General features: G+C 39.1%; 2 protein-coding genes across 3 annotated transcripts in view; both read right to left on the bottom strand.

Moving 5' to 3' along the window:
* NFIL3 (nuclear factor, interleukin 3 regulated) overlaps positions 1-13282 on the bottom strand; it is a 13643-nt gene extending 361 nt beyond the window's left edge. The window contains exons 1-2 of one of the 2 annotated variants that reach the window (XM_048931257.1): positions 13039-13282; positions 1-3602 (exon numbers count right to left, since the gene is read on the bottom strand). The exon at positions 1-3602 is cut by the window's left edge and continues 361 nt beyond it. In XM_048931257.1, coding sequence (XP_048787214.1) covers positions 2031-3404 — 1374 coding nt within the window. In that variant the 5' untranslated portion in view covers positions 3405-3602; positions 13039-13282 and the 3' untranslated portion in view covers positions 1-2030. Of the gene's footprint in view, positions 3603-11636; positions 12040-13038 lie in introns of those variants that run through there. The other variant, XM_048931258.1, reaches the window with a different exon arrangement.
* Positions 13283-109273: 95991 nt separating this feature from the next.
* ROR2 (receptor tyrosine kinase like orphan receptor 2) lies at positions 109274-259982 on the bottom strand. Its single transcript, XM_048931255.1, has 9 exons — positions 259739-259982; positions 154391-154468; positions 143211-143498; positions 142233-142263; positions 122977-123104; positions 118075-118389; positions 116144-116389; positions 114136-114338; positions 109274-112515 (listed from the first exon to the last, which is right to left on the bottom strand). Exons 1-9 carry the CDS (start codon positions 259809-259811, stop codon positions 111073-111075), a joined length of 2805 nt encoding a protein of 934 aa, XP_048787212.1. The 5' UTR covers positions 259812-259982; the 3' UTR covers positions 109274-111072.
* Between the last annotated feature and the right edge of the window lie 28376 nt (positions 259983-288358).

The raw sequence follows: 288358 nt of genomic DNA, 5'->3' as shown, positions 1-288358 counted from the left end.
AAAATACTTAAAGAATTTTGTTGTTGCTTACAGAAGATACTTAGCAAGCAAAGAGCCAGTAGCAACCACTGCCTCATGTTTCATATCCCCATCATTCAATGCAAATTTTTACATTTCATGCAGTAATCCTGAGCTTATTTTCAGTAACATTGAAATGTCATCTATGTTAATTACCAAATACACACAGAGCCCAACTATGGGGTCTATTGTATTATTAAGGCATGAAAAAAGAATAACAGTTTATCAGCTCTGAATGCCGCAAATATAGCACAGCAGTTAGAAGGCTCAAAAAAACTCAAAAAGTATCAGTGATGTCTGCAACAAGGCTCACCCAGAACATGGCTGTGAATCATCAGCTTCTAAAAAGATAACAGCATCAAATCCTGGCCTTGCTGACATCAGAGTTTTGCCATTGCCTTGACTGCTGGACCAAGCTTCAGAGCTATCAGGAGTAACTCAAGTCTCCTTTTCATATCCCCAAAAAATTGACAAAATTCCTCTCACTCAAGTCAAGTATGAATTTAAAAACCACTACTATTAATTAGTATTTTAAGTCTATGGTAAGATTCTATTATACAGCATGGCAAGTAGTAAAAAGCCTTTTCAGGAAGTGTTTATTTGTTAGTCTGATTAATTGGTACTTTAAAAGAAGGTGGAATTAGCATGAAAAGCACTTCTGCCAAATTTATGTTGCATTTATAACTTACTTTTAATCTGTAAGTATAGGCTTTGGAAAGCCAAACACAGGGTGTACAATGCAGTTCTACTGTCCATGGTTCAATATTTCTTCTCAAAGATGAAGAACACTAACGTCATCAAGAGAAGAACTCATCTGCATAAACTTTAGTATCAGAGTTGTACAGTTCTCCATGTACTGTTTTACATAAGAAATTATTGCAAAATGCCCTGTACTGAGCCAAGGTATTCCAGTTCAATTAAGACATTGAAACTGAAGCCAAATTGGTGGCAAGTTTCACTTTACTCTTGCATTATATCCCACAATGGATCTACAATAGCAAATGATCTTCTAATGATTCTGCTACTGCTAATGCCTGTCCCCCGTGCAGATATTTGCCTAATAGAGCACAGAGTCCACAGATCCAGAAATCTTATCCTTCACGTGAACACAGCCTGTGCTCTATTGTAAAAAGAACCACGGAATGCAGGAGGGACAAAGCTGTGTAAAAGCATCTGTGCATATTCCTTTCCATGCCTGCACTCCCTGCATACACAAACAACCGTCTGACAAAGATGGTGGCATCCAATTTTATTAGTGCAAGGCTTTGAAGAACTTAAAAGATGCACAAATACAGTATAGCTAATATCATCTAAAATATCATTATAATATTGAAAAAAAAAAAAAAAGGTTTGTCACAATAAACCATTCAAAATATTCTCATTTGAGAAAGGAGGTGAAAAAAAGTTGTTGCATTTAGAATTAATGGGTTAGATTTCATGTGATTTTTGGTTAATTTACACTAACAAATAATATAAAGAAGGCTAAGGCTATGAACTGTTACTGTTTCATTTATAAATATCCACTTCTCCTCTAAAAAAAAATCGTTACAGAAAAAAGTGGCCAGAACGTTTACGTATGTTGTAAACTGTAATTTGGTTAAGTTAAGCTGTAAAAACCAAACATGTAAGTGAAGTTGAGCACAGTGTAAGAAAAAGCCATTTTTTTTAATTAACAACTTATTTACAAGTTTAATCAACTAGAGTACATGTCCTGTGTTTGTCACCGATGTTTTATTGTAACTGGTAACTTACACACTTTATAGTAGAACAACAAAAAGAAAAGTTCACTATATCAGCCTTTGTACAGGCTACTTGACTATACACAAGGCATAGTGATCATAATACAACCTAGTCTTCATAATAATTTGTGCACGAAAAGACACCAATCAGATGTTATGTGAACATTACAGTGAAATGACATCACAAGTCCAGTGAAAATTCAGTATAATACAAAACATTTATCCACTGCAAATGACATCTTTTTAAACAACAAGCCTTTACTCAGTAGTAACCTAACCAGAGTCTGATGCAGAAATTTGTTGTGTAGTTATAAGTCTTTTAAGTGAAGCAACCTCTGCAGATAAGTTTGCTATGCCCTGCTTCAAATACAGGTTCTCAGACTCCGACACATTGTAGACATTGTCTTTTATTTCAACTCCAGTTTTGCAACCATTCTGAATTTTTACATTGAGTTCTTTTTGATGCCAAAGTTCTGGTTTGAGTGACCAGTCTTGGATATTCGTCACCTGAACTGAGAAAGGAGTGTGAGAAGAATGCACCAAGTTCTGTGCACCATGTTTTTCAAGCTCAAAATGTCTTTTTGAGGACATATCGATAGGCGATGACAATTTCTGTGTGGCATCATAGTCATTATCCATTGCTTCCACTTTAACTTGCATGGCTTTGGCTTTAATTCGAAGCTTGTGAGGCAAAGCAGAAGAATTCACTTCTGGAACTTTAACTGTTGCGTGAACATTTTTATGTTCAACTGGAGAATGGATTGGACCCTTAGGAACCTGCTGCTCATCTTCTCCATCAGATGACTTTCCTACAACTCCATCATCAGTTTCTGAAGTTCTAGGGGAATTACTGGAGGACCTATTAACTTGCAAGAGAGGAGGAGAATGTGAGTACATGTTGAAGGTAGTTCCCATGTAGTTTGGATATATGGATGCTTTGTATGAACCTCTGTCATCTCTTGGCTCTCTCTCCAATTCCATAGGCTCCTGTTTTATAATCTGGAACTTATTTTCAGGACTTCTGCAGTTGCTTTGTATACAACTTGCTTGAGCATGCTCTACTGATGATGTTTCAGACATATCTGACATAGAGCTTTGAGGAGAATGCTTAATGACAGAAATACAACTGCTACCAACTACAGATGGCTCATGTTCATCTACAAATGAGTTAATGTTTGGTTTGGAACTTTGATAGTCTTGGAAATACACAGTTGTTGAGCTACTGAGTTTCTGTATCTCTTGGGCATAGGCTGCAGAACTAATTAAACCAAACTTTAGCTTCAACGAAAGCAGCTCCGCCTTCAAAGTGGCATTCTCCTCTCCCAGTGCAATTAGTTTGTTCTCTAAGACAAGGTCATTCAGTCGTCGTTTTTCACGAGACCTTTTGGCAGCTTCGTTATTTTTCCGCCTTTTCTCCCAGTACATCGCATCTTTCTTTTCATCCGGAATGAATTCTCGCTTTCTTCGACAAGCTGAAGATTTGCTTTTTCCACTACTTGCTTCAGTAAGTAGTATATCTTCATTTGTAGACAACTCTTCAGACACTTCTGCTAAAGTAGATTTAAGTACCATGATTTTGTCCACATTGCTACTTGTGTCAACAGGTCCGTGTTCCTTTTTAAGGGTCTGCATTTTTCTCAGCTGCATCAGAAACAATTTGTAGTAGATCTACAGTGAGCAATAGAGCAAGCTATTTCTCCAGTACTTCTCACTCCACAACTTGTTAAATACAACAGTTTTAAATCCACACACATTCTTCCGTTTGTTTCATAGTTTCAAACAAAAGCGCCCAAATCCAATTTTTTGGTAGAACAAACAGGAATCTTCTGGGGAAAAAAAAAGAACCTGGAAAAAGCAGAGAAGTTGATTACTATTTAGAAACTACTGGTTTGAGGAATGCAAAAGTAACTTTAAAAACAGTAGCACTAGGTTTGTTCAACCTGCTGTTGCCTGAAGGAGGATCAATGCTGAAGCAACTAATACTCTGCACTCTACCTAGGTAGCAGATTTGATTCCAAAGCAAATACAGTGTGATCCAAAGAGGAAGAAATAAAATCAATTTTAAAAGTGGGTTTTGATGCTACTATAACGCAATGATAGAACATTTTGTGGTATCACTGACCAACTTCAACCTTTAATACTTAACACTGGAAGACACTAGGCACATTCATGAGCAGCACTGGAACGTATCCTGTTCCTCTACATTAAAATATCTCTTCTGAAGACAGTTGTGGTGCCTGACTTAGAAATGCTCTGCATGCGAGTTCTTCGTGGATTAAAAAATAAATTGATTTAGAGATACTGGAGTGCTATCGATTGTCTTAAAATCACAGCACTATCCATTGAAGCTATTAAAGATGTAATGATTGGTTTTGTACCCTGTAAAAAATATAAACAGATATACATACCTAAATACAAATGTTTATTCACATACATGGGGTTTTAACATGCTTTTTTTTTTTTGACTGACTCAAACAAGTAAACAAAATTCTGACATCTGCCTGTTAAAAAAAAAATCTGATGAAGAAAATGCATTAGGTAATTTTTTTCTTACCTCTTACAAAGAAAACACTTAAGCCAGTGTTGAAAAATACATTAGAGAATAAACATTAACATAACTTGATAAGTAGTTTTGTTATATCAAAGTAATGTTTAATACTACTGAGGCATGCACATCCTTGGAAAGCAGCGTTTACAGTGAAGTAAAAGTTTAGATGTAAAAGTCTTGCCACTAGCAAAGAAAACTAGATAACATTTAGCTTAAGACACTTTGATCATTAAAAACGAACTCAGCACTTAAATGACTTTTTTTAAATTTAGTCCCTCTTAAAGCAAAAAATACTTCATCATTAGATCTTGACCTGAGATACAGCTTCTCACTATCTCATTTTCCAGTCAGTCACATTCCTGGTAAAATGAATATAGCATACAAATAGTTTTTATAGTACTTACTATTGCATCAGCACTGATTCTTGCCTGTACAATAACAGATAAGCTACTTGAAATTAGTATCACTACTTATCGGAAATGTTTTTACAATTGCTATTGATACTAATTTAAATATTATCAGTTTGGAAAGTCACAGAAGAATTAATAAATCTTATTCTGCCAGTTTCTCTTTTCCAGAAAGCAAAGAGAAGTGAATGATGTAATAACAATAAAGCAGGGTCATAAAGATTCAGGTTTCAGGCTGAGTTCTGTTCCATTAAACCACGACAATTCTTCTGTCACAAAAAATCAGCACATTTAATAGAACAGCTAAGTACAATTTCCTAAAATCCATAGTTAATTACTGACATGTAAGTATTTGTTTTCAATAATACAGACTTAATAGAAAATAGAGTTAGAAGCCAGCCACATCAAAGACATTGTCTAACGCTTCAGTGCAAGAGCAGCAACATGAATTTCTGTATTTGTAAAACAGAAAGTAATTACATAGTTAGATCCTGATCCAAACTTTTAACCGGTGTCAAAAGGAAATTTCTGTCAAGTTAAATAGCAGCTGGATCAGTTTTTTTTTTTTTTAAAAAAAAAAGAGCTCCACAACATAGCAACATCTGTTTTATATAAAATGTTGCTATTGTTTATATATATATACACATATATATATACATATATAAAACATGAATGTGCTACGTTGTGTAACTTATTTTGTGTATATACATATATAATGCATGGACTTTAAAAAGTAGAAGACAGATCACCAGAATTTCTTGTAAAATATTCACACTGTGTAAGGTGGTTTTACAAAACATGGAGAAAAGTACTGAGATTTAATTTCATTATCCCACAGCACTGGGAACGCACAGCTACTGATCCATACTCATCTTTACTCATCAGTCTTATTCACCTGTGCTATTAACAACGTACAGGCTTCTTTGGAAATGCATCCACCTTCTACGACACAGAAGTACATGCAGTTTAACATATACCGAGTACCTAAGAAATCATCACTTGTCTCTTAATATGAAACTCAATCAACTTTTATTAAGGCTAAAAGTGTTAAGACTTACTAATGTGGAATTTCAAGGCCTTACCAATGCAGGAAACTGACTGAATTTCACAATACTTGAGAGCTAAACTCGAAGCCAAGTAACACTCATTCTCTCAGGAAAGGGATATTAATGTGTATATTCCATTATTTTCTATGTATAGAACACAAATTCAAGATACCCTGGAACATCTGCACTTGAAACAGTAGCAGTGACAAGGAAGTACTTATAAAACCGAGGGTTTATCCTTATTTCTGGAAGAATGATGCTACACATCTTTCAACACAAACGTGTTTTTTTTCCCCCCTCTTATACTCCAATCTTGCATTTCCACCCTGTAAAAGTCTTAAACATGACTACCCTAAGATAAGAACCATGGCTGTGTAGTTTCCAGCTCAAAGTTTATCCAACACTATTCACATCTGGGGAAAATACAAGAACTGAAAACAATGGATAAAAATAATTAGCAGAAAGTTTGTTGTTATTCCAAATGAACGTAGACTAATGACATACTTTGCCAGTAATACTGTTTGCGTATCAGTAAAAATTCAACTGCACGTTCAAACAATCTCAATGCTGGCACTGAGCCGCACTTAAAACCTAAAAGCACGCAGAGTTTGTATCCATCAGATACAAGCCAGCCAGAGTCCATCAGTAAGGTTGTGAAAGACAGAAGTGTAACCCACTGGCAGTCATACTGAGTTGCTATTTATGTATTTCTTTCTAATGCCATTACTTCTGTGAACTTGCAAAACTACTGTAAATCTCTGTTCAGTGCTTTCCACCTTTTACTTGAGCTCTTATATCACAATAACTGGACTTGCTGCTTTAGCAAGCAGCAAGCTTACTCCAAGCAGGAGTAAGAGTTTGTTTTTTTAATACATCTCCATGTGGATCAGACCAATACTAAGTCTGTAAACAAAGTAAATTCCATCTGATGACAATGGCAAAACACCTTCAATAAAAACTGCCATCTCATTTCACTTACGTTTTACTATTCCACTGGAAAATGCAGTACTTATACATGAATTAATGAGCTGTAATTATTCCTCTGACAATACTTCAAATTCCAATATTTTCCCTTAGGATTAATTTTTCAATTGTTTTATCACTCCCTCATAAAGTATTATAAAACCAATATTTAACACTGCCTTACATTAGTCACCGTTGAATTATTTTTTTTTTACTTGGTTGATGTTAATGACATTGAGAGCCAATTCAACAATGCAGAAACACTCAACCCTATTAACTACAGACCCAGTCTTGCTCCCACAGCAATTACGCCATTGGCTTGAATAGAAGCAGGATACAACCCCAGTTCCAAGCATTAATGAGACTCTTTTACAGAACTCATAGTACTGAAGCAAAAAATTATGCATACAGAAATCAAGAAAAGTATTTCTTGAGATCTGTGCATTAAGTGATCTGATTGAGTCAAAACAATACATTAAGAATCTGATCCTAGGGATTTCTGGATTCACATTGTAGTATCTGAAATATTTCAAAAGGTTGTAGGACAGGTTCACAATCTGGCTTCTCTGTTTCGTGTAATCTAATTACACAAGTCAGTTCTGCCCTTGAGAATGTACATGGGCCTCCACACATATATGTAAGTAACACACAGTTACTGTGCGTTACTCTGTGAGGTAACTTATCTGTTTTTATCAAAATATTATTTGTATTTATCAAAATAAATCATGTTCTCTCCAAGGATATATTTCAAAACAGATCCTGGAATAAGAAAACTAATTATATTCTTCTGATAGACTTATCAAGCAAAATTAAATACTATTTCTAATAATTGACTGCTGTCAAACAAACTTCACTTTTGTGTGGCCAAATGCATCTCACAATCCTGCGAAGTGCAGAAATACATTAAAAGCTCACTAATAAATGCATGTGCATGCTTTTAGTTGCTGTTTCCCACGTTTTGCATAGGTTTTGTAAGCTATACTGCTGTCATTCTGTCACAGGTTATTTATTTTGAAAACATGTCTACACATCAGAAAAGCTACTGCAGAACCTACTCACAAGTAGTAAAATGCCAGATTGTATTCTAAACTTTGAAAAACTGAAGAACACACTTCATACTGTCATCTCCCAAATGTTTTAAAAACATTTGCTAACTATCTAAATACTTTTATATGGTACAGAAAGATGATCATCCACATTGCTCACACAGGAGACAAAGCTGCGTTCGTAAGTTTTAATAGTGAACACATTGTAACACTGCTTAAACACTTTGGAACTACTCAACCTCTACTGTGAGCCACTCTACAGCTACTGGTTTCCCCAGACAAAAACTAAGCCACAGGTTTCTCTACATCTGTCGAGCTTAGAATAATTTGGAAATACTCTCCAGCTGAAGACATGACCCCCAAATCCAATTCCAATCTCCAATGAAATTGGAGACAACCCACTGGGAGACAAGACACCTTGTCTTGTCTGTAAAACTATGTTCCTATTTAAGAAAAGCTTTAATGCTGCCTCCACTGGACTGATCCTGTCCCTAGGATGACTTACTGGGCAAGAGGGTCCAGGCAATTTAGAACAAATTAAGTTCAAGCTTTCTAGAAAGAAAAAAGGTAAACACAATTTATGCTGTAACAGACAAGTTACCCAACATCACAGAAGGGAAGAGCACTAGAAATATGGATGTTATCATCAATTATTGCTATTACATAGCTACATTCATATATAGACCATGAATCCATCACAACAGCAAGGAGCAATACAGGACTACTGCTCCCACACAGAGCTCCCTTTTCTTACAACTTCATGGATATCTTAAGAGCTTACGGTTCCAGGATCAACATGTAATTAGGTCAGTGGAGCACTGATGATGATAGCTTTGTACAAGATGACCTATTTTTTGCTAAAACGTTGATTTGCTCATTGAAAGTAACAGTACATGTCTAAATAATGTATTTCATGGAAACACCAAGAATCATTCCTTTATTATGATATTTTTCAATCACATCTTTAAAAGATGACTAAGCTCATAACTGGAATCAAAACAGTAATGCGTTTTTGTATTACCCACCTCCAATCTGTACCCATAAAGTCACTGTCATACGTAATTTTTTTTTTTTTTTTTTTTTTTTTTACAAGAGATTTTTTGTTTTACAATAACTATTTAAGCTGCTGTTTATCTTAATAATTACAAACTCATTCATTCAGACAGAGCTTGCTTCACAAAGGTAAATCACACAAACAGCGCAAATAAAAATGACTATTTTGGAGGGACTAATCATATGTTAAAAGGTAGCAGTTTGTCAGAGAGGTCAATCAAGGTTAATAGGCACTAATCTGACTCATATTCTTAGGAAGACTGTACGGTTGCACCACACCTGCTTAACTTCTTTTTCCCCAAACTACCTGCCCTGGTTTAAGCAGGGATAGGGTGGGGGGGAAAAACTAAGAACGCTATTCAGTGTCAGGATAAACATTAAAACTGAGAAATGCAGTACTAATCATGTAAATATTTAATTATACTTACATACTATATGGTATGTATATGTGTACATAAATCATGTCACTTAATTTAACTATCACGTTACTTCCCAAAATTTCACTAAAATCCCAATAGAAACAGCAGGAACTGAAGTAACAGTACACTTCTCATTTAACAGCTATGTGATGTAGGAAAAACTACACTGTGCAAAGCAATCACTTAATAGTAACAGTGCTCTGGGAATAAGAACTATGTTCTCCTAATTAAGGACCATTAAAAAATATAAAATCACTTGTTAATTATTCTGGCAATAAATGGCTCTTTTCAATTGAACTGTGTTCTTAAAATGCCAAGCATGGGTCAGACCTTTGGCTGACCTAAATTTATATAGCGCTACTTAAAAGCAGCAGAATTACGTCAATTAATCCCAGTAGGTACTCTAAACATGTATCACGCTATATAACCAAAGTGCAAACATGAAATAAACACAATCTGTAAAATGCTGACTACCACTTACTGCAAATGGAACAGAGAAATAGCAACCTTCAGAGCTCCAATGCCACAACAGGCCAGATTTGAAGAGCACCACCACCTGCATCAAGCTCTTTTCAGTTATGCACCACTCCCTAGAGAAGTTCTTGCTGCACTGACACATGCTTCCCTGCAGTTAACCTATCTCTGTGGCACAAACTGGTAAAACTAGTAACTATTCAAGTACATTAGGACAAAACTGAAAATTACACTAAGATGGAACAACTAAAAAAAATGAAAAAAGTTCTTAAGTGAGCCTTTCTATAGAACAGGTTTGTGTGTTATCTGTTACCAGATTCAGCCTCAAAATATGAAATTCAATTCTAAGTTGACTAATGAGAAAAGAAAACAACAGGATTCCTAAGGAGGGCAATCATAATTCACTTCAGATCTACCTCTCAATACAAGAAGTTTTTAAGAACGTTGCTTCCATCACATTCTGAATCAAGCCCAAGTATATCCTTGGTTATGCAATCCTATTTTTGACAGTCATGCTTGTTATTGGTATTAGACAGTTACAAACCCTAACTTAAAAATACAATTTTTTTTTCTCCATACGCTGTAAAATACTGTAACTGAAATCATCTGACATTTCGTCTTAGAGCACACTGTAGCAATTGGCCATCTATTTGCATATTTTTTATATTACATATCCTAAGCACATTTGTATCTCATAACTGGCTGTAATGATCATGGCAAGGTCACCTAGAAGAGTCAATTAAGCTGATGACTCAGATACATTGCTTAACAGTGTGTAATAAGACACAAACAGAGAATTTTATTGTTCACGTTATTGCATCATAGTGATGTTATAACAGGAAGATTACTGTCTGGAAAAAAACCTATTGCATAAACATAGTTTGCATAACTATCTGCTAAAATAAGTCAATTTAAAAGGAGCTAAAGTTTCATTTCTGATTTTTATTTCACAATAAAGATTTGAAAAAAAAAAAAAACCAGCATGGTGCTGATATCTTTTGTGGAATGTGCACTACTTGCATTGCCATACACAACGTCTGCACATTTAACGAACTTCAGCTCAAACATAAGAAACACCATTATTCCTTAAGAAAAGATTAGATGTGGAGGGTCAAGTAAGTTCATATTGCTCATGGGAAGGTTGTAAGGTTTTTGACACCTTCCAGATCTGTTCTTTTTACAAAAAAAAAAAAAACACAAAAAACAAACAAACAAACAAAAAAAACCAACAACACCAAAAAAAAACACCAGCAGAAACATGAAGCTCCAAAGTCAAATCCTCAAAGCTGGATAAATAAGGATAAGAGTCTCCTACAGAATGAGTCAAAAATAGAAAAAAAAAAAAAGGAAAGTAGACTGTTGTAAAGAGATTTAGTACTTCAACAGTCACAGAAATATGTCTATAACATGAGAGTGTTTGAAGTATTATCTTCAATTCAGTGATATTGAGGATCTTTTATTCAGCAACCCTCAAGCTGTTGGCTTAAACTGGGTCTGTAGGTCACAGCCCAAATCCTTATTCATTCACATTTCTTATCAAAATCAACATTTTGATTGAACAAGGAGTGTAAAAGTGATGCATGCAGCATTGTTTTAAACTGCCCCCTGGATTGAATTAATTACCGAGGAGGGAAAAAATGACTCAAAGTAGGTTACGCATACAGGAGTGAGCACAATGCAGCTGAGAACAACCATTCAACTCACAAGAACAAGGAAAAATCAGGCTGCTTGCTGCTCTTAACAGAACTCCAGGGGTTCACCATCGGAGCTGAACTTGACCCCCACAGCCAAGCAGCAAGCGACAAAAAAGTTTGCATATTACTGACACTACTGCACTTTTTGAATACTTTTGAATACTTCACTGTTCCTATCTACAGTAAATACTATGAAACACAGGGCAAGCGTCTGCAGAGCTAACATTACCTTTAGAGGTCCTGGTCACAAAGAGTGATTCTGGTTCTCTCTGGTTGGAGGATCTTTACGGACACACGTAAAAACTGCCAAACGCTTAAGGCAGCGCTCGCAGGGTTGCTCCCGGAAAGCACGAAGCACTGCCTGACCCCAGAGCAGCGCTGTGCCACGGAGTACCGAAGTGACTTGGCAAAACAGCACCATTGGGCAATAGCCATTTTTGACTCGCCTGTTACGTAAGGAGAACGCCGAAAACATGGGCATGGCGATGGGGCTGCGCCTCGCCCGCAGGCACTGTGCACCGCAGAGCACGGGCCCTTTGTCTGCTGCTGCAGCCCGGACACGACGAGCTCTGGGCCGTGCCGCCCGGCGGTTTCGCAGCCACGCTGCGAGACGCGGGGGCCACAAAGGCGGCCTGGCCCGTCTCGCTCCCTCCGCGCGGTCCCGCGCCGCCGCCGCCGCCCCCCGCCCGCTTCGGCCCAGAACAAAGGGCTGCGGGGTAGGGGAAGCGGCAGCGCCCCCAGCCCTCACCCGCTGCCGCGGGGCGCCTGCCGGCCTCCGCCAGGCCGCAGCCAACGGCCGCCAACGGCCTCGCGGATAAGGGACGCGGCGGCCTCACGGGGAGCGGGACCGGGGCGGCGGCGCCCCCGGCGGCCGCGCTGCCCGCCGCGGCTGAGGCTGTCATACTGACCTACTTGTGCACCGTGGGGCGGGGCCGGGCCGCGCTGCGCCGCCGGCCGTGGGGCGCCGTCCCGCTGCCGCTCGGCGCGGTGACAGCTTCGCGACACGGCCCTTCTCACAGGGACGGTCTCTTTTTCGAGGAACGGGGGCCGAGAGCCGAAACCGGGGCACGGCGGCGCCCGGCGGAGCGCCTCCGCCAGTACCGCCCGACCGGAGCGGTTCCGCGGGCGCGAGGCTCGCAGCCGGGACGCGAAAGCGCGTCGAGTACCGCTGCCAGACCGCGGGGACTAAACGTACCGGGGCGGACCCTGCGACGGGCACAGCGCGGCAGCCCCGGTCGCCCCGTAGCGAGGCGGATCCCCCGCCGCGCCCGGCCCGCCGCCAGCGGCCCCGCGTTACATAATGCCACATTTCCAGGAACTACGATGCGGTCCGTCCCGCGGCGCCGGCAATACTGCGACAGCGCTGACGGAGCCGCCCGCGCCGCGGCATCCCGCCCGCACCCCGCCCAGCGGCGCGTCCTGCTCCGGGCACGGAAGGCCGACCCCGAGGACGCGGGGGGCGCAGCGCTGGAACTCGCACCGCAGCGTTCAGCGGCGGCCGTCGGCGTGAAGTGCGTTATGTAACGGCCGCCACGGACCCGGGCGACGCGCGGTCGCGGGAGGGCGCCGCCAGTCGCAAAGCAACGCAACGCCTCGCCCCGCGCACGACTGCACCCGCCGCGCCTTCCTACCTTTGAGTGTTCGGCGGGGCGCCAACCATCCGGCGAGCGAAGCGAGGCGAGAACGCTGCGCTGTGCCGAGTCGTGCCGTGCCCCTGGCAGCGTCGCCCCGCTTGCCCGTATGCGAGACGAGCGAGAGCGTGCAGCGGCCACGGCGGCGCGGAGGGATGTGTGTTAGTAGGTCAGAGTTGCGCGGCACGGAGCGCGCAGCCCGCATGCCAGCCGCGCCGCACCGTGACTGGCGGCCGCCGCGCCCCAATCGGCAACTGGCGCCTCCGAGAGACGGCCAATGAAGGCGGGCGGAGGCGGGGCGAGGCGGAGCAAGGGGGGGGGGGGCGTGGTACAGTAGGTCTGTGTGCTGGCGATTGCATAACGGCCGGCGGGATTGGGGGTGGTGCGACGAGTACTGGCACTTACGTAACCAGGCGTGCGGCGATCGGGGGGGCGCTAGGCCCGCGGCTCCGCCCCTGCGATGGGTCTGGCGGTCGGGCTGCGGCAGAGGCTATGGGGGGGGTTTCCTGAGGAGTTCGTGTTCTTCGGCGAGAGGCTCGGCCGCTGGTGCAGGGGTCGGGGTGCAGGCGGTTGTCCGGGCAGGGAATGGCAGGTCGTCTTTCCGTCTTGTATAGCGTAACGAGATGGTACGTTGTATGGGCAGCGGCGCGGCCGTGTCACTAACAGCGGCAGTCCCCGAGCCGTGCAACCCGCGCCCTGCCTAATGCCGCTGCCCCGCCGCGCGGCACGGCTCGCCCGCTCACGAAAGTGGCAAAGGGGGAAGCGGGACACGGCGCTGTGCAGCCCCACACGGGACGCGGCCGTCCTTTCCGCAGAGCAGGAATGAGCTATAGCCCGGCCTCGCCCGAACGTCAGTGCAGTGCGGTGACCCTCAGTGTTCTCTCACATGCATCCACGACAGAGATAGCAGAACAAATCGTTTATTAAATCCTAGTTCCGAAATGGGAAGGATGGCTTACTTCATTCCATGAACCACTCACACCAGAAATACAAACGTGTTATGTTATTCTGTTATCATGCGCTGGTATGTCTGCAGAGATTATTCTTTGGATCAAAGCCGTTCTCACAGAAGGCAAATTCAGAAACCAGCAGAGTTTAAGAGAATGCTTTTCGGTTTATCTTGGCCCTGATCTTTTATCATACTCACCCATATCATCCCTCTGCAATAAATCCAAGTTCCTCGAATTCATCTGTATCTATCTGTATCTATCTCCCCAGAACATTTATTGTGTCTAATAACCTCTGCTGGCATTGACTCTCTCCCCTTCCCTGATTGCTGATACCTGGAGCATAGAGCTATGGCAGTGGCAGCCCTGCAGAGTCTACTGTTGCAGAAAAGGGGTGCAGAGGCATCACAAGCTGGAGGAGCAGCAGTCACGTTCATCTGCACTTCATTTCTTTGCCGTATGTCCCCTCATAGGTGGACACACGTCCATACAAAGACAGTCAGTGTCAGAAGTGAGCTTTAGCCGTGAACTTTTCACTCATAGACTTTTTTTTCTCATTGGTGACCTCTTTACAGTCCTAAGCACAGATCATCTGTGTAAAGAAATCTGAGCAACATGTGCATGGGGATAGAACAGCATGGTCTTTAAGGTCCTTCCATCCCAAGCCATTCCATGAATCTATGATTCTATGTTATTTCTCATCCTATACCTTTTGCATTAATATGAGGTTGTTCTGAAAGTAATACCTCTTATTTATTTCCCAGGAAACTACAACAGATAAAAAGAGAACAAGAGCAAATTCTCAGCTACTGAACACTATTTTTCAATGCAGTCATGACCATTTGCTATGCACTGTCACCAGCAGCAAACAAGAGATGCATGCCGTACTTGTAGAAGTCTGTACCAGTGGACGTGACCCACTGTCACTGCTGCTGAAACGTGCTATCCACCACCACTGTGCTCATGTCCACTATTTGTTTTCCTTAAATGCACAGAAAATATCAGTGAATGTCAGTGGGTGCCATTTTTTTTCTGCGTGGAGGAATTCAGTGATATATCTTTACTTCATCTGCACTTCTATGTTAATTGCTGTTTTGTCAGACTAACCCTCTGCTGCCACCTGTCACACAGTAACAAGATGTAATGAAATATCAGTGGGAAGGTTCAACCTGTACTGCCATACCGTCAACATCCACCTCTGTGTCATGGGCCAACACAATAAAATAAAATAGATGGCATTACTTTCAAAGAAGCCCTTGTACATTGTGGTGGGAATCTGCAGGACTGTCAAAAACACTATCAACCCCCAAAGATTCAGGCAATTTTTAAAATTGAAAAGTACACCCCATTTTTACAATGGAAAATATTTTTTGTGAACCCTATGCATATACTTTTGATAGCTTAAATTTTTGTATTTAGAATAAATAAATACTGTGCCTCAAATCTGCCATCATAACTTAGATTCTTGAGATACAGAAGTATCCAAGCAATAATATCCTTCCTATGTAGGTGGACAGTCCTGGAAATAATATTCCAGATGGAGTTTGCTTGTCTATTTGCTTACATTTTTGTCACAAATTATAATCAGCTATACAGGCAGACATGATATTTCTCCCAGATACATAACAAGGGTAACTTCTACATTTCGTGTTACTCCTACTCTGTCGATGTAAGAAGAGTCAAAAGAGTCAATTTTGGTCAGTGCACCAAAATCTGTACTGACTTTCCCAGCTTTCCTGTGGGTGCTTGATAAACCTGAGAATAAAGTGAGGTGGAGGGCAGAATGCTGATGTGGCTGAACATACTATTTCTCCTGCTCTCTTAAGACACAGGGAAAAAAATAGCACAGTAGAGAGCCGTTGCTAGCTTTCTGCACAAAGGGAGTCCACTGGCTTCAGTATAACTCCAAAAACAGAATATTTCTGTGATTACTGACCTCTGCTGATTTTCCTCCTGGAGGGCTGAAGTAGGTCATGCAGCTCTTTAGATAAATTCTTAGCTGACTGCAGGATGGTGGCATTTATACTTGCTTTTGGACAGCACAATATTGCCTTCAGCTTCTTTGGATTCGTCTGTATTTATTAGCAGGTGACTTAAACCCTCTTGACACTATTTCTGATTTTTGTTTAATGAGTATTGCTGAGCTGAATAACAGTACTACAGGCAGGGTCTAAAAAAAGAGACATCTGAGAAGCAATTGAGAAATATATGGAAGAAATTACTGTCTGCCATCTTTAACATTTTCTGACTCCTTTCTGTGTGTTTGTGTTCACACATCTTGAGTTTCTTGTAATAAAAACTTCGAGTTTGACCATGTCTGAAATTCAAGATCAGCTGAATTCTACAGAAAAATCCTAATGCCTTTAAAGAGAAAAATCTATAATCCCTTGCATTTATTACAGTTCACATACAGCACAAAATAATCATCGAAATAACTTACAGTTTGGAGAGAAATAAAAGAAAAATGCTCTAAAAGATCATGACATAACAAACATATTTTAATGGTTTTATATGCATGTATATATCCACACCCTGGAATTACTGAAAATACAGCAACTTGTGTTGTAATCCTTGGTTTCCTTGCATTACATTATTTATAGCTATATGTGCTTTATTATACAACAGTGGAATGAGAGCAAATTATATTCACCAATCTTTTCATATATTTAATGTGCTCAGAAATGTTTAATACTAACCAAGTCCTTCAGGGCTTGCTGCTCAAGATGAGTATTTATGAAAGTTCTGTAGAATAGGTGATAATGTGATTTTATAAAGATCTAAGCCAGAAATAAAGTATCTTAAAGAACAAGTCAAGTCATTTGACTACAGTTCAAAATATTAATCAAAATATTTCCATGCATCTGGGAACATTTGTGGAAACTGTACTGGAAAAATATTTGTGCTGTAATGTACTCTTGCTAAAAGCAAACCCAAGAGAAACAGATATTCACACCTTCTTAGGCAGACGTAAATGAGGCAATGTTTACTGGCACTGTTTAATGTGAAGAAACTCCAAAAATTTGACAATAAGTGCATGGACTAAAGAGAGAAAATATGTGTGATACTATCTGTACTGAAACAGCCAATTTAAGATTGACAGGTCATTCGCAGCCTTCCCATGACACAGAAGTGCAAAAGCAAATATGATGCCTGTGAATGGTTTTCCTATTCTCAAGTATAGCTACAACATAAAATATAAAAGTAAAAAGGTGTCTACTAAATCTACTAGATGAGTCCAAAAACAAGCAATAACATCCTGTTTCTTAGGACACAGACAGATAGTGATGCTACATCAGAAGAACAGTTTTAGAAGTTCTAGAGAACAGCAGAACCTTCCATACTGAAGGAAGTATCTGATTTCACCCGAATATTTTAAACGTAAAAAGGAAAACTACTTTCAAAAAACATCTTTTAATTAATGAGCACATGTGCTGAAAATGCAACACTGCTGTCACTCAAACTCTGAGGTAGTGCTGCCAGTATTGTGGAAAGCAGAAACAACCTTCACTATTTATTTTCGTGATTGGAGTGAAAAATCACAGGAAAGTCCTCAAGAATGTGAAAATGTGCAATTTTATGAAGTGCACATATAGAAAGTGGAGAATGCTGTGAATATCACTACGTTTTTAAAAAGTTGACTTTGTTCTGCCCTCTATACAGCTGAGCAGCAGGGTTGGTGAGTAGGAAACCTGGGGTGCACCACATAAAAGAGCAGTAAAGCAGTGAGCATCCTGTGGTGACTGAGAAGGAAGGCACACCTTACACCTGCACGTCTGAAATGACGTGGCATGTCGCACACTGGCAGGCAGAACAGCAATACTCATGGCCATTAGCACAAAAGAAAGAAAGGTGAAGTTACAATGCCACCAGGAGCAGTCTCCCTCAGCCTTTGGCTAAAGGAGTTCACCTGGCAGCATGCTAAGATCCAGTTTCAAAGGACCTTGTTGACAGGCTGCCAAGGACCAGGGAAATTTGACGTGCCCAGTTACTCAGAATTACCTCATTACTAACATTTGAATCATTCTAATTAAATGAGACAGGCCAATAATTTGCACCACTTGTGATGCAAAGTGATTATTTCTTGAGAAGAACTAACAGAGCTGGAAAGCCCCTGGTGACCAGTAACTCCTCTGGTCTACTTACAGCAGAAGAATCACTGGCTGGTGATTCTAGTGTGAAGGCCCATTACCTGAAGCTGTCATGAGAGAAGCAAACAAATAAACAGAAAAAAACTTTTTATTGTTCTGTCAAAAACATGTTTGCGTGGAAAGGCAAAAAGCATGTCCACATGGTTATAAGCAATCTTATCTCTATAACAAAATTATATGGTCCTGCATAGAAGTTAGTCAAATGATAGAGTTAATACAAGGCTGGCTCAATTAGTTGTCTAAATGAGATTATACATAAATGATGATAAAAGCAAAAAACTACACTGCCTGGTCTTCTGCAGAGCCAAGGACAGTAACAGTAAAAAATCTTAGACAAAGTTTTTTAGATAGGGCCTAACTTGGATCACTACAACTTTTCCTGCCATCTTCCTTTTCTGTTTCATTTGTCATACCCCATGGTGAGAGATATGTAAAGAAAGCAGTGGGATGGTTTTTGGCAGTCATTTCTTATATTCGTCTGAGACTTGGTCTTGCCATTTAAACTTTGTTCACATTAGTCATCCTACTGACTTTGATGATTTACTTATGTGAGTCACTCAAGTGACAGCACTATATCTATAAGTAATGTATCTCATTCGATTTTCAACAGAACGTGTGCAAGTCTGGTGTGCTTGACCAGTAAAGACAGGTACAGAGTACAGATGATTCTGTGATGGTATGCTTTGAGGAATGATGCTGAGAGCAAACATCACATGACGGATTTTTACAGCCATCATAGCAACTAAGAATAGTAAAATACATATTAAAATACTGAGCAGGCTCTTCTATGACAGTAATTATCAGTGAGTCATTTGTTGAAGCCATTGTGCTTTGCAAAATAGTTTGTAAATGTGTTCAATTGAAGTGAAAATTGAGTAGTAAACTTAAAGACATTAAGAGCTATAAAATGTTTGTCACACAGCAATGATTAGCTGAAAGACAAGAAGACATCTTTGTTCTGCACAGGGGATCTCTGTGCTACCATTTTATGGTTATTTTATGTTAAAACCATGTCTGCTTTGGGCAAGCTAATTATAGCCTTGTGAAAGAACTGGGCATAATTCTTTGTCTTAGACACTCGCACTTAGGAGTTGTAGGGAGCCTGGAAAACAGCCTGAGCAGACAATACTGAAAAACATGATCTTGGTTAAGTAGCAGCTGTTGCATGGACTTAAACATTTAAAGTAATAGAGATGGCTTAATTCAGGCTTTTTCTTCTGAAATTCTCTGTCCAGCTACTTGGCAAATTTGGATGATCATAAATAATATTGTCACAACTCTTAACATGCTCAGATGGCTACAGATTTTCCTACAGTGTGTGGAAGGTGATGCCCTCCTTGCAGATCCTGACTGGACCAAGAAATGTGGGAAACTGGGACCTCATTTACTGAAGTCTAGTAAGACACTTTGAAATATTTCTACCATCAAGCTGTTTGTATAAACTCCTGTTGGATTCAAGACTTCCTAACTCCTGGGGTACTGAGTTCTAAAACTGGCACACGTGTGTCAGGAGGATGGGTAGAAAATGGCCTAAATCACAGAATAATTTGTAAAATCACCATATCAGAGAAAGAGCAGAAGTGGGTTTGCCTTTCATAATGTAGTCATCAGGATATTCACCATGGAAGAAGGATGTTCACAGTTCACCATTTATATTAAAGGCAGTTTATAATTGATTAGACTGAATGCAGTCCTGAGGAAAAATCCATGTTATCCTGGATAAATAGGTAGTCGTCATGGATCTGTGCAAACATGTTGCATTCATTCTATTCTAAACCACACAAATTTCCTCACAGAGCATCACATGCAAAAAAGCTACATATTAGCTAATCCAAAGATAGTTCGCTAAAAATAAGCATGGTGGAGACTTAGACAATAATAGACACAGAGTCTTCTTCATTGTGTTTCATGCAAGAAACAGATGGCAAATGCAAAAAAGATCTGAATATAGGAAGAAAGTTATCTTGGAGAATATGTACTCCAATGAAGTCAGTAAGGCTCAGTAGTCTGCAAATGAAACTATTTCAGGAATATCTTATTTGCTAATACTTCTACATAGGAAAGAGAAGCCTAGTGCATTAATCTATTTCTGCAACTAGGCTCTCATTATTCACCCATAAACACTAGTCCCTCAATAATATCCAGTACAAATCTTTTGTTGGAAGAGGTAGACATAAATAAAATCTGTTGTGAAATTAAAGTGGAACTAGAAAAAGGAAATCCTGATTTAGTATTCCATATATCCATGTGATTGCCACGCTTTAAGTACCTTTTCTCCAGAAAAAAAACCTAACTCATTTACAACTTTAGAGCTGCTGCTAACACAAGTCACAGCAACCCAGAAAAACATTAAGCTTGACTGTAACGCTGCTTTTACATTGAGTTGTCTGAAACACAGGGCTAAGGTTTGAAATAATGTGGCATGTCAAGTAATTATTTTAAAAGCTTGAAGTATTTGTTAGTGACAAACTGGTTTTACCTGGAATTGCTAGTTGTCCAGTATCCCAGTAAAAAATCTTAATGTTAGAGCATCTTGAGATATGATTTAACTGAGTAGTAGCAGGCCAAGGTGGAATGGGGCAACAGAATGAAAGAACAGACCTTTTCCCCGGCTACACATCACTATTACCTACATATAGCACACATCTGTATAAGTCAGCCAACCTCCTTTCTGCACATGATGAAATCTGTACCTTCTCTCTTCTAGTGATGACACATCCTACTGGAAAAAAAACTTCCTTTAATTTGCTAAGATAGCTTCTGAGATGCCTTTCCTCTTATTCCAATAGAGATGGCAGGCAGAAGTACAGAGCTGAGAAGAGCTGGTTTTTGCCCAGTGCTGATATGGCTGCAGAGAATTGCATTTGAGGTGTGAAGTACTGTCTATGAACTGAAAGAAGATTGAGTGAACTGCTAGTGATGAAGAATAGAAAAGAGATCCATAAATTGAATATTCTTTCACCTAACCCTTGTAAATTGTGAGGAAAAATAGGGATCAGTAAAGCAAAATTTCACACAAATATTCAACGGTGACAAATCATGGAAAGAGTAAGAGATTATTTACTTTTATTTAGGCCAAATCCCAAATACTCTCCATGAAATTCTGATGTGTCCTGGTGGGATGCACCTGCAACTGCTGAGTGAGCTGGCAGAAATAATTGCTAGGCCACTCTCCGTTATCATTATTATGTTGTGAAGAATGGGAGAGGTGCCTGAGGACTGGAGGAATTCTAATGTCACTCTAGTTTTCAAAAAGGGCAAGAAGAAGGACCCAGGTAACTATAGACCAGTCAGTCTCACCTCCATCCCTGGAAAGGTGATGGAACAACTCATCCTTAGCACTGTCTCCAGGCATATCAAGGATAAGAGGGTCATTAAAGACAGCCATCATGGCTTCACCAAGGGAAGTCAAGCTTGACAATCTGATAGCTTTTTATGAAGATGTAACCAGATGGACAGATAATGGTAAAGCAGTGGATAATGCTTTATCTTGATTTTAGTAAAGCATTTGACATGATGTGATCTACAGCATCCTTGCATCTAAACTGAGGAAGTGTGGTCTGCATGATTAGGTAGTGATGTGAATCATAGAATCATAGAGGATGTTAAAGGGAGTTGGACTCAGTGATCTCTGGAGGTCCCTTCCAACAATTCTGTGATGGAATCACAAGGTTGGAAACGACCTACAAGATTATCTAGTCCAATCATCCTCCCATTACCACTGCTACCACAAGCTACTAAAACAAATCTTAGACCTAGACAGCTTTGGGAGTTTCCTGATGATGTCCTTGACCCAGGCCTCAGGAAGGCAGCAGAGGGTGGATTGTGAACTGTCTGGATGGAAGAAGCCAGAGAGTTGCGTTCAATGGGACAGAATCTTGTTGGAGGTCTGTATCTAGTGAAGTCCCTCAAGGGTCAGCACTGGAACCAGTACTCTTCAATATAATCATCAATGACTTGGATGACAGAATAGAGTGCACAGTCAGCAAGTTTGTTGATGACACAAAACCAGGAGGAGTAGCTGACATGTCAGAAGGCTGTGCTTAATCCAGAGAGACCTACATATGCTGGAGAGTTGAGCAGGGAGAAACTTGATGAAATATAACAAGGTCAAGTGTAGAGTCTTGCAAGTGGGAAACAACAACCCCAGGTACCAGTACAGGCTGGGAACAGACCTGTTGGAGAGCAGCACAGGGGAAAGGGGATCCTGGTGGACAGCAGGATGACCATGAACCAGCACTGTGACCTTGTGGCCAAGAAGGCCAGTGGTATCCTGGGGTGTATTATGAGTGTGGTCGAGAGAGGTTCTTCTCCCCCTCTACTTTGCTCTGGTGAGACCATATCTGGAGCAGTGTGTCCAGTTCTGTACCCCTCAGTTCAAGGACAAGGAACTGCTTGAGATAGTCCAGAACAGAGCTACGAAAATTATTAAGAGAGTAGAGCATCTCACCTATGAGAAAATACAGAGGAAGCTGTGTCTCTTTAGCTTGGAGGAGCCTGAGAGGTGATCTCATTAATATTTATAAATAAATTGGTAAAGGGTGAGTGTCAGGATGATGGGGCCAGGCTCTTTGCAGTGACATCTAATGATATGACAAGGGGCAATGGGTGCAAGCTGGAACATAGGAGGTTCCACATAAATATGAGTAAAAATTTCTTCATGGTGAGGGTGAGAGAACACTGAAATGGGAGGTTGTGGGGCCTTATTCTCTGGAGACATTCAAAACCCACCTGGATTCTTTCCTGTGTGATCTAATCTAGGTGTCCCTTGGTCCAGCAGGGGAATTGGACTAGATGATCTTTTGAGGCCCCTCCCAGTCCCTGATATCCTGTGATTCTGTGATTCTGTAATTGGTGAAAATAAGCTTTCTTTCTCCATAGTCACTGGAAGTTCTAAGGACAAGAGCATGTTTTTAATAAGATTTTTTTTGTGCTTGTCTCAAAATGTGTTAGAAGACAAATGTTATTTCTTTGGTATGGATTATTCTCTCAAAAATGAGCCCTTTCCCTTTGCTTTTGACTGTGTCAATAAAAGGCATTACAAAGTATCTTGAGCTATATGAGTAAGCTCAGGAAGAAAATTTTCATTCAAAAATGAGCTAAGTGGTAGTGGCTGCAATTGTAGTCCTGCTAATGTACCTAACATAAAGACTGCTTGGGCTATTTAGCTATATGTCATCAAGAAGAATAAGCACATTCAGCTCCCTTCAGAATTAAATATTATTCTCCAGCAAAAACCTGTTTTAGATTTCTGTCAACCATTCTTATGGAGGTGGTGTTAGTTCCAGTAGTAAGTAGAGGAAATATAATAAAGTGATTAAAAACACTTCTAATCTAAATCCCCAAAATGCAATTTTTTGTTCATTTTTTTTCTCAGCTATTATTGTTAATATAAAATTTGTTCCCTTATAGAAAGAAAACAGAAAAAACAGTAGAACTAGTAAAAAGAAAGTTAAGATGTGTTTAGCAAGACCATTTTCCCAGCTCTCACTCATATCCCAAGTGTTACATGACCTGCTAACACAATTTGTGATCTGGTTTCCTAGGGAAATTTTGGGATCCATTATGCTGCTGGTGATGGGCAGTTGAGTAGCTTGAGAACTGACAGAAGCCCACTCCTACCCACTAAATGCTGCTTGGGAACTGGCTGGGAATCAGTCAGTAGGTGATGAACAATTGTATTATCACTTGTTTTGTAAATATATATATATCATGCAAGCTGATATCAATGGACAAGGAGAATGCTAAGGTACTCAACAGTTTTTTTGCCTCGGTCAACTGCTCTTCATATGCCCCTCTAGCAGATGTGTAGAGGACCGATGTCCCTCTCACTGTAAGGAAGGATTATATTTGTGACTTTTGAGGAACCTGAACATTCATAAATCTATGGATTCTGATGAGATGCTTTACAGAGTCCTGAGGGAACTGCCTGATTTAGTTGCCAAGCCACTCATTTGAAAAGCTGTAACAGTCAGGTGAAATCCCTTGTGACTGGAAAAATGGCAGTGCCACACCCATTTTTGAGAAGAGTAGAAAGGATGAACCAGGCAACTACATCTGTCAGCCTGGCCTCTCTGAGACTCGAGAAAATCGTGTAGTAGATCCTCCTAAAAGCTATGCTACAGCACATGAAAGAGGGGGAAGTGATACAAGAAAAAAAGAATGGCTTCACCAAGGGCAAGTCCTGCTTGACCTACCTATTGGCATTCTATGACTGTGTAACTGTGTCAGTGGACAAGGGAAGAGTCACTGATGCCATCTATCTTCACTTCACAGAATCACAGAATTGTAGGGGTTGGACGGGACCTCCATGTGGCCCCCCATAACATCCTTCTCTCTAAATAGAAGAGATAGATTTGTTGGGGAGACTGTTCAATAGACAAGGAATTTGTTGCAAGATTGTACCTAGAGAGGAATGGTAAATGCCTCAATGTCCAGATGGAGATCATTGACTAATGGTGTCCTTTAGGGATCTGTTCTGGCACTGATGCTCTTTAGTATCTTGATCAATGACACTGACAGTCAAGTGAAAATTTAAAGATGGCAAAAGTTGTGTGGTGCAGTCAACATAAAGTCAACAGCCTGAGAGATGGGATATCACCCATAAGGACCTATGAACATTTGAGCAGTGGGCCCAGATGAGTGTGAGCTCAACGAAGCCAGACATAAGGTCTTGTACTGGGCCGTTGCAACTCCCACCATCAGTATAAACCAGGGGATTAAAGAATAGAACACAGCCCTGCTTAGAAGGTCTTAGGGGTGTGGTGGATGGCAAGCTGGACATGAGCTAGCAATGTATCCTGGGCTGAATCAAATGAAGTGCGGCGAGCAGGGCAAGGGTGGTGATCCTGCTCCTCTGTTCTGGGCTGGAATACTGCATCCAGATGTGGAATTCTCAGTGCAGGAGAGACATGAACCTCTTGGAGTGCCTCCAGATAAGGGCCACAAAAGTGATCCAAGGGGTGGAACACTTCTTGTATGAGGACAACCAGAGAGAGCTGGGACTATTCAGCCTGAAGAAGAGAAAGCTCCACAAAGACCCAAAGTGGCCTTTCTATAAGAAAAACTCTTGAGCAGAGTCTGCTGTGACAGGATAAGAGAAAATGGTTTCAAATTAAAAGAGGGGAGATTTAGACTGGATATAAGGAAAACGTTTTTTACCGTAAGAGTGTTAAAACACAAGAGCGTGTTGCCCAGAGAGGTGATGGATGCCCTGTCCTGGGTCACATTCAAGGCCAGGCTGGATCAGGCTCTGAGCAAACTGAACAAGATGTGGATGTCTCTGTTCATTTCAGAGGAGTTGGACTGGTTTACATTTAAATGTGCCTTCCAAATCTAAGATTCTATGATTCTATTTTATTATCATTACTATTATTTATCTTCCTTTTTTTGTTTTAGTAAATAGATTTTATCTCAACTTATGAGTTCTTTTTTTCTGATTCTCTTCCCCCGTCCTACTGGAAGGGAGAAGCAAGCCATGGGCTGTGTAGTTGTTAAACCACAATATAAAATACAAATTTTGAAATACATGCACTGTGAATTGGGCCTGATATGACTCCATAAAGTTAACAAAAAGGAGTTCTGCTGCTCTATCCTCTCCAGCACAGGAAGAAGTTAAACTGGGCATCAGGAAAAAGAAGTTGGAATTTTCAACTGAAACCTGTCTGACAGGAAACTTTGGAAATGTACCTGTATTTTCTTACAAGCTTTGTTAAATCAGACACATTCCCACAGAATGTTCTATTTTGGTCAATCAGTATTTCAGAATGGGCATAATGTTCCTCTGGAAATTTTCTGATACTGGCTTCACTGACTGTAAGCTGCAAGTTAACATCATACTGCACTGCATTTATCCTCTAGTGCTTCACACTCAAAATGCTTGCGCTGATGAATGCTGTTCTGCAGGGATGCTAATCTCTGCTGTACCCATCATGACAAAAGGCAGGGTACAACATAAGCAAAGACTTCAGGCCCTGGCCACTGGATATTAAAGATATACTCTCTAGGCAGATGTGGAGACTAAGTCCTTCCTACATACTGATGTACCTCAAAAATATTCATAATTATGAGTAACATTGCTCATTGTGGTTCCTCTCACACAAATCCTCTCTCAGTTTGTGATTTAACAGTATGAATTATGGGCATTAGTACTGCTGAATTAGGAAAATAAAGCCATTGCAAACATTATGCGTGCTAAAGAGATGAAAATTCTCTCATTCTCAACTTTCTCTATTCTTCTCATTGAGAAAAAACTTCCCCAAAGAGATGTCTGCTATATATTTCAATAGCTATTGCTAATAGTTTTCATCATTGTCTTGTTTTTTTGAGAATAGCAACAAAGTTCTGCTTGCTCTGACAAACTGAACTTATTCTCAGGCCCTGTATTTCAAAGCAAGATTTGACACACAGGTAACCCAGAAGAGAGAATGAGCTTGTCACAGTTGTCTTTCTTTTAGTTTAACTGATTCAATTATTTTCTTTTAAGATACTGTAGGCATTTTAATGACTCTCATGCACTTTCTTGCATCTGTGACTCATGAGGCAGGCTGGATCTGAGAGATAGGCCAAGTCACAAAGTTTGCATGCAGATTCTTACTTTTCCAAGGCCTGACAAAGTTCAGATTCGATATTTCAGTTTTGAACCATTTCAGTAATGTGCAAGAATTCAATTCCTAAATAAGTAGGTAGACACACTTCCCTCTCCCTTCCCTTCCATTCTTACCCCTTTGGATTTTACCTCATTGATTGTGTTAGTCATGACTGAAAGAATGAAAAAGTCATTGTTGTTACATTGTCTTTCTGCTGGGAGGATAGAGAGGAGGAATAGAAATCTTCCACTGCTTGACAGTATTTCCCACACTTGCAGTCACCCATAGCTAAAAAGTTATTTATATTCCAACTTATCACTGGTATCTGAGTGCCTCACTGGTTATGTCAGTGGCAACAACAAAATCCCTAATGGACTCACTGCTGGACAAAGGATTTTCTGGCTTTTCTTTTTCAAGGCAGATATCTCTTTTGCTGAGAAGAGAGGAAGTTGTTAGAGTTCAGCAATGAAAGTACATATTGGAAATGAAACATGTATAACAAATAGGCTACCTCATTTTAGAGAGTTGTTTTTATTTCTGAAGAAATAAGAATAATAAAATATCTTATTTTCACTCTCAGCTTTGTCTTCTTTTCCTCTGAGGTAATCTGATGGAGGGTGATTTGTTTTAGTTCTCAAGTGCTTTTCTGTGGCATCAAGAACAGTGTTATCCAGAAGCACACAGCTGTAGCCAACCATGGGCAGATTTTGATACAATTTCTGTCCAAGGTGGAGGCATACCTTCTTACACTAGAATTGTCCCAGTGCTTTCTCTGCAACAAGAATTATAGAATCATAGATCAAGACTCAGAGTACATCAAGTGTAACATTTCCTTCTGCTATTCTTTATTTTGAAGTTCTGTAGAGATCAATACCATCTCAAGATATTTCTACGAGACTTGCTGTCCAGCTATCTTTGACTAATTTGACCCTAAAAACATCAGAAGTAGTAACTTTCTTACAGAAAAGAGGTTTTGGATAAAGAACAGGAGGTGTGAGCTGAAATCAGACAGAAGAATCACAGAATCACAGAATCGTAGGGGCTGGAAGAGACCTCCAGAGATCATCGAGTCCAACCCCCTGCCAAAGCAGGTTCCCTACAGCAGGTAGCACAGGTAGGCATCCAGGCAGGTCTTAAACATCTCCAGAGAAGGAGACTCCACCACCTCCCTGGGCAGCCTGTTCCAGTGCTCCGTCACCTCACTGTAAAGAAGTTCTTGCGCACATTTGTGCGGAACTTCCTATGCTCCAGTTTCCAGCCGTTTCCCCTTGTCCTGTCTCCACACGCTGCTGAAAACAGTCTGGCCTCCCCACTCCGCCCCCCACACCTTAGATACCTATAGACCTGGATCAGGTCCCCTCTTCGTCTTCTTTTCTCAAGGCTGAACAGACCCAGTTCACTCAGCCTTTCTTTGTAGGGGAGATGCTCCAGGCCCTTCACCATCTCTGTGGCCCTCTGCTGAATTCTTTCCAGAGATCCCTGTCTTTTTGAACTGGGGAGCCCAGAACTGGACACAGTACTCCAGATGAGGTCTTACCAGGGCAGAGTAGAGGGGGAGGATCACCTCCCTCGACCTGCTGGCCACGCTCTTTTTAATGTACTCCAGAATGCCATTGGCCTTTTTGGCCACAAGGGCACACTGCTGGCTCATGGCCAACCTGACGTCCATCACTGAAAGTTACTTAGCTCTCCATCCAGGTTAAAATGCTGGGAAATGGGATAGATGGGCTAATCACTTATGTCATGTGCAAGTTCTTCTATGTCTTCTCTTTTTTCCCTTCCTTCCTTCCTTCCTTCCTTCCTTCCTTCCTTCCTTCCTTCCTTCCTTCCTTCCTTCCTTCCTTCCTTCCTTCCTTCCTTCCTTCCTTCCTTCCTTCCTTCCTTCCTTCCTTCCTTCCTTCCTTCCTTCCTTCCTTCCTTCCTTCCTTCCTTCCTTCCTTCCTTCCTTCCTTCCTTCCTTCCTTCCTTCCTTCCTTCCTTCCTTCCTTCCTTCCTTCCTTCCTTCCTTCCTTCCTTCCTTCCTTCCTTCCTTCCTTCCTTCCTTCCTTCCTTCCTTCCTTCCTTCCTTCCTTCCCTTGCCCCCCTCCCCTCCTCTCCTTTCCTTTCATGTTGTTCTGTAATACTCTGTGCAATCATTTCTCTCAAAAATCAAACACCTGCACATATACTTCTTTCAAACTATGTACTGAATTTCATAGAATCACAGAATCATAGAATGTTTTGGGTTGAAAAGGACCACGATTGTCAAGTTTCAGGCCTTCCAATGTGTACAGGGTCACCAACCACCAGACCAGGCTGCCCAGAGCCACATCCAGCCTGGCCTTGAATGCCTCCAGAAATGGAGCGTCCACAACCTGCTTGGGCAACCTGTTTCAGTGCATCACCACCCTCTGAGTGAAAAACTTCCTCATAATATCTAACTTCGAATTTCTTCAAGTGTAGCTGCTGTTCTACAAGATGATGGAAAAAGAAAAAAACCACAAATATTTTATGGCACTATAAATCTTGGCCCAAGTACATAAAAAGGGAAGCATTGGTAACTGTGGGAGTTAAAAGAGAAAAGGTAGATTTGTGTGGAATGAAAACCTTGAAATATAACTTGGATATTGTAATCAAGAGAGTGGTTGAACTTTAAACAACTCAACAATTATAAACTTAATTTAGGAAAGGACTAAATACCATGATACAATTGTCATTTAGCATTAAGAGAGTTCTACCAGCTATTTCATATTGGCAAAGTTAGCATTAATAAGACAAAGAATTATGAAGAATCCAAAATCTGGTGTCTCTAATAAAAGTACTACAGAGATCTGCAAATGGAAACTCAAAGAATAGCATAGCATCTTTGAAGTAAAATCACAGTATAAACTTTTATGGTCAGTATGTTGGTGACCCACATCAGCAGAAGAATCTTATGGTAAAAGGAGGTCAGTAACTCCTATACACAGTTGACATGGCTGAAGGCAAACTTAAGAAAGAAAAAATAAATATATAAGGTAGAGAAGTAGCAATTCTATGGCAGTAAAGCAAAGAAACATACATAGAAGGAGCATGAGTAAACAGAGGTTATGGAGGTCAGCAACAATGCCAGAAGGAGACTGGGCACATAAATTAACTGGTGTGGACTAAGTGAGACTGACAAATGATACTACTTTGGGCAACTTACAGAAAACAGCCTAACTGTGGGAACTAGTCCGATTTTTTGAGTGCAGAAAGCCTGGAGTGAAAACATCTAAGACATACTGTAGAAGACCCATATGAGACACACTGGAAGGCAGACAAACTCTTGGGGTGTTTAACAGACAAACTCCCCTCAGATGATGGAACTTGATAATTTAGTTTTCAATTAAATTTTCTCAGAGTGAGTATTCTTTCCATATTCAATTTTCATAGCTGTGTTTCATGGCTAAATCACTCATTTTCTCCAAATCATAAATCTTGCCCATACCTTTTTGTAATTTAAAAAGAGCTAGCCATAGGCATTATGAAAAAAAAAAGAAAAAAGAAAAAAACCCCACACTGGTGGGAACTTAAAGAACACACAAATCTCTCTTGATAGGAGATACACGGGTACTACCGAGGCAGAATCAGTACCTCTTTGTTAGGAGCGCCGTCTGCTATTCTTCAGTGCATGAGGACTCTGAGCACAACAGAAAGTCTCATACTTGTCAGTAGTTTTTCCTCATGCCTAGCCTTCACAGTGCAAGGACAATACTTCCTCAGCAAAAGTGACATCAGGCTCCTCTGTATCACAGCATGTGTCAAGGTCTAACTCCAAGGACGTCTGATTTCTGAAGGGCAAAAATAATCTTTGTGAGATTTGCATAAGACTCTTTGGGTCACAGTTGAATAAACTCAGAGAACATTGACAGTGAACATCGTGCTGATCAGATATGTATCTAGCTGTATTCTGTATGGATGAACATGGTGCTTTTATGCCATATTGCTAGGTTTCATGCTTTGCTCACAGAGATCTATGCAGTATGCAGTATGCAGTATATAATATGCCTCAGCACATTATGTTTTTTACTCATCTAAACTAGCATAGATACAAGCGTAAACTCCATAGCTGCTATGTTGTTCCGTGTTATTGCTGAAAATGGGTGTGCTCTGCAGGAAGGACTAGGCATGACTGATTGAAACTGCTAAGTTCACTGTGAAGCTTAGCACCAAGAATTTTTTAACAGGCTCATTAGAGCAGATGCTGTGTGGGTTGGGCAGCATAAACTAGCTCTTGATTACTCTTACTTTGCAGGTGGTTAAGTTGTTAGTGTTCATATTTACTGTACGTTGAACTCTGGAGATGAGCCAATTTGGCATCTGTACTTTATTCATAAGAAGAATGTTTATTTATGTGCCTGATATCCTTAATCACAAAATCAGAACCTACTTGTATCTTAGACCTGTGGGATGGTGATGTATACGTAGTTGCCATGTCTTATCAGCAGGTCTTTCTGGGAAGGATAATCAGAAACAAAAAGCCTGGTCAGTAAATATTATGTATCCAGCCTCCTAGATTGTCCACAGCAGACTTTGCAGTGGCTGGAAGCTGTGAGTCACTCACCGACTCCAGGAGACCACAGATTAGCCTCACAGCTAGAAAACCTCCATAGTTCTTGAGGCCACCAGTATTCATTCCCTGGGAGCGTGTTTATCTGATGTAATTCTATATCCTTTCCCTTTGTACAACATACACAGGTCTCTGAATAACACGTCAGAATTTAAAAATTGTATTTGCTCTTTAGAATGGTAATGAGTGAGTATTTCCACTTCTTTATTCTATTTAAGTATCTGATCGTCACTCATGCATGGATGCCAGCCATTCCTACTTCCTTCTGTAAAATGCTGATACAAATCTTGGCATTACCAAGCTTCTGTGATTCTTGTTGAAGGTGCAATATCTTGTGCTATAGGTGATTGAACATTACTAGACAAAAAGTCTCTAAGAAACAATATATATTTTATAAAGGAATGGTATGCATTTCTCAAAAACATACGGAATTCCCTTTTGGAGTAACTTGCTTTTCTTACAGAGCAGGTATCAGAGCTGCAGCTTTCCAGACGTAAGCTAGCATTGTTCAAGGAACAATTGCCCAAGCTATTTGGCATGTACAAGGAGAGCTAGTCAGAAAAATTTTATTTTCGTAAGCCTAATCTACTTATAGGCCTTGACTGATATGCTTGCTGGGGGTTAGGTGAATTCCTGCCAAGTGCCATACTGCAGCTTGTATGTAGTGCGTCAGATGAACAGTAGGATGTAATGGCCACCAAGCAGCAGCCTCAAATACAGCTTTGTTTTTAGTAATGCAGGGTCAAGGAAGTATGAAGTGATGTAAGCAGATAATCAGCTGTGAAAAGAGAGCGCATATTCCTTACCATCATGCTGGAGTTACTGAAACCTGAGGCATACTTACAGCCTTTCTAGCAGACTTATCAATGCTACTGTCTTAGTTTCTCTACTTCATCACCTTGCTTGGCTTCTTCATTCATTCTGTTGTCTTTCCTTTTGACCCTCAGCTAAGTATTTAATGAAGAATAGTCACTATACTATATGAGTGTTACTGGCATCTACTTGTAAGAGCATGAGAATTTTTTTTTTTACATTGCTTTAGTTGTATTTTTAATCATTAAATAGAAATACAAGTAAGTAGGCTAAGTATCTTAATGAAAAAACTGAGGAACAGTAACATGATAAAAAGAAGGAAGAAGGCGAAGTCAAGAAACAGGTGGGGTGATGGAAAGAGATCTCTAAATCTAATATGCACAGACAACACATCCTTCCCAAACCAAGCCTTGCATAGATGATGTACATAGTTTTTAGGTACACACAAACTGCACTGGTTCTCTTCATGGGTTGGCCTGTAGTAAATCTGCAAAAAAGGTTAATATTGATATGAAGGAGCTTTAAACTTACACAACCCATAGCTTGTTGAAGTTGCATGTATTTTTTCAGGGTAGCCATCAAGACTGTGAACAATGTTCTGCAGCAAGTTTCAGTGGGAGGCCACTGATGTAATGGCAGACATGTATCAGGATCCCCCTACAGTGTTAAATAGCCATTTTTGTACACCTTTATGATAAATGAAGTGTGGGAAAGCACCATGAGATGACAGAGGGGAGGTCTGACCATAAGTTGTACTATTTCATGGTAGCACAGTGCAGCAAACACAGAATGCTCTCCCAGATCCACTACTAGTACTGTGCTAGTAATTTTGACCTACAGCACTGTGAGCAACTTAATATTTCGAGATGCCTATGCTTCTTAAGCATAACCATATTGCTAGTTGTGATTTCCTGTGGATGGTGTGCTATGCAGTACATACTGCAGCTAGACTGTACATGCAGAACTGTCAAAGCTGTTTAAGACAGTGACAGCAAAGTAAGTAGCTCTGACCCTCCTGCTTACAGCAAGCAAAAGCTTCAAGTAGTCTTGCAAGTTCTCTAGTTTCAAAGAAATATGTGAAGTGCAGCCCTCAGAAATGTCTTCAAAAATAGAATTAAATTTAGAGAAATAAATTGGATTTTCCTTTACCATTTTTTGTTCATAAGAATGAAATTGCTGTAATACAAACAGCAGGAGGAAAACAAGCAGTGAAGGAAATCTGATCATGAAGCTGACAAATGTATTTTCGTAGTATTATTTGAGTTGCAAAGATAGCTCTGAGAAAGGAGGTCAACCTGGAATTAGGGCATTAAAAAAAATGTTGGTTAAAGACAGGAAAGGTCATAACTGTTTGCACAGTGATCTACTTTCTCCATTAAAAAAAAGAAGAAATTATTGCAGTTAAGGAGAGATGATGACTCAGTGCTGGAGAATTAAAATAAAAAATGAAACAACGCGTGTTTTTGGTGATCACACTCGCTCCATCTATGAAATCATCTACGTGAGTAGCTAGATGAACATCTGCTGCATAAAGTCAGTGCTGGTTTCAGTGTGCCACAAAACAATTTGGCTTTTGCTTATTTTCTGAGGAATAGTACAGGAAGAATGTGTGCTATACCCAAGAAGTCAATAATACGGCATTTAATAATAACACCAGTGGAGTAAGCAATGCTAATAAAATTCAGTATCTTTCTCTCAAATGTGTTGCTAATCCAATATGATTCAGAAATGGATGAACGGGGGTGGGAGGTAATCAAGCATACTTGTTTATGTTATTTCCTCTATTCTTTATCAAGAAAACTAAATGCCAGCATGTGATCAGCTCTGACTCCAGCATATAGCACATTTGCAATAGCTGTTTTAATGGTCTGCTCAAACTGATGACAGAATAGGAAAGATCATCCAATAAATTCAGCATATACATACAATATAAATCTATCTGGTATTTATCTGTGATTAAGTATGACAGAGAGTAGTTGCTTATCCAGGAAATTCCATATGCTACATGGGCCAAATCCTCAACTTGTGTAAACCAGTTTAGTACCACTGAAGCAGTACAGTGGAGACAATCATAGCTGCCAAATTTAATGCTGCACCTTGTGTGATGGTCAGTGCCAATTATGTAACAAGCTTATTAGTTATTAGTTATTTGCATCTGATTTGCTTATAACCAACTTCCTTTCTGAAAGCCTGCACTACTGAACAAAACCCTCAGTTTAACCATTAAGCAGTAACCTTAATAAAGGTTTTCATAGCCACTTACGTTTCTGCTGTCCTATCCCTCTGATCTGCAGACCTATATTGTGTATTCTAGTGCCTGAGCTTTATGGCAACAATTTTCTGCATACGGGGTGCAACTGATGATAGTCCTTGCCTCTTCCATCCTGATTCCTATTCTCAGCCCCCAAATCCTAAATATATTTATAGGATGTACAGCAGTTGCAAAAAAAAAAAAAAAAAAAAAAAAAAAAAAAATCAGTTTTATGGGAGCAGATTACAATTCTACAGATGAAGGTAAGATTTATGCTGGTAACCTACAGCCAAAAAACTATGATTAACAATGCTCCCATACGGTTATTCCCTTAACAGAGCATGTCTTAAAGGCAGAATTTTAGATTTCACATCTCTGTTTTGCAAATGATTGCTGAGAGTTGAGGGATACCACTCCGCAGACACACTTTATTCCAGCCACTTCTACCCACTCAGTTCCTAAAGAGGCATCTCTCATCAGCCCAAGTATCAACAGCAATAGATATTTGCACAATTTCACCTCTCCACTGCAATATTTGCAACACAGGAGTATATAAATTTACACTTTTTTCCTTCAACCTGGCTTTGTAACAACTATTAGGAATGTGTCATACAGGCCTCTTGTGTCATACAGATCTGCCAGCAGAGAATGCAGTAGAGAAAGTCACGCCACTGTCTTCTGGAGAATATCTCTCCAAGTGTAACATCCTTTGGGAATTCAAATGTTGAATTTCAGGATTTCATAAGTTCTTACCTTGGCTCTTGAATTAGATTAAAATTTAGTGGTTAGAAATGCTTATGGATTTGAGTTGACTGCAAGGGGATACATTTAGAAAAATATTCTCTAATCCATAAATATTATCCCATGAGATGAAAGGTCATCTACATTAAAATGGAGACTCATAAACCAGTCCATCATCTAATCTGTGCAAGAATAAAGATCTATCCTGTGTCATGAGCTAGGCTCCTTATTCTGAGAGAAAGCATGGCAAAGGAAGAGAATAAATCCTACAGTTGTTGAGAAAGGTCTTTCTAACTGCCTCATAACCTTTGGCTGCCAAACAGATGAAAGAATGCTGATTTCCTCATTTGAAGTGGGATTAATTCCTTAACAAAATCCTGAGGTGCACAAGACTAGAAGAGATTGTTGCTGCTTGGCATGTGTCTCACTAACCTCTCTCCTAGGAAGAAGCGAGTGGCTATTTACTGCTTGCAGGAGAGCTGAAACACACTGGTAAACTGTGAATGTCATATAAGGCCCATAAATGTTACTATGTTTGATAGGAGACTGGGCCTTGATATATGCCTCTGTTAGTAAGGGCATCACAATCTGACCTAGATGAAAACCTTGTTTAGGAAGAGAGGTGAAAATATCCCAGTATGAATGAGCATCTCAGTATGAATGATCAGCCTGTGTGAACTGAATGTCATATGATGTGTTCTCTTTTGCAGAGACTTTCTTCAGCTGGTCCTGGGACTTCTGCTACCTTGGTTTCCACATTTGAAGCACTCTAAAAGCATTGCTCAAAGCCTTATTGTCATCCCGTTTAATCCTTTTTCCTTTGCTGTGTTCGTTTTCACTGTGTTCATTCTTCAGGTTCTTCGTTCTTTCTGAAGGCCAATATCAACACATTTTGGCACTTGCATGCAAATACATGCCCAAGGTGTGTTCAGCATGGTATTAACAACTCCAGATCCAGAGATCTCTCAGTGCAGACATCAAATTGCAATGCATAATCTTAATGCAAAGCTGTCAACCAGTTACTTCATTGTATCTACTGTATATTATTCCCAGGCCAATACTATATTAGCAATACAATTATGGCAGAGAGTAGAGATTAAAAATGTGGATGGAATAAGTATTGCAAGAATATTGCAATTATCCCCAAAGCAAATATTAGAAACATTTAAGATTCAAAGTTCAATCTCAACTAATAGCAATTCACAGTAAGGTCACCAAAACAACCTCAGCTGTGACTAGTAATGACAGCCTGCAATAAACAAGCAAGTTAGCTTCACAAAACCAACTGGAGTGGCATGAAATATCTCCACAGATTTGAAGGCATTCTTTCATTTTCAGGTGTTCTTCCAGTGAACTTCTGTATGAAGAGTAAATATCTGTAATTTTCTTTGGCAGTCTATGTGGTATAGTTTTATTCTAAAATAATGTGGGAATGAGGGAAAATGATTGCTGTGTTGGATATACCAACAGCCTTGAACAAAACCCATGTATCTTAATGTTAAATTTAGTCATAGTTGTAACGTAATTAGATAATCTGCCTTTTAACATATATTTTTATCCCACATTTACAAAATTCATGATGATGCTTAGCATGTAATTACAATGTTAAACTATCTACAGCGTAAATAGTATGCCCTTTAAAAGCAGATACTGACGTATTACTGATTAATGACACTTCAGTTATTGGCCACATACTAGCAATTCCTTATATTCCTTATAGAACAGTTTACATTCCGGTTTAACCAGTTTGCAGCCCTCCTGGCTTGCCATGTTATTTTCCATGATAATATTTTTATCTGGATTAAGAAAACCACGTTTAAAGTAAAAATAAGTAAAAGTAAGCTGTAGTATGAAGTAGGGCTGGAAACAATTCCAAGGGTAAAATTTAGTCTTGACTTCATTAAGTCATGTGCAGCTACAAGGGAAGAGCCTGAAGCTCGTCAGGCTGTGAAGAGGACTGGTGAGAGCAGCTGCAAGGGAAGAGAGAAAGGCTAGGGGGCATGCATGCCTGGTAACGTACTTCGAGATCCTTTAAAAAGAAACTGCACATCTCTCTCTTCTGCATCCTATTGGGGGTGGCAGCAACAGCTTGATGAAATCATGATCTCCACCAGACCCCGGTAAATCAGGGCAGTTCTTGGTTGGAAAAGAGCATGTGCCTATGTGCCTTTCTGAGTTCATAGTGACAATTTTTTCTCTACACCCAAGCCCTAGCAATGCAAGCAAAGGCTACGTCACTGTTCATAATGCTGAATTTCCTGTGTTCACATCATTCTAAACAAAATCCTCTTAATCACTTAACACATTGTAAACACATACCAAATGGGTGTAAACAGGTATGTACAGAACCAGAACTATACGCAGAATTGCCGTTGCTTACATTGAAGGCTGAATTTGGTCCGGTATTTTTGCACAGAAAGGCAATGTGTAATGTTACTGCAACACATTTTCCCTGGCACCGTCTCATTGCTCTTGGCACAGAAGCAACTCTTTGATATTGAGTAGGTGAGTTATTTTTCTTGCCAGCTTTCTATCTGTAACTTTGACTCCCAGTAATATTTACTAGCTGCCATCAGTACGGCAGCTTTTAAGTAACATTTCAAGTGTAGACCAGTCATTAAAACAAAGCAAGATGTGATGCCTGTCCTGACAAGTCATGATACTCCCTGGTGTTGCAGTTCTGTGTCATCTCATATTGACAGTATATCCCACAAGGAAGTAAAGGAAGGGGAAGCACAAACACATTTCTGTTTTCATTCCTTTAAACAAAATCCATCCATGGTTCTTTAGATAGGAGCAGACTGCAACACTGTAAAACAGTCAGTAAATTAGCTGGAGGAGGCTGCTTTCAGGAATGGGAAAAGAAAAACGTGAACAATGATGAAATAACAAATTTTAACTCCTACATCCTAAATATTTTAAGACATTTAAAGTGGAAAGTTTCATACCAACAACTATCTGTAAGCCATAGGAGCTAATTTGTACTCTAACTGCAGCTTGTCACCTACAAGGTATTTTCTATCAAAACGTCAACATATAAAATAAGCTTGTGGAACTGACTGTATGAATCCTACTTAATTTATTGTCTCCCTTCTTCTCTGTGCTAATGTATTGTCAGTCTACTGATTTTCAATAATGTTCAGCAACTGCAATGTCTTCCTAGGTGCCAAATCATGGAAAAAGATATTCTGATAGTATTTTGAAAAGCACTCTAACAGTACTAAAAACATATTAATTGAGACACAGGAGCTGATTTTAAAAGTGCAACACTTACCACCTATTAATACGGATGCATCCCACCAACAGGAAGAGATTGGTGCAGGAGAAATAGTGAAGATAACTGGCTATGTGTGCATACACACCTTGCTCATTGTGTTGTTTTACACCACAGCCAACAGAACGCAACCAGAAGATTTGCTCAAAGGAGCTTCTGCTCCTTTGTCTTCCCTCCCCAGATTTTTTTCTTGCTCCTGCTCATATTCCATCTTGCTCTCAGGAGTTGCAGTGCTGGCCAGCAAGCAGCTTGGACAGACGATGGATTAGTCTCTGCTTTGGTTCAGTGAGCTGATCCAATGCACACTTTGGCAGAAAGATAACTGGATCTGATGAGCTTCTTATGCTTGCTGATGTGCCAGTGCTGCAGCCTGCTCTGGCTCCATGTCAGAGACTGGGACAGATGTATGTCTCAGCCTGCTCCTTGCAAAATGCTTTGAAATGCATAATGTGACAGAAATACTAAGTGTTGTGAGTATAAAATGTAACCTGCACTTTCTGGGAGATAGTAAAAGGGATAGAGACATCCTCCAGTGGGTGCAGAAAGAGGTCAGACCAGGCTGAAGGGCAGCAGCAGTGGGCCAGCTGCAGCCACCTGCACCTCACCTAAAACCAAGGAGATGACTTGCATCTGTGGTGTTGACACTCAAGCTGCTATTTTCAGCCCCTACTAAATTAAGTTAAACAAAAGCAACTAATTTAGTAATTTAAAAGTGACGGAGTTGATGTTACACCTAATGAGGCTTTTCTTTGAATGCTTCCCGTCAGCCTGCCCTACTTTCTAAAGATCGTGGGGATGTTGTAATGAAAGGGATGCAAATATTTCATAATGCCAGGACATTTTCATAAATGAACTATTTCTGAAAATTGCCAGTTGTCACAAGGCTTGTTAGTGCAAGCCATTCTTGAGTATTGTGGGTTGCAGTCTCCGGGCAGCCTGGGGAGTGATGCTGCTTTTATTCCTTCACACGACTCATTTGTACTGTGTCCTCCGCTTCCAGAATGTTCTTCAGAGGTCAGATTGTAATCTTGGATGCATAATAAGCAGTGTAGAGTACCTGGAAATGTCTGTGGAGATATATGATTATGTATGCTGTGTGCCTGAGATTAGAACCTGGCCCTGTTCCAGCAGTTATGAAACCAGACCCTACCCAGGAGTTAAGAAACTTGCTTACATATGTTGTGTACTATTTTAAACATAAGAACAAAGAGGAAAACACTCTGTGCTGATCCTTGCTGATGTGGAAATTCAGACTACAGCACCTATTTATGTTTCTCAATGTTCAAGATTATCTATTACTTTAGGATGAGAGTCACACTGAGATTGTGCAATAAGGATTTATAAGAACTTCTGCAAACCTACACTCTTAGGTACTAAATGAACTTAGCTTCTCCGTGTTTACTACACAAAGTTCACTTCAGCACTAAAATAGTTCATGGCACTCTTTGTCCAGTACTTGCTTAATGCTTTTCGGAAAGCAGTATGGTGCACCTGGCTGCAGGCTGATCTCTACTGGCATAAAGTGTCCAATGCCATAGCCAAGAATGGGATCTCTTTCCACAGGTTTTAAATGGGAGCTGAATAAAGGTTCAAAGTTTCCAGCTACACTTTTTAGTCAGGAGTGTGTGAAAATGGCTACTGCTCTCACTCCAGACACTCAGTTGAGGCTCTGTAGGTGGAATCTAGTGGTCCAGGTCACCCCAAAGCAAAAAAGAGGGGCAGGTACATTGCCACTGAGCCACCTGCATGGGCAACAGCAACCCTGTGGAGAGATAGATACAGTCTAGAGGGTCCACTGCCTCCAGAATCACAGACAGGATCTTGGAGACCCTGCTGAGGCATCTTGAAAGGATAGATGGATGAAGTGCATCCCAGCCTGCCAGAGGGCAGCCAGGATGCAAGCAGCAGTTGGAGCCTCTGCACTGGTTAGCAATGAGCACAGACCAGATGCCTGTCTTTGAAAGGCTTCTGGGCAAAGTGACATTGAGCTCTTGTTAAACTAGGTACTGAAGCTGGGCTCTTGCAGCAGCAATTAGTTGCTTACATAAGTGACCTGATTTTTTAGATGTGCTGAGCATCCAACAGTTCCCATGGACTCCAATTAGGGCTACTGGTGTCTCAGCAGTTTTAGAAAGCAGACCACTTCTTTGAATGTGTAACTATGGACTTGGAGATGCTGGCTCTAGTCACTACAACTCACACTTTCTAGTCATGCAGTTTCTGCAGCAAGGGCAAACCCAAATTAAGGAGAGCAGAATTAGAAGTCATTTTAGAGAAGAAATCTGACTTCACTTTTAAAGTCTCCCTAATCTGCTGACATTTAAAAGAAACTAGATAGAAATATATGTGCTTTTTATTAGCAACCACAACAATGCACATGCACATCCCTTGGTATTTGACATTCAGCTTGCATTTGGAGAGAAGTCATGAAACACCAGAAACTGATTTGTAAAACATGTCCATTTAGAATATGTTCTGGCTGCCCATCATTAAACTCAGAGTAATTTACCAGAAAGAAAGACTTGGACTTTCTTTCATAACAAAGAAAAGAGAACAACAACAAATAAAATGGCTTGCAGGCAGTGGTCAGTGTTGAAACTTGTTCTCAGGTTGTTCTGCAAGACTTCCTTCCCTTTTCCCTTTCCTTCCTTGGCCTCCACAGATACAAATGTTTGGGGTGCCAGGGAGCAATAAGCTTCAGAAATGCTCTTGCAGTTACAATAATTTTGCATTTCCCTCAAATTTCAGCTGAACTGAAGGAAGCTTCTGTTTGCTTTATTTAATGCAACATTAAATACATCAAATAATTGTCTAACCACCACAGTAGTCAGAAGTGAAAGTGTGTAAAGAAAACACGCAGCATTATTTAAATTTGCTCAGCTTACTTGTAATGTCACTCTATAGACAATTTCTGAAGCTCGTTAAAAATTTTTGTGTCTGTTCCTTTAGCAAGATTTTTCTAAATACCTCTTGACTTCTTGCCACGCTGCCATCACTCTCATTGCTGTCTGTTTAATATGTTGCCATGCTACACTGGAAATGTGAAAAGGATGTTGCAAGCCAATGCAAGTTGTCTGAATAGTGATGGAAAAATGTTCTTGCTGAAGTTCTTGGCTTAAGCTTATTTTTTGGGCCCCCAAAATAGGCACGCTTGGTAGGTTTGACGTTAAATGAATTACTAATACAGGCTTTCAGCAAATTTCCTGTAAGGCTTTTAGACTGATTTATTCTCCTGGCAGGATTTTTTCTAACTTCTGAAAATGTATTTAGATATTATCACTAACTTATGTAACACTTATAGAGAGCATGGCAAGTAGTTTGGAAAAGGAGATAATTTTCATTTGTATAGCTGATAGAATCATGTAACTATATGTTTGCCCATAGCCTGGTTGCGTGCTGATTCCTGTACCTGTAATTTTAATGTAATTATGTAGAATCTTTGCCATGACTCACATAGGAAACTTCAAAGACAGTGAAGCTCATTTATTTGTGCACTACATATTTCCCAAATTTAAACAGGAAAGTTATCATCATAGTATCCCCCAAAGGGAGCCCAAGTGATAAAAGTTGCCTTCCCTTTCCTTGTAAGTACCGCTGAAAGTATTAAGTAACTTTCTCACAGACATTCCAGAGAGAGTAATGCATAACCTATGCCTTTACAGAAGGCAAAGAAATGCCTGCTTACCTCCTACAATAGAGTTCCATTGAATAAAAACAGTTCATTCTTTAACATATTTTCTTTGAGGTGACAGGAGTATTTCATAACCTGTAATAGCAGTTTCACATAAATAACCGTTTGCTCTGGAGAGCTTTCCTTGTGGTATTATAGGTGGTACTACTTATAACACCATTTTTTTCTCTCCTCTATTTTCATGCCCCCGTAAGGTCTAAACACTGATTGCCTGTCTTCTGGCAGGTGTTTCTTCCAAAAGAAATGGAAAAAGAATTTGAATTCTGAGGTTGTCTAGCATAAAGATGCATTCTATGAGAAAAATAAAAAAATAAAAAAATAAAACAACCCTCAGAACAGAAGTGCTCTGATGTACTGGAGAAAAATTCACCTATGGCTTGGCCAGAAGATCTGTTGCAAGCACTTTTGAAGGGAACTCTGGCTGCATGCTCTGGAAAGAGGGAAGATCCAGTGCACAATGGATCTTACTCTTCAGAACAGAAGAACATTTTCTTTTGACCCCTGTACCATAATTGCAGTGAACAGGTACATTTAGAATTGGATGCATTGATCCTCATTAGCAACCAATAGGACAGGGATTTCTTTTAATTAAAAATAAAAAGTGAGAGAGACTGTCCACAAGATATATATATTAATTGTGTTTCAAGTCATAGAATTATAGCATCACTAAGGTTGGGAAAGACCTCCAAGATCATCCAGTCCAACCATCCACTTATTACCTATATTTACTGAGACATACTTTAGTACAATAACTACATGTTTCATTAATACCTTCAGGGACTGTGACTCCTCTACCTCTCTGAGCAGCTCATTCCAGTGCCTAAACACTCTTTTGGAGAATAAATTTTTCCTAACACCCAACCTGAAACTCCGCAGGCACAACTTGAGGCATTTTCCTCTTGTTGTATTGCTGTTACATGCAAGTAGTGGCTGAGTGTCATCTTGCCATAAGCTCCTTTCAGGCAGCTGTAGCAAGCTATAAGATCACCCCTGAGCCTCCCCTTCTCCAGACTAAATAACCCCAGTTCCTTCAGCCACTCCCCTTGAAACTTGTGCTCCAGACCTCTCACCAGGTTCATTGCCCTTCTCTGGACATATTCCAGAGCTAAGTACAGACAATCACTTCCCTGCTTCTGCTGGCCTCCACTAGTTTTGATACAAGCCAGGATGCTGTCCGCCTCTTTGGCTACCTGGGCACACTGCAGACGCGTGTTTAGCTGATGAAAAAGGCTGCAGATGATTCAGATTTCCAGCAGCTGGGTAACAGAGGGGTGGAGAGGCGTTAGGTGTAAATAGAGCATATGTCTGTGCACAAGAAAGATTTTATCCGAGCTCTCTCTTGAAGGACTTGAAAACATACCAATGGCAAAATCAATGCTTCTCTAACTCCTGCACAGATCAATGTACTTAACTTTCATAAACGCAGTGGTTAAATATAATTCTGGTTACTGACTCCTTAGAAATAATGAGGCCAACCTCATCTCAGTAAAATCTTTCTGTCAAAAAAAGTTGGCATATGTTGTTTCTGTATATCATACATGTATTACCCACAGAAATTATGCCTCAGTACTCTTCTGCTGAAAGAGGAAAAAGTTAAGCATTCCAGATGTAGGCAGTCCCAGCAGTAAAACTGCCTGTGCAACTTGAATTCCACTGCAGTCATGCGTATGTACTGTCATGTATGTTGGCACAGTTACATACAGGTTTCTTCTCACAGGACTTCTGCCTCATTCAATTACTCCAGAACAACAGTGCCATATAGGTGTTTAATATCTTATTCTCTTCTTGTTCAGTATGCTATCAACTTATTCACTGAACACTATTCAAGCCCTCTCTGTAAAAAGAATATGAAATTACCTCAAGGGCTTTTTTTGTGGTGTTTATCATAATAACACTGGATTGATACACAAATATTAATGAAAAAAATATTATAGACAAGAGAGGAAGAGAGATTTAAAGTAGGTAAGCAACTTCAAATGTTTGCAACCTGTTTTTTTTTTTATGATTATGTAGCACTGAATTTTCAAAGCTCATCTTCCACAAGCTACAGCCATAGCTTCGAGCATTCAACATTTCTACAACATGGCCCTCCAGGCTCAAATCAGAAAACTAGGAAACAAATGGAGAAAAAAAATAGTGCCCATGACTGGGGAGTCACCTGGAAGTCACTTCACTATGACTCTCTCCTCAAATAAATGAGGTTCCCAAAACTGGCCTGACACAGCCCTACATTGAATCTCTCATCACAGAGATTCTAATCTGGCCTCAAGAAGTTTTGTCAAAACTGAAATGTGCACATAAGTGATGTGATTTTAATAAGCTGAATTATTCTGACTAAAAGTTACAGAAAATTCCCAAACAGCTTCAATGGTAGCAAAATCACTCCAGGAAACTAAATCAAGGTTGCCCCAGCAAAGTGTATTTTTTGGTATTTCATAGCTTTAGAATGCACCTTTAATAATAATTTTCTACCTCCGTGTGTGTGCACAGTCAGGCTCCACAGAAGTGAGTACAGATATGTCCATATTTACATTTACATTTGTGTATACACCTAGATATGCTTGGACCCATGGTGCTACAGAGACAATCAGTATTATTACTATCATATGCAAACTGTTATTAAGCAATCTCAATGTAGTAATGGTATGTAAGCAAGAAGATAAGTTGCTACTAACATTCTTTGTTGTTTTATTGTTGTTTGTTTTCTTTTTTCTTTTTTTTTTTTAACTGCATGAAAATCCTTCAAGCTCCTGCTTGTGCTGGAGGAGCTGGTTGTTGGTGATTTTCACATGTATAGACAAGTATACAAAAAGATAATAAATGAATTTCCAAATAATTTCTGTATTCATTGTCGTTGTTTTATTATTTTCAGCTCTGGACAGGTTTCTAACCCAATTTTTCATTCAGGAGGGCTATGGAGAGAGCGCAGGGAGGAAATAGAGAGGACTTTACAATGGGAATACAATATACTTTCATCATAGATGTTATTCAGAAAGAATTTTAATAAAACCAGCAATTGTATTACATCAGAGCATTCCCTTAAATCCCATGGAGATTTTCCTAAACAGAGCTAAGCCCTTTGCCTCAAACATCTTATCTATTTCTGTCACTACACAAATCCCCTAAATATTTCAGTCACTGCAAGGCCATCTGAAATGGTAAATTACCCTGTATACCAAAGGGAAAACTGTTGAATAGCACTGTGCTTGGATCCTGCTGGAAATGAGGCTGTTGGGCTTGAGACAACTACAAAAATATCACTATTATAAACAGTGTCATCCCCTCACAAAAATTACACTATTGCCTATTGGTAACATTCCTTTATACTTCTTGCTTTTCTTTTCTCTGATTAGATACTCTGCTATTTTCACAAGCATAAGTTGAAAGAGAACTGACAAAAGATGGCCTCAACTATTATTCTTTGTAATGGAAGTGTTTGCAGACAGGTCACCAATGGCTACAGCAGCTTTTGGAAAAGCTGACGATAACAAAATGAAAGCATTTCTGAAACCTAAGGCTGCCAGAACTGTACGTTTACTTCTACATTTTACAGTGTCAAATGCTCCACTTAGTGCCTCTTAGCTAATTCTGGGAAAGAGAACTTTTATTAGATGGCTGGTTTAACCTGGGAACAAAGGTAGTAGCACCGGTGGACAAACCCAAATAGCTGAGATGATGCTCAAATTCTCTTTTAAACTTATTCATAAAATTCTACATTGAAGGACAAATCCGAAGAACAATTAGCTTCTGCCGCTACATGAATTATCTTTCTAACAAAACCACCGGGGCATTAGCTGTGATCCCAGGAACTGACAATTCATAATGATGACATCAGTTTACAAAGAGAAAGCAGAAAGAAATGCATGGAAAGAATCATTATCTTCTTTTATTCTCTAGGATTATTACTTGTGGTTTGTGGTTCCATCAAGATTGTGACACAGTTATTCAATTGTAACCTTTGCCACTTGCTTTTATTTAAGATATCTGTACTGGAAAAGTACCACGTTTTCTGCAAAAATCCTGAGTTCCATGGCCTTTTTATAACCTTTACAGGCCATTTTGAAGTTTAAGGGTGGGTCATGCAGCGAACAACTTTTTCTAATGGAGGGCAGACTGGAAATCACATATCTGTAATCTATATGCACTTTTAAAGCACCTGCAGCTGAATGTTATAAAATAGAGAAGGGACACTTCAGCTGCAGAAGACTAATTGATATTCCCAGACGTGACATGATTTACACCAGTAAGCGGGTTGCTGGCAGCTCCATTGTTAAATGGACATTTCAGAACAATGCTGGGGGCGTACACTTTGCTGTCTGTCAGCTGATGAGTGTCATTAAACCTATCCCACGCCAAAACCTCAGAGGGGATCCCAGCACTTTGTACCCCTCAGAAATCAGAAAAATGCTGGTCCTGAAGTGGTCTTCTCTTGCCCTGAACACCTCTGGGACAACTCTGAGTCACAGATGAAGCTGTATCACATCACTGAGCACCTCCGGCACCTCTTCCCATTCCTCTTCCCCTGCCCCTTGAGCTGCCGTGCTCCTTGAGGACATGGGGTTTTAGGATTCTCCTCTCTCAGCAGGTTGGCTTCTCCTCCCCAACAGCCCCACACCTGCTTGCTGTCATGCCCCTCCTCCACATAAATATATGCCTCAGGGCTGTTCTGCTTAACAATATTGCTCATTATTTGCCAGGGACTTGTCTCAAGAGCTTGGAGTGGTGCCACCCTTCTCTCAGACACCCTCCCACTGACACCCTATCTTTGTTTTCATTGATGTCTTGTACTTCAAAGCGTTAAGTCCACAAGGATATGATCAGATGTCAAGTAAGATAATGATGTGACAGCACTGGCACAGAGGAAAATTAACAGTGTATTTCTCTTTCAGCAGAACCCACTTGCCCATCTGGGACCAGAATCTCTAAGTTGCTGCTTGTGCTGTTTGCACCTAAAGGACAGGTAGCATGGACAAGATGCCTGTTTTAAAGCATGTGTTGGCTTAGCATCTGGATTTTAAGATACGGCTATGTCTGCACTAGCAGAAATGCATTTTTTCCTGTTAATTGAATGTGTTATGTGCATTCAGAATCCCTGCTGAGCTTTTTGAAGAGGCTGTTGTGTTTACACGCTTACAAGATAGAAGTTAAAAATAGTAAAAATAGTTCTCTCTTGTACAACGAGATGAAAATGCCAGACTTCTTTCCTGTTTAAGTAAAAATCTGTGCTCAGGAGGAAGGAGAAAGGTGACCTCATCACTCTTTTTTTCTGGAACTCTGTTAAAGGCTGACAACAAAATGTACTTATATAGTCTGGGTACACATTTTTTTGAAAAAGAGGTCAGAAGGGTGAAATCTCAATTTCCTCTGCCTTCCCAGTGGAAAGAGGCCACAGCATATTTCTGCTGAGCAGCACTGTGAATGTTTATATTTTCTTGGGAAATCTCTTTCTTTCTTTTCTTTAAACAACTAATTGAATTTTCTTTAAAGCAAGGGCAGCCGAAGTATGTTCAGACAACTTCTAAGCCAGAGGTAGGCACAGTCCTCTGAACAAGAGTTTTCCACTTGACAGCTCTGAACTGAAGTCCAAGAGGAGGTCTCACCCAAACTTTGGTTTTGTTTGGTTTACAAAGCCTAGAAGGAGTGGCAGCCTCTTCTCATGTGGAAGCTGAATAAAAGATGAAGATGAGGAAGAGATGTCATTTCCAAGTAATCTGCATGGACATATGCGCCCCTGCCAAACTGATTTACAGTGGCTCTGACTTGTCACAGCACCACAGTGCCACAGCCACAGGCGGATCCTGATCTACGCAGTTAGAAGACAAGGCATCTGGCACTGCCGTGAACACATACACTGGACATGAGGGTTGCTCAGTGACCTCCTTTCTTCTCCTACAGCTTTTCTGCCATGCCACCCTTCCTTTCTGCAGTAGTTGAGCCACAGACCTAGAATGCACTGTCAGAGCTGCTAGAAAATATGAGAGAGTTGTTGCCAGGTGCTTCTTAAGGCCACTTCAGGGCGGATAATCTGGTAAACTCTGTTTGTTTGAAAGAAGAAACCACATTGTACCTGCATGTTAAGAACTAATTGAACTCAGTAATAAAAGAATCTTTATGTGTTTACTGAACTTCCCGAGCTACAGTATACAATTTCCTTGAATTTAATAACTTAATTGCATCCACAATTGCTTGGGCACAAAATGAGAATGTCCTTTTCCTCTGTGCACAGGCTGTTGTCAGCTCTGAGTCAGTCCCGTCCATCTTTCAATCTAATTCTTGTAGTACAGAACAGCTCTGAGATATAGGAGAAATGAAGAAGCCTTTGATTAGCACTTAATACTGCTCCTTAAGTTCAGCCCAAAGCCACATAGGCCATGCCACAAGATGCAGATAGAGTAGACCTGTCTGTTTGCAAGGGCTATCTCCTGACCTCTCCTCACAATTTTAGGAATTTAAGGCCCTTGTTTTCTGCCTATTTGACTTTATGTCTTTTTCTCTCCCTCCATTCTAGGTAGAGACTGTAGCAGCAATAGCGCCAGTTTTTCCAAATCATAACCTGCAAAAATCCCCAGAGGTTTTGTGGAATCTATAAAAATACTGGAATCCTACATCTGGGCATTTGTTTCTGATGTTGTCTCTAGCTAATGTGAAATGAAAAAGGAACTCAGGTTTTCTTTCAGGTTTTCTTTCTTTTTTTTTTTTTTCTTTTTTTTTTTTCCAGAAGGATCAATGGGAGTTAATACAAATATTTGCTCAGTATGGGCTGTGCAAACACTGGAATTAAAACTCAGCCAAAATAGTTTTCATTCTAGTGGCACATTCTACTCAAGGATTTCAAACTGCTTTGCAAATCAGTAATGAAATAACCAAAACTCACAACACTCCTCTGAGCTTAATACAATCCACTCTTCCTTCTTTTGATATTTCTTTTCCTCATTAAGAAGATGAGGCATCATGATTTACAGTAACGAACTCAGATTTTGGAGCTTAGGAGAGTGGAATGTTGTCTGTGAAGAAACATTGCCTTAAATGGCAATAGATTCATATGCTCTGGATACTGTAACTCACCCTCTCTTGTTTGTGAATTAAATTAACTTATTTCTAATAATCATCACTTGCATGCCAGTTCCATACTATGGACCTATAGAACTAGGTACGACTGCACTGCAATTTACCCTTGCTGGAACAAAATTCATATTGTTATTTTTAGATATTGACAACTTTAAGCAACAGCTTCAAATATTCTGTCACCACCCAGATGTCATTAAAAATGGTTCTAAACTATTTGATTAGTGACTGATGAATTTAAAAAAAGTGAAGAGCAAAACTGCTCAACATCAAAAAATAATGAAAGAAATTCTCTCCTCCAATTTGCAGAGAGATATTTCTTTGGAAACATAATAAAACAGACCTGGCAGTTTATAAAGCAACAACTGCAGTGAAGAGTTTTGAAATACAGCAATAACAACAAAGAAAAAAAAAAAACGAAGTCAGCTTATATCAAATCACTAGACTAAACTTACACTTTGGAGAGAGACGAGAGATTACGGTTTCCAACTAGAAGAATACATTGCTTGCATTGGTCTTGATAAAGAAAATCCCACCCAGATTAGCAGCATCAGCTTCAAGAGGAGACAGAAACTGGGTGCATTGGGAAATTAGCTAGGTAGTTAAGTATTTATCATCTGACAAAAAAGAAAAAAAAAAAAAGAAAAAAAATGTTCAGTGATGTTTTCAAGTTAAGGGCAGTTAAAACTGGCTGAATCTGATAGAAATATCATTACCCTGAATGAAAATAAACAAGTAAGCCTCCTGCCATTTGCCATGTCATTTCAATGTAGAAAATGCCTTCAAATAATTTTGCAATCAGAGTGGGAAACTGCATAAAGCTCACAATTAGCAGGGATCAGATTGGTTTCAGCATTGGCAGGTGGATAACATCTGGCAGTCTGGGGATCTAGTCTGCAAAGGAATGAAAGTGATATCATTAAATGCCACAGAAGTTTTTGTTACAGTCAATAGGGCTAATAAATACAGGCATTGTAGATAATGGAGGAGAACGAGATCTGAACAACCAGATCTGTGAGATCAGACCAACCATTCTGCATGAAGGGAGAGTTTCTACCTTGTGGAAAGAACATGCAAGTAACACTGACCTTCCCCTTCCACCTCTACTTCCACCAATATTCTTGACCTATTAGGAAAAGACAAGTGCAGCATAACAAGGCAGCAATATACAAGGAAATGACAATCACTATCTAAGGCAGACAAATGACTAACTACAGCAGTACAGGTATAACAAGAGTGCTCAGCTTAAGTTTTGAAAAATTTATTGTTAGTTATCTGCTGGTAATTGATATAAAGGTAAAAACTGAAACACAAGCAAACTGTCTTTTTACAGTTCTAGTAAAGGGCATGAGCATGCCCATAACTCTAACACTTGACCTGGCTACACTGCTCCAAATTGTTTTAGGCTGATGTTATCTGAGAGATAAAACCACACTGGTGACTAACTGACTATTTGGCAAGCATGTGTTGGCTGGAAGCAGCCACTGTAGTCTCTATGACCATGTATTTTGTTTGCTCATATCTCCAAACATTTTTAAGAAATTAACATGATTTTTAGAACTGCAGAATTGGTGAAAGGAAACACTATGCTTTTGTGAAAATACCAGTTGCTTTTTGTCCACCCCAACATCATTTTTTCCCAACTCTTACCAGGCCAAATGAATATAGTGTACCTCTGCTGCTCTGGTACAAAAGGTCATAAAACATTTTATGCAGAACAGAGACTATTAACCAACATTTTCAGAGGAACATAATGGTGTTTAAATATCCAGATGCTCTGAATTTTTCTACCTAACAACAGTATGTTCTAAAAATTCCAACAATTTGTACAGTCAGAAAGATGACAATGACTCTGTTTTCCTGGCTTTATTTAGAATTGCAGTGCATTTTAAACACTGCAGTTGAAAGTTTCCACAAAGTTTAAGGACTTGGCAGTCATAACATTATCATGTGATTTTCAGCAATATTTAACATTAAAGTACAAACAATGTTTTAACTCTGTGCTTTCCCAAGGAAGGTATCAGCACCAATATGAAAATACAGTACAATACAATACAGAAGGGATATCTGAGATTTTCAACAAAAATAAAAAAATTAAAATTAAAAATAGAATTAAAGTAAAATCTTGTTATTTGTTTTTCTTTTGTTTTCGTTATTTGTGCTTAACTGTTTTGGTGGAGTGTGGAGGAACAAGGACAGAAGGATCAAAATACATGAGGAAAACATGGGACTGTATTGTAACTTTTCCTTTTGACATTGACTAAGGGATCCAGCAACCTTCCCAACAACTTCGAGCTCCCAAGCAACATTAAGCCTTCTGTTTCTTTTGAAGTAAGAAAAAGCAGTTCTCCAATACAGAAAAAAAAAACTAAATGGAAGGGGGTAAATTCATTGAACTTTGAGATACTAAAAATGGCTTTTACAGGTAAGCATTTATTTACATTTAATTTGAACAAGTAATTCAAATGTTTGAGAAAGGGTAGTCTTGCAGACTACAAGAAGAGGCAAGAATGAGATAATGAATTCTGTGAAGGCTCCAAGGACATCATTTCAAAAAACAGTGGTGAACTCAATAGCCTGACAGAGAAGAAAAAATCTAACTACATAAGTAGGGGAAAAGCTTCTGATAAGGAAGCTCCCATTGTGCTTCAGTCTTCTAAGTAGAAGGGAGACGGCTTTCTCTTCTAGACATTCTCCTAGAGTTATAAGAAAATCATTGAATGAAAATCAGAAATATCACTACTTTCTTGAAGATTATTTATCCAGATGTTTGTCCTCTGGGAGACAATGTGGCCCTCTAGGTAACTTAATGCAGATTTGATGGACTCAGTCAGAACATATGGACATTATGTTAGTCATGTAATATTGGATAAAACATGAAATTACTAGTTTCCATGTTAGTATTGCAAAAAAAGTTGTGAAAATATGCCATAAAAAGAAATGCAATTATCATAAAAAGGTAAAAAAAAAAATTAAATTTTATTAACTCTGGTCAGTTATGACTTGCAGAACAAACTCTATAACACAGTTATAAAGCAGGTACATTTTATTCAGCACTGGGTGCAGGGGAGATAACTCCTTCCTAGCCTGCACACCAAAACCAGGTAAACATTTCTACTTACAGAAGGAATACATGTATATTCATGGTATTTCTAAGACAACGAGAGGTTATTGCTACTTCTAGAAATCCATTACAATATTCCATGACTATTCTACAACCCAAACTCTACCCCTAATGCTTCTACGCATGCATGGTGCCTCCTGGTGGTTGCTCTAGTGGTCACGGGGACGAAGGCTGTATGTCGTCCTTGCAGTGTACTTCTGACCCCAGTGTAGTTCAAGGAAGTATTCCAGCCTCCATTGGTTCAGTTTCTAGGATGGTTTCTAGGATGTGGCTTCTTGGACCAATCAGCAGGCTCCTTGGGTTACGATTGAGGTATCTCTTAACTTTCCTATTGTTTGTGCTCAACTACTTTTACAATTTTAACAATATAACATGTTAATCCTTCACTAGTTAACATGCAAGTTTTAAACCTGGGTAATAGATGGCAAACTCAAAACTTCCTTTTACAGAAAAGTAGAAGAGTAGAACCACAAAGATTTCCTCCAATATTTTTATAAGATCACAGTGTATGCTATTTGTGTTTCTGTTTGTTTGCTTTTTTGTTTTTGTGAATTTTTGCTTTGTTTCATTTCAACCGTTTTTAGGCAGATGAAATTTGTTTATGTCAACAGAAGAAATGGGTGCAGTACACCCATTATCCATTTATCCTGCCATTAGAAGAACAGTGCGTAAAAAGACATGGCATGTCACGATCACAATCACACCTATGCAAGAATTAAGAAACAGGTTGACTTCATTCTAAAAGAGAAAGGAAAGACAGGAAACTGGCACCATGTTTGAGTATCCTTAAGTAGAATGAAATGGGGCCAAGCAAACCTTAGGATACACAGAATCACAGAATGGGTGAGATTGGAAGGGACTTCTGGAAGTTGTCTGGACCAACCCCCCTTCTCAAGCAGGAAAACAAGAGCAGGTCATAATGGCCCATTCAATACTTTAAAAAAAAAGTTTTTAATGGCACAAACAATAACATTTTTTTTCTTTTGTTTCTATGTTAAGATTTTACTAAAGAAAGTTGAAGATGCAAGATGCAGAAAAAAGAGAAAAACAGATCAAATACAAAAAAGGTCCATTCAAAAAATTCATTGCTCTTGTAAGACAACTACCGATTTTGTTCTGTGATACACAGCTTTGTCCTCTGAACAGGATTATTTGTATTTGTTTCACTTCTGCCTGCCAATTTAGAGTGCACTCAAAGAATTCCAGCACATGCATCATGCATAATGTTTATTTCAGGCATCTATGCATCTTGTACCTTCTCTATTGAAATATTTCTAAATGCTCACAGCCCGGGTCTTATTCAATGTTTTCACCCTTCCTAGTTCTAAAAATATTCAAAACTGTGATAGTAGATGACAAGAAAAGCAGAAGCAGATCAGAAGGAATTTTTCTGACGAAGTCATTCTGTCTTCTGTGCAGACTAATATGTTATCTGTTGAAATGGAGTAAATGTCCCTGTGATTCACAGATCAAGATTTGCATTTAACTTTTGATTAAATCAAAATTCATAAGCCACCCTTTTAGCACAGCATAACACTTGAGAGTGATGTACAAGACTTTTTCTACAGCTTCTTTTCATTTGTAGGCTATATTAGGAAGACTGGATTAGAAAGACAAGAGCATAATGGGCACAGCTGAATACGTGCAGCAAGCATTTCAGCTGTGTAACTTTGCTGCCTACATTCCAGAAATACAACTGGCCATATACTTTACAGACCACAATACAAATCACATGAGCTAATTTTGAAAATTTTAAAGTAAGCACAGTAATGCTTTATCACTGCAGCTGTTGGAGCACAAGACCAGACCCTGGAATTATTCATAAAGAGACATCATTATTCTAATTCAGTGCTCTCCTTAAACTTTCCCTCTGCCATGCTAACACTGACCATCTTGCAGCAATAAACTCTGTGTGTGCAGTCCAGCATAACATCTTACCTCCCTTAGCACAAGCCCAGTCCAACGCACACAGCTATAGACCCCAGCTGCTCTGAGATCTGTTTCATCAGGTGATTCCCTAGAGCATGGAAGGCACTTTTGGTTTGTGGCTGCCTTCCCAGGCCAAAATTATTTGACCAATTTTATTCTCTCTGGCTTTGTACTAGCTTGTCTAAGAAGCTCCAACAAACATAGGCCAACTTGATAATAGTCTGGTCTTACTAACAAAGCTGGCACACAAAGCTATTTTCCTTCAGCTGATAAATACTGCCTAGGGATTAGCCAACTGTTTAAATATATCAGGTTTCATTTTTTCTTTTCCTCTTCCCTTTCCTCTTCCCCCTTCCCTTCCTCTTCTTTCTTTGTTAGTGCTGCCTTTTTGCTTTCTGTAACATTCCCAACAGAAGAACATGAAACCTTTGTACTCCAAAAAAAAATGAGCAGTTTGCCCTGCAGTGATCTAAAAGCCAAGCAGACCTGTTTTCCAGGGTTGTTGTCCTCCTAAGAAATTGAAATTAGCCTTGATAGCAGAGGTGAGAAATAAGGACTTTTTTTTCCCCTTTGGGCCAGAAGCATCCCAAGAAACATTAGAATCATGGACAGAGGTTCCCAGCAGACAATTTGAGTGCCGCCATTTCTCTCCATGTACGTGCCAGAAGGACTTTGGCATACTGGTGCTAGAAATCAGCATCATCTTTCTTCTCCTTCCCAGCATATGAAAGATGTTGGCTGCCAAGGCACTCTGCAAAAGCTGCCACACCCAGCCCCCAGTTCCTGATCTCATATGGCAGATGAGTAAGGAGCAGATACAAGTCCAGATTGATGAGAAATTCCTCATAGCCTGCAGTCCCCATTAGCAGCTTGTTTTATTTTTGTTGCTTTTTTTCTTTTTAACTGGAAAAAAAAAAAAGTCATTCTGAAAAGGTGGAAATACATCCAGACAAATCAAAGAATCTTCAAAGAAAACCTCATTCCATATGATGCTCTTCTGCTTCTTTTAACTTCATCTTTACAGACGTTCACACAGAAGCATGCAGCACACAGGGTATGAGCCAGCTTGGGCTTAAATTCAAGGTCTTTGTAGTGTTTGTTCATTATCAAGGCTGCAAGAAATTCAGTGGGGAAGAAGACAATAACAAACCTTAGAGGGAAATTCTTAGTACTTATGCTGTTAATTCAATTTCCATATTTGCTTCTAATACCCAGAATCTATCACCAGTTGTCAAAGTTACCTAGGGGGGTAGATTTTTAAAGTTAAGAGAATGCCAACATCCATCTAACGGAGAGATAAAGTAGGCCTTAAATCTGTAGTTATTTTCAACAGGAGTTAACAGTGCAGCCAGTTAAGGCATCACAAGGAACACAGGCATGAAAAATATAGTGATTCAAAGAAAGTAAGTCATGATAATGCAATTTCCAAAATGTGCTTACAATCACTGAGCCAACCCAAAACAAATGAAAACAATCCTTTCACAGAACTGAAATGTGTGCCACAAGAATGTACTGCTGGCTGATGTTTTCAAAAGTTGTTCAAAGTAGCTGACATTGCCAAAGGATACAATCATTTTATTACATTGTCCTAATGCTCAGTAAACTTCTCTTTGTATCATAAAATGGAGAAGTAACTGCAGGGTTTTGAAAAGAAGCAGAATCTGGAAACCAAAACATTTCAGCTGCATGCTTGGCTACAAATAAATAGAGAAATAAGTCACCTGAATTTTACCAATGGCCCAACACCTACCTATTTGTTTCCACCATTAATTAGATACACACATCAATAGCAGCAGAAGTCTTGGGGTCTGTGCTTCATACAGTTGCAAAAGGCATGTGAATTTAGACAGCTAGTTACCGTGAAAAAAAAAGGAAGTCATGATTACTCAAAAGGATTAGATAGAAATTTTCTTTACACGTAATTTTAAGGAGAAATTATGATTTAATTGTAGCATTGAGATAATATGTCTTTCAAATGCTAAATTATTCATCACGTTAGATACTTGAATGATCTTAAATCTTCATGGAGGAGATAAAAACTGTACAGACAACACTTACAGGAAAATTTACTGTAGGAAAATTTACATGAAAAATTTAGAAGTCTCTCATCAGCCTAGACTGATAAATTGTAAATATGAAAAGGGGGAAAAAATGAAAAGAAGGAAAAAAATTAAAAAAAAAAAAAACAAGCTTAAGTGAGGGAAAGTAATGATTTAAGAAGCCTGTTTCTTAGAACAACAAACAGTGAGTCATCATAATAGAGAAAGAATTAGTCATTCTTTTCAGTGCCACAGTTCATCCTCTGCATTAGTTATGCAGAAGGCATGTAGAATATGGACTAGACTCTAAATCAGGATATAAATGGTTGATTTTTAACAAAGATTCAGAGAAAAAAAAAAAAAATCAAAAGGCTGAAATCTCTTGCATTATATCATTCTGTATACTGCAGAATCAACTCATTAACAGAATACAAACTGGATTCCAGCAGGCAGCTTAGAGATACATTTGATTGCAGACAGCAGATAATCCTGACATCTTCACACAGGCAAAGTTACCAAGGCTTATTAAAAGCAATCTTGCCAGACAGAGAATGATGAGAATTAGGTATTCCTTGCAGAAGCCAGCTGACTAACAGTTAATGCCATCTATCAGGATTATATCAGCTATCCGGTCCCTAGGACTAATTTTATAGGCAAATGGAGCAAGACTGGGCTGAGTCAACACATCTTTTTTAAATGTGAAGTAGTCTAGATTAGAATACATAAACTAGAAAATGTTATACACCAAAATTTCTTTTAAATGTGAAGTTATGTAAATACTTTGAGAGTAAATACTCCAGATCTATTCCTGAACAACTTAATGTAGTATACTTACCAAAACAAGAAGATACTTTTTTTGAATCTACTTTTAAAGGAGATTAAATTAAATTTGAATGGGACATTCTTATTATTCCCTTGTGGAAATGTGTAGAATATATTGTATTTTAAGACTGCAACTTATCTGAACCCTAATTAAGTTTCAGTGTAAACAAAAATGGTGTGTGTTGGCTTTTTATCTTAACCTACTTCCAAAGGATGAAAAATTAAAAGGAAAATTTTTAATGATTCCTCTAAAGATGTATACAGATGTATGTGTATAAATAAGTATAGATATAAAGAATCCTTACACAGATCAAGTGTAATAATACTAAGGCACTATAAGATCACACTAATACTGTTCTCCATTTCCACATGCAGATACAGTTTCCAGAAAATGACAGTGATATGTATATTACATAAGTAAGATATTAGACATATATATATACTTTTGCAATAGCAGTACCATGAAAGCATGCTGACAAAATGCAGGACTGAACAACAACAGCAACAACAAAGAAAAAGAAACAAGAGAAGTTCACTCTGTCTAGCCAGGGAACGCACAATGTATCTTGTATGACAGGCATGAATTCAGTATCACACAGTCAAAGAATTAAAGAACAGTTTCAGATCCATAGTGGACGAGTGGTATTTCAGAGCCCTGAGTCTTCTCAGGGGAAGAAAATGGTTGCCCTGCAAGAACATTTTGAAAGTTTCTTGCTTAACAGTGCATTTACTAACTCTGAAAGGCCCAGATCATTTCTTCTCAGCAGTCTACTAACGCACAAGTGTTATCTGTTTGTTTCCACAGGAAATAACTCTGTCAAGAATTGAAAATGCTGCTCTCTCAGACTGACCAGGAGTGATTCCTTCTAAACTACATTTATATTGATGGCATGCTCAGGTTAATGTTATATTCACAATCTGTTCCGAAATATTCCAGTTGTTACAGAAGAACTAAGCCGAAAGAACAGTTGATCTACTTAAAGAAGTGATACCTAGAAGTCCTGCCAAGTGAGAAAAGTCAGATATTTAAGCAGGCAGTGTAGTTAACAAGGATCCCCCTCCCCCACGCCTATTATGATCTACTAAGTGTGAACTGCAACTGTGAAGAGGACAAACCAGCTTTGGTCTTAACTTGAGCATTTCACTGCTAACTTTTATTGTTATTCATTTTCAATTAGAGCTCTTTCTATAGTGAGCTTATTTTATCCTTATTTTCTGAGATATGCTGTCCTGGACTGCTCTGCATGTAGAATAGTTTGAATCTATAGGTGGAAAGTGCTCCTTGTGTTTCTTGTTTTGCAGGAGAAAAGCTTTCACAGGAAGGGTGGGCATTGCTTCCAGCCTGCATCACAGCTAGTCTGGTGCTGACAGGGCTTTCCTAGGAGAGAGACAGGAGATAAGGTTTTAGCAGCCTCAGGTTGAGAAGAACATGTAACTCCTCTCTCTTGTTTCCTCTGCAAATACTCCAGCCATTAGCCTATTATGTTTATGACAAGCACAGCCACCACATTCACCGTGCAGACCTGACTTAAGAAAGTAGCAAGTCCTTTCTAAATAGACGTGGACTCCAGGGACGATCCCAAATCTCAGATCTGAGGGGAAAGAGGAAGTAGGTATTTAAATTGCATGTCTTTGCTCCATTGCATGGGCAGGATTTCCAGAATCCTGTTTTTTTGCATACCCTCCTGATAGATCTAGGGAGCTCCTTGTTCATGAGTTAAGCTGATTTTCACCATTGGGCTCTTCTAATGGCCTGCTTCTCAGAGTCCACTACGGAGAGAGCTAATATGTCTTTTGTGGGTGCTCTTTTTCAAATAAATATCAACCAGAATGTGTAGGAAATGAAGTAAATTTTGGGAGAAAACTGGAAACTTACTTATTAATAAGATTTTGAGATATTGGTGAGCTATATTAAATGAAATCACCCTCGGAAATGTTAGTGTTTTCTATGGTCAGGGTTGTGTTCTAAATTCAGTATCAAATTCAGTATTGTATACTCCCTGACTGGTAACTGAAATCAGAGTAATAAAAAGGAAGTTATTCACTTGCTGTCTGACTGGGGCTCCAAGTTCTCATAAAATCAGAAGCAAATACAAAAAGTGAATCTGATCACTTCTATTTTAAGACATTTTTTTTTGTTTGCATTCAACATGCAGATATGGAAAAATGTTGTTTTCTTTTTCAAAAACATGACTCGATTTTGTTGATTGTTGAAAATTAGCTTCATGAATATTTCAGTAAGGAAAAAGCATTCCATCAAGTATTCACTGACTTCATAGACATAATACACAACTGACTTAAAATAACTTATGTTTACAAGGCTGTATTACATGAAAAAAGCAACTTTGTTTGTCTAAAGCTGGGTATTATTCACTCCAGACATGGAAGGAAAAGTTCCAAACCTTTAGAAAGCAGTCAACAGGAAAGATATTGCAAGGAGCAATGCTGAACCACACTGTACATTTTTAAGAGTACTGGGCTAGAGTTAGGTTCAGAACATCTGAGCTAGGTGCCGGTTTTTTGCCTCCAGACTTCATTTCCAGCATGCTGGTAGATAGGATAAATAAAATCAGATATAAAGATGATGGTACTTAACAAATTTGAAAATCAGCATTGTGTATGACGGATAATGCATAGCCTGTAGGAATATTTCCTTGGGAAATCACAACATTCTGACAGAAAAATTCAGCTACCAGCTGAAACTGTTTAGAACAAACATTTTCATTTGACAAACTGTCTGGAAGCACACTTAGTAAAAACTATCACCATGTTTATGTTGACTTACTGAACACTGGGTTACAATAATTCTGTTGCATGGATTTGAATTCATATTTCAAATCTAGGAGGAATATATTTTTCAAGTACAAAGTGCTCTCATCGTGTGCTCACAGGTATTTTGAAGACACATTTAATAAAAGTAAAATAATGTATGTTTACTAGAGTTTTCGCAAAAGCAAGCAACCCTTGAATCTACTGGGTAATAGTTCATACTGTAAAGGAATTGCTTAAAGTCTTCTCAATAAAAAGTAACCAACATTAAAAAAAAAAAAAAAAAAAAAAAAAAAAAAAAAGCAGTGGCTTAATCCTGTATAAATAGTTTCTCAATAACAAATATATTTTTTCAGAAATCCTTAAATTTCTGAGTGGTAATAATTCATCTTCTGTAAGCATGAACAACATGCTTTACTTATGTACTTGGAGTTTTACCATTTTATCTTCTTACCTTCTCAAATTTTATGGAAGGGAGAATGTCCAAGAATCATTTTACTTACACAGCATGTAAAAAAATACTTACTGCATCATAGTAGGTCAGGGTGGATTTCAGAGATCCAGGGAATTCTTGTGAAAGTAGTATTTAGGCTCGTGTTTTTCGAATTAAGCTGCTAAATGTAGAAATAGATAACTGAGCAACCCAATCGACATTGGAAGTGTACCTACCCACGACAGAGTGGTTGGAACCAGTGATCTTTAAGGTCCCTTATGACCTCGACCATTATATGACTAAGATTCTGTGATGATCACATTTTCATTATATGTATCTTGTTACCCCAAATAGTGGTCATCTCAGGAAACTAACTGGTCTTCCAATTTTTGCTATTTTTTAATACGAGAATTGGCTAAAAAGGCATTCCACTGCTATAGATACTTTATACAAGATGTATGCAATATGTATGTCTTATTGTTTCATGGCTATGCCTTTTCTCGCCTGAATCTGTGCCATCTTAAGTGGATACCAGAAAATAAAAAGACCTCTGTTGAACATAAAATCCACACTTTCAGGTTAAAAAAATATAGCCTAAACCAACAATGATTTTCTAAGACACTTCTTCTAGGACAACCTTTAGCTATAGACAAATGTCAGTTCTTGGTTAGATGATGTCATATTAAAATTCTACGTCAAATTTGTGTAATACTTATAAAGACACTAAAAATGAAGGCCTACTACTCAGTTAATAAAGTTTCATACATAAATCATTTGCAGTGCTAACTTTGGCCAAAGGAGACAGATTATGCAGTGTTTTTCTGAAGAGTATATCCTTTTTACACACAACGCTAAGAAAACATGTTACCTTCACTTGTTTTAGTTTGCTAAAGTTAAAAGTGATTTCTATATTGAATCTTTGCAGAGACTCACTGTTTAATCATTGGTGTAGCTGCCAATTGATGCATCTTGGTTCTTATATTTCTGACATTATATTTCTGACATTTCTATGACATGTAATCATAGAATTGCTCAGGTTGAAAAAGACCTCAGAGATCATCAACCTCAACTTAACTGTACTAAACTAACTCTAACAGTCCTCCAATGAATCATGTCCTTGAGCACTGCATCCAAAAAGTTTTTAAACACATCCAGCGATGGTGACTCAACCACCACCATGGGGAGCCTATCCCAGGGCTTAACCACTCTTTCTGTGAAGAGGTTTTTCCTGATATCCAACCTTCACTCACCCTTGCACAACTTGAGGCCATTTTTCCTCATCCTCTCACTTGTCACCAGTGAGAAGAGACCAGCCCCACTCTCGCTGTAAGCACCTTTCAGATATTGGAAGAGAGCAATAAGGTCTCCCCTCAACCTCCTCTTCCCCATACTAAACAGCCCCAGTTACTTTAGTTGCTCCTCATAGATTATATTCTCCAAGCCCTTCACAAGCCTTGTTGCCCTTCTTCGGACCTGAATCAGTACCTCACTGTCCTTTCTGTACTGAGGGCCCAAAACTGAACACAGTACTTGAGGTGGGGGCTCACCAGTGCCGAGTACATGGGAAGGATTACTTCCTTAGTCCTGCTCACCACACCACTCCTGATACAAGCCAGGATGCCATTGGCCTTCTTGGCCACCTGGGCACACTGCTGGCTCATATTCAGCTGACTGTCCATCCGTACACCAAGGTCCCTTTCTGTCCCTTTCCAGCCACTCCTCCCCGAGCCCGTAAGGTTCCCTGGGGTTGTATTGATCAAAATGCAGGACCCAACACTTGGCCCTACTGAAACTCATAGAGTTTACCTCCAGTCTATCCAGGTCCCTCCATAATGCCTTTGTCCCTCAGGCAGATCAGCATTCCCTCCCAGCTTGGTGTCATCTGCAAACTTATTGAGGGTGCCCTCAATCCCCTTGTCAAGATTGTTAATAAAGATGTTAAATGAAAGTGGCCCCAGTACTGAGACCTCAGGGACAATGCTTGTGACTGGCTGCCGATTGGATTTAACTCCATTGACCACAGCTCTTTGGGCTCAGCCATTCACCCAGTGTTTCACCCAGCAGAGCATATGCCCATCCAAACCATGTGCAGCCAGCTTCACTACAATGATGCTGTGGGGGACAGTTCAAAGACTTTATTGAAGTCCAGGCAGACCACATCAACAGCCTTACCTTCATCAGCTAAGTAGGTAACTATGTCATAGGACTAAGTCAGGTTTGTCAAAGAGTATCTACTATTCATAAACCCATGCTGACTGGGCCTGATCCCCTGGTTGACCTTTAATTGATCCTGGCACCTTCCATGGCACCGAGGTGAGACTGATACTTTTGCAGATACCGGGATCATCTTTCTGGCCATTTCTGAAGATCGGTATTACACTTGCCAGTCTCCAGTCCAGCAGGACATGCCAGATTGGCCAGGACTGTTGAAGGATGATGGAAAGTGGCTTGGCAACCACATTCGTCAGCTTCCTCAGCACTCTAGGGTGCAATCCATCTCACCTACGCACTTGTGAGTGTCCAGCTTTCAGAGCAGGTTCAAAACCATGTCATCATGGATAATACTGGGCCTGTTCTGTTCCCCATCCTTATCTACCAGTGTCAATTTTTTTCAATTTTCATCTTTGACTAAAGCATGTGAATTTTGTTCTTCTAACTGAATTTGAGCAAATTTTTGAAGAATCATCATTAATTCCATTACGTATTCAGCAGAATGAAAAACATAAACAATGTAGCACCCAAATACACTTCACGACTTGAACATGACCCTTGGTATTAAATTGTGCAACATGAGCTTAGCTGGACTCAATAGCAGAGACTAGAAATCACTACCCTCCTTCTCACGGTACATCCACAAAATAACAGAAAGTTATTTTCGGCCGAAACACTATATGATGAAGTCCCAGATATACATGTGCTACCTGAAAAGATCAGACTGTTGCTGTGTGTCAGCACAGATTTGCATTTACTGTCAATGTGAAGTTTTCACATACCAAAAGAATGCAATTAAACACTGAAATGGTGCTGATTTGAGATACCATTGACTAGTTTGTATCACAGAACTCCATAATGAAAATTATTTTCTTTCATAGTGAGCCCTAAATGTTATCAATCAAAACTCAGTTGCCTATGGGTTTGGATACCCTTTGAAATAATATGCTATCAGGATAAATAAGGACACTTCCATTTCTCAGTGCCACTGGATAAGTGCTCAAAGCTTTTGGCTGTCTGCTTATGAATTTTAATGAGGCCTGGATTTGTCTCAGAAGGAGGCAGCTTTAGTTTTCAAAGTGATTCAGACAAGTCAGTACAATATTAGAAAACAGTACAAAAGCATGAGTGATAATATAATAAAGTACTTTGATGAAGCTGTGTTGGGGAGGGGAAGCCAGCTGACATTAATCACTCCTGCTATTTCTCCTCCTAAACTACAAAATTGCCAACTTTGAATCTCTGTTTCCAATGTCATTTTCACCTTTTCTTGCTGAATAGTTTCTGGTGTGGGGTGAACAGTAGAAGTAGAGACTGATTGCTGTATTTTAGTCTCAGTCGGAGAATGATTTAACACGTCTCAACTGCCAGAGAGTTACAGGGCAAATTCAAGCTAATTTTGGCCTTAGAAAATTTTTGCTTACTTGAATTACTTTACTGGGGTATTTAAATTCAGGGTATGATTTATTGTTAGCATAACTTAATCTACTAGAGAGGCCTTTGAGATTCCAAACCTAGCCTCTTGTCTTCAGCTCCTGTATACACAAGCACACATTTATTTCAACAGACTTAGAATGGCTTTGTTCCAAAACAAGCCATGAACAGAGGGAAAAGCTTCCTCTGTTGAACCTACGTCCCCACTCCAGCATCCTTCCTTGAATCACAGAATCATAGAAATGTTTGGACTGAAAGGTACCTTGAAGATTACAAAGTTCCAAACTCCTGCCATTGTCAGGGACACCTTCCTCTAGAACAGGTTGCTAAATCTACTTGTTAAAAGTTGTTAATCTCTTGTTCTTTTACTACACTCCAGGGTAAAGAGTCCTTCACCATCTTTCCTGTAGATTCCCATTATGTACTGGATGGACACAAAAAAAAGTTTTCCCGAGTCCTTCAATTATCTGTACTAAACAACACAAACTCCTCAGCTTGTTTTCAGAGCAGGGAAGTCATCACATCCCTGTCTCTGCTGGCCAGCTCTCTTCTGATGCAGCCCAAACCTTCCAGGATGCAAGAACACACTGCTGGCTCATGTTGGCTTTTTATTCCTCAAGTTCTTCTCCACAGGACTGCTCTCAGTGCCTTGTTGGCCCAGCCTGTATTTGTGCTCAGTGTTTCCCCAGCCGAGGTGCAGCATTTTACACTTGGCATTGTTAAACTTCCTGCAGTTTGCATGGACTCGCCTCTTAATGGCATCCCTTCTCTCTTTCCTCCTTGTGTTTTTTCATATTTCCCAGCTCTGGGCAAGCCTGTTCATAACTTCCTTTTTTGTAAAGCAGAGAACATTATTGCCCATTGTCACAATAACTGCAAGATGCTCACTTCTGTGGCATACTCAAAATCTCCTGGAGCCAGTCAGGAAGTACTGGAGAACTCCTGCCTCTGTTGGCATGATATGTAACATGTGAGTCACAACGCATGCAACATTTAGGAGTTTCTCCAATCTAGGCAATCCCTTTGTATGTTCATTGAAATATCATTGGAAAAGGTACATCTCAATGTCTCAGACTTCAGCAGCTTTGGGAACCAAAGCCTAATTAACACAGAGAACAGCTTAGCTGCAGCATTAGATCAAGTCAGAACACACTTAAAGCTTTGCAGTCCCTGTGTCAGTCTAGACCGTATGGTTGGATCATGCAATCTGCCTCCCAGTTACTGCAACTTTGCTGCCATAATCATTATATCTTGACTTTTTTCCACAAAGCAAAGCTTCTGGGCTCTGCAAAATGCAGGGCTCTGCTGGCTTGGGAGGGCTCAAGAAGAAACAGTAGGTGGAAAAAGTCAATCTTTGTCAGACAGAGAAGGCCAGCTCCAGCCCCTCTGGGTTTCCATGATCTAAGAAGTCATGTGAAATGAGAAAGGCAGTGAAAGTCTGGTTTCTTTAGGGGAATGCTTGAGTGGCTGCAGAGAAACTGGGAGAAGAAACTGGTTTACCCTACTTCTCAACACTGTCACTTGATCTCTCAGTATGAGTCTCTCACTCCTATGCTGACATATCCCCATTTTCCTCTGAATAAAAACAGTGATGTGGAAGAGACCCCACTTTCTGCCTCTTCTCTTGACCTCCCATCTACAGTTCTTCCTGCTGGAAAAATGACACTTCTGTAAGACCAAGCAGATAGGCAGAAATGCAATGGCATGATAATGCCTGTCTTGATGATGGGAAGACTTTCATTCGCTCTCACAGATTAGTCACTTTGCACTTACTGTACTTATTTTCAGGATCTCCTCTGATTTCTGAAGGTAGATTCCTACAATTATAAATGTAACAGAGACAGAAATTCCAATACATGTAAGATCTTATGTGACTTTTCTTGTGTTCACACAGAAATCTCTCAGTTCTTCATCTGACCTTACTGCCAGGAACTGGAAGTACATTCACTACTCTGAACAAATGCAGCAGGTTCAAGTAAACTCAGTGCTGCTGCTCTTCTCGTCTTCCTTTCATATCTTTATCCCTATTTCTTTTCACATCTTTTTTTTTTTTTTTTTTTTTTTCTCATTTTCACATACTGGGTTGTTCTCTCCTAAAAACACATTCAGTCTTTCCGCTGTTTCTTAACCAGCAGTTGTAAAACAGTGTATCTGTTCTCCTTGTTCCCTTTATCTTTCGCAGTGTTTCTGCCTCCTTTCCCTTCAGGATTTTTTTTCACACTAGGGACCAGTTTTATTTAAAATTCTTTTAAATTCCCCTGCACTTATTCTCAGTACCATTCATCAGCTAATTTCTTTTGTCTTTGTTGTATTTCCCTAATCTTCCACGAACATTGGCTTGCCATGAAAGAGTGAGGAAGTGATATCCTTAGCATGGCAAAGAGAACAAATGAAAAAAATAAATTACACAAATTTGAAAGAAAAAACTTAATTCTAGATAGCAAGGACAGACTCTAAGCCAACTTAAGTACTGTCATAGTATCTTTCAAAAAAACGTTCAAGTAGGTGGAGAATATTCAGTTCATTCCTAAACTTATCACTGGTTTCTACTATGTGCAAGCACACAATTTGTTATTTTCATTACACTTAGATGTGTGAAGTATGTTTAGAAAGTAGTATATTCATGTGACATAGAAAGGGGTTTATTCTGGCATTTAAGCACTGCCACACCCGAAGAAAAGGTTTTCTGCCTTGCAGTAGGTTCATCATTAGCCCAGCACCAGAGTCATTTTTAGTGTCGGGTAGGTGATAACTGGGCCTGTTCATTAGGAGAGTTGTAAACAGTTGTTAAGAGGAAAGAAAATAGTGTGGAAAATACAAAGCAGAGCATTGCTATAGGCACAGTGCACAAATCTGGACAATTACCAAATTATCTCCCAAATCCTTTGGGATTGCAGTTTGTAAACTGCCTCCATAAATCCAAGAATAAGAAAATGTGGGTTTAACCCAGCCTCCCACTCATACCTTTTGTTGTCCACGATTGCATACCGTTTCTCATTAGTTCCTCATTTACCAACAGGAATATGTATGTTATATCAGCAAATTTCCTTTCTAAATGGGTGAGACTGTGGAAAACATCTATTTAATCTACATGAAAAGGTTGCAAACTGGTCTACTTTGGTCCACTTTGGTCCACAAGCTGGACAATTAAAGGAATTCCTGATAATTTGAGAGCCTGTATTTGGGATTACCGATCTCCTAAGAGAAGGACTGCTTAAAAATGCTATCAAGATGATGTAACTAGATAAGAACATACAAAGACTTCAAATAGGGTTGTAAAGATAATGGTGTTTATTAAAAAACACATTCTCATCCATGCACCCCATCCAAGGAGAACAATTAAAACAGTTAACAAGTGTGTGAATTTGGAGGTGGTCCCTCAGGAGACTGGTACTACCCTCATGGTAAAAGTATTTCACTGTTGATAAATAAAACCTTTTATGTACAAACTAGTAAATGAACTCATTGAATACTCATGAGACTCATGTCTGTTTTCCTAAGAAGGAATGTGAGGCTATAGAATTTATGCCAAGCCATGACCACACCACGAATAATATTTGTGGTACCTGGGATTAAAGGTTAGGTATTCCTGGGTCCTGGTCCTCCGATAAGATCTGAAAGGGATTTAGAAACATGTTTTCACTCACTGCAGGGTAAGCAGTGACAAAAAGCCTTTTCCGGAGAGAAGTGCCTCAATACCAGAACTGTCAAGCTTTAACCTCATCAAGAGGGAATGAACTTCAAAATGGGAAAGTACAAAGCTGTGCTTTGTAGCGCTAAAGCCACATTCTTTGTTGGGAGATGGGAGTTATGAACCATAGAAATCCTGTGTCAGCAATCTCAGATTATGGCAGGCGTGCAAGGAATAAAGAGATTATCAAGACTGGGATGAGCTAAACTCATGACATACAACCCTGCAAATGATCTGCTGTTCAACATATGCCAGCACAGAGCTTTCAACACTGGGCACAGATGTTTGAAATGCTTTATGGGAGTAAGAAGCAGTGTCTCTGCATGTTGAACCTGCTCTTAGAGAGTCCTCAAGTGCTTGCCAGGCAAGTATGATAGCAGTTTAATTTTTTGCTCCCAGAAATATGACCTCCTACACAGGCTATTGGAGACCTTACCTGCTATCTAGATGAAATGCTGAGGTTTTACGCTGTCAAATAAGCAGATCTCTGGCAACTGCATGAGATTTGTTTCATTTTCATACATACAAACACAGCAATTGTAACCACTACAGCTATAAGAAAGTATGAATATTTATTACAAAAGATCTGAATTCACGGACCACTAGATACCCATAAATCCAACATTAAAAAAAAAGAACACGTTAAGTCAAGTGATCTGTATCTGTATAATAAAAATGCAGTGATTCATATTTCTAGCCACAGCAAATAATCTTAAAAACCTCCTCTTAGGTACTGGGGAATTATATTCTTGTCATCATCCCATTTTACTGATGAGAAAATCAAGACTGCAGTTTCTTGCAGGAGAAACTTGTCATAATTTACATCTGATCTCTGGCCCTGAGAGGAATCCTGTATGAGTCTCTTTCCAGCTGTAATTCAATGATCTTTCCTCCGATTTGGGTGTATATGATTCTTTCAAGACCTTGAACTGAGAGCAGTACAGTTAGAGCTAAGGCTCAAACAATCAACTAGAATAAATAAGCATAACTTTCTCTGACAGATTGGAACAATGCAAATACAGCCAGTTATGTCACCCCTATCTATTCGTTTTATGGGAAGCTGAAAATATTAAGCACTTCAGAACTCTTTTTTAAATAAATGACATAAGAAACTTGTTTGAATGTATAACAACATCAAAACAGGGACATGAGTCAGTCCCTACTGCCTACTGATTTGTTTTTCTTTGCTACATCCATTGATGGGATTTTTTTAAGTACTAATCTTTCCTCAGTTACTTGTAATTATTCTAGATAAAGTACTGGGATGAGTTCAAGAAATTTTGTTCTTTGACTCATCAGTTCCAACCCATAATATTTTTTTTTTCTTAACTTGGAAAGGCTTAAGGCCTGAAACTGGGAATACATATTCTAGACAAGCATTGCCCTTCACTCTGGATTGGATATTGACCTGTCAGTGTAGTCTCCCTGAAGGCAGTTCAGTTTACTGAAGTAAACTGGAGCATGTAGGAAAACGCAGAAACTGGAAAAATACTCCCCTTTTCACAAGATTTGCACTCTGTGCTCCCAAATGCCAAACAGTCCATGAAAGGAATAACTGATCACCCTTTCCCCATCGTGATGAGTCTTCAGTGAAAGTGCCCAGCACGAGAGAAAAATGGACAAAGAAATATTCTCCATACCTATTGACTAGCTAGTACTGTGCTTAGATAGAACAGGAAGTATTGGCTTTTTGAGGGTGTTGTCTGTAAATTAGAAGTTCTTGATGGAAGTTCTGTGTCTTTTTTATGGAACTGTCTTCTATGACATCTTTAGTTTAAAAGGTACAGGCTGCCTTGGATATTCACAGGGAAGTTCAGACAACTCTCCTCTGGATAGCATGAAAAAAATGCCTGGAGCTCATGGAATTTACTTCAAGATGATAATCTCTGCACAATGGAAATCATTTTTCAAGCTTTGAAAGGTTTTTTTCTAGCTTTCCACATTTCTTCCAACTTGTAATTTTAAATGACTACCATCGTTCATTTTTCATCCCTTAAAAATTGATATTTTAGGCTGCTTCGTGTTCTTTATTTCCTTTATGGAAAAAATAAATGAAATAATTCCAGCCCTAATCATATATTTTCCCAGTAAGCCACTCCTCCCCACTGTCCAACACTGCAGTATTTCAATCTAGTAAACATGGTGAAGAGTCTTAGATTTTGTGGGATCGTAAGGCATTAGTGAATTAGCAAGTACTTTTCTTGTATTTTATGGCACTGCTAGTAAAACACATAATTGCCAGAAGAGATTTTTCTTTGTAATCACGGCAATTGAACATGATTTACTGTTTGGTCAGTATGAGCCTGGATAATATGAATTACAATCACAAAATTGCTTTTAGGTGATTGGGAAAAAACAGCCAGGTTTTTTGTTTTTGTTTTTGTTTTTTCTCTCAGGGAGAAACAACAACATCCAAACCCAGGAACATAACAAACACAGTGCCATTTTAGTGCATTGCTGGGAATACTTAATTAGAGCTTTTCAGTACAAGTCAATATTAAAGCTCCATAACAAATTTATTGCCTTTAAAAAATTCACTGGGATTTAAATTCAAACAAAGGCTGCTAAGTGACAAAGTTCTAAGAGAACTGCTGCTGAATGCTAGGATACTGGCTATAACAAATAATCCTGCCATTCTCTATTATCAATTTCACAGCAGTCCCAGTAGAAATGATTCCCCTTGAACTCCAAAAGAGAAAAATAAATATCTCCCCAAACCTGTTTCCTCTGTATGGATCATCCTCTGCCATTCTGAAATGGAATGATTGTCAGACAATTACAGGAGCACATCCCTTGAACTGATTTCTCCATTTTTTAAACATATGACTGTCATGCTGGATATGAGTGGCAAATAACATTCTGAAAGGAACATTCAAACTGGTAACAAACAAATTTCTGAACAGCTCTATGAGCTTGTCCACCACACAGCTTCCTCAGAAACAATACACCTTTAACAGACATCGTTCTCCTGACACTAGCCCCCATCATTTCATTTTATTTCAGTGCTGAAACAAACTCAAGTCAACAAGATTCATGTGCAGACAATCTAACATTTGTATTAAAGTAAACTGATGTGCAAGAAATTTGGTTTCAAATAATTTGGTTTCAAATAATAATCTCAATTAGATTGAGAGCTTAGCTTCAGATTATTTCCACATAATAGCATTAATACACAAAAACACTTTCATTCCTCTGCTCACCATTACAGTTTTTTTCCCCAGCATTTCTTAACAGCTTGACCACTGACAGATCCTTCTTTCAGACTTTGATAAATGATGTGATACACCTTCCATACTCATTTGCAGACTTCCTTCTGACCTGCTCATTTGTCTCACTGGCTCCTCACCTGCAGAAGCTTTCCTGTGCCCCCATGAGTCTGTCTGAACTGTTCATCCCTCTTCCAGCCAGCATCCCCAGGCACTGCTCTGAGAGGCAAGAGGAGTACCAGGGAAGGGGTACCAGCCTTCTCTTTTCCAAGGACTGATAGGTGGAATATTCAAGGTAGTCTTATCCTTGCCACTCTCATCAGGATAACCTACCTCACTGATACCTTGTTCCCTGAAGACTGCTAACTCTCAAGAAATACTTGGTATTTCATGCTGCAATCCCCTACAAAAAGACCTTCTGTGTCTTGTGTTTGTGCTGTGATTTTTAGCAAATTGCTATGCCTGGCCCCATGGGCCCTATGATGTTGGCATTACTGTAGTAAAGGAGAGTGTAATGCAGGGTTAGTGGCTATCTGCTACATTTGTATCTAAATACTGTAGAATTCCATCTTCTTATTTCCTTAGGTCTTGCTAACTTCTTAGTATATATAAAAAAGCTGTTATTTTGAACATGATGACATGAGAGTTTTAAAAAGTCATTATAGGTGATTGAAGTACTGTGCAGTTTGCGACGTTTGCACACATCTTCTGCACTGACTAAACAGACATGTAACATACAGTCAGTATTTATAAATGTCATATAAACAAAATTTTTATTCAAGAAGTTTTGTTGTGGAAACATGAAGCAATTTTGATATAAAACAATACCAGTGATTCTGATTACTACCTAGAAGTGAATCACAGAAGCGTAGAATTGAAGAATCATGGAATGTTTTAGGTTGGAAGGGAAGAACGATGAAGACCACTCAGTTCCAACCCCGTGCCATGGGTAGGGCTGCCACCCACCAGGTCAAGATGCCCAAGTTCCCATCCAACCTGGCCTTAATCACCTCCAGGAGTGGGGCATCCGCAGCTTCTCTGGGCAGCCTGTGCCAGTACTTGAAAATCCAGCAAAATCTATCCCTAGGCCACCTCTTTTACAGTCATCCGGAGGCAAGAACAGCATCTGGTTAGGATTAGACTAGGTAATGAAGCTGCTACATGCCTTTACAGACACTTTGTAACCGGCACTTGTTAAGAAGCCCAGTGTTTCATTCTGCATACCTCTATGGACAAAAATTTTATATGTTTTACTTATCCCTTCCTTTATACTAAATTTTAACTCAGCAATCTTGCTTTTCTTTGAAGGAAATGTCAATAAGAAAAGGTTTGTATTATTCTTAACATTCATACTTCACAGAGAGGCTAAAGTCTCAAGATATTTTAAAAATCCAAGTAAGATATGGGAAAGTAGATCACACATATCAAAGCGTGGTTTGCTATACTGAAGTCCCTGTGTCTAAGCACATATCTGTAAACCTCCCTCATGCTGGAAATTCTGCAGCTAAGCACATCCATCCTGGGTGTTTCAGTATTTTAAGCATTCAGTATCATACCCTTTAGGTTTTGATGTGTGAATTTCATTTTCAAAATAAAAGTTTGTTGTATTAGTTTTGGTATACAGACTACAATTCTGCATATGAATGAAACTGAGACAGACTCAAATCTAATTTACTCTGTACAAATGTAGCTGGATTTACTGAAGTACAATTGGGATGCATAGGCATGGAGTTCATTGATGGTTACAAATATTCTAAACTATCTGAGCATTTAAAATAGCAGACAATGTAACACTGTTGTGGTTTTATGATTTGTAATTGATATTCCACATCATAACATCATGTAGTGCACTGGGAATTAAAGAGTTAATGATGCAGCTCTCTGGATTGTCGGTAGTTCCAGTTATCTGGTCTCAGAAGAGAAAAGTGAACTACAGCTCTCAGCAGACTTCATTATTCCATTTCCGTTTTCCATCCAGAGGGAAAGATAAAACTGACTGGGAGGCACAACACTGTCTTTTTCTCTGTCTGCTTTGCTGTTCGTGCTCCCTACCTGTCTCACCTACAGCATTAGTGCAAGGCCTTTGGTTTCAAATACTCTCTCACTCACTTTATTTGATTTATTAGCTTCAGTTCCAATTATATTTTTTTATATTATATTATCTCTGATTCTGCTATCATATTTAGTATATTTGTTCTTTCCCTCAGCTTGTTGCTGCTGTTTTTTTCTCATCTATGCCCATCTCCCTACTGTTTTTCCTTCCCCTCTAACTCTTTTCCCAGGGCATGGGACCAGGTGTCCCTTTGTCCCTTGTCACAGAGCTAAGCCAGACTGGGCTGAACCATGACAAAATCGTGTTAACTCTGCCTTTATGAAATCACATTTTATTTTTTCAGCAATTCCATGTTGAAGAATGAAAGTCAGAAAAATCTCTTTTAAAATGCAGCCTGTTTTTTCTTGCCCAGTAAATTATTTTCTCCCTTTTCTAGACAATTCATACTGAAAGGGAATGATCAATCTGATTGAATTTACTTACTCATAAGTCAAGGTACTTTGAACTGAATTTTATATTCCTTCATCCTGTTCAGAAATGTTTTTATCATGAAATAATAACAAGCCCCTTGAAATTCAAATCTATAACAGATAATTGACACGTTAGAATGGTAAGAGGATATGGGATCAGCTGCTATCAATTGTACATTGATCAATTGGCTGTGCTTCTGAAATACTTAGTGTGCATGGATTGCTGATACATTCTCTGAAGGGGAAAGGCTTTGTAGAATGATTATTTTTGTAAAGAGATGTATTGTAGGATTTGCCTTCACTGTCCGTAATGCACACTGTAATGTCTGGGAAAAAACACATTGTGAAGAAAGTAGGCCAGATAAAATATATTGAAACTGTATTTTAATCCCATTTTACACCTGCAATGGCTTGCTTTTAATATCTAGAACACGAGATGCATGAATATTTTCTCATTTGACTCTTAAGTTGGCTGAAAAAATTACTTCTACAACTAAGGTTTCATCTGAATAGTTGTGTGTATAATTCATGCTATTCTACTCAAAGTATAATTTTAGTTTACTTTCATTTGCCCTTGAAAAGCTTTTCAAGAGAGTCTTGAGAAAGCCTAAAGGGCAGGAGAAGCTTGGAGGTAGAAGAATATGACCATTTTTGTTATTACTCTTTATTTAAGGAGGCATCAAAATAGGTTACAGGAACTATAGACTGTATCCAATAAGAGACTGTCTAAGATGAAATTTAGGAAGAAATAAAGTGCCCGAGGCTCAGTTTCTTCATGAATTGAAGTGTTTAATGTACTTTCTCTCATCCCTGAAAGTCATCAAGCCTGAGAGCTCAGCCACTGCATGAAGAAATCTTTCGTAGTATGGTGAGAAGTAGCCTTTTCTGTTAGTATGGCTGTGCAACATGCCTCCTCTGAGGTACTTAATGCCACCAATCAGAAGAATACAAAAGAATGCCTTTTGCATAAGTGGCTCATCAGGTTCGCTTGTACGTATGCACACTTTTCAGCAGTTGAGCCAGTGAACTGACTGACTGAAGACTTCCTTTAGTCAGGGTAGAGGCAGTCTGAGAACACCTAGGCAACACTAGTGTTCACAAATCCATGGGACCTGATGGGATGTATCCATGGGTGCTGAGGAAGCTGGCAGAGGTGATTGCTGAACCACTCTCTATCATCTTTGAGAGGCCTTGGAGAATGGCAGAGGTGCCTGAAGACTGGAGGATAGCCAGTGTCACTCTGGTCTTCAAAAAGGGCAAGAAGGAAGATCCAGGCAATTATAGGCCAGTCAGCCTCACCTCTGTCCCTGGAAAGGTGATGGAACAGCTTGTACTGGATGTCATCTCCAGACAACTGGAAGAAAAGGAGGTTATCAGGAGTAGTCAGCACGGGTTCACCAGTGGGTGGTCATGCTTGACCAACCTGGTAGCCTTCTATGATGTTGTCTCTGGCTGGGTGGATAGGGGGAGAGCAGTGGATGTAGTCTACCTTGATTTCAGCGAGGCATTTGATACTGTCTACCACAACATCCTTATAACAAAGCTGAGGAAGTGTGGGATAGATGAGTGGACAGCGAGATGGGTTGAGAACTGGCTGACTGGCAGAGCGCAGAGGGTCGTCGTTGGCGGTGCAGAGTCCGGTTGGAGGCCTGTAACTAGCGGTGTTCCTCAGGGGTCTGTGCTGGGTCCGGTCTTGTTCAACATCTTCATCAATGATCCTGATGAGGGGATAATGGCCACCCTCAGCAAGTTTGCTGATGATACGAAGTTGGGACGATTGGCTGACATGCCTGAAGGCCGTGCTGCCATTCAGCAAGACCTGGACAGGCTGGAGAGCTGGGCAGAAAAAAACCGGATGAGGTTTAACAAAAGCAATTGTGGAGTCTTGTATCTGAGGAGGAATAATTGCATGCACCAGTACAGGTTGGGGGAGCTCTGCAGAGAGGGACTTGGGTGTCCTTGTGGATGACAGGTTGGCCATGAGCCAGCAGCATGCCCTTGTGGCCAAAAAGGCCAATGGCTTACTGGGGTGCATTAAAAAGAGCGTGGCCAGCAGGTCGAGGGAGGTAATCCTCCCCCTCTACTCTGCCCTGGTAAGACCTCATCTGGAGTACTGCGTCCAGTTCTGGGCTCCCCAGTACAAAAAGACAGGAATCTCTTGGAAAGAGTCCAGCGGAGGGCCACAGAGATGGTGAAGGGCCTGGAGCATCTCTCCTATGAAGAAAGGCTAAGTGAGCTTTAGTCTTGAGAAAAGAAGACTGAGAAAGGACCAGATCCATGTCTATAAATATCTAAGGTGTGGGGGGCAGAGTGGTGAGGCTGGACTCTTTCAGTGGTGAGTGGAGACAGGACAAGGGAAACTGCAGCATAGGAAGTTCTGCACAAATGTGCGAAGGAACTTCTTTACAGTGAGGTGACGGAGCACTGGAACAGGCTGCCCAGGGAGGTGGTGGAGTCTCCTTCTCTGGAGATGTTCAAGACCTGCCTGGATGCCTACCTGTGCGACCTGGTGTAGGGAACCTGCTTTGGCAGGGGGTTGGACTCGATGATCTCTGGAGGTCCCTTTCCAACCCCTATGATGCTGTAATTCTGTGATTCTGTGAACTTTTCAACATATTTTCTTGTTGTCTTGATTTATTAAGGAAAGGAAAGGTGAGTATTCCCAGCTTCTCTTATATTGAAAAACAAAACCTAATTCTGAACACTGTAAACTTACCACCTGGACATCTTTATCCCTAAGTATCTCACTGAGTAAGCTATCATTGTGAGCAGTAGATGTACTTTGGGTTAGAGGCTGCTCATCCTTCATATAGCATTATTTTTTTCTCCAAGGAGAGGACACAGTGGTGCTCGTACTCATGTGCTGGATAATTTGTGTACATTAAAATCAATCTTTTACTCCCAGGTGATATGTGTAGGCCTGTTATTCTGTGAAATATGCTAGAAGTTTCATACACATTCAGTATATTTTTGCAGATGAGTTTTATGGACTTTTTTGATTAGCAACTGAAATGTGTGTGATGTGGCTTCATGTTCACAAAGCTCACATCTTTGATTTTGTAGAAATAATTATGAAGCCTCTAGCATATACACATAGAAGCATAAGAGCAGGTGGAACCTAAAACAACCTCATTGTTTTCTTTATTCTCCCTAGAACAAATGTTTCTTCTGAGACGTTCCATCAAAAATGCAGTAGAGCATATTTGCATTTCCTGCATATTTTTTCATATGTCTTTTAATCCCTGGCTCTTCCACGTAGGCATTCTAAACGGGAAGGCAGTTATGCAGCTAATGCTGGTGGCTGAATTGTATTGTAACTTCTTAAGAGTAGTGGGACAGATTTGCCTGTACTGCTCTAAACCTGTTCTCTTTTTGCAGTGTTGTTTTTTTTGTTTGTTTGTTTCTTTTTCCCCCCACAGGATCCCACTTATAGTGGATGAAAAGCAATTTTTTTTTAAAATGTAGCATGCTAGCAAATCATGGATGTTTAAAATATCTGCAGTACAGAGAAATGTTGTGCTGTGTATTTAACTGAACTCTCAAAGTAAGCCCTTGTCTGTCAGTAGAAGTTGTTAGTAATTAGAAAAAGGAAACTATCACTGGCATGTATAAGAAGAATAGAAAGGAAGATGTGGAAACTATAGAGCAATGAGCCTCACCTATGTACCTGGGAAGAACACGGAATGGGTCCTCCGGAAGAAACATTAAGGTACGTTCAAATTAAGAAGGTGATCCAAGACAGCCAGCACAGCTTCACCAAGGGCAGATCATGTCTGACCAATGTGATGGCCTTCTATGATTGAGCGACTGCATCAGTGGACAAGAAAGACCAATGCCATATGTGGAGTAAGGCCTTGGACATGGTCCCACATGGCAATCTTATCTCTGAATTGGACAGATGTGGATTTCAAGGGTGGGCTATTCAGAGGAAGAGAAATTGGCAGGATGGTTGCAGCCCAAGTGTTGTAGTCAATGGCTTTATGTCCAGGTGGAGGCCAGTGATGTGTAGTGGCCTCAGGAATCTGTCTTGGGTACAGTTCTCTTTCACTTGTCCAGGAGCTAGCAGGAGTCATAGAAAAGACTTTTAAAATTAAGTATGGAAGGGGAAGAGATTAAAATAAGGCTCACAAGAGATGAGCCTAGGGGCATAATGATGGAGTTGGCTCAGCTGAAGAGCATCTACACTAGTGCACGGGCAACAAACAGGAGGAGCTATAAGCCATCCTGAGTCAGGCAAAACAGTAACTCAGTTGCCATTGCTGAAACACAGTGGGATCACAGACATAAAGTTGAGTCTTTATGGACAAGGATTAGGAGAAGGGCCAACAAGGCTAACATCCTGGTGGGGGCCTGTTACAGACTGCTTCACCAGGATGAAGAGACAGATGACGTGTTATATGAACAGCTAGCAGAAATTGCATTATCTTCAGCCCTTGTTCTCACTGGGACTTCAACTTCCCTGATAAATGTTGAAAATACAGTGCAGAAGCAGCAGTCTAGGAGGCTTCTATAATATGTGGAAGACAACTTCCTGATGCAGCTGGTAAGAGATCCTCATGTAGATGCCCCACGTGACCTGCTGTGCACAGAGAAGGACTGGTGGAAGATACGAAGGTCAGGAGCTGTCTTGGGCAGAGAAACTGCAAAACAGTAGTTGTCTTTCTTGGTTAAATTGGGAAGAGAGTCAACAAAACTGCTACTCTGGATTTCTGGAGGGTGCACTTCGAACTGTCCAGGAGGTTCACTGGTTTATGATTTAGTGAAGGGTTGTTAGAGTCAGTTTAGTACGGTTAGGTTGCAGTTGGACCTGATGATCTTTGAGGTCTTTTTCAATCTGAGCAATTGTTTGATTTTATGGTTCTACCACTCCACCTGGTCACAAGTCTGTGGGGCCATATGGGATCCACACAAGGGTGCTGAGGTAGATGGTAAAGGTGATTGCTAAGCCACTTTCCACCATCTATCAGCATTCCTGGTCAATCTGAGAGGTCCCACAGGACTGGAGACTTGCCAGTGTGTCTCCCAACTACACGAAGGGTTGTAAGGAAGATCCAGGGAACAACAAGCCTGTCAGCCTGACCTCGGTGCCAGAAAACGTTATGAATCAGATCATCTTGAATGAGTTCACACAACACGTGCAGGATAACCAGGGGATCAGAGACAGCAAGTATCAGTTCATGAAAGGCAGGTCCTGTTTGGCCAACATTATCACCAGGATTATCACCTGATATGATTGAGTGACCCATCTGGTAGATGAGGGAAATGCTAGTGATATAGCTACCTAGACTTCAGCAAAACCTTTGATACTTTCTTCCTCAGCATTGTCCTGGGGAAGCTGACACCCCATGGCCTCAACAGGCACACTCTTCGCTGGTTAAAGAACTGGCTGGAAGGCTGGGAGCTGAGGGTTGTGATAAATGGAGTTAAATCCAGCTGACGGCCTAGTCATAAGTGTTGTTCCCTAGGAGTCAGTCTTGGAGCCTGTCCTGTTTAATACCTTTATTGATGACCTGGACAATAAGGCCAATGGCATCCTGCCTTGTATCAGAAATAGTATAGCCCAGCAGAAGCAGGGAGGTGATCACCCCCCTGTACTTAGCTCTGGTACTAGTGCTCTAGTACTGTGTTCAATTTTGGGACCCTCACTACAAGAAAGACATTAGTGCCCTGGAGCATGTCCAGAAGGAGGCAACAGAACTGGTGAGATGTCTGGAGCACAAGTCTTAAGGGGAGTGGCTGAGGAAACTGGGAGTGTTTAGCCTGGAGAGGAGGATGCTCAGAGGAGACCTTATAGCTCTCTACAATTTCCTGAAAACAGGTTGTGGCAAGGTGGGGATTGTCCTCTTTTCCTGTGTAACTAGTGACATGACTAGAGGGAATGACCTCATGTTGCACTAAAGGAGGCTTAGGTTCAATATCAGGAAGAATTTCTTCTCCAAAAGAGTGGTCAGGTGCTGGAACGGTCTGCCTAGTGCAGTGGTGGACAAAGTGTCCCTGGGGGTATTCAAGAAACATGAAAACGTGGTGCTAAGGGACACGTTATAGTGGGGAAGTGTTGGTACTAGGTGGATAGATAGACAAGATGAATTTGGAAGTCTTTTCCAACCTTAAAGATTCTATGATTCTATGTCTTTATCAGTGATTGAAATAGTAGGATCAAGGGCACCCTCAGCAAGTTTGCAAATGACGCCAAGCTCAGTCATGCAGTCAATACAACAGAAGGAAGTGATGCCATTCAGGGGGATCTGGTCAAACTTGAAAATAAGGCTATGAAATTCAGGAAGGCCAAGTGCAAGACGTAGCGCTTGGATGAGGGCAGACATGAATATGGACTGGGAGAATAATTCCATGACATTGGTCCTCCTGAGAAGGACCTGGATATTCTTCTGGATGAAAAGCTGGAAGTGTGTCAGCAGTGTGCACTTCCAGCCTGGAAGACCAGCTGCAACCTGGGCTGTATTAAAGAGAGGCAAGGAAGATGACTGCTCCCCTCCATTCTGACCTCGTGAGGCCCCATATGCTATAGAATGTGACCTGTGTCCAGATATGGGGCTTCCAGCAGAAGAAAGATGTGGAGCTATTGGAGTGAGTCCAGAAGGCAATCAAAGGGCCGGAGCACGTCTCTTCTGAAAGTAGCTAGACTTATTCAGTCTGGAAAAGAAAAGGCTTTGGGGAGACTTCATTGTAGCCTTCCAGTATTTAAAGGGAGATTAGGAACAGGATGGAAATCAAATTTGCATGTGCTCTGATAGTATTAGGACAAGGGGGAATGGTTTTAAAACAAAAGAGGGGAGATATAGATTAGATATTTAGAAGAAATTCTTTACTCAGAGGGTGGTGGGGCTCTGGCACAGATTACCCAGAATAGATGAGGATGCCCCATTCCTAGAGGCATTTGAGGCCACGTTGGATGGGTGTGCTGTGCTGCTTAATCTAGTCGGTGGCAACACTGTCCATGGCTGAGAATTAGAGACCAGTGATTTTTAGGATTTCTTCTTTTGACTGAAGCCATTCTATGATTTTATTAAACACAGTTCTGAAACAGCCAGTTTTACTAGAACACATGCATAGCCATCCTGTGACCTTGAGCTTCCAAGTGCTCTTTAGATATAGCTATGGAATAACGTTCTTGGAACCTTAAAAGTACAGTGTATGTATTAGAATACATCCCTTCCATGTCTTTTCATAGTTGGAAAATGATCCTTTCAAGAATTAATTGTTTTCTCATTTATAGGAAAATTTATTTGGTCTAAATATCCCTGAATTAAAAGGGATCATTTCAGGAGGTCACCTAAAATCCCATTTCTTAGTAGGCTCAGGATATATATCTATTTAATTTATCATTATTATTTTACACTTTCCTTGTTCCTGCTTATTTTTCTTTTTCTTTTTTTCTTTTTTTTTTTTTTTTTAGCCCAGATACTTGCAATAGTTTTAAGACCATCAAGGAAGTTAGTTTAACCATTAAGCTCTTTGGGCAACAGGGGGAATAAAGCCTAGCTTGGCATGACCACCTGAACTTCATACCTATTATGTACAGTGCTTCCATAGTGCCCTATTGAATATCCTCTAACAGGCCAGAGACAGGATATATCATAACTGCTAATCTGCCTTTAAGTATGTGCTTGCAGTACCAGCCAGTCTGAACATGTACACAGATTGACTGGATCATGTTTGCCAAGCATACTTTATCTTTGCAGAGGAAAATCAGCCGTTACTGTAACTGAAGTTTCTCTTCCTGCACTGTTCAGACATTTTAATTAACATTGTAAAAAAACCCCAAAAACTCTTTGAGACTTACATTCTTCCAAAGCTGGTAGAAGTGGGACAACAATTTCTAAGTCCTTGAGAAAAAAAAAAGGAGAGACGGACAGACAACTGGATTGCATAATCATGATTTCCTCAGGAAATCATGTTAAGAAGAGTTTCCTAAGACCTTAGATGTAATAATTACAGTAATTACTACATAATATACGTTTTCATTAGCAGTAATTCATTGAATACAGATAAGCTTTGGAATTTAAAGTGGATAATGCCCTTTTATCGGACATTTTAAAAAAGAATTAAATATGAGGAAATTTGGAGTTATTAAAATAAATGATTTATGGAGACATCAAGTCTGAACGTCTGAGCTATCAAAATTTCCATTTGAGGTGTTGAACCAATATATTTGATGATATTTGTCACATATCCAAGTATTTAAAAGTCATATGTGATCTTCATTGCCTACTTACTTCACATGAACAAATCTGAATGACAAGATTGCATTACATCTGCGTGGATCTTTCTTACTAATATTCTCAACTTATATTCATGCAGATAGGAAAATATATACTGCCTACTTATGATGAGATAATAGGTCAGATAATCTGATAACAGATCAGAGCTACGGCATATAATAATTTTTATGTCCTTTTTATATTATTTTTCATGAGTAATGGTGATGTGTTCAGCAAGCATTCCTTGTTCAAAAGCAGGTAAACACAGAATCAAGGTCTCAGAATCGTAAAATGGCTTTGGCTGGAAAGGACGTTGAAGGCTACTTGGTTCCAACAGTATTTTTTTCAGGCAGATATTTGTGCAGTATCATATAATATATCTGTTGAGCATCCCAAACACTTACACATAGCACAAAAATTCTCTTCCCCTATGCTCTGTGGTCCAGGGGATTGTAAATAATATTCAAGCTGTCACTGTTGCTCAGCACATCCCATTTTTGCAAGAAACAGACTGAAAGGGAAAGAGTTTTCTAGGCTCAAAACTATTCTTCCATTCTTTTGAATTTAGTCTTCTGTATATGAAAAGTGGCCTCTGTCTTTCTCGTAACTGGAATATTGAGAATGAATTGCAGTATATTTCCTCATCACTTTTAATTATATACTGTATTAAAAAAGAGCATTTTCTCTCACTATTTATTTTCATACGGATCGGTTTTTATAATACCTGTTATTCTCCAGCAGTCTTGCCTCGTAATAGTTGTTTATGTGTATTTCCTTTTAAAAACTAGCACTTCTACAGTTGTCAAAAACACAGTGGCCAGAAAGGAATCAAAAGTGCTTTTTCATCAGTACAAAATTAATTCCTTAAGTATAGCTTCACACAGTCCTTTCATACTAATGCTTTATAAATTAATAGTCAGAAATGGATGCCAAGTAGGTTATACTCTTTCTTGGTAAATGGGAAATGCAAAAGGCAAGCCTTACATTTGTTCTAAAACAGAGGCTTCCTAGTTCTCTCTTGTTAGCAGCTTAATAGTGAAAGTTCAATTAACATATTCAAGAAAATTCTTGCATTTTTTCCATGTATATAATATGATACTCCTTCCCAAAAGAAAAACACGTTGTCCTTGATTGGAAGCGTTGTAATTAAGGGCACATTTGTAAATGCAAAGAATATTCTATACATGTAACCTCTTTGCACAAAGTAAAGTCCAGACATTTCAAGGTAGTACAGTACAATGAACTTCACTGCAAGAACCGGGGAACGTTTCTCACATGAACAGCGCTGAATAATAACAATTCAGATAAAATGATGATGAGCGTGCAAATGATCTCAGGAATAACAAATACCACTGATCTTGAAAATTTCAAACTGAGTGCCCGATTTCAGTGTTTTGTCACGATGCATGTGTCTCGGTGGAGTACTTACTTATACTTGGCAAAAATATACGCAATTTTACGATTTTCTAAATTCTCTAATTTGGTGCTTCATATATAAATACAACTCAGAACATCTGAAATCATTTTCAGTTTTATGTAATATAAATGAATTTCTATTGTGCACCAGAAAAAAAAAAAAAAAAAAAACAGAATTAATTTCTTCCATCTCTACATTCTAAAAGGCAGCTTTTATACTTTGTGAAGACCAGACATCAAGAGAATATCAGAATTGTGAGGATACCACACAGAGAAATGCAAATTAAAATGCAAAGTTTGTAAGCCCTCTAAAGTTGGCTGTTGGGTGTTGATAATTTTTTGTTAGTTTGTTTATGTTTTGGGGGGGTTAGTTAGTTAGTTAGTTAGTTTGTTTGTTTGTTTCAATAAAGAAGCAGCACCTGTTTTCTGCCAGAGTTTTGAAGATTGAACTCTAGAACTGGAAAAACGCTTCTAATCACACTGAGATGGTCAGAGACTCTTGTGCAAATAAAGAGAAAACACCTCCTTCAATTTATTCACTTTTCTTACATTAGTTCAATGTGTGAAACTAGTAATAGCCTGAATGATATATATATGTTAAAAAAATAAACACCCCAAAACCTAAAACTTTTTTTGTTCCAATGCAAGTGGGCTTAAGAGCCTGAGATCTATCAGCTCAAGAAAAACTTGATGACCAGAAGAAATACTTTCCAATTCTCTGGGGAACACTTTCATCCTTAACAAGATACATTAATGTAATATCTAAAATATATTATAATTTTAAAATGGATTACATGTTCAACTCATTTATAGTAATGCTTCTGGTTAGTAGAAATACTATTAAAATGCTGTTGATGTGTTTTAATTGAATTCCAGCTCTTTTCAAAAGCAATTTGTCATCAACCATAAAGAATAGTCACTAAATAAATCAGAATTGTGACCTTGCCCACTTTTGATATAACAAGCTACAAATATGCTTGAATAAACATATACCGATATATCATAGGTCCACAGTATAATATATAAACATGTCAATAAAAAGTTAATTGATTTGCTTATTAAAATATTTTGCTTCTCATGAAACAAAGACAATACAACTTTTTTTAAATGACTGATACTGTTATACACATACAATATACATATACAATTTGTTTGCTTGTCAGTGTATATCAGTCTACCTAGAAACAATATTCTTTGGACTACCTTAAGTCTTGTTAGATTATCCTTTTCTACCTCAAAAGAAGATGCTAATTTTCAGAGAATCCGAGATCATGCAGATTCGTTGTTCTGTAGATGAAACAAAGTGGTGTTGCATCTGCTGTCTTAGACTGGTCTAAAAAAAGGATTTTTATTTGCCAGCTTTTCCAATAACTGACTCTTTATAGATGAATCATAACACAATGTTGAAAACTTGGCAATTACATCAATGAGTCTGCACCATGTATTGCACATGACCTGCATACTAATGGAGAGGAGTACAAGTAGGAAGAAATGCTTTCTGCAGTGTCTGAAACTCACCTCATCTCATTATATCCATTGTGTGCACAGTCTGACTCACTTAGAATATAGTTGTAAAACTAGTGTGTCCTACAATCCACAGACTACTAGCTGGTACTGCCTGAGATCCCATGATAAAAATAGTTACTAAATATTCTGAGATTTCCAACAGAAGAACCTCCAGGAAAAAATATTCTGAGGCAGATTCAGATTTGTTGTGATCTTCACAAGAAATTTAATGGATTCTAGCCAAATCTTCATTTGGTGAGAAAATGCAAGTGATGAACCTAAGCAAATTTGTCCTGATTTTCAGAGACTCTCAGCAATTTTTGCTTTTATCTAGTTCACCTCTAGGATTATACAAAATAGTATGTTTGTATAATCTTTGAAAGGTCTTCTCTGGTCTCTCATAAAAGTCATAACAGAAAAAACAATGTCTTTCTTTCCTGAAATTAAATGCCATAAACCCAACAGGTTTTCCAAATGCGTTGTTACAAGCCCATTTTTCTAAGAGGATGAAACTATCTATAACATGTAAGACTTTTAATGTTCCTTTCTCTTGGAAGTGTATTTTTATTTAGTTAATTTCATCCTTGTTTCTAATTGTTTTCTGATGAGATGAGGAACAGCAAATAGCAAATACCACAGGCAAAAGAGAGCAATGTCTGGGAACAGAAAAAAGAAGTCCAATCTGTTCCAAAGTTGTGGTGTTTTTCTTTCTAGCAGGAATAAAGAGCAAAATCTTGCTTCAACATGCTGATCTTCCTAGGTCTGTGATTTTCTGCCTGAAACACACACACTGTAGAAGTACGTGTGCATATAGAGATGCATGCATGTCAGATCACACATACATATATAAATACAGAATAGAAGTATATATATATCCATTTTCTACTGATGGTAGTTTGGGGTTCACTGCTTTTTTCACTCTTACTCCTACAGGATCATTTCACAAACAGAAGTCTCAGTTTTCTTTGCAGTGAAAATTCATTCATATAATCATAGAACTATAGAATAGGCTAGGTTGAAAATGATCAACCCCCTGCTATGTGCAGGATTGCCAACCACCAGACCAGGCTGCGCAGAGCCACATCCAGTCTGACCAGGAATGCTTCCAGGGATGGGGCATCCACAGCCTCCTTGGCAACCTGTTCCAGTGTGTCACCATCCTCTGGGTGAAAAACTTCCTCCTAATTTCTAACCTAAACCTCCCCTATCTTAGTTTAAAACCATTCCCCTTTGTCCTATCGTTACCCATCCTCATCAAAAGACATACCCTTGATTGTTTGTAAGCTCCCTTCAAGTACTGGAAGGCCACAATGAAGTCTTCCTGGAGTCTTCTCCAAGCTAAATAAGCCCAGTTCCTTCAACGTTTCTTCATGGGATAGGTACTCCAGCCCTCTGATCATCTTAGTGACCCTCCTCTGGATCTGCTCTAAGAGCTCCACGTCCTTTTTGTGCTGGGGACCCAGGCCTGGATGCAGTACTCCAGATGGAGCCTCACAAGAACTGAGTAGAGGAGGACAACCACCTCACTCTTCCTGCTGACCTCTCCTCTTTTAATGCAGCCCAGATTCACAGTTGGCCTTCTGGGCTGCAAATACACACTGCTGGCTCATATCTACCAGCACGCCCAAGTCCTTAGCTACAGAGCTACTCTCAAGGAGTTCTTCTATATAAATACCTGAGATTGCCCTGGCCCAAGTGGAACACCTTGCGCTTGGCCTTATTGAACCTCATTAGGTTCACATGGGCCCACTTCTTCTCTAGCCTGTCCAGGTCAGTCTGAATGGCCTTCCTTACCTCCAATGCATCAACTGCACTGCTCAGCTTGGTGTCACCTGCAAACTTGCTGAGGGTGTGCTGGATTCCACTGTCTATGTCACTGATAAGGCTGTTGAAGAGCACCAGTCCCAAGACTGAGTTTGTGAGTGGCCTCCACCCAGACATAGAACCATCGATTACAACACTTCGGCTGTGACCAGCCATCATTCCCACTTTCAAAGGCTCTTTGGACATTTTCCTATGAAGAGGCCTTACCAAGAGAAGACCACTGAGATACGAGTATGGGAGGGGGATTCATTACTTTTTGTCCTCTGGTCTCCCAACACTGCATTCCTGCATTATGACAATGACTTCGCAGAGCTTGGAAAGTGACAGTGGAGCTACTGCATAGCACAGACAATAACGGTGCCAGTGCTATGGCATATTTGCCAGAGATTACAGGCTAATGTGCCTGTAAAACTTCTTCCCACAGAATGCCTCGGGCTATGGGTTTACCTCTCTCTTGTGATGTGATGGGGATTGAAAGCAGTAGATGTCAGAGTCAGCTGGGTGGGAATTAGGCCAGCTCGCAACTTGCCACTGCTATTAGGAATCCCCTCTTACAGGATGGGCCAACACTTAAATTAGTGCTCTTCCCCAAGATCTAATCTTCATTTTGCCAGCTGATAAAACTAAAAGAGAAACGTTAAGAGAGTTGACTAACTGATCTTACGTGTGTTTTGATACAAAGAGCTCATTTTCTGCCAGAAATGGAGAAAAATTCAGTATAGACTTGAGGTTAGAGCTCCTCACTGGACTGTGGGAGATGGCAGCCATGCTCTGGGTCTCACACATAGGTAAGGAAGTCAGTACCCAGTGGATTGGGTCTCAGTGTGTGGAAAGTGAAAGAGCACGAGAGAATCTTCTTTTGTCACAGTGCAGTAGGGGAAAGCCTGTGGAATGCAAAAAAAACTGCTTTCCCTCTTCCTGATGAGAGAGTCTCATCAAAGCTTGCTGTGCAACCTAGTGCCTGCTATCTGCTACTGTGGCCTACTGTTTGGAATATGATATGTGTGACTGATACTACATTAACCCATATTGGAACATAATGAAATGTTATTTACTTTTTATACAGCCTTAATAAGAGGAGATAGAAAGATTGGATGACAGGTAAACATTCAGAGTCTTTTTAAACCCAGGATATGCTGTACCAGGTCAAAACAACACCCAGCTTGCATTGTCTATGGCAGGTGGAATTAATACAGCTAATACATGCTTATTCATACAGTCACTTCAGAAGAAAGTATTTTTTATGGAATGAATTCTGAGTACTAGATAAGGTGAATAAAATTTCCCCAATGGCTACTTTCAATCTTTATTAAGAACATCAAAAGTCTGAGACTCAATTATTTATCTATCTATTATTTATTCATTCACCTAGTAGCAACTCAGTAAACCAGAATGTGGTTTGGCTTCTCAGTTTTCCCCTAAGAATTCTAGCCAAGCACTCCTGCACAAAGGAAAGCCAACGAGTATTTTTATTTGAAAACACAAAGAAACAAACATATCTTTTAAAATCTCTTTCATTATGGCTTTAATTGGCGATAGATCTGTCCCAGACTGTACGGTTCAAGCTTGGTTGGAGTCTTCAAATGTTTGGAGACTTCTGAAGTATTCTCACACTTCACTGTGCCTTTAAAATCAGTTTCCAGAACATCTGCTTATTTCTGGAAAACACTGAGTAAGTGTATTTGATTACATGTTCCAAATTCAGAGAAGAAATGGATGTACATTTACACACAATGAACTAGTTTATTTGATGATGTTGTTATTCTCTGAAAGTATAAAACCACTCCAGTAGATGCTCTGAATTCCCCTTTCTTGCTTTTTGCCAGTGAGTCATATCTCCTACCTAACTATGCAAAACCTACTTCTTTCAGTTCACATCATTTCCCCTATATTCAGTCCTCCTTAAAACTTATTTCTATTTAGTAAGAAAAAAGAATGTATCAACAATCAAATGAAGTGCCAGGATTTGGATTTCATTATTGCCAGAAACATCAAAATCTTAGGGGATGGAAAGATTTGTGGGAAAAAAAGATGTTAAGTTTGGGAGAAAACAAACAAACAGCATACAGTAAAGTGCTTTTAAAAATACTTGCCAAACTTTGCCATTGAAGTATCTCACATCTCTAGACTTAACCACACCATCTTGTAAACTGTTTATAGCTAGAGTTGAGAATGAATACAGGAAAACTCAGCCACTGCAGTGATTACCAATAAAAATTAAAAAAAAAAAAGGGGGGGGGGGGGGGAGGTGGAAGGAAAAATAAACAAAACCTACCAACTCCCAAGGCCTCAAAGAAAGAGATCCAACAGACGGCTTGTAGAGGAAACTAGTTCTTGGTAGAATAAGTGTAGTGGGGAGAGGTTGAGGGGCAGAGGCATGCCTTCCTTCCAAAGAAGAGAGACTCTAGAATGCAGGAAAAGCAAAATAAACTGAGGTAGTGTAAAGAAAACTGAGACTTGGGGTGGAACTGAACTGTACTCAGCCACTTAGATAATAAGTATTACAAATATTTATTTGATATCTATGGTTTACTAAGACCATGTTACCTGGATAACTAGAATATTACTTAACACGAGCCAGCAGTGTGCCCTTGCAGCTCAGAAAGCAGATGGTATGCTGGGCTCCATCAGAAGAGGAGTGGCCAGCAGGGACAGGGAGGTGACTGTCCCTTTCTATTCTGCTCTTGTGAGGCCCCATCTGGAACACTGTGTCCAAGTGTGGAGCCCCCAGTACAAGGAAGACAGAGAGCTGTTGGAGAGGGTCCAGAGGAGGGCCACAAAGATGATCAGAGGGCTGGAGCACCTCTCTACAAAGACAGACTGAGGGAGCTGGGCTTGTTCAGCCCGGAGAAAAGAAGGCTGCGGGGTGACCTCATTGCAGCCTTTCAGTACCTAAAGGGAGCCTACAGACAGGAGGGGAATCAACTCTTTGACAGGGTAGATAACAGCAGGACAAGGGGAAATGGTTTTAAGTTGAAGGAGGGAAGATTTGAGTTGGACGTCAGGGGCAAGTTCTTTACAGAGAGAGTGGTGAGGTGCTGGAACGGGCTGCCCAGAGAGGTTGTGGATGCCCCGTCCCTGGAGGTGTTCAAGGCCAGGTTGAATGGGGCTCTGGGCAGCCTGGTCTAGTATTAAATGTGGAGGTTGGTGGTCCTGGATGCGGCAGGAGGGTTGGAGCTTCATGATCCATGAGGACCCTTCCAACCCTGGCCATTCTGTGAATATCTGAAGTAGCAGAAAATGGCAGCAGTCACAGTACTCTGTATTAAATTTTATCTACTAAATGGGATTAAATAATCCTGATTACATTTTATAAACTGGACTTAGAAATTGAATCTTCTATCACACTGAAATATGAAGCAAGTCAGCATACTGTATGAAAAAGAGCTCAATCTATGATTCAGTAGAGTACAGCTAGAAAGACTTGTAAGAAATTATGTTTTTCTTGTTGTCACCTTCAAAATAGAAGATAAACACTGCAGAAAAGCAGGTAGAGAGAGTTATTTTCATTTGTATAAAGATGAATTAACCCATCTGCATTTACTGTGACCTCTATCACTTCACTGCCTGATCCAAAGGATAAGTTCTCTGAAATCACAGGAGAGAAGGGTAAGGAATGCAAATGGTAAGTAATACAATATTACAACACCGTATTCAGAAAGAAGTTTATCACTTATAACAAAATGAGGCATTGAGTGACGTTCTTGTAGCAAGACAATTATACCCTGGCTTTTTGTTTAGGCCTGAAATATACTTTATCAAACATTTATCATCACAAAAGAGACATGCTTAAAGAATTTAGAGAATTGCAGGTTTTGTAATAAGCAAAAAACTCTATGATGACTAATTGATCTACTGTAAGTGAGGAATACAAAGAATCTAGAAATTTCAATAAACTGAAATACTTCATTGCATTTCTTTTGGATCAGGCATGTCCTGCACTTACTTTCTCAGTTATCCTCTCTGGACAGGCAACATACCTAAAACTAATGTAGTAAAACCCATTTATGATAACGTACAACATGGCAACATGTCTCACTGAAATTGTTCCGTGTAATTACATTTACTCTGTAAAAAAAAAAAAAAAAAAAAGAGGGAGGGGAGGGGGACGGGCGACAATAAATGGTTTATGGCAATTCAAGTGTCTTGGTATCATATCCATCCACCTCAGAAAATGGCTTCATAGTGATCCAAGTATAAACTATGACAAAATTAATTCCTAGAAAGACAGAAAGACAGAAACACTTCTGTCTATGAGTTGTCTCTTTCTACTCTAATAATATGCATCAGTCCTAGCAGTATCAATGATGGCAATAACACTTAGATGGCTCAGGATACAGATAAAACAGGAATATTTGGCTTCTGAAAATAAACAAACAAACAAATAAACAAACCCCCCACAACTTGTCCCCCTACCCCACCTACGTTCTTGTGTTTGCATTACACTCAGCTCTGCAATGGAAGCTGATAAAAACCTGTCTTGTCATTTCCCACTCTTGCTACAGTTACCTTGGAGTGGCACTGAACAAACCACAGCAAAGCACGAGGACTCTAAGTCAAAAACATGATTCAGCCTTTGCAATCATACAAGCAACACTAGCAGGACTGAAAATAAGGAAATATCTTGACATGAAATCCCATTAGGCATAGCACAAAAAGGAGGATAAACTCTTCCACTGTCAGTGTGGACATTTTAAATAGAAGGAACAATTGCAGTAGGAATATTCATGTTTGGTGTTTTCTGACACAGAAGAAAATCCATTTACAACCTGGAAAATGCAGGGGTTGACTCCATCATACTAGGTACTGAATAGTAATGAATTGTCCACTGATTACATATCTCTGAATACTGGCTTCTAGAAAAGCAGGTGAAAACTCACTCTTTCTTATGAATGCCCTTTAGATCATACCTACATTTTTACTTGTTACCTTAGGCTTCATTGCAGTCTACACTTCTAACCATGTTTTCTATTATTTCTTCAAACAATTCTTAACTGGCAAGACAGATTCTTGCTCTTCCCTGTATCCAGTTATGAAAGTGTTTTTCGACAGAACTTGAAAAAATGAGACTAAAACTATATATTTTTTTTTTTCTTCACAAGCTCTTTGTGCTTAGTATTTCAGTAAACACCACTAGGGATTTATTACAAATTTTAGTATCTTATCTACTTGGAAAGGGATTGGGTCGAGAGGGGTTTTTTAGAAGTGAACATGAAGTGACTATTGTAGCAGTAACTCCCTCATGATGTAACAGATGCTTTTGCAATTTAATTCATGTGTGGTCCATGAGTATCTATGTACATTAGTTTAAAAAAAAAAAAATCAGTGGTGGTGAGACTATTCTGTGTCCCCTTGCCACACGCTTATCTCTCAGTTATTAATGTACAATAACAAATTCCAAGCTCTCAGCTGAGAATATTATATTGTAATTGTTTAGTAGGATATTAGGGCATACCTGCCTATCAGGATCAAAATACAGAAAAACAACACTTGCCTCATGGGAAGAGAATGATTGATTTCTTGTGCCATCTCGTGGAAAAAAACATTAATTGCAATATAAACTGTTCCACGTGGCTCTGCATGTTTAAGCAGAAATGCCTGTTATGCAGCTCAAGTCAGCTTTGCTTCCTATATGAAGAAGTTTGTTGTTGACAATAAAGTGCTAACCTCATTTGTTAACATTTTACTATCAAATATTTTTTAACAGTCCACCTAAATTTTGTGAGTCATCCTTAAACAAGCCTTGCGAGTTTTGACATCTCCATTGTAAGACTCTGATTTATTGTCCTGTTACAAACTGTTTTTAGATCTCCCTCTGTATTCCTGTTTATTCAGAAAGATAGCATGCTTCTTTTAAAATTCATGATGCAGCAGAAGTACTTATTGTCCCCTGGATTGCTGGTTGGAAATTTTTTTTCCTAACATTTTTCTGGAAAATTACATACTAACTTTACTCACAATAAATATTCACTGATTGTTTAATTAAGCTTATGAAAATGCAGATCTAAATCCCAAACCAGTGATGACAATTAAAGAAGAACACAGTACCAAAATGATGAAAGATCATATTTAATTTTTTCCATTATCCAATATAATGCCGATCACTGAATCACAGAATCACCAAGGTTGGAAAAGACCTCTAAGATCATCCAGTCCAACTGCCCACCTATCACCACTGTTTCCCACCAAACATGTTCCTCATTAACAATAACTGGAAAATAAGCAAGAACAGGAGAGAAAAAGAAAAAAGAAAAAAAAATCTTAAAAGTCTTAAAACAGTTTTTGCCACAGGAACTTAAATAAGATTGTGTTACTTCACACAGAACTCATAGAAGATCATAGAGCAGTATTTTGCAACTGGTTTATTTTTGTTCTCTACGTCCACTTGCTGTCAGAGTTTAAAACACAAGCTAAAATCTGTCCTCTCTAGTTGTATCACACCATATTCCATCTGTAAGAAATCTAAACACTTGTCTAAATCCTATATCTTTAATCTATAGACAGTCGATAACTGCATTCATAGCATAACATAGATTATGAGGAAACTTCAGGAAGAGCATTGTAATGCTTGAGAACTAACCATATATCTCACTGTAGCATTAGTGTCACTCAATAATTTTAAATCTCTATCCACCACTTTGAAAATAGGCTTGAGGTTTTGAATTATTCCCTTTTATTTGCAGTTATCCTTTGGCAATACCTTAACTTATGAATACCAGAAAACACAGAAGTGGAGATCTGCACCATTTATCATTGCAAAATGAATTAGAGGTTTGGACGCGGTATAATCCAGCAAACATATCAAGGACTGCTGCATCTGCTCTCTCCTACCCACCTCTCACCTGGGAAATAACTTGCATATTTACCCAATTTCTAGCTCATTCTAGAGTAAATGTTGCTCTCTTATATTTCTGCATGATGTATTTCAGCTGGTTAAGAATCCTCCAAGGACAAGGTCAAGAACAAAAAATTGAGAGATCTCCTAAATAAAAGCCATGTGACATGGCAAGCTGCTGTGAGGACACATTCAGTGCTGACCTCTTTCAAACTGTTCCATTTAAATTCTGCTCTGTTAAATGCCTTTCCTTCTTTGCTGTTACTGCAACACCTCTTTTCTATTAAGCATGCTGAACCTGTCAGAAGGACGCAAATATTCACAGAGAAGAAAGGTCATTTTTTAAGCTGTGCCAAGATCTCATCACGTGAGAGTCAGCCACAATAGGGAGAAACGCAGAAGCACTAGTATTTGTGGTAAAACTACAGCTCTTCACAATTCTTCGTTACTGCTCTAAGATCCAAATCATTTACACAAAATCCTCACCTTTCCTTTTTTCTTGGATGCTTTTGATTACTTAATCCACTGCTGTGAGAGAGCTCAGACAAGAAACCAGAGTTGCAGCCTGAGCCCTTCTCCCAGGTGTAGGATGCAGCTGGATGTGTGTTCATGCTCCCAGCTGGTTGACTTTGTTATTTGCCCTTGCTTTCCAGCTGCTTTGCAATGGCAAGGTGCTGAACCAAATCTCACTGCATAGGCCTACTCCACGTCACACTGGCACAAGAATGGCCATGAGCTGGTTTTGCTCTGAAACAAATATTTTGCTTCCCGCTATGGAACACAGCTGACGTATTTGCATACTGGTTTCTTCAGAATAATCTTTCACAACCTAACCTGCTGTGATTATGGTTGATGTGCTATTTTTTTCTTTTAATAAGCGAAACTAAATTCACATTTCAGTTATCTGTGTGGTAAGAAGGCTGTACAATTTAATTCAGATGCATTTGCTAGCCTGTGTGGTCCGGGGCAGTTCATAGGCTAGATAAAACAGCTGAAAAAATGAAGCTTCTTGTTACTAACATTAAACATGGAAAAAAGCAAACAAAAACAAATTCTAAAAATTGCAAGATTTGAATCGATGAACTTGAAGTGAAGGTACTTTATTTTTGAGCCTTCAAAGTTCACTTGAATCTTGTATTTCACATTATCTTTGCAGTCCTGTTACAGTTTCCTGACTACAGATGTGGAGTTCCAGAATAGTGCTAGATGCCAGGTGTGAGATTTGGTGACACTGCAGCTTCTGCAAAACATTAAAAATCAATTCTGACATACCTTGACATAATACTTCGGGTGGTTAATTCTGACCAACCTTGATGTACGGATGTCAGTAAAAGGTTCTCACGTCAGCCCCAGATTCAGGACAATTAGGTAGTTATGTTAATGGATCCATGTCCAAAGAACTGAAGTGTAAAAGCATCAGTAGTAATTATTCTGCAGAATAAATTAGATAGTTAATAACACTGCAGCAGACCCATAGTCCTCTCATTATGTCGTTAGTAGTAGTCTTGCAACTCCAGTGCTGTCAGAGGGAATGCACATACAGACCTAAGTGGAAGTTGCCAAACACTCCTGTTGATAGGGCAGAGGGGAGGAGAGTTGGTTCCCACCCTCCCAGCTGTGTAGGCTCTGTAAGGAGTGGAAGGTAGCACAAATTTAATTTTGCCATTGCAGTCAGCAGAGAGACCTGTCAGTTTTCCACATTCACATTTAACTGTTTAAATGTGAATTCAGTGTTAGAAAAGCTAGTATTTAACTTTTCTATTCTCTTACTTGCTATCAGATATTTTCATTTCTGTACTTCCCTGCATCACTTCTTGTCGTGTTTCACTCTTCCTGTTTAACATCACTGTACATAAAGCAGCAGTGGTGTGCAAAACGTTATCACTCACCAAATAGAGGACATGGAGGTGACTTCAATTTCTGTAGTCCAAAAGGGAGCTGCAGCTCTTCTTATTTGTTTGCATCTAAGCAGAGTATATGAACATCTGTCCCTCTGTGAATGTAGTGCTGGTCTCAACAACATTATCTGTTTCAGCAGAAAGTTTGTCAGCTTCAATGCTAAAGACTCTTGTTAATACAAGTCTATGTAATGACAGGACAATAATGCACGTTTACAGAGTGTTTTGGTGATTCTTTCTCAGACAGTTACAAATGATTTCTGAGATGAGAGCTATCTACACTTGATGAATAGCACATGATTGTCACTACACTGCTGCTCAATTTTTAAATTAATTCCAAGGAATGATTCACACTAAATGAACTTCATTATAAATCATCATCTTTACATGACATTCAAAAGTGTGCACTGGAAGAAATTAATGCATCAAAGCAGGATTTTCAATGCTTTATTTAAACAAAAAATATATTTCACAATTAACTCAAATGAAGCAAACAAAGTAGGTAAGTACTGAAATTGTTTGTGTGAAACTAGTATACCAGAAATACAGGAAAATGAAGCTTATGCTTTGTAACAGTATAAAAATCTGTAAGCTGTGTATAACTTTATCCTTATGCAATAGTTTCAGCTTCAAGTTATTATATAAAGCAAGAGAGCTGCAAATCTGAACAAAGAATCTCAAATTTTATACCAGAGATGAAGTTCCAGTTATTACATTTAAGAACAAAAAAACTCAGTAATGTGAGAAAAAAAATGAATTGTGTTACTCTTCCTTTATAAAAACATGATATATTTATATGGAAAAGAGCAATGTGAATGCATAAAACATGAAAATTAAGCTATTTTCTCAATTGTCATCAAAATACTAAAAATAAAGTCACCGTCAAACAAAATGTTGTACACTGGATTTTTTAAACAATTTTTGTCTTCCAGTAAAATTTAACAATCTGGAGCGAGGAAAGAAAGAAAGAAAAAAAAAATTGCTCTGAACTATATGTAAGTTAGCAGTTTTCTATAAATACAAAGAAAAACATTCAGAAGTCTTTAGCGCAGTGACAATTACTATAGGCAACAGGTTGAACATCCTGTCTATCCAGCTGAGATAGCCATCTGGAGTATATAACATTTTAGATTGTTGTAATTTAGGGCTTTCTTTTGACTGGGGGTAGAATTGTTCAAATTATTTCAAAACGAAGCACAGAATGTTTGAATCTCTATAGGAATTTTCCTGTGTGTTAGTCTTTCTGTGAACTGTTCAGTCACCAAAATACCAGCTAATTACCACTGGGGTCTTCGTTAAACTGTGAGACCACTGATAGGATGAGTTTAGGAACTTGCTTTTGCTCGGCTCATTCATTTTACTAGCACCTGCTGCTTTTTTTTGTAGCATACAACAAGAATGGAAAGTAGAAGTTTGAAGAGTTTTATTTTTCAAAATTTGTCTCAGATTTATCAAATTAAAAAAAAAAAAAAGGCAATTAAGTGCCACAGTGGAATTTTGGTAACCAATAATACTGAAACTTTACATATCTTAACATGAAGAAACAGGTGCATGATGATGCAGATTTAAAATTGGAATGGTAAAAATAGTCAAAGTTTTGGTTTTTTTTTTTACATAAAGCTGCTGGTTTCATTAATTAAAAATGTTCGCTAAGATTAGAAATGTGGAAGGGAATGCTACTTCCTGTACATCTACTGAACAAACACAGAAGAGAATACAAAATAAAAATGCAAATTTAATCTGGATTTAATCTTAGCTTGCAAATTGATTCTTAAACTTCAAGAAAGTTTTAGCAGAGTTTAAAATTTTCATTCAGCTAACTTTGGTGCTTCTGGGGGAGTTAAGGAATTATTGACACAGATATCTGAGAAATGAACAGCGACTGTTCTAAGCCGAAGTGGACTCACTTCAATGTATGCTCATTGGGAAAGAAGAAAGTATACTCTTCTCTATGCTTATTATGAATCACGGAATCATAGAATGGCCTGGGTTTCATGCTCAACAGTTGAGAGCTTGAAATACAGACAGCACAATCTTAAGTGGTTTGTTTGTCCTGGATAGTTTGTGTTTACTTGAAGATGCAAATATCTACAAAAGGAGTATTTTATGATCTCAGGCCAAAATCCCAAAAAAGCCAACACAGATATTTAAACCCTACACAACAACAGAAGGGGGGAAAAAGCAAGGAAAAAAACCTGTTTGTTAGGAGGACTGTCATTTTTTCTCCAAAATAAATATTTTCTTACATTTTTTTCTGAGGAGATAGGGAGGACAGAACACTGATATAATGAATCCTAGAAGAGTGGAAGTTTGTTGAGCTTCTACACTTGTCCTATCCTAGAGAATTAACTAATTTAAATGCAAAACTCAGTCAAGGAGAATGGGAAAAATAAAAGCTTTGTGAACATGAACATGAAAAATGTTACTTTAATCTGCAGGAAACAGGGATGAGCAAATATTTACTAATTTAGAAGATTCACTTGGGTGTAATAAACAAATACAGGCATGTAACAAATCCTGAATCTCTAAAAGTTGACAATCATCACCCCTCTATTTTCTCTGTACCTGAAATCCTTAAAGGGGGACATTTGTGTCCAGCAGTTAAGTGACCCTTAAGTCTTTACATGGTATTACGTTGGAAAAAATGGGACATTATACACTTGTCTGTAATGAATTTCAATAACATACAGTTATGAGTGATCTTTTTTAAAATTAAAATGAATGTGAATATATGTAAAAAGGAGCGGTGTATAATATATTCTACAGTATTTAAGAAGGGACAGATTCTAAAAAGTACAAATGAGTCTGGCAATACTACTAGCGTGCAACCATTGATGGATAACAGGAACTATAGACATTAGCTGCATATTGCATCTTAGGCATACATATATGTATACAACTGTTGCTTCCTATGTATATTCCTTTGGATTATCCTTTCTCTGTCTTGCAATTGTACTTGCCATCTGTGACGGAGCAGTTCAAGAAAACAGTCCTTTCTCATTTAAGAAAACAACAACAACAACAACAAAAACCACAAAACCCAGAAACATAGTTTCTTTACTTAAGCAGCAGTTAAGATACTTAGGCAGATGGTTAAGATAATAATAAATAACCTACTGAAGATACAAGAAAACTGTAGAAGCAATGTTTGGAGTAATAAATTATATATGGTTTACAGAATACATACATAATGGCAAATAAAATTTATGGAAGCAAGAACACAGGCAAACATACATTGAAATGCTATCTGCAACAACAGGAGCACTGCTGCTGGCTTGAGGGACAAGGTGCAGAGGTGGTAGACTGATGTCTCAGTAAATCAAGATGACTGCTCAAATAAACATATTACCTAACAAAGTGCTTCATTTCAAAGAACATGAACTATAACAGCAAATGATGAACACAATTACCTAGTTTTCCTTGAAGCTGTCAACAAAAGATGTTGTGTTGAATAACAAAGGGTTTCAAATGAATTCATAGCTATGGTGCCATCATGGGTAACACAATTTCACAACTTAATACTCTGTTATTGGCAATGCTATACTCTTAAAACACTTAAACCAAATCAATAAAAACCTTTGAGAAAGTGCGAAATGAAGCATCTGTGCAAATGTGCCTGACTATTGCATCTCCATGGGATATTCCAAAAAGCATATGCTTCATTCAGTGTCACCCATTTTATTAAAACCTAGGCATTTCAGATGATCTTTTCTTTTCTTTTCTTTTCTTTTCTTTTCTTTTCTTTTCTTTTCTTTTCTTTTCTTTTCTTTTCTTTTCTTTTCTTTTCTTTTCTTTTCTTTTCTTTTCTTTTCTTTTCTTTTCTTTTCTTTTCTTTTCTTTTCTTTTCTTTTCTTTTCTTTTCTTTTCTTTATCGTGTTTGGTTGGTTGGTTGGTTGTTGTTTGCTTGTTTCTTTGTTTCTTTGTTAACTATGGTACCTAGTATCAGAACTACTGGTGATAGTCACATTCTTCTGAGGAAAATACATTAACGTTGTGTATTAGAAAATGTATTGAGTAACAACTGAGATACTGGCATACTAAGCACAGTTGTGTTGGTGGCCTTGTCTTATTAACAGACATAGTACAGCACAAGTTCTCAATGAAAAAATGAGGCTATAAAACCTCACAGAAAAAAAAAAAAATTAAGAGTACAACAGTGAACAGTGAAGAACTTTTATTTGAAATGTCTCATTAGTTACCTCTTCTGTCTAATCTCAGATTTGCAAAAAGAGCCAGTATATTCATTAGAATTCCTTCTGATTTATGATTTATATAATTAAATTTTCATTCTTTCTCTAATTACCTAATGCTGTCTGATTGCAAGTACACTTGCAAAAATGTACCTGTTGAAGACACAAAAATATTTCATGAGAGCAGCCCTGTAGACAAGGAACTTGGTACTGAATGAGTACTTTGCCTCAGTCTTCATGGGTGGTCAGGCTTCCCATGTCTGCCAGGACCATGAGACCTGGACAGGCTGGAGAAGTGGAGAAGGGGGCCCATGTGAACATAATGAGGTTCAGTAAGGCAGAGTGCAGGATGCTGCACTTGGGTTGAGGCAGTCCCAGGTATTTATACAAACTGGGGGAAGATCTCCTTGAGAGCAGTCCTGCAGACTTGGGGTCCTGGTAGATGAGAAGCTGGGCATGAGCCAGCAGTGTGCACTTGCAGCCCAGAAGGCCAACTGTGTGCTGGGCTGCATTAAAAAAGGGGTGGCCATAAGGGAGAGGGAGGTGATTGTCCCCCTCTACTCAGCTCTTGTGAGGCCCCATCTGCAGCACTGCATCCAGGCCTGGAGCTCCCAGCACCAGAGAGATGCAGAGCTCTTGGAACAAGACCAGAGGAGGGTCACTGAGATGATCAGAGGGCTGGAGCATCTCTCCCATGAGGAAAGGTTGAGGGAACGGGGCTTGTTTAGCTTGGAGAGAAGAAGGCTTTGAGGAGGCCTCATTGTGGCCTTCCAGTACTTGAAGGGAGCGTATAAACAGGAGGGGGTACAGGTGTTGACGAGGGTGGATAATGATAAGACAGGGGTGAATGGTTTTAAACTAGGACAGGGGAGGTTTAGGTTAGATGTTAGGAGGAAGTTTTTCACCCAGGGGGTGGTGACACACTGGAACAGGTTGCCCAAGGAGGCTGTGGATGCCCCATCCCTGGAGGCATTCAAGGCCAGGCTGGATGTGGTTCTGGGCAGCCTGCTCTGGTGGTTGGTGACCCTGCACATAGCAGGGGGTTGAAACTAGATGATCATTGTGGTCAAACCCAGGCCATTCTGTGATTCTGTGATTCTGTGATTCTGTGATACTATGATTCTATGAAATTATTATTTCAAGGCACCCACAAGTCTACTTTAATTCACAGGACAAAATGCCTACTTTCTACACCTAGAAATCACTGATTAAAGCTATATTATAGTGGAGATAAATCTTGCTGACATCCCCTGGTGCATAAGTAACATACTACACCAGCTCTCCTTAGCTGTTTATCCCTTATTCTCCCAATCTGCTTATGCAACCGGCAGCCATCTGCCACCTATCACAATCAGGGTATGACCATTACCTTTAATGAGATACAGTTTCTGCACAGACTGTGATATCCAGTAACACACATGTTGTATGGGAACTGCTGAGTCACGGCCTGAACCTCTGATTGATCACCTGAGGTGAGCCATGAGTCAGCCAGAGGAGCACAGCTGAAGGCAATTCACCTGTGCTGCTGGAAGGAGTGGAGCCAGGCTCACCAACATTCAAGATCTTAGCTGTACACCTTGCCCTCCCCAGTCTCTTCCTGTGGACCTGAGCTGTTGTTAGCATCTATAACCACCTTTCCTAGAGCAAGGAGGAGATGCTGCTGTGGCCTTGTAGTGATCTGGCCCCAGGAAAGATTCCACGTATCAATTCCTTGGAAGAAAGAAAGATAGCCAGGGCCAACAGGGAAGTGGCACTGGGGCTACGAGGACTAAGCTGGGACATGTCTCAGTCCCACACTCCCATTCAAGCTGGCTGTCTCAAATAAATTCTGCTACAAGGCAGGGAAAATTCTTGGTTTTATTCCATTGTCACTTACACAATCATGCCCTGTCAGATCCACAAATTTTCCTCAAGGCAGACTCCTTCCACATGCAGCTTCTAGAGAGACCTCGACAGGTGAGAAGTGGGCCTGTGTGAACCCCAGGAATTTCAAGAGGTCCAAATGTAAGGTCCTTTGTCTTGGTCAAGGCACAAAGAAGACTGGACAGAAATCATCCTGAGGAGAATGACTCTGTGTTCTTTGTAGATTAAAAACTCAGTATGAGCCAGCAGTGTGCACTTGCAGACCAGAAAGCCAACAGTACCCTGGGTTGCATCAGAAGAGGGGTGGCCAGTAGGGAGAGAGGTGGTTGCCCCTCTACTGTTCAGGTGATGCCCCACCTCCAGTACTGCATCCATGCCTAGGGGCCACCAGCACAGGAAAGACATGTAGCTGCTAGAGCAGGTGCAGAGGAGGTCACAAGGATGATGAGGGAGACAGGGGCTTATTCAATATGGAGAAGAGAAGGCTCAGAAGAGACCTTCCACTACCTAAAGGAGGTCTACAGAAAAGATGAAGAGTGACTCTTCATGAGGAAGCTTAGTGACAGAATGAGAGACAATGGCTTTAAAACTAACAGAGAGCGAAGTGAGACTCTGGAACAGGCTACCTAGAGTAGCTGTGGCTATCCAATTCCTGGAGGTGTTCAGGGACCACGGACGGGGCCCTGGACAGCCTGATCTGTAGGACAGCAACCCTACCCATGGCAGAGGGATGGAACTGGGAAGACTTTTAGGTCCCTTCCAACCTAAGCCATTCTGTGTTTCTATATTACTAAATTCCAGATTACTGCAAATATATACACTTATTCCCAAGCAAAGGATGAAAAAAAGTTTTTGTGCAAGTTATTTAGGCAAATATTTTTCCCAAGGGCATAGGTTAGTGAACAAAATGACTGCAAGAAAATACAGTGAATTTTTTTGTACGCACAGAACAATTTAAAGAGTTACAATATCACATTGACATGTAAAATAAATATATGAAAAATCACAGGCTTTTAAAGTTATTAAGAAAATAGTAAAATGTTCTCTCTGTATTAAAAAAGATATTAAAGAAAAAACCGTTAAAGAAAAAAACATCTTTTATGCTTTAGTAACATTATCATTACAAGTTGGGGAGTGTTAATCTAAAAAAACAAGATATATGTTTTTCACGGTCTTAATGCAGAGCCCTTTGAGGCTGAAGACTTTTTCCCAATGACTTCATTGGGCTTTGGTTCAGGCCTCAAGAACGTTTGTCATTATAAGATTTACCTACTCAATTCAGACCAATATCACACACAAAAAAGTGTTACTTCTACTTACACTACATCTGTAGACCAATCTAAGTCCAGGAACATCACAACCAGTTAACACGATAATCTTCTCTGAATCAGTAGAAGATTGCTTTTGGTAGTGTCCTTATGCCATACCTAGTATAAGCATAATCTATTAGAAAGCTGTTAAACACATCTGCAGTACGAATACATCTGTACTTCATGAGTTTCCCCTCACAGTACCCGTGTGGAGCTCAGAGATATTGACATTTACAAAAGAAATAACAACAGAAATCTGAGTATTTTTGCACAGAATCAGGGGAGAGGTGGGAAATCATTCCAGAATTAGTTTTACACCTCACACAGACACTGATAGGATAAATACAGAGAATAACCAAGCTTGTAGTCTTAAATCTAGTTAGGGCAGTGTCTACTCAGAGTCTTGTTAGCAGCGAGCTGCCACCCACAGTGACCTCAGTGTGAGGTTGCTGCCCAATAAAAGAGGCCGTGTGACTCTGACTTGCTGCAGTGCTAAGTCACCTCTAATGCAGTCTTCTGAACTGACCTGTTTGAGGTGTCTATAGGACAATATCTGAGGCATTTCAGCTGTTTCAGCAGTTAATACTGCGTTGGTTTGGATTTATTCCTTTTTCTTTTTTCTTCTTTTTTTCTTTCCACAAAGGCAGCCATAAAAACTGCTGTGTAGTTAGTGTACTCTCATTCCTTTTCCCCAAAGGTGGTCTACTCTATGCATTTTTGTTTCATACCCAGGCACAGAGCTTCAGATAACCCGGATATTTTTCAGCCCCTATACTTCCCTTGAGAATGCTAGTTGCATAAACACCCCCACAGTCTCACATTAGTGCCTCTATTTTATTTTCTTTTTTTTTTTCACAGTGAAACGAACATTTCTTCACATGTTCAACAGGTTGGTAAGCTGAACCTCTTGCTGCCTACAAGTCTCCAAGCACTGGGTTTAAGACATACTGACAATTCCAGCCACATTACTTGTTACTGAAGTTAGAAGTCTGTCAAAGGAGTTTTTTGTATTAAAACACTTTCCCACACCAGCCACTCAATACTGTAGAAATTAAGTTTTAATTTGTCTTACTGATCTTACAAATGCTTGTTGTGTTCCTAATTTCTAGGGAGAGCTCCAAGTTTGAGTGTGCAACAAATAGACTGTTTGCTTAAATAAAAACAGCAGAGAACTGTTGCAGTGTAACTGCTCACAACACATATCTGGATAATTGAGTAGGTAAAAAAGGATAAAATATTCACTCGTTATCGACAAAAACTACAAAAAGTTGAAGAAAAATCAACACCTTTAAAGCCAGCAAATGTTATCATGTTAAACAGAAAGTAAAAATACAGGCCACAGCAAAGTCAGAGATGGACTTACACTGAAAAGCAAGTATCTTGCTCCCAAACATCCTTTTGTTTGGAAATGGTTGAGTTTGCAAGTTAATGAATGACAAAGCTCTTGTGCTTTTATTGTTGTATGCTTTGCAACATGACAAGAATAAAATTCATTCATTAAAAATATTTATGAAGAATAAAACTGGACCTTCTATCTTCAGAGAACAATATTTAATGTGAGGAAATGCAGTAGTGAATGCTGTGGTTGTACTATGAGAAACACATAACGGAAGGCAAGCTCAAGGAATATACTTAAATGAATAAAAAAATACAGAAAGCAAACATAGAATAAAACACTGTTATTTCCTGAAGAAACAAGCTCTTTATTCCCAGCTCTTTCAGTGTTAACGGCATACAATTTAAATTACTTCTCTGATGATTCACAGAGAAATGATTACCTAACTGAGCTGGGGACAGGAAAATGCACAAAGACACATGTTTGGTGTTAAATCAAACCATTGCAAAAACTGAAATACTGCATTCCCTCCTTGGTAAGGCTATTAGCTCTTTTACAAGTTATTTCCCCCAACATTTCACATTTCATCTCAAATATATATTTAATTTAAATCCGATAATTAAATTAATTAAATGGTAAATCACATCAGGCTAGGATTAACAGCTGTGTTAGAGAAAGATTTTTACTGTAACTGTAAAACTACAGAGAGTTCCCTTATTCTTGGAAGAATCAGCCTCAGCTGAAATCATAAATTAAATTGATGTTATACACCTCAAATATTTCTGTTTTTAAATGACTTAAAGACAGTCCCTATGTGGTCAATTACTTCTACAGTTTGCATCTATTTTCCAACCTACCATCATGTTGTTAATTACAATGTCTTTTGTGGTTCTGAAAGGAATTTCTTTCACTTATTAATGGTGACATATATCAAATAGTTACCCTTAGAGCAGACTGTAAGTGAGAATTGTGTTTCTTTGTAAGATTGTTAAAACTGGCTGTTATCAAAATGTGAATCGAAATGACAATAACTCACAGTATCTCCAGTGACCCCTTTAGCAGTTTGAAAAGCAATTTGGAAGACTATGTGGAGGGTAATTACATAAAATATCTTCTTCAGTAATAAATATAAAACGTGTAGAAACAAAAACACTTTATGTACATCTCCATGATGATTATTTATTACCTGGTGCATGGAAAGAAACAAATATTCAAGTAAATTAATTCAGTAATTTATTTATTTTTTTCCTAATTCCACCATTTTAGAATTAATAGAAGAGCTTATTGAGCAGACAGGTTATTTCCAGTTTTAGACATAACTCTTAAAAAGGACAGTTGAAACATCAGGCACACTTCATTTGAGATAAGGTAAAGTTCCTCTTTCAGATCAATGAAAATGAGAAGTAACTACATCAGACTCTGTTCCCTCAGTATCACCTTGTGAACCTCATACTATTTCCAGCTCCTGACACAACTTCAGTTATATTACTTCCCTATGCTTGTGCAATTTTGCAGTATCTGAATAAGACTTAGAACCATGGTTTTTTTATATATATTTCATGTAAAGAAGCTAGATGGGGCATGGATCAGGCAGGGTGATGAGAAATTTGATGCAAGAGCTGGGAAAGCTCCTGAGCTTCCCCCATCTGCCCACAGCTGACAGAGGAAGTGCCCATCCTGTATCTAAGCTGAAAATTTCATGGAAATGGTCTCTGCTGAGCATGTTTTCCAGCCTCTCAGTGTGATCTCAGCCACTAAAGCCCAGTGGCCTTGATACCAAACCAAAGGAATTCGGACACACACGACTTTCAAACATTTTTCCAGTGTTAGACCTTCTCAATCTGCATACCATGATCTTTTATCCTATAATTTTCTGGAGCATTGAGCAACTGCTACAACAGCTAAAAGGTTCAGAAAAATACACTTTATCAATGCCAACAGCTGGAACGAGTGAGGGTCCAAACACCAGAATACGTCTCAGCAGTAGATTTCTGCAGCTCCTGCCCCCACACACTGACAATGAGCCCCAAGTGCTTGTGGTGGTGGATGAGCCATAGGCTTATCCATTGGCTCTGGGGCTGCACACTCTGCAGCGAGTTGCTGAGCTCCAATATCTTCTGCTCCAGCGCCTTTTGTTGTGCAGATTCTCTCCAAAAGCCCACCCACATCGTGTATTGAGAACCTGTCAATTGTGCCAAGGTCTTGCAATCATGAGGACGAAGAGTGTAACTTTTCATAACAGAGCTCAACAGATTACTGGCACAGGGAGAGCTGAGCCTTAATCCAAAAACCGAAATTGCAGGGCAGGTGAGAGCTGAATGCAATCTCTGAACGATGTCAGTCCCCCTCCTGCCTCCGCTTCTTTGCCAATCGCTCGCCAAACTTCATGCGGATCAGGGGGTTGCAAGTCTGGTTCTTCCCTCAGACTCACTATTCTGGGGGATGAAGGGCCATTGTCATTGCTGTCGTTTACAGCAGCTTCCACCACAGGAAGAGCGGTCGGCTCTGTTGGGACCATAGAATTTGCATGTTCTTTTAGCCATTCAAAAACCAATCTCCAGGAACCCAAGAAGTCTTTAGCCACAGGGTCAGAGAGCATAGCTGCATCCCACAGCCTCACTCCTGCTTTATCCCATATTTCTCTGTCATAAATCGTAGTCCCATCTAATACTTCTACATTATGGGAGACTAAATTGCAGCTTTCCACTTTAGCGTGATGCTTCTTCAAAATCTCTCCATTATTTTGCAAACCTCCCCTGCTTCTTTGTTAAACTTGCTCCCATTGTTCCCCGTTGCTCACATCTGCCCTGCAAAGGTGATTCTGGCTGAGCAACGAAAACTCGGGCAGCTGCATTTCTCTCAACGCTTCCCCATACAGGCTTCTACGTCGATCGTGTTTCCGTGCCTTCCCTGAGTCTCACATTTCTCTCAAATACGCTCGCGATAAGGCTTCTCTCAGCCCTGTGCTTCTCTCAGTGCTCTCCCTATAGGGCTTCTCTCAGCCCGCGCTTCTCTCAGCACTCTTTTCACAGGGTTTCCGTCAGCCCGCTCCAGTCTGATCTGCTTTTCATGTCTGTTCGTGCACCAGTTGCGGCAGGAGAGGCACAACCCCGTTGCTGGTGCAGAATGAAGACATTAGTTGTACATGCTTACAACCAGTTATACCCACTCAACAACCCCTTGGACACATGTAGGAGCCAGGCGCCTCGTGTGTGTTTGTCTGGCGCAAGTAGCTGCTGAGCTTGTTCACTCATTTGCAAAGTCTTTTGTTCATAATGTCTTTCTTTGTCCCACAGGCCTTGCTGTACATCCCCTCCCCCAGAGTTTTCTGCAATCCGTGAAGTAGTGATGAGGACTTCCTTTCCCTAAGACCTAATTTTAACTGAAATCATGATGATGCCACAGTGTTACACGTAATTTACAGCATAGTGATGTGGAACATATTTCTTTAGGATCCTAAGACAGTGCTGTCATAATTCAAGACTTTACCTTGTGACTGCACTACACACAAAGATCTCTACCTCAAGAAAACACGAAATTGTAGGCGTTTGGAAGGGAACTCTGAAAATCATGTAGTCCAACCTGAGAAAGCAGGTTCCCTAGAGAGGGTTACACAGGAAAGGGATTTGAATATCTCTATGGAAGGAGACTCCACAACTCTTTGGGCAGCCTTTTCTAGTGCTCTGTCACTCTCAAAGTAAAGTAATTCTTCCCTCTATTTTTATGGAAATTTGCATTTTCTAGTTTGTGCCCATTAACCTTTGTCCTGTCACTGCACACTACTGAAGAGTTTGGCCCCATCCACTTGACTCCTTCTCTTTAGATATTTCAAAGATATATCTTTGTAGATATATCAAAGCTCCTTTCAGCTCTTTCTCCAAGAAATCCTTCCTCACAACAATCTGAACCAGTATCAGACACCTGCACCACATTAGAGAAACAGACTTGAGAGAAGACCATTTGCAGGAATGGCAGAGGCATGCACCCAGTCCAGCGTCACATATCTTCGGAGGTGGGAAGGAGGTAGTATCTGTCAGCTACAACTTCCTGCATCAGCAGTGGGCTAAAATGCACAGTAGTGATGTTCCATGTTTTTCCTAAGGTCTTCCTCCTTGTCTTCTTAGAAAGATCATACTGACTGAAGTAGATCAGTGAAGTGCAGTTTCAAAACTAACTTGCTCTCTCCTAGTTATATAGCCATACATTTGTTGCCTACAAAAACTGCTCTAGCAAGAGGGCAAATGACAATTTCGCTAGCCATGGCATCAAGAAATATCTTTGCATGCTGATCAGTTTTGCTGGGTCCCAGCCACAAGCTTTCCTCCCTACTTCACCTTGTTCTATCTACTTACTGACACATCGTCAGTCACCCCTTTTCTGCTTTTTGTTAGCTTTGCTTCCAAATCTTGAAGAATAGCAGGTACAAAATTTGCCTGGGACTTTGCAGCAGATATCACAGATCACTCAGGGAGTTGCAGAGCAGCAAGTTGCTGTCAATACATATAACTTACAGACAACATGTTAAGCCATTAACATGCTGGTTGCATTAAGTGTCTATTTAGATGTGCTCATCTTAGCCATAGGTAAGGTGTTTGCATGTTGTTATATCTCCGATCATGGCAGCTCAGGGAATTCCATAGAATCATAGAATCATAGAATCACAAGGTTGGAAACGACCTACAAGATCATCTAGTCCAACCGTCTCCTCATCACCATTGCCACCACAAGCACTAAATTACATCATGCAGCACGTCGTCCAGATGCCTCTTGAACACTGCCAGGGACTCCACCACCTCCCTGGGCAGCCATTCCAGTGCCTGACCACTCTCTGAGAGAAATAGTTCTTCCTTATGTCCATCAACACCAACAGGTGGAAGAAAACCTCTTTGTCCTATGCTAGTGTGTACCATCAAGTATACAGTGTACCATCAAGGCTGGACTAAAGAATGACATACTGCTCTTCTATAATCACTCTAAGACTGATTCTCTCACAGCAGGGACAGGAAAGTCATGGTAGACATCAGGCTTATTTTTCTGTTTAAGTTTTATAGGCTTGAATTTATAAGGCTCAAGGAGGAGAATCAGGAGTTTCCAAACTGCACCTAAAGTCTTATTGATTTTTGACTACCAGAAGTGGGATGAACTTTATACACTGTTGTACAGAATCTTCCACAGACTAGCACTAGATCATTTACATTATCGCTTCCCTCATTTATGCATTTGTATTGTAACTGAACCACCAACCTTCATTTTTTCAGGCATTAAGTTAGAAAAGGAAGCAAATATACTTGATTAATGAGGTATTTGAATACGAGAACATGAATCCTAGAGAAACAAAAAAAACTTAAAGAAATTTCCTTTTTTAAAATTTATTTATTCTTTATTTATTAATAGCACCCAAAGCTGCATTATATTAACACAAGCAATAAAGTTTTCATATTTTATTCCTACCAGTGCATTTCCAAATCCAGGTGAAATGCTGGAAACAAGTAATGCTGCCATATCAAGAACACAATGTGTAGATCAAAATGATACACCACTTAAAATGTATCCCCATGTAATTAAAAAAAAAAAAAAAAAAAAGGGAAAAAAAAAGGAAACAAAGTACACACAAAACAAACATAGTTTGGGGGGCATGAAACCTGTAATCTAAGCAACTGTGGCCTTTTCAATTTCCACAAGTACTGAAACAACAAAACAATGGCTGTGGGAACTATAAACATAACATACTTTATCATACTTTTTGCATTACTTTATTGGAAATTCCATGTGCTGGATGTACAATTTATAGCTATAGTGTGTATTGGCTACAATTCTACAAGTGTGTATTGCTTGTAATACAGAAAGAGTAGTGAAATGTATGGACCTGTCTGCACATTTAACAAAATGAACCAGCAATATGATAAAACTGCACCACATATGACTATTGTAAATGGTTAAGCTATAAAATCATTTGTTCAAAAAATCCAAGTATTTCAAAGAAAAAAAAGTGTAGTAAAAAAATGTAGTAAAACATAAATTACATTTAAAGGTCTGTACATGATCCATCCTGCAAACAGAAGACAAAACCAGCACTCTGTACAACTTTGCTTATTTTGGTCTTCTAAAGTTCAAAGAATTGTTTTCACTAAACCGGCAGGAACAAAAAACATGTTTTCACATGCAATCCAGCAGTAATTGCAGTAGATCAAGTGAGTTTATAACCCCCCACAAAACCCAACATTTTTACAATGTAGGAACATGTATGTGGAGCCTTTTCCTATACTTGACAACAAATATGCAATTAAAGTTGGACTGTTAAGTTAGTGCACACCTACAATATCCCCATTTTTGGTTAACAGTGTATTAAGGCTGCTTGCTGCTGAAAATACACAGCAGAGAAGGAACACTTCCATCCACAAATGCAATCAGATGATCTCATTTGGAAGCTTCTGTCACAGTCATTCATAGGGAATGATGAAAGAAAGACATCCTCTCTTCTCTCATGTTATTCCACAGGATGTTGTGGATGCTCTAAGTTTATGTGGGTTCAAAGTTACTTGTATAAACTCATGGAAGAAAATTCCATCAAAAGTTATTAAACAACAACAACAACAAAATTCCACCTCTGGCTTGGGAATTTCCTAAGCCACAAGTTGCTGGTGCTTGTGAAAACACTTTGGGGAAATGGTACGATTGTCCTTGTACTCTTCCCCAGGCAGAAACTACTTTCTTTGGAGACATGCTATTGGGCTAGGCACACCCACAGTCTCACTCAGCACAGCCTATTTTACATTGTTTCTCTACTTTTCTGGTTACTTTAATACAACTATGGATCCATGCTCTCAACTTGTTTCTTGTTTTTTGTTTTGTTTGTTTTTTGTTTTGTTTTGTTTTGTTTTTTCCAGATTTGAAAAGCAAACAACAATCTTGTGTCCATTATATCAAAAGATAAATACTATAAACTAAGCTGTCCATCACAACCAGGGCACTTCCTTATGCTGAGAGCAACTGTAGTTGGATTCCTTATTTGTGTTAATGATTTAAGCATAATTCACTAACACTACACTCACATATCATGATGTGCAATGTTACTCTGCAATATGTTGCACAGCAACAGTACATTACTGAAAAGCAGTTTCCTTCAAGAACTGTAGTACTGTAAAAAAGATGAAAGCCAGCAATTCTGTACCACCAAGTTTGCAAAATGCTGACAGTGATAATGGTCAATAAATTCAGTATGTCATTATTGCTGCAATTAATATTGGTATATATATTTTTGGTTGTGCTTTTTTTTCATCATATCAAAATCTCTGTTGTTAAGTTTAAGTATCTACTGTCGCCAATCACAGAAGTGATGCAAAATTCTTAGTAATAAGGCCAAATTTCTTAAGCTTCTGACTGAATTTCTGCTTCATCCATCTGAAGTGTGTCATTATCACCCAGCAATTCTGTTTCTGGCACAGATCCCTCCTCTTCCTCCTCCTCCTGGACAGGATTCTGGGCAATGTCTTCTGTTCCATTGTTTGTGTCATCTGTGCCCTCTGAGAGTAGAGCAGCTCTGTCAGCCACCGATGCATTGGAAGGAGCTGTTGTTACATAGCCTGTGCTGGTGGATCCACTTCCACTATGGTGGGAGCCTGGTTTGGGAATGATCTGGGGAGGCATTTGCTGAGGAGCCATTTGCATTGGAATTTGAACAGAATAAAAATTTGGCAAGTAAGCCCCATAGGCAGGCATTGGCTGGTAACCATTGACTGGAATATAGAGTTGAGGAGGTGGAACCATTGGTCTCATCTGCCCTTTCATTTGTATGAACTGAGGTTGAGGAAATGCTGGAGTTTTCTGCTTTGGTCCTATGTACCTAGCATTGCTGACATTACTAACAGGGCTTGTGCTAAGGGAACTTGTTTGTGTGGTATTGCTTGCTCCAGAAGTTTGTGCTGAGCTGTTATAATTGGAAAGGTTTCCCCATGTTCTTAGTCTGTTGTGTATATCTTTAAATCTTGGTCTTCTGTTGGGAAATTCATTCCAGCACTCCAACATCAAAGTGTATATCCATGTGGGGCAGTCATCGGGACACGGCAAAACCTGTCGGTTTCTGATCATTTCAATGACATCCTGGTTAGAATAACCACAGTAAGGCTGCAGGCCATAGCTGAAAACTTCCCACAACACAACTCCGTATGACCAAATATCTGAATCAATAGAAAACTTGCCATACATAATAGCCTCAGGGGACATCCAACGGATAGGAAGAAGAGAATTTCCCATCAGTTTGTAGTAATCAGCAGCATAAACTTCCCTGAAAAGGCCTAAATCAGATATTTTTACATTCAGTTTATCAAACACCAATATATTTCTTGTGGCCAAGTCCTTGTGAACAACATGGTGGCTTGAAAGGTATTCCATCCCTGCAGCTATCTGAGTCACAATATGGAAGAAGTCTGCTGGTTCCAGAGTGGATTTTACTGTCTTGTCATCATCAGTGCTGCCAACATCTGAATGAGGAGATCTCATCACCAAAAACTCATGGAGATCACTGTGGGAACAATAACTGAAAATCATGCTGATGGGTTGTTCCTTTGTCACTATTCCCAGCAAACAAACAATGTTTGGATGCTGTAATCGTGACCTCATCATTGCCTCATGTTTAAATTCTTCCCGAAGAGACAATTCTGCTTTGTCTTTCAGCGTCTTGATAGCAACAGCTTGTGTCTGTTCACCTGGTGCCGTACCAAAAAGGTGCCCTTTGTAGACTTTGCCAAATCTCTCCTCTCCCAGTTCCTCCATAAACCGCACAGTAGACAGGTTGATTTCTTTAAGTTTAGCCTGAAACGAAGCAAAGAAAACAATCAGCAAAAAATCACAGTGCTTTCTGAACAGCAGAATCTACCAGTGAAAAGCAACAGTGGTTAAGTGTTCAAACTGGAAGATAAGCTGGATAAAAATTGGATAACTTTTGGATAACTTTTTTTTTGCATATCCACATCAGTGTATGGATTTTACAGTCAATCTTAAGTTATTCTAGTAAGTGTAAATTAAACTATGGTGTAAAATACGAGCATCATTACTTTCACAAAGGAGTTACCTGCAAGTTAAATGAATCATCAGTTCAGAGTAAATCAGGGTAACAATGATATTATTAAGTATTATAGTTGCCCTGCAGTTCTGCCCAGAGGCGTCCATTAAAGATGTGTCAGAAAAGCTAAAAAGGTTGGCAGGCTATAGGATGAACTGAAACATTATTTCCAGTAGAGGGAGGTGTGAACCCTCTCTCAGTTTCCCAGTGTCCAATCTGTCCTTTCTCCACTACTGCATGACAGGAGCAGTCCCTGTCAATGGGTAGCAGTTTCCTGCTGAGAAACTTTGAATTAGCTCTGGTGAGGAGAATGGAGGAAAAGCTGCAGAAGGAAGAAGGGGGTGTCTTCTGATACAGGAAGGTAAAGGTGGCAAAGTCTTTAGAGAGAAATCCTCCTTCCCTCCAGCAGGGAAAGCAGGGGAGACTGATGGTGATCTGATGAATACATCCCAATGAGCTCAGCTGGAGCAGTCCCTGGACAAGTCAGACACAGACAGCACAGCTTCACATCGAGGGTAATGCAGCAGGAGAGGGTAAGACAGGCTGAAAATACTCTATCAGGTAATCTGGGAACAAGCTCTGATTTTAGTGGCTGACAGGCTGTAAACTGGACCATAAAGTTTCCAGCACAGTACAGGCTCAGCCATGAAACTTCCTCACCAAACATAATCAATGACATTTGTTACAAGCAATAATATCCTGCAAATATTAAGAAGCTTTGTGAACAGGTGTTGCAAACTGTTCCAAACTGAGCACTGTTTATTAGAACTTGTGCCTTGTAAGTGCTATGATTAAAAATTCGGGATTAGATATAAACATGATTTTAACATTTATCTGCCCCAGAAAGTTGTATGAAAATGAGATCTTCAGACAGCAGCTCAAAGCCATTTTCTTTTCACCATCCTTGTGATAACAGCCTCAGAAATACGTTGCATCTCAGCTCAGCTTACTACTTAGTTTGCTGATAATATGAGTGGACTGAGCCAACAGACTAGAGACAAAACAACATCATGCATCCTGCTAGAAACAAGCAAATCAGTTACATTGTTATCAAGAGAAAAAAATGAACTGCAGGCTGAAGGCTGGATCAGAAATAACATTTTCAGTCACTAAGACAAGAGACAGAATGGGGACTGACAGGTAAGCGCAGATGTCATGAAATATTTTGTTCTGAAAGCTGCTGCCAGAGGCCAGGGTTTCTAGACGTAGTTAAGTAAGTGGCAAAACCTGGTTTTCACTAAAGAAAATGACCAGCACATTATAAAAAGCAGATTTCTTGCAACATGGCTCAGTTCAAATACTGAAAATATGAGACAGGGCAAATCATAACATTAGAAACATGCATCCTAAGCAAATTCTGGGAAAAACACCTGTTTGTGTTGATTAATGAGTGGCATTTCCATGTCCTGGCTGGGAGATGCCATCAGTTGGCGACGCTGTGGTGTTGTGGCAGATGCTTTCTGCTTGTTTCTGCACATACAGACCAGAAAGAAAAGGCAGGCAATGACCAAAGGAATTGCTATGCTGGGAACCAAGATGTACAGGATTCCCATTTTGCTGTTGTCACGTGGACCTGTTGGCACAGAAATGTTCTTTGTTTACAATAAGTATTTTTATGCATTCAACAACACAAAAAAAGAACTACAATGACTGTTAATGCAACATTTTTTATGAAAAGTAGACATTTAAAATCTGAAAACAGAAGTCATGTTACCCATCCTTTCTCGATTGTTTTTCAATAAATATTTCTAATAATTGGTTCAGAATAGCAGAATGAAGCAGAATAAATTTGTGGTTTTACACAGTTTCTGCTGCACCAGTATATTGGTTTATTTCAATTTGATTTTTAGGTTTACAGTTCTGGAAACTGCAGAAAACAGAACAGTATCGTGTTCTGGGAATAAAAAGAAGTAGTCTCCATCACGGTTCATTATGCAGTAACTTCAACATGATAAACAAGGGCAAGTCTGGCCTTCTCACTTCATTCCAGACATTTGAACAGCATTTTATACACTTTCTACCTTCACTAGTACTGCTACTGCCCAGAATAAAGTAAATGTCAACTCTCACTGGCAAAGGTATTGTTTTTTCTGTACTTAAGAGAACAAAAGTGCATCTTGTCACTTTTCAGCAATTAAACAGCTATCAATACATTTAATAAGACTACACTGGAACCTTTCTAAAATAGTTTTTTGTTGTTGGTTTTTTTGTTTGTTTGTTTGTTTTGGTTTGTTTTGTTTTGTATTTGGAGACTGCAGGGCAGAATAGTTCAGAAAAATTCACTGGAACTGTCTTTGCCCTTGTTAAGACCCATCTGGAGTACTGCACTCAGGCCTGGGGCCCCAACACATAAAGAAAGATGTACAGCTGTTGGAGCAGGTCCAGAAGGGGGCAACAAGGCAATCAGAGTGCTGGGGCACCTCTCCTGTGAGGAAAGGTTGAGGAGTTGGTTTTGTTTAGCCTGCAGAAGAGTAGGGCAGTTTATAAGCAGAAAGAGGACTGACTTCCTGCACGGCCTGATAGTGACAGAGCACAAGGGGAAAGTTTTAAACTAAAAGAGGGGAGATTTAAATTAGACGTTCAGAAGAAATTATTTCTTCAAATGGCAGTGAGACACCGGCACAACTGCCCAGAGATGCTGTGGATGGCCCATCCCTGGAGGTGTTCCAGACCAGGTTGGATGGGGCCCTGGGCAGCCTGATTTGGTGAGTGGCAGCCTTGCCCATAGCAGGGGGTTGGAACTGGGCTTTATGATCCCTTCCAACCCAAGTCATTCTATGACTCTGTGATACAGGCAATCTGTAACAAAAACAGTTTTATGGCTTTCATGGTTCATTTGTTTCCACAGTAGACACGATTTTCTTCCTAAAGAAGCACAGTATTAAATTGCTTTGCCACATCTAAACATTGTTACCACTGTAGCAGATTTAGAATGAAGTCTGCACCAACAAAAGGAAGTAATCAGGACTGTATTGAGCTGTGAGAGGCTGCTTTTCATTTTTGCCATCAGTTGTGTAGATAGTGTAGGACACTTCTGATAAAATCATCTGTTTTATGACATCTCTGCTTCTGCGCTTCACACAGCTTCATTGAAACAAGCAGTGTTATATCTCCCTCTACAGGATCTTAAAATCCTTGTTGACTGCAAGATGTCATACAGAGAAAAAGCTAATACAATTGAGCAACATGAGCAAGGCAAACTTATATAGGTGATGTTCATCATCTAGCAAGAAAACATTAAATGTGTACCACACAAACCAACAATGAAACATTTGAGAGATTAACTTATTAAGTGGATAGCACATGTAAAATATGGACAATTCAAAATTACACAGGATTCAGGAAAGTAATAGTGGAAAAAAGAATGAGAATACATACTACAAGAAGGTATGTCACACAGTTCCATGCGTACGTTTTTATTCTTTGTAAAACACCAAGGCCCATCCATCTGACCCCCAGGATTCCGGCAATACGCATGTCCTCCACCTAGCTCTGGAAACTGTGTGCTTGTTAGGTCGTGATTGTGGGGACTCTGGGAGTCCCAGTGCTGACAGATATGGCCAGATTTGGTGACGCTGACTGTTCCTCTATAATCTGCTCCAGAACCGTTGTAGCACTGATGATCTGTTAAAAAGGGTTTGGCGAAAGGTTACAAATAACAAAATAATTAGTGTCAGAAAATCCGTAACAGCTGCAATGTGTAGATCATGTATGTTTTTTTTTTTTTTAAAGTAATTTAAGTATTTTTAAGTATTTAAATATAGGTCCTTCAAGATTTAAATCAAAACTATGTTGTTGTTTTTTTTTTTAAGTTTCAATTCCTTGGCCCTCTGTTCTGCTTCACAACCAGTTATGTTTGAATTCTGCTCTTCAGCCTATAAAGCTATGGCTACACACATCAGTATTTGGTACTTCTGTATGTGAATTGGTACCAAGTAGACATTAGATACAGAACAAGATGCATTGAACTGAATTAGAGATATGAGTTTAAATTCAGGAAAAGTCTTCTGATGCCAACAGTGCAAATTTTTTATTTACTACTTTTATTTTTCATAATTTCCTGATTTTCTTGCACTGATGACTTCCAGAAGAAATATGCTGCATTTTCTGTTGCCTTGCCAGTTTTTCTTTCCTTTTTTCCTTTAGAAAAAAAAAGGACATAAGTTTTTTTCTATTTCTTATCTGCTGAAGTATCTTTATTCTCTCTCTTATGCTGCTATCCTCTTTTCCTACCTTCTGAGTACTCATCCCTCATATTTGGCACCTGAACTGAAACATACCTTTTTCTGCATGCTTGAAATACTGCCTTCATCATTTTTCTGAGTCTCCTTCCCCAGCCCTCAGGAATCCAACTCTTACAAAGCTTCTTTTTCCCATTATCTATAAATCAAGGGTATATACACTGCAGCTGTTCCACCAGAGGGAGCAGCACTGACTCCAAGAGTCAGAGACATCCGTGCTTTCAAACCTTTACTGGATTTCTAATATCGTTTTTATTCCCATTTCTTTTGCTTGATTTGGTTTTCCCATCAATTTCTGAGTTAATACTCCTTCTCAGCTACATCAGGCAACTGCCTCCCAAGAATACAGCAAACATGGCTACTTCTATGCCATTACCCCTGCACATAAATCTCGGTTCAGATAATGGGTATTCAGAATAATGGTACTTAGCTCTTTATGCATCTTTAGTCTCAAGGAGCTTCCCTGTTTAACATTTTAGGAGGATTGTGATTAATTGCTAGGAAATGGAGTAGGCAGAAAAACTGTGATCACGTAACAGCTGGTAATCAAACAACCCTTCTACTCCTGGATGCAAATACAGATCAAATGAAGTGAGATTAACATTTTCCACCATCCTGCATGGCTGAAGAAAGACAGCTTCACTACAAGCTTGATTTAAAGAATTAGCACTCTTATGGATTTCTTCTCATACACAATGAACAGTAAAAGTTTAATTTCTTAACAGACTTTTCCAATTAAGCTTCTACAGCCTACTTAAGTTTTATTGACATGTAAACAGAGCTCAAAAATAGCAGTATGGGAGGACTTACACAGAAAGTTAAGAACTAAGTTGGCAGTGAGGGACAGCTCGTGGGAAAGGAAAGCTGCAATGCACTGCTTTCCTTAGCATAGCTGATTAAAACCTGTTGTGTGAATATGGAGTTTCATAGCCAACCGTAGTTGATATAACCCCTTCCAGTGCAAAGCACCATCCTTTAAGCCTCGTCACCACCTTAACAGTACCTTAAAATAGTGCAAGATTGCGGTCAGTATCAACACTATACAAAATAGGTAGCACACTGGCTTACATCGGCTGAGTCTCTCCACGGGGATCCCAATTCTTATGCAGTTGGCAGCTTCCAAGGTGTCAGGTCGTGGGAGATCCTCACACTTAGGCAACTGCAGCTGCATCAAGATGAGGGGGTTTGATCTAGCAATGTTGTACTCCTGTCTACACAGATCATTTTCTAGAACTTCACACTCATCCCGGCACAATTCCCGTGGTTTTGGGGTCCGGGAGCGCTCGTCGCACAAAGGAAACACAAAGTGGCAGAAGGATGGTATAGCAAACTGCGAGCACTGGTCAGACAAATGCGTAGAAGTGCCAATCATTGTAAATGCAGCTGGAAAGGAATAAAGGTACTGTTTAAGCATTAATTCACAATACTTATGAGAAACAACATAATTTTTACATTGTTTGCCTTTTACAACTTTCATCTCATGATGGTTTGAAAGCCTACTGAGCAACTGGGAAAAAAACAGGTCTTTTCTACTGCAAAGGACAAATGCAAAAAGCAAACTCTGACATCTCACATTTCTTGCAGAATCTCAGCTCTTAGAAAGTGACTACTTTTGAGTAACTGTTGACATTTTATTAATCTTGACTTGAAAGGATAAATACCTAAAGCAAGAAACAACTGCCAGAACGCTGACCTATTTTCCGAAAGTTTCTAGTTAGATAAAATTTGAATGAGGATAACTTAGTTTCTTCCCTCTGTAGATGTTCTGATCAATAATCAAGCATTTTTTAAACCTTGACAGGCTTGGTATTTGGAGAGATGTTGCCCTGGTAGATAAGGGAAGCCAAATACATAACAGTAATCAATTTCAGCATACCGATTATAGATCACATTAAGATGTGTTTTATGTTGGTTAAGACCTTGACCTTCCCTTTCAGCCCTCACTGTCTACACAGTAATGTTCATCTGGGAGTTTTCTTGCATGTTTTTAATAACAGACAAGTGGACACGTGGACATGTGGATCTGGGGACAAATCAAACTAAATACAGGAACATTCATTCACACACTGGAAAATATAACTTGTGAGCAAGGTTTGCTAGACTGTACTGTATATCCACCAGTGCATACTGTAAAGAGAAAATAAAATTAGTCCAAATCGTTCAGCAGTCTAGTCATAATCTGCATATCACTTCTTCCCCTCTTGTTCAGCTCTCTCCCTTCCTACCTCTTGCTGCCACCTGCTATGAGAGAACCTCTTGTCTCTTTCTCAACATCACACATGCAGCAGCCTGAGCTCCAGCCCTTTTGTTCTGTCTACATCATTCCTTATTTTAATACAGAAATGTAACCTTTCATCAGTCACCCAGGGAATACTGCATGCAAGCACAACATGAGGCTGTAAACAACAGCTATGAGGTGAGCTTGTCCATAAGACAGAGAAATTAAACATAAGGAGTGAAGCACTCACAGTTGGCTATGTGAAAATTTTGTGAAGGTGCTACAGAATTTAGATTGGCATAAGCAAAGAATACCTAATTAACAATATTGACCACAATTTTCTTTTATCAAAAGCAAACAGGGTTGTATAACAATCATGCAGCACAGAAGCAAGATATGCAAACGTGAGCAGTCTCTTGATTACTGGGTGCCAAAGGGCAGGCAGCAGTACTGGGAACAAAGCCTCAGCAGCATTGAGCGTCTCCCCTTCCAAGCCATCTATTCTGTTGTCACATTTCTTGTTCTTCAAAGAATGCCAGAAATGGCCCAGAAGCACCACTAGTCACTCACGTTTCCTAAGCTCCTTTCTCAAAGCTTGATTGCTCCTATAAAGCTACTGTGCACCTTAGAATTTATGTTTGTGTATGCAAGCCTCTTTCCAGATTGTCTCTTTCCAAACTGAAGACTTGAAGGACAGTATCTGAACACAGTATGTGCAAAAGATGAAGATAGGAAATGAAAACCCAGAATAAAAATTCCCCATTGATTAGGCCTGTAACTTTTTAATGAGGTCTTAGCATCAGACAGTAGGTGTCACCATTACCCAGTCATAACCTTCCCAGGGTGGTGGATGGCACTGAGTATAAAGAGATTTCTCCAAAGACTTAAAAAGCATAGGCAAAAATACAAGCAAATTCTAAGGAGAAGTTCTCAAAAATATCCTCGTATTTGGGCTAAGAACATTAACCTTGGAACACTTACTTTACATTCAAGAAGAGTTACGCAAAAAAAGAGTGCTGTGAAATCCTCAGCATTTATTTTGCATAAAGCATTTGGCATGTCCTTCAGATGTATATAACTTCAAAAAGCAATATTATTCATACTGCCTAGTTAGACCCTATGTTTGTGGTGGTACACAAATTTTTGCTCTTAAAGAAGGTTTGAACCAGGAATTCTTCTCAAGTTCTACACCACTTCAAGTCCCAGTCCTCAGCCACCATAATCCATCTAATAATCAGTGGTACAAGGGAAACAACAACCAGATCATGAGTGTCCATGCTGTACATTCCAGAAACAAATATCAATCATTATTTTCTGGAAGACATAATGATTTAGTACCTCTTTTTATTTGTTTCAGTAGGACATCATAAAAATAGCACACAGAATTACAAATCTAATCATTTCAGATAAGAGAAAATTTTCCAATTGTTGAAAAACATTCAATCAAGGCAGAGATAGCTGAGGTAAAAGTGGTATAATTACTATGAGTTAGTTAATGATAGAATGGTAAAATAGGCCAGAATTGAAATAGAGTACAACAGAAAAGAGAGGGGAATGATTCATAAAAGCAAACGGAGAGGTCAAAACTTGGGTTTCAGCAGCCCCAGTATCTGATCACCATATCCCAGAAAGAATGGATCTGGATTTCTGGCTTGAAAATAAGCCTTTAAAGTCATATCTTTAAAGTAATACCTTTAAGGAGATAGAGCTGACAAGTAAAGTCAAGCTCATTTTCTTGGCAACTAGCTGTTTCTAAATTCCAGATTCAATTAGATAGGCATATCACATATCACACATCATATTAGATAGGCCAGATCACAGAATCACAGAATGGCCTGGATTGAAAAGGACCACAATGATCATCTAGTTTCAACCCCCTGCTATGTGCAGGGTCACCAACCACCAGAGCAGGCTGCCCAGAACCACATCCAGCCTGGCCTTGAATGCCTCCAGGGATGGGGCATCCACAGCCTCCTTGGGCAACCTGTTCCAGTGTGTCACCACCCCCTGGGTGAAAAACTTCCTCCTAACATCTAACCTAAACCTCCCCTGTCCTAGTTTAAAACCATTCACCCCTGTCTTATCATTATCCACCCTCGTCAACACCTGTACCCCCTCCTGTTTATACGCTCCCTTCAAGTACTGGAAGGCCACAATGAGGCCTCCTCAAAGCCTTCTTCTCTCCAAGCTAAACAAGCCCCGTTCCCTCAACCTTTCCTCATGGGAGAGATGCTCCAGCCCTCTGATCATCTCAGTGACCCTCCTCTGGTCTTGTTCCAAGAGCTCTGCATCTCTCTGGTGCTGGGAGCTCCAGGCCTGGACGCAGTGCTGCAGATGGGGCCTCACAAGAGCTGAGTAGAGGGGGACAATCACCTCCCTCTCCCTTATGGCCACCCCTTTTTTAATGCAGCCCAGCACACAGTTGGCCTTCTGGGCTGCAAGCGCACACTGCTGGCTCATGCCCAGCTTCTCATCTACCAGGACCCCAAGTCTGCAGGACTGCTCTCAAGGAGATCTTCCCCCAGTTTGTATAAATACCTGGGACTGCCTCAACCCAAGTGCAGCATCCTGCACTCTGCCTTACTGAACCTCATTATGTTCACATGGGCCCCCTTCTCCACTTCTCCAGCCTGTTCAGGTCTCATGGTCCTGGCAGACATGGGAAGCCTGACCACCCGTGAAGACTGAGGCAATGTACTCATTCAGTACCTCTGCTTTCTCTATGTCAGAGGAAGCCAGCTCCCCATTGCCTTTCATCAGAGGGGGAACACTCTCCTTGGCCTGTCTCCTCCTGCCCATGTACCTGTAGAACCCCCTCTTGTTATCTTTCACATCCCTCGCCAAGTTCAGCTCCATCTGTGCCTTGGCTTTCCTAATCCTATCTCTACGCACACAAACAACAGTCCTGTATTCCTCCCAGGCTGTACAACCCTGCTTTCACTTCCTGTACATTTCCCTCTTTTCTCTCCATTTAAGCTGCAGATCCTTGCACAGCCACGACGATTGCCTGCCTCCCCTGCTCGACTTCATTTGCTGGGGGACAGAGAGCCATTGCACAAATATGCTCCTTCTGGACTGTGTTAAGTCTCCAGATATAAGCATTTTGCTCTATTCCATGAACGCATTCCCTTGCTGTGCTTGTGTCTATCAGAATCACAGCTGATTAGAATCACAGTGATCAGTCTGATGGGAGAAGATTCAATGAAGAAAACTCACGCTGATATACAGCCCAGTGGAAGTAATTATTGTTTTGGAAACAAATTTCTGAGTGTGTAATGAAACGATCAGAGAAAGAAGTCAGCACAGGCAGAGCACAGGAAGGTCAGCTCTTGCTTTATATAAAGCAGTGTGAAATACAGACTCTCCTGAGATTATGCAGAGGAGAGGAAATCTGAAGGAAAAGACACCATACAGAAAATAATTTTTTCTTATATCAGAAGGCATTTTATTTTTTAAAAAATCTTATATTGGTATCTGCCAAGCAAAAAGTTCCAGTGTAAACTATAATTTGTTAAAAAATCAGTGTTCTATTATTTGACTTGAGGATGTGGAAAGAGCTTTTACAGCTTTTATACAATAGTAGATACCTTTCTTGCTCCAAGTTCTACTAACTGCAGAAGTGGGAAAATTGGTCATCTACTTCAAGCCTTAATATCTTAGTCACTGACTTATAAAACTGAACAGGATGACAAAAGTACCTGTATCGATATTGGATTAGTTTTCAGTCCAGCTACAGAGATGTATAAGCTTACCAGTAATTCGATTTTCAATTTCCCCTTGCATCTGTAGGGAGTCCACATAAATGGTCCTGTTTCCAATGATTCGTGCACATGCAATTCCCCTGTATGGTTGACAGAAACCATCTTCATGGTAATCTTCTCTGCAGAAGACAAGTTAGGAACGTATAAGCAGATGTCTAGGAATGCATAACACAGTAATTTTTTATATATTCTTATAAAAGGAGAGAACCCCATAAGATTATAAATTTGAAACTGTTCAATTTCCCAAATGAAACTTTCTTCTCCAGTGCTGTTTTCGCTATCTCAGAAGTATTAACGAGGCACCTTGTAAAAAGAAAAAAAGTGAAACAAAAACTGAGATTAATTTAAACTTCATATACTAATAGTAATGGAATTTGACAGATGAATCTACTAAAAAGCTGCTAGACTGAGACAACAAAACAGATGTTTTTACGTGTCCCCATTCACTTTTGCCATCTAACTGCATCCAGTACAACCAGGCAAAAAGTTGGTTCTCTTCTCCTACCCCACTCTCTCCTTTTCTTCTTTCCTGATGTAGTGAAGGGCAGAAGAGACCTTGCCAAACTTTAATTAAAATAAGGAAAAATCCAAACTCTGAGTTAGGTGAACTATGAAGAATGAAAAGTAATCAAGGTTTCCTCCTCTCTCTGGACAGAATCAATTGCCAAATTCCTCTTCCTACATATAATTTAATTCAATTGAGTTAGTTTGTAAGCCAAATTCAACTCCTTACATCACCATAAATACTCTGGCATAAAAGAACTAGCTCTAAGCCTTGTTGTTCAACACAGCATCCTCAAAGCCCAAGTAAATTATACAGAGCTGATGTGTAGATCATAACTATTTGAGTACTGCAAAAGGACCCTTGTGAAGGAACTCTCAGAGTGAATCTTCACAACACCATGCATTTCCTCTGGTATGGCACAGCCAGTGTGCTAGGATTCACTAGCTTGAGTATTTCCTATGACTCACCACACAGTGTGATGAAAAAAGCATAAAACATTGTCTAGAAAATGATCAATTCTAGGACACCCCTCATCTTTCCTAAGAGTCAGTTCAAACATCTGAGGTACTCCTCTAATACCAGCAATATTTGAAGTATCACATCAATACTCTTCTGCACTTTGTATGCTATTTAAAATATCTTCAGATATTATGTGTTTTGGCTACACATATTTCCATTTCTCTTACAAATATCTTCATCTTTCCTGCTCATCATGTCACATGAGCAGAACCAGGAAATCAGTGAAAATGCATAAAACCCTCAGCTGGGCCATATCTTCACTACAACCTGCTGTCCAACAACAGGTAATCACGATAAGCATCATCATCCAACACCTACCCAATGCTGAGTGCAGCTATCATTTCCAGTATCTTACTCTGTTTTAGAATCTTCCTTTGCTTTTTTTTTTCCTCTCTCCACTATGGTTCCCTGGTAAAGCTCTTCAGGTAAATGACACCTCTATTTCTGAAGTTATAAACTCCCTGGATGTGAAAGGGTGGGCAGGGCTGTCCACATAGGATAGGCAAAAGCTGGGATCATTAGTTAACACCTGAGCAGCTATTCCCCCTTTTCTCCTGGAAAGACGATGACCTTACCCATCATACATGCTGATTTACTATAAGAAGTGCCTCATGTAGTTTTTTGTCCCTTATTTCCCACTACAGTATGATTGTTACTTATTAAAAACCATTCTGTCTGAAAAAGTTTAAACAAATTCTGCTTGCAGAAAGAGGCAATTTGTATATTACAGTGGATGAAGAAAAGGAGGTATCTTTCAGGATCAATTAATTGCCACAACATAATTCTTTCACACTCATAAAAAAAAAACTCTAATTTTGCAACAACTGCAACATGCCTGAGGGGACAAAAATCTCAAAGTGATTTCTCTGTGCCTGCTTCATGATCCTTAACCATCTCAATAGGAAATAAGCAATTCCCATAATGAGCTGAATGAATATTTAACCTATTCAACCTCTTTCTCGAGAATAAATTCAAACTGTTACCCTGCATAACAAAGTTAGCAATGTATCTAAGTGAAACTGTACCTCACACATTAGCTCTCAGGGAAGGCTTCTCTTACCGGCACAAAGTAAAATAAAATAAAATAAAATAAAATAAAATAAAATAAAATAAAATAAAAATCTGTAAAAGCTAGCATGGGTTTGGTGACAAAGGCAGTACGATCCCTTACTTAGCTCAGTTTATTTATTTCTGTCAAGAACTTCTAAATGCAGCTTAGATACTATATATAAACACATATGCTCCCTTCTCTCATGATACAGTTAACTGCTGATTAAACTGAACTGGATATGACCATTACTATGGATGCAAGCAAAAGTAAACAGTAATCTGATGTCAGATACTCTGTCTGTAGCAGAGTTCTTGCTCTATGTGTGTCTTAGCCAAGTCAGAGTTGCCAGTGAGTAGTACATGGTCAGTACTAATAATAAAGTGAAGAAGAGTTACGCCAGTCTTCTGAGCAAAATAGCTGATTTTGAGAAAGCTGTAGTAATGACAGAAAACAGTCTCCTTGCAGATTGCTCTTTCCCTCTGCAACTCAGCACATGGCAAAATGTTTCTGCAGCAAAAAGCAAGGTATAGGAAATTTGATAAAATAGTGCAGGAGAAGCAGCATGCTCAGTTCAAACAGGCGGCTTTGGAACCATATGTCTTTTGATTTGTGCTCTAAATAATATGCCAGCAATTCAGCTGCTGATTAGAGAAGGAGTTTAAAGCTGCTGAAAATAGGCAGAAATACTGACTTTTCAATTTCCTGATCCTTGAGCTTTGAAGTCTGCTCTGATCAAGAACCCTGGTTCTTCCTTCTAAAACCCCAACTTCAATTAGGATGAGTGCCATCCACTAGTTTTTCAGGCTCAGAAAGTTATCTTATGCCAGAACAATAAAGTTAAAAAATAGGTTTTCTAATATAAAGCAGGAAAAAAAAAAAAGGAAAAAAAAAAAAAAGTAGTATCAGTGTTTTTATGTACAATACAAGGTCTATCTAAGGTTAATCTTGTTTAACATGTCTGGAAACATGAAAAACAACTGAGCACAGGTAAAATATCTACATGTTCCTTATCTCACACACACACTCCACCACACAATTGAAAACAGTGTGCTTAGGAGGAGAAGCAGAAGAAATCTGTATAAAATGGAAAACTGAACAGACAAGCAGTGAAAAAGAATGATGAAGGCTTAGTGCTGCAGTGCCTGTCTAATCTCCTCACAGTGACAGAAACTGTGACTTTCATGTACATGTGGGTCTGTAGGAGAGGTATGGAAAGACCTGTGAATTGGAATAGAACACAGAATGCGGTTGAGAATCTCTCAATATAGAGATTTCCTATGAATGATTTGAATCCAGGCCTGTTGCTTTTACGTTGTCAGGAGATGAGACAGATGTTCCGGTGCGGAACTAGTTCTCTGCTCAGATGCCCCTGAGGACCTGAGGTCGGGACGTAACAAACAGCAGCTTGGCCTCATATAGTTAGAAAGAAATGTTATTCAGGACTAATGGCTTTCTTTACCTATAAACTTTATCATGTAACAACTGTTACAAAATAGAAGGTGAAGATGTCCTCCAGAAGCACACAGAGACAAGTCCAGGGGGGCTACACGTATTGCAAAAATTAAAGAGCATTGCTAACCCCTTGCAGTAAGCATTATTTTAATTTCAGGTGACACAGAACGAACACTCAACAAAAGACTATGAAAGAAAACACCTAGGAAACAAAGAGGCTTTTCTGAACGGAAAGTCTCATAAGCTGAAAGAATACATCTGGGTATAATACACAACATGACATCTATGTAACACAATCTATTGTATGCAATTGCCACAGTCAAGTAGGCCAGAGGGCAAATGAAACAAAAGAAGTCCCAGTAAATAAAAGGCAATTGTGGAAATTCTGTTCAATACTAAGATCATCTTGTGAAGCATGTAAGCCTAAAGAGGGTTTTCAGCATTTATTTCATGCTCCTGCAAACACAGTCAGAGCTGACCTACTACCTTTACATGCAAATGGAGGAAGTCCTTGAATGCATACATCAGCATGATAGAGATTCAGATTAAAATGCAAGCAAGCCCAGAGAATTCCTTGAAAGAACGATGGTTAACACTGAAAATTAAGTAACTAGAAATCAGTTCTGGCACAGGAGCAAGCTGGAGAAGGGGGAACTAAACAACTTGCAGTAAATAAAATAGTAAAGTAATTATAATAGTTGGCATTGCAATTATTTTAGCACTGAGAGTTATATTCAAGTAGTCTCCTAAAACTCATTTTTTAAGATGCCATAGAAAAGAGAAAAACAAATCTTCTGTATGCAAAATTGAAACACTGTTTGTTCAAAGAATATTTGCATATAGTCAAAAACACCAATTCATCAATTTTTTTGATTGCCAATCAAAATTCTGGAGTCCACTTTGCAGTTTTGAACCAAGTAAGAAGACAAAGTTCTTGAAGATTCAAGTTAGAAAGATTCAATACACGTAAGAAAAAAAGTCAATCTACACTTTTAACAAAGCTAACATGTTATTTAGAATTTTGAGAGTAATTTGTTTCAGTACAATGAAGTAATAAACTTATAAATTATTTAGAGGGATCTTCATTCAAACAAATTATAGGGTTTTGTTAGTTAAAGAGGTAAGCCACATTAGTGTGTGGGAAGTGTGTTAAAAAGCACTGCAACATCAGGGATTTCTGGTTTTAATACATGTATACATCCATGGTTTGTTTACACTGCACCTCTAACTGTTAAAATCTGGTACTATAATCCTTGTTATTTGTTCCTTCTACTCTCAATATAGAACATTTCAAGGGAGGGATCACTTTTCAATGGCTAAAATGAATTCACACGTCACAGCATTCACTATCTCCTACTAATACAGGTTTACACTACGGAGAAGAGAAACATGCTATCTTCATCATATGTAATCTCATTTCTATGAAACTTGCTTCCAGTCAAAAATATAGTAAGTCCATATTACTATCACTGTAGAAAAATACCTAACACTTCCAGGTCAGGTTTGTATCTTGAAATTTCTGATAAAAGTATCAAAGAAAAGCAAAGCAAATTTTTAATGCAGTTTCTTCTTCAGTCAGGAAGAATATTGCTTTTTAAATAGGATATAAAATTGCTCCTTTTCATAGACTTCATAATGTACTAAGGAGATCAATGAAAGTTGATATTACCGACTTGTGAATCAATATGAGTAGTGTATAAACATTTGATAAAGAACGGGATTTTTTTTAAAGCCATATTGGTTTTTGGTTCATCCATTAAGAAGGGTTGGGTTAATGCCAGCTGCTCCTGATGTTACTCATAATTTCTTTCTATAAGTAACACATACGATGAATTGAAGGCTCCATTAAACTTTTCAAAACATGGATGTATAGGAAAAATCTAAAACAAAACAAATCAAAACAAACAAACAAAAACAAACAAAAAAAACAAAAAAAACCCCAGCGTTGATACCACATATGCAGGGCTGAGTCCCACTCGAAAAAGCCAAAGATGACAAGGAAAAGGATATGATAGGGAAAATGCTGCTGCTGCAGCAGGGCCCTATCTAGCTGGAGGCACCTTCGGCCAGCACTGCAGGGAATGGCATGTGCTTCTTGCCCTACCTGCTCCCATGCTCAGAACAAACAGCTTCATTCTTTGGCCAAAGGTCTATCTGCAGATGATCCACCTTTCTGGCACAAAAAATCATTTGCTTGCACATCTTCACAGGCATCTAAAGATTTGCAGTCTTGGGATCACAGAAAACAGCAATCTTAGTTAAAATGTCAAAGAGACATCACTGAGGTAAAAAATGGATACAAAAATTTCTTCTGTTCACTGAAGGACTGTAATAAATAGTATCAGTAAAGGAGCTCAGTGTTAAAAAGTCAAATCTAACAGGTGGGGAAATTTGTATATACGGTCATAGCTGAGTTGAAGTCAATGGACCTATGACAATTTACACTCACCAGGGATATGGCCCGTGAATTTCGCTACCAGATGCTCACCGAGTTTAACAACATTCCCCTACATTAGCATTACAAGTTAGATAAATACTAATGAGTAGCATTTATTTCTGTGCTCTTATCTGAGAAAAAAATGTAGTAAGAGATAAAACCTAAAAAAAAAAAGGTAATTAACGTCACATTTACAGAGCAATTGTGCTGAGTGTGATTTGAATATCTGCTAGTTGTTAAAAAGTATGTTGTGAATTGAAACTCTAGATTCAATGTCCAAGTAGAAAATTACAATTACTTATTCCACTGATTCTACTAAATGATGATTTTGTTAATCATAGTACTCAAGGTACCATTTCAAATCAGATAATAGATAAAGCGTATCACTGAAATTTCATTAATGAAAGCACAGCTGGAAACAAATTTAGTCTATGCAACAAAGTAGAGAAAAATAAGATGTCAGACAGCAACTTCTCAATAACCTTATTTTTAGCCTACCACAAATATTCCCACAAACGATAACAAAAGTTACGTTTTAAAATGCAAAGCTCAGATTTTAAAGTCTGCTTCTAAAATTCATTTTATATGTACATTCATGAGTCATAAAAGGAGGATGGTTTTAAAGCAAGGAATTTAAAAGGCATTTAAATATACAAAAGAAGAGGAGGGCATCAATAATGTTTGAGCTGGTCTCCATTGAATCACAAACCAAACTGCTGTACTCAAAAAGCACTGCTTTTCATGGGTGTCAGCACTTCCAAATGAGCCATGCCCTTGCAGCAAGCTCCTGCGTTTAAAGATTTAAGTGGATTAAAATCCATGAAAATTGGTATTGACGACCCTTCTTTCACTGAATCATTTTCCATCACACCTCTAACACAAAATACGCTGCACTCACTAGAAAAATGTAGGAAAGAATTAAATATATAAAACAGTGGCAAGGAGTGCATGGCATCCTACTGGTCTTTAAGGGTATCCTGCACACTCAGATATTTATTACTCTTGTATATACTTACAAGAGGTTTCATTGCACCAAAACATAGTACTTCTCAACTACATAGAGAAGTAGAGACACAGGGGGGCTGTTCCTATGAAGGCTGTAGGAACATACAAGTGACTCTACAGAAATACAGGTTACTGTACTGTTCTATCCACGACCCAGCACAGTCACTCAGTGAGTAACAATAACTCCAGCTTTTGGCATATCTGCTTAATCATTTAAGCCATTTGCCAGGAGACAGAAGATAAATAATTTTGACATTTGTAATGCAGACTGTCCATCATGAAGATGAAAGAAGCAAAGCTAAACAAGAACACCTGCTTTATAAATTTCCACAAGGAGCAGAAGATTGTTCCTGGATGCATTACCAGCCATCATCCTCTGACAACCACAAACTCTTTTTCAATTTCTTTCAATTTACTGACACAATATTTTTCTAAGTTCTCCCACTGCTTTCCTAGGTCTCAACGTGTTGGGACAAAGCCTTGAAATCACGAGTCAGCTGGAAATCCAAGGAAGGATGCCAGTCTTTGTTGAGTATTGGGTATTCTCAACAAAAACATCTCTGTTATCATTAGAGTTACAGAAGAATTTTAAAATGAAAAAGCTTCAGGAAGCCATACACATGGGAATGTATTCCAGATTTTTGCTTACCAAAGAAATCATAGAGCCTCCCTCCACACTTTTTTCTTTAAAAACAAGCTATCTTTCCTGGTATGTTACGACTGTGTAATAAATGGTATCCCTCTAACATCCCTGGGGAAAATCTGTAGGACCAATGAGCCTTTCACAGTTCCTCTAACAAGCAGCTCCCTGTTTCTCCCACTGCCAGAAAACAGAATTCTCCCTCACTTTTTATCTTTCCTTCTTATTCCATGCTACCTCTGAGCAAGTATACACAGCTCAGCCCTACGAAGATCTTGGAAATATTATATTATTGCTCATTTCATTAAAATCCATTGGCAAGATTTTATATGCATGTCTGCCTATGACAGGTAGGAGGTGGAAAGTCTTGAGAAAAAAAGAAGACTGAGAAAGCATAGTCAAAAACAACAGCCATAGAAACCCAAAGAGAAGAGAAGGAGGCTACAACAAGAACAACAGAATTATTTTAAAAATAAATATGAAACACCATGGAAATGTCTCAAGCTTTTTTATTAGCATTATCCTTAATGATGGGAAATACAGCAGTTTTCTGTAAAGTGTTTCTTAGCTTTTTTAAATATGGCAAAAAAAAAAATTCAAACATTTTTGTGAAAAATAGTTTTTAGTCATTTCAATTGAAAATTGTTTCGGAATTAAAAATGTTTTACCTGGACAAGTCCAAAAATGAAAGGAACCATATGGATATAATTTTTTTTTCCTTTTTGTTTTTTAAGATAACAAAGGTGGTTTTGTTATTTCAGAGAAGACAGAGATAACGTGTCAATTGGAGAAATCATCACAGCATAGGGAAGAAATTCAAGGTTGCATAATTACAAGTATATGTAAGTGTGAACCTTCAGAGTTCTTCACAGATAATTTTTATTAAAGCTACAATACCACCAACTGTTCATACAATATTAAAATGTCAGTTTCACAATAATTTTTCCAGTCTAAAGAAAAAAAAAACACACACCAAAACCCAAAAAACTGGCATGTTCTGTTTATTAGAAAACCCAAGCACCAAGTAAGGGATTTCTTTACAAGCATCTGAGCGCTAATATGAAATACTCGTTAGATTTTCTGATACTTTTTATGGATGAAACAGGAATGACTTATTGTAGGCAATACTGAAGGAAGTCACAGCCTGGGAATGTTTTAGTGTTAGAGGCAATTTTCATAGCTCTTCTAGAAAAAAAATCAGAGCCGGAATCTTCCAAAGATCAAAGCTAATTTATCTCTTTTTAACTTCAAAATATATGGCTCAGGTGATCTGAAAGACAGGTCCTGAGAAAAAACACTATTTCTGTCATTAAAGAAAAGTCGAAAATAAAATGCACATTCCAAAAACCAAACCACTACCAGGAAAAAGAACAGCCATTTGATTGCAACGCTGCCATGTTCCCTGCTACTGAGCAGACACCTGAGACATGTTGGGACATGCCTTTTGCTAAACCCACGGAACACTACACAAATCTGTCCAGCCTTTATGTCGTTTCCATCTCATCCCAGCCTGTGAGAGAGCAGACAGTAAGTTCTGCAAATACCCAATCTACAGCAAACTTCAGAGTGTGTGAGAAAACGAAACAGTTTGGCAACTGTGTCATGGTTATAGCTTAAGGTTAAATGAGGCAATTATACAAGGAGCTTGCTAAGAGCCCAGGAAGACAAAGAATTCAGGCACCGGAGGCAGTAGCAGGTTGGGGGTGCATAAAGAGGCTTCTACCAGAAGAGCACACAGTTCTCCTTAATCTGGAGCAAAACTTAATATTTTTTTCTCTTGCTATTCATTTCTGTCAACTTGTAAGTGTGCTCCTTCTCCTTTGGGCTGGTCTGCTCTGAGACAGTAGCCTGTTATTACTGCTATCTGCTCCAGCAACAGAGCTCTGGTTGGTACGGGTAAGGAATACAGACCTCACAAAGTATTCTGATGTGTCATCACGATTCCACATAATAGGATTGTTGATTTTCTCCAGATTAGGAAAACTAGCTTCTACACAGGAAATTTAATGCCAGTTACTATCAGAGCCCCTGAATTCTCAAGAAGAAAAATAGACATGAGTTCCTCTGCCCAGCCACTGAAACAGGATAGGAACAAGCCACTCTTGGCTGAGCAGCAACATCTGTGGGGCTGGTGGCACAGTGCCTTGAAGCACCCACATCTGTTGAAAGGTCTGTCCAGGCCTCATGCATTCCTAAATGACAATTTCCCCCTTCTTTTCTTCCTTTGAACTTTAAACCACTTACGGAACATTTATCGCAACTCATTTACTTTCACCCCTGTTCTTTTCATTTTTCCTATTCATACGCTTACTATTGGTTAAATATATTTTTAAATTAAATTCTTATGAAAATGTAATACTGGATACTGCATTTTGCCTCAAACAAAGCAAAACAGTTCACATGCAAAATTCACTGTTGCAATTTGTTTTCATATGCCACACGCAGGATATCACACAAACATTATTACATGTTAGGATGTCAGTAGCAATTCTAGCCGCTCCACAGCTCCATAAATTAATCTAATCAGGCTTGACATTACTAAACTGTTCATTAATATGAACAAATAGGGAAAACTCAACTAGGAAATCAAATGTATCTCCTAAGTTTAGCATGTCAGGACTTAGCTCCTAATGGTTGAAAATGGAGATCATATGAATACTGATACACCTCTCAGTCTGAGTGACAGAAAATTTACAAGCGACTGCATATTGCATTGTCTTGAAACTACTGGGTATTAAGAATATGTTTTAAAGTAACAATTAATAAACCGAATTTTGTTACAGAAGAAAGTAGGAAGGCAGTCTGCATTCTTCTCACCAGAAGTGCACAGGTTTATTCTTTTTTTTTTTTTTTTTTTACACCATTCAGTCCCAAAGTAGATTTTTTTCTTTCTTTCTTTCTTTCTTTCTTTCTTTCTTCCTTTCTTCCTTTCTTCCTTTCTTCCTTTCTTTCTTTCTTCCTTTCTTCCTTTCTTCCTTTCTTTCTCTTTCTTTCTTTCTTTCTTTCTTTCTTTCTTTCTTTCTTTCTTTCTTTCTTTCTTTCTTTCTTTCTTTCTTTCTTTCTTTCTTTCTTCCTTTCTTCCTTTCTTTCTTTTTCCTTTCTTCCTTTCTTCCTTTCTTCCTTTCTTCCTTCCTTTCTTTCTTTCTTTCTTTCTTTCTTTCTTTCTTTCTTTCTTTCTTTCTTTCTTTCTTTCTTTCTTTCTTTCTTTCTTTCTTTCTTTCTTTCTTTCTTTCTTTCTTTCTTTCTTTCTTTCTTTCTTTCTTTCTTTCTTTCTTTCTTTCTTTCTTTCTTTCTTTCTTTCTTTCTTTCTTTCTTTCTTTCTTTTTCTGGAGAGAAACTTCTAAAATTAACACTGTATGTGTTTCCCTCATCATTCTGCTCATTGCTTTGCAACCTGAAACTACTTTATTCCATGATGTGGGAAAAAAAGATTTTTTTTCAAGTGTGTTTTGTAAAACTGCCAGATGAGAACACCAGGATTTCTGTACAGAGGCCATCCTGCTGAGACTTACCTTCTCTACTGAGCTAAAACAACCAATTTCCCAATTTGAAGGAAAGCATAGTAAGATGAGTGGAAATGAAAATAAATGCTTTAGGGGGAAAAGACCTGTGTCTCTGTGTGAGCACATAGGTTTAAAAACAAAATTTCTGTGATATACCAAATATTATCTCCCATGTGAAGCAATCCATTTTCTCTTTTGTGTTACAATCAGATTTTCCACATAAGAAATGGAACTCTTATAAATGATTTTTCTGAGAAGCATGAGAGAGACTTTGCCTAAGATGAGCTTCTTGCCATTTTAATTTTAGAGTAGTATTACAGTATTCCTTCAAAGACTTCAGATATTAGGATTAATAAAGCAGTACCAATTTTAAAAAGCAAATTTCCTTACTATTTCTTTTTCCTACTCTCTCTTTTTTGAAACAGTGCACTTTACCACATTCTGTGTTATTTAGTTTTGAGGGAAAATGTTTCAATTTTATCAGTTTGTGCCATCTGCTTCACCTTTTGTCAAGTACAAAAAAAATAAATTGCATCTATTGTTTGTTAGGATCATCCAAAGAACAAAATTGTACAAAATATAAGGAAAAAATGAACCATAAAGCGATAAAAATTGAAAGGATTATTTATGGTGTGGTGTTACAACATTAGCTTATTTTGTTAAATAGGCCACTTTCCATTAGAATAGTGTGCCTCTGCTTTAGAGCCTAACTACAATATTCACCCTTTCCCTGTATGCACTTAGGAGCTATTCAGTGCCCTAAGGAACTCTAATTAAACACAGTGTGGCATCCAATGCTGACAGGAAGTCTTAGGGACATTTAACTGTCCTTTTGTAAGACATACAATAAATACTTTGAAAGTCATTTAAGCTACAGAATGAAAGAAAGAAGGGAAGGGAGAGAGGGAGGAAGTAAAATCAAAACAAACTAAAGATCCCTGGTTATATCAGGGATGTCCAACAGCTGCAAGAACTACTTGCCAAAAGCCCAAAAGCCATTGCTACTTTGAAAATCAATTTACATGTATCCTTAAAAGGATCAACAAATGTCTTCTTTTGCTTACAGTTTATTTGGTAGTTTAATATAAATTGCTTCACCGAGATGTCCAAACCCAGACACCTGCTGCTGATCTTGAATTTGTTGGAAGAGGGCAAATTGGTGTCACATTTTTTACAAACTCAGAGCTGTGTGCTGCTCTTGGCCATACATGCACATCTCAGAATTTCTCAGCATAGTAGGAGGGATGCTTTCCCTGCCCACTATGGTACTATGGGTAAATTCTCTAGACACAAACCATCAACTATCTTTAATATCCATCTGTAAGTTAAACTTCCAAATTTTGGAAAAGCTTTGGAACCTTCTCTTAGAAAAGAGAAGGTTCATATGCTTTGTTGTACTGCCTGCTTGGTTCCCATATACAAAAACCAAAGTGGTATGCATTACATTTATTACATATTCCACCCATTTAAAAGGGTTCTATTGCTGTACAGCTAGGAGAAGGTGTTTCTCCAAATTTAACCCGAAGTCAGCTTAACTGTAAGAGCAGACAAAAGTGTAATTAACTGACACTTCTTCCTAAGCTGTTTAGAAGCCTTGACCAAAAGCAGGCAAGTCCCATAAGCATAACTTTTTGGCACCGCAATCAGGCTCTCACATAGTGCAGCGCAAAATAGCTGCAATTACACTGTAAAATTCAGGGGCATTTGATTTCTATAGTATTTCAATAGTATGACAGAGAAGGTACAGCTTTTCTGGAGGTTTGTTTTTACTCACTTTTGCATGTGCTTGGCGTAATTTTGTGGAAGTTTCTGAACTAGTAAGTAGTGGACTAGTAAGTGTAACAGAATGAAATAAAATATTAACCATTTTTTCAGTGTTCCCTGGCAACTTCTTTCTTCTGTTCATTCCTTCCTTTAAAATGAAGGAAAAACCAGCCACTTAACAATAGTTTCTTCAGATAACAAGTTGCAGATAATGCAGACACAGCTTCTGGCTTCACGTGCATGTCTCAGGGTCACACCTGGTAAGATTGAATATTGGCTAGGAGAAACATAATCTCTGCTCTGCAGAATAGAAAGAAGGCTGTCCTATGCACAGACAGTTGTGTCTGCTCCACAGTGTTAATCATGTTAGTTACAATACACACTTGATGTTTAAATTAATTAATTTTCTAAGTCCATGTTGAACTCATACTTCTGTCACTGCATAACATAGATACTTCACAATTTAATCACTAATGCTTAGAAAATGTGTAAATGGAAGATTAAAGCCAAGTAAATAATGTAATGTGGGAAGAAGCCAGAATCTTGTGTGGTACCAAGTAACCCAAACGAGTACTTCTGCCTTGAATTACACATATTCTAGGTTTTTCATGAGAAAAAAAAAAAAATGGTGTTGTTCAAAATAACAAATGTAAGTGTAGAATAAAATGTCTCCATTCCCATTACAGACAGCTAACTATGCTTCTTCTGACTCTATCATACAGCTCTGGACCAAACAATTTTCAGTTACATACTTGTTTGTGACAATATAATTATGAGCCCTACTAGGATACTGTGTAAGTGGAGTAAAAAAAAAAATAATAATAATAATAATTACTACACCAAAAAAAATTACATTCTAAAGTAGATAAGAGAAATACATCATGAAAAAAGAAGAGTTATGGCTGATTCACTGAAGCCTTGTTATCTACAAATTTCTGGTCTCAGCCTACGCAGTTTGTAAAAGGACACTTAAAGAGGTGGACCAGTAGATCCACTGATCCACTAATCACCAGTGGATCAAAATTCTCTGATAAGACTCCGTGTCTCACACCAAGGTAAAATACAGACTTCCCTCCAACCCTGAAATTAAAAGGAAACTAACACACAGGGGCTAGAAAGAAACTGCAGCATGTTCCAGCCAGATCCCCAAACTGGATTGTGAGAGAGAGGGCCAGGAAATCTGCCAAGGCAAACATTTGCTGTTTAATGTGGACCAGCTTGGGACAATTTTTGCCTCAGTTCCTCATTTGTTAGATAGGAACAATATTCCCAGCTTTCAAGAGAGAGAATGCACCCTAAACATTTTGAAGTTATCTGATTGCTAATAGTGAAAGGCACAGAAATTCTGAAGATTGACCTTATATCCATTTGATGTATAAGAAACGGAGAGACAAAGGTTAAACAAGTTGCTGCAGTCACACATGGAGACAGGAGCATAGCCAGAAATTGAATCCAGACCTTTGAAATTACAGTCCAGTCTTTTAACCACAAAATTCTTCTTCTTGCTTGATTAAAGCAGGAAACCAGAACACAAAGTATGTGCTTATTCTCCAACTTCAACATGGTACCACAAATATCTATAGAAAAATATATATACTTCAGATATGGTCATCTCAGTTAAGTGTGTATTCTGAAACAAAAGGCAAGTATTTTTTTTACAGCAAACATTTTTTTCAGGAGTAGTCTGTAGTAGTTTTATGATTTGTATCAGTACTCCATATCTTAACATCATGTAGTGCACTGTGAGTTAAAGAGTTAATGATGCAGTTCTGTGGATTGTTCTTAATTCCAGTTACTTGGTCTCAAAAAAGCAAACTACAGCTCTCAGAAGACTTCATAATTGCATTTCTGTTTTCCATTCGGAGTGAAGGATAAAACTGACTGGGAGGCACAACACTGTCTATTTCTCTGCCCGCTTTGCTGTGTGTTCTCCTATCTGTCTCACCTACAGCATTAGAGCAAGGTCTTTGGTTTGAGACACTCTGTCTCTCATTTTATTTATTAGCTTCAATTCCAATTATATTGTATTTTATTGTATTGCCTCTCATTCCACTATCATATTTAGTAAATTTGTTGTTTTTCTTAGCTTGTTATCACTGTTCCTTTTTGTTTCATCCAGGCCCATCTCCCTATCTTTTCCCCTCTCCCCTCAGGGTGTGGGAGTGTGAATCCCTTCGTCCCCTGTCACCGAACTTTTCTTTCTCTTTTTCAAGGTCTCACAGCCTCTTTTCCAGCTTGCAATAATGTGTAAATTTATCATATAATTGCACCCACAACAAGGCTGTATGACCACCTCTCACATCAGACACAAGGTCACCACTCTGCAAGGGCACAGGTGTGCTTTGTCTACATAATAAACATGGGCTATGCAAGCTCACCCTTACCTTGGGATTCCTCATCAGAGTCTTAACTCATATGAGCAGTTGGACTAGATGATCTTTTCAAGGGTCCCTTCCAACCTAAACAATTCTATGATTCCATGTTATTAGTCTTCAAAGACATTCTATTTTCAATCATTTGAAAGAATTTTTTTCCCATCTACATTTTTTTTCTTATTTTCAACTGACTGATTTTCTGAGTTCTTGCTATTAACACACACTGCCTGAATGAAACAACGTTTGTGAGGCCTGCAAATTTATTCTGAATTGTTTGTATCTCAAAAGCTCCTCCCTAAGGTAATGGCAACTCTTACTTAATAAAGATGTTTCTTCCCACCTGTTTTTCCTTACAATTGTTAAGTAGACAGTCATCTGTGACTGAAAATTTAGAACCAGCATTAATCAGAGCTCAATTAAAAAATGAATTCTTATGCTTTGAAATCCTAGTTCCCCTACGCAGCTCTTAGAAGAAGACATTCAGCTCCTGCCATAATAAGCAGACCACACCAAGTACACATGTGAAAAGCATAGCACTTGTAACAGAGTGCTCTTGTGCTCTTTTCGTTTCTGCTAAAACCTTACCATAGTTTCCAGAAGACTTTACTGCCAACAAATTGTTTGGTATCTTCCATCCCAAATCCCCTCAAAGAAGTTTCCACTACTGTCAAAGACTACATGAGGAATGATGTCTTCAAACCAGGAAGTTGCCTGATCGGTAAAATTTAATCTAACTTTTCAAGTTAAGAGAAAAGTAAGTTAAACTACTGAAGTCTTCTTAGAATAATATTGTCTTGTAAGAGCAGCATCTCAGGAAGGGAAGGCAGCTGCTTCTGCCTTTCTATTCTTAGACTTGAAGAGATTTGCATCCATTGCTTAAATGTAAACTATGCTAAAATACCATTCTCTGATATATACAATCCAATTTTTTAATGTCCACACATTCACACCTTTCTCATCGGACAGAACAACTCTCTTGAGAAGGGAAAAAGTAAATGATGTTACTCATGCAAAAAATATAGCAGCATTAAGCAGGAAAAGAAAGAATTCACCCTGCTGGCTGGTATTATAGTAGTGCAGTCCTCTAGTAACACGGTCCTTTGTACAGAAAAAGGCTGCTCAGAGGTAGTGTTTTTCCTTGTGTGTTTTTTTTTGTTTGTTTGTTTGTTTTAGTTCCTTTATAATCAAATTTCTACTAGCTATTAATTTTTGATAAATAATTTGGATAGATTATATTTTCCATTTCTATAGAATTGTAACTTTCTGTAACTTTCACAGAAGACAAATACTTCTTCAACCTCTCCAAAAGACAAAACAAAACCATGAAACAAACAAAACAACACAAAAAGAACAAGAAACAACAACAACAGAAGTCCCTAACTTGCACACAAGGTGTTCACTTTGAAAATGTTGATGAAATGTTCACATTTTGTTTTTAATGGAAATTTCTTGACTTCAGTACAAGAAATTCAAGGCCCTTTTTTTGCACTGCTAAACATGACTTCATAATGCACATTTTATCTACAGCAATTCTAAATTTTTAGATAATTTCTAAAAATCCATAGCGAAACACATGGGATACGTAAAAATACCTTGCTAGATGTTATCTGTATAGTTAAAGGTTTTTATCCTGTAATATTCCATTTGGTACAGTTTTAAACCAAGATACAGTGGTTTTAGGTTTCAAAACTTTCAATTAAGCATGTCTTTTTGGAAACATTAATGCCAGGAGGAATGGCACTCTGGGAGGTTCAACACCAGACAGTGTTGTGTAGCCAGCAAACGAAGAGCCCACTGCTCTATATCAGCCCCTTCCGAGCATCTAGGTATTTCAGTAATCATTTTCCCCATTTCTTTTCTCTGGTTTATAAGTTGACTTGCACAATTTTAAACAAAATATTCAATTAAAAAAAAAAAACCACCAACAAAAAAAAACTAGCACTACCAAATTATAGCATTTTATTTGCAAGAGTCATGGAGCAGAGGAACATAGGAACAACTGTAAGGCATAGGAAGAGAAAATAGAAAGAAGAGTAATGTAAGAAGAAAGGATGTGAAAATTGGAAAGATGTACAGAACTGGTTAAATAGGAAGGTGCAAAAAAATGGAAATAGAAATTATACAATTAGGTAAAAATATACCTTTGCTGCACACCCCTACACCTCATACGCTAATTCTCTCAAGACTTCTCTCTCAACCTCCAAGCTCAGGTACTTTTTCTTAAGTTTCAGCTGTCTCTTCCATTTAGTGGATGTGCAAAATATCTGCCAGCATTATACTTTTTACTTTTCATCTCACTTCCAATGGTAGGCCCAAAAACAAGATGGCAAGCTACTGCTTCAAGGTCCAACACTTATGTTATTAGTTCAGGATCAGTTTAGAGGTGTCATAATCCCTAACTAGTATCTAATTCATTGTATTTCCCAAATAATTGGATTTTAAAAGCTATTTTTTTATTTTAACCAATCATTCAAAACCTGTATAAATTAATAACAGATTGATCAAATATAAAGTAAAGTAGGAATGAAAGGTACTACCTAAGAAGTATTAATTCAATTCCCCTTTTAGTGGGCAAGTAATTAAGAAACTGTCACAACTTGATTATGAAAGTATGTTACTTGTAGAGTAGCAACGATCTAATGTTCAATGCATGAAAAGCTGCTGGAAAATACTATGGAAACCAAAAGAAATAAGATGAATTATTTCTCTAACAATATGAAATTAATTAATGTAGAACCTATATTCCAGCATTTCACCTTGTTCTTAGATCTCAGTACTCTTCAGCTGTATTTGAGAACAGTGTTCTCTGAACTTAAGTTCAGTGCTTCAGTATGTGTATTTTAGTTCATTATCTCTTGTCTCAGTCACTGCCTTTCCATCTTGTAAAAGATCACTAAGCTTCCCGGCAACTCACTGATTTCCCTTTGTAGGGCAATTGCAAAACAGTTTTCTGAAATATACTGTGTGCAGTCTTAAATAGGATTTCAGTTACTAGAAAAATCATTACATTTTTTTCAGTATACAGTTTTGAACAGCTGAATAGCAATCAATTTCAAGAAAAATATGAAACCTTGTGAAAATTATCTAAATTCATTTGCACATACTATGCATACATAAAATTAAAGAATGTGGTATTATTTTCGTATATGTAAGACTGTTGATTGATTGAGATATAAAGGGAATGGAGTAGTGGTCAGACCATTGCAGCCACGTACGGCATTGCCACCCAAGTCATTGGCACTTCAGTACTCACAAACACTGATTAGAAATATACACTTGAAAAACATCCACGTGTCTTCACAAAGTTGCTTTACTACATTACCAATGGTAACTTCATGCAATTAACACAGAAAAGGTCTCACGCTGCATTTCTTGTGTCATTAACTGATAGGCTGTAAAACCTATCTAAAGAAACTACACAGTACATGTTATTGAAACTAAAACTAATACATAAAGCAAGCACTGAGCTCATCTATGCTAATCTTTATGACTGCATCTGCAAGCGAGCTGAAATAGCTAAGAAAAATCGCTAAGTCACCACTGAAGTCAAAATGACACCTAACAAACAGGGGTTACTCAATTGTTCAAAGAGAAGATTTTAATCCTGTTTTATCTTACTTTTCAAGCCACAACAGTATGACATGGGTAGATTTACAACTGCAGCAACCTAAGCATTTTATCCATTCATTTTTAACCACTCATCCAGCCAATACTTGCCCTGTAAATAAATAATGTTCAAACATCATGACTCTGTGGTATTCTGATTGTTCAAAATATGAAAAAAGCAAAGATAAACTTCTCAGAAACATCTGACCAAACTCAAACTCACAGAAACATAATGCTATCCCAATCAGTCATCTGTGAGTTTTCAATCATACTGGATATTTTTAGCAAAAACATTGTGGTCAAAGGCAGTATTTACTGAGTTTATGAAACAAATTCTTACAGAACAAAATTGGTCAGAGTACATTAAGTAATTTTCCAACATGTACTTACTGAAGATTGTGATTTGGGCTGTTTGTTGGACCTGCAAATATAAAATAAACAAACATTGCTCGCAAATTTGGCTCAAGGAAACTGCATAAAAAAAGTCAATAGCAAACTGTCTCTTCAAGGAAAGTTAACCTCAAGATTCAAACAAAAGCCTCTAGGTTCCCACAAGTAATTACATACTGCTATTTTCAAAACCACAAATAAAAATCACACGTATCTTCTGTCTGTTCAGGCAGAAACCTGCGTGGACATTATTTCTGCTGCAAAATATCTGCTGCCATAAAAACACAGGCTGTTAAAGGCCAATATGTTATCTAGACACACCCTTTTCACCTTTCTGAGCACTACCTGAGCATTCCAATCAGTTTATGGTACAGCAAGGTTAAGCACCTAACCTTTGTCAAGCTGAGAACAAGGACGGATAGCCAGTGCTTAATGAATCACTACAAACAAACAATTGAGTAGTCATTATCATTAAAAAATCAGAGGAAATTTTAGGAAATTGTGTCTTGAATTATTTTTTCATGGCATTAGAAACACAAGAAAAAGAAATAAAACTTTTGCTTCCAGATGGAATGATCAAGTCTTGAACAGTCAATGCAAGTACTTATTATTAGGCTGTGTACCTTTAGCTCTCAAAGAGCAGAACTTGAGGCCAGGCTTCACGGAGCAGTACAAACATGATATTTCACAAGGATGGGCTCAGCAATACTGAACACCACCTGTTCAGCATTTTTTTTTCTTCAACAGAAATTAAAAGTTTTTTCCATCTGCATTTACTTCCTTTTATTACTGGTGAATGGGTATCATGTTTAACTCACTGAGCTCTGTGCTAGGGAAAAGGTGCTTGGCAATAGCTTTATTTACTCTCTTTCACACTGAGAATTCTTAAAACATAAATTTATTTCTTATTGTATTACTAGAAAAACTAACACCTAGCCTATAATGAACTACAAGCAATTATAAAACCCAGAAACTCACCAAGCCTCACAAACAACACTCCTGTTGCTGTTATCGTCTTCATCCCATTAGAAGCCACACACTGGTAGTATCCCGTGTCTGTCGTATCAAGATCTTGGATTCTCAGACGTGAACCATAATCTGTTTTTCTTATGATGATACGCCTCGGCTCCTGAACCACTGGAGCATCATTTTTTAGCCATCTGACATTTGGAGATGGATTTCCTGCTACTTTGCAGTGGAGGATCGCTGTCTGCCCCTGGACTATGGTGATATTGTTTACTGGTTCCAAAAAGGTCAGAAAGTAACCTGAAAGGGTAAGAGGTCAGAAAAGTTAAAACTTTGCTTGGCTTGGGATAAAGGCCAAAGGTTTTTTATGAGTGGATCTTGGCAAGAGTTGCAGTTTTCTTTCAAGTATATACCAAAAAAAAGAACGGTCCCAATTCACTGTCGTAGGTATATATCCAAATTGTTTCTGATTGACTTCACGCTTCTCTGCAGGTAAGTATGTGGACCAGAAGGTAAAGCATGAACTAATGCTATTACAATTTTATCTTCTTTCACCTATTCTGAAGCTGCTTTTTTAACTGATTATAAGCTGCTATTTTTTTAATGTCAAGTCCCAAAATAGTGCTAAAACGGACTGTATGTACATTAAGTAATCAGGTTTCATGGGTTTTAGATTTATAAATGGAAAATAAAAACACTAATTTGTGATTTGTTGAAAGCAATGGGTTTGTCAGAAAGCCTTTACACTACACCAGTAATTTCAAGTGATAAAAAATTGAACAACGGGTGGAAGCACAATGTAAAAACACTTTTCAGTAATAAGTTCTATAGGTTATTATTTTTAAATTTAGTTTGTTCTTACAACTGATGCATATCAGCCACTGAAAGCTTGAGAGCATTTAATTTCTCTGTAATAGTAAAGGGATTGTCAAAACACATCAGAAAAGTATCCACCTGTCACCTTAATGTTTGCTCTGATGAATTTATACTATCTGGACACTGCATTAGATGCACTTCATATTGCACTTCATAATTATGTCAACTGAATCTAAATAAAAGTTAACTTAGATAAATGTCTACAAGTGCCATTTCCTGCTGAGTTAGAAAATTTTGCAGTTTTTTAATTAGGAAATAGCACATTACTGTGTAGGAATCTAATACTAGAATGTAACAGTCAACTTTTTCAGCCTAATTGCTGAAATATTTAAACAAAATGGATGCTTGGTTTTTATTTACATTTAACATGACCATGAAAATCAGTTTTCCTGTAATAGATTTTAGTTGTAGCATTGGAAAGAGGAAAGAGGAATGTGTGACAGTAGAAACATCAAAATATTCTAAGTTTGGAAAGCAAAATTTTGCTGAAAAATTGGGTTTTACTGAGCATTACACTGTTCCCACAAAGCAACTTGTACTCTAGAGAGTATAATATGAAAATACAATGTAGACAAGTGTGAATTTAATATGTCAGTACACAAAAAATTAAGTAAGATCCAAATATATTTCTATTCTCTACACAGCACTGCTAAGGAGAAATATTTTGTTAGCTTTTTCCTTATAAATATTTTTTTCTTTCTGTGTGTAATCTTACATTAATTTTCCCCATTTTGATTGAACACAGAATATATATATATTTAGGCATAGTTTTTAAAAAAGGGGGCAGAAGAGATAAAAACTACAATGAATGCTTTCTGCAAGGTCTTTCCTATCATTTCTTGTGGTTCACAGTCCACAGCTGCAGTTAGAGTTACTAGAATTATATTCTGGCAGGTAAGAGGAAAACAAACTACCTCCTGTCTTACAACAAATTATCCTGCCTGTTACAGGCAACAGAAAAAATTTACCAAAACTATAAGCCAACAATTGACATGCATAAGCATTTCTATACACAAGACTCCACGATCCCTCACAAAGCAGAAAAGGGTTTTCCATAGCTATTTCATTTTTAGTTCATTATTTAAAGAGTGCAAAAAAATATTCTGTTAATTTTTCATAACCTGTAGCAGTTTATTTTCAAACAACACAGCTGAGGCAGGGTATGTGTGCAGGAACACAAAAGTCAATTTGCAGTAATTTGAAAAATGTTCAAAAGAAGTCAGTTTGTGGTAACTTGAAATACATTCGAAAGTGAATTGACACAGACAATAGCAAGACAGAAGAATAAATATATGAAAAGAAATGGAAAAGTGAGTGAGTAAAAAATTATTCTAATTCTAACAAAAAACTAACAACACAGAAGAACGTGAAAGTACAATGACGTCCAGTCATACCAATGGTAGTGTGCTCTTGGGTGGAAGAAGATTGGAGTCAACAACACAAGGCCACAAGAGCATCAACTCAAGGAACAGCTCAGTGCCCACAGAGGTGTCTGAATATACACATACAAATGAAGAAGATTCTTAGATGTAGCCAGTACGAGGTACAATTTCTTAGCCTGAAGTTACTCCTGATTACAAAGAAGTGAAAGAGGCAAAAAGAATGCTTTCCGTGATGATGGGGCCAGTTGAGGACTGTAAACAAACTGCTCAGTGAGTGTTCTCTGCTTCTCTACACGTTCCTCTGCTTATTTGCTGCACTTTTTGTTCCTAACACACAGGGATATGAAAAGTCTGCAATATTCTTGTGCTGTGGTCAACTTTTGTGTTGATAGACGGCTTATAGTTCGCTTAAACATGTATCACCATATCACTTTTCCTGACTTAACCTGAGTTGAGTCTTCTGCTCAGAACAATTATGGATATTATGTTTAAATTAATCCAGCTGAAAACAGGTAGTAAATTTAATTATTAGGATCAAGAATTATTGCTAATTCAAGACTAAGTCAATACCAAACCTTGCTGTTATTCCAATTAAACTGGGATTGTTGGAGGAAGCAATCTGATACATAACTTAAGCAATACAAAATATTTCATATACATTTATGAGTAAGATGCCATTAATAATTCGAACAAAATTATTACCACCAAAATCAATGATTTATGCCAAAATCAAAGATTTATGAACTAATTCAAATACGTTGTGATTGGATGCACTTCCCCTGAAGTCAGTGTAATCCACCTCCTAAAGATCAGAATTTGGATTTAGCTCATTATTGCTCCTACCAATTATATTTTGTGCAGTGTTTTAAATTATCCTGTTATTACAAATGAAGTAATAAATATTTTAACCTGAGTTTTGAAGCAATTATGTTTTCATCAAAATTCCGTGGAGAAGCTTGGGAGCATTAGAGCAACACCTACCCACTGCCTCTGTCAGTATCCTTAAGAGCATACTGTTTCAGCTTCATTTCCTCTTTGAAAAATGATGCTGAAGTCTGGCATTTGTACTTACAGAATCTGAAGTGACTGAGTGGGCAGCCATTACTAATGCTGTCCTGTTATTTGACACTGACTTCAAATAATACAAAATTGCAGATCTTCCAAACTCAGTGAAAATTTTTACCAATCATATTCTAAAGAACATTTTCCTTATTTAATTTCTGCAGTGATAATTAGCAGTTACTTTTTGTGATGCATGCCACATCACATTCACAATTTGATGCAATGGTTTCGGAAAAAAACAAACTAGTTCCCAGGCTAAAACAGTTGGTTCTAAAACCAACTTCTAAATATCTTTAGTTATTCTAGATCAAGTTCTGGCTTAGATAACTTTGACGAGAGCTCTATTTTTTGTTAATTTCATTTTTCCTTCTCCCTATGTAGGTTTAAAAAACAATCAGGCGTTACTAATTTTGAAACCAGCTTCATGATCATCTCTACGAGTAGCAATTACCAACAATTTGTAACTTGTTGTTTCAGAAATTCTCAATCCAGTTAAGTCTCATATAATGTACTTATCAATATTATCTTCCAAATCATAGAAGCACAGAATCAAAAGGTTGGAAAGCACCTACGAGATTATCTAGTCCAACTGTACTCCCATTACCATTACTAAACCACTGAGCTACTAAACCATATCTTGTATATCGTCTGGATGACGTGCTGTGTGATTTGGTTTAGTGCTAGTGGTGGCAATGGTGATGAGGAGACGGTTGGACTGGATGATCTTATAGGTCTTTTCCAACCTTGTGATTCTATAATTCTATGATTGTAGCTCCTCATTCAGGCACCTCTTGAACACTGCCAGGGACAGTGACTCCACTACCTTCCTGGGCAGCCATTCCAGTGCCTGACCACTCTCTGAGAGAAAAAGTTCTTCCTCATATCTAATCTAAATCTCCCTTGATGTAACTTGTGGCTATTTCCTCAGGTCCTGTTTGTTGCCTGTGAGAATAGGCCAAATCCCTCCTCATCACAGCCTCCCTTCAGGAAGTTGTAGAGTGCAATGAGGTCTCCCCTGAGCCTCCTCTTCTCCAGAGTGAACAATCCCAGCTCCCTCAGCCTCTCCTCATAAGACTTGTGCTCCAGACCCCTCACCAGTTTCTTCGCCCTTCTCTGGACACGTTCCAGGGCCTCAATGTCTTTCTTGTAGTGAGGGGCCCAAAACTGAACACAATACTCAAGGTGCTGCCTCACCAGTGCTGAGTACAGGGGATGATCACCTCCCTGCTCCTGCTGGAAACACCACTTCTAATGCAGGCCAGGATGCCGTTGGCCCTCTTGGCCACCTGGGCACACTGTCGGCTCATGTTCAGCCGAGCATCAACCAACACCACCAGGTCCCTTTCCTCTTCACAGTCATCCAGCCACTCTGCCCCAAGCCTGTAGCACTGCATGGGGTTGTTGTGGCCAAAGTGCAGGACCTGGAACTTGGCCTTGTTGAACCTCATCCTGTTCACCTCAGCCCAGCGATCCAGCTTATCTAGATCCCTCTGAAGGACCTCCTAATAGAAACTAAAGAAAGAAAAGCTTAAGTGTCTTGCCCAAATTCGCAGAATGTCCAATTAATGATAGAAATAATGAAAAATCTGAGTAATAATTTTCTAGATACAAGAAAAAAAAAAGCAAAACTGCATAAAATACAGAACATTTTTCAGATTAACATCGTAAGACTTATCAGTTTTCAGAACTATTAGAAATATATATAATATCATTTGCTTAAAAAGAAATGTGGCATTTTCATTCCTTCAGCTCTTTATTTTTCCTTTATTTCTGCCTATCCACTGTTTTCATTTTTACCCTCACTTAACTCTTCTCTCTTTTTAAAATTAAAAGAACTTCTGCTTTCTCACTGCAATTTTTTCAACTGACAGCCTTTTATGATGGCATTTTATTTTGAACATTAATAAAATTTTATGTATTTCCAACACATTCTTTTTTTCAAAGTAACTCAAGTTTTCATTTGATTCTAATTCCACCATCTCCAATAAGATGGGCATAATTTTTCAGCAAAAAAAAAAAAACAAAAACACCCTCATACTTTAGCTTACATAATGACAGTGCTCTAAATTCAGAAGTATAAGGACTAACTTGAAGATGATGACACCACTCTCCAAGATACTGCATTGTGAATACAGTAATAAGTGTATTCATAGAATTGACAGGTAATCTATGAAGAAAATGAAACACTTGCAGAATGTTTTGGGTTTATATAATATCAGAATACTGAGAGAAAACAAAAATGAAAGTTGCTGAAATAGAGAATTTCTTTCCAGAGATATATACAGCAATATTATTAAAAGTAAAAGAGTTTAGGGGACACGTATCACACCATCACACCTCAGTGGATGGCTGGAGTCCAGTACAGTGGTTCCTTTCACACGTAGATCATGACTGGAAAAACACTGAGAAGTAAGTCTTAGCTCAGGGAGATGGAGAAGCCTAAGATTCCTGATTTCTTGCACAGACCATTTTCCTAAGTACGAAGCAGTCTTCTCAGTTGGTTGCCCTTTAATGACAGTACAAGGATGAGCAAATCACTACAGTATGTTGGAGCTGGATTAGGAAATGTAAGGAATGTTGGCGTGTCTCCCAAAATACGTGAGTAATTAAGGAGACTACACTGAGCTGTACATTGCCATATGTTTCCAGATGAATTGATACCTTTCCAGCCCAATTTAATCTCACTATATGCACCCTGTTTTCCTTAACCTGTATGATCTCAATATACAAAAATTCAGCCATGAACATGTAAAATAAAGTGATTTGTATCACATACATTTTTAGACAAGCATCTAGATGCTTCAGAAGTACTTTGGAACAGGTTGCAGCCAATTCAGTGATGAACTGGAATTGTCACTGAAATATTTCCATAATTTCAACATTGTCCCCCATACTTAAAACTAGTGAGATTATACTCTCTTATTTGCAGAAGAAAACCTACTTTTGAGCAGTATTTTCTCATACTGGGATGAAGCCCAGGTGTTTTACTTGTCCCTGCTGTCCTATCCTACTTGGTTGAACAGTGTTGTTTCTTGCTTTCTGAACCCTCAGAGGAAACTGTAAAGAGGCTGCTTCTCCAGCCATTGGCAACTGAGTATTTAGAAGCAGACTGTCAGGTATAAGGCCATGTAGGTTGGGTATAGACTGCCTAGAGGGTCATCAATTGTAAATGAAAAATTGCTGCTTTCAGAATATGTATGAGTAATTCCTGATATGTTGCTCCATGTCAAAACCAAAGAAACCAAGATATTCCAATCATAGCTGGGATTTATCATATAGGTATATGACCCAAAATAAGTTCCCACACACACTTGTGTAGAAACCAGAATAAAGACCAGAGGTTTGAAGCATCTTATGTCCTGGATCAGCTCATCTCACTCAGTATTTCTGCTGCTGCAAAGCTGCCCTTACTCATACATTTATTTAGCCATTAAAGTTAAAGCTCCAGTACTCCCAGATCTAACTTACGGCACTACTGAGTCTTATCTACTATTATTTTCAGAGAGATTTTCTGTCAATTCTACCACCAGAAAACTAAAATAATAATAATAATAATAATAATAATAATAATAATAATAATAATAATAATAATAATAATAAAATCAAATTAGAATACTAAATATTCTTCAATAAGGAAAAGAAGGTCAATATGGTACAAAAACTGAAGGATTCTTTCTACTTTTCTCACGGTGCACAAAAACTCTGAAATTAATCTGCAATGGTGTTTTAAAATGGAAACTGTTATGTTACTATGATAGAAAAGCACAGGGGTTAACATTTGAACTGAAGAAAGAAAATGTTCAATTTTTGCTTGTTGAGAGAATTTTGTAGCCACAAAAATGAAAGAGGAATAAAATGAGGCCATTTCCAGACCAGGCATGTTGGAAACTAGCAACTGAATCTATACCAATGAGTCATATATGAACAACAGTCTCTCTCTAATCCTCTCTCTCTCTCTCTCTCTCTCTCTCTATGCGTGTTTTCCTGAAGGAAATAAAAAATCCTTATGATGTAGAAACATTTGAGATGTGATTAATTACTTCCTCAGACAGGTATTGCCTATGGCCTTAGGAAAAAAATAATTAAAATAAGGAAATAACTGTAACTCCTTCTGGGTAAGTAATGTCATATGAAAGAAACATTTTCTTTTATGTCTACACCCTTACAAATTTAGAAAGAACAGAACAGTAGAATTAAACTAAATTACTAGCTAAACACGTTGGGCCCTTGCAGCAGAAGGTAAACAGACTTTTTCACATAAAAAGTAATGGGTACTTGAGTGTGAAGTAGCTTTGAGAAAAAATGTACATAATCTTGCTAACAGGAAGGACTGTTACAGAAATCTATTCCAATAATGGAAGATGAAGTTCAATCCTCTAAATAAAACTAGGAGCTTGAACAAGCAGAAAAACATTGGTAAGAGGAGCATACTGAGTCTTCCTCATAAATAGGAGGAGAGTGTTCAACATCAATGAGATGTGGGATATCAGCAGGAACATGATTAGAGAAATGAAAAAATAAATATGCCATTTTTATATCCAATTAATAATTCGAATTAATGGAAGATTAATAGAAGTTCTTGAAAAATCTTCTAATAAGCAGAGTCAAAATAAGAAATCTAAATTCCAGATGATGCACAACAAAAAAACATCATTTCATATGGGATGTCTACAACAACAGCAATGACTGTATTCCAAGGTCTTTCCAAAATGCAAGCATTATGAATAAATTCTGAGAAGAACATCTAGCCAGGATTTCAAAACTTTGCAGATTTCAACAGGTTCTCACCTTGCTGAAACTGCTGATGGTAAGGGAGAAAGTAGTTTGAGCTGTTCATGCTAACAAGAATATCTGTCATTTTTCTATGTATAGTGGTTGACATAAATTAAAAAAAAAAAGAAAAGTAAGAAGGGCTTCTGTAAGTATATTGGACTAAAGAGAGATTGCTGAATAAGATGGCAGTTGTTAAACAGGCTGGAGAAAAGGCCTAAGTACTGAACATCTTTGACTAAGCCTTTACCAGCAAGACCTGCCTTTAAGAGTCAGAGACTTGAAAGGCAAGGAAGATTCAGGTTCTAGCCCTCTGTTCATCTTCTTGGTGGAAGAGGATCAGATTCCGGTGAGTACTTAAGCAACCTGGACATAAGTAAGTCCATGAAGGATGCTGGCAGATGTCACTGTGAGACCAGTTGTCAACACTGGAGGAAAAAGCAAGTGTGACTCCTACCTTCAAGGAAGAATGAAGAAGGACCAACGGAACTATGGTTGAGTCAGCTTCACTTCAATTTCTAGGAATGTGATGGAGTATCTAATCCTATAAAACATTTTCCAGGCACAAGAAATGAATGAAAATCATCATGAGAAAGCATCGTGGATTCACTAAGGGGAAGCAATGCTTGGCTAACTTGACAAACTTCTATCATGAGAAGTTTATCCTGGTAGATGAGAAGAGAGCAGTGGATATTGTCTTTCTGGAGTTCAGTAAGGCCTTTGACACAGTGTCTAATAAGTCCATCATAGATACAAGCTGTAGACATACAGGCTGGATGAGTAGACAGTGACCTAGATCAAGAACTCTTTGTGTGACTGAGTCCAGAGGGTGGTGATGAGTGGCATGAAGTCTAGTTGGAGACTAGTCACTAATGAAGTACTCAGGGAGTCAATACTAGACTCAGTCCTGTTAAACATTTTCATTAATCAAAGAATAGAAACATAAAATCATAGAATCCTTAGAATCCTGGAACGGACCTCTGAGGGCCATCTAGTCCAACTCCTCTGGAACGAACAGAGACACTTCAGCTAGATCAGGTTGCCTAGGGCCTTCTTTCTTTCAAGTCTTGCATTGGAAGTCTCCAGGGACGGGACACCAACCACAATACTAGATAGCATGTTCCAGTGCCCCACTCTCCCTCACTCCTTATATCTAGCTTAAATCTATCCTCCCTGAACTTGAAGTCATTTCCCCTTGTTCTATTGCCACAGACCATGCTAAAGAGTCTGCCCCCTTCTTTTCTGTAGCTTTCTTTTAGGCCTCTATCAGGTCACCTTGCAGCCTTTTCTTCTCCATGGTGAAGAGCCCGAGCTCATTAGAAAACTGAGGGAGGTGCTACAGCCCTCTGTTCATCTTCTTGGCGCTCCTCTGTACCTGCTCCAACAACTCCATGTCCTTGTGCTGGGGGCTCCTGAACCAGATGCAACACTCCAGGTGAGACCTCACCAGTGCAGAGTAGAGGGGTGGGAACACTTCTCTCAAGCAGTTCTAGGCACCTCAGTTCAAGGACAAGGAACTGCTTGAGAGTGTCCAGTGCAGAGCCACAAAAATAATTAAGGGAGTGAAGCATCTCCCTTACAATGTGAGGCTGAGGGAGCTGGGTATCTTCAGTTTGGAGGAGACTGAGGGGTGACCTGATTAGTGTTTATAAATAAGTAAAGGGTGAGCGTCATGAGGATGGAGCCAGGTTCTTCTCAATGCCATCCAGTGATAAGACAAGGGGCAATGAGTGCAAACTGGAACTCAGGAGGTTCCACATAAATATGAGAAAAACTTCCTCATGGTAAAGTTGACAGAACACAGGAACAGGCTGCCCTGAGAGGCTGTGGGATCTCCTCCAAAAACATTTAAAAACCACCTGGACACATTCCTGTGTGACCTGATCTAGGTGTTCCTGCTCCAGCAGGATGATTGGATTAGATGATCTTTCAAGGTCCCTTTCCATCATTGATATTCTGTGATTCTATGTGAGTCTGTGACCTGCTGCTTGCACTTGTCTTGATGCAACCCACGATACTTTTGGCCTTCTGGGCTGCAAGCGCGCATTGTCAGCTCATCTTGAATCTTATTAATCAACAACCCCAAATCCTTCCCCCCTGGGCTGCTCTCAAGCCATTCTCCACCCAACCTATATCTGTGCTTGAGATTGCCGCAACCCAGATACAGGACATTGCACTTTGTCTTGTTGAACTTCATGAGGCTGGCACGGGCCAACATGTCCAGCCTATCCAGCCTATCGGCATGGCATGCCTTCTCTCCAGCATGTCAAACCTGCTGAGGGTGTACTTGATCCCATTGTTCATGTCATCTACAAGGATGTTAAATAACGCTGGTCCCACTGAGGAACGCCACATGCCTTCACTTGGACATGGAGCCATTGATCACAACGCTCCTAGTGCAGCCATCCTGCCAATTCTTTATCCAGCAAGTGGTGCATCCATCAAATTCATTTTTCTCTGATTGGTGACCAGGATATCATGCGGGACAGTGTCAAATGCTTTGCATAAGTCCAGATAGATGATGCCAGTTTCTCTTCCTTTATCCACTGGCACTATAACTCCACCATAAAAGGCCACCAAGTTTGTCAGGCTTGCCCTTGACAAAGTCATGTTTGTTACCATCAATCACCTCATCTTTATTTTCCATGTGCCTTGTAGAGCCTTCAGGAGGATCTGCTCCATGATCTTGCTAGGCACAGAAGTGAGACTGACTGACCTGTAGTTCCCCAGATCCTATTTTCCCCTTCTTGAAAATGGGGGTAATATTTCTTCTTTTCAAGTCAGTGGGAACTTCAGGACACTGCCATGACCTTTCAAATATGATGGATAGTGGCTACATGGCACCATTCTGATGGACAGTATGGCAGGAAGGTAATAAAAGCAATATGTGTTTGAGTGATTTCTATAGTCTCTCAGCGCAAGTATTGAAAACACTTAAAATTCGTTCTACAGATTTCACTATCTTTGCTTAGAACAAGGAAGGCACAAGACTGCCTTTCTTACAGGTATGTATACACAGACAAATGAACAAATAACAACATGATTTTGATTGTCCTGAAAAAGAATGATTATATCTAGGAGGAAAACTGAACTTAATTTTACCTTTAGGAGTAGGAATTGGTCTCTCAAGTCCATCGACATGGCTTAAGGGGTCATTTGAATCTGGAATTTCCATTTCACCTAGGCAAAGAATAACAAGTTTTTATGAACTGAACTTCTGGGTTGATCTATCCCTTACAAAGAATTACGACAGTGCGTTAGCTAACTTATTCAGGCCAAATCCTATCTCCTGAGTAGCACAAAAGAATTCCTAATGACAAAATCAGGAAATATCCATACCATGTTAGAAAACATAAAATTCAGTCAGTTCTGGGGAACATCTTGCGCTCTACAGATATGGCCAGCATTGAAGTCCATTTTCCAGCTCACGCTTAAAATAAAGGGATTTACAAAGGACTCAGGCATTTCCTCATCACTGTCCAACCAAAGCAAGTCATAACACAAATTGGTGGACAACCTGGATTGCAAAATAGCATAGATCTGTTTTTGAAATTACACTACAATAATGCAGATTCTATTTTTAGAAGTCAGGCTCAGGATCCTTAGTAGTTTTCTTATCCTTTTCTGCAACACATCACTAGAAAGTATCTCCTAGAAATGAAAACAAAGTAACATAATAATTTTCCCTGATGATTTTACCAGTTTTCCACATGCTGAACTACAGTGAACTCCTACTACATAAAGCACATAGTTGACAATTTTAAACTAAAATAGGAGAGGTTTAGGTTAGATTTTAGGACAGGCTGCCCAGAGAAGCTGTTGATGCCCCATCCCTGGAGGTGTTCAAGGCAAGGTTGGATGGGGCCCTAAGCAGCCTGATCTGGTGAGTGGCAGCCCTGCCCACAGCAGGGAGTTGAAACTGGGTGGTCTTTATTGTCCCCTCCAACCCAAGACATTTTATGTTTCTGTAATTCCATTATATATCTGAGCAGGCAGAAATAATGCTGGTCTGCCAGCAGTTCTTGCAGGCAGTAGACAACACTTCCAAGTTCACTTTTCACTGCTTTTGCAGTGTGAAATGATGAAGGTATTGCACATTGCATTATGTCGAATTTCAGCAGAGATACATCACTTCTCATTTTTGCAAGGAAAACTGAAATACACTTGTGTCTACTCCTTTCATTCTGCTTGACCTCCCTTAAATATCATAAGGAGATTAGAATGGGACACCAACATTGACCAGTTAAGGGGAAGACCAAACAATGGAGAAAAAGGAAGAGTAAGAAAAACACCTCCTTTAATGCTGTATATTCAACTTTGAAATGCTTGTTTCCATTTCTTCAGTCAATTAGTGAGATTCATAACAGGAAAAACATTAAACCAGCCAGCAGCAAAGAAATTTTTCTCTCTTTTCCCTCCTTCCCAGACTCATATCTCTTTGTTTCGAGAAGCTTTAAAAAGCAAAGATGGTAAGAGGAGAAAGCATTTGCCAATTTGAAAATGTTTCAGTAATAGTTTTGTGTGATTAATTCTCATGTTTGACAAGTTTATGTCTGGCAAAGACATTTAAGAGAGAATAATTACAAACCGCAGACAGCACCTACAAGCAACATCTCCATGACTAAGCAATGTTAAAATTGAAAATCCTTTATCTGCTAAATAAATTATAAATAAAAAACAGGTCTGTCACTTACATTGATGCCTTTATGAAAGAAACATTTATATTTAATGCAATTTGCAAAGTTCCAGTTAGACCATATTTATTCTGAGTTTTTAAGCTTAACCTTGAATTTACAGAATCGTAAGATAAGATGCCATAAAATCATCATAAGCATGAAAAAATAATTTTTTACACCGGAAATTCTTCTAGTTCAGACAATCAACAAGATACTACAACCAAATAGAAGGTTTTCACCTTGAATTAAACAGAAAAAAAGAATCCTCTCCTAGGAAAAAGACAACATATACCTGTTGAATATTGTCAGTGTTTCTGGAATTTAAATTCCCAACTTAATACATTTTTCTTTCTAGGATTGAATCCTCTACACTTTCCTCAACAGATAATAATCGTTGCAATCATTTTTCCTTAACTCTCGTGACTTCACAACAGACATTTCTTATCATGTACTATCGCCAATTTTCCACACATATATACATCAGATTTGCAGTTTTACACTTACTAACTTCTGTCCTTTTTCCCATTTCATTTACACAATATTCCTATCTGAGTATCCCACTTTACTTCTCTTCTACTTTCCTTTTTTTTTTCCCTACCCCTGGCATTTTTCCACATCCTGCTGCTGCTAAAATGGGTGAAAATCCACAAAGGTGGAAAAGAAATGTCTAAAGTGTACATGGCTATCATAATCACACTCAATGCCATTAAAGAAAGGGAAGACAGGGAAAGACGTACTTGGCTAGGAAAAACAATGAGAAATGAAAAGTAATGAACACAGGGAAAATTCTTTCTCAATACAAGGGTTTGTTCAGAGCTAGTTATGACAGTTGACGTGCAGGACTTTGGTCTCAAAATTGCTAGTTCCAACAAAATGGAGCTCAGTGCTAAAAAGCAGTAAGAAGGACAAATTCAGTTAGCATTGGCTATTTCTGGGAAAAGAATAGAGAATAAAATTGAAAACAGCATTATGCTGCTGTATACATCTATGTTACTCTTTCATACATAGAAGGTTGCATGTTACTGAGGTCCTCTCATCTTAAAAAAAAGGACACAGTGGTGTAGAATGTTTCAGAGAAGAGCAATAAGAATAATGAAAATTACAGCAAAAACTTCTGTGCACCTGCTAGGATTCACCACTGAGAAGGAGGTGGTTGAAATGCTTTTCGATCATGAGATTCTTGGACTGTTGTTGAGATCCAGTATGTTCTCTTTTACCAATCTCTCAGTAAAAACATGGAAAAACAGCAAAAGGAAATTTCAGAAAGTGAAAGACCAAGCTTTCTGAGAAAAATTATAGTTAGGTTGTGGTCAAAGTTCGAATGGATTACAGTTGAGAATGGACAAGTTAATAGAAGAAAAAAAGTATATGGAGCTATAACTAATATACAGAAATCACATGTGGATGAGGAGATTCTTGAGCTCAAAATGGCTAGAAGTTAGGAAAATACCTAGAAGTGTGTATACAAGCCTCTCTTACCATTTTTCTCCTGCATTTCCTTTTCGCTTCTACTGGAGCAGTGACAGTCAAGGGGTTGACATCTGATCTGCTCTAGTATGGTTACTGTCATATTTTCAACTGTATGTGTCCACTCTTCAGACTCCAGGAGAATCATAGCTCATTTCTGAATCTACAGTCTACATTTGCAGTGTGTGTCAGGTAGAAAAGATAACCAGTTTCTGTCCTCCTTGTACATGAGCAGACAAGACTGCAGAGTAACTCCACCTGAATGGATACTCCCCACATGGGGCAACGTGTATTTCATATTGATCACCTACCACATCCTCAGGGATATCCCTCTTTCTAGGGATGACACTGTCAAGAAAAACACAGATGCTGTAAATTGTACTTTTATACTGCTCATCTACAAACATAACTTCTTTACTTTTCTGAGCAACCGAGGAAGTTTTTTCAATGAAGGGAAAATTCCAAAATCAGAGCAGAAACCATACTTAGTCAATATTCTATATTTATGGCGTGCAAAATGTAAGTTGATATTCCATTTCTTAGTCTTATATGTAGCAAATTTCAGCAAGAAGACAAGCAATACATAGAACATTTGTCCAGCTGAATATAAATAATTATTCCTCCTTTTGTTAATTCCCTTCTCCTGACAAATATGAGGAAGACTTGCTTATTGACAAAGATTCCAGGGTAGGTAGCTCTTCTTCAATTTAGGCACTGATGACCAACAAAATATCTAAGAAAACATCCTGTGTTACTGAGATAAGAATGTTCTAACACATGAAAACACAAAATCACCAGATAGATCACAACACCAACTCAGGCTGCATACTATTCTTCATGAAAAACTGCATTTCTTCCTTCTGAAAAGGTTATGAGTTTAAACATTATTCAATACTTGCTAGATTATTGCAATAAGCAGCATTCAAAATGATCAGACATCAAAACAAAGCATTAATCTTCATTAAAAGCTGAAATCCAAGCAGGCAGTTATTATAATTAATACCAGAGACAAACTGGGGCCTCAGACTCAAACAGGAAGAAAATAAGAAAGTAAGGTGTTTTCAACCAGAGTGGGCCTGATTAACTTAGAGAAGTTAAGAGTTGACTGATACAATGCAGTGCAATGCCTTTCTGTCTTTCAGTTCTTGTAGAGCACAGATGAAATCTTAAAGAACTGGAAATTGCGTAAATAATTCCTATTATTTATTTAAAAGGGTAAAAATGAGTGCCAGAGAGCTACAGATGCACCAGCTTAACATCAGTTCTTGAAAAAATAATGGAACTAAGAGGTTATTTTAAAGCATCTACAATAAAACAGAGATGAGTAGTAAATAGTATAGAAATCAACACTGTACTGGCTTAAATGGATTAGAATTTAACACAAGTCAGCAATCCCAAGTTACTGCAAATAAGTTAAATATCATACATGGGACATGTAAGCAGTAGCAATCCTACCAGTTTACTCAACACTAGTAAAGGCCTAGACTGTTTTCTTTAGTTTTGTGTATCACTCTTCAAGATGGATATGGAACAAACTGAGATACTACAATTAGTGTAATGAGAATGGTCTTGAAAACAAGACCAACAAAAAGAAAAATGAGTGACTAAACCTGCTTACTGTGAAGGAGATTAGGTTCAAACTAGCATTCTCCAAATGCACAGATCTCCACAAATGACATTTTCCAGGGTGGGAGATTAGGCAAGTATCTACTGTACATGATACTGCACAGTTAATTCTTCTTTTCCCTGGGGTGAAAGGAAACATCTTAAGGTCTTTTCCAGTCTCAGATTCTGTGAGGAAATTACGTATCGTTCTACCTTGCTATGCTAAATCCCAAAGCTTACAAAGAAATCCTTCTATACAAACAATTGCATATAGCTACAGCTAGGGCAACTGCAGATTTTTCATACAGTAATTCCTTCCGCTCATCAATAATCCTGTCTATTGATGAAAATATTGAAACCATTTCAGATTTAAATGGCAATATGCAGCCATATTTGCTTCCTGCAACTGTAACCTGTGACTCAGGTTCTAATTCTCTTTCAAAAACATAAAACTTCCAAAATCTCTCTCTGCAGCCTAATATGCTCTAATATTCTGTTCTTTTCTTCATAAAACTTTGTTGACCTTCTGTCAATTACTAACCTCTGGAGCTCACAAACAAAGGGCCCACTGTACCCTTTGATTCAGCTGCCAATCTGATTACTTTGGCTGGAGGAGGCAGTCTGCTTAGGTTGCTGAATCAGGGCCTTTCATTGAAATTTCTCTTTTCCAACATCTGCAGCCCCTGGCAACCAATTGCAGAGTGGGCTTGGCAGACCTGTAAAGGGTGGTGAATAGTCTACAAAAGATGCAGTTTGTAGCATGAAATCAGTGCTCCCCTTTCATAGTTATAGCAGATTGGAACTGCCACAGCACGTTACTTAACTGCTACAATTTCACATAAAAATATCTAAAGGTGGAAGAAATAATCTGTAGTTTTTGTTGCAGTTGTCCTACTAAAACGTCAGTAAAGCCTGAATAACAAACATTTCTTAACCTGCCATCAGCTTTCAAAGAAGACTATTTTCTGGGTAGTATGGTAAGTAGTAAAACTTATTTTTGAAGACATCCTTAAGTTCTTTTATTACTGTGAAGTCATAAAAGCTAGCTGCAAGTAATTTTAAAAGTTCACACTATCAGACAATTAGAAATAGCACAAGTTTTGTATGTCTGTTCTGCTGTAACAAGAGCCAAAACATTTAACAAGTATATTTAAAGCAAAGCCAACAACAGCCTGCAAGTAACAGAACCCACAATTCATAAGCATTTTTCAATGAAGCCAATATCTTCTTTCAGTATTATGATTTCTCCTTTCTTTATATTTTTCTCAGTTTTAGCTAGGAACTATACAGAAATGATCTTATGTCAACATGTGTCAGGAAAAAATGATCTGCTACAAAGTGTGAGAACTACATGAGGGGACAAAAGGCTGATCTGAGGTCTAGTATCTGTGTCAATGACAAGTATTTTATTTGTTTCACACATAAATTTTTATATTATTATAAATACAATTCTAAATGCAAATATTAAGTCACCTTCATTCTGCTCTGTGTGACTTCATTACTCAATCACATCGTAATATGTCTTCAAAACCTTATGCTATAATATTCTTTTGTTAGACAAATGCATAAAAGGGAATCTGCATATCACACTACCCTCTGTTATAGTATACATATATATATATAATGAACTTCCAATACAGCAAAAGATACACCCAATTTGCAGTTTATCCTCCTAGTCATCAGCCAGGCATCTTACCTAGTACTATGAAGTCAGAATGACAAGACAAGCCACTTAAAACAGTATTACCACAGATTCAGCCATAGACTTCAATGAATACTTTATTTTAATGCATATTTTATATTAATTCCATCTGTGTTTTCAATTGCACTGTCAATCTTTTATTACACAACTCCTATTTTCAACTGTTAAATAACTTAAGATTCTTCCTTCTGGAACTCATATTTGCCACTTAAAATGAAAGTTCAGAAACATCAGTGAAAAACACTGATGATAAAAATTTACTTACATTTCATTCACATGGGAACTCTCATTAACAGATGTTTTACCATAAAACAAACAGAACTCTTGGAAGAGAAGATACTCATTGTAAGTAACCAAGTTCAGTACACTATAAAGCTCCAGAGGTTATAAGCATTAAACTACAGTTTATTCTACAGATTCAGAGCCAGAATAAAGTCAAGATAAAATTCAGCTGCTCTTACTTTATAACACAGCAGGGCTCATTCAACAATATCCTAGCCTATGCCAAAGAATACCCCAAACCTATTTTCAATTCTTAGGCTTTCTGCAGAGTCCTGGCCAAGTCACCTTAGGCAAGACTGCTAAAAGCATCTGATGCCAAGAGATGGAGACAGATGTCTACCAGGATTTTCAAAATATATGGGAACCCAGATCTAATGTCTTCAGTAAATATCCCTTAACTTTTGTAGCTCTGTTGCCCAGAGGCAGAGATGGGTAAAGGTTAGTTCCTTGATGTCATTGCAGCCATATGGGTTTTTGACTCAGCACAAGAAACTAAGCAGCTTGAAAGCAAGAAGTTGGGACAGAAAAAAAGTCAAGATGGAGTTTTTAGATTACTTTGATAGCTTATGCCACTTTCAATTGATCACACATTCCAGATTTCAACTGGATTTGGGAGCATCACAGCACAGAAATTTTGCCGTCACTGTGAAGCATGAACTTTGCTCCTTATAAAGAAAGGCAAAAAATAAAGCAACACTTGGAAACAAATTAAGATGTAATTACAGCAATAAAATTGTTCTGAATGTTTAATAAAAAGGAATGCGCTCAATCATATTTACAGCATAAAGTACTTGAGGCCTTTTAAACCGCAGAAGCATTTCAATGTTATTTCAAAGTGTTGCAACAGTGAAACAAAGACTACTAGCTATCACAAACATAGCTTCTCTGTACAACAACAAAAAGCAATTGTGGATGCATTCTAAAGCTCTTCAACACCTCAGATGTACAATCATAGTTCAAACACAACCAATAGGGGCTGAGAACACACCTGCAGTAGCTCAAAGAACGCTAAGTAACATGATAATTATCCATGGTAATATTACATGATTGATTATTTTACTGCTTCTGGCTGTGAAAATAAAATAGTCCCAGCCAAAAGGTCGAAAATAATCATGATTTATGAGTGTAACACTCCACCAACTGGAAGAAATAACTATTTTCACAGTGTTCTTTTTTTCTGAAAAATAATTCGGAGTCCAAAAATACCAGTGCTATTTGCAGCCTCAGGCTGAAATCTGCAAGACTCCCGTTCACAAGAACAGTCTTAGCCCAGCAGAACACTTGAAAATAGGTTTATTTCTAAGCATGCTTTTAAATGTTTATGCTCATGTTTTCTATCTTTAAAATGAAACAATTACATTAATCTTTCTCAGTCTAGGCAGTCACATAAAGAAACAGAACAGATAAACTGAGCATAATGGAATACCAGTTACATACCCTAATTCAGAGTTGGTGAAAAATACAGGCTGTGTAATCACTGCAGGAAATAATATTCTTTCCTTATTTTCACTCTCTGATAATACTGCAAAAGCAAAAGTTGCAACACCAGCCTGAAAAAGGTATGGCTGTTATAGCAAGGCATGTGGCCCTCTGGAACATGGTAAGAACAATCAGCACACTCAGACTGATCAAAGCATTTTTGAATGATAAAAGTTCTTACAGGTAAGTTTTACAATCTCCATCTTCCTGACAGAAAGGGCAGAGTGGGCAAAAATGAGTGATCAATTCTCAAACCCAAAGGCTTGACACTAAACGCTAATCTGAGAAACTTGGGGCCTAAGTTGGAAGCCTGGCTCTTCTGTATTCCTAGAAACCAAAGCAGGCAAGTGTTCACCAGTAGAGCACTACCCACCCTCTTGGGATTTGTCTTCATTGAGTCGTGGTAGAAGACAATTTCACAAAGTTACACCTCTAATACATGACATCAAATACTGTATTTCAAGAGGATCAGCTGCTCATTAGTTAGTACCATCTCTACTATAGATATTGCTCATGAACAATTAGAATAAGTGAAATACAACATTTCTACTTCTCTAAGAGGACAGTTTTCTTTTTAACACAAAGCACTGTGCCTGAATTTCTTAGCTTTTTACCAAAAATCCTCTTTACACTGAGTAGTTATGCGGAAAAAGAAAGAATGATTCCTCCCTCCCATTAACAGTTTAACTTGTACAGATGGCTGTAGAGCAGTAGGAAGTAATGAAATCAGTGCACATATGTTTGAGCCGGACTGGTCACCACTGAGCGCTTCAAGCACTTGTGATTAAAGATTGCTGGTGGCTCAATAGCATCACATGAGTGTACCGACACCATTTGTATACATTGATTTGTATAGGTTTTTCCAAACTTGTGCAATTGAACTATTTATTTTAACAGTAAGAATGACATTTAAATAATATTCACATTTCTTTGTTTGACTCTGTGTATATCTAAAACAAATGATTTCTGCTAAAACGCTGCTTGTTGACTCTAGGCAGAAAAAGGTTATTTCTTCCTACTAGAGGATCAACTCGATCCTTCAGATTACACATGAATACTCACGGTGAAGCCATAATGGTTGCATGCTCTGAAAAAGTCCCATTTCTCTTTTTTCTGTTGTTTAAATTCTCTTCACTGCTAAAGGAGGAAATCAGTTCAGCTGCATAAACGGACTGCTTTGATGCAGTTGTTTTTTGTTACTTGCTTTTAATTAACAAAACCAAGCAATACTTATTTGCATGAAAAGTGGTGGGATACTGTTTGATCTTCTCATAAACAGTATTAAGAAAAGTGTAGAATCCTGAGGTAGAAAATAGAATGAGTGGAACACTTCCACCTGGTCACAGATGCAGTTTCCAGTGGGTAGATGGAGCACAGACCAAGTGGGAACCTGGTCACAGCCACAGAGATACTAACCAACATGGCTACTTCCACATGATGAGATGATGCCTACCATCCCCCTGCCTGCCTGCACACCAAACAAGGAGCACTCCCCTAGCCCAGCCTGGAGAGGAGAACCAGACGTGCACACACTAGCAGGCAGCTCCAAAGCGCTTTGCGTTTTCCACCTAACTGACACATTTTTCGCCAAGAAACTCAGAGATTTCCTGAGCTCCCATTGTCACTCCTCACTATGCAGTTTAATAATTGTAACTGATGCTAATCACACAATCAACATTAACCATTTTATTATTTTATGATGATTCCATTTCAAGACTGCCACGCTGCCATTTTAATGAATCTTGAAATTATCTTCCAATTGAATCCTGCATTTATAAACACCTATTTCACAAACTGAAGCCTCTTCTACTTTGTTGTAACTCCGACAGCAGGACCAACACCACTTCTGGTTCATTGTATGGCTCTGTTTTGCTCCTACATCAGAAAAACAAAACCAAAAACTGTGAAAGCCCTGTTTTCATAACATGTAAGCTACGAGAGACAACATACACAACCTGAAGTCAGGTAGCAAGGTTAGCTTATGGTGCTTAGCCATGACTTCATATTCTTACTAATATTTATTTGTACAAATCTTACTTAAAAGTCACATTCACTTCAAAGACACATTTAAGGTTTCATTTCAGAAAAGGACTCATTTGAAGTGATAGCCTGTATTTTTAACAAATGCAACAATGAGCTCACATAGTAATTGGTGGAGGACATCCCTCACCAATTATGTCTGACAGTACTACCCTGTATTTCCACTGGTACTAAAGTAGTGTAGAATCAAGCCTTTCCATCCTTGTTAACAGAGAAGCCACCTTATCAGCACTATGTATTTCTCTAGTATGGCTTGTATTGAGCCTGTAACATAATTAGAAGTTCAGACTGCAGTGCTGTGCAGGCTGTGATCCATAGAGAGAACTGCCAGCAACTGGGCAGACAGCAGCTCAAGCTCAGAACGCACAGACCAAGGGTTCAGTTAAGATCAAAATGAGTGAAGATGCAGCAGTGGCAACAACAGTATGTTGAGTCAAACAGAGCAGGAGAGGGAAACCAGCAATGGAACAGTACAGTAAATGAGAGGATAAATTCAAAGCTGCATATACTTCTCAGGCATCTGGCTATTTTTGTTCAACTGCATTTCTATTTAACGGAATTTGCATGACAAGGGATTATCTGAAAACATAGCAAGCATGAGCTGCCCTTGTTAGCAGTCAAACATCCACAGAGTTGTCAGAGGTGACCTATTATGTATGGTACAGAAGTCCAGGAAGGCTTGTTTACTTTATCTGCCACCAGTTTCATGAAAAGACATTTTTCTTCATTATAGCTATTAAGCATGAGCTTATCAGTACTGATTGTTTTAAAATGTTAGTTATTTTCAGTCTATTTTTGTGAGCACTCAGCAGTTTCCTCACTCTCTGTACATATGTGAGATTCTATGACTTTCTATAACTGTTCAACTACAGCCAGTTTTTCATTTTTTTTTTAATTTAACTATATATGTACCTGTGTTAGGCAAATTACTGCCTACTATTACTGTAGTAACAAAGTTATTGGAGCTTGTTTTTTCTGACAGATACTTTGCATGCTTTGGGAAAACACTCAGGCAATCCTGTTGAAAGCATTAAGCAAGAAGCATATCATACCCTAACAATGAGCTATCTACCGTGGCACTAAAGACATACATCTTTGGAAAGACTGGAGTAATTATTTGTATGTACTGCACTGTACGCCTCTAGCCATAATATTAAGAAAGCACTGGGAAAAAGCTCCTCAAGATCCTCCACTGCACTTTCTGCCTCCTAGGTTTTCTACAAAGCAGCCAACATGGAAGAGAGACTTGGTGATCTACAGTCCAGCTCTACGAACATAAAAAAGATGTAGACAAAGATTATTACAAAACAAGGAACTTTGTATCACTCTTGCAATGACTTCTGCAATATTTAAAACTACTAAGACCCCAAAAGCCAACCAGTGGATATACTGCCCTTGACTTTGTCATTCCGGCTTAGTCTATTTTTCTCCACTATGCCTCTGTATTCTGTATTCTGTTTTCTGTACATTAATCTGAAATACCTAGCCTCACTTTTTTGCTAATTACTGTATAGACAATAGATTATTAGGTGCTCTGCTCAGTTACCTGCTTGTCCATTAATATCTGCTGCCTACACAATATGGCAGAGCTAGTATCACTTTCTGGAAGAAGAATATCACACAGAACGTATTGAGATGCCTCCTAGGACCATGAAAGTCTTATCTGAAACACATTCTAAGAATATTTATTTTTAGTTTATTTAGTAAGTGGAAATATATATTATTTGCCTTTTCTACTATGAAACTCAGGAAAAATGAACAATATATTCCTTTATATTTCAGAATTAAAAAATTCTCTATTTTTAAACATAGCAATATCCAATAAAACTAAAACACAGTCAATTTAATACAGCAAGAAATCTCTGTTACAAAACAAGATAACTTGCCACATTGACACAACAGACCTCGTAACAGAGAACTGACCATAAACTTGAACACATAAACATGTCATATCAATGTAAACACAATAAAAGCACAGGAAAAAATCATATGCAATCAACTAAAAACTGTGTGCACTACGTACACATTTATCTCTTTTTTCTCCTTTTCAGTAAAGAACTCATTACAATATAAATTTCAATCCCAAGCTCGTCCTCCAAACTCCATAAAGGAATCTAAATGTCATAGCTAATGATGTTAAGCCAAAAGAGAAATCAGAGTTTAGTATGAAACACTGGATTTCTTTCATGCTTACAACTACAAATACGAATTTAAGAAAAGAACAGCAGCAGAATGAGTCCATAAGCAACATAAATCCCTGTGTTTAAAGTAAAATTCAATAACAATGACAGGAAAAGAATTGTTGCAAAAATCAGCTTTGAGAATTCTTATTGTTTCCACAGCAACACAACCTTCAGAGATCACAGAAGGATTAAATTCCCTTATTATACTCCACCTCCTGTGCTTTATCAATCACTTTTCATGAAATGAAGGCCTCACATTCAGTGAGTTAGATTGGCAGGTTTTCATGAAACTTCTCCATAGACAAAAGAGGCTACATATATAATATACTGTGTTACTGTAACAAGGCTTTTAATTAGATTTGAAGAGATCTTACTGGCCTGAATAATAAAACTAATAAAATAATAGTAATAAAAACTAATAAAAATAAAAAAAGCAGTACTTACTGGACTGAAAAATTATGGTAAAAATTGAACACAGCAATATCTTGCTGCTGCTCTAGTTAACAAACAAGGCTTCACTACCTTCTCATTTATTGGTTCTGATTGCTATACCTTCAATTTTTTCTTACTTTTTAAGGAAGAGATATATAACAATGCTATTAATAAAGCTGCACTACAATCAAGACAGTAATTAAACATTTATATTTGCATTTTGCTTTTCAAAATAACAATCTAACACTCAAAACCAACCTAAAAGCGCTAGCTTGTCAACTACAATTAATATATTAGCCAGGTTAGTATGAGAACCAATTACATCAGTTCACTACAAAAGTGTGGATAATGAGGTATATTGCGCAAAACCATTCATTATAGGGTACAAAGATGATGGAATTTCTGTAGTTTTCTTCAATGCTTCAGATTAATCATTCGAAAGAGGCTACTTAGCTTCAGTTACACTGCAGAAAGAGAAATAAGGAGTAGGAGCACAAGTTGGCCAACAGCAACAGGAACAACAGCTACAGTTATTACGACTTCAAACGACTTCAATGATATAAAAATGGCTGATCAAAATCTAGAGGAGAATATAATTTAAACTATAATTTAATATCAGTAGCAATGTAATTATTCAGCTCAGCATCACTTCAGTCTTGTTGTATTATTTAACACTGCAATTTTCTGAGTGCTTCTGATATTTGGAAATAGTAAAAGATGTGCATAACAGATGGATAGAAATAAATGTGTTTGAGCCCAAAGTTCATATGTTAATTCTTCACTATGTACTGCACAATGGGCCAAGATAAGCACATCTTTAGTGTGGGAAATAAGGTGTTCTGTCAGTTGCAGAAGTCATGAATGTTCTTTGAATTTCGAAGTAGTTTTTTTATAAAAATGTATTCAAAATAACATATGAATTCCCTTTAGATGTCAAAATTAACAAAAAAAAAAAAGATGACTTACGAAAAACAGTGGTATTTATAGTGCCTGTAGGTCTCAATTTATTAAAATGTAATTGTTTACAAACCCCCAAGCACTTGAAGAATGTGTAGGATTATTAGATTAGCAGAAAGAAGTTGCTACACTGAAGAGAGTGTTGAACTTTTTGTTACCATTCTTCTTTTCCTCATGGATAGCATTTACCAGAGTCTATCCATTCGTCTCAAGCTGCAGCTTGTCAGGAAATCCAGTGTAGTATATCTTCACCCTGTCAAATATTCATCTCATTTCTCTAAGTTCTGATTAAGACGTATTAATAACTGGCTGGCTGGTCACAGCCAAAGGGGTTGTGATCAACAGTTCTGTGTCTCGGTGGAGGCCAGTCAGAAGTGGTGTGTCCCAGACTTGAGATCAGTGCTCTTCAATATCTTTATCAGTGACACAGATGATGGAATTGAGTGCACCGTCAGCAAATTTGCAGATGACACCAAGCTGAGCAGTGCAGTTGAAACAATGGAGGGAAGGGAAGCCATCCAGGGAGACCTGGACAGGCTGGAGCAGTGGGCCATGTGAACCTGTTGTGGTTCCACAAGGCCAAGTGCAAGGTGATGCAGGTTGCCCAAGAAGGTTGTGGATGCCCTACTCCTGGAAGCATTCAAGGCCAGGCTGGATGTGGCTCTGGGCAGCCTGATCTGATAGTTGGTGACCTTGCACATAGCAGAAGGGTTGAAATTAGATGATCTTTAACAGTTATTTTCAACCCAGGCCATTCTATGATTCTATGATTTCAGTCCAAATAATCAGAGATAGAAATACCATATCTTCTATTTGTATCTGTGATCCTATGGCTATGGTCAGAGAAATTCTGTTAACCAAAATAATACTGTTGCCTAGAAGGTACAATACAAACACACACTAAGTAACATTTTTGAGTAAACAGAGGGAGTTTATAACCCAGACAATGCAGAACAAACAAACAAACAAAAAAAAAACCAAAAAGCAGTTTTTGCAATTTGAGTTGTATGTTCATTCTGAATTCCAAAGGCAACCAAAGGAAGCCTGAAGTGACAGAGCCACCACTATTTCCTGCATGACCTGAGGCAGGGCAGCAGTGCAGCAGAGCTACCTTTAGGTACTTCGACCCTTGATACCTGGAGATGCAGTTCACCTGTCAACTTTGTCTCTTCTGTGTGTGCTGTAGGCCTTGCTGCTGGGAATGAAGTAGCACAGAGGGTATCACCACCACAATGACCATCTGTTATGCAGAGGACTGGTGAAGTTGTTACTTACCATCCAGAAGTACTTTCAAAATTCTGATGCCATTGGAATTAGAGCCATTAATAAACCTATTTTTTTTCCTCGCTTTTGTTCTTCCTCACTTAGCTGTTCTTCTACCAGAAGGATGCATGCTTAGATGACAGTCCTTACACCAACAAACACGACTGTACAGAACCTTGGAGTGAGATACTTGTTGTGAGTAATGTTACTACTATATTGCAATAAATAAAGTGAACGTTGAGTGGACTAATACACAGTACTAAATAAAGAGGAAGAAATATCCTGTGTACTAACAGAGAATGTTACTAAGTCTCAAAATAGGCAACTTGGACCATCTTCACTCTGCATTATCTTCTCTCAGTAACACAGCACAGCAGTGTGGCAGTTTATGATCGCTTATGTAGCCATATTATCTGACTAACTTCCAGTAAGACTCTGGTGTTTCTGGAAATGTTCAGGACAAGAGCCATAAAATATGAACCATTTTGTTTATCTAAAACATTCCATGAACCAGAATACATTTCACCTTGCTGCACTCATGATCCGTCTGTGCCTTTAGACTTCCCTCAATCTTCCCCTGTATGACTAATCCATGCCTCCACCATCCAAGGAAAGCTCTTATTTCTCTTTCTCCATATTTCCATTTAAAAAATTTAAGACAAAGACTCACACTAACACTAGTGAAAATATTTAAATTTATTCACTAATTTTATGTCTCAAAAAGTTATATTCCCATCAAAATAGATCAACTTTCTGAGATGTCAGTAAAGCTATTTTCCTCTGTGGATCACTAAAATTACAGGTGAATGGTTAAGATTTTAAGATTATGACCTAATAAGAAGCACACTTGTGATCCATCTATCTTTTACATTTAAAATTAATTATTTTAATTATTAATTAATTAAATTAATTATTTTAATTTTATTTTTATAAGTATTAATTATTATTTTCTATTTTTACCTTCTAATCTTCTTTATTAATTTTATCTAGGCAAAAGATTTTCTGGCTAGACTTCTCTAAAATGGTGACTTTCTCTAAAATGGAGACTTCTCTAATGGTGACTATTACAGCTGGGGAACTACAGGCCTATCAGCCTGACTTTGGTATCAGGGAAACTTGTGCAGCAGATCATCTTGGGTGGCGAACATGTGTGGCATACAGGGGATCAGGCCCAGACAGCATGGCTTCATGAAAGGCAGATCGTGCCTGACCAACCTCATCTCCTTCTACGACTGGGTGACCAGACTGGTAGATGAGGGAAAGGCTGTTGATGTACTCTGTCTAGACTTCAGCAAAGTCTTTGACATGGTCTCTCACAGTATTCTTCTGGGAAAACCCATGGCATGGACGGGTATACCCTTCTTTGGGTAAGGATCTAGCTAGAGGGCCGTGCACAATGGGTAGTGGTTAATGGAGTTAAGTAACAGCTGGCAATCTGTTACAGCTGGTGTCACTCATGGGTCAGTACTGGGACCCATCTTATTTAATATCTTTACTGATGACCTAGATGAAGGGATTGAGTTTACCCTCAGAAAGTTTGCAGATGACACCGAGTTGGAAGGTAATGTTGTTCTGCCTGAAGATAGAGAGGTCCTTTAGAGAGATCTAGATAAGCTGGATTGCAAGGCTGAGGTGAACAGGATGAGGTTCAACAAGGCCAAGTTCCAGGTCCTGCACTTTGGCCACAACAACCCCATGCAGTGCTACAGGCTTGGGGCAGAGTGGCTGGATGACTGTGAAGAGGAAAGGGACCTGGTGGTGTTGGTTGGTGCTCGGCTGAACATGAGCCGACAGTGTGCCCAGGTGGCCAAGAGGGCCAACAGCATCCTGGCCTGCATTAGAAGTGGTGTTTCCAGCAGGAGCAGGGAGGTGAGCATCCTCTGTACTCAGCACTGGTGAGGCCGCACCTCGAGTATTGTGTTCAGTTTTGGGCCTCTCACTACAAGAAAGACATTGAGGCCCTGGAACGTGTCCAGAGAAGGGCGAAGAAACTGGTGAGGGGTCTGGAGCACAAGTCTTATGAGGAGCGGCTGAGGGAGCTGGGATTGTTTAGTCTGGAGAAGAAGAAGCTCATTGCACTCTACAACTTCCTGAAGGGAGGCTGTGATGAGGGGGGGTTTGGCCTCCTCCCAGGCAACAAACAGGACCTGAGGAAATGGCCACAAGTTGCATCAGAGGAGATTTAGATTAGACATGAGGAAGAACTTTTTTTCTCAGAGAGTAGTCAGGCACTGGAATGGCTGCCCAGGGAGGTGGTGGAGTCCTTATCCCTGGCAGCGTTCAAGAGGCATCTGAATGAGGAGCTATGAGATATGGTTTAGTAGCATGTGGTATCAGCGGTAAGGGAAGGACGGTTGGACTAGATGATCTTTTAGGTCCTTTCCAACCTTGTGATTCTATGATTCTATGATTCTTATCACTCATAATGCAGTATAATCCTGTTCTCTGTTTACAGCACTGCACAGCTTAATCCATTTTTAAAAAATTTTTTCTGCCAGATGTTGTTCCATTCAAAATTTGTACACAGGAGAAAAAAAAAAAAAAAAAGAAAAAAAAAAAGTGTAATAATGCTGTCCTGCCTTTTGGCAAAATGACAAAATAGACATAAATTAAATGTCGGCTTTCTAGAGTTTACATCACTCACACCCCTCAGTCTGCAAGGACTTACAAATTACAGCTGTCGAAGTTTTTGCATAACCTAAACTTTCAGCTCTAGAGAACCCTTACTTGTCTTCATTTATTTATATTCTTGGTAATGGAGTGGTTCATTATTTATACTAGCTGTTTAAACAGTAACAGGGTTGTTTCAGGAATTGTGCATTTATGCAGAGATGGGCTGCACATTTTATGTATCTGAAGAAAATCAAGTTTCATCAACCATACAAAGTTGACTTAAATATGTAGAATCATAAAAGCAAAATACTTCCCCTAAAATCTTTTGGTATAGTTTTAACAATGAAGCAATGTAGATCAGGTTACTTCTCACGTGTACTAGTCATGTTGCTTGATTGTTAAGATTTAACATTCTTACAGTGCTACATTTTCAATTCTCCTTTCATTTTTAAACATATGTAACTTTGTTCATATGTAAAGAACAGCTCTGGAGAAATGCATTATGGAAGAGTTATTACCCACATACTAAACAGACTCCAAATTGAACTTATACGAAGGCCAGCAGTCTGCAATTCTTCAAAAACAGAAATGGGTGACCCTTCTCAAACAGAGAGCCGTTTGATCTCACAGTGTCCAGAGCAGTAGCAAGACTTCTTGAATCTTTTATCTCTAGCACTTTGAACGAATGTTTCCTTTCAAACATTTTGTTTCAGCCTCAAAAGGTTTGATCATTATTTGCATGCAATTGGAAGCATGGACTGCGTGTGAGCTACCACAGCCCACATTACACTGTGAAGGCTGTGCTATCATAGGTGAGGGTGTGGTGTATGTAAATAAATATGCATAAAACTAGATCTTAATTTAGATATTCTTTCACACTGAGTTCCATTTCTTCAATACCTTTTAAGCTAGTACCTCTTAAGAGACTTCAACAAAGCAGAAATTCAAGTAGCTTTTAGAATACTATCTCAAAAATTTAATAAAATGGCATTCTGGATTCAATACTTCAGAACCTAAAAGCCATATAAGAAGTTAAGGATTTCTTGTTAAAAGACTGGTAGTGATTATGTACCCTGACAAAAGGTAAGAGTTTAGGACCTCAGTGAGATGGGATTTCCTCTTCATTTAATAAGGCAAGACACCAGATCCACAGCCTTAATTTACACTTACACAGAAGCTGCCCCTGGGACAACTTGCCTGGTTTTCTGCAGAAGCAAAGGAAAGTAGGCATGGAAAACAGGGACGGGGAGGAAGGGGGAAATGGAGGAAGATAACTAAACAAGATCATGACTCTTCCTGTATTGTGGCTAACTTTCAGGACACTCTGGGCCAAAAGGGAGAGGAAGGAAGTGCAACAGTAAAGCTTGGCATTCAGAATCAGAAGTCACTTCCATATTGCCCAGCTCTAGGTTAGCAGTACACATGTTTTTGTTCCAAAGTCTGAGCCTAGAGCCTGTCAACAGACCTGGGCATCAAGAAACACTAATTTCCCATTTGTTGTCTACGGAACAGTTCTTGTTCATGGAGGTTTTTTTTCCTTAGAGATATTTAGATTTTGATGCCAAATGAACACAAAAATTCACAAAGGGGAGAACTCATTTATGTAAGTGAATAAAAAGCAAGGCAAAAAAAGCAAAGAGAATGGAGAGCTGAGATAGGAAAGAAGGAGTGGAAAGACTATTGGAGAAAACTTTAGACACAGTGGTGGAGGGAAGAGAGGTCTCAGTGAGCAAGACAGCTGCACGTTACTATCATAACTATATTCTCCTTTAGTCACAACTCACAAGCACTCAATTTTAGCCCACATGGTCTAAAGTACTCAAACCTAATTCTCAAAGATCAGAAGAGTAAAGTTTAAAAGGAAAGATCTGAAGATCCACGCAAAAAAATGAGGAAAATAACCTGTGTTATTTGAAATATATAATTTAGTGGTCTCAGATAGAAAGCCCATGAAGGATAAGATACATAACATCAAGTGCCCAATTACTTTGCCGAAGGATATTTCATAACTTGAAATGCTACTTTGCTGCTTTTTTTTTTTTAAATCCCACGCTGAAGCTACCAGGTTTCCATAAGAATATCAACAATCATTTTAAAAGAAAATATTAATGGCTGAGGTATTCAAGCACAGGTGGAATGGGGTCCTGAGCAGTCTGATCTAGTGGGTGGCAACCCTGCCCAAGACAGTGGATTAGAACTGGATGGGCTGTAAGGATCCTTCAAATCCAAACCATCCAATGATTCTATATTTGGATAAACCTCTTCTTAACTACAGGAATAATTAATTGTTGGATGGGTAATCCACCTCCCAGAGTTCATTTATTAATATCTAGAAAATGCAATTAATCACAAACTGTCTTTTGTTGAAACATGTATAACCAATTTATTTCACTAGTCACCAGTTCTAAAAGAACAGCTTGCCCACTAATTATAAAAAGTCTTTCAGCATCCTGGATGACATGTGAGGAAATATCAATATGCGTATCAGCAATCTTTCCAAGAGCAGCAACAGAGTAAAAACAGAGAAAGGGAAAAGAACACATTGCTTATATCTCATTTTGTCATATGGAAATGGACTCTGTACATACAGCAATTAATGCCCTAATCAAAATGCTTGATCCAGCATCAAGCAGGTCTTCAGCTGAATTCTACCAGTGTATAAGGCTTGTGTAACCCACTTGTTCCACCATCAGAATAATGGGACTTCTGACACTACGAAAAAGTGAAAAATTATTCTGGATAAAAAAGCTACACCAGAAGGCATCTTCTACTTCATACTATGCAACTACACAAAAAGCATCAGCTTGCTGTTTAGCAAAATGCTTGTTCTTGAGAGAGGAGAGTCAACAGGTTTTTAAGGAAGCGAAAAATTTGGGGGTGAGTATGTGAACCTTGATTCTTGATTCTTGAAGCTTGATTCAGCCTAACATGCTGAGGTACCAAGTAGATTCAAAAGCTGTGTGACTGATGTAAGGAATATGCTATTAAATACAGTCATTTACTCTGCCTGAAGTCAACCAATGCAAGTATCTACCACTGCATGCTGCGTATAAAAGTTCTACAGTCCCTCATCACCTACTGTAATAACCATATAGTCAAATAGTTAGTTTGTTTTGAAAAACAGCTTTATAATAAGCAAGCAGTACATCTTAACCTGGTAGCAACATGCCTTAAAGCATTTTCTTTCATTCATACAGTTTGTCATTTTATGAAAATATATACTAAGGCTATTTGTAATCTACACAAAGCTAGAATGTAGGACCTGAAACAGAACACCCAACATTTAAGGTAAAATATGTACATTTCAGTTCTGAATGAGGCACTAAATCAGAGAAAACTTGCTTCTGACAGACAAGTGATGAATTATAGGATTTTCAGTAATCCTCCAGTAAACAAAGTTAGCACTGTTCTTCATGCAGAAACTGCTGGTTAAATCACACACAGCATGGATCTGGTACTCTTGCTGGAAAATATGACATTACCTTAATTGTCAGACACCCCTCTAGAAACACTCAATTTTCTAGCTTGCCTCTATATAAGTACACAGTTCAAAAGAAAAATTATGTGATAGAAGTCATAAACATACAAAAACTCCACCCAGCAGAGCAGACCTTAAAAGAGTTTTCTATGTTCAGGATCAAGGGCGAAAAGTGCTTTTAAAAATATACTGTGAAGGAAGGAAGAAGGATTACATGAAGCTGGAATTATTTTGCAAAAGAAAATAAAGCCTGTCGTTCCTCTCCAGCAGGCTGTAAAGATGTCTAACATTAAAGCCAGCATGTCACCTGTGAGAGGCTGAGCTCTATATGTTATTTGGAACAGGACCTGCCTTGCAAAGGTAAGCTCCTTTATGTTTGGCAGAGAGGCAACACCATCTTTTGACATGGCAAAACACGGATTTGTGTATAACATCACACACTCCTTGATGAAATATACCTGTTTCAAATAAGTTTGAGGAACAAAAAAATTTTTTATGTACCATTCTAAGCTTAAAAGTGAATCATTTAGAGGAGAATATGGACCAAAATACATGCTTTAACTCTTGGACAAAGCAATTAACCTGCAAGAATGGCAGATTAACAGGACAAAATTGCATCAGCCTTCCTCTGTCATCTTCTGAAATGACAAACAAAATTATGATTAGTGAAGTGGCAAAATACATGAACACTTTCTACAAAATTTTCTTTCTTCAGAGAGCCAGATCTGCATAAGATTCTAGGCAGGACAGACAAAAACAGAAGAATAGACGGCTTATGAATGTTGTTCTATTTTTCTTTCTAAACTACTCTATATATTTAAACATAAAATGATGCTATTTTGTGCAAATGCAGTTAACCTATCTACAGAAATATTCAGTACTATTTAAAGTGCTAAAGAGAAGTGAAATCTCTGGAGGAGCAGAAGACAAAGAAAAGGCCTCTGTAGCCAGAATAAGATGAACTGTTGAATCAGCTTTTCACAGAAACAGACGATTCTGCAGGTGCACAGGAATATTTGCCTCAATTCTAATTTCAACTACTTCATTCAAAACTGAAAAACCAACTGGGACTTTAGAATGCAGGAAAAGTTATTTTTCTCTTATAGTCCAAGAGTAAAAATGAGGTGAGATGCTGAGGTCTAGTTAGAAAATCTTGAAAACCATGGTAACAATAAACAGCAAGTTCAATTCAGTAGTATACACAGGTTACACTGGAAGTAATGCCTCCTTTTTAATTCCAGGAAAACTACAAGAGATACAAAGAGGACAGAAATGCTATTTGATAAGAGCGAACTCTCAGCTACAAAACACTTTTTAAACACAGGCGCCATCGTTAGTTGTGCATTTTTATAAGTGATGAACAAGAGCCTGTATGCCACACTTGTAAAAATCTGCAACAACAGAGGTGATCCACAGTTTTACAATGCTATGAGAATATTGCTGCTAGGATGATGTTGCATATACAGTCCATCTTTTATTGCATCAAACAGACAGAAGTCAGAAGGTGACAAATCAGGTCTATACAGTAGGTGTGGTAAGACAGTACCACCAAGATCAGACAGTGTGCTCCACAATCCAAGTGGTAGGGAGCAAGTATTATTGTGTTGCAAGAGAAAGACCATCTGTCTTTTTCTCTGGTCTGCTACTGAAAGTTCAAGCCTTCAGCTTAGCATCATGATGCAGCAGAGTTGATGGTTTGACAGGGTTCCAGGATATCCAGACAGATCACCTCTTTCTTGCCTACCCCAAAAGACAGTGCACATAACTTCTCCTGCTGCCAGCTGCCTCTTGATGTTTTCTCCCATGGGAAGTTGACATGTTGCCACTTCACAGACTGCTTTGTTGACTGTGGCTCATAGTGGTCATAGTCCTGTCTCATCATCAGTAATCTGATGTAGGATTCCAGGAAAATCTGATGTATCTGTAAGGCTGACAAACCTGCATATGGTATTCTTTCTCTTCCTGCACGAACATCTGTGGAACACATGTGGCACAAATTCTGCGATTATCCAAGATTGCCACAGTTGCTCCTAATACGCTGAAGCTGATTTCGAGCTCTGTAACAGTTCTCTGATTATGATTTGCCAGTTTGCATGGATGAGCTGATCAAGAGGCTCTTCGTTTTTGTGGTGTGACAGCTGTGCATGGCCATTCAGAATGTAGCTTGTCTTTCATGCCGCTATCACCAATGCTGAAACTTACCACCTACTGCCTCACTGTGCTCACATCCACTGTTTAACTTCCAGAAACATTTAGCAGCATCAATGAATGTCAATGGGTGCAATTTTTTCCACGTGGAGAAATTCGGTGATACATCTCTGCTTCAAAGGCACTTCCAGATGTCATTTTGTCAGAGTGCCCTGCTGCTGCCATCTGTCACATGGCAACAAAATGTAACAAAACACTGGTGGGAGGTTCAATCTCTACTGTCATACTGCAGAAAAACTTCTCATATAACTTAGTTTGCTCAAAAGCCAGAATGAGTTAGTTTAAAAACATTGACACAAAGGTTCAAGCTCTATTGCCAAATACTCCACATTCACCTATGGAGTCGTGGGTCGACATAATAAACCAGAAGGCATTACTTTCAAAGCAGTCCTTGTAAGTACTATTGCATTTTCTAAGTCACTACGTTTCAAATTAGAAAACATATTTTGGATGCTGTTTTTTCTTCCATACACAAGGTAAAGAGATTCTGTTTTACTTCTTTTCCACTGCCTGTTTTATACACAAACATCACAATTACTAAAAGCATTTAGATTTAGAAAACTTATGAAATGTAACTAACTACTGCTGAAATGTATTGTACCAGTCAGTAAAAAAGATACTGATAAAGTGCTTCTGAAACTTTAAGCTTTTGTAATTGTCAGAGAACCAGTCTTCCCTGTACACCATTACAGTCTAAAAGCACTTCAGTTACATAAAACATTCTACTGTGGTCTTCTTAGCCTAGAAACTAGAGGAAAAAGCAGATCAGTTACAGTTCTTGGAAACAACTTTACCCTTCTGCTAAGACCATTTCAAGTTTCTTTCAAAGCAGTAGGGAAGTCTAGATGCAGTGCAGGAATTAATTCTGTCCAGAAAGAGTGAAACAATTTACTTTCTTCTTCAGATAAAATCTAAGTGGTAGATACAGAAGCTCTAAAAATGTGATGGCATGAATACAAGAGTGGGATTTGCTGACTTTTAACCATTCCTAACCATTATTTTAAGCAAAAAAAGGTCATTTATATTCTAAGAAAATTTTCCCATCATTCTCATAGCATGAAGGTGTATTTTCCCTTTTTGTCTCTATACAGTAGGGCACTGTATTTCTGGGAAAGGATAAAAGTAACTCTCAAAAGATTAAAATACATCATTAAAAAAAGACAAGGGAGATACTACTTTACATCAACTGAGGGCACAGATTGTCATATTTAAAGTTTTCAGGTAGGGTTATAATAACCCCTTTGATTGATAGCATCTCCACAGTGACGGACTGTACAGTGAAAAAACTTCACTGCATGTTTGCAATTATTTTGATATTATGAATTTATTTTCACATTCTTGTCAGAGGGAAATGAGCTGACAGTGCAAAGAACTGTTTTTGTTTTGGTTTTTTTTTTCAGTCATGTTGTGTACACAAAGGCAAGTCAGTTCAAATGCCTAATATGGGTAGGTCTAGCACGTATAATAGCTTGCACTCCAAAGTCAAGAGGTTGGTACTGAACAACATTAATGAACATCTTAAAGACAATTTTATGCAACATAAAGGTATATACCAAGATCACTAGCTGTTTTTGTTTTTTGGTTTTTTTTTTCTTTTTCCATTTAAACAGTCAGCAAACTGCTACAGTTGTATTATGGAAAAACAAAACAAAATAAGAAACAAAAATACAACAACACACAGAAGCAGGATTAGCTCTGCCAGTTTCACAGATACATAAAAACTCATAGTACTGGCTCTGTTAATTTGATGCATCTCTGATCCCAGTCTGAAAGCTTATATTTTAACCAGAAACCACAATCGGTTAAGTAATATATAGATTACTGAAGAATGGAAATTGCAGCTTGTGATACAACTTAGGCATTCTGGAACCATAATACTTTTTTTTACTTCCTCCATTATCCTATTGCTGTAATCAAACTTCTTCTGCAGAAGATTTACTTCCTCGCTAATACTGTTTGGCATTAGATTCTAGTCTTTTTTATTAAACTTCCCATTGTAATGTTTATTGGCATATATTTAACAAGAGGTTTTCCTGCACATTTTTCATCTTAGGACTTAACTTATTAGATGTATTACATAGTTAATTTAAAATCTTACCATCTCTTCTGAACATCTTGAACATGTTTTTTAAGATAAAGCTGTTATTAGTATTCAAATGAAGAAAGTTCATTCAGAGAACCACCTGCTAATGAATATGAGCAAATACTAAGTTTTCTGCTGCCGATGTACCACACAAATATAAGCTCATAGCTATACATATCCATTACTGCTTATGACAACCATATACGCATAACTTTCAACAACTTTTATACATGTGCCAAAAGGCAATTTTTCTTACAAAACTTTATTTGCACACAAACCAGAATGACTTATTTTAAAAACACAACCTGATCCTGCTTACTTAAGCCTGCGTAACTGAAGACACCTGTTCAGATAATACAACTGCTACAAAATAGATAGAACTGTCCAGTTGTAAAAGTGTTTGTATCCATGACCTCCTACAGAGCTATGGGCAGCCTCATAGACATTCCAGCTGTCAGTGGGCAATCACCTTTGTTATCTGGCTATTTTATCACAGGATTATCAAAAGAGGAAAGTGAAAACCTATGAGATTGTAAGAAGAGCAATGCGGTAGACAGCAAGAATATAAACTGTGTTTCAGCTTTCCAAGCCAATTCCTCCCATCACCACTATGATGCCCATGCATGCACTCCAGGCAGCCCTGACTGCTGCCAGCATTCAGGCTTTTGGCAAACATCAGGCATTCATCTCCACTATGGCAGGAGGTGGACCACAGCTGATGGAAGGTGAAATGGAAGAAAGAACATGGCATAGATCTGAATGATGCTCCCTGTGACTCTGACTGCTCAGCTGCTGCCTGTAAGCTGGATTTCCACTCAGCCCTTTGCTTCCCTTTGTCTTGTGCCACATGGACTTAATGGTCTACATGTTGGCCCCCATAGGCTGAAGGCTGAGTAAAAGGAACATCTGCCCTTGAGGAGTAAATCAGACATCAGATATATGTGCCAATGTTGGCTTGGGAGTGATCCTTACAGTTCACAAGAGAAGGACACCTTCTACAAGAGACCCTCCCCACAGTGGGGATAGTTTTGCTCTGGAAGATGCCACTAATAGGCCAAGTAACATAATTTCCTACATGTGACAGAAGCAGGCAAGTATTCAAGGTTTCAAGTGTCTGACGTACACACAAGAGATCAAAAGCAATAACAGTATTACTGCTTGAACACAGAATGTGTATAGTTCAGATACACTGGTTCAAACCAGTTTATGGTGATTATGAGGCCTACAAAAAGTAGGATTGCTACCCTGGACTTTAGGAGAGCCAACTTTGATCTCTTCCGGGACCTACTTGGAGCTATCCCATCAGCTAGGGTGTTAGAAAGTAAGGGGGCCTCTGAGAGCTGGTCGGCATTTAAGCAGCTCTTCTTCCAAGCTCAGGATCGGTGTGTCCCTGTGAGGAAGAAATCAGGAAAGGGTGGCAGGAGACCTGAGTGGATGAGCAAGGAGCTCGTGTGCAAACTCAAAGGAAAGAAGAAGGCCCCCAAAAAAAGGGTCAGACCACTTGGGAAGAATATAGGAATGTTGTCAGGGCCTGCAGGGATCTGATGAGGAAGGCTAAAACCCGCCTGGAATTAAATCTGGCGAAGGGGATAAAGGATAATAAAAAAGTCTTTTTTAAGTATGTTAACAGTTAAAGGAAAACTAGGAAGAATGTGGCTCCCCTGCTAAGTGACGGGGGTGTTCTGGTAACAGGGGATGCTGAGAAGGCAGAGATACTGAATGCCTTCTTTGCCTCTGTCTTCACTGAAAAAGCTCCCCCTCGGGAATCCGAGACCCTGGAGGTTAGTGAGAGGATCTGGGGAGTGGAAGACCTCCCTTCAGTCAGGGAAGAGGTGGTCCGAGAGCGTCTAGGCAACACCAATGTTCACAAATCCATGGGACCCGATGGGATGCATCCACGGGAGCTGGGGAAGCTGGCAGAGGTGATTGCTGAACCGCGTTCAGTCATCTTTGAGAGATCTTGGAGGACGGCGGAGGTGCCATTGGAGGATAGCCAATGTCATTCTGGTCTTCAAAAAGGACAAAAAGGAAGATCCAGGCAATTATAGGCCAGTCAGCCTCACCTCTGTCCCTGGAAAGGTGATGGAACAGCTGGTGCTGGATGCCATCTCCAGACAATTGGAAGGAGGTTATCAGGAGTAGTCAGCACGGGTTCACCAGGGGGAGGTCATGCTTGACCAATCTGGTAGCCTTCGATGATGTTGTCTCTGGCTGGGTGGATGGGGGGAGAGCAGTGGATGTAGTCTACCTTGATTTCAGCGAGGCATTTGATACTGTCTACCACAACATCCTTATAACAAAGCTGAGGAAGTGTGGGATAGATGAGTGGACAGTGAGGTGGGTTGAGAACTGGCTGACTGGCAGAGTACAGAGGGTCGTCGTTGGTGGTGCAGAATCCGGTTGGAGGCCTGTAACTAGCGGTGTTCCTCAGGGGTCTGTGCTGGGTCCGGTCTTGTTCAGCATCTTCATCAATGACCTTGATGAGGGGATAATGGCCACCCTCAGCAAGTTTGCTGATGATACGAAGTTGGGAGGATTGGCTGACACGCCTAAAGGCCGTGCTACCATTCAGCGAGACCTGGACAGGCTGGAGAGCTGGGCAGTAAGAAACCAGATGAGGTTTAACAAAAGCAATTGTAGAGTCTTGCATCTTGGGAGGAATAATTCCATGCACCAGTACAGGTTGGGGGATGACCTGCTGGAGGGGAGCTCTGCAGAGAGGGACCTGGGTGTCCTGGTGGACGACAGGTTGGCCATGAGCCATCAGTGTGCCCTCGTGGCCAAAAAGGCCAATGGCGTCCTGGGGTGCATTAAAAAGAGCATGGCCAGCAGGTCGAGGGAGGTGATCCTCCCCCTCTACTCTGCCCTGGTAAGACCTCATCTGGAGTACTGCGTCCAGTTCTGGGCTCCCCAGTACAAAAAAAACAGGGATCTCTTGGAAAGAGTCCAGTGGAGGGCCACAAAGATGGTGAAGGGCCTGGAGCATCTCTCCTATGAAGAAAGGCTGAGTGAACTGGGTCTGTTCAGCCTTGAGAAAAGAAGACTGAGAGGGGACCTGATCCAGGTCTATAAATATCTAAAGTGTGGGGGGCAGAATGGCGAGGCCGGACTGTTTTCAGTGGTGAGTGGAGACAGGACAAGGGGAAATGGCTGGAAACTGCAGCATAGGAAGTTCCGCACAAACATGCGCAAGAACTTCTTTACAGTGAGGTGACGGAGCACTGGAACAGGCTGCCCAGGGAGGTGGTGGAGTCTCCTTCTCTGGAGATGTTCAAGACCTGCCTGGATGCCTACCTGTGCGACCTGCTGTAGGGAACCTGCTTTGGCAGGGGGGTTGGACTCGATGATCTCTGGAGGTCCCTTCCAACCCCTACAATTCTGTGATTCTGTGATTCTGTATCACTAAGTCTTCTTTCTTGGTGCTCAGATAAGCCAAATTAAGCTGCTCTTGAGTTGAAATAAAAGCATCATCTTTGTTGTGTTCTACAAGTTAATACATTTAATCGTACGTACATATGCGTGTGTAAATATATTTACACATATATTTGTATATATATTTTTTTACACACATGAACCAGTAAATATACAATTCAGCAGCTTTAATGCCACACAGTATCTCTTTTTATCCAAGCAGTATACAGAACAGCATTCCATTACACCTCACTAGAACTGACATTAACTTCTCCCAGTTGAACATAATAAATATGTATTTCAGATTATATAGTTAAGCAGAAATATTGCCACTTTCTATTAAAAAAAAAAAAAAAAAAAAAAAAAAAAAGATCAAAAGATTTAAGAGGCAAACATTCTTGGTGAATGCTGTACAACCTTAAGTAAGTCAAAGGTCAAAGCCCTTGAACTGTCTAACAGAATTCTGTTTTCAGAGCTGCTGAGCATTGAATATTTGAGACAATCTTAGTATAAGATCACTACTTTCGTTTGTAAAATGCACTTTCTCTCTCCTTCTCCCTCTTCCTCATTCCCAATTGTAAAAGCAAACCAAAATTTTTGGGAATGAGTCCCATCAAATTCTCTAAAAAGAATACTCACTAAGGCTAGTTTAAACTCTATTGCTTAAAACATATGTAACAAATCTACTATGAAATACATATCTTTGATACAACACATACAAAATTTATAATGCTTATGACCAAGATCAACTGCAAAGAAGGTAGATAGTTTAGGTTATGGATTCATGCACAGTACTGGCATGCATCAGGGCTGGAGCAACCAGTGCTGTGCAGTACAGATTTACTGTCTCAAACTGATGCTAGACCAAATTTCTCTGAATCTTTAGTCAGTAACGCCACTGGTTTCTCTCCTCCTTTTTAAGTATTCAGGGACAGGGCATCAACCACATCTCTGGGCAACTTATTCCAGTGCCTCACCACCCTCACTGTGAAAGACTTTTTCCTTATATCCAAATGTAATCTACCCTCTTTGAGCTTGAAGCCATTTCCCCTTGTTCTACCATCACTGATCCTGCTAAAGAGTCTGTGCTCTTCTTTCTAACCCCACCGTCAATGTCATTGATGAAGATACTAAAGAATATCGGTCCCAACACCAACCCCTGGGGGACACTGCTAGTTACCGATCTCCATCCGGACACTGAGCCATTGACACACACTGGAATTGATTCTGCAGCCAGTTCTTCATCCATCAAACAATCCACTCATCAAATCCATATCTTTCCAATTTGGAGAAAAGGATGTTGTGGCAGACCATGTCAAAGGTCTTACTGAAGCCAAGACAGATGACATCAGCGGATCTTCTCTTGTCCACTGAGGCAGTGATTCCATCACAGAAGGTCACTACACTAGATCAATCAGGATTTGGCCTTGGTAAAGCCATGCTGATTCTCCCATATAACTTCCTGCTCTCCATGTGCCTTAGTACTGCTTTTAGGACGATCCATTGCATGACCTTCTCTGGCACAGAGGTGAGACTGACAGGTTGGTAGTTCCTAGGGTTATCCTTTTTACTCCTTTTTTTCTATGTTTTAAGTTCATTCTACCCTTTCTAAGTTCATTCTATGTTTCTACAGCTAGAAAACAAGCTTTGCACAAATTATTCAAGCTGTACTCTTTAGTACAGATAACCAGTAGACACGTTTGCAACCTTTAGTACTCAAAATCTAAAGCTATTGCTAGAAAGCAATGTCTTGTTGCTTAAAATATATTTACATTGATATTCAACAACTTTAAACTATTCATTACAGATCTTAAGAAAACATGTCAATAGACAAAGGCAGCAACCTAGCAATTATCACTCTAATAATTAAATCAGTATTAAATGCTTACTGTTACTGAATATTTTCCTGATGGATTTCAACACATTTTTAAGACTTACCAAAACATTATGAACCTTGTTCTACACTGCCTCTAAAAGTTAGCTGAAGGTAAACAAATGAGCAAACTCTCATGTTCCTAAGCAAAAATTTCCAGGGAACTCCATTCTGACAAATGTTAGAAATGTTCTTTGCAAGTCAAAGGCAGGTCCCTAGAGTCACATAAAGAAAGATAGACTTGTCATGCCATTAATCCAGTTCTTTCTCCTTACATTATTCCTTATGTTCCAGAAACAGCAATTTAGTTAAATATGCAGTGTTCATCAATAATAGTTATGGGCTTGGGTAGAAAAGGAACTCCGAGTCAAAAATAAATATATAGGAAGCATCTATTTCCAAATTGAGAGGACACTGCTAGCAGAATTACCTGAAACAAACCAAGAGCACTTTATAGCCTGTAGGTGAGCACTTGAGCTGACTCCAGTGAATATTTACTTAGACTGCGCTTCAAGAAAAGCCTTCTGGGAAGGAAGAAAGAAGAATTTTCAGCTCAGCTGATGACCCTGACTCTCCAGACACACCTGTATTCAGACTGGGGACTATCTGTTAAGAGGAGCTCAATTCCTGCAGTATGGAGAAGAGCAGCATTTAACTGCCAGCTTTTGCAGAAACTAAAAAGAAATCCTTCCAGATGAATCAGGTAAGACCATGGCTAGTTCAAGCTTCTGATCTCAGCAGTAACAAGAATCATCATGTGGACTTCTGGGAAACAGTGAACAGTCTCCAGGTATCAAAATAACTTGAATTAAAAAAATGACCATGTAACTGGACATATTTGTGCAAAGGAGGGGAAGATGCTGGTTTCAGGAATAGTGGCAGACTGGAGATCCAGAAAATCACTTCTTTTATTTGTGAATAAGGAGCTGGGAGGTTACAGGGGTGCTTTATACTTATAGACTGAATGCTGAGTATGCTCTTAAAATGTACCAACACACAAAGATGCAGTTTGATAATTCAGTACCCTGCCAGCTGTTTATATTAAAAAATTATAAATAAAATCCAGGACATATTTGCAATGCAGGTATATACCGCCTCTTTACGAAATGTCACTCAAAGATGCAGAAGATATTTCATATCTTTGCACACTGAACAAAGATAGCTGCAGTAGACAGCTACCCTCTTTCATACTATTTCACACTAGCTTTATTCTCTATTCCTTTCTCTCTCAAGCAGTGAAAGACTGCTCAATGTTTATTGCTTTTCTTCTCTCATTACTCATATCAAATATAATAATAAATAAATAAATAACGATAGCAAGGGAAAGGCAGAAAAAAGTGAAGGCATTAAAGGGGACTTTAAACACAGTACCCCAAGAAAACAATAATCTCAATAAAGGTACGTTCACAAGCTGAAGAGTTAACTGATTTGTTTCTAGCCTGTTTTCCTTAAACATGTTTTCTAGGCAACATTAAATTGAGGCTAGAAAGTAGGGGAAGCCAAGAATTAACTTTGGTGCACTATGGAATTTTTAAAGGCACTTCCTGCTCACTAAGAGTCAAAAGTTGTGACTACTTAACTCTTCGCTTTTTCAAATACATATTCATTACGTAGCTTTTGCCAAACTAAATGAATCCTGTCTCTAATTAAAAAAAAAAAAATCATCATTTTCCTCAGACGTACTTGAAGTCTGACTTATTTCCAAGAATGCCAACAAAAATGTGTTTGAATTTTTCCCTTTACAATGAATTTTTATTCAGATGTGTGCCACAGCAGTAAGTTATTACTACAACTTTTTAAGACCTCAGATTTTCAGACCTAAATATTTCTTTTTTTTTTTTTTTTTTTTTTTTTTTTTGCCAGTAGGAAAACAATCACTCACTTCTCCTGGAATGGTGTTTTCCACATTTTTTTTTTTTTTTAATTTCATTTTTTAATTTGCCATAGATAGCATTGAGCAACAACAATACAGCCGGTTGAGCCTGGAAGTCAAATACTGCTTAGCTATATAAAATAACTTTATCAAATTTTATAAAATACTTTCTAAAACTGCATTTGGGAATGTTTTCCTTAATGGATAACTTTAAGTCAATCATGTCCCCAGAGAACATTCCAGTTTTCTGACTATGCAGATACTCGATATGCCTTGCAGAATTTATGTGAAATCCTCATTGGAAGAGTAAAAGGTTCAGAAATAAGGTCCCCCAAATTAAATACTTCTATCTGAAGACCTTTAAAATATTTTTTAAAAATCAGAGCATTTTAATATATGTAGATTACTCTGAAAGTAATGCCTCCTACTTGTTTCCAAGAAAACTACAACAGATACAAAGAGTACAGAAACACTATTTATAGAGCAAATCCAGCTGCAAACCACTACTTTCAACAAAATCACTAATATCAGCTATACATTTTTAACAGTAATGCAGAAAAGCCTGTATGCCATACTTGTAAAAATACGCACCAGTGAAACTGATGCACTATTTCACAATGCTATGATGGTGCTGTTGCTAGAAATATGTTCCCCATGCAGTCCATCAACCAGCATGAACAGATGAAAATCGGAAGGTAACAAATCTGGACTATACAATGAGTGTGGTATGCCAGTACACCCAAGCTACACAATGCGTTCCACAGTCTTTAGATTGTTTGGGGTCAAGAATTACTGTGCTGCAAGAGAAAGGCCGCCATCTTCTCTGGCCTTCTTCAGGAATTCAAGCCTTCAGCTTAGTTAGCACCATGATATAGCAGTGACAGTTGATGATTTGTCTGGATTCCAGGAAATCCCTTCCTACCTATTCCAAAAGACAGTGAGCATTACTTTACCCGCTGTTTCTTAGACTTTTTCTTCCATGAGGAATTGACATTGCCACTTCATGGACTACTGTTTTGACTCTGGCTCATAGTAGTGACATCACATTTCATCACCAATAATGAAACAATACTGGAAACTATATTCCAGTTCAATAGGTCCTTACAAACTTGCATACAGTATTCTTTCTGTTCCTGCATGAACACTCATGGGATCCACCTGGTGCAAACTCTGATATTCTAACATTGCCATCATTGCTTCCAATGCACTGATGCCAATTTTTAGCTTAGTACACAGTTCCCTGGTCATAATCCCTTGATGCACATAGATGACCTGATGGATATGCTCTTCATTTTTTGGTATGACATCTGTGCATGGACATTCAGAATATAGCTTGTCTTTCACATTACTGTCACTACTACTGAAACTCACAACCCATCACCTCACTGTGCTCACATCCACTCTTTGGTCTTTAGAAACATTCAGCAAGTATTGATGAATGTCAGTGGGCAACATGTTTTTTGCTTGGAGGAATTCAATGACACTACTTTGTTGCACACGTACTTCCATGTCAAATGCCATTTTGCCAGACTGCCCCTCTGCTGCCATGTGTCACATGGTGACAAAATGTAACAAAATACTGGCAGGAAGGTTTATCCCCTGTTGACACACCACCATCAAATGCCTCTGACATTATGGACCAACATAATAAAATAGGAGGCATTACTTTTGGAGAAGCTCTCATACTTTACAAGTGACAGTATAGCTCATGTTGTCTCATAAGGGAAACCTGTGATCAGTTCCCATGGAATTAAAGAAAAGGTAGAAGTAAAATGAAAAATTAACTTCACACAAAAAAAGTGAAATGACTTTTTTTCCTAAAGGTCCAGACTAATCGCTCTCTGCTTTTTCTGTATTTTCCATATCGATACCATTCTTATGCTCTGCTTTACCACTTTAACTTCATGCCTTTTACTCAAAAACGTTAGTTTTAACAGGTAGAGAAGGCAGGTGGGTAAATAAAACACTAGGAAAATAATAATTTACTCATAAATTACAGATGACGCAATTAAAAAATCTTGATGTGCAGGGCTTCATGTTTACACGCATGCTGGCTTTTCACTGTAGAAATTAGCTTTAACAAAGCATCAGTAGTATTCATCTGAACTGTGATGTTGAAAAATCAGCCAAATCACTTACACACTTGGAAGGAACTAACAACATTAGATCTTCAGAATTATCAAAGCTGAAGTAACAATGGATAATCCCCATATAATTCTGGGGAAGACCTCACATAGCTGAGGATTCTCAAAATAGATGCTATTTATGTGAAGTTAGAATAAACTAGCACATCACTCTGTGGCTTTGATCTGCTTTTATTAATGTTTGCTGTTGAGAAGTTCAGACAGCGACCCCATTCCAACGAATGCTATATTTGTCTCTTTTACTGACTCAAATAGTAAAGATCATTTATCTCTCTTTCTGCTATGTGTTTGATTTGTTTATTCAGTGTACATCCAATAGCAAAAGTCAAAATAAAAAGAAAGATTTATCAGGCTCTGAGTAAACTGGAAGCAGACCACATCTTTCTGAATGCTGAATATTTCAGCTCCCCAGGCAAAACTTTGACAATCTAGTAGTAAGCAACAACTTCTTTTTATGCAAAGATTTATCAGCAACAAGGGCACTGAAGCCAGTGGGGAATGTCCTGGTAGTAGAATCACAAAATCACCAAGGCTGGAAAAGACCTCCAAGATCATCCAGCCCAACCACCCACCTACTACCAATATTTCCCTCCCCATTAAACCATGTACCTTAGTACAACATCTAAACATTTCTTGAACACGGCCAGGGATGGTGACTCCGCCACCTCCCTAGGCAGCCTACTCCAGTGCCTAGACACTCCTTCAGAGAATCAATTTTTACTAATGTTCAAACTCAGTGTCCCCTGGCACAACTTGAGGCCATAAATAAGCAGCAATTACAATAAGTAACTTTAATATTTAACAACAATAAAAAAAAAAAACAGTTAACCACTACTGACTTGACAATAACGTTTAGACACAACATACATGTTCCTTCTGCTGTGGATAACAGTTTGTACTATTCTATACTATTCAAAAAAGGTGCCTCAAAAACTCAAGAAAAATAACTACAATGCACACATTAGGCAAACGGAAAATACATTATGTTCTTGATCTTAGATAACTCTGCATGTACACATGCACACACACACATACATATAAATGTACTTTCCAGAGCTTAAGAAGTACAAGCAGTAATTAAGAGCATACTCTGAAAACAGACTCCATTTGACCACAGCAGAAGTAAGAAGCCTAAACTTGTCACAGAACTTGACCCATAGCCAAATCTGGGAAACTTTTACATCTAGCTCTTGGGAAAATTGATAGCACATAGACAGTTTCTGGCAGCCATCATATTAGCTACAGGGACAGTGGGAGCTTATTGGGCTCCTGTTCTTTTCAAGTTCCTGCATGTAGTTTTTCTTTCAGAATCTCAGATCTGCAAGAAATGTACTTTCTGCTGCATCATGTGCTTCACACACGATGAAGAATAACAGCAGTACAGGAGGAGCAAAATGGAAAACAAGCGGATTTCTAGACTCAGTTATCTGACAGAAAGCATACATTCACAACTTCAAAAAGCAGGAGACGTGTCTCTCTTTTTTTTTTTTTTAACTGGAAGGAAATTCAGTAATAGCCCAAATATTCCAGATTTTTTTCAGTCGAGATAAAAATAAAGAGCCCCTCACTGTAAGAACAGCTCACATCATTCTTTTAAAACCCTTCTTGATGGTAAGCATGTGAAAGTAAATTTGTACTTTCTGGTAAGGACAGAGGCAGCTGAACAAATGCCAAATACCATTAAGGGTTGTTTCAAAATCTTCAGTCCCCCTGAGATTTCAGGGGGAGTTTGGTAGACACCAAAAGACTTTGTAGAGTTGGAATAGAACAGCCCTCTGAATCCTGGGCATTTGTTTATAAATACTCACTGCAAAACATGTAAAAGTTTCTCCAAAATTAATGAGAATAATCCTTTGAACCTAGCTGAGCACTGTTTAGTTACACTGACTTTTAAACTCCAATGCTGCAAAGGATTAGCAGTTACACATTCTCTCTGTAAACAGTCTCTTTTCATTAAAAAAAAGCCCTTACACAAAGAATGTATTATTATTTATATGGAAAGAAATAGAAACAGTCTTTTCTTTTTCTTCTGCCTCTTTCCAAGTTATGCTTATGCAGAACATGAGCTGTCCAGAGGAGAATGGTCCATAAAGGAAGAGAAAAAGAACTACGTGGAATTATGTGTTCAGATGCTTTAAAGCTATGATGTCAGGGCCCCGCTGTGCATAGGCCAACATTTATATTATTTTTATTACAACCATTATTTATCCGTGGTAAGCATCAAGTAACACTAGAAAGATAAAAGAAGTACAGGATATTTTCAAATTCTCAAATTTCCAGACTTGAGCAAAGAATGGAAGAATGATAAAAAGTAATTTTTTTTCGTTCTTAGCAAGTTAACTTATCTCTTTAACGTAACTTATGATCATTAAAATAATTTAGGGTGCTCTGCAATGCAGCTGCACTTTGTTACAGTCTGATGAAGCAGACCTCTAACAGGGAACAGGATTACTAAGAGCTGTCATTCATATAAGCCAAACCAGAGCAGGAGTTCAGTTATTTTCTGAGTCCATGCCCAACTCTTTGTAAATATTCCCATGTGTTTGCAATTAGTTAGTGAGCTATTCTGACAGCAAAGGCTGTTGAAGGCTGTTTTCCAGACAATTTTGCTTTTTTTTTTCCCTGCACAACTAAGACTCAATTTTAGCATGTTTAATAACAATACTGTCCAACAGTAGGGGCCTGTATGTGTATATTAAAAATGAAAAACAAACAAGAAAAAGCCCCACACCTTAAATGGAATAGTTTATCTCCTTTCATTTGCAACAGAAACTTCTGAGAGTACAGAATTTTAACAGAATCGAGTTTTAGCTGCTGCAACACTTAGAACACATCAAGTATGGAGAAGGTTTCAACCTCTGCTGATCTGAAATTTAATTGTGGTAACAGTTTATTTAATTAATTAAGTTAGCTACATATTCCACATGAAAATCTGCCAAACTAATGCACTGTCAGTTGCATCTCAAGACATAAATTCATGCATGCATCATGAAGGCACAGCCTACATCGTAATGAAGTAAATCAACATCTGGGAGTACTGGTGGATGGGAAGCTAGATATGAGCCAGCCATGTGCCCCTGCAGCCCATAAAGCCAACCATACCCTGGATCGCATCAAAAGAAGCATGGCCAGCAGGATGAGGGAGGTGATCCCATGCCTCTTCTCTGCACTGGTGAGGGCTCATCCAGAGTGCTGTATCCAGATGTGGAGTCCTCAATACAGAAGAGGCATGGATGTGTTAGATAACATTCAGAGAAGAGCCACAAAAATGATCCATGAAATGGAACACCTTTCCTACAAAGACAGGCTGAGAGATCTGGCGCTCTTCAGCTTGGAGAAGGGAAGGCGGCGAGGTGATCTGATAGCAGCCTTTCAGATATCTAAAGAGGAGCTACTGGAAAGAAGGGCACAGACTCTTTAGCAGGATCAGTGGTGATAGAACAAGGGGAAATGGCTTCAAGCTCAAAGAGGGTAGATTTCAGTTGGATATAAGGAAAAAATCTTTTACAGTGAGGGTGATGAGGCACTGGAACAGGTTGCCCAGAGATGTGGTTGATGCTCTGTCTTTGGAGACATTCAAGTTGAGGCTGCATCAGGACCTGGGCAACCTGATCTAGCTGTGCATGTTCACTGCACAACTAAGAATCAATTTTAGCATGTTTAATAACAATACTGTCTAGCTGTTCACTGGACTTAAAAGAGTTGGACTGGATGACCTTCAAAGGTCCCTTCCAACTCAGAAGATTCTATGACTGTGATCATGCCTTCAGGAACGTATGGCATGACTTACATACCTTCAAACATCATATTTTTGTTTTTATTTGACAGCAAGTGGTAACTTAAGTAAAAGCCTAATTGGTTATGTATCATAATTACAAGCAGATTTATATAAATGATAGCAGAATACTTGTTCATATCAAACAGCCTCAGTCATATGCAGCACGAAAGGTTCTTCATTATATATGCTACATTAGCGAATATGCTGAATTTGGGACTAGCACTGAAAAGTAAGCAACTTGTGTTATACTAAGTTGTATCTACTGCTCAGTGAAATTAAAACTGTAGTAATCACTTCATAATCCCCAGATACAAAAGATAAAAACAAAGTGCAGAGGGAAGTGCCAGAGTCTTAGAAGATCTTACGAGATTACTAAATTACTAACAAAAACACTTCTATGGTTTATGCGTGTCATGGTTTTAAAATAAAACTGAATGGAAGTCACAGGATCCTCCTTCCTTTTTTCTGCTCATATCTGTAATGCGTGTTCGCTAGTTATTTCACCTTCAGCATTAGAGTAATGGCTTCAGTTTTGGACACTCTCATTTTACTTGATTTATCAGCTTTAGTTCCAATTAAATTGTATTACATTGCATTATCTTGCATTCTACTATAATATTTGGTAAATTATTTCTCTCCCTTAACTCAGTTGTTGCTGTCTTTAGGCCCATCTCATGATGTGGGTACGTGGGTTCTCCCACCCCATTTAGTCACAGAACCAGGCTGAACCATTGACAATGTGGTTCATTAACTTACAATACGCACTGAAGTTGCAATATGAAATGTGGATTTGGAAAACCAATCTGATGAACTGATACTGATAACCTCAGAGTATATGTGCAACGACAGATGACAGTATTTGGAAAACGGGTACTAAATGCAATTCATGTTATGAATATGACTTTAAATTAAGTGAATACCAGCACTAGCTAACATATGAAAGAAATGAGAAATGGGCTGGTCAAAAGAGAGAAATCTAAAATTTTGCAGTCTTCAAGGAAGTTAATACATCATTAAGTCTGTTTAAAGGAAAAACTGCATAATTATTCTCAAATTATGTATCCACAGAAAAATCATGACAATTACAGTCAAGCCGTATCTCCACATTACATATTCAATACTGATGAATAAAAAAATAAGCCTAACATCTAGTCCTATTTTCTATCTGGAAGGAAAAACAAGTTTGATCCAAATAAATCTCAATGTTTTAAAGGCCGCCTCAACCCAGTTCTGTGACTAGCAGGGTGGAGGTATTCGCAGATCTGCACCTCCAGAAAAGGGGAAACGGGACTTTGAATAATTAAAAACAGCAGCAATGATCTGAGGAGAAACAAACTAATTTACTAAATATAGTATCGGAATGGAAGATACGCTATAATACAATATAATACAGCATAATTAGAATTGGAGCTAATAAATCAAATAAAATGAGAGAATATCTGAAAGCTGTAGGCCTTGCACTAGTGCTGAGGCTATGTGTGCGGTCAGGACAAACAACAGCGAGAGAACCTGATGATCAAAAAGAGGGATGTCAGGTCACCTACTGAGCCCTTGTATGTGTTCCCCCTGAGCAGGAATGATAACGGAACAGCAGTCTTCTGGGGAATGTAGTTCTTCTTCTCTTCTGGACAGGTGCCTGGAACTGGAGCATTAACTCTGTAACTCGCAGCGCACTACATGATGTTATGATGTGGAATACCGATAACAAAAATCATAAAGCCATGACACAAATACAATGTAATTCCTATTGAGTCAGTTACAGATAGAGCCTTACAAAGTAACTTGATTTAGTGATAATTTTACTGTTTGGGAAATTGTCCCCAGGTATCTTAGAGAAATTCAGCAAGACTGAAGCCAGGAACAATCAGCCAGGGTTTGGATATGAGGCCAAATTACAGGTAAATTTAACCAGATTCACTTTTCAAGTTCATCACCAATAGTTATGCTGTTAAACAAATAAGAACAGGTGTGAACTAAAGAAAATATCTCTTTCTAACAGCATTTACTTCAAATATTTTTATTTCAAATAAAAAAACTAAGTGCTGTAATTACATAATGTAAGAAACAAAACTAGAAGAAGACCACTACACAGGATTGCTTGATGAGATCCATCAAAATCATTTATTTACAGTCCTTTTACACCAAAATTGATTTGTATCTATATTGTACAAGGTGTGAAAATATGGAGCACTTGTTCATCACAGGGTTATACTTTCCTTTATCTACTGTATTATGAGTAAGGCTAAAAATTATTTCAGCAGTAACCAACAAACCCATTGGAAATTGGTGTCTCATAACTCTCCGATTATGACTATGGCTTTTCACATGGGACAGTCACCTTTACAGATTGACATTATAGCTTAACTTCACTGTAACACACTGAACTCTGGGGTCAATTGTTTTCCAGAGTTTACAAGCCTCACTGCAATCCAGCACAATCTCATTCACAGTTGTCTTCAGTGAAGAAATGCTTGCAATACAAAGAAACAAGACAGAACAGACAGAAAATGGTCATGGCTAGTAATACAGCTGGGCATCCCATTCTGCATTTACTTTGAATTTCCCATCTGAAATTCAGTCTTCAACAGCATTTGTCATTTATGATTCACAGTTACTAGAAGATGAAAATATGCAACAGATCACTCGTTCACTGCTCTGCCAATACTGAATTGATGTATACAATATGTTTTCTAATATTTATCCTGTTAAGTTATGAGTTCCAAGAAATGGAACCTCCCTTGAGAAACTATTCCTAACAAGCACAGAAACTTTCTAATAGTAAAATGCATTACATGGACAGTGAATAAAAGTTCTCTTGCTTATGTTTACCACTCTTATTTTTGTTTACTGCTCTTATTCTCCTGTATCCTTCACTATCTACAATGCATACATCACCCACATATTTCTGCGCTTGCACATTCCCATGCCATCATCACTTCTTCAAAATGCTCATGCCCAGTTAATCCTCAGCACGCATTTGTACACATGTACAAAGGTTCCGATTATTACTGTCATTTTTCTGAGCTCCTTTCAGTTCATCCATATCTCTCTAATAATGACAAATTCCTACCTGCAACAGCCTAGCAAAATATGCTTTCTCATCTCACAAAAATAGACTGCATTATATGCAGCTGCTTCTGTGAAGTCCGCTTGCCAACTCAACCCCTCCCAAGCACGCTCAGGAACTTCTCTTCAGAAGCCACGCTGACTTAAGCAGTCTTTATCTTCTCTGCCCTGATGCTTTTTTTCACTATTCATTGTAGCAGTTTCCCTCTTTACCCAGCTGTGCGTGAAGTGGATCCTGTAATAATAAGTGCTAAAAATAACCCAGCAAAAGAGAAATGGAAAAGTTGTTTTTAAGCATATATCAGTTTTTCAATCCAGTGCACTACACAAGCGCACACTGCTATATCAACTGACCAACTGGGATTTTGGAGCAAAAACCAGTAAGCAGCTGCAGCTCTGTGAAACGGCACTGTCAGAAAAGCATAATACACTCATGCAACAATTCAGTCCTCTCATGAAGGGCATTTCAGCAGTGCCTGGAGCAGCACTTCATCACATGCTGTAAGAGCACTGCACTGTGATGAAGTGAGAAGAAACCATAAATGGTGTTAGCAAGATACAAGCAAAATCAGGTGAGAGGTTCTATTTTTATTCTGTATTCCAAATAAAGCAACATATATCAGAAGAAGCAGAACAAGGAAGGATCTGATTAATGTTTATAAATATCTGAAGGGAGGTAGAAGGAAAATGGATAAGGCCAGGCTCCTCTCAGCAGTGTGTAGTGAAAGGACAAGGAGCAGTAGTCTAAAACTTAAACATAGGAAGTTCCATAGAAACATGTAGAAGTACTTCTTTATGATAAGGGTGATGGAGCACTGGAACAGGCTGCCCAGAGAGATTGTGGAGTCTCCTTCTATGGAGACATTCAAGACCCATCCAGATGCCTACCTGCAATCTGTTGCAGGGTACCTGCTTTAGCAGAGGGGCTGGACTCTGTGATCTCTCAAAGTCCCTTCCAACCACTGCAATTCTGTGATTTTGTGATTTTCTCCATCAATGCATTAACTGTAGGAATTTCTCCCCATCTTCACACATCATTTCTCTGTCATTTCAGTTACGCTAATATAAACCTATGCACTGATACAAAGGCTTGGAAACATCCCAGCCTTTGGAACAGAGTTTTTTCCATTAAGATAACCATGTCCCATAGCTATGATCTCCAAATTAAAACAAACCTTTGAAGGTTTCCTTCTAATTCATTAAAATATGTATATTTATGTTAATTATGACCCAGAAGTGGTTGTTGAATTTTGGATTCAGAAAGCATTAGACAGAGATTACCTTTGCAGATGACAAAACACTAAAACTATAACAAATCACCCTTTTTATTAACTATATGTACTCACTTAACAGAAACTGGGACGAGAGAGGCCTGAGAACCTACAGCTCTTTATTTCTGTGCCATTCCTGTAAGGTTAAGAATGTAACCCAAAGAAACAGAAGATACTAATTTACCATCAGAAGGGAGCATCACTTAAATATATTTCATAGTGTACCTGATCATTTGTTCACTCTTCCTACTTCAGGCCCCCCATCCTACAATGACAAGGCAGCTATCTCCTGCTGCCTGCCCAGGTTCACATACATTCCCAGAACTGGACATCTCCCTTCCCTTTCCACAGCTCTCTAGCCACCATGTCCCTTTCCACAACCCTTTTTTGGACTCTCTGCCTTCTTATCATTCTTTGCAATACAGTATTCTGGATTCTCTATGTTTTTTTAGCTACAGTATTCCTTCTCACAGCCTGTGACACTTTCTCCATAGGCCTCTCAAACAATTCCAAGGTAGGCAATTAAAACTAAAATATTAATTTTAAATCTTGCAGCGGGATCAAAGGTCTTACTCGGTTCAGTCATCTAATCCATTGATATCAAAAGCAGATGAAGAACAAATGTTTAAAGATAACATGTAACACTACATGAAGTGGCTACATGTAGGAAAATTAGCAAATCAAACTGATGAAAAATATACAAAAGAGTGATGAAAAGCCCATGAACAGAAGAACTATTTTGCTCCAACTGATCAAATCTTAACGATGACTCAAGAGCAGTACACAGCAATAACTTACTCTCAAGGTAACAAAGGTAAGAAGCATATGCTGAACCACCCAAGAATAAAAAAACATTATGGAAAGAGCTCAGTACGAAGTAGACTGTGTCATAAAAATATGCCTGTGCTTGTTGCAATATCTTGGCTGTTAATAAAGCCAATATAATTATGGAAGGAGAACACTACAAATGTAATACTGGAACATTAACTCATTAACTCCCAGTGCACTAAATGATGTTATGACATGGAATGCCAATAACCAAAAATCATAAAACCATGACAGAGATGAAATTAATAATCTAGTACAGAGTACATACATATATCACACTGCTGACAATTTTAGGTAAGAAAGGCTGCAGAAGCTTTATATCTGGTGCAGCAAAGGCAGCTTCACTGCCATCTTCTGTATTCCTTGTGCAATGTTTTGTCAATACTCTTCAGAAAATTTCACAGAACTCAAAATGTTGCTACTTACTGACACGTTATCTTTCTGCCTCCTGTAGGACATCAGCCTTAACACAGCAAGTGAAATTTCACTTTGCAGTTTTGGCAAAGCTCTCTACATTTCAGACACCTTCCCTCCCTCTTTAAAGCACGGGGGGAGAGGAGAACAGCAACTCACAAAATAGCAAACTGAGTTATTGAAACAATATCCAAAAAGACAACAGCAGTTTGACAGTACAGCAACGCTACTACTGTGATTGAATTGATTCCAGTAGACAATCGCTCCTTCTCTTTGTGAAACAGAGGAACTACATTAAAGTTCTCTTGCTATACAGACTTCTAGCTGGCAATATCTGAAGAAAGTTACAGTTCTTCTGTGTTCTTCATTTACCCTAGACATAGACAGCTAGGTGAAATGTAAGGACAAGAAGAACAAGAAGCTAAATTCCGTTTGACAATTCAGGGAAATAACCTTCTCTGCATCAGGTTTGTTCTGACTGAGAAGAAATTTAAAATCAGCAATGGGAAAAAAGTAATATAAAAAAGCAATGGGAGAAGAAGAAGGTAAGTTAAGCAGATAAAAGCACAGCAGCAGCTTAAAAAAATCAGTAAGCAGAATATGGAAAGCAAGGTGGAACATGAATGAGAGAAGCTATCTGGCATGTGAAAAAAGTAATTGATATATAGACAGAATTTAGAGCGTAAACTGTTGGAAACAGCTAAAACACAATCCAGGAATTTGCAGACCAGTACACCAGCAGTGTGCATGACTTCAAAATATTATTTTAAAGAAAGAATATGCAGGCAAATAGCAAACCTGAAGAATTATACTATAGAATTTATAGTAATCCTATCAGTTTCAGCTGATAACCTACTCTAATAAGAACATGGATTTTATAGATGAATGTTTTCTATTTTAGCTTAAGTGAAGCATTTGATATATGGAAATCTATCAGATGAATGATGAGGGACTATAAGAGAAATGACAAAACGATTTTAAGATTGGCAAGAAATTATTAAGAACATCCTACAAGAACTTGTGCTTGGGCCACTCGTAACATTTTTACTGATAATGCTGTAACAAATATCAGAAGTTTGATGCTGAAATCTCTTAATTACAATGCACTATGTTGGCATGGTAAAATGCCTAGAAAGAATGGTCATAAGGACTGGATTAGGAAGATAAAATGAAGTAATACTAAAAAGCACAAAACTGTGGAGTTAAGGACTACCATAGAACTTCCTTGTACAGTGGGAGCATATCATTTAACTGAGGTGAAGATGCTTCAGAGTGCACTATGAAAATATCAGGTAAGGTACTGCAACAGTGTGGAACAACTAAATGCCGTTGTTTGTTGAAGCCTTGAAATAATACCTGATCATATACACCAAAGGAAAAAAAAAAACAATTGATGCAGAAAAAAAGAATTGAGGGACAGTATTTTCAAAATACAAGGATGTAAGATTTGCCCTCTGCCTATCGTAAAGACAAATGGAAGAAAATTCACAACTGCTGTCCGTGAGAAGTAAGCTAAAAATGAAAAACAATTGAAACAATTGCTTGCATAAAAATAAATATGTATGACCTAGCAGTGGATAAATTCATGCTCAACAATGAGCAATCCTAACTGTTAGAGTAATCAAATCCTGAAACAGCATTTCCAGTGGGAGTAACAGAGGCAAGAAAGCATCAGCTGCTTCTCATAAGGACTTTGTTAAGTTTAAGAAAGAGACTGTATGGCACACTGCCTCCAACAGCAAAAAACTGCTCAGTGATGCAGGAGCTTGCCTATTGTCCTAGGAAACCTGTTCTTTTTTTGCTTAGGTTCAACAGCTCATAAAGAATTTGGACTTCTGCTCTTTCCGTTCCAGCTGATCCCTGTTAGAACTTATTGGCTGTGAAAACAGAGTCCCTGAGACAGCACAGTATATGACCACCAAGAGCCCTAGTGATTAACGCCAGAACAAGGAGGAAATAAGAAGCCAGCAATGTGCTTCGCACTTCATCCTGCAGATGTGGACTGAACTAAGCAGGATATACCCTGGAAGGCTCCTGTCTGACAGGGGGAGAGACAAGCAATTCACCACAACCACAGGGTTCTGGTTAACCACCTTTCCAATGAGACTTTGAAAATAATACTGGTCCACAAACAGGAGCAGAGGAAAGGAGATGGGGGGACAGAGAGGAATGTAACTGTCCTTTCATGTAGTAGAACACTGTATCAGCTCAGCTGTGACATCAAGTCTGAACACATGTTGGAGGCAGGCTCACTCAGCACAAGACCATCTTGGGTGGGTTCTTCTTGGTGCTTACAGCACCAGTGCTCCGGGGAGTGCTATTCAAACACATCCAAACAAGTCACAGCTCAGCCCAGCCACATTTGTCAGCTAATCCCCAGTACTGCTGGTGCAGGTTGAGCTGCAGTGAAGACACACCAGAAGGAGAAAATCCTTGCCCGAATGTGATGTCTTGGGGTCATGGAGATGAAGAGGCCAAGGATGAGGAACTAGTCCCTGTGAATTATCAAACATTGCTTGTTTTCCCAGTTATGCCACTGCTCTAGACTATGTATTTCATAGCTTTCAGCATTATACATGCCATATACAACCATTCCCTTTTGTAAAAAAGCATGTAGCTTACCTTTCACTTTCAGATATACGCATTGCATAATTCTCAAACTTATCTTCCAAAGTAGTAGTTTGCTTCTGAAATGGAACTACTTTATTCCAACTTTTTGAATACATTCTTTTGAGAAGAGAATTTTTGAACTGAAAAGGAAGTTATTTCAAAATTAAATAAAACATTTCGTTTCAAAACCATGCTTCATAAAAGCACAAACCTTTAGATGTAGCACAAAGGTTTACCTAAAAATTTCCATTTGAGCAACTTCTCTTGACTCCCAGAAGGCCCAAGATAAACAGTACTCTAATAAAAGTTGATAGCATGGGCTCTGTTCAAGTGAAACCACTTTATAACTTGACTGAGTGTGTTCTCTGCCAGGAAATGATTGCTTTTCCAGTTCAACCCAAGAATGCTGCTCTGCCTTATGTCTGCTGGCAACAACTTCTCTGTTTATGGGTGGGCTAAAACAGGAGGATTCAAAGAGTAAGTTTAGGCCTCTGATAATGGTGCTAGAATTAAGATCTGCTCCTAGATTTCACCGTCTCTATCATAACAATTTTTAAGAATGAACAGACAAACAAGAAAGGCACTACAGCATATTACGTAGTTTACTAAGTTTCTGTTTTTTTGTCCCATTATGCTTACAATATCTCCATTCAAATCAAAATGACATCTGCAATAATAAAAACACAGTGGTGTGATTCCATTTCCTATACCATACTAGTGCTATTTTACACTCTCTTGTGAAAGCCACTATACGCTCAGAGGTCTCTTGTAAGAAAATTGTGTATTTTCTTGTAGAAGATCCTTCCTAATCAATGCCACACAAAATCACAACAGTAAGTGGTGAATGCCTTGTACCAAAGGACTACCCATCACTGAAGAAAAGGAAACTGTTTCTTCTCCAAAGGAGACACCTTCAAACAAGGTGGAGTTAATGCTGCAGATAACCAGGCACTGCTCTTACCACAGAGATGCACTGTGGAATTCCCTGCCAGTACTGCCTATGCCTCTTGCACACAAAGTGAGAACAAAAATCAGACTATCCCCTACACCCTCAGGAAAACTCATCACTATTTATGCTTTAAATGCATTCATAGGAAAAGCATTCATGTGAATTTCCCAGACTTGAGGAAATATGGGGAGAATTTAATACAGGTCAGAGTATTAAAGGTGTAGTTACACTTCAACAAGATTCTGCACAATTACCATAGAGCCTAGAATATCAAATGAATTAAACTATATAGCTATTCTATGTCTATTGTTCTACATGTACACTGACCCCTCATTTTGAGGAAAACATTTTTTTTCAGAATATGATCCTGTTGCAGGCAAACAGTTCACAGTTGAGGAATTTGACTTTATTTAACATATTACTAAGTAATGCCTCCAAACACTGAGAAGAAAAACTATCAAGCAAAAATTACATAAATGCATATAGCCTTTTCACTGCAGGTCATCTACAATCAATATATGTTCCACTGGCAGGGCAGCAGGCAGCACAGGAGGCTGAAGCTTTGTACACAGCAGATTTCATCTGCTGATCTATGCTTACAATTTCTGCTGCCGTACTGTCTCAATCTAATTATAGGAGGAGACGGTTCAATACATATGTATATACCCAGAGGAAGATAAAGGCAGCAAACAAAGCCAAACGTTGTTCAGTGATTTATTACAAATTCTAAGGTACTAAGGAACATGGGAAGGATGGGGACGTTAGTAAAGAGATAAGTTCCAGAAAGCAGTTTACAAAGAAGGGACAGTCACCACCAGCGATACAGCAGTGTCTCACTGGTCCATAGGGTGAGCAAGTCGGTCAGTGACATCTTGTTGACCCGCATGGCTGCAGTTTCGTGCAGGGGGTACCTGCTCTTCCTCAGAACTCTTTGGGTTTTTATCCTCTCCATACCATCCTTTTGGCTGTGAGGGGCACTCCTGCTTTATTCATCGCGTGCAATGGTAGTTGGAACAGCATGCCCATAGTACATGCCTTTCCTGATGGGTAATCAGCAGTTGATGACACAATTGTCACAAGGTGGGCTGCTAGGTATGTGCACTAACTGCATGCTGTCGGCTTGAATGCCCAAAATAAGCAATAGCCAAAAAGGTTTTTCCTGGTGGCCTGGCCGCATATCTTCTTTTACCACTGGGCCCATGATAACCATTTACTCCAAAAGCTTGTCAAGCAGGTTAAGTCTCAAATAGGTGCTGCAGAAAAAGCTTTGAGCCAAAAAGTTGTTCCAAGTTCTTAACCCTACATTTAGTGGCTCTTCATGTATTTGTTTCCGTACCTGTCTGTTCTTTGGTGCCTACACACAAAAACAGGTCACCATGAGACTCCCAGAGACGAGTGCACAACACTGCTGCCCCCTTCTACATATGGCCTAGAGAACATACGTAGTCAACCTTCCATTGCAATCCCTGCGAAGTACATCTTAAGAACTAATTTACAAAGGTTAACATCATAATAGCCCATGCATATTTCCACTGCAGACCTTTCAGAGAAGAATAGCTCCTAAAAGAAATGCCTGAACAGTTGCAAGAGTAGTGGTGCATAGGAGAAGAAGCCAACAGCAATGAGACTATAGAAAAATTAGATGAGTATATCTAAGGAAGAACAGCAGAGGAAAGGGAAGACAGCTTAAATGAAAAAGAAAAGCAAGATGGGAACATCTAAATTGAAGTGTCCATATTACAGGGCTATCAGAAAATAAACATTTTTTTCATTAGGTCTCTTAAAAATAACGCTCTAATGTTAAAATAACCTCATGGTAGTAAGGTTCATCTTCATAGCCTGAGAAAAATAAATAAATAAATAAATAAATAAATAAATAAATAAATAAATAAATAAATGCAAACATAATTACAGGCCTTTCAACAGTTTATAGCAGAGAGAGTAGAACCATGTCTCGGCAGGAAGTATATAAGAAAAAAAATAACCTTTTTCTCATATTATCTATTTAGCTTTACACTACTTTCTGTATTCTGGTATTACCTGGTCCCAGAGCCACATATTCCACATCTGTTCAGGTGTCCACACACACACACACACACACACCAAAAAAAACAAACAAACAACAAAAAAAAAAAACCAGAAAATATAACAAGAGGAATCTTATTTTAACTAAATCTAAAGCGAGAGGTAGCGGGATCGATGCCTGCATTCTCCACCAAGAATGTCAACGGTTTACGGGCTGGTTCGGCCCGGTTCTGTGACGAGCAGAGCGGAGGGATCTGCAGATCCGCGCCTCCGGAAAAAAGGAAACAGGGGACCCCAAAATAATTAAAACAGCGGCACCGATCTGAGGAGAAACAAACTAATTTACTAAGTATATTATCGGAATGCAAGATAACACACTATAATACAATATAATCAGAATTGAAGCTAATAAATCAAATATAATGAGAGAGAGAGAGAGAATGTCCGAAAGGTGTATAGGCCTCACCACAACGCTGAGGTGAGATGCACAGTCCAGTTGAGCAGCAGGGAGACGCGAAGGGCAGGCGAGAAAAAGCACATCAGGCGACCTTGCCAGGAGTTAAACCTCCTCTCCCTGACCACAAGGTCCCCTGGGGAATGTAGTTCTTCTTCTCTTCTGGGCAGGTACCCAGGACTTGAGCATTGACAGTTAGAGTCCCAGTGCCCCACGTGATGTTATGATGTGGAATATCGAAAGGCAAAAATCACAAAACCATGACAATCTATATTTTAACTTCAAATAATCTTCAAATAAATTCAAAGAAAGAAAAAAAAAAAGAAGAAGAAAAAAAAGGATGGGAGAGAAGTTTGAAAAAAAAGTTTATTGGAGTGGCAATATATAAAAAAGGCTGAGAATCATTTTTAAAACAAAACGTACTGTAAGTAGCTCATCATGTCTTGTAATGCCTTTATCCTTTATCTGGCAATACCTGTTCATGATGTAAAGCTAGTTTATTTATATGCATGTTCAAATCCTTACATCATAAAGGTTCTCATAACCAACTATTTAAAAAAAGAAACAATAAAAAATGCAGACAAAATCACCATTTCTGCATACCATCATACCATAAGAATAGCTGCTTCATATAACTTTGGAAGGATCATTTCCATCTGCAGCAATGAAAATTAAAAACACACGCAATCCAGAATGAGCCAACTGCATCTCTGGCAAGAGTTGTTCAAGCTACATGTAACAGAGCAAAAGACACCGAGGGATACTTTTTGAATTAAAATCTCTTTTGAAAACAATTTTTCCTTGAACAAAAGCGTAACATTTTCAACAGAAGATCCTCCTTCATCTTATTCCTATGGATGCTCATTGTATGAGCATGCCTAGGGTACTTCTACAGTGAGAGAACTTTCTATTTCTCTCAAAACAGAAAATACAGTAACTAAAACTAAGGTGGAAATAGCTACACCTTTTCTGTCTTCTCCCTGGCATCAGGCTGTGACTGCTAGGGTTAGCACATGTCCAACAGTGGTACAGAGCTAAGCAGTGTGAACAGGAAAGCCAGCAGGTGCTGTCACTCTGCTTTCCTGGCACATTAACGGATCACAGCCTGTGCTGAGCTAGTTCTTCCACCTTTGATTGTTAACTGTCATTTGTAAAATCACCATAAAGAATGAAAAATAAAAATCTGAAAGTAAATGCTAAGTTTTTAGTCTCCATCCTTCTGTATGGTGATGATCATCCTTGATTACAGTCCACCATGAGCAAAGATTTAAGTATGGCTCTTTTCAAAGCCTTAGCAGAAAAGTGCTTGTGATTTTCACAACTAAGGGGACACTTAAACTCAATAGTGCTGAAGATTATCAAAGACTTGGCTGTGAAACAACATAGCAATCGGTGTAAGAATCACAAAGGATAGCATGGCACAGTTACTGTGGATAGCAAGGAAAAGCACTGGTGCCCTTGGCCAATCATCAGGTTTGCTTGGGATGCTTCTGCATCATGCCACCTGAGGAAGGCAGTAATTGCTTTCATGGATATTTTTTTCCATGAAAAAGTGAAATTAAGGATAAAGTTAAATGCATACAACATAAATTTTTAGGACAATGTAAACTGCTTTCATTAAATAAGTAAAGCACTTACTCCATTCAATTTTGGATCCAGACTGTTGAGAAGAACTTGTCTTTTTTTTTTTTTTTTTTTTTTTTCCTTGTCACTCTGGTACACACCATACAGCTCCTAACATACTCTTTGTTGTATAAGAATATAAAGCATATCTGATTCTTCTAAATCACAAGGTAAAATCACAAAGCACTGTGCTGAATAGGTTAAGTAAGACCAAAAACTGAATACACCTGAAACCCATGCAATCATAGAACAGAAAACACCAACTGTCTATCAACTCAAGCATTTAGTCTCCCACAGCAGCCTATTGAAGTTACCTTGAAAAAGAGTATTAAAAAATAAGGGAGAATTTATCATGGTGTTACCAGTATAATCTCCCAAGTTTTAGCCATCTGCAGAGAAGTACTTCCCATGCAGTTTCTTTGTCATCTTCTAGAAATTCTAATGACATTGTTATGTGAATAACTGGAAGAACATAGATCTGCACCTTATTCTACTTTAACACCTTTGTAAAAAAGAATTACAACAAAATCATGAACACGTACAACTAGTCAGATTGTGTCCAACTGGCAATACTATTTTCAATCAAAAGACAACTTAGACCAGCATCCTCTCTCCAAAAAAAAAAAGGCAAACCAGGGTCATGTATGACACTTTCCCTTAATAGTCTTCCAGTTTCAAACTGGTTTCAGGATCAGGAAGTTGCTGAGGTAAACATAATTCTCATAAGCTCAGTATTCCTCAGGAAATTTCTCTTTTTGGCTTTGATTGCAGCTCTCCTTGGAACTATGTTTTGATGCTCCCAACATCCTGCGGCACACGGTTCCACTACTCTACCGCGAGATGTTTGAAGACTCATCTTCTACCTAGTGAGAGTTTATTTGGTACCTCTTAGATATTCTAGTTGTTCCCATTAAATAGTCCAATAGTCTGGCATACTACTGAATAAGCAGAATGTGAACATATCTTTCAATCAGAAAAATGAAAATGAACAACATGAATATATTGTCATTGCCATTTTGAGACTTTAATTACAGAAATCATAGCTGTGACTTGTTTAAGCAAATCAAGCATTCACAAACATGCTGTTCTCATATAAGTTTATAATAGAACAAGAACACTCTGCTTTTGTTGCATGCTCAACTACAGTACTTCACTAAAACTAGATAAGTGTCTCTGCATATTCTGAAGTGAAAACAGAATTAACTTCTGCATTAGTGTACAGGAAAATCCACTATCTAACTCTTAGCAGAGAGTCAAAAAGGACATTAAAATAAAGATACAGAAAACAAACTGTGCAGAATCCTGATGATATACACACTTCTTAAGAGCAAGGCATACCTCAAAGCCCATAATGACTCAAATATGGAACAACAGCACTTAAAACTTTAATGTAATAAAATATGAAGTAATATCTAGAAAAAAAAAATTTAGAAGTCTTGGCCTTTGGATTGATTCCTGGCGCCACTGGTTGAGCAAGGAACCACAAGCATAGCATATTTACAGCAAGATTTCCAGACTGAGCTGCAAGAGCCAAGAGCCTTTTCTGTAAACTGAGGCCTCAGCCTACCCCACACACTCGTTTCACATTGTAGCTATGTGCATTTAATAAAGCTTTTCATTCACATTTTTATTTTTCTCATTACATTGTTTATATTACCCTGCATTAATTTCCTCTTTGTAAAATCCCCTAAACTGTTCATAAAACTGCCTTAAAAAAAAAAAAAAAAAAAAAGAAGTAGAAGAGTAAAATGATCCAGCTTGGAGATCAAGGAACAGAAAATAATCTATTGCTGATTGCTGGACATGGCATCCCACTAAACTTGATTCTAGACTTCTGTATCATTCCAGCATAGCCTCCAGTGTACAACAGGATGGTGTTTGAGAGAAGGCATCTATAGCAATATTTTAAAAGATCTTTCTGAACATAAAAAGAAATATGGGTAAGTATCATGCTCAGTTGTGCAGAAGCAGGGAAACCACATACAAATGACTTTCTATAAAACTTACAAGTCTGAAAAATCAACACTAATATCCATGTTGTCTTAGAAATTATGAAGATGTATCCTGACAAGAAGAAAAAAAAAGCACTTTCACATGAAAAATGAGGTAAGGTCTAACAAGGCAACATGCTAAAAATAACTGCCACACTCCAGAAAATAAGAGAAAATTTAAAATAAAAATAAAAAAAACACCATAAAATATTAGGTTTATCTTAAGCGAATATAAAGGCAAAACAGTTTATGTTCAAACAGCTATTCAGTGTGGATATTTGTCTTTCTATCTCTGTTTTCATAAATCTTGTCTTATTTAAAAGGAAAAAAAAAAGATGTCAATGACAAACCCACTTGGCATGAGTTACTATATATACTGCAAAGTTTCCATTTTTCTCTAAAAAAAAAGGACAAATATAATCCTTTTATGTTCCTATTATGTTTCTATTTAAGTAATTGTTTCCAGGTTCCATACAGATGCATCGCCATGAGTAAAGCTTAAAGTCTGCTATTATGAGCAGCAGGATCAAACTGCCCTTTAGCGGAAGTATTATTTTTGTGCAGTTAAACTTTTGGTCTTCTACCACTTCCCTTGCTGGCTTCCATTCTTCTACCCATCCCTACATAAATGCATTCCAAAGCTCTTAACTTGCACTGCCAAACACCTTCCCTCAAAGGAGAGCAAAAAAGTGTGGCAAAAATACAAATATTGCTCTCCAGTGTTTCAAAACAAACACAACAGTGTTGTGTTTGTGAAAACACAAAGCAGAAAACAGTAAGAGAATTAACTTTGTATTCCCAAGAAACATTCTTCCCTCTGTGGAAGGAAGCAAGGAAGCAAAGACACTAGTGCTGCTTGGCTTTGTTGGTATTCACTGGCTAGCAAGTTACCTTTGCGTTTGATGAACACTTAAATGTGGGAACATTTAAAATCATTTCCCAGAAAAAATGGGAATCAGCAAACTGTTACTGAAAACTTGTCACATAACACTAATCACTTAATCTGAACCACAGTAGTAATTTAAAAACCAATAATTACCAAATCATGAATAAAGCTCTAGCTTTTGCCTCCACGTTAACTTCCACTAAATTATGCCTTTGGATTCTAATTGTTAATCCTGTTTGTTTTGCAGCAAGCTCAGATAACATTAAAAAAGAAATTATTTGAATTTCATTCTAGTCCTGTAGCTGGTATTTTCTAAATTAATTATGTTAGAATATCTCCACTTATGAATAATCAACAGGATACATTCTCAAGATGCCTGAAATCTGGCAGAGTATCAGTATCTCAGTATCTCTATGATGCAGTGCTAAAAAAGTGACTCCAGTGTAAAGAGTACAGTGTAAAGAGTGACTCCAGAGTAAAAAAAATCTAATTTTTAGCCAGAAAATTCTGAAGGTCATAGGACAGACAATAAGGAGAATAACAGGGCAATAGGCCAGACATCTGAGACATCTACACACTAATATTAGAAGTAATGAGGATAACAGGAAGAATTTTGAAGTGCTCAGAATTGACCAAAATTACTACTGAATCCACACAACAAAAAAAGGGATAAATCACAGGGCTAGATTATTTGTAAGAACAAAAAAGGTGCTGACATTCCCATTTAAGTAAAGAAGCAGGACTGAAAGAAAGGACCTGGTCATGCACTGTAAATCAAGAATGCATGCACTTGCTCTAAGTCTAGAAAGAGTTGAGAAGCAGGAATTAAATGTCTTTGAGCAAATATAAAATGGGAAAAATCAAGTTTTGTTACATAAGTGCTCTAGATCACCTTTTTTGAGAGAGAAATACACTTTGTTTTTCCCTTAAGTAACTAGTAGAAGCGTCAAGAATAAAAGGGTTGTTAGAAACAAGGACTTAACAGAGAAGTCCACAAGGAAAAAAAAAGAAAATAAAAAAAGCATACAGGCAGAAAAGCAAGATTTTTTTAGAAGTTTTCTTAAGTGAGGCAGATGTATCTTTACAAGACAGATAACTACAAGAAGCAAGCCAAATTAGTGGTCATAAAATCATAAATCCTTTATTTTGAAGGAGGGCGGGGAGGCGGAGGAACGGAAAAAATGTGGCAGATGAAGAAAAACGTGGATGCACCAAAGAATGTTGCATTCAGAAAGGGATACACCAAGACACTGAGGGTACTGCTGAGCAGGAAGAATCACAAACATCCCGAGGAGGAAAGGGGACAGAATCCAAAATTTCATTCATAAACAAAAAGAAGCTTTCAACACCATAAAGATAGAACTTTTAACCTTCTGACACAGGTGAAATTTTGGAAAATAAAAAATACAGCAGTATAAAATGAGGAAAAAGATATTCCAGTCAGTCGCTGCAGAAGAACTCCTGACTGCTTCAGACAATAACAAAACAGGCTGTTTGTTCTTAAGTCCCAAAAAACAAGGGAACATTATTCTAGCGAGTAGTCCAGAAGGTATCATATTGAGATGTCAGGCTAGATTATTTTGCTTTACAACTGAAATATCTGTACAGGAATTTATACATTTTTCATCTTGGGGGAAAACAAAACAAAAAAAAGGGGGGAGGGGTTCTAACTTCCTTAGAGAAGACCTAAATCATTAATCATTGTTACACCAACTTTCTCTTTCCTGGTACACTCTTCACTGAAAGAAAGTACCTATCTATATTTGTCTCTAAACTGATGAGTGAGGAAGGAAATAAGACATGGATAAAGCTTTCTAGACTTAAAATGGCACTGAGAACAGGAAAAAAAATGACAAAAAGGAATGGGGTGAGGCTAGCCAGAAACCATAGCAAATTCAAGAGCCTACTGCTACTGGCAGATCAGAAATACCATTCTGCAGGTCTCCAGGAAGAACGCAATCCTACAGGTTAAGCTCTCCTTCTGTGGACATAAGAAAAACAAAAGCTCCATTGTGTGGCCTCAGCAGACAATTAAAAAAAATCATGGAATAGTTCGGGTTGGAAGAGACCTTAAAGATAACTTAGTTCCAACCTCCATGCTATGGGTAGGAAGACTTTCCAGCAGACCAGGATGCTTCAAGTCCCATTCAACTTGGGACTTAATAGGATGCCCTCAGGATGAGCCATCCACAGCTCCTCCAGGCAACCTGGATGTCCCAGCACCTCACCACCCTCACAGCAAAAAGTTTATTCCTCATATGTAATCCAAACCCACCCTTTTTCAGTTTAAGACAGTTACCTCTTGTCCTGTCACTACCCTTCCTGATGAATCCCTCTCTCCAGCTTTCCTGTAGGACCCTTGTAAGTATTGGAAGGTCTCCCTGGAGACCTCTTTTCTAGGCTGAACAACCTCAACCTTTCTTTTAAGGAGATGTGCTTCAGTGCTCTGATAAGCTCTGTGGCCCTCCTCTAGATCCACTCCAACAGGTCTACGTCTTCCCAAACCTAGGGGCCCTAGAGCTGAATGCAGTACTGTAAGTGGGTTTTCAGGAGAGCATGGGTGATGGAGAGAATTGCCTCCTTCAGCCTACTAACTATGCTTCTTTTGATGCAGCCCAGGACATAACTGGCTTTCTGGGCTGCAACGGAATCTTGTCAGCTCATGTTGAGCTTCTCATCTACTAAGTCCTTCTCTGCAGAACTACTATCTATCTACTTGTTTACAAGCCTGTATTCATGGTTGAGATTGCCCCAATCCAGGTGAAAGACCTTGAACTTCTTGCTGAACTTCCTGTTACTCGCATAGGCCCATTACTCAAGTCTGATAAGCTCCTTCCAGAATGACACACTCAGGAAAAAAAAAGAAGAAAAAAAAAGAAAAAGAGAACCAGTAAGAAGAATGTGGGAATTCATCTTCTTCGTGTTTGAAAGCAACAACCTTATGTTAAAGCCCTTCCTGATTCAACATGCTTGAGTTTAGCTCTAATAGCTGTTAAAAGATGTGCTGTCAAGAGCTGTCTGTTCAAAAAAAGCAATGATATGCTGTCTCTTCCATTCCTTATCTAAAAGAGAAAAACTAATATGCAATTGTCACCTCCAGACATCCAGTGAGGCTAGATTAGGCCCAAAGTCATACTGGCAAGAGATGAAAGTAAATTCTGATCACAGTCCAAAAGCTGATTCAACCTGGGAGAAGTGAGAGGAGATAAGTGGGTGTGTTAATTCCTGAATTTCATTTTTTTATTTTTGTTAAGAGGCGAGGCTGGAAAATTTTTAAAGATGGGTGAATTTTCTGAAAAACAGGTTTAAACACATGACCTGATTTCCACAAAAATCATGGGCTTCTATCCACTGGAAAAAAGTGAAAACACCACTGATTCTCTTCTTATCAGAAAGAAGTGGATTACTGTGCCTGTAAGACTCTGTAGGATGACTTTTTAGTTAACAAATATAAATGACTAACCAAAATAATGCATTGATAGTAATACACAAATATAATATGCATGTTTTTTTCATCTCTGTAATTGCTTATAGATTCATAATTTGATACAGTTAGATAATTAATATTTGAAAGTACAATGATTGAACTTCCATTCATTAGGCTCTTACTGGTGTTATGGTTTCCTCCCCCTCAAAATGTTAAATAACTTGAATATATTAGCTTTCACTATTGCATAAATTCTACGGTTATTACATAGTTATTATCCTCAAAAAAAAAAAAGCTTAACCTGAGTAGAATTCTGTTCTGCCCCATCACACTGCTAACAGCAGTGCTTCTCTGCATGCCAATACAGAAGCTATCTGCTCCTATCAAAAGCTATCTTCTTCGCAGCTCAGATTTCTTCAGAATTTACTTTAATACCCTACCACTTTCAACACTAACATCCAAACACATTGGCAATTGCCACAAGCACAGAAAGTTTCCGTACACACAGAAAGCAAATCAGCTCATTTCAGTGTTACTGTACTGAAACAAGCTTCAGGCAATTTTCATCCAAAAAATTATTAATCTGACATAAAAATCCACAGAAAATTTGCTATACTGCTACTTAGCCTTACCAAGCTTTCCTAAGTGATCCAAACATAAAGAAATGCACACACTCTTTGTGCTTGTGCAGTGTGCTTCTGCACACTGAATTGGTCATTGGGTGGTCCAGCTACACGATAGCATATTCCAGCAGTGTCTGAAAGATGGACAGTCAGAACAGGGAGGATGTGACCTGACCCCTACCATTCACTATTTCTTATACAAATTATTTCTCTCACTTGCTGACATGCCTTTTGTAACACTTTCTATTAGATTTCTTTGGAAAGAATTGAGATTTCTAAAGAGGGCACAGATCTCAATTTGAAAACACCTCACAGAAGCTTATTCATTTTTTAAAAAACATAAATTGAAATACAATCCTCAGGTGAATCTGAGGGTAGGAAACACTTTTTTTCATCCCAGAAAACTTTATTATTCTCACACAATCATTCTCATGAGAATACTTACTCTTCATTTACTCCAATTTAGCACACTAGTAAAAGAATTTCAATGCAGATCTCACTCGTAATGAATAAAAAGTTCAGCAGGAGAGTGAAACTATTTACCAGGGAGTGGTGAATCAGTGTTACATGAACATCTTCACCATATTTTGCTCTGTTTCAATTTAGTGACTTTTAGCTCAACTTTTCTATCCCTACTAACTTTCCAATATTGGTATCTACCCCCTGCAATGAGCACTTAGTAAACAACAGAATAATTATTCTGCAATGACCTTTAAATGATGACACACTTTTTTCATACAGTGTGAACCCATTACTGGTGTAGGAATTTTGTCTGCTTGAACTGACAGAGTCATCCAGTTCCAGTTCCAAATTACAAGGTCCATGCTAGGCACCGTGTAAGCCTCTTCTACAGAATGTATTGTGAAAAAGAGAAAGGGTTTTTGTTGTCATTGTTCTTGCCTCTAAATTTCCTGCCCATACATTTTTACATTTCTATTATTCTAATATGAAGATGAAAAATGGTTACCAAACATTTCCAGTACTGTAGTTATGCCTTAAAAGATGCCAGTATAAGAACATAAAAGCAACTGCAGCTTAAAAATACACAATCATCAGTCAAACTCTGTCTTATCCTAAAGCCTTTTACTAGCAAGTTATTGCTGCTGTTAGGCAGCAGCGTTGCTGTGCACCATCAACAGCACTAACACTGTATTTCTAACACTGTATTTTTCTCTTCCCCTCAGTTTTGTTTTGCCTTGGCTTCTATAGCCCCTCCAAGGTGTGGAAGGGCTGAGACCAGATATACTTCACCAGAAGTGATCAGTTCCCTGCAGGAAAAAGCCAGAAAAGTGAAGAGGATTTTGGCCAGATTTTATATTTCTGAAGGTGAATTGCTGCAATATTGGTTTATGGTGGAATTCTCCAAGCCCATGAAAGGGAAGGCATATCTGTAGCAGAATTTCAGGAAGAAGTTACCTCCTGTCCATTCATTCAGTGGATGGATCGCTCTATTTGGAAATGGGAGGAAGCAAACAAAAGGTTTACATATCTTTACTTTTAATCCATATTCAGAAAAGTTTAAGTGGAATTTCCATTTACTTATTTTTTCTTCTATGTCAAATAGTCCCAAACTTTGGTGGAAAGAACTCAGTTATCTTCCTACTCAGCCCAGGATAGAACCACACCTTCTCTCTGTTCCTTTTCTCCTTTTTCCTTTCCCTTGTCCTATCTCTTTTTTTTTTTCTTTGTCGCCAACCTCCATGCAGTCCTGACCAGTCAGTAACACTGCACCAGCGCCCCAGCATCTGCACCCCATCGAGCACAGGGACACAAGAGACACACACATAGGGTGTAGCTCAAGTGCTAATTTATTGCTGCGCAACAGCTGCTTATATACCGTGACACGTGACCGTGCCGGGTACCTGTGACCCGTTAAGCACCACCCAGAACCACCCCCTGTATCTCCCACCCACCATAGCCCAAGTATCACCCACAACAAGGTATCACCCACAATCTTTTTTTTTTTTTTTTTTTTTTTTTCCTTTTCTCATCTCTGAACAGATCTCTCTGTTAGGAAAGATAGTTAAGTCAAAGAAAATCCAGGTTAGGCCTTTCCTCTGCAAACTGACTTATTTTATCTGACTTATTTTATCTGATGATGACGACTCAGAAAACATACTGGTAAAATGAACAAACAGAAAAATTCAAACATTGGAAAAAAAAAAAAGATACATCACCCATAGTACATAGTCTTAAATTGCTTTAGAGCTACTATCAGTTATATCGCAATATGACTAAAGTAATCCTCTTCAGGTCAGAGTTGCTTTGACGTTGATGGAAATCTCTTTTGCAATTGAGTCATAGGATGGAAAGCCAACATATTTCCACTGCAACTCCCAAATTAAATCTCATGATAGTATATAACTCTCCGATAAATGCAGAACAAATGGTCCTTTAAAAAATGCTATTTTTACTACGGAAACTTTCCATTGCAAACTAACAGTGACTTACCACCTGTCACTCTCTGTACTTTAATACTCAAGCATGAATAAGGGTATTAAAACTGCACATGCTGAAGGAAAAAGTATTCCTTAATGATGGAAATCTTATAAAAATCTAATGACACTTTTGATCCTAAATTGTGAAAGGGCATGTTAGTAAGAACAACAACAAACCAGTGGACCAACTGAAACAATAAGCTGGAACTTAAAAGCTTTGCTTACGACCTCCCGTTTTAATGCTAATTATGGTTTCACACCAAGCAGCTTCATAAGATACATCACTGCATTCCAGGCGTATTACCTCACAATTGTGCTCAATTTACATTCTACCTCCAACCTAGAACCTAAGCAACAAGCTGAAATACTTTCCTCCTAGAACAAAATCAAAAAGTAGGATAAGCAAAATTTTGCCACGTGTGACACTTCAGAATTGCTATCATCTTCATCAAGGCATTACTGCGTTGTCAGTATATCTAATAAAAAGTGAATCAAAAGGAAAGAATATGAAACAAATTCAGATGCACAACAATTACAAGTTTAGTACAGTATCATCAAATAGCATCATACATTTGTTACTGTGAGGGATGTCTTCTAGCTACAGCTGAAATTTTACTATCTCCATCCAACTTTTCACTGAAGTTCAGCAGTGCAACTTTCGATAGCTCAGCTGAAGCCACTGATACCATTACAGACTGATTGCATGACACTGTGTGAAGCAGACAGGTTTGGTTATACCAGTTTTCACTTGCAATATATGCTAATTTGGCTGACTTGAAATAAAACAGGAGGCAACTTTGAGAAGTTCAGTTTCATGAGATTCGCTGGCAGACAGTGACTACCATCTGGATGCCGCAGGGTCAGCAAACTGCTCCCTGTATCTGTTCTCTGACTGTCCTAAAATTATCGCTATAGAGAAGAAAAGCTGTAGTTGAGAATAATAGATCTTGACACCTGTGAAATTTCTGCATTTTCTATTTGTCTGAGTTGGTGGTTTGGAAATAGACGTGCACCATCTGCTTGACAGTCAGCATAGATATCAGATGAGAGGGCCAACTGAAAAAAAATCCATTTGTTTATCCATTGTCTTTTTCCTGTTCTGTTAGCATTTCTAAATTGCTGAGAAAAAGAAGAAAAATTAAATAAAATCCATCCTTTTTTATTACTTGAAACTTATTTCAAAGATTAAATCACAGCAGGACACCATACTGATTTTTAAGACTCCATAACAAACTGTGTCAACCACACAAATTCTATTACAGTTTGTCAGACTATAAGAGAATATACTATTTCGCCAGAAGAAATGAATAATCCAACAGTAATTCTTTTCACTTTTTAGTTTTCTGCTGTGAATTTCTACCCAATTTACTGCTTAAAATTAACTTCAAATAGGTAAAAGCTGACAGCAAGTGGAGTTTTCTCTGCCAGAAGTACATATTAAAAAAAAAAAAAAATTGTAAGCAGACTACACTATTTAACTTAAGACTCTACGGCACCACAAGAAAAAACATTTTATAAATCAAGGGCACAGGGTATACAGTAATTAGGAGTACTGTAGAGAAATATTGTTAAAATCTACCAATTCATTTTTGGAATGAACTGCAAACAGACAAGATAGTTTACAAATACTGGTTATAAGCAATGTTGCTCAAGCTGCCATTCCTGTGATCTCAGGCAAGCTCTAAAGCATGTTGCTTCCTCTCTGAAAAGCTTAAATATGCATCCTTCCTCAACACGCCCTTAACTCCGGACAGCTGAATCATTCTCACAGTAGATAAATCTTTAAGACTGCCAATTATTCTGTGGGAGAGAAAAAGGCACAGTGCGTGAGAAGGTTCCTTTTGTTTCATTACAGGCGCAACAATCTGTTTTTCATTGAGCAGAGTTTTTACTTCTGCATCCACAGCATTTCTCTTTAATTATGATTAAAGACAGTAACTTAATCTGGCATAAATCCTGTTCAAGTGAACATAAGAAAATAAAGGGGTTAAGTTTTGAAGCACAGAGGCATGTGGCCTCTTAATTACAGCTCTAGATAACAGACCATTAAAGCACTGACAGATGCAAAATCATTCATTCCTCAAAGATTGCAATATCACAGACTAGGAAAATGAATTAAATGCACCCACAATCATGTTTATTTTGATTAACGTGCTCTGTCTGGAATGTAACTATTCAGTTATAAAATGATTTTGGCTTTTACTCCAATATCACAGCCATGTGCATAGTTTCCCAGGTTCCCAGAGAAACCTGTTGTCTTTGAAAGACACTAATTATTTCAGGAACACTGCAGGCCAACAGCTCAATTTGCTAAGTAAACTGGGAAAAAAATAAGAGCTTGGGACTAATATTAGAAAGGAAATGTACCACTTTTAGAGTTTTGCCAGTTGGCACATAGAGAATGGGGAGAACATACATAAAGATGAGGATCAGACCCTTCAGAGTACAGAAAAACTGCAGTTTTAACTCTGATTAGGTACTGGACCCAAAACTGACCTTGACCAGCTAACCTGCAGCAGAACTAATAGCCATTCACATAGCAACCACCAGCTGCTTTTTAAGTGGTGAATGGGCTGCCTTTTAGTCCACCCCGACAAAGCACTTCCAAGCAGCTCACCACCTCCACCCATCTGCCTAAAGAGCTGAACATGCTGACAAGGCTCAGAACACACCCCTTAGGAAACTGGAAACAGTGAGAGAGGGGGTAGAATATGGGCTCAGCAAAGCAGAGAGGATCTGCCAGCCGACCTGCGACCTGCGTGCGAAGGAAGGTGGTTAATGGGAGCAAGCGAGCAGGGATGAAGACAACAATTCTGAGGACAACAGTCCTCTGGCCAACAGTTACGGCCATTGCCATGTTTAGCCAAAGCAGGCTGGCCATATCCATGGTACTTCAGCAAAAAGCCTTGTCAATCAAACCTCCCTACCCTAGCTTTCCTGTGTCAATGGGAGACACTCATACAGTAACACCACATCGGAAAACATGTTCTTCAGTAAACCACAGCCAGCTTTGGGCTGGTGTCCAAGCCTCAACTCAAGTCCTGATTTTTAATTTCTTTTTTTTTTTCTTGGTGAGGACACAGCCAGAGCTGCTGAAGTGAAGAGATAATGGGCACTTAGGAAAGAGAACAGGGACAAAAATCCATCTTTAAAGACAACTTAGGGGAATTGTAGGTAGTTTCCAAAATGTGGAGGAATGCGAGCTTCTTGCTGATGACAAGAATAGCTAAGATGTTTATGAAAAAAGCAAAGGGTGAAGACCTCACAAACTATACAGTTGCTGTGTTCTTCCCATAACCAGCTATAGTTGCCACCACCAATGACAAGGTTCATCAGCCATCACACACAGCTTCCCTGCTGAGGCTTTCTTTGTAGTTAACACAGAGTTAATGCTTACTTCGTAGTGAATACCTTCTTTACATGACTAACATCAAGATAGCAGTTTTTCGACTACAATGTCACTATAAGACAAAGATAGGTTTGCATGATTGGTTAAAGCTGCTTAAATAGCTGAATGTTCAAACTACAGCTGTCAAAAGGAAGAGAAATCCCTTGGTTTTTTATTTTTTGGCTAATCTGGAGCATATTATTTCAGGAACTGTGAAAATGCCTCAGGCTATAGTTCAGAGAAGACTTTAAATGAAAACTGGTGTTAGTCTGCATAATATTTCATGCACCTGAAGAAAATATTTACTCAAGTAACAGCCAGATCTGTGGCCACTAAAATGTTGAGGACTTGCACTATGTTCAGTGGAATCCTTGGAAGCACCTGCAGGCACTCATTATATTTATACTGGATTCTCTTCAACATTTGTGAATAAGACTTACAAAAACAAATACTACATTGAATTTGCAGTAAGATATTCACACAGTCATCAAATTTGCTACAAAGTTACTGTCACTGTATGCATTTTCAGTATTATTTTTAAATGACAGTTTACGTTTTCATTCATCACACTTGTAATTAATTTTCCCCTATTAAGTGTTTAATGCCTTTAAAATGTAAGCATGTGCTCAGGGGTTTAATACCTCTGAAATAAACCTGTACTCATTCACAAGTCATATACAACTCACACCAGTGCTTTTTCCAAAACAAGTATCCGTGGTACACTTTATCAACTTTGCAGTAATTCAGCATCCACATGGTGCAGTTTTAGAATGTGCAGTGCTGCACAGAATCAAGACTGGTACCAGGAATGCTTCCTTATCAGGAAAGCAGACATTTCCAAGTGCCAACATTCTTCACTCATATGGAAAGTTTACTATATAAACAAACACGCATTCCCACACTAAGCAGTCCCAGTCTTTCCCTGTTCACATTGATGTGTCCCTACATCTAACTACCAGATTATTTAACACACTGAGGAGGTTTTAGTTAATGCAAACTAAATCTGAAGCATTTAAAGTACAGATCACTGTCTAGTTTTCTTTTCTGGAAGAAAATCAGGTATGACAACCACTTCAAATACATCCAGAGCTAGTCACAGTTTATGGTGTCCGTTCCCCCGAACATTAAAAGAACTGTCCCAAGGACTCTATTAAAAAGAATGACCAAATTTACAAAAGTAAATTTGGGTACTTCCTAATCCTGAGATGATTAAAATTTGCTAACGTAAGAAGGTACTAACTCTATAAAGAGTTTACTGAAGAAACACCCTCCACATTCTGAGTGGCAACTACAGTGTTTCCACTGACAAACACAGGCATTTTTCCTAATCAAATAAAAGTATTCAATGTCAGCCAGAGGCGAAGTGGAATTGTTGATGGATCCATAATCTATGCACTGGAGCACAGCTTCCTCAAACCCTTCTTGCCAGACACACACCTCCTGGAGAAACTGCTTACTGAAAAAAGTTCAAACTATAAATTACCTCTGACAGGCCGACTTTCATTTTATCTTCTAATGTAAGACAACCAGAAATGCCACTTAAAATTATATCAAAAAGATTATCTTTGCCCTAAGTGACCACATTGCCTGGACTATGCCAAATCCAGTATACAAGCCATTCCTTATTATTTCTAACCTGCCATTTATTTTACAACAACAGATAACCCGATCTTAAGTAGGGGAAAATGAAAACGATCACCTAGAAAAGTAGAATAACAAGACTTCTGGAGCAAAAACCACCAAGAAAAATAACATGAAAGTCACACTAAAATTGTACAGAGCAAACCCAAAGAATTAAGATCCAAGTTATCTCTGAGGAAACAAGCAGCAGAAACAAGCAGCAAAAACTGGCCCAGTTTGAGATTACCTCAGTGGGAATATAATTTTCCAGAGTATCTAATTTTAGGAATGAAAAGAAACTTTATATCATTACTACCTAGGATACTGTAACAATCTTATATACCATTAATTGAAAGATAACCTTATCCACAGAAATTACACTGCATATAGAGATTAATAAAACTTTAGCCAAATACATTTCTTAAAAATTTTGATTCTAGTTTACAAAATTTGTAAATTCAATTAAATTTCTAGGGTATCTCAGAATATTTTATTTGCTTCTATAGAGACTGAGAAGCTTTAAGAAACCCAAATCAAGCCAAATGGAGAGCAATAAATACTGGCTTGGTTTTTAGGTGACTTTGGCAAGCCCTCACTCAATACTTTTCAAAATGAGGGAAGCACAGAGCTAGGCATCACAGCTGGAAATAAAACTTGGAGGTTCTTTGCACCTCCATTATGTGAATTTGTGTTACTAGATCACAAGCAGAAACAGATTAAATTGAATGTGATTGTCAAAAGAAACGTAAGCTGTTACTTGATTTTCTAAATAATGGAATAGAAGATCAAATAGTTACATACACAGCTGAGCAAGACTTCTTGGGCATATTTCTTCACTTATCCTGTGATACAATGCACTGTATTTAGGGAGTCTGGACTTACTGTATCACAACAGAGCAGAAGCTATTGCATGCATATGATACAGTTATGTCGATTGTAAGAATGCTGTAAAAAACATTCCACAGAAGCAGTGCCAAAAGAACAAGAACCACGAAGTGAGATTGATAAGATATTCCTTTCTATACCATCTTCTCAGTTTTGTCTGAAGGCCAGACACCTGACAGGTGGTTGCAGCCAGAGACATAACAACTGAGAAGTTTGTTCAGCCACATTCTGAGGCTTAATATATACCAGACATTTGTATCGGAAACATAATTATTTGGAGTCAGATGCATAAAAGGTATTTATTAAAATACACAAATGAAATAGAATAGCAGAATCATAAAGCTTGGAAAAGACCTCTAAGATCATCAAGTCCAACTGTCCATCTACCACCAACTGTTCATTGAAGTATGTCCCTATGTACCATATCTACACATTTCTTGAACACCTCCAAAGATGGTGAGTCAATCAGAAGAAGTTATTCTTAACAACTAACCTGCATATCCCCTGGCAAAACTTGAGGCCATTCCCTTTCATCCTACCTCTGTTAACGAGAAAAAGAGGCCAACTCCAGCCTCACTACAACCTCCTTTCAGGCAGTTGTAGAGCTCTGTAAAGTCTCCTGTGTGCCTTCTCCAGATTAAACAACCTCAGTTCCCTCAGCCACTCACCTCATAAGACTTGTGCTCCAGAACCCTCACCAGCGTCACTGCCCTTCTCTGGACACATTGCAGGGCCTCAATGTCTTTCTCATAGTGAGGAGCCCAAAATTAAACACAGTACCGAAGGTGAGGACTCATCATCACTGAGTACAGGGGGACAATCACTTACGTCTCTGCTACTGCTGGACCACTCTATTTCTGATGTATGCCAGAATACCACTGACCTTCTTGGCTACCTGGACACACTGCTGCATCCCCCTCACCTGACCACACCCCCAGATCCCTTTCCTCCACACAGTCTTCCAGCCTTTCTGCCCCAACCCCGTCGCACTGCATGGGGTTTTTGTGATCACAGTGCAGCATTTGGTAAGTGGTCTTTTTGAACTTCATCCTATCAGCCTCAGCCCAGTGACCCAGGCTGTCCAGGTCACTCTGTGACCTTCTTTCCTCCAGGCAGATCAACACTTCCTCTTTGACTTGGTGTCATCTGCAAACTTACTGAGGGTGCACTCAATTCCTTCATCCAAATCATCAGTAAAGATATGATCACCAGTTCTGACTAGTCGCCAGCTGAATTTAAAGTCATTCAACACCACACTCTGGACCAAGCCCTCTAGCCAGTTCTTCACCCAGCAGCAGAAAGCGTACCTGTCTAAACCACAGGCAGCCAGCTTCCCCAAGAGAATTCTGTAAGAGAAAGTATCAAAGGCTTTGCTGAAGTCTAGGTAGACTACGTCAACAGCCCTTCCCTCATTCATCAAGCATGTCACTTGGTCATAGAAGATCAGGTTGGTCAAGTAGGACTTGCCCTTCATGAAGCCATGCTGGCTGGGCCTGATCCACTGGCTGTCCAGAACATGCCGTGTGATCTCATTCAAGATGATCTGAGAGGCTGCATTTAAGGTAAAAAGGAACAGTGGCTGAAAAGAATATGTTTAAACCATTAGTAGTTGAGGATTTATTACCAGGAATGATAATCAAGAAGGGAACATTCCTAATGTTTTTAATTGTCCTAAACTACTTTGTTCATATTGCCCATACTGTAACTTTTTCTGAATAACCAGATAGGAATAATCCAGCATTAATAAACTAGTTATTTATAACTTCATATAAATCCCTGTCTGCTATTTTTTCAACTTTTTGCTTAATTAGGGAAGAAATAATAAAGGCTACAAGAGCTTTTAAATCTGGTAATACTCCCACTTGTTGAGAAATGCTGGATGCAAAAGCAAGAATAGCCCTCTTTTTTTTTTCCTTTCCTCTCTTTCTTTAGTGCCTTAACAATCCATATGGCAGAAGAAAGAAGCCTCAATTATTGCCAGTGAGAAACAGACTCAGAAATCCGTGGTTGGACTAAAAAAGTAAACTGTGGTGCAGTAATGGAAAACATACACCCATCAATTCAAAAAGCAACCAAAAAGAAAAAAAAAACTCAATACATTCTTAAAACAGGGAACCATGTATATTTTCTGACTTGTAAATTTTTTACATCACTTCAAATATGAAGCATAGAAAATGTGGTATTTTTTGGGAGGGGGGTAGAGGGGGGGGGATTCTTTTTTTGCTTGTTAGGATTTTACTTATTTGTTTTTTCCCCTTAAAGCTATAAGCCTTCTTTTTAAAATGCATTGCCTTTTCTTTCTCCCTTCATCTTCTTCATGCAGAATGAAACTTTTATGGTTGCAAAGACAATGTTCCAAAGAACAAATGCTATCTTTTTATCCTGAGTTAACAACTGAGATAGTACTTAGTACACCAAGTAAATTTACAGCTGCTGTCTGCAACCCTCTTGGCATTGAATCTAACAGGAATCAAGCCATTTTCCCAAAGCTTTTAAAAGTTGCAAAGAAGTGAGAAATAGCATCTTTATTCTCTAAGAAGAAACAACCAAAATACACAGAGAGCAGTAAGGTATAGATATAGATCCTACACAAGCTGGCTACAGGTGAGGAACAGCTTCCTGCTCACCTTAGTGGACACACTGTTTACAATTTTGATAGGAAATCAACGTCTAACAAAAACTCCAATGCCCACAGAAATGAAATCGTTGAGGTTAGGTACAGAGAGAGCCAGGAGTGCATCCCAACTGGCCTCCAAAGACAGGTTTTATGCCTTTAGATGCATAAGAATAATTTCTAATTGAACTCACACAACTCATGTGTTCGCAACTAATTCAAGATTTCTCTATAACTAAAAAGAAAAAGGAGTCTGAGGTATACTATCTACAATCCAGCTGATTAGCTCAACTAAGTAAAGAAAACAAGCTTTTGATATTGCAGTTCATTCACAGGCTTTCGGAAAGAAGCTTTCATTTGAAAAAGCCGTATGGAGAAGGGAACAAAAGGAAGAGAAGCTCCAGCATAAAGGCTGGAAGTTAATTAATCTGATACAGTGTTGTTTCCATCTATTCATTTATTCATATTGGGGTGTGAATCTATTAATTTTTTAAAAAGCAAAGCTTGCTCTGTCTTGTATCAGTTTTCACACATGAATATACTGTGTTTCATTCTCTCTCATGAAAGCAGATCTAAAGTACCACAAAATCTGCAGGTTTAAGCATAATATATACCAGGTAATTAAAATTATAGAAGAGAAAGAGGAAAGTATGGTTCAGCATATATATGTATCTTCAACATGTTATTCAAAATCCACAGAACCACAAGGGTGTCACTCTTTCCTCAATGAACTTCACCCAAAGGTTTCTAAAGTACAGTTTCTCAAATTTAGGAAGGCTTGCTAGAGTGGTATGAATACAGTTCAAGAGGTAAGAAAAACTAATCATACTGAATCAACTGACATTAATACATTTAACTGGAAGATTAAAGGAAGTTTTAAAATGATTGGAAGACCAAGCCCAAAACATTGTATGGAACATGACACACATGTGAATTCTTTCAGGAAAAAGGAAATGTTATAGAATCATAGAATCACAAGGCTGGAAAGCACCTACAAGATCATCTAGTCCAACCGTCCTCCCATTACCACTGATACCACAATCTACTAAACCATATCTCATGACTCCTCATCCAGGCACCTCTTGAACACTGCCAGGGACAGCAACTCCACCACCTCCCTGGGCAGCCATTCCAGTGCCTGACCACTCTCTGAGAAAAAAAGTTTTTCCTTATGTCTAACCTAAATCTCATTGATGCAACTTGTGGCCATTTCCTCAGGTCCTGTTTGTTGCCTGGGAGAAGAGGCCAAACCCCTCCTCATCACAGCCTCCCTTCAGGAAGTTGTAGAGTGCAATGAGGTCTCCCCTGAGCCTCCTCTTCTCCAGACCGAACAAGCCCAGCTCCCTCAGCTGCTCCTCATAAGACTTGTGCTCCAGACCACCCAACAGTTTTGCTGCCCTTCTCTGGACACGTTCCAGGGCCTCAATGTCCTTCTTATAGTGAGAGGCCCAAAACTGAACACAGTACTTGAGATGCAGCCTCACCAGTGCTGAGTACAGGGGATGATCACCTCCCTGCTCCTGCTGGCCACACCATTTCTAATGCAGGCCAGAATGCCATTGGCCCTCTTGGCCATCTGAGCACACTGTTGGCTCATGTTCAGCCAAGCATCAACTAACATCCCCAGGTCCCTTTTCTCTTCACAGTCATCCAGCCACTCTGCCCCAAACCTGTAGCACTTGCAAGTGCAGGACCCGGCACTTGGCCTTGTTGAATCTCATCCTGTTCGACTCAGCCCAGTGATCCACATTATCTAAATCCCTCTGAAGGGCCTCTCTACCCTCAGGCAGACTAACATTACCTCCCACCTCGGTGTCATCTGCAAATTTACTCAGTTTGTACACTCAATTTCTTCATCTAGGTAATCAATAAAGATATCAAACAAGATGGGTCCCAGTACTGACTCCTGGGGGACATCACTTGTAACGGGTCACCAGCTGGACTTAACTCCATTAACCACTACTCGTTGAGCATGGCCCTCTAGCCAGTTCCTTACGCAGAGAAGGGTAACCTGTCCAGGCCCATGGCAGCCAGTTTCCCCAGGAGAATACTGTGAGAGACCGTGTCAAAGGCTTTGCTGAAGTCTAGGTAGACTACATCAACAACCTTTCCCTTGTCTGCCAGTCTGGTCACTCAGGCATAGAAGGAGATGAGGTTGGTCAGGCACGATCTGCCTTCCATGAACTGGTTATGGCTTGGCCTGATCCCCTGGATGCCATGCACATGCCATGTGATCTCACCCAAGGTGATTTGCTCCATAACTTTCCCTGATACCAAAGTCAGGCTGACAGACCTATAGTTCCCCAGATCCTCTTTATGGCCTTCCTTGTAGATGGGAATCAAGTTAAAAACAAATTAGATGAGCAAAATAAAGTAATTAATTAAAATTAAGCTAATTCAGTAGCATACCTATAGGAGAGAGAAACTCAGAATGTTAAAAAAGACCCTTGTACTAACCCGCTACACATACTTACAGATAACCTAAGTCAGCTTTGCAGCCAACCAGAAGCAGCACAATATAAATCAATGGATAATGTGATAGGTACACATGGTCAGAATAGTCAGATGCTTTGGATGCTACAACTATAACTCCAAATATCTCAAGTAATTTATCTGTGCTAAATTCTATCAAAGATTTTGCAATCAAGGAATTGCTACTTTGGAAAAACAAAATTGGAATTTATGGGAAAAAAAAAGCATTTTCTCAAGAACATAAAGCCATCACATCTGATAAGACTCATGCTACCAAAAATTAAATTATTGTGTGATGTCAGAGGCAGATGTTGGTGGTACGACAGTACAGGTTGAACCTTCCCACCAATATTCCATTACCTGTCATTGTCACATGACAGATGGCAGCAGAGGGGCAGTCTGACAGAATCATGTCTGACACAAAAGAGTGTATGAAGTAAAGATGTGTAATGAATTCCTTCATGCAGAAAGAATGGCACCCACTGACACTCACCAGTGCCTGCTGATCTTTTCTGGAGCCCAAACAGGAAGATGTGAGCACAGAAGGACAGTGGAAAGTGGAGCATTTCAGCAGTGGCAACACTGGGTCACCTCCGCTGGTCCAGATTTTGACAACTGCAGCATGCAGGCTCTTGCTCTTGCTGGCAAAAATGCAGAGCTAATGGTAGTGACCACGCAAAAAAAAAAAAAATAGTGTTTCATAGCTGGGAATGTGCTCTGTCAAATGGTGTTATTCTGCTCTTTGTACTTTTTGTAATTTCCATGGAAACAAATAGGAGGTTTTACGTACAAACACTTGTATATCGTTAAGCCTCCAGACCAGGTTTCAGTTCCTACACCCCAAGAAAACTAGAAAACTGATTTGTTCAGCCAGTACTGGTAATGGCCCGCATAGCTGAAGAGGTTTATAAATCCATTTTCCTAGGCACTATTAACTTTCTGAAACAGCCTGCAAACTGTAATTAAGAGTTTTCCAGGAATGAACCTTCTAACTCTGTTTTCCTGTTGTATTTAATCCTGTCAAAGGAATATTTCAAAGCAGAATGCAGCATGAAAGCATGTGATGGAAAGTCCAATGAAGGCTTCCAAAGTGACAAAAGCAGACATGCTAATTGAATCATGAAATGCAAAACTGTTTATTAAAGAAATATGGACTGTGACATTCGAGTGTGTCTAAGAAATAGAGCCAGCAATGTGGCAGCCTCTCACTTCCAATTTTAGACAAAAGGTTGTTATAAGCTTTCTAACACTGAAATGCAGCACAACTGCTTTGCACCCTGTGATCTTTGGGGAAAAGGAGTTTCAAAAAAGACTCCTTCACTCACTGCTCTCTGTAGACTTCACACAGCAGGGCATCTCCAGGCCCTCCTTCCCTCATCACCAGGTCACAGTGCAGGCCAGGAGGAACATGGCTGTGAACGGGAGCGGGAGCAGAGCCCCAGCTGCTCCTTCTTGCCCAGCATTGGGCACGAGCAGCCTCACTTTGGGCTGGTTCATGTCACCCACCTCTTGAAATGAGCTATGGAAAAAGCCTGTCCTGTGTCCCTAGCTCGTGGAATTGTTTAAACAAATGCCTCAGAAACAACTCCAAGGATGTGCAGCAGGTCTTCTCCCACAGCATCTGCCATCCTGTAATTGCAAAAGGAACAAATGCCTTTGGCTGCCAGTGCTTCTAAGCAATAGCTGTGGGTGCTGCAGCTGTCAGCATAGCATTTGGAGCCCTGAAGGTATCTCCTGTTGATGTAGTGATGTAGGTGTGGGGCTCAGGATGATGGACACTGGAATCTTGCAAGTAACGGATGTTTTCTCCCTCACCAAACAGCACAACACATGCATCTACTGCTAGGAAAGTGTCACCGTTTCAGTGCAGTTCTGGGACTAAAAGAAAGGGGGAAGGGGGAAGATAGGGAGATGAGCCTAAACACAAAATTGGAGTCAAAAGCAGCCAAGTGGTATGCCACAAATTACACTGCCAACGTCTCTTTTTCCAATCCTTTCGCCACAGAATGCAGGCCACATTTTGCTTTCACCAGGAGGGATGTTCAGTATACCTGGAACCATTTGCCCCAGGGGTGGAAACATAGTTCCAATCATTTGCCATGGCTTGACAAAATGCATCGGAACAAAGCCGGAACCCAAGCACCTGCAGTACATTGATGACATTACTCTGAGGGGCAGTACAGCAGAGGAAGTTTTCAAGAAAGGAGAGAGAATAAGCCAGATCCTTCTGCAAGCTTGTTTTGCTATTAAGCGAAACAAAGTAAAAGGACCTTTATAGGAAATTCAGTTCCTAGGTATAAAGTGGCAAGATGGTGCTGTTGCATCCCAATAGATGGGGTCCACAAAATTACCGCTATGTTCGCCCGCTAACACGTGACACGATCTAGCAACAAGCTAACAGAGAAAACTAATTTACTAAATATCATAGTGGAATGCAAGATAGCACAATATAATGCAATATAATTGAAATTGAAGTTAATGAATAAAAAATTAGAGAGTGTGTCCAAAAACCAAAGGCCTTTCTCTAAAGCTGAAGGCAAGATGGCTCAGGAGCACACACTGCAGAGACGAGCAGAAAAAGGGGTAGTCTCTTAACTCGCAAACAGTTTTATCTTTTCCATCAATTGGAAAATGGAAATGGAATAATGAAGTCTTCTGGGAGCTGTAGCTCATCTCTTCTGAGAAAGGTGAACTGAACTACTGACAATCCACAGGACTGAAGCATTATCTCTTTAATTCCCAGTGCACTACATGATGCTATGATGTGGGACACCGATAATAAAAAATCATAAAAACACGATTGAAAGCAAAATCCAGTATCACTCCCCACTAAACCTCTTGTTAACATAAAAAAAGACTGCAGAACTAGATGATCAGATGAAATGGCCAAGACAAGGAAAAGGTGAAGGATGCCAATACAATTTGGTTTTGAGATCTCCAAACTTCAGAGAAGAAGCAACTTCAATGGATTATGTATGAGAAATATAATATTGAGAAATATATATTCGCTTTTCTAGCAATTGTGAGCAGGAAGCTGCATTTGGATCTTGGACTCATCGAGTTGAAGAAAAAAGCAGTATGCAGCAAATAAGTGAGCACAAGAAGCTGTCATCCTTTAGAGGTACATGAAGAGCAGTCTTCAAAGTACAGAAAAATAGAAGGAAAAACCACATAGGCTAACGTGCAAGATAACTAATGACTGTAAGCACCAAATCAATGGAACTGAGTGCACCAACCATTTTACAGCACAAAACGATGTCCAAAATGCATTTAAGAAATACTAATTTTTCATTATTATCTTTGTTACTATTTTACCAGAAAATCATGCTTTTCCTAGAACTCTTAAATGTGTTTCCCTACTTGGCAAAAGGCCTTGCAGAGGATTAAAGATCTGACTCTGGAGTTAGGGTAGAGTTTTGCTGCAGTGCTTCCAGATGACTGCTAGAAAATGTGTTCAATTTGGTCTTTGCTGTAGTGAACAAAAAAGCTTTTACTCACTTTTTTTTAAAGTTGGCAGTCACCATAAGGAACAAATTCTAAAAGGAAAACACATTTTTTGGAAAAAAATCTCTGTGAGACAATTATGAAATTGCCAAGTTGTTGTCAAATGAGAAGTAGCATCTTTATCATAATCACAGATCAATGATAGTTCCTCTAATTTTCTTATGTAAAGTATGTTCTGTGAAATGCTAACCAAGGATCCTTTTAAAGAAAAACGTATTTCTGACAACTGCTTTCACTTTACGAATAATATGACATTATTAAAGTCAGTGATTATTACTGAGAACTTATAATCATCAAAAATTTGACACTTGCATTCATACGGTCCCCAGATTTCCCTCATTCCCATCATTTTCCCCTCTGCACTCCTACACTATTTGCAATTTTGAGGCAAAGAAATAACATGCTGCATTATTTTAAGATACTTTGTATTTAAATCAAACTATCTTGAAAGGGTTTCTTCTTTTGAAAAAAATGTTATTTTAATCCTTTTGCAGTTCTATTTTTCTTTAGACTTGAAATTGATTTAAAAACAAAAGAAAAACAAAACAAAACAACAAAAAAACAATGTTCTGTCCAAACCTCTGTTCTTCTCATGACTCTCACATCTTTTCATATCATCCTAAAACACTGCACTCCTACAATAGAGAATGTTTGTATCAGTCCTGACACGCACCTACTTTCTACTTGGCCCAGCCCCAGCAAACACAGTTGTGCTCTACTACACATCATTTCTCTCCATAACCTCTCTTTTCCTTTGGGTAACATACTTCATTTCAAGACATACCTTCTGCTACAACACAAGACCCTCAGCTTCTGTACGGTTTAAATCAGAGGTTGAATTGGCACACAAGAGGAATTTTGGTTTAGTTCACAAGTACTGTTGTGAATCTGAACTTCATCCAAATCAGCTGCAAATCTAAGCCTGGCTAATTGACTTACCCTTAGTTATTGAACATTTTATTTATTGCTTTTTAAAACACTTACACCTGAGAGTATGTTTCAGGATCAATGATTCATCAAGTTTTGTCAGTTTGTATATGGTATTTAGCAAAAAGATTTGCAAGATAAGTAGGTAAAACATCAAGTAAATATTACTTCCACTACAACTTCACCATTTGAGCACTCAGCCCAGCACCACCAGCATGACAGGGAACTGAGATGATTTTTCAGTGCATGAGTATCATCTCACTTGCAAATCAGAAGTGATATAAATGTTCTTCTAATAATGTTAATAATAATTTGTAGTTGTGAGTTCTTACAAGCCTTCTGCCACCAAACACCCCTAAAAAAATGAAAAGAAAAAAAAATTCATCACTAATAAACCCCATTTCCCTACTTCAGAAAGTGAGAATACTTAAAATCTATGTACAGGCATGACAGGCTTGATCTAAAACTCTTACTCAATTCTTATTTTAGATGCTAAGCCACATATATTCTCCTAGCAATGTATAAAATTATGTGCACTTCTGGGGCTCTGATTTGAACCCACCATACTGAGGCCCTAAAGGTGAGACTTGAAATTCATATTACATCTGTCCTCTGTCTAGGAAAGTACTGACCGTACATCTGTTTCAAATACAGCATTCTCATAAGCCAAAGACATGCCTCCCTCAGCTGTATCCCATCTTTTCGGAGAGCTATTCCACAGCAGGAAAGACAATATCCACTAACTGTAAACATAATGTACAGTTCCACAGATATTTTTAGACACAGTCATACTGGCAGATGTACACCATGTTAGCTGAAGAACCTGAGGAATGTTCTAAGGAAGAGATTTTGAAAACATCTGAAGAAAGTCAGAACAACCCTGAGACTGTTTTGGTGGCAGGAGCATCAGAAGAAAAAAAAAGAATGAAAAGAGGGAAAGGGAAAATCTTTGTTGCCATTACAAAGTATACAGGAACAAATTACAAAATGTTATTGGACATTACTGCATGACAGAATTCCAGCACAGAGCACATGTACAACCAATCCCTTCAGCACTGACATTTCAAGAAGAAAAGAATCAGTTCTGGAGTTTCTCGGGACTGAGAAGTTTTACAGAGCATTGTAAAATGTGATGAAAACTCCCAGACGTGAATAAAGAATGTGCTGCTAAACCTTTCTTTCTCTACACTGTAATGTCTTTATGGTTATACTGCATCCCAAAACTAAACAGAAGCTTTGTTTTTTCAACTCATACTTCCATTTCTGCATAGTAACAAAATCTTTGAAATACTCATAAGGTCATAATTCACCTGGAAAGAAGTGCTCATGAAACTGTCATGTTTACAAAGTAAACAAATAAATAAATAAATACAATAAGTACAATGCTTAGGAGAGTGAACTTATATTAACATTTACATGACATTATTGTGATGATGTAGGTTGGGCACAGAAGAAATTTTAAAATTTCGTTAAGAACGTGTCCAAATCAATAAATCAGGTGTCTCTCACAGCTGTATTTTGAGTTGTGTTTTTCAGTATCAAAAGTTTTGAATCTCAATGGAAAGCAAAATCCTTTTTCCAATCTTTTCTTAAAGCTTGTTGCCACTACTGTGCTAAAGGCTGCATGTAATTTCTAGAGCAAAAGGCACTTGGCATTAGCCACAGGAACTACTATGCATATTTTATGCATAAAGCAACAAGCAGATGGGCAAAACTGGCACCAGAAGCTGCTGACAGGTGAGGCAGAGGCTGTACGCAGACATCGGGGACTGAGATGAAGAACTCCTATTTTTGAGATGCAATTATCTGTTCTGCGGGACTTCATCCATGAGGCAGGCTAGCAGCCACACACGTCTTGCAAAGTTGGTACTTGATTTACACATTAGACACAGTAGCTGGCCGAACAAACAAAGCAACGTCGAGTTCAGCTTGTCAGACAGCTTGGTCAGAGTAGGACACATTCATCGCCTTGCGCCTGCTTTTTTAACCAAACAAGATTTGCACAAGAATAGAAGACAGGGCTCGCCATTCTTTACAAGGACAGCATTGCTTGTAGCATTTTCCAAGATAAAGAAACTTCAATATTTGGCAAGCCAAACTTCAGTTCGCTGCCTAATGGAAATCTCTTTTGATCACTGCAGTAACTGACACATGAGTTCTTGCTAATAAAAAGAATGGTAAGTGCTTTTTGCCTTGAGAAGTCAATAAAAACAATCTTATCACCAAATCGTTAAACAACTGCAAATACTTTGGATCCTAAGAAAAAAAGAAATTCCATTTTTTTTTCCCCGATTCCTTACATAAACACATCAAGGCTCACTTCAGTTCTTTTGCCTCAGAAAATCTTTAGTACTTTGTTTTGTTGTCAGAGATAACATTTTTTTCACTGAAGTTAAACAAAAACCTACCGGTTCTTGTTCAGATAAATTATCAAAGTTCCAACCCTGATGTCTGCCTTTAATCAGAGCAACCAGCCAAAGGACTTTTGATGTGCTTTTTCTCGTGCCAATTTACACTAACTTTTGTTATATAAAGGAAAATTACAATGAAGTCAAGAATAAAAGATCCATTATATTTGCTCTGCATTACATGAAATTGCTGAAAATTCTCATCAGAACACTCCCAAAATAAAACTAAATAAAAAAGTTTTTACAGCATCCAAATGCAAAATGTAAAATAAACTAGAGTTTACAATATAGTAGTGTTATAATGGATTATACACAAAAGCTACACAGATTAAGAATTTTCCCTGTTCTATCATTGGTACAAAAACAGTCAGGTTACACACCTAAGCAGATCTTCCCAGTGATGTGAAAACCTCAGTAGCAGTTTGGCCTCTGGCAGTTATTGTAAAACAGTGGACAGTGCAACTCCAAACATTGCTCTGGAAGGTTTCCATGTTTTGAAAGCAAACCTATTCCTTGTTTTCTTGCCGCCACAAATGAAATAAAAAGACAAGTAAGTACATTCTTCTCTTAAATGAGTATGCATCTGCTAAATTAACAAGAAGTTAGTTTTTCTAAGCGGAATGGTGCAACGACTGCCAGACTCAGGAAGACTCAGGACTTCCTTTTAAAGACTGAAAATACATTCAGATCACTGTATTACTTACAAACTTTCAAGCAACTCTGAGGGATTGGGATTTTTAACATACTGGTGTATGAAATCTCAAAATTACCAATAAAGTATAAGCATAATGTATTAGTTTCTCAGTTTGAAAACAGAAATGGCTGGCTAGCTAAAAAACTGCCAGTTCTATGTTACTAACATAAATGCGTTAGTCACAACAAATACACCAGCTTCTTCGTTTTGATCCCATTTGTACTTCTATCACAGAATGCTTAATATGACTTTTAAATAGCTCCCACCATCTAGGGATGATAACTTTTAAATAGCTCCCATCATCACCACCTATTATCATCTAGGAGTGTATTACCTAGTAACACTAAAAATCAGCCCTTGGACAAGAAATTTCCTGCCTACTTGCACACAGACTCTCACCTTAGATGGTTGGACTTCATGGCACATAAAGCAGTACACAACTGCTGGGACAAGATGGATAGCGCATAGCTTCAAGCATGAAGGAAACAGATTTAAAAGCAAGGTAGCGTTTATTTTCTGTAGGTTTAAGCAGAGCTTCAAAAGATCACAGAGGAAACCTGTGTCACACTCCTGCATTGTTTGTATGAGAAATGGCTGCCTATATTCCCTTTTTGCCTGTGATCCTCAGAAAAAAGCGGTTTCTATTCAGAGCTAAACTTTGAGAAACACTAATTCACTCGTTCACAACCATATCAGTATCACATGCCCTGCCTTTTTAACCTCGTCAAAGAGGGTATAATTAATAAGACGTGATGGATTCCTGTGTCCTGCACCTAGCTCAGTATGCACTCCTCAAACAGGAACAATACTCACAGCAACAGTAAAAGAGAAGTCTGATAGACTGCTGGTAACTAAGCAACCAGAAGACAAGCCACGTTCAATGTTTTACTCTGAGGTTTTCTCTAGAAGAGAAGAAGCTGTGATGTTACATCTACATCTAAATAATGCCCCAAGAACGTCAATAACAAAACAGAAAAGTGATCAGTAAAAGTTAAAGAATTATTAAATATATGTATCAAGCTCCAGGTCACAGGTGATCATTTAGCAGAGCAACCAACACAACTTGCTCAATCTGAGTTAAAACTACTCCAGCCTGAAAAACCAATCAGATGGTGTCACAGTAATCTGAGAACCCCAGGAAATGCCAGAGTTGTCAAACCACCTTCTCAATAACATTCCCCCCATCCTTCCCCCATCCTCCCCCCCAATTAGAAACTGGATACACTAAGTCGCTATTTGGCAAAATTCCCCGCTTCAAATGACAGCAAAGAAACAAGAGAGAGGCACTCTTTCATCTCCTCTACTAGTAACAAGACCAAATAATTTCAGATGAGTGAAATCAGTATCTCACCACAGAAATAACAAGGAGATACTCAAATTTTATGTGCAGTACTAAATTAATTCCACAGCAAAGTAGTTTAATGAGAATTCATAGAATGAGTTCTCAAATGAGAGAAAAAAATCCAGTAAGGGAGAGAATTAAAAAAAAAAAAAAAAAAAGTAGAAAGGACTACAGCAGAATGTCACCAAATTGACCAAGACTGCTGGGCAAAAAGAGATTGTATGCATACACTGACTTTCTGGTTTAAAATGACTAATCTGTAAGCACAGAAACAGCAGGAGGGAAAGAGAAATACACCTTCTTATTTAAGTTTGAAATACACATGATACTAAGAATTACTAAGTGTGAAGAATGTATTAAGCAATGCTTGAGAATTAAGCTTACAGTTACCAGTACATCTCCTGAGTGGCTGAGGGGATATTACTGCAAAAGAACCAGCTCCTCCTTCAAGAGACAGACCCACAAGAAAAAAATAAAGAACTTGAGTTTTGTGTGGAAACACAGATCTGAAGATGTGGTGAGAGGATGGATGCCCAGAGACATACGCTGTGACTGCCAGACCAACAGATTGGTGAAACTCTTGAGCTGGCAGGGCTCAGAGCCTCATGGTCACCTGAACACCAGCTCAGCAGGTAAATGAGCTGCCTGTGCAGTCAAGGATTAAAGTAAGCCTGGTCAGATTTGGGGCAGCATGCGCTGCCCATGCGCTGGAGTCAGGTATCAACCATCATTTTGTGGAACGGTGCAAACTGATGGAAGGTGTTGAGGAATCACTGTGAAGACAGCATGATATGACAGCCAAAACTGGGATGGACATCTTCTGCTCCACCTTGACTATTCATGTAGCAACCTGCTGGGGTTGGTGTTGGACCACGTAATGTCATCACAGGAACAATTTACCTGCTGCTTCCTTTGCCAGCAATGCCATGGCAAGAGACAGTACAAAAACATTTCACAGCCCACCTCATAACAAGAGGCAAAACAAAATAACTTCACAGCCTGCCTCTGATTTAGACATCCCAAAAAAATAAAAAAATTTTGTAAAGAATTTATGCTTTCACACAACATGAACAATCTTCTCACATACTCTCCAAGCATCATGACAAAGAGAGCTAAACACAAGCTTTATTGCTCTAAATTATTATTAGTAAATCAAGGATAAACAAAGCCAACTAAAAGACAGTAAGCTCCATCACAGCATCTAACTTCTAAAACGGTGAAAACCGATTAATTTTGGACTTCTAAAACCTTTCTTGCTTCTCTCCAATAATTAAGTATGTTGTGAAAGCCAGAAGAGAAACAAGGAGAGTCATGTAGGAGAACTCAGAACCATGAAGTAACTTTACTTTTGAAAATGTTTAAATAATATTTCAGTGTGAAGGAACAGGCATCTTTACTGTGCACTACATTCCTGCCATTCCAACCTGTCCACAGGTTCCTGCTCATGTTCTTTCCCTCTGTATACAGAAAGTCTTCTAAAGCCTTATTTCTCAAAAGGCATGTTGCACAGGAAAAATTCAGAGCAAGCTACTTTTACAGATAACATGCTTGAAAGTACAAATTATTGAAAAAAATGCTATCCTTTAAGAAAAAGAGGGAGGCATAGACCAGATGGTGCGGAAGGCAAATCGAAACAGTGCAAGAGTTACTGAATTACACCCACTTGGAACTCTTCACTGTCTGAATCAGCAGACATGTTTTGAAGTGATCCTAAATATTCAAAGGTAAAATCCTGGTCCCAGAACTAGCTGCAAAATCAAGAGTGTCACTGTAAGCATACTAGGAAAAATAAATTTTAAAAAGACTATATGTTTAGTGTTTAATTGAAATTATTGCCATAGTTGTAGCAACAGCATATTCAAGCAGAGCCATCCTTCTCATGGGCGAATATGAACACTGACTGCTATCCAGAGTACACTCCACTATGAAAAATAGTCTTCTAATATAAAATGTGTCACTGAAATGGAAAAAGCCATAAGGAAAACTTAAACATTCAAGAGCATATGTTTATTTCCAGTGAAAGTGGAAAGTATTTCGCAATTTTGAAAACTGACTCACTTAAATTTAGCAAGCAGTTTCAAATATCCAAGTTGAAAAAATTCTGGCCTCACTTTAGAACATACTAGCATAAATGTTTCCCAAATTTGTAAAATGTAACAAGAATTACAATAGATCATATTCACTTTACCTCTTCATGATCTGAACTGCTGACAACAGGAAAGGGAGCTAGGAAACCTCTGATGAAAGGCTGAGGACTAGACTAATACATCTAAAATCACTATGAAATCTATCAACCCCTACAAGAAACAGTCAAGCTAAAAGAACATTCACCTAAATTGTATTAGGCAAATACAATGGCAGCTCGGATTTTGCAGCTCCTGGGCAAGAGTAGCTCAAACAAGACAAGTTCTCAAGGCTAGACTGCACTTTTAACAACTCTTGTCTGTCGTGTAGCTAAAGTAGATAGCACAAATAAAAGAAATCACAAAAGGATGCACTTGCCAAACGCAAAGGGCTTAGGCCAGGTATTTTCAGAAATTACAGCCATATAACCTCATCTTCAAAGCTCAGACTATGAGGATTGCTCAACTCCACAGTGACTCCAAGTATTGTTCATATTAAGCATCAAGAGAAGTTAAAAGTTTTGGAGGTTGAGGCCATCAGGTCAGTCCACTTTAAAACAAGCATTACGGGCTCAAGTTTGACTCACTCTTCCCTTAACTCAAAACCACTGATCTTGACAGTCAGAAAAAGAGGAAAGATTGCAGTGTAAAAGGGAGCTGCTGAAGGAAATGAAGAATACTTTAGGGAACCCTCTATCACTTGGCTTTTTTTTTCATTGCATGTTCCACTTGAGGCTGAGTGGAAGAAAGAGGAAGGTGTCCAAGACTGAAAGAGCTATAATATTCCAGTGCAAAAAAGGCATGAGGAACAGTTTTAGTATTCATTTATTTTCCCTCTAATAATCCAAGCAGCTGTGGGAAAAAGCAATGTTAAAGGAGTAGCCTAAACTTCAGACTTCCTCTCAGCCTCTAGAAATTATTGCTGCTGCCCATCATATTTTGTGGACAGTTATTTAGTAAGAGAGAGTGTGGATGGAAGGGTATCTAAATTAACACCTGAAAGATTGTTGAATATATAAGAACAGTGCTAGCCCTGGTCTGTGCAGGCAGTGGACTCTTTCTCCAGCCCTTATTGTACCAAACCACAAAAGCTGACACTGTGCTTTTCTGTCCAGCCTAACGCTCTATTGCAATACTTCTAACTTTTTTCCCCTTCCTTTCATGACATGATTTTGAAATCAGTTCATCTTGCAACAGAATATCTGCCTCTTCGTCTTGACCACTGCTTTAAACCAGCCCACCAGGAACTGGTTAAAGGCCCACCTGTGGCCTTTGTTTGGTTTGTGTGTTTAAGTGAAATACTGTCCCAAGTGAAAAAGCAGAGATAAGCCTGGGAATGAGCACACTGCTGTAAATTACAGCAGAAATTTCCTGTGATTCTTGCTCCAATATGCTATAAAGCAAAACAAGGTCTAGCTTTAAATTCTGTCTTCGCAAACCACACGCTGGAGTGAACATGAGAGTTAAGAGGTACAGAACAATGTACTGCTAAACTGAAGTAAGAAACTAGAAAATTTCAGAGCAGACAGCTCAATGAAAATGTACGCATATCTACCAGGCCGACATGAATTACAGAGTCACAAAGCCAAATTTTTGTACACTTTTTCATTTTAGTAAATTTGCCTTCAGTGTCAAAAAGAAGCTATATCCTCTTAGCAATTTTAAGTACTTCATCTTTCTGATCTGCACTTAGAAAAAAAAACCAGCAAATAAAGAACATTTATAAACTGCAATCAAGTAATCCAAAGAGTAGCACCCAAGCACCTCTTAACTTGAATTCGACAGAAGGACAAAGAATACCAGGTATTTGAAATTTAATTATAAGCAATTGCAAAGGTACACAAAAGTTCAAGTTTAAATCAGTTTCTGTATCTTGATCCATGGCCAGAGGAATGTTGTTATTTACAAAATCTATATGCTTTTAGGGGAGGTCAACTGGCTTGAACATAGACTTTATAATCTAAAGCATCTTCAGCAGCTAGAAATCTCACCTGTTAAGTTTGAGAGATCCTAATTGTAATCTTTGTTTGAGAATTCTGTAACATCCAGAGTGTGATTTCATTGGCTGCAATAGAATAACGCCACCTTATAACAGTTGAAGATAGGCTTTATAATTCTTGTGGTATTCTTACTCTGCACCCAGCAACAGTCTCTACATTCTGCAGCCATATAAACAGAATTAAAAATGAGGAAAAAAGGAACTGCAGGCAGGATACATATTAGTAGCATATGATACTCCTCTGGTAGTCCACAGTATGTGAAATCCAACTTGGAGAACAGGAGCTGCCCCAACATATCATTTTAAAGGTATGCATGTTTCTTGATATGTACTTTCTCATGTAAACTTATAAAAACCAAATGCACTCATAGTGAGCAACTTCTTTCTTCAAGACAAACCAAAGTCTTCATAGCCACAGTACCCACCAGTGAAATTCTCTGAACTCCTGGTGCTGGTGATGCTTTCCTTCAGCTGTAGCAGACTGAGTGCCTGGAGGACATTTTAGCTTTCCAGTCTCAGCAAGGTTCTCCACTACTCAGTCTCATCTTTCAAACTACATCCCTGCTCCTCTGCAGAGATATGTATATGTACATTTGTATACGTTTGTAGATGTACATTTTCCTACTTTTTACAAACTCATTTTAACAAGAGAAGATCTCAGACTCAGCCATTTTAGAACAACTTTGAACTTTACTTCCAGTCATTACATACTAATATTTTCTCCCAGGCTTTATCTTTTAAACTGCAAACAGATCTTTATAAGTACCTCCACAATTGTGGTTGGTCTCAACTTGTTCACAACACTGCTCTACAAATGCTGTACATTTTTGAGTTTCTGTCATTTATGTTGTGTTGCCTGTCCCCTTCTTTTAGCCAGTACTCTGTAATAAAGACCTGTGGCCAAACCCGCAAAATCCCCCACTGGCATATCCAGTTGTGAGAGAAAAAACAGTGATGAGAAATGGCAAATTGCCATGACAAAGACTAACAGGAGCCTCAAAGTCTCAGGTGCTTCTGCAGAACTGCTTCATAGTTCTCCAGGCTGAGAAGGAAAAAAAAAAAACAAAACAGGCAAATCGTCTGAACTGAACTGAGAAGGCAGCCAGACCTGCTCCCCATCCATAGCAACTATTGCAATTAAAAAATGCAGTGGGTGATAGTGGTGTGTGATTCTCTTCTGAGGAGTACTGAGGCACCCTTTTGTAGCCCAGACCTGCTATTTAGAGAGGTCTGCTGCTTGCCAAGAGCCTGTATCAAGGACATGACTGAGAGGCTGCCAGACTTTATATGTCCCACAGACTACTACGCTCTGCTGCTGTTTCACGTACGCACCAGTGACACAGCTGTCAGCAACATGAAGAATATCAAGGACTATAAGGAGCTGGAAGCAGCACTGAATGAAGAACTCAGAAGCACAGTTAGTCTTCTCATCAGTCCTCCAGACTAGGGGAATGAGGAGAGAAAGGATTGACAGAATTAAGACAATCAATAAATAGCTAAGGGAGTGGTGATGTGAACAGGGCTTTGGCTACTTAACTCATGGAACTAAATTTGAGAAATATGGACTTCTGGGGGAGGATGGGGCTCATCTGTCAGACAAGGGAAAGATTATCTGTGGCAGCAAATTTTCCAATTAAAAAAAGAGGGTTTTAAACTAGAGTTGGCAGGGATGGGGATTGTTAAATCATTGCACTTTGAGGATGACAATGGTAATGGATGCCCTGGGCCTGGAATAGGGTCACAAGCAGTACGACAACACCTAATGTACAGGATAAGGGAGCTCCAATTGTTAAACCAACCTCAATGGGAGCCAAACTCAAATGCCTGTGGAGCATGGGGAACAAAGAGAAGGAGCTGCAGGTGTGTGCATGTTTACAGGGCTATGATATCATTGGCATCACTGAGATATGGTGGGGTGATCTCAGAGCTGGAACATAGGAATACACAGGTATAAACTCTTTAGGAAAGATAGGCAGCAGAGAATGGGACAGGGTGTTGCCATCTATATCTATGACTGCCATGGAGCTCCACTTGGGGACAGATGAGGAACTAACAGAGAACTTATGGGTTAGGGTTAAAGGGAAGGCAGGGGAAAGAAATATCATAGTAGGGGTCTGCTACAGGCCACCTGACTAAGCAAAACAGAGTTCATAATGCCCTCTACAAACAGACAGGAGCAACTTCATGTTCACAAAACATGGTCCCCACAGGGCACACTACAGTATTTGCTGGAGGGACAACAAAGCATCACACCAGAAATTGAAAACGTTCCTGGAATGTGCTGATGAAAACTGTCTCTTCTAAGCAGTATGGGAACACAAGAAAAGATCTATGCTGGACCTTGTCCTCACCAGTGAGGGGCTGGTGAAGGTCAAGGGCAGCACTGGTTGTAGTGACCACAAAATGGTGGAGTTCAAAATCCTGAGGGTGTAAAAGAGAGTGTGCAGCAAACTGGTTTTCAGGAGAGCAGACTTGGAACTCTTCAGGGAACTGCTTGGATGGATGACATGAGAGAAAGCCCTGGAAGGAAGAGGGGTCCAAGAAAGCTGGTCGGTATTCAAGGGCCATTTTCTCCAAGCCCAGAAGCAGTGCATCCTGAGGAGAAAAAAAAAAAAAAAAAAAAAAAAAAACAGGCAAGAATGCCAGGATGACTTCCTCAGATAGACATGGAACACCAGGACTTACTTAAGCTCAAAAAGAAAGTCTGCATGGAATGGCAGCAAGAGTGGGTTACCTGGGAGGACTACAGAGAAGTTGTGTCTGCAACCAGAGATCACATTGGGAAAGCGAAAGCCTAGACAGAATTAAATCTACCCAGGGATGTAAAGGGGACTAGCCAGGTACATAATGGGGAACAGTAAGAAATTCCACAGGTATATCAGAGATAAAAATAAATCAGAGAAGATGTCAGCCCTCTTTGGAAGGAAACTGGAGGCCTGGTCACAAGGAAAACAGAGGAAGCTGAGGTGCTCAATAACTTTTCTGCATCAGTCTTCACCTGACAAACACGGTCGTCTTTTATGATGGAGTTACAGCATCAGTGGATAAAGGCAAAGTAACTGACATCATCTACCTGGCCTTGTGCAAACCATCTGACACTGTCCCACATGACATCTTGGTCACAAAATTGGAAAAAAATGCATTTGATGAATGGGCCACTCTCTGGGTAATGAATTGGCTGGATGGTCACACTCTGAGAGTTGTGGTCAGTGGCTCCATGTCCAAGCAGAGACCAGTAATGAGTGGTCTTCCTCAGGGATTGGTGTTGGTGATGGTGTTATTTAACATCTTTGTAGATGACATGGAGTGGGATCAAGTGCATCTTCAGCAGGTTTGCAAATGACACCAAGCTAAGTGGTGCAGCTGACACACTAGGAGGAAGGCAAGCCATCCAGAGGGATCTGGCTTGACATGTGGCCCCATGCCAACCTCATAAAGTTCAACAAGACAAAGTGCAAGGTCCTGCATCTGGGTTGGGACAATTCCAAGCACAGATACATGCTGGGCAGAGAATGGCTTGAGAGCAGCCCTAAGGAGGATTTGGAAGTGTCGGTTGATGAAAGATTCAACATATGCCAGCAATGTGTGCTTGCAGCCCAGAAGATCAACTGGGATCTGGGCTGCATCAAGAGAAGTGTGACCAGTAGGTCAAGGGATGTGATTCTGCTCCTCTGCTCTGCTCTCATGAGGAGACATTATAGCAGTCTTCCAGTACCTGAAGGGGGCCTACAGGATGCCCCCTCCCTGGGAGCATTCAGAGGCAGGCTGGATGGGGCTTTGAGCAGCCTGGTCTAGTGGGAGGTGTCCCAGCCTTTGGAAGGGGCAGCTGGAACTGGATCATATTCTGGTTCCCTTCTAACCCAAACCATTCTATGATTTTATAGTCATGACCACTCCCATACAGACACTATTGCTAACACAAACCTCTCTCTTCTCAGTGTGCTGCACAGAACTTCCTCTGTCTCATTCTCTTCCTACTTAAGACGCACAAGGCCATCTCATGCAATACAAAAATTGGTCAGAATTCATTAAGTTCTTTCACTTTCCAACAGGGGGCTTGGGAGAGCGTTAACATGTTTACAAGCAAAATAAAATGCAGAATGTGTTTATGGAGCCGATCTTTTAAAGCTCAGTTCCACACATACTGCTAGGGAAAAAACAGCAGAGCATAACTTTTTATAGGTTCTCAGTTCTGAACAACTCATGGTTCATGAATTAGTCCACTGACATGATTTTCATGAGTGCCCAAATAACATGAAGCCCCAGTGAAGTCAGTAAAAAATACTTCTGCTGAGCTGGGCTGATACTTACTACAGATCTAATTAAATGTGGAACACCTAGAGCATGAAGGCTCCTGATGCTTGGGTCTTACAGACTGTGGCTATGATCTTGTTAGTTAGTATGCAGAAAGGAAGGAAGCACACTGCTGGTAGCAGCCTTGTTACATATCAGATAACACACGCTCCTGTAGAGCATGCAAATGTGAGCATCAAACAGTTCTAAGTATTTAGAGCAGTATTCAAAGTCAGTCAAGTAAGTCTTGAATACTGAAAAAAAAGAGGAGTTCAAGAATAAGTTATTTGCCTTCAGTTGTATTTTATAATTTACATGTGGAATAAAAGTATGAATTTAACTTGGTTTCTAAAGCCCAAATTTTCCTCCCTTTCATGGCTACTGTTACTAAGCTACCTCAAAATGGCTTTTACTTTACCTTTAGTAGAAGTCAAATTACATAAGTTTTGAGGTATTCCAGGTACTCTGCTTACTGAATTTTACTAAAGTATTAAAATCATCCCATCCTACTGAATAATTTGAAGCTAAACTACTTTATTTACTAGTTAAATAGTATTTTGCACCACTCTAGACACTGAACTCACCACAGAAGAGAGAAATCTTACTACTTCATAAATATCTTGTCAACAACTGAACTATGACCTATGTAAGATACTTCATCACAAAACACAATATTAAATCATCTAAACATACTTATAAGCAGCAAAACAAACTGTAGCCTTTTCAGAAGGGAGGGGAGCCCTGTTTATAGAGGGAGTGATGACTAACAGTATAAATGAAAGTATTGGATCTTTTCTCTCGGGACTCAGGAATAATCCTTTCCAAATTATGGTTTTAAATTAAAGACGCTTGGAAGGCTCTGGTCTCAATCCCTTTTGGACAATCATCCTAACTCCTAAACCACCACATATTTTAGAAAAACTTGGCAGTCTCCACACAAAAAAGACCAAGGCTGACATAACTGACTCAGAATTACCAAAGAGAGTGGTCTCACTAGTTCCAATGAAGAAAAAATATAAATAAAAAAAAAGCAGCACTGTCAATGGTTTGCAGGCTGATTTGGCCCTATTTCATGACTAAATGGGGGGACGGGGGGAGGGCAGATCCACAGACCCGCAGACCCACAGACCCAGAGATCCACGCCCTGGGAGGGGAAAGGGAAAAAGGGGAAAAAGGGAAAAGGGAAGAGAGAGATGGGCCTAAAAACAGAGCAGCGGCAACAATCTGTGGAGAAACAAAGTTACTAAATAAGGTATCAGAATGCAAGATAACACACTATAATACAAGACAATACAATATAATCAGAATTGAAGCTAATAAATCAAATAAAATGAGAAAGTGTCCAAAAACTGAAGGCCTTTCTCTAATGCTGAAGCGATATGTCTGGGAGCTGAGATGAGCCAGAAGAATCAAAAGGGGGAGGGGGGGTGTCAAGTGATCTACAGAGGGCTTTTATCTCTCACTCTGAACAGAAATAGTAACAGAACACTGAACAGTCCTCTGGGAGATGTAGTTCTTCATCTCTTTTCAGACAGGTGCCTGGAATTGGAGCATTAACTCTTTAAACCCCAGTGCATTACATGATGTTATGATGAGGAATTCTGATAACCAAAAATCTTAAAATCATGACAAGCATGTAGAAAAAAATACAGAAATAAAGAAATAAACCCCATCTAGGGTCCACATAAATCAGGCATGCACATTCGGTATATTTCATAATTATAGTTTTGACCTGATGAAGGAAAGCACGCTTGTTTTCTGAAATATGCCACAATCACTGTTTGTTTCTTTGCTTTTTCCACAATGTTACAGCTCTCAGGTCAGTAGATGATAAATTTGACAATGACTTCCTTCACATCTATGGCACTCTGATTGTTTCAAACTGAGCAAAGTGTACAAAACAGCCAACCACCAGAGCAGGCACAAACTCACCTCCCTTCTTATTCGTAATTAGGATGTGCTATACAGCCCCTGGTGAAACTGCTCATATTATACCTCCCGAAGAACAAAGAAGTAGTGAAAACACAGGGCAGGAATTTGCAAAGCACAGTTTAGTGCTGTGTTCAGTACCTGCACCAGTACTTATGCAAGCAGAGCAGCAGTAATTTCTAATCTTCTGCTCATGCTGCACTTACGAACAAGTTAGCTTATCCAATCCTCCCTATCACGCATTTACACAACCCAAATCCCATTTCCTCACCTCAGAGGCATCTTGTCCTCACGAACTGGATCACAATCCGGCTCCTCTGCTCAGACAAGTACAGCCTACACCTACCTCATTGGAGTTACACACTTCACCTCACCCTTTTTCTGCTTTTACTCCTTTGTCCTACACAAGAGAAGTTCAGATATTTGATACCAGCAAATGTTCTGAAGTAGCAGTGCAAAAGGATCATGGTAATGGTTCTGTAAGTCACCAAAAAAACATGTTTGGAGGTGTTCATCCTATCTCCTACTCAGAAAATTTATTTCCAGACAAACAGAAACAGGCAGTGTGGATCAGTTTGAAATGCCTCCTACAAGGACAAAGAATAGCCCTCAAAAAAGAAAATCGTAAAAAGTAAAGCGAAGGAAGATGACAAGATGATGGCAGCTATAAAGAACTAAGAACAATCCTGCAGAGTCAATGAGAAGTGCAAATATTATTCTCACACAATTACTAAAATTCTAAGGCCATAAGTTATTTTGCTTAAAATTGAGATTTTATCATATTCTCTGAAACATTTATCACATGGCCTTGCAACATGCAACTGCTCAAATAACATGGAAATTTAAAGAGAAAAATAAAAAGCAAGAGAACATTAACCAGTATGAAAGGATAGAGCTTTAATCCATCCAAAATGATTCAGAGGTAATATTAAAGAGAATTTTTTTTTTCATGAAGTTTTATAGAAACTCAGGAAAAAAAAAAAACCAACAAACTAACACCTGAATCTTTGGAAGTAGTGGTGCCTGACTCTACTTCAAATTGATGAATTTTATTATGACAAAATACTATGATAAGCTACAGGAAGGCAAGTTATTTAAGAAGAAACTACAGAAGCAAGACTTGGACACATCACATGATTTTCCACGGCTGGAAGTTTATATTCTGTACTGAATGATGTGAACCAAGTTGAAATTGAGGCGTCGGGGAAAATGCGATATGCTGGTGATACATTGTCTGTGAGGGAGCAGTCTCACATGATCCTCATACATGAAATAAGAAAACATGTCGTGCAGACAAATACAAACTAACTGAAAAATTAGGAGAGTGAACTATTAATTGTGCTAATGGTACCTCACTTACTGAACTTCTCAGACAACTCCAAGATGCAAGGCAGTCCCAATATATTAATCTCTGTTAATAAAAGAAAATGTCTGCAAAAAAAGTGGTATGGTTTGGGCAGGAATGAAAAAATAAAATTCAGCAACGACAAGAAGATTCTGTGGTTTAGCATGGGAACTAACAGGCTTGGGAGCAATCTGCATAAAAGTCTTGGAGTAGATCAGAATGTGAGCAATGCCATTCTGCCACAAAAGTCAGACATCAGTTTCGGAAATAAAAACAACTTACTCTGTTAAATACAGGAAATAATCCTTTTCCTTTACCCAATGCTGATGCAACCTGAACTGGAATACTCCAGTTTGAATTAATTCACTTCAGAAAGATGTTCCAGAACACGTCCAACAAGGAGGAATGAGCACGACCAGTAAATTCAGAAAACATGATGTAAGAGAAGGCTGAAAATGAAAGAATCATTTAGGTTGGAAAGAAGTCTAAGATTATAAAGTCCAACTGTTAACCTAGCACTGCCAAGCCTACCACTAAACCACATCCCTAAGCATCACATCTACGCATCTTTTAAATACCTCCAGAGATGCTGACTTAACAACTTCCCCAAGCAGCATATCCCAGAGATTCACAAATCTTTCAATGAACATATTTTTCCTTACATCCAACCTGAACCTCCTCTGGCACAACTTGAGGCCCTTCCCTCTTGTCCTATCACTGTAACCTGGAGGAAGAGGCTGATCCCTGCCTCGTTACAACATCCTTTCAGGTAGTTGTACAATAATGTTTCTCCTGAGTCACCATTTCTCCAGCCTAAATAACCCCAGTTGCTTCTGCCACTCCCTATGAGAGTCTTTAGAAGGATCTCTACACCCTTCACCAGCTTCCTTGCCCTAAAAATGGAAATCCATTACACGGCTGAAGGAAGGCTCTACGAAGAGATGCCTACAAAGAAAGAAGATATTTTTCAAAATGTGTTCACTTCAGACTTCAAGGAGATGTTTCAAAACTTGCAAAAATCCTGTAGTGCAGCTACAAGTGGTAGAAGAACTATACTAACTAACTATAATGGGAAGTAATGCATTTAAACTACAACCAAGGATATGGATCCACTGTACCTCTGTGCATGCCTATGGAGATCACTCCTCTGAATGGGCTATGCTGGCTCTATGTGATTCTGCCTAGAAGGACAGATAATGTGACCTCTCAAATGCCTTCTAATCCTTTTTAATGATACCATTACAGAAGCTCTTGAGACTTAAACACGCCTGAAGGATTTCTTCAGAGCCTAATACTCCAGCATGTTTTTTTTCTGTTTATTTCTGTAAATCATAAATCATGTGTCAATTATCCAAACTAACAAAGATGACAACTAGAGGTATTTCACTGATCATTAAGGACTTGTCTGCAGGAAGAAGTTACTATGCCTAGTTTACTCTGTGGTTGCACACTGAACTAGTTCTTTCTAATAACAACCTCTCTGGACACAGTGAGTGTTTAGTAAATGTGAGATAATGTTTGCCACTTTTTATAACACTGAAAATGGGCTGTAAATTTACATCTTCCCATTTTGCAGTATTTTCCTGTGTAAACATAAGCATTTCCCAAGTTTCAAAACTGCATATTAAAACTGTGTTTAACTTTAGCTTTAAACTTCAGACTCTGAAAGAGGTACCGTTTGAAATCTGTTTTCCTAACTCTGCGTGCTGTTGTTTTTGACTGGCATGATCCTACTCAAATCTTCCTCTACATTCAACGTATCCTTAAATAATACTTGAGAAAAATGTGTCTTTCTCTGAAAAGCAATGTTACCCAAAAGATTTAGACATAAAATTTGTGAGTATTTTTTCTCTTCTGCTTTGAAGCCCCCAATATCATGGAAGAAACAAATTTCTGAATACTACTTCTGAACAGACATCAACAGAAAAAGGTAAATGAGAGATCAGTTCTAGAAAAACAGACAGAATAACTGTCTATAATTTCAAATATTAATATCCAAATTCACTGAGTCTGCAGAACCAAATACAAAAAAGAGTTCACCCTCTTGAGATATTCATTAACTACCGCTTCTGGTCTGGCTGGAATTTATTTTCTTTAATCAATTTGCTGTATTAAATTGCTTCCAGGCAGAGCAAGGAAGTGTAGTTATTTTTAAAATTAAAACAACAGCAGATATATTTTCCTCATGTAGGCTTGGTTCATATCCTGCCCAAGCTTGTAATTTTATCTACATAATACAACCTTCCCCTTTGTAAGGGATTCTGGTCTATCATGAAAGGAGTCGTCATCAACCACCAATGTAATGACAGAATATTTTAAAGCAATTTTTAATGTCTATGGTCACCCATCAGTTACTGGTTTCCTAGGGTATTTCAAATGATTTTTATTCCCATTGCCAGTAAAAAAATTTCTTACATGAACATAATTCTCTGGTTTCTCTGTCACAATCTCCTGTTGTTTTTTTTTTTTTTCCAACTTTTTCTACAAAGTTTCAAGTTCTTGATAAAGATTTATATTTAGCCACAGAAAGATAACAAATTAAAAGTGTAACCAAAGAATCACAGAATCATAAAGTCACAGAATCACAGAATGGTCTGGGTAGAAAAGGACCTTTAAAGATCATCTAGTTTCAACCCCTCTGCTATGTGCAGGGTCACCAACCACCAGAGCAGGCTGCCCAGAGTCACATCCAGCCTGGCCTTGAATGCCTCCAGGGATGGGGCATCCACAGCCTCCTTGGGCAACCTGTTCCAGTGTGTCACCATCCTCTGTGTGAAAAACTTCCTCCCAGTATCTAACCTAAACCTCCCCTGTCCTAGTTTAAAACCATTCCCCTTTGTTCTGTCACTATCAACCTGTGTGAACAGTCATTCCCCTCCTGTTTGTGTGCTTCCTTCAAGTACTTGAAGGCCACAGTGAGGTTTCCCTGGAGCCTTCTCTTCTCCAAGCTAAACAAGCCCCGTTCCCTCAACCTTTCCTCATAGGAGATGTGCTCCAGCTCTCTGATCATCTTAGTGGCCCTCCTCTGGACCTACTCTAAGAGCTCCACATCTTTCCTGTACTGGGGTCCCCAGGCCTGGATGCAGTACTCCAGGTGGGGCCTCACAAGAGCTGAGTAGAGGTGGACAATCACCTCCCTCTCCCTGCTAGCCACCATTTTTTAATGCAGCCCAGAACACAGTTGGCCTTCCAGGCTGCAAGCACACACTGCTGGCTCATGCCCAGCTTCTCATCCACCATGATCCCCAGATCCTTCCCTGCAGATCTACTCTCAAGGGGATCCTCCCTTTGTTTGTATGAACGCCTGGGACTGCCCAGGCCCAAGTAAAACGCCTTGCACTTGGCCTTATTGAACCTCATTAGGTTCACATGGGCCAACTTCTCCAGCCTGTCCAGGTCCCTCTTGATGCACTGCTCAGCTTGGAGTTGTCTGCAAACTTGCTGAGGGTATGCTGGATTCCATCATCTATGTCATAGATAAAAAATGCTGAAGAGCACTGGTTCCAAAACCAACTTTTGGAGTCTTGGGAACACCACTTTTGACCAGCTGCCACCCAGACATAGAAACATCAATCACAATCCTCTGGCTGTGTCCAACCAGCCAACCAGTTCTGAATCCGTCAAACAGTCCATCCATCAAGTTTATACATCTCCAAAGAGAAGGATGTGGTGAGGAACCATGTCAAAGGCTTTACAAAAGTCCAGGTAGATGACATCCATCACCCTTTCTCAAAGCTGCGCCCCAAGTCATAGTATCCAAACCCCCAAGTGCAACATCATCCTCAAAGCCATTCATTTGATCTGTCTGTCCTCCTCTTTCTGTCAGTCTCCAACTGAGAGGACAGGGAACACCACTGGTGCTCCCAGCACCTGGTGCTGTCTCCCCAGAGCCCTGAAGCCCCCAGGGCTTCTTTTGCCTACCTCATCATTGCCAATGTGAAAAACTAGTAATGGATAATAATCAGAGGGTCTAACTAGGTGAGTGATTTTCCTAGTAACATCTCTCACTTGGGCACCAAGAAGGCCACACACCCACCTATGGAATGGACCCAAGTGGCATATCGGGCCCTCAGAATTCCCCTCAGAAGGGAGTCCACTATTGATGATGTGGTGATACAGAGGGCAGTCTGACTTGCCCCGGGCAACTCCATCTAGCTGTAGCAGCAGCTAGATGCTTCAGATTCTTTTTAAACTTAGAATATTCAAAGAGTCTCATTTAAATTACAAGACAAAACTCCAATAGATAGATAGCCTTCATATAGATGTATTGCCTTCACAAACTTTTAGTTTTTTACATTTTACTGTACCAAAAAGACTCCCCTGTTGTGTTAGCACACCTAATGCTAAATGCTAGTACAAAACTCAGCCTAAGAAAGGACTGCTGGAAATTCAACTGTTCAAATACAAGAAGAAATGAGAAGGAGTATTTGTGGTGCAAAGAACTAACTGACAAGTAATTAAACATTTTTTTACAGATCAGACTTCCAAAGATGCTGAGATTTTTATTTAAACAACAGAGATTAGGCTCAGCCCCACAGAATCCAGTCTTAGACCACCATCAGATATGAGAATATTGTGAAAGTGCCTCTTAAAATTTCTAGCTCACACAGTTATGTTAGAATTTTTGCATATTGCTTTCTATGTATCTAAGTGCACATTCCTATGGCTACGTAAGCAACTCTGTGTGAGGACTGCCAAGCACTCCCATCCCACCACGCCACCCACCTGTCCCCAGCCAGCACTTGTGGTCCTGGGACAGGAACCAGCCGGCTCAGCCAGAACTGTGATGGACTTCACAGGGTCAGGTTTTGGGCAGCCAGCTCTCTGATATCAAGTCTGGGTGATTTTATATTACCTGACAAGCACTCCTCAAGGCAGGCAGCTCCTCAAGACTTGTCTATTAAAAATAAATGCTTCCTTCACATGTTAGTAGAACAGACAGCTCAACACTCATGCAGAATCAGAACAAGACTGTTACTGCTTGAAATAAAAAGATGTAGTTTTATTGGATTAGCTATCAAGCATCCATTGGCTTAGCTTCCATTTGCCTCTTTATTTTCTTTTTATTAAGAACAGGTAAACATTCATACAGAAGCATAATAATTACGTCTAGCATCCTTATTTTTCTATTCTAGCATCCTTATTTTTCTATTCTGCCATGTCACATTTCTAAATGAGAAACAGTCACAGTATGGCCATTTGTTGATTTCTCTTCAGATTATGTGCTCACATTATATATAAACTATGTAATTTCAATGAGCTTTTTACACTGTATAACTTCCTTCCCATTATCAAGTGTGAAAATTTTATGTGTCATCTGGGCCTCCTAATATTTCAAGCTGCTTTTTTATGATTATAACGGAAATTCATGGAATATGTTTTAAAGTAACTCAGCTGTTACAGTCAAGGGTGTTGAGTAGCACCATATTTTCTTTCCATTTTTTGATCTTGCTCTACTCAGCTATATTTTTAATACATGCAAATCCAAGCAAATCAGATAAATGTTTCCAGAAGTGTTGCTCTTTGGCCTTTTCCTTTCAGAAATACCTTGTTCCTCTTGCACCAGATCTTCATTTGTTCTGCACCCAAAAGAACAAGCCAGGAAGACCTGACAATCTCCTCAACTGATCCAAGGAAATGCTGCTGTAACTCAGTCCTTCTGAGCCATCCATCCCTTGTGCCACACTGTTGATCACCTATACAACTGCACTCTACTGCAGCTCTCTCAGCTGCACTTAATCTACCAGTAACACGTTATTTCTTCATGCACCTATGCTCTGTTGAAATTCTGTAAATGACCAGGGTTAGTCAATGAAGCTGCAAATTTAAGACAGAGGATACAAAAAAATAGGCAATAGCAACGAGCACAGCAGCACACAATTAGCCTAACCATTAAATGAACAATTTATAGAGACACTGCAGCAAGCAAAGAAAATGATTAGTTCTGCAGATGTTTACAGGAGGTGCCAGTAAAGCATGAAGAAAGAAATGAGAAAAGCATTTGAGAGAGAGCTGTGAGCTAAATGGAGATTCATTTCTTCAGCAGTTGGAAGATGCCACTACTGCCACTGTTCCCATCCTTCTCCCAGATGCTTCACAAAATTCCCCTGACAAAGGCTACCAGGTCTACACAGGGTAGTGAAAAAGGTGATCTCACCCCTAAAATCACAGTGTGGTCATCAGTGCCACAGAAATTACAACTTCCTCTGGCTCACTGATGGTGTTTGCTTATGTGAGACTTCTGATTGATCAATTTCAAAGCCAATCAGCTAAGCTTAGACAAAGTGAATTAATTTTGTGACATCATCTGAAACTGTCCCCAAATGTCCCCCACTGCTCTGACAGAAAAGCTTGAAAAGCGTTAACATCCAGACAGAAGGAAATGAAGAACTGTGGTTGGAGCTTGCTTCTTTTAGCAGTGCTGGTAGGTATATATGGATGGTGTCTGTCCATACGCAATAAAATGTACAGCAATCACAGCTTGTTAAAAACACTGAAAGTGAGAGACTAGTCTTACAAATAAGTGTTCACCACAAATAATTGCAAGATCTTACAGTAAAAAAACAGCTCAAAGATCTTACAGTAAAAAAACAGCTCAGGTGCCTGAGCACTCATTGCTCTGACTTAATCCATTCTTCCATCCATGAATTTTGTTCTCCACAAAAATCTGTTCCACCTCCCAGACACCCAGGGCCCCAAGATATCTACTTGGGCTGTTGTTAATAGGGAGCAAATAAAGATCCTGCACTTACGTAGCAGATAATCAGCCACACTAGTTTGTATTTGGGAGGAATTCCGTGACTTCTCTTTTAGACTTAAAGATTATTAAATTACTTTTTCTTACATTTGACATAATTTAGAAGAAGAAAGCATTTCTGTGTTTGACTAATACAAATCAAATTTCACTAATTGCAACATATTTTTTCCCTGTAAGAAACACGGAAAAAAACTCTTTCTGTCTATTCCTGTCAATTACAAGTTATTTGTCCTCCATCTTCTGCTCTACTGCATCCACAACTACTACTCTCATATATGTCTGCATTATCACTTTGCTAAGAAATTAGTCCTTCAATTGTTTAATTTATGATTCAACTGGCAGTTGTGTATGTTGTTTAGAAAAATAAAACTTTATGATTTTGAAAGAACTAACAAAATTTATCATCTCTCCATATAGTACGACAAGTCGTTCCACTTACATACACAGTACCATGAAAATAAATAAACTTACGGTATTAAACTACCAAAATCAAGGAAAAGAACAGTTATAGAATCCACTTCATCCTGAATATGCTTAACAGATGAGATGCTAAATGAACAGTGTTGAGCATCATTGACAAGGACAAAGGGCAATAACCCGAAGTTACAGAGTACAGTGTTTATACTATCAGTAAAGGAAGTGTCCAAACAGAGCAATTCAAGAACAGAAATCTGAGTTCTACAGAGGTTTTACAGATGTGATGGCATACGCAAGGATTCCTCTTTCAAGCAGAAAGAGATATGTGTTCCTTGCCTCTCTGTGTTCACATCACCTGAAGAGGAATTATTCAATCTAAAAATATAGTTTCATGCATGGCTCACATTTGAAGGTTGCAGAGAGCTCAGAGACAACATACCTGTGAGAACTCAGTGTACACTAAGTTCCTGACCGGACTACTTAGATTTTGAAACCAGCCACGCACAATGGGGGTCTGGAACAGAACACCACTGATTTCACTTTGCGTGTCCCACAAGCAGTACCATCACACAATCTAAAACCACCCGTTGCTCCTCCAAAACCAACTTAAGGCAAATTGGAAAGGTCTTACCTGTTTTCATCGCACTAGTTCTCTGTTTGCTTCTATCCATGCAGCCTTTCACTCCTGCAGAATCCCGTTAGCATACTGTCAGAGCTTGTTGGTCAAACTAACCCAAGAGCTTCAGGTGCCCGTGAAATCCTCACAGTCATAAACACTACATGGGTATCAGTGATGTCAGCCTGCTCTGTTCTGGACTCAGAGAAAACAGATACACAAGCCCATGATCTCTCTTTGAACACCTTCAGCCAAATATTGTTATCCTTCCTTTCTGACCAGCTATGGCACAGTACACCTCTCCACCATCACAGATGCACATTCACTGTGTTGATGCTGCAAACCCAGAAATGAAGACAAATTCCATTAGCAGGCAGCAGTGCAGCCTCTTCATTCCAGCAAGCAGTGCACAACGTAGATGCGCACAACCGTTCAAGCAGGAACATATAGCTAATTTTAAACTAACTCAGAAGAGTGGATCTCTCTGGAAGGCACCCACACTGATTCTCCAGCAGCTTTGCAAACTGCTCCATACCTGCGCTACTGCCACAAGAACCAGCAAAACCCATGGGAGGTTGGATACATCTACCTATCCCCACTACAATAATGGTGTATGTCAATACATACCTGCTGTGATTTCCTGTTCTCACTGAAATTTTGACACAGGTTTGTGTTCTTCAGTCAAGCCTTTTGTCCACTGCAAGTTGAAAGGCATACTCTACAGCTAAGCTATCACACTGTTTTTCTGAAAGCTGTCTTTGCCAACTAGAAAAATCACCCAATTTCAAAAAAGATCATTGATGAACATCACCCAGAAAGATAAGTTGAAAAAGCAGCTGAGGAGGACAAACAGCTACAAAGAGAAAAGGTTGGTTGTGGGTAAGGTCTAATGAGAGGATCAGAAAAAAGCATCCAGCAGGTTGTCTGCAAATGAACACGTGCATGGCAAAGGCTTGGAAAAACAGAACACCAGAAGCTGCTACGGGGCATCGTTCACATCAAACCGCTGAAATGTTTGGACAAAACCAAGAGGAAAGACAATCATTTAAGTTAAATTGTCGTTTGTCCCAAACGGTTTATAGCAATGTTGCAGGAGTCTACACTACATGTAACAATAAAAAGCAGGATTAACAAACAATGCATCCTCTTTTAGTGCACCAAAATCCTGTCATTCCTCTTTTTTGAAGCTTTAACTACTTTGTAGTCACTAGATTAGAAGACTTGAGGACTTGCATACTTTCCAGACGTGCTGAGCCTAACGACAACTTCCTTTACAAAGCAACAGCCTCACAATGAATAAACAAACTTAAACAGAAAGCCATCCCTCGCACAGAGAACAGAGTGACAGATGCTATAAATTAGACGGAATACTCTTCAAATAGTATTTCTGCCCTCTGAGGAACCGCACAGCACAACACAGAGCATCTACGGAAAGATTTACGTATGAAAACCGAAGGGAGTTGTTTGGTTGTTTTTTTTTTTTTTGTTTTGGTTTTTTTTTTTGTTTGTTTGTTTGTTTGTTTGTTTTTGTTTTTTTAGAGGCTCTAAAAAAAAAAAAAAAAAGAATGATCTGGGTCAAACGCACAGTTTAAAATTTAAGATGACAACAGTTTCTAGCTGACATTTATATTAAATACAAAACATGAATTTAAGGTCTGAAGGTAAACTGTAAGGCCACAAGCTCACTACACAAAAATTCACACAGCTATATAAAAAATAAATAATGGAGGATTTGTTACTCTATTTCAGTCTCATTCTCTTCTGTGAATGGGCTAAAGCCACTGATTCCTAATTGGTGGTCAAATATATTCCCATTCCAACGACAGTTTGGAACAAATTCTCACCTCACCTAAGTGCAGTGAGTTTAGAAAAGATCAGCTTTCCTGCAAACTGGAAGCTCGTTAATAGGATTAATTTGCCTGATCGGCCAGGTCCTTTGCTCCCCACATCTTACATTTCTATGCTATTTACAGCAGAAAAGAGATTGAAAGAAAAAAAAAAAAACACAAAAAAACACAAAAAACCAGCAATTCCATTACAAATGTCTAACATTATCTAAAGAAGCTCAAGGGGAAAAGATATTCAGAGACAACCTTTGACCCAAGGATAAACTTCACCACTAAATTGCTTAACAATTTAATGAATGCAAGAAAAAGGCCAATAAAAGTTTGACCTAAACACTGCCCATGCAGTCAATATCATTTACTGAAAGTGATACTAAGATTTCTTATGCTCAAAGCAGTATGTACTTCTACCAGGTGATCCAACTACATTCCCCAGAGCTGAATCTCCTTTTTTTTTAACGTCAGAGGGGGGCTACAGCTGAATTCTACACAACTTTGAAGACTCATTACAAAAAGACAGCTTTTTGTAGTGAGGCATTTGGAAGCTTTCAGAATGAACCGCTAATTCATTCATTTCTCCACTAACTCTGTACCCTAAGAAATCAGACTATTTTTCACTGCAAAGTTAGGGAGAAGTTTACAAAACATGGGGCTTACAAAATCACAGCACAGTATTATCATTTTGTTTTCATTCCCGGATTTTTGTTAACGGAATTTATGCATATGTTTTCAAACACAACGCTCAGCATACTCTGCAAGCCACGTGAGCATTACCTTCGGGTTGGATAAACATCTTTTCCCATTTAACAGTAAGAAGATGGAACAATTAAAGTGAACCTCAGGTCATATTCCATACTGCATACCCACAGTTCCACCACACTGACACCTCTCTCTTCTGGTGCTGTTTCAAAGCCCGAGATAACATTTTCAAAAATAAACAGTGAAATGAAGCGTAAATTAACATAGTCTGTTTACTGTTGAGCAAACCTAATTAAGCAGAAGAATACAGATAAGCAGTAGAAGTCCACTCGTATTTATTGTTGTCACTATGGGCTCTCGAACACATGGAAGAGGAGGGAAAAAAAATAACAACAACAACAAAAAAAGTCCATGGCACATTCCCTCCCCTAAGCGGTGCCGCGTGGAGCTTCGCTGCGCGGCCCGCTCCCGGCCGCTCCCAGAGCAGAAGTCTTTCCGATGCGCGCACACCCGGGGACGGGGCGGCCCAGGAAGCTGTGCGGGGTCCCGAAAATTGATGTTCCCCCTTATCGTCCCTCCCAGAGTGGCAGTAAAGGCATCAGGAAAAAATAAACGCGATGGGAGCTGACCCCAAACCTGCGAGAGGTAACGCGCTCCCCCTGGACCTCGAGCCTTCTGCTGACTCTCTCCCTTCAGGGCAATGCAACAAATGGCAAGACCTGGGACCCGGCTCTGAGCAACAGGAAATATCGGCATCTGTCACCTCCCGGGGGGAGGTAAATGGATTAGCGAGTGCAACAAAGGGAAGAAAAGCCCTTTCAAACGTGCAATTGATTAACAAGTCCCCTCTAATCTGCAGCATCGCTGTTCCTCCTCAAAGACATCATCGCCCTCCTCTCGCACTTCGGTACAGCTCAGCAGCGATCGGGAGAGCACCCGGCCCCAGCCCGGCACGGAGCGGCACCCCCGCGCCACCTCCCGCGGTTCCCGGGAAGGGTTTGTGGGCAGTATTGCGGAGGGGAGGGGGCAGCTCTCCAGAGAGCGGTGTTAAGGGAGATCAAAGAGCTGTGTCCGACACCCCGACCTCCCCGCTGCATTTCACATTCCGGGGAAAATGAAAACGTTAAACCTCCTCCCCCTTCTGCTCCGAAAGCGCCGCACGTCTGTAGCGTACATGGAAAGAGGGGGAAAAAATTTGAGGAGAGGAGAGGAGAGGAGAGGAGAGGAGAGGAGAGGAGAGGAGAGGAGAGGAGAGGAGAGGAGAGGAGAGGAGAGGAGAGGAGAGGAGAGGAGAGGAGAGGAGAGGAGAGGAGAGGAGAGGAGAGGAGAGGAGAGGAGAGGAGAGGAGAGGAGAGGAGAGGAGAGGAGAGGAGAGGAGAGGAGAGGAGAGGAGAGGAGAGGAGAGGAGAGGAGAGGAGAGGAGAGGAGAAAAGAAAAAAGAAAAAGAAAAAGAAAAAGAAAAGAAAAGAAAAAAAAGAAAAGAAAAGAAAAGAAAAGAAAAGAAAAGAAAAGAAAAGAAAAGAAAAGAAAAGAAAAGAAAAGAAAAGAAAAGAAAAGAAAAGAAAAGAAAAGAAAAGAAAAGAAAAGAAAAGTTATGCGGCGTCTTTCAGGGGAGCTCTTATGGTCCCCCGCTTCCCGAGGTCCTCGCACATCGCGGCGCTTCCTCAGCCGAACCAGCACCGACCCAACACCACAGCGGGGGCCGGGCAGCGGACTGCCTGAGGCGCGCTGCTCCGCAGCCCACGGGCGCACCCCCGGGTACTGTCTGGAACGGGACACTCCGGCGCGCAGAGGCCCGGAGCCTCCATCGTCTGTGTGGACGGCAGCGGCCCCTCGCCCGCTTTAATCCACCTCACCCCCCCAGTTCTCGGTGAGGTTCTGGCAACGCTCAACGGCCCAAATAATAACACATTATTATAACCACTCCGAGGGGAAGGCTAAAGGGCGGGTGGAGGGAAGGAGGAGGTTCCACTCCTCGCTAACCCACCCTCGGCAATAACAAAACCCCGAACTTTTCCTTTGTTTTCTCCTTCTCTCCCCCTCCCACCGCCCGCCTCCAGCCGGCCCCGGTGCGCGGCCCCAGTCGGGGCGCAGTACAGAGAGGGACTGCCGGGGCGCGGCCGGGAAGGTGCGGTGTCCGTGATCCCTCCCCGGCCTGCCTTCACCTCCCACCCGCCCTGCTGTTTGCAATAAATAAATAAATAAGCAAATAAATAAATAAATAAAAGAGAAAAAAGAGGAAACGGAGACAAAAGCAGTATTCAGCATCAACTTGGGGAGCTGGCGCTCCATCAGCCTCAAACGGGACGCACAACTTTCCTGGAAGAGAAAGCAGCACCTCCCGCCTCCCTTCTCCCGCTGAATCCCTCCGAAAGCGACGGCAGCAGCCTCCGTTCCCGAGTCCCCGGCGGTCACTCCTTACCTGCGGCGCGGAGGCGGAGGAGCACTGCGGCGGCCAGCAAGGCCAGGAGACGCAGAGCAGCCGCAGGGACCATTCTGCGATCAGTGCTGGTGCCTGCGGGCGAAGCGGCGCGGCGTAGTGCGGTGATGAGCGATGCGGTGCGGCGAGGAGCGGTGCGGTTGGCCCCGGCTCCCCAGGCGGGGAGGTGCGGCGTATGCTGCCGGCCTGGCACCGCCACCCCAGCTCGGTTCTCCTGCTAACGGACTCTCCCCGACTGGGGGGCGGGGGAAACCGCACTCCTTTCCCCTCCTCCTCCTCCGCCTTCCCCAGCATCCCAACGTCACCGGGGACAAATCCGACACAGGGGAGGGAAGGGGAGGGGAGAGGCACCGAGGGGTGGCGGCCCGGCGCTCCGGCACCCTCTGCTGGGGGGAGCACCTCCCGCGGCAGCGGCTGGAGGGGTGGGTTCCCCGGCGGCGGGGTGGCCCTCGACTCTCAAGGAGCCTCCAGCGAGAAAATTAACCTGGGGAGGTAGGAGCAACGCGGCGGACAGCAGCGCTGCGCCTCCGGATTGTCGCCTCCCCCTCGCTACAAAAGCCAACGCCTTTCTGCACCCGCAAAACACCGAGGGAAAGGTCCCACGACAGCCGCGGTGGGAGCGCGGACCCGGCACCCCCGTCTAAGGCCGCCGCTGCTGTTTTGAGGCGTCAAAAGTGATTGTGCTTCCTGCTCGTGAGCAGAAGGCTGTTCTGCTCCCTGAAAAGCTTCCAGACGCCTCAGCCGTGCTTCGTTACCGGAAATCAGGGCGCTGTGATTGTGACTCAAGTGTGCTTTCGAAATATTTTTTAGTTTACATTTTTGCAGTTCAAAGAAACCAGCACACTAAGATACTGCAGAACCACTAACAGGCATCTGCTAGTGGTGCCACAAACTTAAACAGTGGTCACCTCTTAGTTTGCCGTATTTTTAAAGCTATAATTGAATTGGAAGACTTCAGCAATACAGCATACCCACCACTTCAGACTCTGATTCTAACGATTTGATGATTAACAGCACTGAATATTATATAAAACTATTTTGATGGCTTTCCCAAGTCAAGCTTTAAATTTACATTAACTCAAGTGTTATTCACTTAAATTACATTATATTTACTGATTGCAAACACAGGCTACAAAACAGTCTTTTCTTCTTGCATCTCATTTCTTCCCTCTCAGCTCTCCAGTTCCATCTTTAAAATTGCTCTGGCACCTAAGGATAATGAAGGGAGGTCCCGATCCCCCTTTGGTAGGAATGTGGGATGGCTGAATTCAGTCCTTTGCCATCACAACAACACGTTTTATAATCCCTTTCATAAACAAACAAAGCCAAATTTCAGAGTACTGAAGTCTTTGTTCTTTCTTCAAAAAAGTTCCACTCCTGTGACTAGAAGACTACTCCAGACCTTTCCTCTTCAGTAGCCAGACAGCTACTCCCAATGGCCAGCCCAAATTCATTCTGTTCATAGCCATTACTTCTAATGCTACTGTTAACCTTTTTTGGTCACATATCTTCCCCCTTTCTGTTGTACAAAGTGACCACAAACACCCCTCAAATTTTATTTTGCTGCCCTAATAAAGCTTAAATTTTCAAATTTCCTCTAAAGTGGTAACTGCACTCCCTAGTCCTACCCCCGCCCTCTTCTCTTGCTCCCTGCATTTTTTGGCAGTTTGATCTTTTTCTGAAGTGGTACTGGAGATGCTGTCTCTTCCACAGCACTTTGCTTTCTGTGATGAGTAGGATACACCCTGATGGTTACAGCACCTTTCTGCTGACTGACATCCTGTGATGTCTCTTTGTTGGTTCCAGTGCATACCTAACAGCTGAGAACTGAATGAAAATGCCAGTCTTTCTCACTTCTTTTATTTTGTATCTCAAATTATCAATACCAGCTCTTTCTTTAAGATACCCTACTCCGTTTTCTATAAAGAAAAGCTCTGTATCAGCAAAAAGCACTTGCATGCATGTTGATAACATGCCTGAAGGTTTTCTCAAAATAAACAAATCTGTAGATAGTATCATAGATCAACAGCTAAGGGAATCCTTCTACTTAATATTCTCAAAGCCAATATTTCTCCTTTTCCTCTCTTCTGCCACCTCATCATCCTTCTTGCAGCGTACCTATGAATTAGCTTCATCTTAACCTGTAACATTTTGTGGAGTTCTATCAGGAGTTTAAATCAAGTCCAGGTGAATGAGACTTACTTACCACTACTACATGGTTTTTGAAAACCAGCTAAAGGAACCTACGAAGTTCCCCTGAAGTTAGTGTATCTGTTTAGTAAATACATTTTATTCTGTATACATCCGTGATGTTATCTCAGTTCTTCCTCCGAATTCAGTTCCTAAGCTTTGTAAATTCCTGATCCTAGTCTAAGGGATTTTGTAGGTGTCCAGATGACTTTTTCCAAACTCTCAATCAGCCACAAAGGCCAACAAAGCCTCTGTCTCAGGAAAGATGAGCAAGACTGCATCACCACACGGCACATGAAGCCCAGATTAAACAGATGGAGGGCAAACAACCCTAACTAGACCTGCAGGTGAAGGTATTTCTTCCTTCTCCTGTCCCTAATTTTTTCATCCCAAATCCTGGCATTTCTGCTGGTTAGCTGTGATGACAAGCGCATTTTGTGGTAATGGGATTCATTCTCTAGTGCAGGGTAATAAATGAGCTCAGTGCCAGCATGTCCAAGACACTGAACCAGAGACAGTGCTGTGACTTTTACAGTAAAATTTAATCAGTTAATCAGTTACCTGCCAAAAACTTTCCAGGTCTGAGTCTGTGTTCTGAAGCTCATGCTTGTTCAGCTGGGTTTCTTACCTTCCAAACCAGGGAAAACTGCTTGCCCAAATCAACCTGTATTTAACAAAATCATTCAAAGATAATATTTTGCTTTTTTTTTCTCATGCTCTCAAAAAATAAAAATCTTACAAAAATAATTTTGCATTTCAGAACACATTAGGATTTGATAGAAATTTCAGCTGTGAATGATTATTATATTATTGTTATTGTTAAGTGACTACAGCAAATTAGATGTTGAGAGTTAGTCTCCTTCACAGCCACAAGTGATTTTGTCACTGACCACAAAAATTGTCATTTCATATTTCATAGTTGCAGGGAGAATCACTTGGCAGAAGTGAGGTGATGTCATTACAGGGAGGAAACCACAGTTTGAATTCTTGCTTTGTATTGTGAGGAAAAATGTACAGCAGAAGGAGAAATACGGACAACTGCACATTTCTTCTGCATTGGTTCACCCCACTCACGTGAGCCACCAGAGTGCTCATTTATGTTCTATAGCATCTGGCCCCAAACTGTTTTGTCGCTATTCAACAAAGAAAAAGCTGTGCATGTATTTGTTTGCATGGCCATATGGTGTATTCCTGATAGGTGAAGTTGAGAGCAACAGGGAAAGCTACAACTCTGCCTGAACTGGCATGGAAATTCCTGACAGAACTTGGATTAATTGCATTTTATCAATAAAATCATACTCATCTGAGGGTGTGAGTAACACACAGTGCCTTCAGACTAGGATCTTTCTAGTCCTCTCAGTCATAAAAGCAGAAAGTGAAAGGGCCAGACAGATCCTCTTCAATACTGGCACACCAGGATTCAAGGCCACAAAAAAGAGGAACCAAAACTTGTATGTTCTGTTTCCGAGTGCACTGAAGAGTTCTCCAGATGGGAAACATGTCATTGCAGCTTGTCAAAAGTGCATCAAGGACTGTCTTGGCTTTTAAACACATAGATGCATATACTTGAGAAAGAGGCAATACTGGAGAGGCTATAAGCAAGCAGCACAAGCTGTTTCTGTGTGTGCAATGGACATGAGTTTTCTTGCAACTCCTCTGCACTTGGAAACGCAAAGCCCCGACGAACAACAAACTGGATCTAGAGGAGCCATACAATGCAGCTCTGCACCAGGGATCTATCATGTGATAGAGTGAAATTTCTCTCCTTTCCTCATCTCTCCTCACACTCAGGGTCACATATGGCATACACACATAAAGGAGTGAGAGCTACCACGGGAAGGACTTCAAAGATAAAACGGAAACAGTGATGTAAACATGTATACAAGCAAAATCCATTCAGAATTGCTGTGTTTGATGGCACAGAGCAGATGAGTGCTGCTGGCTTTCAGTACACATTCCCAAGTGTTCTTCCTTTGGTCTATAATACTTTGAGGAAGAACATCTGCCACATTTTCCCCTTCTTAGCCACATTCTGAACTTCAGACTTGTGAAAAGTAAATTCAGCTCACTGATGAATTTTAAAATACCTGTGATGCCCTAAACCAATCATTTATTCAACCACATTCACAGTGCAGTGTGCTTACTGAGTAAGAAGGTGAGAATGACATGAGCTTACATAAGTACACAAGCACAGATATAACTACTTAACACACATGCACAAAATTAACAGACTGCATAGGGAAAGACTTCAGGCTGAGAAAAAGCTAAGGAAGATATGACTACAAAGAATTATAGAACATTTTAATGACTGCATAAATCGTTTTCACCCCAGAGAGATCTGTAAGGCTTGTCAGCAGGAAAGAAAACAACAACTGGATCCCCAAATCCCATGCGGATCATTGAAGTTCTCTTCTATTAAAAGGTATAGAGGTAGCCAGTAGAATTACTTTAACATATACTTTTTTATACATAATCACAATCTTGCACTATGTCTGAATCAGTTGTCCAGTGGTTTTGACCTTGCAGGACCGCTACTCATTGCATAGAGCTTTTTCCTTTTGTTTTGCTTTCTCTTTGTGTACCAGTCCCATAAACACAAAGTTTACCAAAACTAGAAGGTAGGAAATTTCTTGTCGTTTAAGGATACTCTTTACCTCATCTTGTTCTCTTCCACTGGAACTGGAATGATTCAAACAGCAGTTCACTGTATAAGTAAATAAAAAACTCCAGCTTACATCTTTTCTGTCCACCTTCTAGAACTTCTTTGTTTTTACTGATCTGCATTTTTAAGTACCTAATTATCCCATCTAATCTGTACAGTTGTGATTTTCAAATTCTACAAGTACATAAACCTTACCTATGTATATTTCTCCCTTACCTAGACGTATTTATACAACCTTTGACATCCTATGTTTTTCATTCACAAAAGTGACGTAACAGGATTGGAGACTTAACAAGAGCAAAGAAGTGATTCCTACTTCGCATTAGGTATAAATTGCAGGCTTGATCTGATTGCTAAGGGAGGCAGGTTGTGGCTTCTCCCTATAGGGATACATTAGATAATCTCCTGAATGAAATGATCTTAACTCCATGTGTTACATATGTAGAAGAAAAAGGACTGAAGGACTGTTTTTTCTGTTTTCCACTTTTAGGGAATTTGATTGTTTTCATCTGGTCAGCCAGTTCAGTGGCACCATATGCACTTCAGGGTTTGAAGTTGATTCATGCAACCCAATTTCTGCCTTATCTGAGGCTCCACATACAGAGATCAGCACCTCTAGTTCACAATTAGTCCGTTTTCTTCACTTTGATTAAAAAGTCCGTGAGGGACTACTAGAGCCACTACCATTGTCCCATAACAACTGTAACATCACTCATATAAAATGGGACAGAAAACCTGCTTTTGTTCCTATATTGTTCAGGAACTGCTGCACCAAAGACTTGATGGAGGCTTACGTGACTCGTGTAATATCAGCTGCTGTGCATTGCAACGTTTACCTGCCTCCCAGGGAGCCTCTTAGTTGAACGCTTCTTGACTTCTTCCTTTCCTAAGCTACCATAACAGCAGCAGTCAATTTCTTACAAGAAATCTGTAATTAAATTAAACAGCAAGATTAAATTAGACGCAGATGCTCAGATCTATTGCAGAGACTTTCAGGCAGCAGTACCAGGACCAGTACCAGTACCATTTTTGTGGATAACAGTTCATCTAAAAGATCTCAGCATGTGCCAGTTGTTGCCTTGCACAACAGTTAACATTATGCAATGCTGGCCAGACAGAAGTTAGTCCCTGAGCAAAACTGTCCTTTGTCAGGACAGACCAGCAAGCAATGCCAGCAATCAACGCAAACAAGAAAAATAGGAAGCAGGGAAAAAAGAACAGCTAATTTCCAACTTAGTGCTGAAGCCCCTTGAGAACACCAAGGATGACTGGGGAAAGTATGAATAGCACTTTGTCTGCAAGTTATGGATAATAGGAAAAATAAAGACAATGGAAGATAACATTATTTCACTGTGTGGTTGGTTCGAAGTACTTAATATTTATAGCAGTTAAGTTAGACAGGAAGGCATAAACTGATTTGGCCCAAAAGCCCCTATTTAGTCTTTAATATAAAACACATGAAGGTAGTGTACTTAAACTTGGCATTTCTACATTTTATAGCTTTTAGTTCAACAAGAAGAAGAAAAAGATGGCAAAGATAATTGTGATTGCTGAAATGGCATGAAAGAAATCAGCAGAATTTATTTTATAGTGACATACAGTGCACAGGGCTGCTCAAACAGAAATGATTGTGGATGGAGCAGACTGCTTCTGAGCAACATATGGCACTACAAATAAAACCTATAAAATAAATGAATCCTGGTGGAATGACTGAACTATAAGAAACCACTCCTTCTGTTGGAAAGTAAGGGGAAAAAATTGAATGTATATATTTTTAACAGAACTGCCACCAAAAAGGATGAACGTGAAAGCTACAGTTTGCCTTGTTGAGGAAGATCCTTTGTGAGCAAGAACAAGAGCTAGAATATGGTACTATGTACAAATGTACTAGTACAAAATGTACTATTTGGACATAGTACTATGTACTATGTACTATGTATATACATACACATATGTCACCACAAAAATAATGCTTCCTATTTATTTCCATGGAAACTACAACAGATGCAAAGAGCACCAGAACACTGTTTGGCTGAGCAAATTCTCAGCTACAAAGTGCTATTTTTCAGCATAGTCACCACGATTAGCTATGTATTTTTGCTAGCAGTAAACAAGAGCCTGCATTCTGTACTCATAAAAATCTGCACCAGTGGAGTGACCCCACTGTTGCTCTTCCCACTGCTGAAACACACCACCCACTACCTCACTTTGCTCACACCCACTGTTTAGTCTTCATTAATGCTTAGCAAGTATCAATGAATGTTAGTAAACGCCATTTTTTCCACACAGAGGGCATGTGCCATGGTACGGCAGTAGAGGCCAAACCTTACCACCAGTATTCCGCTACACGTTGTTGCCATGTGATGGAGAGCAGCAAAGGGGCAGTCTGACAAAATGCTATCTTGTATAGAAGTATGTATGAAGAAAACTCATGGAATTGAATTCCTCCATGTGGAAAAAAATACACCCGCTGACATTCATTGATGCTTGCTAAATGTTTGTGGAGATCAAACAGTGGGTGTGAGCACAGTGAGGCAGTAGGTGATATGATTCTGCAGTGGCAATATTCTGCAATATATAAAAAAAAAGCAACAGTGTGGCTGGCTATGCACAACATATGTCACTGCATTAAGTGAAGAGCATCTCATTCAGATAATTGGCACAGATTGGCATATTACTCCTGGGGAACTGTGTCCAGAGTTAAAAACTGGCTTCAGCTCGTTGGAAACAATGGTGGCAATTCTGGAATATCACAAAATTTGTGCCAGGTGGGTACTACGAATACTCAGACAGAAAAAGAAATAACACCATATGCAAATTTGTCATGACCTATTAAACCAATATGAGACTGAAGGTGACAGTTTCCTTGATGGCATTATTACCAGTGATGAGAATTGGTGTCACCAGTATGAGCTGGAGTCAAAATGACACTCCATGAAGAAGCAACATGTGGATTCCCCACTGAACATTCAAAAGATACAAGAGGCAGTTCTCTGCAGATAGTAATGTGTGCTGTCTTTTGGGATAGAAAAGAAAGAAGTGATCCTTCTGAATTTCCTGGAACCCAGACAAACCATTAGCTCTGCCAGCTACCCTTTGACAATTTGAAGGCTTGAAATTCCGGAGTCAAGCTAAAGAAGACAACAACTTTTCTCTTGCAACACAATAATACCAGGACCCATGGCAGTTTGAAAACCATGGAGCACACTGCTAATCTTGGTTGGACTGTCCTACCACATCCATCATGTAGGCCAGATTTGGCACATTCTGATTTTCATCTGTTTGAGCCAATGAAAAGTGAACTGTGTGAGTAACATTGTCCTAGCAACACCATCATAGCAGTTCTGAAACAGTGGGTCATCTTCACTGGTGCGGATCTTTATGAATGCAGCATGCAGGGTTTTATTTATTATGGTGAAAATACACAGCTAGTGGTGGTGACTATGCAGAAAAAGTGTTTTATAGCTGAGAATTTGCTCTATCAAATATCAATATATTGATATTTGCTCAAATATATTTGCTCAAATATGAAAAACACTGTAATAGTGCACTTTCATCAGTTGTAGTTTCCATGGAAAAACTAAGGTACCTCAAACTGAGTTTTACACTGATATGTGTATATTACTGAAATACAGAGCATTGCAAGATGTTCTTTTGCAGTCAACCACTCATACTCCAAACCTACAATCCCCCTCCTCTTTTTTTTTTTTTTTTTTTTTTTTTCCTTTTTTAATTATTTGGAAGCAATGCACAAATTCATTTAAGCAAAATGAGGATAAAGTTAATGATGCAGAAAGGAGAAATAAGAAATACAGTTTTGTATATATGCATTATATTTCCAGTCTGTTTACATTTGGATTTCACAAAATTATTGATGCATTTCCAGACAATAAAATTCCAAGAAAGGTCTATGCAAAATAAAAATATTTTTCTCGTGTACGCCATGATTGATTTAATGCTGCTCTTTCAAATACAACTTTTGTACTTTTAATTTTTACCTTTATTATGTTGAATCACAGAAAGGAAACAACCATTGGTAAAAATCCCAGGCCAAAGGCTATTCAGAAAACCTTAATGTCTTTAGCATCAATAGTAATGCCAACAGGACTATGATGTTTAAGACTTTCAAGTCAGCCTTCCTATCGCTTACAATAAACTCCATATGATTTGGTTTGTTTATTTAGTTGTATAAGAGGTCAAGCTGACTTCTACGAGCATTTTCAATTTTTATTAGCATCAGCAGGAATTACATACATACATCAGCGATAGGATACACTCTAAAAGAATCCATTTTTAAGTCAAAAGCAAATCTAAAGGCAGATTTCTATCACAGCATTTTACTGAAGGGTCTTGATTTGATCCACACTCAACAGGGGTGCCTGTTTATTGAAACCATATGGTATCTGCTTGGTATGTAGAGAATAATACTGCTGCTGTCAGCATTTCCTTTGAAAATCTGATGCAATATATTATAAGGAAGATTTGAACAATCGTAACTAAAATTTGTTGGGAAATCTTGAAACAAAGGGTTGAATAAAGTTGAAAACTTATGGAAACAATAAAATCTGAAATGTTATAAGAAGAAACTTAGTATCCACACGGGAACTATTCTTCAAACTTCTTGGCAAATTTTAATCAGCCATGTCTAACAGAAGTATTGTAACTAACTTCTACATAAACAAAAACACATATACCTTCCAAAAGAGGGATTAGACATTACCGTTAACATTTTTTAGGACTACTATATATAGGAATATCTGGTGCAATCTCATGGCACCAAGCTTTTAGAAAAATGCATAGCCAATGCAGAATAGTTTCCAATACACTTCTATCTTAGGTCATTTGTTCACTACTTTTTATCATGAAGACTAAATTCACAGTAAAATTTACAACTAAATACTACTGGTTTTATTCTGTCTAGCTTTATTTGGTCTCATTAAACCATACAAGAGACTTCTCCATCTAAAATACATACACTGATATCCATCCTGTTCAGAACAACTTGTCATATTTAAAATTAACTAAAAGCTTTTACTATCAACACCCATGTATATTGCAACAATTTGGTATTTAGACAGGTCTGCCAGAAGTTATGGAGGAGTTCAGATGAAACTGTTGTTTCCCAAAGCAATCTAGAGCATTACTGTAAATTATACAGCAGAGTCTGAGGACATAAGACTTAGTAACAGAAATTTGTCTCATAAGTAATACTTTGCAATTCCTAAATCACTGCATTAACAGTTTTCAAACTCGTACAGAAATACAAATGTATGCAACCTTAAGTTAAAAAAACAAAACAAAACAAAACAAAACTGTGTAAGGATTCTAGAAGAGAAGAAATTAAACCCTTAAGGACACTGACCAATATTTTATGGAAGTTGTGACAGTATAAAAACAAAATCTTCATTTTAGATCAAGATACAAAAATTCAGCCTTTGTCTTTTGGTCTGTGCCTCAGAAGACTGGGTTAATCTTTGTGACAATCCTTCATTCTCTATTCAAGCAGCGAAGTTTTCCCTGCTGAACATGATTGGCACTAGTGCTAACATCTTGAAAGCTAAAGTAATTGTTGAAAGCATGGGAGAAGAAGTACACAAAAATCAGCTAAATATTTGGCTCTGTATAATTTCAATTTGTGCTTTCGGTTCATATTACTAGCCCTACAACTCAAAACAATAGTAACCCACTACAGAATAATGGAGTTATTGCAAAACACCAAAGTAAAGACAACCGGGTGAAATTCTGTCCTCTGCTTTTAAGAGATTGAAGAGGGATCAGGAGACCCTGTCTTGCACTGTACTGAGATTTATCTCATGTTGTGGCCTCCTGGATGGGAGCACGGAATACAGCCCTTACACTTCTATTCCTTTGTACTACTGGCATGGAGCAACACCACTGCCTCATCCAGAGCCATGAAAGAGTCTCTGGAAAGTATTGTGCACTGCATAAGATGACCTTGTGATTCTCAAGTTGAAAACTCAACCTTTTAGGAACCACTGATATAATTGTTTCCCAGCAAGAAAAGCGATGCAAATAAAGGTAAAGAACTTGCTTCCCTCGTAATGAATTTAAATATATATATGTGTGTGTGTGTGTAAAATCTACTAATGAGGGTTATCTATCAGGTACAAAGTGATCAAAGGAGATCACTTAGGAGAATCTTAAGAGTATGTCTTAATATACAGCATGTGCTGCTTTCAATGGAAGAAACTACATGAAATGTATTTCAGAGAGTAAACTGTATTCTGTACTATTTACAGTGAATGTAAGAAAAGAAAAAAAAAAAACCTACAGAACTTGACCTCTAAACTGGTCTGATGTCCATTGATTGCTTTTACATTTTCAAGATCAAGATCCTAAGAAAAATTATCAATGCTCTGAAATGAAGTAAAGTCCCATTTCTTAAAGCTGTTCTCTTGTATGCTGTAGGCATCAATCTGAGAACAAGTTCCTGACCCAAACAGACTTCAGTTTGATCCATTATGGCTAGTCTGTTACTGATTTTGTACAGTCGAAGACTTCTAGTATCAGTAAGATTAGATTCTACCACTAGCAATTGGTATGTACTTGATCCTGGTTCGGAACAGTTTACAGAACCTTTTGAGATCCTTTCCAAAATCCCCTTTTTGTAAGCGCTAGTATGGGTGCAATTATTAATACATAAAGAAAAGTATTAAAAAAGCCTCTGACTACAATGAAAGTTAAATTTTACCACAACAGACAAATGTTTTTCACAGATATGAGCAAACACTGAAGTATCCAAATTTGATTATGAAGAGGAAATGCAACAAAATTAAGACCGAATTTGTGACCTAGAAATTACAAACGTTGTTTCCAACCTCTTTAAGTTATAGTTACTATTATTTTTCAGAGTATAGACTCTATAACAAATAAAGAAAATCAAAGACCTTTTTTGAAGGGATACATTAGTATTAACTTATGGGAAGGGTTTATGGACAGCATGTTCAACAGTTCTGATGGCAGAAGAGAAAGGTAGCTTGATAGTAATTTTATTTATCCTAGTGGTTAACAAAGACACACTTGTTTTCTCTTCTTTTTGGCTTCAACATAACATTTTGCCAAAGCTTAGCCAAGACTTTGGTATAATCTAATAATAATAATAAATTTGGTATAATCTAATAATAATAAAGTGTACATAAGAAGAATAACATAAAAAGCTCAAATATTTTGCTCAGTTTTACCAATGAAAAAGTTTCTTCAGAAACTTTTCAATGTCAGTTTCGATTTCTTTCACTTCTATCTTTATGGAATATATATATATATTTAATATAAGATTACTTACCAAAAAGTGATGGAGCAACAGTAAGAAAATATAAATATATTGATGGCAAATTCAACTTTATTCAGTGCCTAATTCTTAGCTTAAATAGCTAGTTTCCAAAACACAAAAAGGGACAAATATCATCTAGGAATTTTGGTCCTTTTACTTGGAAATATTTCTTCCACCTACCATATATCTAGGCTTCTTATGTAATATACATTGGAGATCTGTTTTTTGTGTTAGATAAATGACAATATTAGGGCACAAAGTTTTTTAAAAATGCATTGCTGTAGGGGCTTTACTGATCACAGACCACAGAACCATCAGACATGGTACCAGCATGCACTTGTCACATACCTTTAGAGGTAAATTTCTAGCCTTTTCACTACTGATCAGCAGTTGTATAGTTCTCAAAAGTCTCCCTGCTGTAAGACAACATATGCAAACCCTGTATTTAAAGACACAGCTTCCTCACTTAGCCACTGCAATACAGAATCACAACACAGCCAAACACTGCAAATAAGGAAAGGGAAGGCAACTGGTATCATTTACCTAGACTTGTGCAATGCCTTTGACATGGTTTCCCTCCCCACCACATCCTTATCTCCAAATTGGAGGGATGTGGATTTGATGGGTGAACCACCTGATGGATAAGGAATTGGTTGAAAGGCTGCAGACAGAGGGTGGTGATCAATGGCTCTATGTCCAGGTGAGGGCTGGTAACAAGTGGCATCCACCAGGGGTCTGTCTTGGGACCGGTGCTCTTTAACATCTTTATCAGTGACATTGATGAGGTCAGTGACATCGATGAGGGAATTGAGTGCACCCTCAACAAGTTTGCTGATGACACCAAGCTGAGCGGTGCGGCTGACACAACAGAAGAAAGAGATGCCATTCAGAAGGACCTCAATAGACACAAAAGGTGGGTCTGGGATAATCTAATGAGGTTAAAAACAGCAAAGTACGAGGTTCTGCACTTGGGCTGGAGGAATCCCAGGCATCCATACAGACTGGGAGCAGGGCTTGAGAGTAGCCCTGCAGAAAAGGACCTGGGAATCTTCGTAGATGAAAAACTTAAAATGAGCCAGCTGCAGCTTGGAAAGCAGATGGTATCCTGGGCTCCATCAGAAGAGGGGTGGCCAGCAGGGACAGGGAGGTGATTGTCCCTCTCTACTCTGCTCTACTCATCTGGAGTACTGTGTCCAGGTCTGGGGCCCCCACTACAGGAAAGAGAGGAAACTGTTGGAGAGTATCAGGAGGAGGGCCACAAAGATGATCAGGAGGCTGGAGCACCTCCCCTACAAAGACAGGCTGAGGGAGCTGGGCTTGTTCAGTCTGGAGAAAAGAAGGCTGCGGGGTGACCTCATTGCAGCCTATCAGTACCTAAAGGGAGCCTACAAACAGGAGGGGAGCCAACTCTTTGAAAGTGTTGATAATAGCAGGACAAGGGGAAATGGTTTTAAGTTGAAGGAGGGAAGATTTTAGTTGGATGTCAGGGGGAAGTTCTTTACAGAGAGAGTGGTGAGGTGCTGGAACAGCTGCCCAGGGAGGTTGTGGATGCCCCGTCCCTGGAGGTGTTCAAGGCCAGGTTGGATGGGGCCCTGGGCAGCCTGGTCTGGTATTAAATGTGGAGGCTGGTGGTCCTGCTGGTGGCAGGGGGGTGTTGGAGCTTGATGATCCTTGAGGTTCCTTCCAACCCAAGCCACTCTATGATTCTATGAAATAAAGTTTGTACGATGTGAAGAAAATATTCTAAATAGATAGAAGGTGTACCTCATTTCAGTTATCAGGTCTGCATCAGCAACACATTTTCTGGTTTATTTACTTTCATCGATCTATACCATGTTTAGTCCCTGACACATTGCAGTTTCACTGTTTCAATACATAATTTGTTATATCCCAGCTCTCAGTATTCATCATTTCTGATGACCACAGTAAATCACCTAGGGATAAGCATTGTACACACAGCAGAACAAAATTTGAGATCCAAATTCATTACCTATTTCAGAATAACTCTTTGATGATCCTAAGTAATAAGAGGAAACAGGAGAGACAGAAATTCAGAGGGATTCTGAGGATATGGGCTCATCTTTAACTTACATATGCTCCAGGTACCCCACATTCACAAATATTGTGCATTCTCAAACACTACAACAAAACACAAATACTAAGTAAGTGTAGAAATTAGTATAAAGCGTGCACAAACTACTGCAAAGCTCAGTACTGCCATAACTTCATTTTTATCATTACAGGTCAGCTTTCATCACAGGGACTTCAGAAGCTTGGGTGGTGGTGGTGCTTGTTGTTCTTTGTTTAGCTGATTTTATTTTTTTTTAATTGCAGACATTGGGGGAAAAACCTACAACAGACAGATGCCATAGTTTGAGTATAAATAATACAAATAATGGCTCAGACAACTGTTTTTTATTTTCATTTTTGTTTTCACTGATGGAGAATGTAAACTGTACTCCAGTGCTATTGTGCTTTGTTCTCCCTCTCTGTGAAAATATGTTCTGCATTAAAGTGCATGGATAAACTAGAACAGCTCCAAATATCACCCTTCAGCTTTTGTATAACACAAGAGCCAAGAAAAGATAGAGAATGTGGTTTTATGACCAACAGATGGTGTAATTGGTATCATAGATGTTTTTATGTCAGGGGGTCTTAGGTTCATTCTCCATCTGGAGCCTTCTCAGATGTGTAGCTAAATGATTAAAGAAGCCATATTGGGTCAAAAACACAACCACCTGCCTGAGGGTAAACGTATTGCTTTCTTGATCTTGTTGCTATACTACAATTGCCTTCCATATTACAGATCTCAAGTCAATCAACACAGCACTTAGTAAAAACAGGACTCAACAACATATTCAGTATCAGTTCGTTTATACCCTTCAAGATTTCTAACACTCGATAAACCTCACAAAAATCTAGGTTTGCTAATTTGATCAAAAAGGTATTCCGACTTTGACTAATAAGTGATAGCAACAGGCTGAAACCCAAGGGGAAGGAAATAAGTTTCCTAAACAGACCTTTAGTCAGTAGGTCAAGGAGGCTTACACATTCCAATCCGAATTATACACATTTGCATTCAGATGGTAAAAAGCACCATTATTACTCAATACAATGATGTTAGCTACGGTTTCTGAATTAAGATGAGAATATCCACAAAAAAAAAAAAAAAAAAGATCCTACAGAATATGCGCAGTGTATTTAGCTAAAAAGATGTACAGACAAATTATAACAAATGATGACACATGATATGTCATCAGTTTGATCTCTTTATGGAGAAAGTATTAGCAGCAATAAGTGCATGAAATCAGTGAAACCCTAATTTTATGATTCTACACACTCTTACAGTTTTATGTTTACACAGTGTACCAAACTTGCCTGAGATATCTCATGATTTAGTTGCTCTCCACAGCAGTGCTGATGCCACAAACCTTACGTTACTAATGATGCAAACAAGTTTAATGTACCTAATTAACACCCGTGAAAGTTACCATTGTTTCATGCCATTTCATTGTGAAACATCCTGTTACTCTTCACAAACTCCAGAGAAAAGCATTCCTATGCCAGACAGAAACAGTGGTCCAGGATTTAAATCTTAAACATCAACAACTCAACAGCACTCAAAATATAAAATATTTTTCATTACTGAATTTCTTATGTCCATACATTAAAAAAGCAGTAAATTCAACAACTCTAAACTTCAAAACACTCCCTTATACGAAGGATTTCCCCATGGTAGTAGAAATACTGGTATATACGATATAAGCTTTAACACAAATTAAAAAGTAAATGTTAAACATACTGGTTTATTTGCAAAATTTAACATAAGCCCTACAATTTTAGATGTACATAAATTTAAAGAAAACATGTAATCTCTTAACTGCCTTCAAGTTCCCTTTTCCCTTTATGGTTAACTGACAGAATTCTGCAGTCACTTACTGAAAATTCCCTGACAAACGCAAGAACCTACATCAGGTTGAGTTCCATAATCAGAAATTTCATTTACTAAAACTGGGAGATTATTTGTTCCTTATTCAGTATGCACAAGGTATGAGTACCTTGTTTAAGAATGCTTATGCATAACAATACACATCCATTTATGTACTATGTATGTTAACAAATTGCTTTCTGAAGACATATATAAATAGCTATAAACCAGTTGCTTAGGTGGAGTTCTAAGTCAATACTGCTTAATATTAAACATGTTTTTGTACAGGGGCATTTGTATTATATATATTTACTGATGTAAGAAAAAAACTTGACATGTTGTTAAGGAAAAAATAAGTGTGTATTTTCCATCTCACATAAACATTTTTTGTATATTTTAACTTACCAGAAGAAGTGAAAGATATTTCTCTAACAAAAGAAATATTCTATCTGCTGCACTTTTCCCCATCTTGTCTACTATGGGATGGGTAATAAATATTACATCAGTGTAGTAACGTAAGTTTCCTCCGAATTGTTGAGAAGTTTCAAATGGATGCAGCACTTATGAAAATAGAATCATAAAATCATAGAATCATAAGGTTGTAAAGGACCTACAAGATCATCTAGTCCAACAGTCGTCCCATTACCATTGCCACCGCAAGATACTAAACTACATCTCATAACTCCTCATCCAGACACATCTTGAGCATTGACAGGACGGCAACTCCACCACCTCCCAGGTCAGGCCATTCCAGTACCTAAACAATCCCAGCTCCAGACCACCCAACAGTTTCGTTGCCCTTCTCTGGACACGTTCCAGGGCCTCAATGTCTTTCTTGTAGTGAGGGGCCCAAAACTGAACACAATACTCGAGGTGCGGCCTCACCAGTGCTGAGTACAGGGGATGATCACCTCCCTGCTCCTGCTGGCCACACCACTTCTAATGCAGGCCAGGATGCCGTTGGCCCTCTTGGCCACCTGGGCACACTGTTGGCTCATGTTCATGTTCATGTTCATGTTCAGCTGAGCATCAACCAACACCCCAGGTCCCTTTCCTCTTTACAGTCATCCAGCCACTCTGCCCCAAGCCTGTAGCGTTACATGGGGTTGTTGTGGCCAAAATGCAGAACCTGGCACTTGGCCTTGTTGAATCTCAGCCCAGCAATCCACCTTATCTAAATCCCACTGAAGGGCCTCCCTAACCTCAGGCAGATCAACACCTCCCAACATGGTATAATCTCCAAACTTACTCAGTTTGTACACTCAATCCCTTCATCTAGATCTTCAATAAAGATCTTAAATAAGATGGCCCCTCGGGGACACCACTTGTAATGGGTCACCAGCTGAACTTAACTCCATTAACCACTACCCATTGGGCACAGCCCTCTAGCCAGTTCTTTACCCAAAGAAGGGTAACCTGTCCAGGCCCATGACAGCCAGTTTTCCCAGGAGAATACTGTGAGAGACTGTGTCAAAGGCTTTGCTGAAGTCAATGTAGACTACATCTTCAGCCTTTCCCTTGTCCACCCATCTGGTCACCCAGTCATAGAGGCAATGAGGTTGGTCAATCACGACCCACTTTTTATGAACCAGTGCTGGCTGGGCCTGATCCCCTGGATGCCATGCACACGTGCTGTGTGATCTCACCCAAGATGATTTGCTCCATCAACATGATGAACTATAGCTCACCACACCATTATATTTATGCTAACCACCAAGCACGTTGCCTAGACATCGTAGTGCCTCTAAAAGAGATACATCATCAACATAATTAGTCAAAATCCAAGAAAACAAGTTATTTCCTTGTTAGTTTAAGTACTTTGTGTGACTTCATGCAGCCTTTTTTCCATGGGTATTGTGTACTGCCCATGAGCATCCCACAGATTCATGTATGTCTTGGAAATCTCTCATACCTAAAACATTTTTACAAAAATAGATAGGAAGAGAACTGTAAACAGTGTCAGTGTCATACATTCTGAAACTGCTGTTTCTGAGACATTGCCTGATGTTTCAATGCAGTTATTTGAGAAAACTAGCTTGCTCTTGCAAGAATGTTAGCAATTATTTCATAATGTCGAGGCAGCAGATACTTTCACAAAAATACTAACTTGAATAATGGACATACATCTGAATCTTCAGAGAAAATCTGAATTCCCTTTCACTTCCAGACTCTTTTGGTAAACATATGAGCAAGCATATGGAGCTACCCAATGATCTAGAAGTAGCTGTTTCAATGTCACCTGTAATGCAGATGTTTCAAACTTCTCTTTACTACTAGTGCCTGGTAAAAGCAATTTTGCGATGTCTGCAAAGAATGTAGAATCAATGGGTTCTTAGGCTATGTTCCATTTGAATAGAGACAAAGCGACTACAACACAGCCTGTTTCCGGAGTGAGATTCTCCTCAGCTTGTCTCCTCAGATCCATCACTGCTGCCAGAAGGGATGACAAAAACACATGCAAGGGGATATACCAGCAACTTAAGACATCTGAGACTTGTTCTGTTTTCAGAATGAGCTGTGTCAGTCCCTTCAATCACTGAGTAAGATTCTCAGACAATTTTAGGCAGCATAAAACTTGCACAACGACCATGAACATTTCCATAATGAACTACCCCAAAGACAAACTGTGCTGTCATTTTCCTGTCTATGACAACTCCTTCAGTCGCAGTTTAGCTTTCTACACCTTTCTCTTTCCCCACCCCAACTGGCTGCACTGTGGCACAGAGTTGTTCAAATCTTGCCATTTAATACAACTATTATCTCTGCTCAAAATTGTTTACAGTCTTGTGCTGGTTTGTATTTTTTTTGTTTTTTGTTTTCTTAATCTAGTTGTTTTCAACAGTTTTCTTAGTCCAGAGTAGCAAATGTACTCATAGAAAGATGTGTGGATACATACTAAATTCTCTTTGTCATCAGACATTATAGTCTGTCTCCAGGTTGCAAAGTGTATATGTAACTTCTTTAATTTATTGTTTCTGTAAGATTTCCCTGGTATCCAGAATCAAACTCACCATTCTCCCATGTGTAGTCACTCCCTAGACTTAGATGGACAGCCAATGGGTGGGCAACATTCTGGTGATAATTAACTTCAGAAACCTAGTTCCAATAACATTACTAATGATAGCTAAGGTTCTCCTGTTCATTTTTTTCTATTACAGCTCCATTGCAGCACAGTGTTCTTATTAAGCTTAACAAGCACTTAATGACCACTTTGTTTTTATACTTTATATTTTACTTTATATTTTATATTTTATATTTCATATTTTATATATTTTATATTTTATATTTTCATTACTGTTCAAAAATCAAAAACATCCTTTTTTTTTTTTTTTTTTTTTTCTCTCTCTTTATCTTACAACATTCAGGTAAAATGTTTCCATTCCGAATCTCTATCTCCAACATACCTGATACTGTAGCTGTGATGTCTTATCCATACTTAATTTTATTGTTTCAAAAGAAAAAAACTATTTATTGTGGTGACAGAGCAGGCCTTCTGTACTTAAAAATGACTGCTGATATTTGAGCCACTGTGTGGTTCAACAGATTTCAACTTGTACTTTAAGCCTCAAAGTATACGTACGCTGTAATTTGCACAGCACTCACCAGCTCTATCCAAACAGAATAGCTGTCCAATTCATAGAATGAGGCACACCCACTACCTGCTAGATCAGTTTGTTCAGAGCCAGGACCAGCCTGACCTTGAATGTCTCCAAGGACACAGCACCCACCACCTCTTTGGGCAACCTGTTCTAGTGCCTCATCACTCTAAAAAACATCTTCCTTATATCCCAACTAAATCTCCCCTCTTTTATTTTGAAACCATTTATCTCTGTCCTGTCACCACAGACACTACTAAAGAGTCTGCCCCCTTCTTTCTCACAGTTCCCCTTCACATACTGGAAGGCCACTATCATGTCTTCCTGGAGCCTTCTCTTCTCCAGGCTGAACGGTCCTAGCTCTTTCAGCCTGTCCTCATAGAGAAGGTGTTCCATCCCTTGGATCATTCTTGTGGCCTTCCTATGGATGCACTTAATAGGTCCACGTCTCTCCTGTACTCAGGACTCCATATCCAGATGTAGTACTCCAGGAACGGATTGACTGATTATATTTTCACTAAAAATATGAACTAATATAAGCAATTTATTTTTAAAGACAACCAGACTAAAGCCCCAATTTAAAGCAATTCTGTTCATTCCTTGCCTTACACGAGTCAGACAATAACAGCACATCTCTATCTTCAGAAAATGTGGACATAATCCCTAAAACTAGGTCTGTGGTAACCAAATGCTTAAAAATTATTTAAGCAACTAACTGCATTTATTTTTTATGGCTATCCTGCAAAGTGAGAGATCAGGAAGATGGCTAGAAAACTAAGATGCGTGAAATGATGGAGTACTTGAGAAACAGCATTTATTAAAAAGTTCAGATCTTTGTAAACTCTTAAACATTTTAAAATTCTTACTCTCAAGAAAGCAATTTAGGTGTAAACAAAGTCTGTAAAATTCACTTATTTACAAAGTTCAAAAAGTTGAAAAAATATACATCTCAAAACTATCTGCTTACGACTAGGTATTGGCTTAATTTCTTACATGGTAACTCAGTAAATGTATTATTGCAAGCACTGGTTACTATTTGCTAATTCTAATATGCTAAATTACTATAGTAATTCTAACATGGCATATCACAGTCTATGTATAATTCTGTCACTAACGTTCATACTCACCATTTGCACCATGCAAAACTCACTCAAAATAAACGTAATCTGAAACTAGCTTATTAAAGTATTATCCTGAATAAAGCTGAAACAAAAATAGGATTCATTCTTAAAGCAATTAACTGTACGAAACAGCCATTTCATTGCTGTATTGTGTGAAAGAAAAAGCCAAGCCACTGAAAAATGATTGCAGAAAGTCAAAACAGCTTCTTAAGACTAGTACGAAATGCTGGTATTACTTCACCTTATCTTCTCTTTAGCATCCCTCTCACTTGTACTAACAGTAATGCACTGAATTTAAATTCTTTCCTTTGTATCCCACCCCAGTGTCTACTGAGACATTCTTCAATATCATAAACATGCTTATTCCAATAGAAATTTTGAACTCTGCAAGTGTCAAGAATGATTGCCATTTCCTGGCGGAGTTAGTCAGTACTTCAGAGCCTCGTTTGGTTTTTCCAGCTAGAATACTGTTAAGTGAAGTCAGTGCTGGTGTGGCACTGCTCCTAAATGTTGGTCAAGATCCTTAGTATCTCCAAGTTGTTTATATAAAAAAACAGCAGTTAAATTACACTGGTGCTAGAAACCTGTTCAGTATCAGACATTCACACAAACAAGTATACAAACAGAAAGCAAACACGTTTAAAAGTTTTTAGTCCAAGAGATAAAAACAGCAATTCCATCTATTATATGTAGATCTCTTTAAGAGTTTAGTTTGCATATCTTAAGTATTCTACCCCTCCATATCTTTAAGTGCATCCATGTTCTTATTTTTTGCTTCGCATCAAACACATAAACCCCTGGTTAACTATATTTCCAATTCCATTTAATATTTTACCTCTGAATCCAATACTTACTCTCATCAACACCGGCTCCCCTGTTGGAAAATGAACGTTGGTTACTCCACGAGTATTCAACGCCAGGTTAGAACAGGTTAAATAGACAAATATTATCCATACAATAAAACATTCAAAATTATAGTATTTTACTCTGTGGGGGCCTTTCAGAACTGGGCGTATTTTACCAGGATTTAGGGGTTTGCTGATATATCAGAAATTCCAGATCAGGTCACAGCAAAACCTTATCTGGCCCAGTATCTATTTTCTTTTAGTACCGACTATCTATGTACTAGAAACTGGTTGTGAATAGATCCGTCCTTCCCTGATTGATATTTCCACCTTCTAGTAATTTGCAGCTCATCTGATTTATGTGTATGTGACTTTTATTACACTTACTTTGGAATGACCTAACACACACACAACAGGAAATGAACATCTGAACAATCCATCAACAGCAAGACAGCCTAAATCCATTATCTTATTAGCATGAAAACTGACAAAGAACATAAAAACACCAGAAACATTATCCAGACACTTCCTTTTATTGGAGTACTGAAACAGTATAATGCACTAATACTTTGTGTTGGTTGTAAGTATTTCCTCAATTTAAGCAGCATTTCCAGCTCACGTACAGTTCCTAAGTCATCTCAAGTTGTGAGACACTTTTGCAGTAGCAACTTCATAGATCACAGAATGCCAACACTTCACGACACTGTTTAAAATAATAAATTCCAGATGGAGTGACAGAAAGGAGACAGTACACCGCTCTGTGCACTGACTGGGTTTGTATTTCAAAAGTGAAAAAAAACCCCACAAGGCTATTCAGCCATACTTCTTTCTTAATACTTTCCTTACGCTTTTTACCGCCTATCCAAAAATAACAATTAGTATAAAAAGCAGAAAAGTCATCTGTTGGTTTTTTGTATTAAAAAATGAGCTCATGCAAATAACAATCAATTATTTTTAAATATGCATGGACAGATGACTTGGTTAAAAAAAAAAAAAAAAAAAAAAAAAGACATTTTCTTAAGCAAAAATACTTTCCAAATATAAACTCTCAATCCCTTCTATGGTGCAAATAATTTTCATCAGAACAATTTCATTCAATGGGACATTACTATAGTTAAAATGCATTCTTTCTCAACTAGTGTATAATCTTACGAAGAATGGGTATGTATGCTATTAAATCACCTCTTTCCATCCTGATGCTTCCACTTAATTAAAACTCTGTCCAAATAGGTGGCAGGTTGAAATAAATAGATTAGTTTAATTAAAATTAAGAATGTAGATCTTTGTTTTCAATATAAAATACTGAAGTTCAGTGTGGGAATATAAGAAAAACTATTCAGAGCAGCAGCTGAGAAGTAAAATAAACACCATGAGAAAGCAACACTGAAAACTAAGGATATCTCTAGAAGAAGAGAACAGCAAAAGGAACAGCTCATGGTCTGGTTGGATAAGCACCTGTAGGCACGGCATTGTGAAGTACCATATTGACATGTAAAGGCAGACAGGAAAGTTGTAAGGGCAGATGGGGAAGCTCAAAAAGGAAACTTGTGAATGTACAAAAGTTATGTGAGAACCTATAATAAACAACTTGGATTGTTCACTTCTGACTCTGTGCCCGGTTGCCACAAATGGCACCTTGTATCAGGGACTTGAATTGGCTTGTGTGGCTGACTGCTGGCAAGTCCATTCAACTTCAGTCTGCTGAAAGGAAGCACGATTGACTGTATGGCAGTGTCATCTCTGGGGAAGCAGCAGTGAGCAGTGGGGAACTATGGATGGGGAAATGTCCAAGGAATGTACAGCAGTTTACCAGATGATGGAGAGTATTCTGCAGAAGCATTGTGTGAAGTGGGATGGCACTCTGAGCAACCCCTTTTTAATACTGGAGTGGATTTGGGGAACTATGGGGTGTTCACTATTGAAGGTGCAACGAGTAAATCTTGAAGTATTACAGAGAATTTTAAAATTTCAGAATCAAACTGTACCTACCTCAGCATTAGCTACTTTCCTTAAACAGGTAAGCAAAAATGTCCCGGAGTTTTGGAAATCTGGATTATCTTTTGATGGAGCAGTTTTGGACAAAATTGGCATAAGACTCTGGGATGATGCTACTTGCTCAGATACTGTAGTGCAAAGGCTTTCAGGGTCGTGGAGAACTGTTTTTGAGACTTTAAAGAAACATATGTTTCGGCAGCCTCGGTATAATCTGCGGCACCTCCATCGTTAGGTGCGACCTTAAACAATCGGCGGGATGGGTCAGACAATCCTCCGGATCGCGGGACCAGGAACCTGGAGAAAGAACCGGATCCCTCTCCTGCTGATAAAACAGCTGCTAAACTTTTACCTGTTTGGCGCAAAATATCGGAAGCGCTCAAACAAATTCGACGAGGAAGGACAAATTCTCCCGACCATTACCCTCGCACTCCCCCCCACCCCGCCGCTACCCGTCGGTGTGGGAAGCAGCTCCTGCCGCATCCGATTCGCGACTTCAACCCCTCCCCCGGCCGGGGAGAAGGAAAATGGCTGCCCCCGGAGAGCGCCGCCGCCGCTGCTGGGAGGCGCCGGCACCCCCGCGGCCGCAGTCCGCTCCGGATTGTCCCTGCCCCACGGCCGCCCACCGCTCCTCCTCCAACGCTCGCCGCGCCGCTGCCGCTTGCCGTGACGCAGTCTTATCTGCTTCGCGTGTGAACAACCGGGACATTTAAGCCCAGAAATTTCCTAATAAAGAAACCCCTGAGCCCCCGGGACTGGGAGTCCGTTCGATGTATTGTAAAGGATGGGCAATCCATACAGGGAAACGGGGGTCGGAGGGCACGGTGGAGGTGCGTGATGACACAAGTAGCCCCAGCACGGACATCAACACCAGAACTGATTCCAACACCCCCCGCTTATACGCCAGGACCCGTGGCAGCACGGGAGTGGACCTGCCCATCTCCAAACCAGCAATCCTTGATTCTAGGGTAGTGTGAGCAGTGGCTACTGGGGTAATTGGTCCACTGGGAAATGGACTGAGCACTTTGCTTTTAGGGATTCGTCAGCCTCAGTGCAAGATCTTTTTGTGTTATCTGGACTTACGGATACTGACTATACTGGAGGGATTAAGGTTATGGTCTGGGCACCCATGCACCCATGTGAAGTACAAGCACGTGCTTATATTGCTCAACTAATTTACTTTTGGGCACAGTTGGTGCTGGCTTCGCATGTGGACAGGGCGACTACAGGGTTTGGATCTACAGAGGCCCCTCAGATATTATGGACCAAAAAGGTCTAAGATGCTCAAACTACCTTAACCTGTACTCTGGAATTGGGCAACCTCCCACAAAGATTTGATGTTTCAGGCATTTTGGACACAGGCTCTGATGTGGCTGTGATTGCTCATGGCGCCTCGCTCACTACTGACTTAAAAGACTGCTTTTTCAACATCCCCCTGGATCCCAATTATGCTCTTCAGTTGGCTTTTTATGTCCTTTCTGTAAATGTGTCAGCACCAACCAAGCGGTATCATTGGATGGTATTAGCTCAGGACATGAAAAACAGCCCCATGATCCCTCAGTGGTTTGTTACCAGAGCCCCTGAGAGGCAAAAATTGTTTAATTCTGTTATTTACAATTACTCAGATGACATTCTTGTGGCAACCAAGTCAAGTGAAGAAATGTGACACGCCATGGCTGTAGTCATTGACAGTATGAGAAGCTGTGGTTTAGAGGTAGCTCCAGAAAAAGTCCAAGAGAGTTCACCATGGAAGTATTTGGGATGGTGAATTACAAATCAGACTATCACTCCACAGCGCCATGAACTGGATTTGGACATTCAAACTCTAAATGATATGCAAAGGCTGTTAGGGACTGCATCAGGCCTCTGCTAGGAATACCTAATGAAACCCTGCTCCCATTATTTCAGTTATTAAAGTGAAATCCAGCTATAAATTCCAAAAGATCACTGACACCTGCAGTGCAGCAGACTTTGCAGGTTGCCTCAACTGTGTCACAGTGACAAGCTCAGTGATATGACCCTGCCCTACCATTCCACTTAACAGTACTGAATCCAGATTTTCAGCCTTATGCTCTCCTCTTTCAGTGAAATAATAATACTTTGCAGGATCCTCTTTTAACTGGAATGGATATTTTTGTCACATCGGTTTCCCAAAATGATCACCACAAAAGTTGAAATGATTTCTGCTCTTGTTATGCAAGGAAGACAAAGATTGTTATTGCTGAGTGGGGCTGAATCTTCAGTAATTATGTTACCTGTGTCTACAAACATGTTACAATGGCTGCCCAATGTTCACTGTCTCTTCAGGTAGCAGTGGAGGAATTCACTGAGGCAACATCAATACACCCACCTGGTCGTAACTTGCTACAAATGCATTTTAATATGCAGGAGATGCCAAAATGTGCCTTGGTACCCTTAGACACCTTAACTGTATTCACAGGTGGCTCAGGAAGAACAAGTCAGTCGGTATTGTATGGTAGGACACATCTGGCTGATGGCAGTTGGATATTTAGACAATAAAAGGCTCTCCACAAATTGTAGAATTAGCTGCAGTTGTAAGAGTATTTCAAAAGTGGCCCAGTCCAATTAACATCGTCACTGATTCAGCCTATGTTACAGAAATACTGACTAGACTAGAAGGATCATATCTAAGAGACATTTCTAATTAACAACTGTTCATGCTGCTGTACAGTCTTTATGTCTCTCTATGGGAACCATATTTTATAATACACATCCAATCGCATACCGTTTTTCCAGGACCTTTAACAGAAGGAAACAAATAAGCTGATCAGTTAGCTGATGTCCCAATTCATTTGAGCAGGCTCGGCTGTCACGTGCCTTTTTTCACCAGAATGCTAAGGCGCTGCAAAAGTCTTATAGCCTTAGCTTGACTCAGGCATGACAAGATAATTACAGCATGCCCTGATTGCCAACAGATGACACCTCCTCTATTGCATGGGGTTAATCTCTGAGGCCTAACAGCTCTGGAATTATGGCAGACAGATGTCGCACACATCCCTGAATTCAGAAGACTTAAATATGTCCACGTCTCCATGGATACCTTTTATAGAGCCATAGCAGTGACAGCACATACTGGGGAAAAGGCCTGCAACATCTGCAAACATTTTCTTCTGGCCTTTGCAATTCTTGGGGTACCCAAAAACTATTAAGATAGAAAATGGCCTGGGAGATGTATCTCAGATAGTACTACAGTTTCTACAGTTATGGGGAATTAAACATCTCAGTGGCATATCACATTCGCCTATGGGATAAGCCATAGCTGAGTGTACCCACAGCACCCTTAAGGCTATGCTACTTAAGCAAAAAGAGGGAATGGAGAAGGCACTTCCAGCAGAAAGGCTTGCTAAAGCCACACATGTATTGAACTTCTTAAATCAATAGTGTGATGATGGAGGACCACTGATGGCCCATCATTTTGTTTCAGAAAACATGGAAAGAATGAATATTCATGGAAAAGCCAGTGTATTAGTAAAGAATTAGGAATCACATAAATGGGAAGGCCTTTTCCCACTGATAACTTGGGGGAGAGGTTTTGCTTTTATTTCTATAGGTGCAGGACCATGATGGATTCCAGGAAGGGCAGTACAACCTCATTTGTTGACATCACCTTCATCTGCTGCACCATCATCATGAATGCTGTATGGGTACCTTCACACTAAGACTAATGTGTGGGTTATGCTTGCCAGCAACACTGGACAGAACACTCTCTGCTTATCAATATCATCCCCTGACTCCCCATTACCACGTGTCTGGTAGGACTTCCCCTTGATCAAGGAAAATGGGAACAACTGGCTCACACCACTAGTGCTTCCTCAGTTGTGCAGGAAGAGAAGGTCTGGGGAGAGAAATGGATGAATGGGTTACCCACTCGCCCCCACTGTCACTACCCCATAGGAGCTAGAACTTTTGAGATCAGTAATAAGGGATTGGTGTGTATTGTTCAGTTATTATAACAATCAATCTCTTTCATGGTCAGTCAATGCTACAATGCTGGTGTATAGAAATGCATCACCCTTGTGTAATTACACATCTTCAAATATTTCAATATCTAGTAATTTACACCTTCGGTTACCCCGAGTAGTATTTTTAATATGTGGAGATTGCACATGGCTAAACATTCCATCATATATTAAAGGAGGGCCCTGCTCCTTGGGCAGGTTGACCTTATTAATGATGAATCTGACTGTGATCCTTTCAAAACACCAAAATGGTAGAATCTGAAGAAATATTCATGCTTTGGATTGCAAAGAGAAGATTATATTTTGCAACTGGGAATCAATTATGTTTGCATCACTCTTCACTCTTAGTAGAAGCTGCTAAAGCATTAGTTAGTTTAAACAAGCTAGGATGTTGGCTTAGCAAACAGACCAATGCAACCTCGCAAGCACTTTCAGGCCTGTTACAGGATGTCGACTCAGTTTGTCACAGTGCACTGCAGAACAGAGCTGCTATTGACTTCCTGCTTCTCACACAAGGACATGGCTGTGAGGACACTGGAGGACTGTGCTGCATGAACTTATCAGATCCTTCCACCTCCATCCATGAAAGTATTCAGCAACTGCAGAAAGGTGTGCAGAAATTACGTGTGGGAAATTCATGGGGGTGGTTCCATGGGTGGTTTCAATGTCTGGGCCCTTGGATTCAGAAACTAATTAAGTTAGGACTAATGCATCAGTTTTTTTGTGCCTTTTACCTATATCCCTTGCATTATATCCTGTGTAAGAGTTATGATTAAAAAGCTTGTACAAGTTAACGACAACTTGGGCAATGTAGATCCAGTTAGCAATGTCGGGGAGTGGATGGCAACATTCTCACTTTGGTCAGCAAGAAACCGTGGGAATAAGCAGCTGTGACTGTGAATACTTTCTGCAACTGTTTTGTCTGTAGAAAGAGCTAGCTTCAGTAGTTTGTTTTTTGAGCAGGTGTTCTGCTTGGGCTGTGCATCACACATTGGTC

The sequence above is a fragment of the Lagopus muta genome, chromosome Z (genome assembly GCF_023343835.1).
Source record: "Lagopus muta isolate bLagMut1 chromosome Z, bLagMut1 primary, whole genome shotgun sequence".
Classification (NCBI taxonomy): Eukaryota; Metazoa; Chordata; class Aves; order Galliformes; family Phasianidae; genus Lagopus; species Lagopus muta.
The sequence above is the reverse complement of the archived record's forward strand: the minus strand, read 5'-3'. Positions and strand labels throughout refer to the sequence as shown.

Coding starts and splice junctions, on each gene's coding strand:
- ROR2 (XM_048931255.1), bottom strand. CDS start 259,811: ATGGTCCCTGCGGCTGCTCTGCGTCTCCTGGCCTTGCTGGCCGCCGCA. Junction 143,499..154,390: donor ACCAATTCCTACTCCTAAAG/GTAAAATTAAGT, acceptor TTACCCTTTCAG/GTTACTTTCTGACCTTTTTG. Junction 116,390..118,074: donor CGTGGAGAGACTCAGCCGAT/GTAAGCCAGTGT, acceptor CCTTTTTAACAG/ATCATCAGTGCTACAACGGT.